Raw genomic sequence first — 288,358 nt, 5'->3', positions numbered from 1 at the left:
TGCCATCGCATCGTGAGTAGTGAATTGGGACGATATAGGGACAATGGAAAAAATACATTACAGACCCCCCTGGGATGATATAGGGACAAGATTTATATGGACAATAGGAACATATATTACAGACCCCCCTGGGACGATATAGGGACAATGGGGAACTTAACATTGGAAATTGTAACATGGGTGGGACTATACATTGACAAAAAAGTATTGGGACTGTATGGTGACAAGAGGAATGGAACAGAGCAAGTGACGTCGCCGTACTGACGATGAGCAACAATGTAGCAAGAGGAGGCTGATCTCAATCTGAGCAAACGGCGGGGAAAAAGCCTAGAACGCTTGGCGAGAACGTAACTGGCGGGACAAAGATAACACAGAAAAGAGAAAAACATTTATACAACATTAAAAAGTTGCAGACAAGAAAGCAGTTCTTTTCGAAGCATATGAGTGGCCCTGAAAGGAGCCTTTGCATTTCTTTTAACATTATTCCGAAAACATAGAGGGCATCGTATAGGTTTTCTTTTCTTCCTTAAACTTTGTCTTACTTCTGGTCGGTAAAACAAAACTCTTCGTCTCTCCATATAAATTCTTCTTTTCCAAACGCTTGTATCCGTGATGTTGATAATGGTCCGCGATGATTTCACATACATGGGTAAGTCCGTACGGAACAACATTGATGATACGAGAGTAGAGGATTCTACGTTGGTCCACATCTTGTGACGAGAACAGGTGAAGGAATTCGGTGAACTGCAGTTATTAATAGGGGAAGGGTGGATCGAAACGGATTGAGTTCATTCACCAATCCAAGCACGCGTTACAAAATTCAGTCACAACACGAAGTCAGTCGTCCAATCTGAAGAGAACAGTCTGTGACGTCACATTCCCTATATGGAGGCGCTAGCATCTGTGCGCAATCAATCCATGCGACACAGTTTTCAATCATGACGGAAACTAAGTAAACGATGAATTGGGATACACCGGCCGTGCAGACGAAAAGCGATGGAATAGCAGGGACTACTCAAGTCAACACTAACGTTCTTCCAGAAGAGGTTGATTGTAACTGGGATTTTGTCGATATTTTTTTTCTTCGCAAGAATTTGTTCAGGTACCATTACCTTCGCCACCTTCTCCTTCTTTACCACAAGTGGAGAATTTCAAACAGAGACAAGAAATAAGAATTGGAGAAAGTTTTACAGCAGCAAATGGAAGCTGAACAAGCTTTCCCCCTTCAGTAACAACATCAAGAAGAAGAGGCAAGAAGGAAACGACAGGAATAAGAAGCAGCTAAGAAACAAGGTAGTGAAAGTCAAACGGTCACGGTATTTTAGGCATTGTAGCAGAGTTAAGAAGTCTGAAACAAATGTATCAGACTTTTTCATTACGACCGAAGAGAAAAAGACCTTCCCGGGCTAAATAATCCAACTCTATGACTACGCCTGCCATACCACCCTTAGTGATTTCTACCAAATCATCCTCAACAGAAGGCAGTCCAGAAGTATGCCTTGGCCGTGGCAAAGGCTTAAGGCAGTTAAAGATGATTTCGTCCCATTCCTAAACTTGTTGTGTAAACAAACATAAACCCAAAGTCCCTTTTCAGGGCCACCCATTTCTCTCGAAAAGAGATAGTATTTCAATTGGCAAAATCAATTAAAACTCAAAAAGCCCCTTTTTACCCATATTGTATGTGTGAATGTATGATTGCTTGAGTGTAGGTTCTTATTCTAAACATCAAAACCAAGAGACACTTGTGTCTGGTCTATTCTGGTACAAATTTTGCAATCCTAATCACAGCACAAACTTTAAAAAGTTCATAAGCTTTTTCTGCGTCTGTATTTATTCTCTCTTTTTTTAAATTTCTTCACTTTCACATTCTTTTCCTCCACTTCTTACTCACCTTCTTTTCTTTTTATTCTTCTCATTTTTCTCTTTCTGCCCGTGTCTGGGTTCTTCCTTGGGGGCTGGTACCTCTTCTTCCTGTCCAGAACCCCTCTATTCTTGCTCCTGTTGTTTCTTAGGGCAATCTGGAGACCGATGTCCTTTTTCTTGACAAAGATAACAGGTATCTTGACTTGTGTCTCTTCTAGCACCCGTTGTACTTTCTTGACGGTCTGGACACTCTGAAGACCAATGCCCTTTCTTCTTAGAGAATTATCAAGTATCTTGACTTTTAGCACAAAAGGAGGGTGAGTAGTCCGTCTGAAGAAAATTTTCTTATGACACCTCACAAAGCTCTGATCAAAGTTAGATCTGTATAGGCTCTTCCATCGTTCTGCTCGGTTTGAGAGTGATATGAATATTGGAAGGCAAGACACACACCATTTATACACGGTGTTCTGCCATGGATATAAAATGACCCATGGCGTTTAAAATGTTATCGTTTGACTTTTCGCACTCAAGATGAAACGAACGCATCAATTCATGGAGAAAGGAGAAGAAAGTAAGAGACATCAATGTGATTTATCGCCTCGTACAGTAGCTGAAGTTTGGCACAAATTCATGCCAGTGATTTTGAAGCTGATATGAGTGAGCCAGAATCCAGACCCAGTGATTCTACACTCGGTCAAAGTTTGCCACCCTTAGTAAACCCTGAAAATTGCTGTCACATTCTAGAGACGGAAAAGCCCTCCTCTAGAAATTTAGAACCATGGCATACACATACACGGTGTAGTTTAAAGATCTCAAGTCCGACGTACAACTGGAGAAACCAAAAGGCTTTATCACCGAGGTGTTGGATTCTTTGTTAACCACACTGAAACACCAATGTCAAGCCAAAGAAGACGTTCGCTTGAGACTTTCCATTCATCACGACAGCTTGAAATCCCGTGTTTGGATCGAGTTTAGCAACCCAAACTGACACCTTCCAAAGTCATGTACAAGATACAACACGTGCAACAATCCAACGACCAATTTCACATCAACGATGGAAAAGCGACACTGTTAATGACTCACATCTCTCTCCCCAAGGGGACCGGACAACGCAGAAAGGTCTTATTGGTGGACGACCTTCGCAGCATTAAGAGTAGCCTCGTCCACAATTAACAACTCTCAAGACCAGATGTGTTTAGCCAGGGCTATCGTTGTGGGATGAACGTATGCCGACAAGAACGACACGGTAGAATGGAAAAGAGCCTGAGAGAACATTCAAAAATCGGACCGAGCCAAATAACGAAGTGAAGCAGAACTCCTGTTACAACAAGCTGGGCTATCCAAAGACACACCCTGTGGTATTCCTGAAATTCAAAAAATGCAAGATGTCCTAGCTCCAAGTACACCATCAAGAAGTGCGAGGACCTCTGTTATTTAGAGGCAACGATATTAAGGATGGAAAATACATTCACGTCTATTATCACAATGAACATTTCGATACCATTGCCAGTATCACCACATTCCTGGGATACGGTTATTACTCTGAGAAATGTGACTATGGCTATAGCAATCGAGAGTAACACAATCATTGTGGATCGAAATGCGCAGGAGTTTTGGCCTCTCAGCCCTGTCTGGACGAAGGACAAGAACGAATACATTGTCCTGCTTTTCAGCTCACTTTTGTCAGCCTTCTTGTTACCAACAATACATAAGTGCTTGTTTAACTCCTGAGATTGTGTCCGCCTTGTGAGCAAGGCATACTTATCAATAATGCCAAGTCACACGTAAGTTCAGGAAAGAAACGATGTCACATTTGTCACCAAATCGTGGACTTGGAACATCAATGCTACATTCAAAAATACCTACCCCAAGAGGAAGATGACCTCAAGAAAGCGAATTCATCTTTTGTGATTTCTAATGCATGCAAGATACTGGCATTCACATTCCTAATCAAGCTTGCGAAAAGTGCATCGAAGCGCCTAACTTTAGTCATTGCCCTCACTGCCATAAGATTCCTGGAGGAAGTGAGAAAAAAATATTTCGGTTACTGAACACGCTAGACGATGGATCTTAGACCCCATCGAAGAGGCGTGGAGCCAAGAGGACAACGAACGTTATGGAGATTGTCATCGCCATGCCACAGTCATAGCTCACAATTTCTCGGGAGACGACGGAGAGTTTCTTTTGAGATACTATACGGAATAAGGCACCGCAAAGTGGCTTTGAACGGAGTCAAAATCACTTCCATGCAAGTGGGACAAGTGCATTTTATAGATTCGATGAGCTATTTGGCCATGCCTTTGAGTCGAATGCCTAAAACGTTTGGAATGACAGAAATGACCAAAGGTTATTTTGCGAACTTTTTCAACACCGAAGCCAATCAACACGCCGTTATACCCCATAAATTTCAACAACCTTCATAAAATGCAATTATGCATGCACTCTAATATATATATATATATATATATATATATATATATATATATATATATATATATATATATATATATATATATATATATAATGCAGTTTCGTTCCATCATGTCAAATCTCTATATGACGTTATTAATGTACAATAGTGAGAATTGTAGCTATATGACAATTTTTCGTTTTGCAGCCAATAAATATATGCAACAATATACAGTTTAATGCAGATTAAAAGTGCTAGGTTTCACGGTGTCTTTTGAAAAAACCCTTTAAACGCATATAATGCCAAAAGTCAGAAAGTTGGATACCAAATAAATGATTTACTTTAAAGTTAATGTGTTGTATAGTCAATTGATTCATTCGAAACCCAGTTTTGCCAAGTTTAATGTACTTCTGTAAGCAAACGAAGATACATATAATCACTACAATTGGCAAGTGTAAGACAGTTTTCTTTAAGCGTAAGACGGTTTTCTATCAGCTCAAGACGATTTTCTTCAGGCGCAAATTTAAATTGTTCCAAGAAAATTATTTTTACGCTAATGTTTACATTTTGTGGTCTCTCGCCATAACGAGTCATAATTTTACAAATCTCGACCACAAAGAAGGCATACACATACTAATTCATTTCAGTGATTACTGATGTAAAGAACGACGTTATCTGTCCTATGTAAGTTTGTATCCTTTCATCAAATGATCGATGTATTCAACAGAGAACATAGTTTTGATATTTAGTAAATTCTATGAAGTTCAGATATATACAACAATAGTGAGTGAATTGAATGGAGCATTCAAACCGAACACTATCGGATGTATGTCTTATTGTATTGTCAGTAGGTATTTAGTCCTGTTTAAACTCACCTGACCGTAACGAGAATGCCACAGCGGCTTCAAGCACAGCTCCGCGGCCTACGTGTGTACGCCAACAAATATTTCTTGGAACTTCCCAGACACCACATGCGTTCAATGATTTACAAATCATGTCAATCCGCTTTAAAATATAGCAGCCAATGATAAAATTTAAAAAAATCGTTTTAACAATTTCTGATCAGAAGAAGATAAAAACATTTTGATCAAATTTGAAAGCACCCTAGACAAACGTCATTTTAGATTGTGCATAAGATGCCATAAGATATGTCTGATGTTAATAATAATAAAATGTAACTAAACGTATAAAACCCTTTTAACGACTCCTTCTCCATAACTCTTAGAATAGAAGTTTACTAAATGTAACAGCAGATAAAAGAATGAAGACCTTTAAAGTTATACAAAATGACCAAAGCTTCCAAAAATTGAAAACCTCTAAAAGACGTTTGTCAGCAGTCTTTGACTAAATTCGAAGGAAAGCATCATGATATGGAGAGCTTGCAGATCTGATCTTGATCCGCTATCTACATTGCCACCGAAAATGGAAAGAGACAACGCTTAAATGATTTCCTCCACAAAACCGTCCAATAGAAATTGATCATACTTCACATCAAATATCCTGGAAGCAAGGTCGATCAAATTGTTGTAAACTTATGCTGAATAAATATAACCGCCGTCACAAAAATAGAAAATCTCTAAAGAGTTTTCCTCTAAAAAGCCTCAGTACGATTGGATCAAACTTGACAGAAAGCGTCCAATTATACAAGAAATAACTATGCCATGGAATCTAATGCCAAAAGTAAAAGGAGGAAAACATTTGTATCGACCACAACATCGGAATACAATTTCATAAAAATTAATGGAAAGAATCATGCCACGGATTTATATTTGTACAAAGGATAATTATCAACATCAAATATACCCATATACCCATTCTTAATAATATACAGAGAAACATTTACATGATCTTTTTCAAAACCGCTACGCTAAATTGAAACATTATAATTGAACACGTTTCTTTATAAAGATGTTTTAAATTTATACAACTAATGACAATTTTCCATGGAATATCTAAATATAGAACACATTGAAACAACTACGTCATCACCAAGCAGTAAGACCATTCACCTAAGTACCTATTATGCTAATCTACCATAAAATATCCCTAATTATGTAAAACCTCTTAACGACGTCTTCAAGAATAAAATAGCAAAAAAATTGTTGGTTATATATTTTCTGTCTCCTGGTACATAATTTTATTTGATTTTTATAATTGTTATTCATTGTTGTAATATGTGCAAAATATCTTTACTTAATTTTGGCCAAAGTATAATATCGTATAGGAGCTATAAACCGATGTTTACGTATGTGTTGACAATTAGTATTAATAATTTTAATAATAAGACTTAAAATGGTACCAATGGCCTGATTTATCAGTGACTAATGTGACATCGATGTTTCGAGAATAATGGTGTTTCTTCCCATTCGTTGCCTTAGATCACCTGAATAGGCTTTATTGTGTTGTTGTAGGGTTTAAGGATAGGCTATACATGGCGACCAGTATTAATGGTGGAGGAAGAACCCGGGATAACCCCCGGAAGGAGCCACCGACCAACCAGAAGCTACTAGCAAACTTTCTCACATACCCACATTGGCTGAATCCGAGACTCGAACCCATATACATATATATGTGTGTGTGTGTGTGTGGTGGCCAGTGGCTCTCTTGAAAAATTAGAACTCCTCTTAAATGATGTATAATTGGTTCCTATGATGCCATTCAGAGATTCAATAGAAATGATACAGTTGCCAACTTATAAATCAAAACATCTCCTGAAACAATGTTGATATCAGCATGTGGTATACACAAAACGCCTTCCGGGTGATTTCAAGTTCGTCTTAGATGCCAAAGGCAACAATTCGACTTCAAATATAACTAAAACAACGGCCAGCCTGAAAATCTTTGTATCGCTACCTATTAGTTAAGATAGCTGGTCTTATTATGAATCACGTACTCAGGTCACACTTTGTGGATGGCTTTGAAGTAATATTAGTCAGAATTATATTCATTTTGGGGGAGCTCAAAGTCCATGGTCAATGTAATTGAAAGTTCACAAATGGTTTCCACAAAATAACATTAGCTGTGCATCACATACCAGAATCAAACTTTGTGATATCTCACATACGGGTTAAGAAAAGCTGATGTTGATTTTGGGGTCTCATGATCAAAGATTACGTGTGTATCCTGTATCATCAATAGTTGGGGCTGCATGTAGCCACGTGATTATTTTGAAGTAAAAGCAATAGCCTTAGTTTCATCCTTTTACTGTGATTTTAAGCTTTTTTCAATCTATAGTTTTACAAGGTTTTCTTTAAAAATGAAACATTCATTTAACGTAGTCATATGATGTGATGGCAATGATAGGAAAAGGCTAGAGCTTTAGATCACTCGGACATTATGGGCCTCTCCGTAGGCTGTTAATCTATGGTTTTGAGTAATTTTGTTTCGTAACCTTCACGTAATTTCTTATTTGACCTATGGATCATATAAAGGTATACATTTTCTAAACGCACTATCAATTATAATGGTTAATATTTTTTTCCTAATCGGAAAGAACATTTTAAAGCTCTATTATGACTTTTTAAAAATTAATTTGAACAATACATTTTCTGTCACCTTCTCACATGTGCACACATAATATGAATTTTATCAAGAAGTTTTGCTCTGACATTCCTATCGTCTGTTTAAATAAAATATGTCTCTTAGTGGAGATAAATTATACGTATCTGGTCCTCCACAACACACACACACACACACACACACAGACAGACAGACAGAGAGGCTGGCAGACGCAATCATGGACATATATTAATTTGTAAAACTAAAACTAAAATGATGATTTTTTTATACCTGTTATACTATTAGGCACATTAGCTTCAATTTTCAAATTCGTAGTACCTTAAATTAATATTAAATTTGTTTAAGTTAATAAGGCATGACAAATGATTTCAGAATTTTGAGTACGTTTCAAGCTATTAATCTGCCTCACGTGTTTCTGTCCCTTTATTGATTGTAACCTATACTGAAAAAAACATCATCAATAAATAATGTTTCGCGTAATTCTGCCCACAATATGTAGGCTTTGTATAATTGTATTGACTGGAGCGTTATTATTACAACTTTGAAGTAAGCGAAAAAAATGCATTTATGAGAAGGATGATTTAATTAAAATACATAATTATGCTAAAAACCGAATTGATAATTTGCAATTTCACGATTGCTTTCATGATTAACCGTCATCCCTGGAGAAAAATTAAATAAATTGATATAAAAATCACATGCTGACATAAAGACTGAGCAAACAAGACTATAAAATTTGTTTCCATGGAAAGGTTTCATCGCATTTTCTTGTTATCGTTCAGTGATATAGATGACCAGCAGAATATGTGAATCAATATAGACTTTAATGTCACCGCATCGTGTCTAATATTTAGTCCACTTGTTAGTCTGTCCGTCTCTCCTCCTTTGACAAATTCTACAGACACATCTAAGCTTACATTTTGGTAAATCTTTGTACTAGTGATGCGTAAGAAAGATTGACCGTTTATACTTTCAATTCAATGCAGTGACGTAATATATGATATTATTTTATTATAGCATTTGATATAGCAGGTTTAAGTAGATTACTATGAATCTTAAGTCATATTACGTTCACCATCAGAAAGTATGCATGGTGACCTTTATAGTGGCTCTGTTTTCGGAAGAGTTATGTACCATTTCGGATAAACCAAATACTTATGTTCTACATACCTTCGTTTACTTTCGACTTATTTCTGAGAAGATGGAGGAAAACATGAATCAGACTTCATCGCTTAATGACCTCACCATGCTTGGATTATCTTAACATTTACATTTTTCATAAATAAATACTTTTGATAATTGTCAACTCTCTAAATTGAAAGCTTATGTTAGCTTTAATATGTAAACTTGTATTCCATTCCTACTTCACCATGATGTAGTCGATCTGACTTTGATCTCCTTGGTCACAAAAATGTTGCCATTGAGCTATTTGGCAGCCTTTTCACATGGCTGTTGACTTCGTCTCTGTAGTTCTTAAGCCGAGTGATGCTGTTTAACATCACACTATTTATTCATAACTGGAAGACTCGTGTAGGGCGGGACCGTCTACTTTCAAGTGCAAGCGTGGATGGCTTGCCCAGTGCCCAAAGACTGAAACATTCAGCAAGATTCTTGGTTAGACATTGCCCAGTCAAAAAGCTCTGGGTCATAGCTGAAGTCATAAACCTGAGTTACAAGAGGAGGTAACTGAAGAAATAAGAAAGAACAATACAGAAGTGGCAGAGCAGTAATAGGCAGTCAACCAGGAAGTCAAGAAATGCAAGCAAAAAGGAAAAGCAAACTATATCGAATAGTCCAAAGACATTGACAAAAACTTGAAAAGAAACGACTGCAGGAAAGCATAGCAACTGGTCCAAATTCTAACAAGCACAAATAAATGGCGGATTACCTCCTTACAGGACAACACTGGAAATTGCCTCACAGAAGAAAAAGATATTTTGGAAAGATGGACAGACTACTGCGCAGAACTTTACAACCCACTAATCACAATAGATTCAGATGTATTGAATGTTCCTCCAACAACTAGCAATGACAACCACCCTATCCTACGTGAAGAAGCAGAAACTGCATTGAGATCTCTGAAAAAGAGGAAGTCAGCAAGAATGGACAACATCCCAGCAGATCTGATCCAAACTAGTGGAGAAGCAATGACTAGCACCTCACAAACATCTGCAACAAGATCTGGCGAACAGGAGTATGGTCATTTCCGTAGACCCAATCACTGATCATCATCCTATCAAAGGAAGGCATATTGCAACAATGTCACAATCACCGAACAATCAGTATTAAAGGCCATCCATGGAACGAAATGTTCAGGATACTGCTGCGCAGACTAAAGCCACAGGCTGAAAAGATCATTGCCGAGGAGCAGGCATGTTTCAGAGCAGTGCGGAGCACAATAGAGCAGATCTTCAACCTCAGGATATTGTGTGAGAAGTACCTCCAACACCAGAAATATCCATACGTCTTCGTGGTTTTCAAGAAACCATTGACAGTAAAGAGAATTCAGTCTTGTGGTCGACCATGAGACTGTAAAACATCAATGCAAACCTCATCACAGTAATAGAGCACCTCTATGACAAGGCCGCCAGTGCAAGTAGTAATGTGGGATACCGTAGCCTCAATGGGAATTAACATTACAGACACCCCTGGGAACGTATAGCCTCAATGGAAATTTAACAAGGAGAAAAATCGTGGGAACGTATAGCCTCAAGGGAAATTAACATGGAGAAAAATCATGGGACGATATAGCCTCAAGGGAATTTAACATGGAGAAAAATCGTGGGACGATATAGCGTCAAGAGGAATTGAACATGGGAATAGGGGACTGTATAGCGTCAAAAGGAATTTAAACAGGGTGGGACTGTATAGCGTCAAGGGAAATTGAACATGGGATTTTTTTTTTTTTTTTAAATTTTAAAAAAGGGGTAGGCAATCGAAAGTCATTCTCTTTTCGAGAAATGTGGGTGGCCCTGAAAAGGGCCTTTGGGTTTATATTAATATGCCCTTAACATAAAGGGCATCTGCGGCATCTTCTTGTCCTCAAGCTGCGTCTTACTCGAGGGCCATAAATCAGTGTCCTCTTGAGGCAACCTTGTCTTTCTACGTACACTCTTCTTATCCACAGACTGGTGTCTGACTTGTCGACAACGGTCCACTTGGACCGGACATACATGAGCATGTCTGTCCTAAACATCATGGAAGACACAAGGGTGGATGATTCGACTGTGGTCCACATCTTGAAGCGACGAGAACAGGTGAATCAATGCAGTGAACTGCGCTTATTTATAGGTAGAGGAAGGATTGAAACGGATTGAGTTCATTCACCAATCCGAACACGCGTTACAAAATTCAGTCAGCCCGCATCCAATCCGAAGAGAGCAGTTTGTGACGTCACGTGGTCTATATAGATTCGCTAGCGCCTGTGTGCAGTCAATCTATGCGACAGTGATTCAACATGACGGAAACTCAGAAAACGATTCATTGGGGTGCACCAGCAGTGGAGACCTCCCAAGGGAACCCGGACTTACTTTCAGAAGAGGTGAATTGGGATTTTGTGGATTTTCTTACCTCGCAAGAATTTGTTCCTGAACCTTCGTTACCTTCTTCATTACCGCAAGTGGAGAATTTTAGACAGAGACAGAAAGAAGAATTGGAGAAATTTATACAACGACAAAAGGAAGCGGAACAAGCTTTTCTCCTACAGCAGCAGCAAGAAGAAGAGGTAAGAAAAAAACAACAGCAACAACAGCAAGAAGAAGTAGCAGCAAAGAAACAAGAGGGTGAAAATCAAACGGTCACGGTACTGTTGGACATTTTAGCGGAGTTAAGAAGTCTGAAACAAATGTATCAGACTTCTTTATTACGACCGAAGAGAATACGACCTTCCCGAGCTAAACACGTTAACCCTGTGACTAAGCCTACCGTACCACCCTTAGTGATTTCAACCAAATCATCATCATCATCAACAGTACGCAGTCCAGAAGTAGGTCTTGGCCGTGGCAAAGGCTTAAGGCAGTTAAAGTTGATTGCTTAAACTCACCCCTACACCAAAAAGGCCCTTTTCAGGGCCACCCACGTCTCTCGAAAAGAAATACAATTTCAATTGCCAATAACTAAAAAAACACATTTTGCCCCTATAGTACGTGTATATGAGTGCGTGAGTGTACGTTCTTATCTTAAAATCAAAACTCAAAGACACTTACCTTATATAATTAATTTATTCTTTTATCCATAGTTACAATCCAATTCACAATTCACAACAGAGCACTTTAAAAAGTCCATAGACTTCTTCTGTCTCCTTGTTTAGTCTCTCTGTTTTTTGAATTTCTTCACCGTCACAGGCTTTTCCTCTTCTTCTTCCTCACTTTCTTCCCTTCTTCTTTTCTTCTCCTGTTTCTTTTTCTTCACCTGTCTGCTTTCTTCCTCTGAAGAATCCCTCTCTTCTTCCGAAGAATCCCTCTTTTCTTCTGAAGAATCCATCTTTTCTTCTGACTCCTCTTGTTTCTTTTTTGGGCAATCTGGAGACCAATGTCCTTTTTCTTGACAATAATAACATGTATCTTGACTTTTGTCTCTTCTAGCCCCTGTTTTGCTTTTTTGACGGTCTGGACACTCTGAAGACCAATGCCCTTTCTTCTGACAGATATAGCAAGTATCTTGACTTTTATCTCGAAAGGAAGGAGAGTAGTCCGTCGGCTGGTCTGAAGAGAATTTTCTAATGACCTCTCGCAAAGCTCTGATGAAACGTTCCATCTGGGTAGTCTCTTCCATCGTTGTGCTCGGTTTGAGAGTGAAATGAATAGTGAAAGGACAAGACACACACCCTTTTATATACGCTGGTTTGACATGACTATACATTAGTCTATGGTGTTTAAACTTGAGTCATTTGACGTTTTGCACTCAAGATAAAACGATCCTATTCATTCGAGAAGAAAGAAGAAGAAAGTAAGAGGCAGAAATGTGATCTATCGCCTCGTACCAGAGCTGAAGTCTTGGCACAAATTCATGCCAGTGATTTTGAAGAGGACATGAGTGAACCAGAATCCCAACCCTCTAAACCAAGTTCACCACCCTTAGTCAACCCTGAAAAATACTATTCCATTCGAGAGACTGAAAAGCGCTCCTCTAGAAAATTTAGAACCAAGGCATACCATACAAATACACGGTGAAGTTTAAAGATTTCAAGGCTGAAGTACCGTTAGAGAAAGCAGAAGTGTTCATCACTGGGGTGTGGGATTCTTTGCTCACCACACTCAAGCAACAATGTCAACCCAAAGAAGACGATCGCTTGAGACTTTCCATACAACACGACGGTTTGAAATCCCCTGTTTGGATCGAGTTTAGCACCCCAGCAGAATTGACCGCTTCCAAAGTCATGGACAAGATTCAACACGTGCAACAATCTAATGACCAGTTTGACATCACCGATGGAAAAGCCACACTGGACATGACCCACGTCTCTCCTCCTCAAGGGACTGGACGCAAAAAGATGTTATTGGTGAACGAGCTTCGCAGCAATAGGCGTAGCCTCGTCCAAATTCACAATTCTCAAGACCAGATGTGTTTAGCCCGAGCCATCGTGGTGGGACGAACCTATGCCAACAAGAACGACACGGCAGAATGGAAAAGAGCCTGGAAAACTATTCGACAATCGGACCGAGCCAAACAACGAAACGAAGCAGAACTCCTGTTGCAACAAGCAGACTTGCCCAAAGACACACCCTGTGGCATTCCTGAAATGCAAAAATTGCAAGATGTCCTAGCTCCACGATACACCTTGAAAGTGTACTCTCAAGAAATGCGTGGGCCTCTGTTGTTTCGAGGCCAAGATTTTAAGGACGGAAAATACATTCGTGTCTATTATCACGATGACCATTTCGATACCATTACCAGTATCACTGCATTCCTGGGATACGGTTATTACTGTGAGAAATGTGACTATGGTTATAATAATCGAGAGCAACACAAGCATTGTGGATTGAAATGCTCAGGATGTTTGGCCTCTCCACCCTGTCTGAGCGAAGGACCAGTGCCTTGTTCAACTTGTCTGCGCACGTTTGTCAGCCCTACCTGTTACCAACAACATCTGAAGACGCAAGGTTCAAAGCAGAAATGTGCTTGTCAACTGCTGAGATTGTGCCCTACGTGTGGACAAGGCCTACGTACCAATAATGTCAAGGCAAACGTATGTCGAGGAAAGACAAAATGTCACATTTGTCACCACATCGTGGACATGGAACACCAATGCTACGTGCAAAAATACCAACCCCCACCAGAGAAAGAGGACGGTCACAAGAAGAAAGGCAATTTCATCTTTTTCGATTTCGAATGCATGCAAGAGACCGGCATTCACATTCCTAATTTCTGCGTGGCTCATCGAGCGTGTGAGAAGTGCATTCAGGAACCTATTTTCAGTCATTGCCCTCACTGCAGCAAGATTACCGGAGGGCGTGAAAAACTCTTTCGGGGACCGAACACGCTAGCCGATTTTGCCCAATGGGTCTTAGACCCCATCGACAAGACGTGGAGCCAAGAGGACATCGAACGTTACGGAGATTGTCATCGTCATGCCACGGTGATGGCTCACAATTTCTCCGGATACGATGGACAGTTTCTTTTGAGGTACTATACGGAACAAGGCACCGAACGACCTAAAGTGATTTTGAACGGAGCCAAAATCATTTCCATGCAAGTGGGACAAGTACAGTTTAAAGATTCGATGAGTTACTTGGCCATGCCTTTGAGTCGAATGCCTAAAACATTTGGAATGACAGAAATGGAATGACAGAAATGGCTAAAGGATACTTTCCACACTTTTTCAATACGGAAGCCAATCAACAATCTACCCCATTTACCTGAGGCTCACTATTACGACCCCGACAACATGCGTACCGAACAACGAGAAGATTTCTACGCTTGGTACCAGGCTTGGTACCAGGCTCATGCCTCGGACCCTTTCGACTTTCAGGAAGAAATGTTAAAGTATTGTCGTTCCGACGTGAACATTTTACGACGTTGCTGTGGAAAATTTCGAGAACTGTTCATGGAACACGGAGGGGTCGATCCTTTGAAAGAAGCTTGCACCATTGCCAAAGCGTGTTCCTTAGTGTATTGACAACGATTCATGCCTGAAAAGACCGTGGCTGTCATCAGTCCTCAAACGACCGACTTTGTCAAACGTCAATACTCGGTCAAAGCCCTACGTTGGTTACATTACTTGTGCGACAAGGAAGACAAGTGGATTCAGCATGTCCGCAACGGAGGGGGTGAAAAGACCATCGGAACGTATTCGGTCGATGGCTGGGACTTAGAAAACCCCAAGATCGTGTACGAGTTTAACGGTTGCTTATTTCACGGATGTCCCGTCTGTTACCCTGACCGTGACACTAAAAATCAGTTTTTGCAACGAACCATGGAAGACTTGTACCAGGAGACTTGTCAGCGGCGCCTAAAGTTAGAACAGCAAGGATACCAAGTGGTGGAAATGTGGGAACACGAGTACGATCACCGTATGAAAACCGATCCCGAGTTTAAACGCCTCGTGGAAACTTACCAGTTCATGGACCCACTGAACCCGAGGGATAGTTTGTATGGAGGAAGGACCAATGCCACCTGTTTGCTGTACCAAGCCGACGAAGAGAAAGGAGAAGAAATCAAATACTTGGATGTGTGTTCGCTGTATCCCTACGTGTGCAAATATTATCGGTTTCCTGTAGGGCACCCGCAATTGTTGACGGAACACATCGACCTGGTCAACATTCGACAATACGAAGGCCTGATCAAGTGCAAAGTTTTGCCTCCCACGAACCTATACCATCCCGTCTTACCTCACCATTGTCAAGGCAAACTGATGTTTCCCTTGTGCCGTACTTGTGCCGAAACGTGCAACCAAGACCAACCTTGTCAGCACACCCAGGAAGAACGTGCCTTGACGGGAACCTGGGCCAGCGTAGAATTGTTCAAAGCTCTGGACATGGGATACCAACTGTTAGAAGTGTACGAAATTTGTCACTTTCCCAAGACACAACAATACCACAAGGGTGACCCCACTCAGAAAGGCATTTTCGCTGACTACGTGGATGCCTTTTTGAAACTGAAACAAGAAGCCAGCGGCTATCCTTCCTGGTGTCACACTCCCGAAGACCAAAAGACATTCAAAGAGAAATACAATGAACAAGAAGGCATCACTTTAGACCACATCGAGAAAAACGAAGGCAGGCGATCGTTTGCCAAAGTGATGTTAAATTGCTTGTGGGGTAAAATGGCACAACGACCGTGTTTACCCAAGACGGAATATTTGACAGAACCTTCCCGCTACTTCCAGATGATTCACGACAAAACCAAATACATGAAACACGTGGACGTCGTTCGCGAGGATTTGATCTTGGTCAATTACGAAGAAGAACTGGACTTTGTACAAGACGACCCTTTTGGAAATGTCATCATTGCGGCTTACGTGACAGTCCATGTTCGTTTAAAATTGTACGAAGCTTTAGAACTGTTAGGGGAATGCGTCCTGTACTTTGACACGGACAGTTGCATCTACATTCATCACTCGAGTCAACAGCACCCTGACATCGAAGGAGACCGTTTAGGAGCCTGGACAGACGAGCATCCCGACGACAAGATTCTAAGTTTCGTCAGTGGCGGTCCCAAAAATTACGGCTACGAATACCGTGACAAACAAGGAGAAGTGCACACGACGTGCAAAGTGAAAGGACTGACTCTGAATTATCGTACCAGTCGTGTGGTGAACTTTGGGGTATTGAAAGAAGCCTTGCAATCGGGAGAGGATGAACACTTTAAAGTGACCACCTATCAACCGAACAAGATTGTACGTTTACCCACTCACCACATCGTCAGTCGGCCCTTGGAAAAAGTCTATCAAATCGTGTACCAGAAGCGAGTTCGACTTCCCAATCATTTCACCTTACCGTATGGACACGTCGGTATTGGTCTGTATATAAAAAGGAACTCTAGGCAAGATCGATAGTTCATTGTAACTACCAAGACCGAGCGAACAAGAGGAATACTTTCAGAGAAATGCAAAACAAGTTTAGAAAGGCACAATTCAAGTGTGGGGCTTCTGAAGTGGAATGCGATTGTGAGCCTTGCGATGGGTACGATGCTGTACGTTGTGACCTTAGCGATGCCGTAAAGCATCATGGGAACTTTGTTCTCACTACCCAATCATGGAAAGTGATGCTGTGCGTGTCAAACCTGAGGGATGCGAAAGCGATACCACTCGTCCTCTTGGACACTTTACTGGGTTTCGTTTTAAAGGGGAATGTTGACCTTCACGTCTACCCCCCTACGGATGTCATCCAGCCCTGAGCAAACTCCTACCCATGTCACTCAACCTTCATCGAAACGAACCTGTGAAAGACGAATATTCGTTCCCTGTGCGTTTGTCGGAATACTGCGACTTTGAAAATCGTCTTCAATCGTTCAAAGGAAAATGGCCTAAGTATCTGGGAGACCCGACCCCCGAAGAATTAGCCAGAGCCGGATTTTTCTACTTGGGCGAAGGAGATAAAGTCAAGTGCTTCAGTTGCGGTGTGTCACTTCACCACTGGGAACCGCAAGATTTGGCCTACGTAGAACATGCTCGATGGTCACCGACAAGTCATTACTTACCCTTAGTGGGACCGAGACACTGAAGTAACTTACCATAATCTGTTCATGGATACTTTACACGAGAACATTCCTGCTTTGCCTGTGGAGTTGAGAGAACGCATTTACCGAGAGCTGGTCAAAATACAAGTCAAACGTAAAGAACAATTGCATCCGTTACGTCACCGGTGTTTGAACCACTGGTACCTGAATGCTATACAAGGACTGATTGAGTTGAAAGTGTTCCATTGGACAGACATTGATCAACGAGCCCCCTGGTTTTAAAAAGGAATGGTTTGGTATTGACGATTCTATCTACTATATTGTAAACGTACTGCATCGAATTCCAGAGGAAGAGTTAACGAATTACCAACATCTTGTACACAATGTCAACTTGGTGAAAGAGGAAACTTCTGAACGAATTGTAACGTGTAAATTAGTAACTAAACGATTTAGATTCGACAATGAATTGAAACCATGTCTGTGCAGACCAAAGAGGATTTAGTATGACCTATTCATGGATACTTTGCTAGAGAACATTCGTGCTTTGCCTGTGGAGTTGAGAGAACGCATTTACCGAGAGCTGGTCAAAATACAAGTCAGACGTAAAGAACAATTGCATCCGTTACGTCACCAGATCTTTAACCACTGGTACATGAATGGTATAAGAGAACTGATTCGTCAGAAATTGTTTGAGTGGCCAGACCTTGTTCAATACTTCCATGACCCCGATGATCCACGTGTTGATTATTTTGGTTACTTCGAGATTCACCTACAGCAATACATTGAGGAAGACAAGGTAAAGGATTACCGATATATTTTATGTGGAATCTACTTAGTGGAAGAGGAAACTTCTAAACGATCTCTGACGTTTCGGTTACAGTATGCAACATTTAAATTCCCTACTGGAAAACGAAGATCTCTGGCTAGAAAGTACGTGTATTCTTTTCGAAACAAAGAGACTATAAAAACAGGCTGCCATGCCACGACTTTTATCACATTTAATCCAACAGATTCCGTGGAAGGAACTCAATGACCATATTCAAACCGTGGATCATTACCATCGATTATTACAAGAACTGTATCCATTCAATTTGGGTCGACAGGTGGTGTGTGTCTTAGTGACTTGTTTTCTGGGATTTCGTTTACCAGCCGATTCTTTGTGGACTCTTTACGATCAGTACTTACCACATCCCCCATGGCCTTAAATGGTCACGAAAAACTCCTTTTGCTCAAAGCCTTGCGTTTTCATCTAGATACTTCTCGACCTCAACAGGAAAAAAAGATTCGTCAACTTTTAGCTACCCAAGACGTGTATGACGATGTGTGTGTAGCTTGTGACTTACATCCCCACTGGACAGATGTCCGTGCCTGGAAAGAATGGGATTTTGAGGCTTGGACCCAAGAAGTGGCCCAGTATGCACGAGAGTTGTTCAAGGAAAAAAGTTACTTTTCAACCTGTGTTAGTGACGGTGCCAGAAGAACCCGTCACCCAGGACGGGACTGTCGTGGACAGATCTGAAAGACCCTTTCGGGAGGACACTTGTGTGACCTTACCCCCTACTATAGAACTGGTCAGAACTTTACCCAAAACATGTTGTACAGACACTTGTGTTTATTCCACGTTAATGGTTATCATGTGCCTTTTATCCTTGTACTTAAGCCTTTGGCTTTTATGTATTTTTGTCTTTCGTATTCATGCTTAAAACATTCAATAAACGTGTTCTGAAAAAAGTATATAAACTCTTGTATTGTTTGTTTTCGTGTCACAAGTGACATTTCTGACACTATGGCTACCTCTGCTGTCTCTGCTCCCTCTTCCTCCACTGTCAAAGTCATCGACGAACACTTAGATCGTGCCAGTTGGGAGGCTTTGTATCTTCGCCATCCCTTTAACATGCTCATTGCTGGACCTAGCAGTTCAGGCAAAACCGAATTCGTCAAACGTTTGATCGAACATAAACATCATTTGATCGATCGACCACCTCAGCGGATCGTGTGGTGTTACAAAGAGTGGCAATCGGCGTACAGCCTCTTGCGAGAAAGTCAAGGCGATTCCATCGTGTTTGTGGAAGGCATTCCTAAAGAAGACGACGGCATCGTCTCTGACTCCCGTCAAACCCATTTGGTCATTTTCGACGACATGTTAGGAGAAGACGAAGAAGAAATTAAACTGTGGTTCACGCGCAAAGGGCATCACCGTAATGCCAGTGTCGTTTACATTACCCAAAACTTGTTTCAACAAAGTAAAGCCCATCGCACCATCAGTCTCAATGCGCATTACGTGGTCTTGTTTAAAAGCCCTCGAGATAAATCGCAAGTGCAAGTCTTAGCCAAACAGTTAGGGACACCTTGGCTGACTCAGGCGTACGACGATGCCACTCAAACGCCACACGCCTACTTACTCGTCGATTTGAAACCTACTACCCCCGATGATTTGCGATTTCGTACCCACTTGTTTCACCACTGGTGCTAAGACGGAGGGCCTGTCCTGTACACGTCTCCGTCCTCGACTTAATTTCACTCCACAAAAAATCTATAAAAACCTCAGACCCTTTTTCGTCTGTCTCACACAGTGTGAACATGACGTCCCTTTAATCGCATCTTCCCGTCAAATTGATTCGAGCCTTGTATGGCATCAGTCGAGAAAAAAATCCACAAATACGAGCTCGTGTCTTAGAAGCTAGTCTCAAAGAAGTCTTACGATGGTTCACGGTGACAGCACGTCAATTACTCCAAGGGATCATTCAGATTCCTCATCAAACCAAACGCTTTTTTGATCGAAACAAAGTCTCTTTGACCCAACTGGCTGATCCCCGCATCGACACTCAAACCAAAAAACAAATCATTTTGAAACCTGGAGGGAGCGGTACTCTAGGAGGGATCATCATTTGCTCTCTCTTAAGATGGGATCCTAATGCCCCCAAACATCTCCCCAAGAAAAAAGTCAAACGAAGCCCCAAGAAGAAGAAGAAAAAGACCAGGTCCCCAAGGAGAACTTCTCCAGTGGCGGGACCCTCCTCTTACCAGACACCACCCCGGAAAAAGAAAAGAAGCCCCCAGAAAAAGAAACAGAGAAAAAGTCCCCAGAAAAAGAAAAGTCCACAGAAGAAAACTAGTCGCAAGAGAGGCACTTCGGCCAGGACGCAACCTTACACTCGCAAACCACGACCTGCAAAGGCGGTGACCGCGTCTCCGGCAGCCTCAGGTTCATTCACTTCTCCGTTGATGTCACCAAGAACTGAAGAGTACTTGGAGACGTTGATCACACCAAGAACTTCTCCGTTGATGACCCCAAGAAGAACTTCCCCAGTGGCAGGACCCTCCAATTTAGTGGCAGTGGCTGCTGCTCACAAAGTACCTTCTCCCAAAATTAAAGTTCAAGAAAGATCGGGCATGTTACAAAGTTTACTGGATTTGTCCAAGCAAGAACTGACTCGATTTAGTCCGTTACGTACCCCTCCACGACGTGTCATGCCTGTCCTGAAGTTGATACGACGTAAAGACAATCAGTGGCGACGCGTTCCAGTATAAAAAAGGTGTGTGACCAAGTCGAGTATCAGTGTTTTTGGTGTTGAAGACTCAAAGATGTCACCCTCCAGAAAACATCCCTCTTCTAAACAACCCCAAGGAAAGAAAAGGAAAGGACTACCTCCTCGTTTAGTCAAACATGGGGACATGTTATCTGTCCTGTCCAAAGCTTCTTCACCCCTACGAAAAAAACTCATTCAATCAGCCTCCAAAGAGGTCATCGATACCGTGTGCGAATGTTGTTTGAACGTCTTGAAAGGCACGATCCCTTTGTCCAAACACCAGAAACAATGCTTAGGCAAACATCGTCACGTTCTGCGTCAAATGGTTCAAAAGAAAATCCCCCTCCGACAAAAGAAGAAGATGTTGGTCCAACGTGGAGGCATTTTACCCCTCTTGCTAGGCCCCTTACTGAAAGGAGTCTTGGGAACCATGTTGGGAGGACTGATGGGAGCAAGATAAAAAGACCCTCTGGAGTCCCAAGATCTCAGAATCGACCCTTGACATCCCATGGAAGGACGAAAACTAGCTTTAGTGCCTTACAAACGATGGATTGAATACCATCGTTGGCAAAAACAACGCAACCCGCATTTACCTCCCAATCCCAATTTGAGCGAAATGTCCCAGTTACAACACGAATTGCAAACCTTGATGGATCGTCAAGATTTCTCCGAAACAGAAAAATCGCAAAAGTACGGTCAACTCTTGCAACGACTGCAACTCTTTCACCAAAAAGCTTTAGACGAAACAGCTCTTCCCACTCTGAAAGATTTTAAGACCTTGATGAAAAGTCCAGCACCATCACTACCACCACCACCACCACTACTACTACCAGTGACCAAGACAGAAAAAAGAGAAGAAGAAGAGGAAGGGTTTCAAACTCCACCAGAAAAAGTACGCAAGTTAACAACACCACCTACCTCCAGAATTGGATGGATTAAAAAGATGATGACCACCCCTTCTTCATCAGAAGAGAAGAAGAAGGTGAAGACAGAAGTGAAACAAGAAAAAATATCCCCTGTTCGGGCATTCTCCTCCTCCTCCTCCTCCTCGAGACCTATTGCCGGTCGCACACGCAAAGCATTACAATCCAAAAAATACCCCAAGAGAAAAAGAGTAGCATCTTCCAAGAGTGGGTGCCTTATTAACACGCAAACACAAAAAATGGAAAAAATCTTAGCCAGCATTTACTACGATCCCTCCCATCCTGCAGGTTACGCAGGAGTTCAAAAATTGTATCGTGCTGCCAAAACTCGACTGAAAAGTCTCCGTTTACCTCAAGTGCAACGATGGTTACAAGAACAAGCTACCTACACTTTACACAAACCCATTCAACGCAAGTTTGCCAGAGGTCGCACCCGAGTGGAAGGCATCGATCATCAATGGCAAGCCGATTTAGCCGATGTCTCTCATTTGGCCAGCTACAATCGTGGCTACAAATATTTGTTTTGTGTCATCGACGTCTTTTCCAAATTTGCCTGGGTCGTACCCTTGACTTCCAAATCCAGCAGCGAGTTAGTGCGAGCCCTGCAACGAGTGTTGAAACAAAGCGGTCGTCATCCTCTTCGATGGCAAACGGACAAAGGCACCGAATTTTTGAACCAAGCTTTCCAAAAAGAATTAAAGAAACGTGACATTCATTTTTTTACCACAGAGAATCCCGAAACCAAAGCCAGCATCGTGGAACGTTTTCAACGCACTTTGAAAGAACTCATGTGGAAATATTTTCCGCATCACCACACTCTGAAGTACATCGACATCTTACCGCACCTGGTGCAAGCATACAACCAATCTTACCATCGAAGCATCGGACGTGCCCCGCAAGAAGTGACTCCCGACAACGAAGTACTGGTGTTTGAGCGCCTGTTTGGTACGTCACCGACGAGGGCTGTCCCCAAGAAAAGTGGAGAGTTGACCGTAGAAGATTGGGTGCGCATTGGCAAAACCAAACGCACGTTCGTCAAAGGTTACTTACCTAACTGGACGACCGAATTGTTTCGTGTCATTGGACGAGTGCATGGCCGTCATCCTGCCGTCTATAAATTGGAAGACATGAACGGAGAAGTGCTCAAAGGAACGTTTTATTTGTCCGAGTTACAACGTGTCACCAAAAAAGAAGACGACGTGTACGACATCGAAAGCATTCTCGAACGCAGAACCCGTAAAGTGGGCAAACGACGTGTCAAAGAAGTCAAAGTACGTTGGAAAGGATATGCACCCAGTTTTGATTCTTGGATCGACGCTTCGCAAGTCATCGACTATAAAAAGAAGTGACCATCATGCCCTTTCACACAGACGCAGCTACGTCGACCACTCCTTCACCTAGTTCTTCTGTGCAAGATTTACAAAAACAACCCTTGTGGGTGTGGTGTAGAGAACGTGTGCCTAAAACGCAAATCGTCTTTTTCTGCCAAATCTTCGTGGTGTATTGTGTCATCGGGGCAGCCATTGCCAATTTGAGCTTGCAACAAGGAGACAAACAATTGTGGACCATTTTATTGAGCAGTTGCATCGGTTACCTGCTTCCCAATCCCTCCTTGAAATTCTCCTCGAACGGGAACCACGGGAACCTTGTGTCCAGTGCCAGTGCCAGTCACCACTCCAACAACAACAACAACAACCCCATTTTGGGCGGAGACACGACTCTGACGTCCAGTAACCCCTCGGACAGCCACAGAACTCTGGAATTATGAGTCACACTAACCAATTTTACTTAACCTTACCCAGTGACAGTTCCATAGAGGTGTTTCCCAATAACACGTTGTGCTGTTACACGACCAAATTACCTCAGGCCATCCCATTAGATCACGAAGCCCATTGGGAAGTGGCTTTGGTAGAAATCATTCACCCGACTCAAGTCCTCAATGTCCTTCCCAATCAAAATTTTTTTTCAGTGGAAGTTCATGACGTGCAAATGCAAGAGTACTTGAATACCCACGTCAAATATGATCACAAAATATATAACCCAGAAACTCAAAAGACGACCTATCGCTTGATCATTCCCCCAGGCTATTATTTTAGTGGTCAACATTTGGTCAGCACCATAAGCTCTAGGTTTAATGTCGTGTTTCTGAAAGCTTTGGAGAGTGTCAGAAAAGTGTCACCCTGGAGTACCACAAAGTAGCTCGTCGCTTCCTGATGAAATTTCCTGAGGGGCACAAAATGTTGTCTTTCTTATTTTGTCCTGAATTGTTTGACATGTTGGGCGGGGACATGGACATGAGGATGGCCATGATGAAGAAAAACGAATAACCAGTCATTTCCCACAACGATTCTTTTAGCAAGTTCTTTCGTACCCCAGTAGAACTGAACCAAGGATGTTTGTGTACTCCGATGTGGTGGAGTACAACGTGGCGGGACACACCTCCGTGCCGTTACTGCGTGTCATTCCTTTCAAAGTGGATTCTGCCACGCTCGCTGACGAGGAAGGTGGAAACACTTATCACGTCCACCGCGAATTTGTACATCCTCACTATTTGCCCGTCAGCAAATCTTATTTGGACACGGTCAACATTGCTATAAAAGGAGATCTGGGACAAAATATTCCATTCACCAAAGGGAAAGTCACAGTGAAACTCCATTTTCGAAAACGATTCTCTCCCGACTCGTAAGTCATGTATCCAGTGTACCGAGGGGTTGCTCGACAGCGAGGACACGGTTTAGGAGATATGTTAAAATCAGCCTTTCGTTCGGTGGCCCCAGTCTTGAAACCGATGGTGACACGCGGATTGCATGCCTTGAAAGATGCGCCATTGACACACGGCAAAGAATTTCTCCAAAATGTCATCATCGACAAACAAAACCCCAAAGAAGCCTTCTTGAGGGCAGGCAAAAATGTCTTGTTGCAAACCGGCAAAGACCTTTTGAGCCGACGAGAAACACCTATAAATGCCCTGCACGCTACCGAGTCAGACATTCAGCACGGACAAGGCAGAAAGAGGCGACGAAGAAAACACCCTTTCACCAGACTTCACACGTCTAAAGCTAGAAAGGCAAAGAAAAGAAAAACCGTTCGAGACTTAGACGTTTTCGATTATTGAGACACAAAAAAAAAATGATGCACCGAGAGTCTTGCGCCTGTTCCAAGTCGGAACTGGATCTGTTTGCCATGCCACCCACTATGATGACCATGCAAGAATCCCAATGGGTGGAATTTCACCCTGTCTCCTCTTTGACGGATTCCGCTCCCATCGAGTTTGAAATCAAAGGACAGCCCGAAGATTACATCGATCTGAACAGCAGTTACTTGTACCTGAAAGTCAAAGTTCTTGATAAAACAGGAGGTGTTATAGATGACGAGCCAGTAGCTCCCGTCAACAATTTCATGCATTCCTTGTTTAGCGGAGTGGATTTGTACTTGAATAACAAACTGGTCAGTAGCAGCATGGATACTTACCCTTATCGAGCGTACCTGGAAAATCTCTCGACGTACGGAATAGACGCCAAGAACACTCATCTTAATGCTTGTGTGGTATGGGAAGCTGACGATGCAGACAAGTTTGACCAAACCGAAACTGATGCAAAAAAAGACCACAATGAGGGTTTTGTAGAACGAAGAGACAAAATCATAAATGGACAGAGTTTAGAACTGATGGATCGTTTGCATTTGGACATGTGGTTACAAGAAAAGTATTTGCTGAATGGAGTCAATGTTCGCCTGAGTCTGAATCGTAGCAGCGTCGCTTTTCATTTAGTGGCTGCTAGTGACAATTACAAAACCATCATCCAAGAAGCCAGACTCTACATACGACGTGTGGAAGTGTTACCTAAAGTGGGAAACGACATTAGTCATACGTTGAGCAGAACGACCGCCAAGTATCCCATACGTCGCGTGGAAGTGAAAACCTTCACCATTCCTGCTGGATAGCGATCCATGATCGAAGATCATCTGTTCCAAGGGCAGTTACCTAAACGTTTAATCCTTGGTATGGTCGAGAATAGAGCCTTCAACGGAGTCCACGATCAAAATCCTTTTGAGTTTAAACAATACAAAGTGTCCAAGATTGAAGTCAGTCGCGATGGCAAAACCTTGTGTACCCGACCTTTCGAACCTGACTTTGAGAAGAAGAATTACTTGAGGTCGTACTTGTCCCTGTACGAAGCCACGGGACAGTTAGGAACCAACACCAGTCACGGTATTACGTACGAGGATTATGCAGGAGGCTATGCTTTGTGGGCTTTTGATTTCACTCCAGACCAAGGCAGCGACGAGGGACATTTCCACCCTATAAAATCTGGTCAGATTCGTGTGGAACTTCAGTTTGCAGAAGCTCTAACTGAGACGGTGAACGTCATCCTGTATGCAGAATTTGACAATACGATAGAAATCAACAGTTTGAGAGAAGTCATTCTAGATTATTAGAAGCTATGGAAGACTGTTATCCCTCTTTACCTAGTGGAGAAACCTTGAAGATGGAATGTAAGGAGACGTGGAAGAAGAAGAAGAATCCCAAGACGAAGAAGTTATCATGATGAAGGCAAGATGGTCAGAACAAGAAACCCATTTAGTCTCCTGTTTTGCTACAGTCCTGGCAAATATAATGAAAGAATTGATCAAGGAAGAGTGCTATGGATGTCACAACGATCATCCCAGTCAAATTCAACACGACAAATGTCTGATGTTGAGTCAAGAAGAAAAATTGAACGAATATCTGGACAAAGCTTGGGATCACATCGAAATAAAATTCGTGTTGAACGAGTGGTATAAAGGCTTGGATAAACGTTCTTCTCCTCCATTAACGTCTCTGGAGTGCCGTCGCATCGAATCTCTCTTTGACCAGAGTAAGAAGTCGGATCTAAACGCCTTTTACTTCTCAGACATTTTCAAGCAAAAAGTCAGGATCGAATTGATCACTTATCATTACCTGTGAAGAAGAAGAAAAAAACCACACAAAACATGGATACCTGGGAACTTTATTACCTTTTGAACCACAGCTCGTACACGGCTTCTTGGAATCCTGTCGCCTGTGCTAAAGATGAACTCCCTCATCGTAAACCTCAAGACCATCTAGCTTATGTGATCAACACGGACGACAGTCATCTCCCAGGAACCCACTGGGTAGCCGTCTACTTTCCTCAAGAAGGATGTGTGGAATATTTCGATTCGTATGGATTGCCTCCTTTGGAAGACGATATCATCGACTTTATGAGAAGAAATGCTCAGACCACCCGATTCAATAATGTGAAATTACAAGGCACAGATTCCTTGGTGTGTGGACAATATTGTGTGTATTTTCTGCATCATCGCAGCCTGGGCTATTCCTTAGAACATTTAGTGACTCATTTTGATCCTCGTTCTTCTTCTAGAAACGATGTGAAAGTAGATCGATGGTTTTGTGACCATTATGCTTATCTTTTGTCTCAAGCTAGGAAACGTAGTGTCCATCAATGGCCTAATGACTTCCAACAGTGGAAATCACAATTTCATTCACAACGTTGTCAGCCCTGTTTAAAGTAGACTGTAAATTGAAAAAAATGTTTGTCATTTGAAAAAGATGTTTGATGTTATAATGTTGGATTATTGTTAAAAAAATGTTAGAGTTGTTGGTTAGTGTTAAGTGATTTTTGAATAAAAAATGTTGTGTTTTGAAAAAAATGCCTTTGTCGTTTGTTTGGCTATAAGAATGTTGATTCATGCTCTTTGACTTCTCTCTATCTCTCTCATGTCACTCATTGAACGTTCGGCTCGAAAACCGTGGAGGGATGTTTTCCTTCACGTCCGCGCTTTGACTTTAAGAACCGGGGCAGTTTTCCAGTCTAACCATCCATTGTCGACTCATCCTCCTACGAAGATGTGCTCCAAACTAGCTAAGCTAAACGAAGCCTACGTGAATTTGCATAGGGTCAGACACAGTCTGATACCGAAAGCTGAAGAGATAGAGAATGTGAGAATGCTAAAAGTCACTGAAGACCTGATAGAAGAGCTCTTCAGAGAAGAAGTGAACAGGGAGAAAGAAGAATGGACAGAGAAGTACAGACTTCAGAGACAGCAGCAACAGCAACAACAACAACAACAGCAGCAGCAGCAGCAGGAACCTGAACCTGACAGAGGCTTTGTCGATTGTCGTATCGACACCAAAGAGTTCTTCTTCTCTTTCCGAAGAAGCAGACCTATCGTCAGAAAGTCTATCCTCAGAGGACGACGCATTCTTAGAAACTAAACGATTGCCATAGCAAACAAAAAACAGCCCTTTTCAGGGCTACCCAATACTCTAGAAAAGAAATAACCATTGATTTGCCAATGTGTGTAGGTAGAGTAGTGTGAATATAAACACTAACTCTTTTTTATAGTGTATGTGTTTGTGTATAAGATTGTGTGTTAGTAAGTGCTAACGTACGTTGGTGTGGATAGTAGATTAAGATCATGTCTTTTTTGTTGTTAGAGGTGTGGGGAGAATAGATTTGGGGGTTTGACTGGATTGCTTTGCGTATGTGAATAGTATACTGAAGTGCTTAATGAAACTTTTTTAGAATAGTAATGGGCAGTATAAAAAAAGTGAGTGAGTGTTTCTTTTAGGTCCGCGCGTTGTTTTTGGTTATGATCTAGGTAAGATCAATTTTATGTTTTTAGGGGGATGTTTTCCATCACGTCCGCGCTTTCACTATAAATTGAAACTCGCTGGGCAGTCTAGCTACCCTTGTTGATTGATCAACACCAGAATGAATACCAGAATAAACAAATTTCTTGAACTCCAGATACATCTGGAATATGTCAGGCGCCTGTTAAATGAACTGGCCGCGGAGGCTATAGTAGAAGAGGAAAGAATAAAGAAGGAAGAGGAGGAGAGAAGACAGAGGGAAGAGGAGGAAAAGAAAATAGGAGAGAGGATGGCTTACAAGATACCAGAGACAGAGGATTGGGGTGATGAAGCTAATCATCCTCCCTCTGCGCTCCCAGTCAAACGAGTCAACTGGAAAGATTGGAGTAGAAGATGCGTGTGTGGTGCCAGGCCAGGAAGGTGCCAACATTAGATAGGTGAATCTGGAGTTCAAAAACAAACAGCCCTTTTAAGGGCTACCCAATACTCTAGAAAAGAAATAACCATCAATTTGCCAATGTATGTAGGTAGAGTAGTGTGAATATAAACACTGACTCTTTTTTTCTAGTGTGAGGGTATGTGTTTGTGTTTGTGTGTTTGTGTTAGTAAGTGCTAACGTACGTTGGTGTGAATAGTAGATTATGGGTTTGTTTATTGTTTCTTAGCGTATGTGGAGAGTATTGTTTGGGTTTTGTAACAGATCACGTACGATTGTGTGGATAGTAAATTATGGATTTTGTTTTAATGATTTGAGTGTGTAAATAGTAGATTTGGGGTTTGTTAAATGTTGCTTTACGTATGTGGATAGTAGATCATATGAAATGAGAAAAGTAGGGGATGTTTTCCTTCACGTCCGCGCGTTGTTTGGTCATGGTCTACGTAAGATCAATTTTATGTCTTAGGGGATGTTTTCCATCACGTCCGCGCTTTTCGTATAAGAACCCACAGTATTCGTCGTTCAAATCATTCTACAGAGAAGATGGCTTCAAACCACCTGAATAAAATGCAAACATTGCAAGACGTTTTGGACAATTTGGGCATGATGGAACAAATTCTAGTGAGACTCAATGAAGACCACTATTCCTATAGTCCCCATCGAGTAAAGATGGAGATTAATAACTTAAGAAAAGCAAAGGACATGATAAGTGGTGTGATGAAAGAAATAAAGGAGGAGAAGGAAGATGAAGAGGAAAGGATAAAGATAAGAGAATGGAATGAAAAAATTGAAAAAGAAGAAGAAAATGAGAAGAGGAAGAAAGAAGAGGAGGAGAAGAAGAAAGAAGAGGAGGAGAATAAAAAGAAAGAAAAGAAGAGAAAGAGTGTAGGAGAGAAAATAAGAAGTTGGTGGAGAAAAAGAGGAAATTAGAAGCAGAAGAAAACCAAAGGCCCTTTTCAGGGCCACCCACATTTCTCGAAAAGAAAATGACTTTCGATTGCCTACCCCTTTTTTAAACAAAATTTAAAAAAAAATCCCATGTTCAATTTCCCTTGACGCTATACAGTCCCACCCTGTTTAAATTCCTTTTGACGCTATACAGTCCCCTATTCCCATGTTCAATTCCTCTTGAGGCTATATCGTCCCACGAATTTTCTCCATGTTAAATTTCCTTGAGGCTATATCGTCCCATGATTTTTCTCCATGTTAAATTCCCTTGAGGCTATATCGTCCCATGATTTTTCTCCATGTTAATTTCCCTTGAGGCTATACGTTCCCACGATTTTTCTCCATGTTAAATTTCCATTGAGGCTATACGTTCCCAGGGGTGTCTGTAATGTTAATTCCCATTGAGGCTACGGTATCCCACATTACTACTAGTGCAGTAAACTTCAACGGCAGAATAAGGGACTGATTCAGAACCACAGTCAGAGTCAGACAATGCTGTCTGCTCTCTCCGACACTATTGAACAACTTTCTAAAGAGAATCATGGCTGACGCGCTTGAAATACCTGAAGAGACTGTCGGCCTTGGAGGCAGGACAGTCACCGACTTACGTTTTGCTCACGACTTTGATGGACTAACCGGAAATGAGCAAGAATTAGTTAGCTTAGTAGAGAGCCCCGACGTAACCACTGTAGTCAAAATCAAGGCAATCAGTGCAGAGAAGACAACATGATGACCAGCAATACAAGGGCATCAGCACTGATATCAGGGTCTAAGGTACGAAGCTAGAAACAGTTCACAGTTTCAAGGGTTTGGTAGCAACTGTAAGTGATGAAGGATCGAAACCTGATGTCCTCTCCAGGATTGCACAGATAACAAAAGCGGTGACACAACTGAAACCCATCTAGAACGACAAGAACATTCAGTTCAAAGGTCAGAATGATGCACTCATTTGTGATCTGCTTATTTCTATACGCCTTTCGAATCATGGACCATAACAGCTGACTTAGAGCAAAGGATACAGGCTACAAAGATGAGATGTTTTCGAATGATCATCGGACTCACATACAAAGACCGTGTCACCAATTACGAAATACGGCAAAGGATCAGATAAGCCATTAGACCTCAGGATGACCTGCAATCACAGTGAAACATTTAAACTGCAGTGATATGGGCATGCCTCACGATCATCAGGACGTTGCCAGGACAATCCTGCCAGGCACTGTGCAAGGAAGAAGAAAGAGAGGCAGGCAAATACAGAGGTGGGAGGATAACATTTGAGAGAGGACAGGCTTGACATTGAGCGACTCAATGAGAAAGAAAGAACATCGAAATGAATCGAGGAAGCTTTTCTTCGGTCTTGTGCAAACTCTTTGCTTGATCCGTTTATTGGATCCTACATTTTGCACGTTTTCTTTGGTCCATACTTCACGAATTAAACACACAAACACATATTCAATACTTAACTGGCTTCAATTTTCCAATCCAATTATAACGTTTACGTTTATTAATGACACCAAATATCATTCGGAATATATTTGTGTCTAACCATTATGCTCCTAAGCACGAGATGTTCTACTTCATCATATAGACTACTGAAAATAAGTGGACCGTTCTCCAAAATAAAAAGAAAAAATAATACCAATTGGACAACTCCTGGACGTTCGTCACATATGCTGAAGTCGAATAGAAAGTGTATTTAATTCACCAAATGTTAACATTAAGAACTTTGAAAACCAAATGATACAGTGAAACGAGAACCATTATCAATGTCGGCGGTACTTAAAACGAATTCTCGATTCAAATTAGATTTGGAAAATTTTAAAGGCTCCTGAGATTAAGTGTAAAAAATTACTTACGCTTTTCTCCCAAAATGGAGTCAGTATGTAATAACTTAGATGTTCCTTCAACCTTTCTTCCATGTTATTGTTTTATTTCGTTTTATTCCTGCACTTGGAGACTAATGATTTTTTTGAATGATAAATATAAATAAGCTGTGTATAGGTAATGTTCCATAATAAAGATAAATTGTGTCTAGATATTTTTTCCATAATATATTTAAGTTGTGTAAAGATAATGTTTCCGTAATAAAGATAAGATGTTTAATGATACAAATTTATCTTTATTGCAATTCAAGAATTTTTCATATCTAATGACTTTGAACCATGTAAATAAATTTCTATAACCAATGGCTAAACTCAAAGGTTAAAACGTTTCAAATCTAAAATTTAAACTAGGCATGCTGTCAAATCCGTAGGTTGAGCTAGTACTTCATACCAGCAGGGCAATATTATCTGTGCAGTCGTGAAGGCTTCAAGGCCTCGAATGCAAAATGTACGATTTATCATTCTTACCTTCTGAATATAAATTGGTTTGTGAAGATAATGCAACTCTGCAAGCCAATCAACCAAGATTAATCTGTGACGCAAACTGAAGATATCTCAAATATTCTTACTCACTATTTTAAATTGGGCTTTGGAGACATAACTTAGGAGGAGGGAGCTAAATATAAACATTTGTTTGTTGCTCAGTCGCCTATATACCAGTCAGTTTGTTCATATGCAATAAATAATTTGTACGTTATATTAATGACAGAATAGTTTACTTTAGCAACCACAAATAAACTAGGACAAAACATTACAATTCTCCGACATTTGACGACATCCGTCCTAATATAGTCTAAATCGATATCACGTGTACCAAAATCAGCTATTACACGAAATACGCGCTTGTAATACCATAAGTCAGTAATAGTTTCCAAATGACATTGTGGATAACTCATGTGTTGATTCTGTATTGCTATAGCTACTATTGCATACATTAAGGTCTAGGTGACATGCTTTTGAAAATCGATAAAAGACAGTTTCATGATTTTGTCAATTTGAATGGGAATGTTTTCAGATTAAATTTAAATTTAATGATGACTTTCATTGATAAATATAAGCTTACGGATTTTGTTGCAATTTAAGCTGTTGCTTTTCTCCCCTTAGATAATTTTCTTTTAAAAGAGGAATAGCTTACTCATCAAACGACTTCTGATATAACTGAAACAACGGCCAGCCTGAAAATCTTTGTATCACTACCTATTTGTTAAGATAGCTGGTCATAGCACTACCTATTTTATCAAGATAGCTGGTCACATTATCAATCACGTACACAGGTCACACTTTGTGGATGGCTTCGAAGTAATGTTATGCAGAATTATATTTAGTTTGTGGAGGTCAAAGTTCATGGTCAATGTAAATGAAAATTTACAAATGGTTTCCACAAAATAGCATTAGTTCTGCGTCACAGACCCAGATCAAACTTTGTGATAGCTCACACGTGGGTTAGGGAATACTGATGTTGGTTTTGCGGTCTCATCATCAAAGGTTACAGGAGATGTTAATGAAATAATTAGAATGGTTTCAGCACATTAAAATGTATCCTTTACCATCAATATTTGGGGCCCTGGGTAGCCACGTGATTATTTAGAAATAATAGCAATAGCCTTAGTTTCATCATATTACTAACCGCTCCGGTGGCCTAATGGTTAGAGCGTCCGCCTCGGATGCGGGAGGTCGTGGGTTCGATCCCCGGCCGAGTTATACCAGAGACTTTAAAAATGGTACTAACAGCTGCCTCGCTTGGCGTTCAGCATTAAGATGTTAGTGTTAAGACTGGTTGGCCTGGTGTCAGGATAATGTGACTGGGTGGGACATCATGCTACATGTCTGCGGCATGATGCCCCAGTGCTAGACATCACAATAAACTGTCACATTGCAGACATCCTAGCGATATGACTGAAAATTTGTTTAAGCTACGTTAAAAATCAAAATCACATCACATCACATCATCATGTTACTATGATTTTAAGCTTCATGTCTATCTGAAGTTTTACAATGTGTTCTTAAAAAACCAAACAATCATTTTGCATAGTCATATCACTGTGAGATGGCAATGTTCGGTAAAGGATAGCGCTTTAGACTTGGACATCCGGGGCCCCTCAGTAGGCTGTTAATTTAAGGTTTTACTCACTTTCGTACCGTAAGTTTCAAATAATTTCTTCTTTGACATATGAATCATATAAAGGTATATATTTTCTAAATGCACTATCAATTATAATGGTTAATAATTTTTTTTCAACAGGAAAAAACATTTTAAATCTCGATTTTGACTTTGTGAAAATTGATTTGAACAATAATTTCTCACCTTCTCACATAGTCACAAATAATTTGAATTTTGTCAAGAAGATTTGCTTTAACATTCCTACCGGCTGTTTTAAATAAAATATAACTCGTAGTTGAGATAAATTCGACTTATCGGGTCCGCCACCAAACACACACACGCACACACACACACACACACACGCGCGCGCGCGCGCGCGCTGGCGCGCAGACGCAAGCGTGAAAATATATTTATTTGTAAACACAAAATTAAAATAATGATTTCTTTATAACTGTTGTACTATTAGGCACATTAGCTTAAATTTGAGAATGCCAATTTACTTTGTAATTGGTAGAACCTTCAAATTAAGATTAAATTTGTTAAAGTTAATAAGGCATGACACATGATTTCAGTATTTTGAGTACGTTTCAAGCTATTAATCTCCTGCACGTCTTTCTCTTTCTTTAGTGATTGTAATTTATACTAAACAAAGCATCGTGAATAAATAATGATTTGCTTTATTGTGACCGCAATGTGTATCTTTTGTATTATTTTATTGACTGGATCATTATTTTAACATCTTTTAAGTAAGCGAAATAAAGCATTTATTTGAAAAAATCATTTCATTAAAATACATAATTATGCTACAAACCGAATAGATAATTTGCAATTTCACGATTGCTTCCATGATTAACCGTCATCCCTGGAGAAAAATTAAATAAATAAATTGATATAAAAAGCACATGCTGACATAAAGACATAGCAAACTAGAATATAATATTCGTCTCCAGGGAAAGGTTTCATCGAATTTTCTTGTTATCGTTCAGTGATATAGATGACAAACAGAATATGTGAATCAATGTAGACTTTAATGTCACCGCATCGTGTCTAATATTTAGTCCACTTGTTCGTATGTATGTCTCTCCTCCTGTGACAAATTCTATGAACACAACTAGACTCATGGTTTCAGTGGATCGCAGTCACACTTGAGAAACATGATAGTCATAATCTAACATCTTACATTTTGATACATCTTTGTATTAGCGATGTGTAAGAAAGATTGACCGTTTATACGTTCAGTTGAATGCAGTAACGTACTATACGATATAGTTTTTGTTAAAGCATCTGATATCGCAGGTTTTAGTAGATTGCTATGAATCTAAAGTCATATTATGTTCACCATCAGAAAGTATGCACCTTTATACTGACACTATTTTCGGAAGTGTTATGTACCATTTCGGATAAACTGAATACTTATGTTCTACATACTTTCGTTTAATTTCGATTTAATTTAAGAGAAAATAGAGGAATCATACTTCATTGTTACATGGCCTTACCATGAGTGGACTATTTTAAGATTTACATTTCCCACAAATAAATACTTTTGATAATTGTAAACTCTCTAAATTGAAAGATTATGTTACCGTTAATATGTAAACTTGTATTGCATTCCTACTTCCTATTGTGCCGAGAAGATATGATAGACTTTGAATATATGTTATATTTATATATATATATATATATATATATATATATATATATATATATATATATATATATATATATATACCTTCGTTACATATCGGCATTGTCGCTGAAATAATAGCCAGAACTCTTTCCTCGTTGTCTTAATGCAGACATTAATGATATTTTCTGTGATACACTGGAAGAACTGTCAATCTAATTAAAATCGAGATCTCTGACATTACGGAGATCTTACATATACCAATATGAGATCATCTTCTGATAATTATTTTTTTCTGTTCGTTATTATAATTTACAGCAATCTGATTGGCCATGGCCATTATTAATTGTTTGGGTTCATACCTATATGAACTCATTTATTTTCTTTTAAAGCCACACCACCTGTACTATTTTCTGTACATATACTCAATGACTGAGTATATGATCACTTAAAGTATGACGTTGTAAGTAACATTTTAATTGTGAACCAAACATTTGACATTCGGTTTCAGATAAATATCTTAGCTAAAGCTACCAGTAAAATACACTTTAAAGGAATACATAAACATCGTCTACTTACACGTTTTGATTTCAAGACATGACTGTACCATAACAATTCATCAGTGTATGTGTGTATTAATGTATATGAAATATGTATACCTTTACAATATGGAATTGTGAAATGTGTTATATTCAGCAAAATATTAAGTATTTGGTGGAAACTGTTACCGACGAAAGATCGAAGCCTGAAGTCCTCTCCAAGATTGCACAGATAACTGAAGCGGTGGCAAAACTTAAGCCCATCTGGAACGACAAGAACATCGCATTCATTTCAAAGGACAGACTGATGCACTCATTGGTGATTTCCATATTTCTCTACGCCTGCGAATCATAGACCATAACAGCTGACTTAGAGTAAAGGATACAGGCCTAAGAGAAGAGATATTTCCGAAAGATCATCGGCTTCACATACAAAGTCCCTGTCACCAATGAGAAATACGGCAAAGGATCAGACAAGCCATTAGGCCTCACGAAGACCTCCTGATCGCAGTGAAAAAATGTAAACTGCAGTGATATGGGCATGCCTCACGATCGTCAGGACTTACTAATACAATCCTGCAAAGCACTGTGCAAGGAGGAAGAAAGAGAGGCAAGCAAAGAAAGAGGTGGGAAGATAACATTCGAGAGAGGACAGGCTTGACATTGAGCGACTCACTGAGAAAGACGGAACATAGATATTAATTGAGGAAGCTAGTTGTTCAGTCTTGTGCGGTGCCCCAACGGTCTACCAGACTAGGAGACTGATGATGATGATGGTGATGATGATGAAAGACTGAACCCTCACAACAATGTGCAAACTCTTTGTATGATCCGTTTCTCGGATCCAACAGTTTTCCCCTTTTTCTTTGGTTCATACTTCGACGAATTAAACAAAAAAAAAAACATTTAATGCTTAATTGGCCTCAGTTTTCCAATCCAATTATAAGGTTCAAATTTATTAATGACACCAAATATCATTCGTAATATATTTTTTTTTAACCATTATGCTCCCTAGCACAAGATGTTCTACTTCATCATATAGGTTACGGAAAATAAGTGGACCGTTCTCCAAATTAAAAAGATAAAACAATACCAATTGGACAAATCCTGGATGTGGGGGTTAGAAGCTTCATGTGTAGCTAATATTTTATTCAGAAATAAAGAACAATAATAAATGTGATTAGCGCATCAATTCATAAACTTTGGATATATGTTATATATACCTTTGTTACATATCGGCATTGTCGCTTATAATAGATGTGATTAGCGCATTAATTCAGAATTGTAGTTTCTGTTATGCTTTATTACTATTGATCGTCTTGGCAACATCAGAGATTATGTTAGATTCATTTTCATATCATATTTTGTATTTTGACCATTCTAAAAATGTGATCCACATCATTTAACATGTTTTTGTTGTGACTGGGTAACTCGTACCCATGTGTAGTTTTAGCAGAGTTATCTCTCTTGAATCTTATATACAATGATGTAGCTTGTTCTGTTCTTATCAAATAAGCAATCTAACCCTGCTTTATATGATAGTTCGTCACACATGCTGAAGTCTGATAGAAAGTGCATTTATTTCACCAAATGTTAACATTAAGGACTATGAAAACAAAATGATACAATGAAACGAGAATCATTATCAATATCAATTAGATGTACTTATAACGAGTCCTCAAATCAAGTTAGATTTGTAAAATCTTAATAGGCTCCTAAGACTAAAGTGTAATTAAAATGTTTAGAAATCACGTCAATATGTAATAACCTAGCAGTTCCTATAATCTTTCTTGCATGATATTATAGTTCTATTTCGTTTTATGCCTGCACATGGAGGCTAATCATTTTTAGGAATGATAAATATAGATAAGTTTTATAAATGTAATGTTCCGTAATAAAGGTAAATTGTGTCTAGATAATTTTTTCATATACAAGTTGTGTAAAGGTAATGTTTCCGTAATAAAGATAAGATGTTTAATGAGACAAATTTATCTTTAGAGAAATTCAAGAATTCTTCATATCTAATGACTTTGAACCATGCAAATCAATTTCTATAACGAATGGCTAAGCTTAGAGGTTCAAACATTTCAAATCTAAACTTCAATTAGTGATTCTGTCAAATCGGCTGTTTAAGCTAGGACTTCATACCAGCAGGGCAATCTTACTTGTACAGTTATGAAGACTTCAACGCCTCGAAAACAAAATATAAGATTTACCAATTCTTACCTTCAGAACATAAACTGGTTTGTGAAGACAATGCAACTCTACAAGCCAATCAACCAAGATTAATCTTTGACGCAGACTGAAGATATTGCAATGTTTCTTGCTCACTAATTTAAATTGGGCTTTGAATAAATAACTGAAGAGGAGAAAGCTAAATGTAAAAGTTTGTTTGTTGCTCAATGGCCTATATACCAGTCAATTTGCTCATATGCAATAAATAATTTTTACGTTATATTAATGAAAGAATGGTTTATTTTAGCAATCAGAATTAAACAAAGACAAAACATTACAATTCTCTGAAATTTGAAGACATTCGTCCTAATATGGTCTAAATTTATCTCGCTTGTACAAAAATCAGCTTTTGCACGAAATACGCGGTTGTAGAACCATAACTAATGCTTTCCAACTGACATTATGGCTAACTCATGTGCTAATTCTGTATTGCTATTGCTACTATCGCATACATTAAGGTCAAGGTGTCATGATTTTGAAAAACGATAAGTATACAGTGACATGATTTTGTCAATTAGAAAGGCAATATTTTCAGATTGAAGTTAAATTTAATTTTGAATTTCACTGATAAATATAAGCTTACGGATTTTGTTGAAACTTAAGCTTTTGCACATTGTAGGAGTTTTCTTCAATGTCTTAAAAAGTATTTCCACTTGATTTTCTCCCCTTGGATACTTTTCTTTTTAAAAGAGGAATAGCTTACCCATAAAACTCATGTACAGATTAATGGAGATCACGTCAACAATACATTTAAACTTCTCGCGTTGTAGTCACATGGTTTTATATTACACTCAAAGAGACTGACAAGGTAGGTGACGAGATAATGATTTTACAGTTCATAAGAATATTCATTTTTATATGTGCTCTATCCATTCATCCAGTAGAAGAAAGAAACTGAAGACAAGCAGCAAATTTTATATTATATTCTTAAAACGTATATCCCATTTTTGGGTAGCAAAAAGACATTATTATGTAATTCATGTCAAACACTAGCCTATTGTCTTTATAAAAATGCAGAATCCTATTTTTGTATCATGAATCGAAACTGCAATATGTATGAAAATATGTCAGTTTTATACCGTGATTTATATTCTACTTATGTGAGCTATGTGGTATAATGTTGAAATGATGTTTATCAAAATCGAGAACAAGCTTGTTAAATCATTTTTTAAGCACATATAAATACGGTATATCAAAAGCAAAATGAACTAGTCAAATGACATCAGCTACATTTTCTATTTTTCTGTCATTGTAAATTTTGCCTTTCATTAAGCTGCAAAATTTAAAACAATATTTGTACACTCAAGAACGCAACCGTTGTCTATTGTTTCCCGGATATTTCGATCAGACGCCATCCGGCCCATACAAACAAAACTTCTTTACTCTAATCTATATAAATAGTATTTATGAGGTCTAGAGCGATTCCACAAGCTTTATTGTCTGGCTTCTGCAATATCCATTAAGAAAATGTGTAACAACCTCGACATTCATTCCAAACATTTATTAACGCTTCATTACATACTTTACAAACAAACACATATGACAATCAATACGAGGTACACAAAATGTATATACGCATTTTGTGTTAGGTGAAATATTTCACAGGTCATATTGAAGTAAGTAACACATACCAAATAGGTGTGAACCAAACCCAGTTGTTGGCATTAACTATGTTTCAGGGAAATGTTTCCCTGCTTGATTCTCTTGTGCAACCCTTCTTCCTTTAGATATAATGTGCTTGGTATTAGTTCAGGAAAGCAATTTCTCACAAGGAAGGATAATGCTTGTTTGATTCTGAATTATATAGAAAAAAATTCCATTTTAGCTGCTCTTTGCAATTTTTAGATTTATCTTATGATAGTGTTAGGAGGGTGGGATCTCCGTAAAGCCTAACCATTGCAATTATTCCATTTCAATATGCGTAGAGGATATATAAACGTTTGGAGAAGATACAAGAAAATATTAACCGTGTGTAGACGAGATATCGTTTTGTTATATGTGGCAAAGTCGAGCATGTTTACTCTTCAAGAACGAAACGTTTCCTTACACCTACAAAAAGTAAACCGTATAAGTCGCTTTTGACGTCATAGTTCATTTTTCTGCATATTGCTTCTATCCAGCCTTTATCAAATACCCGTTTATAATCTATAACGATGTATTATATTTCACTTAAAATATACTTACTGAAAATAAGGGTTGTTCAGAAAGCAGAAAACCTTTATTTATTTATTTATTTATTTATCCATTATTTTTTATTGCAAATTTAATAATGTTAATATATTAACACTCTATTGCAAAAGTCATAAAAACCATACATGTATTCAGTGCCGACTGTTTTAAAAACGGGTGTTGTTGTTTTTTTAATTCATGGACATTTCAATTGCGATTATTGACTTTATTTCATTCTGACGCTCATTATTTACACTACCCGGTAAGCACAGACGGCAAAAAGCAAAGAACGTAAACATTTACGGAAGAATTCACCATAAAGGTGTGATCCAGTAAAACCGGTTGCAATATCGCAAGCTGTTATGTCACAATTAACAGGGCCGGCGCTACCAAATAGGCAAACTAGGCAGCCGCCTAATGCGCTGATTTCAAGGGGCGCATTTTTTTTAAAATGTATTGTTTATAAATTTTGAAAGTGATATTTTCGGAGTGGTGTGCGCCATCATCTAACCTTGCCAAGGGCGCCAGATAGTCTGGCCGGGTCTGGCGCCGGCCCTGACAATGAAATCTACTCTTGTTGGAAAGAAAATGTATACTACAGTATATTGTGACACTTAGACCCGACGTGCTCTTAGCTTCACTCAGTTTAGCACCGGTCGACCTTCAGAATAGTCCATAGCAATCAAAAATGTTCATGTGAAAGTTTTTTCATAACAATAACGGTAGAAGTCATTAAAAAATCAAGACTATTTTACTATATCATTGTGTTTATTGTTACGTCAACATGTACACATCGATCAAAGATAAGACCTGAATCATTTATCCGGAATTTGTTGAAATGACACAAAAGTATGTACCGTCAAGTTTAAAATAATGTTTTCAAAAGTGCAGACCATACGCAAATACAAAAATTGCCGATAGAAAGTGAATCACCACTGAACCTGGAATCTGTGCAGGAAATAAAAGTTCCTTTTGAAGAATCTGTCAATATATAATCAATTAGGACTGATTTAGATCTAATTAGCTTTTTGAGCAGAGGTGGCTCAGTAGTTGTGTGAGACCGAAACAAAACGCGTGCTTGAATCCTAGTATTGGGCCGGAATGGTCAGTTGCCGTAGTATGTTCTTGAGTAATGCACTTTACTCCAGTCACATAGGTGCTAAAGAATCAACTTGTGTTGTTGTGCAGTAAAACTCCAAAGCAAACCGAACCCAACCCCTTAACTTTTAAGAAAAATACAAATGCCATAGACTGTAATTCAAAGATTGAATCAGATGTAAAATAAAAATGAAGAAACTGAAATATTTAATTCGAAAACAGGCAAATGGATGAATTTCAAATGCCAGAAACTAAAATCTATAATTCAAAGATACGCTCAGGGGTAGATGCAAATGACATAAAAATAAATCGGTAATTTAACGAGTGTCTCATGGATAAAATAGATATGTCAGATTGAACTATCTAATTCAAAGTCTGTCTCATGGGTAAAATGTATAAAACAGGGTATGAAATTTGTAATTCAAACACACAAAAAATTGTGAGGCCTTTTAAATACTAGACCATAAGATATTAAATGCTCATACGATATCATTGCTGTTTTGGTTTCAAATTTTCTAAATGTTTTGCTGGTTTTCGTTATTTATTTTACCTCCATTGCCTCAGCACTAAGCCATCATTTATGTGCTTATGTGCCGTTCAGCACCAACCAACACATTAGGATGTATCTGTTTGTGAGTGTCTGAACATAAATCTTTTCACAATTAAGTGAATACAGAGTAATTGTTTTTAATCCGAGATCAAATTAGCTGTATGCAAGGGAGGGTGGCTGAAATAACCATATGTCACAAAAGATAGTTACTCCAGATTTAATCATATGTGAGAATTATAGTCTTCAAACTGTATCTCATTGCAAAACTAATGGTTAAGATGTTGCAAGCATAGAAGTGGAAGAATCTTCTTACGAAAACGATTTAATGATACCCATGTGAAACCATTGTGCCTACGTATGCATAAATCTTATATCTTTCGTAGTACGAAATAATGGAAAATAAAAATGGAATATCTGATAGCTGGACATCGTTTTAGCAAACATGATCGAGCAAAGAATGGCATGACATCGTTGTTCGCTATTGGTTAAAACGATTTTGTGCGACTAGGATTGGTTTTGCAGTAAAATTTGGAAGATTGGAATATTTATGTTGATTGTATTTGTTCAAAAGACATCCATAATCCATATGGTAGGTTTCAACAATGCAGTCTTTATCACCATCAAATCAACAGACTGACTATTACCATCAAGTTTCACCTAGTATTGGCATCAGAACAAATTATATTCTATTTTTGGATTTTTCATCGAGACTCGGACTTGAATTCATTAAAACCTTTCACTACTAGGACTTCCACAATTTAATTCGTTGGTTTTTATTGAATTACCTTTGGATTCGATTCTTAGAGATTTGTTAACATTTTCTAACTTTGTTGTTCATTCTTTTTTATTACTGCTTATTGGAGCCTAAACACGTAACGTAAGAATGTAAGATATTCATTTTTTAACTTTCCATCCGTTTGAATAGAGTGACTCAATTTTCGCACAAATTTAAACTGTTACTTCTCTCTTTGAGACTAATCTATGGAGAGTTCCTTCATGACAATCAAAATGGGTACAATGAAAAATTACAAAAAAGCATCAATTACACTGGATAGTTACGCGTTGCTATCCTACACAAATGCAAAACAACTCTTGATTCTTATTGCATAGAAATGTAAAAGACTGCACATAAATCACAGGAAATGTATTTGACAAATGGTTCTCCGTTATTATTCGCGTACATACGATGCAGATTGGCGTTAGTATAAACAAAATCAAGATGGCATTTTATTTTATTTTTGTTTCAATAGAAAATCTTAACACCAGCATGGAAAAGGTTTGCGTTGGAAGTGACACATTATTTTTAATCATAGTTTATATATGGATATACAAGTATATTTTAAATAATGGTGTTATATGTTGTGCATGTAAAAAATTGAATAAAAGTGCATACTAACTGTATGCTTATGTTCTAATTATTTATCATATTTGAGTCACATTGTTACATGCAGTAAAGAAAATGGGCAATGGACAAGTCATCTAGATTTGCACGGGAAGGTAGAATATCCCGCCCTCCACGAGTTTCCAGCTAATGATAAATAGTGCGATGTTAACACGGCATCATTTGGCGGACGAAGTCAACGGCCAAGCAGAAAGGCTGCCAAACAGGCTCAACGGCTACGGGTTCGTGACCAAGGCGAGCCACCAAGTTGGAGGCAATCGGCTGCGGTCATGCCTGGAGAGGGTTGGGATCCGCCAGGTGACAGCTGCCCTAGACACTACATGAAAAATGGTAACCATTACCCATCCCATACCGGTTCGGCCGTCGCCCGGTTCAACAAGTGCCTTCCATCGTGCTAAAGGGCGGATGTGGGAAATATAAGACTGGTGCCCAGAGCAGCAAGATTCGTGTCAGGAACAATGTCACCATTGGCACCTGGAATGTGAGAACACTGAGAGTAGCAGGAAAGCTTGAGGAGATTACATATGAAATAAATCGATACCGCTGGAACATCATATGACTGTGTGAGATACGATGGAATAACATTGGAGAAACAACTACCTTGGAAGGACACAAACTTTAATTCAGTGTCAGAAAAGACAAACATGACCAGGGAGTTTGAATCCTTGTACACAAGGACAGTGTGAGTACTGTCATCGGATGTCGTCCAGTATCCAGCCGGCTCATCACCATAATACAGGCATGCTCCCCAACAACAGACTATGATGACACGGATGTGGAATACTTATATGACCAGCTACAAGAAATTGTGGGTAAAATACCGTAAAAGATCATTCTGGTTGTGCAAGGTGATTGGAATGCCAAGATATGCTAGGACGCTTGCATGAGCTGGAAAGGAACATGTGGGCGCTGCTACAATGCACAGACAAATGAGAGAGGAATGAGGCTCCTGGAATTCGCTAGTTACAACGACTTTATGCTGGCAAATACCTTTAACCAGCACAAAGTATCCTGCAGATGGACATAGCACAATCTAAGCGGAGACCATCACAGTCAGATCGACTGCATCATAGTGAAGAGGGGCCTACAGTCAAGTAGAAACATCGCCAAAACTAAAATCTTTCCTGGAGAAGACATTAGAAGTGGCCATGATCTGGTAATGATGACCTTTATCCTACATCTAAAGAAAGTCAAGAAAGAGAGCCACATAATAATACAATTTTATCTAGCGAAATAGAAGTAACCCGGGGTAGCAAAGCCTTGCAGGCAATGATTGGTGGAAAATATTCACCGCTCACTTTCCTCGATGCTGACAATACTGACATGGACACGTTGGTCACCACCTTCAATACAGCAAAGACCTAAACAACCAGCAATGTCCTCGGTAGATATCCCCTAGTCAAGAAACCCTGAGTCACAGCTGAAGCTCTGAACCTGTGTGACAAGAGGAGGGAATTGAAGAAGAAAATGAACGATATAAAAGGCGCAGAGCAGTACAATCCAGTCAACCAGGAAGTCAAGAAAAGCTTGTAAAAAGCAAACGAGAACTGGATTGAAGAAATGTCCAAACACATTGACGGAAACTTGAAAAGGAACAACAGCAGGAAAGCATACCAACTAGTCCATGTTCTGACAAGCGGGATGCGTCCTTACAAGACACGGCCGGAAAATGCATCACTGAAGAAAAAGATATTTTGAAAAGATGGACAGAGTACTGCGCAGAACGTTACAACCACCGATCCACAATAGATCCATAGGTACAGAACGTCCCTCCAGCAACCAATAAACGCCAACCACCATATCATACGCGAAGAAGTAGAAGCCATAGTGAGATCAGTCAAAAAGTGTAAGTCAACAGGAGTGGACAACATGGGATGTAAGTTGGGAATTATGGGATGTAAGTAGAGGAGCGTGTGACCTAAGATGGGGAGGTGGGATTTAAGTTGCAGTGTAAGGGATTTAAATTGAGGAGCGTGGGGGTAAGCATATGGATCAAGGGACTTAAAATGGAAGCAGATGATTGACGCTCTGGTGCCGGGGATTTAAGTTCATGGCTCTTTTCTTGATCGAGTGTAGATGAAGATTGTACTACTATAAATCTTTTAATAAACATTGTTTTTTATATTTACTTAAATTTTCAATATTTTATGTAACTTTATTCGATTTTTCCTCATGTGTTTCACAGAAACGGAGCATGACATTCACTTCAGCTGATATGAGATTCGGCGTAAATTTATTTAAACATTAATGTTTTATCCTTCGTTCCTTAGTCCTAAATTCAATGTTTGAAAATAAATTATTTTGGACGTTGGAGTCCAACTGATGTTCTATAAGCTAAGGATGTAAATCAGTATTATTTTTTTCTTCTTCCTTTACAAATGTAAAGAATATGGAACATAAATGAAAATCAGTAGTTCTCCCCAAAAAGAATAGGAAACCACGGGTCTCATTATTGTCCACATTACGGGTCACGGATAGCTGGTAGGTTTATTTTGGGGATTTATATTGAAATATGTATTAATAATCTAGCATGCTGAGCTTGTATGCTAATATATTATAAAAATATAATATTTTAAAATGTTTTCCATATTTAATGTGTTACGAAATAATTTAAAACTTTTGTAATTTTGGTCTTTGCTAACGTACTTAGTATAGCATATCTATTTGTTTTAGTAGATATAATGTATTGTCACTCGGAAGAATAGAAACTGTTTCCGCTTCACGATTGAAGTAGTTCCTTGTATCGGCTTAAACATTTACATTTTCTTTTTGTTATATAGTTCAAATGCAAACACCTTCGATTTACATCGATTTCGGACTCCATTCTGCCTGAATGCAATTAATGCCTGCTTTGCTACATTGAAAATATGAGGTGACACATTGTACAATAATTTTGCGAGATCGACATTTTAAAAGTTTTGATTGTTGCTGTAACGCTTCAAATTGTTTATTATTTCAAATTAATCACTGTTTTCATACGAAAATCAATATATTTTTTATTTCATTAACAAATCTATTGTGTGGATGGATACCGTAAATGTTGTTGGAGTGGGTGTCTGTAGGAACAACAACGAACACTTCATCAGCTAGACCATGTTGCAGAGGTTGTTTTAGCTTTCAGACAAGGCAATTGTTCACACTGAATATTTGATTCGACGCTGTTTGCAACTCTATGAAGTTATTCCCATTACTACCCTGCCAATAATAATAATAAACCTGGGAGCCATTGACAAATCAGATTTTTTTGGTGTACTGATCGAGTAAAATAATGTATAATTATCAAAATATGTAACATATAGCAAGATATTGTGTCATCTCAATCCAATCGCTATTATTTATATAGGTCGCCATTGAAATTTAGTTGATTCTACGAAAATGGGGCTTAGTAGTTTAATAAAGATTAGGTTAAACTTGTCTCGTACGCTTCAATTAAGAACAAGCTTGTCTTATAAATCTATTTTCAAATTTATCATTCCGATCCCACACGGTCTTCATGAGATAATTCCGCTATTGTCAGAACATACAGAAATATGTATTACTTTTATTTAAAAAAAAGTATGTATTTATTTAAATTAAATATACTTTATGTATCATTATGTCATTTTAATTATTTTTATATCTGATTCTTTTAGTTCATTTTAAGATTTGATATTTTTTTATCTGACTTTACTTGAATTTCTTTAATTAATTCACTTGCATCTCAGTTTGTTTATGTTTAATTGTTCATGTGTTTCATTCAGCGTCAATTGATTGTGCCCTAATGTGGGAGAAGGAAAAGATGCTGACAACGTGGTTAACTCGAGATGCTTCCAACGCTAGTCCTTTGCATGTGTCGAACGTTTCCTGGTCAGTCAAACACACTGACTTTAATCGTGAATAGTGAACAGCTCCGAAATATGTGTATCACTGTAGCCATTTTGTCACATCATCATATACTAGTATTTATGTCACTGTATCATACTTAGTCTTTTTGTCACTACATCATACTTAATGTCTCTATTACTATTTCATACTTAAACTTTCTGTCACTGCATTAGTCAGTATTTTTTCACTGCTTTCTATTTAGTCTTTATGTCATTACTTCACACTTAGTTGTATTGTCACTACATCATACTTAATCTCTCAGTCTCTGCTTCATTCTTAGTGTTTCTGTCACCGAATCATACTTAATATTTATGTCACTGCATCAGATGTAGTCTTTATGTCGCTAAATTATACTTAGTCTTTATGTCACTGCTTCATACTTAGTTGTTTTGTCACTACTTCATACTCATTTTTGTCACTGCATCATACATAGTCTTTATGTCACTGAATCATACTCAGTCTTTATGACACTGCGTCATTCTTAACGTTTCAGCTACTGCTTCATGCTTAGTCTTTCTATCACTGTCATACTTAGGTTCTGTGTCACTGCATCGAGTTTAGTCTTTCTTTCTGTCACATAATCCGTAAACAGAACTAGACACATGACATTAGTAGTTTGCCATAAAACGTGGTAAACGTAATGGTCATGCTCTAAAGACGCACATAATGAAACATCGTTGTACTCTTTTAACATTATACTCATTTCCATAATGTGGGGTAGGGATGGAACGTTGTAGAGACCGGATTACTTATATACGAGCAAGTTATCCCATTATTCATTAAGTTTTAAATTAAAATGATGGTTATATTTAGTTACTTTCAATATTGGAAGAAAAGAAAAAATGTAAAAATATCAGATTATGATTATGATTTGGAATCTAGAATATGAAGCCCTTGAACTAATATATCTCCTAGTAAAAATGGCATTGCATTAATGACACAACATTCTTTACATACAGAGTGTAAGAATAAATTCAATCAACAGGTGAAACGTATACGCTCTCAATGTATGTATATAGAGGTTTGACTTAATGATGAACTTAAAATTGCGTATATAAATAACAAAGTGTTTCAATTTCAAAGAATGAAACACATTAAGAGTGTAGTTGTGTTGCATACGATTTTCAAAACAGCGAAAATTATCTGGTGGGATTATATTGTAGCTGTGTTGGGTAGGCGGTAGTTACATTGGGGAATTTGCTGGTAAAGCAAACAAACAAATGTCTAGGCTACATATATCTTTAATGGTTTATTTTCACTGTACCAAATTCAAATTAAAAAGCTCTATCTTACCATTTCTGCATCTGTATACCTATCAGCCTAGCGGACTTCACATGAGACATCCAGATATCATATTTCAATAATTTTGTTTCTGGTACACAGATCTGTGTTTCCTACATTAAACTAAACTTTTGATATCTCACTAATGAGTTGTCTATAAGTTGATTTGAAAACATAAATGGTTATAATGCATCTAATCAGACTCATGCTCATTGTCAACCTCTTTCTCAAAATATAAATGTGAAATAAATATAGTTTATGTGTAAGAGTTGCCAAAGATTGTCAGAGTTCAAGTATAAAATACATGTTTCTTTAAAATCTATATATAAGCAACTGTTGCTAATTTGAGAAACTTAATCTACTGTAGTGTCTCTAATACCATCGGCATTTTCAGAATCTAAATCTAATTGTAAGTCATGTAAATAATCATTTAATTAATTTGCATAAACATAAATCCCTGTTCTCACTTACATCGGCCACAGAGCTAGACCTGTTAAACCAAATGATTGTCCATAAAGCCATGGGGTGAGTGTGTTGTAAAGATTCTGCTTGTATTAGTTTGGACTGCAGAAAATTTTTTCAAATGTGGATTCTGTTCGATATGATTATGTACAAGACTAGAAAACTAGAAAACAGTTAAATCATATAAAAAGTCCCTACTACAGCTATCTGAAAATAACTGTAATAGTTCTAGAGAATGGTATTGAACAAACATGCTGATAAGTTATTAACAGGCAAAATATATCTGTTTTAAAGAGCATTTATATTTTGTACGATGAAAATACTATCTTAATGATGATTAATACTATTTGTAATATGACTAATGCTGTTTAAAATATGACTAATACTATTTTGATGTATATATAAGTTTTACTTAATGAACTTCAAATGGTATTCCTTAATTACATGTTGTTATAAATTGCAATAATGTAAATCGTTAGTTGTATATAACAGTATTGAACATATATCATGTCAATAATTGTATAACTAGAAACTCTCTCTCTCTCTCTTTCTATCTATTTATATATATATATATATATATATATATATATATATATATATATATATATATATATATATTCTGTATGATACCTTATACTATTTGTACGATTAATAATACTATTTGAATGATGATTAATACTATCTCCATGATGTCTAATACTATTTGTGTGATGAATAACACCATAGGGATTGTACATAATTATATAGATATTATACTTTCCATCCCATTACGCACTTTTGACGGTATATTTTTAGAAATGAATGTGTGATACATTTGATCATTTGTAGAATACGTGAAGCTGAATTAGGGTTAAACCTAATGGACAAATCTTCGATCGTGCTGCTTAAAAAGCAGTCTGGAAGGTTAAGATCAGTGATTGGTAAATAGTGTACTCGCTATCTAAAAGACGTGCTCTTTCCAGCAGGTTTCCTTATTTATTCAAGTCATTTGTAACTGGCCATTGTTGTCGACGTGTCCATGAGTAGAGCATGATGTTCATAGCAAATTTTGTTTGCTGCAAAAGGGACAATAAGTCATCCAATTAAAAGGGCATGCAATTTGCTCACCCTGCATGCAGAGGATACAGCTATCAGGAAACATGTTTTATATAATGGTAGCTTCAGTGGAATGTTGGCTAAAGTCTTGGACTTATTTGAGCTAAGCCATGTTAGAACCCAGGACAAAATAGATAAATGATTTTGGTAAATGCAAATCCAAAATTAGCTAAAAAATCCGACAGGTCTTTATCATGTCTTCCATGATGTCTTAATGTGTCAGAAATCACTGAATGGTAGCCTTTGATAGTAATTGGAGCCTCCTGTCTTCTCCTCAAAGAGACGGAACAAGTGGGTCAGTTGGGTTTTCAGACACTCAAAGGGACGAAGTTTTTGATTTCACACCATTAACTGAACACACGCCATTATCCCTTATAAGCTCTCAGAATGGAGGGCCTTCTTACACGCTACATTCTCTCAAGAGGTTTAAAACATTTGTCCCACAATAATGACCAAACAGAAAACATACATAGATCTGTTGCAGAATTGATGATATCTGTGACCCAATAACTCTTATCTGTGAGAGGCTATCAGAATTATTCTGCAGTTTTGATCTCATAACTGCTGGTTATTTTCGGCACTAAAGTCATAGCAAGATAAACAAAGGCCCAGAACCCTACCTAGCTGATAGGCAGTGCATCCACAACCCAACAATCTGGGCCTGGGACTTGGAGATGATGGTAGGAAGCAAAAAACGCTATCCCCAGAAGCACCTAAAGTACGCAAATCCGAAGAAAGATTGTTAAGTTCTTCACTCCAGCATGGAAACAGCCCAGTTAGAACACATGTCATATGACTTGGTACCCCCATTTGGAGAGGTAGGTCACCATAACAAAATAGTTGTCTGACATAATGTGGACCATTTTGCTTATGAGACTATCATTCCCGAATTGGAGGCAATTTATGACAGCCATTATATCTAGAAGGTTGGTGTGGAGACGTTAATCCAATGGCTCCCAAGTGACAATGACCATAGCTAAGTCTGGCAACAGATGGGCAACCTTTTTTGATTTGGGCTCCTCCAGAGAGCTCCCTTACGTTGGTCAACTCTGGTTGTGCCACTGATCCGGGAATGATTGTACATCAGGCATGATCAAGGGAACCATATAAAGGGTGCCACGGAAATAACACTGTCACCTGTAAGGGACACATAACAAGATGACCAAGCAGCATAAAGACTGCTGACACATTGAATAATCTGATGAGCTGCAATAAATCTCAAGCTGAAATCTATTCCAGAACTTGTTAGAATGGGACCCATCTAGCTCTATTATTGTGACATGATTGTGTGGAAGCCATATCCAATTGATGTTGCTGAAATTTTCTATAACCAGGTAGACAAAACTCTGGGATGGATGAAGGCTGGACAAATCTTCGATCGTGCTGCTTAAAAAGCAGTCTGGAAGGTTAAGATCAGTGATTGGTAAATAGTGTACTCGCTATCTAAAAGACGTGCTCTTTCCAGCAGGTTTCCTTATTTATTCAAGTCATTTGTAACTGTCAGAGTATCTTAATTTTAGTGTGTGCAGCTCAGATTTAGTAAGGAAAAACGATGTAAACTTTATATAAATTAAGAATGAAATTGTGTATAATTAACAACTTGTGTGTCTTCTTTTTGCCTTGAATCCTCTTTTCGTCACTTAAGGCCTTTTTTCTCGTCACTTGCATCTTTCTTTTTCTTCACAGTGACTTATATTGCACTGGTGTAAGATTCATTCACCACATTTACCGTGCTGAGAGCATCTTACCATATGCTTTCCACAAATAGAAAAGTTTAAGAGTTGTCTGCTCGCTAAGGAAACTGTCATTGTAGTGTTAACATTTATGATATTCCAACTTATTGTTGTTACCGAATTATATGATGTAGGGGCAAGATGTGAGAGAGACAGGGATGTATTAATGTGATGGGAAGAAAGGATAAGCGGTGTTAATTTTACCTCTATATTTCCATTGCATATTAGCATTTATGCCGATAAAGATGTGTAGATTGTTTCCTCCATTTCTTTACAAGGTTTTATCACTATATTATATACATATACATAAGATATTGTCTTAGATAATTCGGACAAAGTGTAAATCTAAGTAAAAAAAGATATCTCTAACATAACCGGGATTTAACAAAACTTTACATGGGTAGCAGCAGAAAATAATTGATTTCATATAATTATATGTAAACATACACGATTCAGGGAAAATATGGGGGTGTGAGTGTGAAATGAATATGAGTAATAATTGTGGCTGCGAGTGGAGGAGAGTACATCCACCGAAATCAACATAGTATAAATTTACAATATCACATATTTCTATGTTACAACTGTGAGTAATTAATTGCGTAAAGAGATTTCATTTTGAATATTGCTTCATTATTTACAGACCTCTCTGTAAGTGCAATAATGTCAAATCGCTGTTGATATTTTAGTGGCTAATGTACCCTCTAATTAATTATGCAGCTTGGTTAGCACAGATGACATAAGCACAGCATACTGCGAACCTTACAGTGAAATTAAATAAGGTGTTCTGCCTAGATTTGGTTAGCTTTGTTTGACACTGCCACTCTGTATGTTAGATCTAACAAAATATGACTGGTTTTTGGATTACTGCTAATGACATAATAAATAGATTGGATGGACAGAATAAGATTTTGTTCTCTCTAATTACCAAAAGTGACCCATGCTTGCCAAAATTGTATTCTTTTGACAAAGGACTTCAGCATTACACAATAAGGCAATATTTTATGAGTGTTCGATATACACTCTTGAAATAATTACTTAAATATTGTTTATTTGTCTGATATGATCAGCTGTAAATATGAACTGACCATGAAATGCAAATCAGCACAAAAAGTTAGCCCTTACTTTATCATAACTTTAGATTATATAAGGTAAGTGCTACAATACGTGGAGAAATATTAAACATGTAAGCAATAGGGGTGAAATGATTTATCAATATATCGATGAAATTATTCCTTTTTAATATATATATATATATATATATATATATATATATTGATACAGGAGGTTGATCAGCATTAATATTTAATTACTATTATATGCTCATTTTTTCTCCCATTAACTTTACATTGTCAGACTCGTTCAATATTCCCTGATACTGAATGTGTGCGACAATACACATATAGCATTCACGTGAATAGAGGAACTATTTTCTATTGTAAACAAGCAATGATGCAGATGTCAGCGCTTTTGATTTGTAAACAAATCATATACACTCGTGTAAGAGGCTCTTTATGTTGTGGTTGTTTAAATTTGTTTCTGAATAACTAAAACATGTTTCGTGGACTGCAAAAAACCCAGCTGTTTTGGCACATTCCGCGTTGATATAATGTTACGGATTTAGTCTAGCTATATTATATAAAAGACGAAGACTAGGTCCTTACAAATAGCATACAAGTGCAAGGCATATACCGTCTTCTTTATATGGTGATAAGAATGGCAAAATAAAATATACTTACAGTTTTACGTCCTGAATCTCCTCAAAATGTTTTTTCTTAATTCTGCAAATGCGAATTACATGGGCCATGTCATAGGTTTTCAATCTGGCTTACACATTTCGAAATTGTGCTATAATTTCGATGATAAGTGCAATTGCATCCTCCTTATTGCACTCAAAATGAAATAAGCTTTTAATTCCATAGCATCTTTTTGATAATTGCAATTGAAAGACTTCATATTTTCCCACGTTATGATTTCAAACATTTATTGACAGAAACAGAAACACATTTGCAGATGTAAACACGCTTCTCCCCCGCCACTTCAATCCGATGTATTTCATGTATAATTTGCACAGATGAATCCAATCCAAAATCACAAACTTTCGTTGAATCGAAACAAAATACCAAAATATATTCAATCCATATCAGATGGAAAAGTTGTTGCAATGCGCATTCATTCACAATACGACTGCAAATTTCAATTTTAACTAGACACGCCATTTTTTCGAAAGTTATGTCGAGCGTGCGACAAAGTTCAAATTTATTTGGTGGAGTTATGTACACATTAATAATGATGTCATTGTGTAATGACAAATCTGCGCTTGTGTATTTAGTTTGGAATATGGCATTCATTTATTTAATTTGTTTCTTGTAGTTTATATAATTAAATCTTAGGTAGAATAAAAAAATGAACATATAATAAAAAGGTTACTGCATTTGTATAGGAAAATATGAACTCATTTTGTCCGAAGGATATACTGCACTCACAAGCTCGTGCAGTATTCCATCCCAAAACTCGTTCATTTTTTTTTGCCATACAAATGCAGTAACCTATAAATATTCAGCAGTCATAAATAATTTTGTTATTTACCTCTTTAATCATTAAATTGAGAATTTACTTTGTTCAGCTATTGCAGGTACTGACACTCATTTTTGCCTGTAAAAAAGAATAACCTATTTACAACACCTGCTCGCCAAATGCAAACTAAGCAAACTAAAAGAGGGTGACGCAGTCCATGCTGGTTCATCCACCATCTTGCTGATTCTGTGTTAATTATCTTATCCCATTTGCCAAGACAACATACAGGAGATATTTCAAATGTGTCACCCTATGTGGTGAATTATTTTAGTTATAATGCAGTAATATGTTACACTTAATTATGATTGGCAATTAGCATCTGTTTCAATCCACTGTAAACAATAGAAAGCAATCAGAATGTCATTTAGCTTGGTTCTTGTGTAAGTTATGCACCTGATTAAATGAGGTTGCTTGAAATAACCTAAAGGTTTGATTTAAAATCACTAAAAACTAAGCAGAAGTCTGTTTATAAGTAGTTTTGCTTTCTTGCCTTGGATGAGGATGGCATATAAATAAATGCTATTTCTATGAATTTCAGACAAACCTGTATACTTGAAATAAGGCCAATATGTAAACACATATACATGGGCATGGAGTGTTTTGTGAGAAAAGCATACTGAATTATGGGTTATATTAATACAAACTATAAATCTAATGTTTGAACTGATAACATTTAACATATGAAACCACATTTGTAAAGTATATTATGTTTTTCTGAGAATACTTACCTGATCATATTAACATTAGGATATAAGTCTACTAGCTTCTGAGCCCATCTCTTGTAAAAATATAAAAATCATCTTGGTTCTATTTAATATAGTCAAAGGGCAATAACTCTTGTATACTGGCCCCTCTTACCACCACTAGGTGTGGCTAGATTTTAAGCGGAGCAAGATGTGATTACAGATACTTGCATGGTGGGATGGTTGGAAGGGATTTTAAGTAATGTGATCAGGTAAGTATTCTTAGAGAAACATAATTTACTGTAAATTTTCCTTCAAATACATTCCCTGATCACATCAACGTTACAAAAATAAGTAATGAGAGGAGGGCATACTGTGCCTTTGCGCTCTTCCTTTGGTATCCTGCTAGGTAAATATGACTGGATTCCCTAATTGAACAAGAAACTGTTATCCTGATAAGCAACGTAGGCCAGGTTCTTGCATGGCCATTGTTGTCGACGTGTTCATGAGTAGAGCATGATGTTCATAGCAAATTTTGTTTGCTGCAAAAGGGACAATAAGTCATCCAATTAAAAGGGCATGCAATTTGCTCACCCTGCATGCAGAGGATACAGCTATCAGGAAACATGTTTTATATAATGGTAGCTTCAGTGGAATGTTGGCTAAAGTCTTGGACTTATTTGAGCTAAGCCATGTTAGAACCCAGGACAAAATAGATAAATGATTTTGGTAAATGCAAATCCAAAATTAGCTAAAAAATCCGACAGGTCTTTATCATGTCTTCCATGATGTCTTAATGTGTCAGAAATCACTGAATGGTAGCCTTTGATAGTAATTGGAGCCTCCTGTCTTCTCCTCAAAGAGACGGAACAAGTGGGTCAGTTGGGTTTTCAGACACTCAAAGGGACGAAGTTTTTGATTTCACACCATTAACTGAACACACGCCATTATCCCTTATAAGCTCTCAGAATGGAGGGCCTTCTTACACGCTACATTCTCTCAAGAGGTTTAAAACATTTGTCCCACAATAATGACCAAACAGAAAACATACATAGATCTGTTGCAGAATTGATGATATCTGTGACCCAATAACTCTTATCTGTGAGAGGCTATCAGAATTATTCTGCAGTTTTGATCTCATAACTGCTGGTTATTTTCGGCACTAAAGTCATAGCAAGATAAACAAAGGCCCAGAACCCTACCTAGCTGATAGGCAGTGCATCCACAACCCAACAATCTGGGCCTGGGACTTGGAGATGATGGTAGGAAGCAAAAAACGCTATCCCCAGAAGCACCTAAAGTACGCAAATCCGAAGAAAGATTGTTAAGTTCTTCACTCCAGCATGGAAACAGCCCAGTTAGAACACATGTCATATGACTTGGTACCCCCATTTGGAGAGGTAGGTCACCATAACAAAATAGTTGTCTGACATAATGTGGACCATTTTGCTTATGAGACTATCATTCCCGAATTGGAGGCAATTTATGACAGCCATTATATCTAGAAGGTTGGTGTGGAGACGTTAATCCAATGGCTCCCAAGTGACAATGACCATAGCTAAGTCTGGCAACAGATGGGCAACCTTTTTTGATTTGGGCTCCTCCAGAGAGCTCCCTTACGTTGGTCAACTCTGGTTGTGCCACTGATCCGGGAATGATTGTACATCAGGCATGATCAAGGGAACCATATAAAGGGTGCCACGGAAATAACACTGTCACCTGTAAGGGACACATAACAAGATGACCAAGCAGCATAAAGACTGCTGACACATTGAATAATCTGATGAGCTGCAATAAATCTCAAGCTGAAATCTATTCCAGAACTTGTTAGAATGGGACCCATCTAGCTCTATTATTGTGACATGATTGTGTGGAAGCCATATCCAATTGATGTTGCTGAAATTTTCTATAACCAGGTAGACAAAACTCTGGGATGGATGAAGGCTGAGTAATCCAAGTTCACAAGAAAGCCTCAGTGATGTAAAAGTTAAAGGAGGTGATTACCGCCTTGGGGTAACACGTACTGAATGTTTTTGGATTACGTCATCCAGATACTCGGTCGCAAATGCATGTGAAGTCTACCGGTACAGGGTAACGACACTGTCCATCATCTTGTTAAACCCCATGGGCACTGAGCGAGTAAGCCACGTCACGATAAGCGAACCGAAGGACTTTTGTGACACTGGGTGGAAGGCATATCCAGTTTTGGATCCAATGAATCCAATAAAAGCCTCATGTGTCCTGACTTACAGACTCTATGGCTCAGCTCGGACAAGCAGTGGGATACAAGCCACATGGTACTGCAAAGGGCATTTGTACATGCATAGAATGATTCCTGCATGTCTTCTTTCACATTGATCTTATTTACACTTCATGGGCATGTTTAACTGGAATGACAAGATAAAATAAATGAAGAAAAAATGTATAAACAAACAAACACCATATAACGCATGCACTGCATGGTATTGGTGAATTATATTTTGAACACACAAGGCACGACTCATGCATGTCTTCCTTAGCCTTGAATTTGTTACATTTATTATACTTCGTCCACAAGTTTCACTGAAACGTTATGAAACAAAACGCAACAATAACGTATAAATTACTGATACAGCTTGTTAATAAAACACTAAGACAATACTTGATAATGGGTGAGCGAGAAATAGGTAGTGTGTCTAAAACCATTAATAGCAAAGCTGATGTGCAAAGATGTGAATTACATTAACACTTGTTGAATGATATCATGGTTGCCAATATGGGATAGTGAGTCTTAAACGACTAAGTCCATAACTGACAAATTCATCCCAAAACTCTGCAGAATATGTAAAATTAATGCATACCACCTGTTCTGTAATGAAGAAACTACATAAAAACTCCAAATCTGGCAGTGGCTGCTGATAGTTTGTTAAAAATGTCTTGGAATGTTTGGGAGGTAATTCTGTTCTTGTTTCAACATGAGAGTGAAGCTTAAAAAACTAGTGATACCTGATGGTGCCAAGTGAGGTACTCGGCAAGAGTTATTGCCCTTTGTCTACATGACATATATAGCAAAAGACTATTTTTGTATTTTCGTCCTGCACGATTAGGGCTGTAGTAGTCTTGTATCCAAACAGTAATATGATCAGGGAACGTATATGAAAGATAACAGACAAATTATAACAATAATACGTTAAATATAATCAACAAACAATAAAGTATTTTAATAATGAAATACAGCAATACCATTTTAAGGTGTCATTAACTTTTATGGTTTGTTTTGACAATGAGATTACTGGCAAACAACTGAAACACACAAACAATAACTGAGTTTTATGTACAGAACATTAAATTTATCCCAACATTGCATATAAGAGATCGGTAGGTGGCATGCATCACAGGTGCACAAACAACACAAAGTCTAATTGGGAAATGCCTACTTTTAAGCTCTAGGTTACTCATTTGAGACCTTAATGATATAAGAATATATTCCAAATTTTATCAATACTTGATCATAAATATAGCCCTACCAAGACCTGTAACAAAGCTAACAAATTTGATGCAACTTAATAAAAGAAACAGTCACTACACCTCTCCCTCGATAACTTGTTCACATCTGGGTCAAAAAACATAGACCACACTATAAGTGTGGGCGCGAGTTAACGAGTTATTGCTGAAAACTCCGCTAGACATGCAGATAATGATGGGTTTTTTGGGGGGTGGGAACTGGGCTGTTTAATGATTGAATCCTCATTTTATAATCGTGTCAAGAATAATTGAAAATAAAGCGCATTTTCTGATGAAGTTTTTCGTTATTCTGATTAATTGCATTTATTATCAAAATCTCCAACATCCGAATGTTCGATAACATGATTGCAACTGGTTTCAACAACCAACATGATACGCAAAAACATTTGTGTATTACGTCACACCTTTTGTTTTGTTGATTAGTCTGGTTCCGGAGTGGTGTGTAATAGTAGTTTGTGAAAGGAGTCTACGAAGCAGGGAACCAACTGTTGATATACTACCAAACATTATTCCTTTTGATAAAAATATACAACATTTCGTGAGACAATCATCTACGTTAGAATGACACATAGCTGTTATGGTAGAATGACAAATTAATTTTACATTTAATTACAAGAGGACACATTGCATTTATGATGATTACACTTAAAAGGAACTGAAATATAGAACTAGTACACACATTCCAATTGATACAAAACCATTTAATTGGTTTTTATTTATTAAAGTACTGCCTCCACTAGGTGTGAGTGACATTCTCAATGATCAAAATTTCCTTGAATATCATTAATTACGGTCTACTAAGAATGTCGTTTGGAACAAAAATGGAACATATTATATGAATTCTTTTTAAAGTTAATATTTCATAATGTTGAATAAAATCAACCGTTGTCGACGATAAAACGAGTGATATATCAGTTTCCCTTATCGATTTTGACTGCGATTTTCTTCAATTTCAACAAATATGAATAATATTTTTTGGTATTTTCTTGTTTAAAAAATGTGATCCACGCCTGAGCCCGCAATTTAAGCAGGTTCAAGAGTTATCAGGGGACGAGTTATCGACGGAGTAGTGTACTTTCCCTTTTATTTCCTTTTATGCAAGATTTCTCTTCACAGCACATTTTGTGGATATTAATTCAGAATATCACAATGCTAATGGACCAAGATGGAAAATTATCAAGTCTATTCTACAAATAGTCCTGTAGACCCGTTAAACAAATATACCTAATATATATTATGCAAAAATACATAGTTTATTAAATCAAAATACCTATAGTCTATTAAACAAATGTACCTAGTATGCAGGTATTGTCTATTAAACAAATACAACAATATTTTATTATATAAAATCAAAATATATTCTGTTATACAAATATAACTATATTATATTAGCCATAACGCAGGGACCTGATTATGGCCACATGCAGTAGTGTTTCTTGATATGTGACTATTTGCAACTCTGGAACCTAATTATTGACATTCACAGTAGTGTCTCTTGATATGGAATTGTTCACAGCACTGGGTGATAGTTATCAGTCATGTACAGTAGTGTCTCCTGAGGTGGGATAACTGACAATGCCATATACAGTAGTGTCTCCTAAGGTGGGATAACTGACAATGCCATATACAGAAGTGTCACTCGAGGTGGGATAACTGGCAATGTCAGTTCCTAATTAAAGCCACATACTTCAGTGATTATTGGCATAGGATCATGTATTATGATGGCATCTTTGCTGGTGTATGTGATAGAATCAAGCATTTCTCTTCCATAAGAATAGTACCTCTTATGGGACAAACCTGAAAACACATACAGTTCTTGTCATAGGTACCACTTTAAAATAAAACTCATATAGACTGCTAGAATGTAACAAAGTAGGTTACATGTCTCACATCAGTTATACACTAGAACTGTGATACTGTGCATTTTACAAATATGTAATTAATACAAAATGTATACTTTCATATGATGTATGAAAAGACATTTTGTTTTCTATCTCATTTTCCATTCCAATGTTCAATATAATAGGTACAGTAAGAGAGAGAAAGAGACACAGAGAGATAGAGACAGACAGACACACAGATATACATATCTATATCATTTTGTCTGTTGAAAATAAAGTTCTCCTTTCGGGTACTTTGAAATTCAGACACAAATTTCGTAGTTCCATTTTGCAATATCGACTTCCACTGACATCAAAGTAATGTAGATTTCATAGTATATTTGGCAAAATATTTAATTGCACAGGCATAACATTATGTAGATGATGTAGTACAAATTGGCAAAATACTGATTTACAAAGACTTCAAAGCAATGCAGATGTCATAGTACTGTTGGTATAACAAACCTTTCCTGCCACATACATCAAAGGAAAATGTGGTAATAATATCATTTGCCAAAGAATCCACATGCACAGACATCAAAGTAGAGTAGATAACAGAAACACACATCACTGGAAAAACCTGTATGGCCATGAAGGAACATCTGCTTAATGTCTAAACAAGAGAAGTTGTTATCCCCTTAAAAATAAAGAACCTTTCATTAATTACAGTATTAAAAGAAGTAAACATTAAACACTTGGCATTTTTATTAAAAAAAGAAAACCATCCCTCTCTTATGATGAATGGTGAATTTGAAGAATGCTTTAATCATGCAGTTGAACAAGGTTGGAAAATGAGATTTTATTACCACTGTAAAAACAAATGATAAAATATTATGTGCATATGATATGAAACACTATTTAAAACTATGTGAAACTGTATTAAAAATTTGAAATATTATGCTTGCATGATACAAAACACTGTAAAAGAATGCATGTCCTAGTATAGGCATATAATATGACACTATAAACTGTGATATAATAGTATATGCATAAGAGTTTAACATGGGATTGATTATGTACATATAATATGACACTTTACAAAATTATGGTGTAATATTAGAAGCATATGAGTTTAAAATGGGATTCAGTATGTGCATATTATATGACACTGTACAAAACTGATATAATATTATATGCATATGGGTATTAAAATGGAATTCAGTAGGTGCATATAATATCACACTTTATTATATGCTCATTTTTTCCCCGTTAACTTTACATTGACAGAATTGTTCAATATTCCCCGATACTGAACGCACTTGACAATACACATATAGCATTCACGTGAATAAAGAAACTACTTTCTTTTGTAAATAAACAATGGACTCAGACGCCAGCACTTTGGTTTGTAAACAAAATCATGCACACTCGCGTAAGAGGCTCTTTACATTGAGGTTGTTTATTTATTTCTGAATGAACTAAAACATGTTTCGTCAACTGAAAAAAAAAAAACCAGCTGTCTTGACATTTTGCGTTGATACAATGTTACGGATTTAGGCTAGCTACCTTGAATAAATGACGGATTAGATCCTTACAAATAACAAGGCATATACTGTTTTCTTTAGCTGGTGATAAGAATGGCAAAATAAAATATACTTAGTTTTACATCCTGAATTTCCTCAAAATGTTTTTTTCTTAATTCTGCAAATCCGAATTACATGAGTCATGTCATAGGTTTTCAATCTGGATTACACATTTCGAAAGTGTGCTGTAATTTCGATGATAAGTGCAACTGCATCCTCCTTACTGCACTCAAAATGAAATACACATTAAATTCCATAGCGTCTTTTTGAAAATTGCAATTGAAAGACTTCATATTTTCCCCACGTTATGATTTCAAACATTCAGTGACAGAAACAAAAACACATTTGCAGACGTAAACACGCTTCTCCTGCGCCACTTCAATCCGATGTATTTCATGTATAATTTGCACAGATGAATCCAGTCCCAAATCACAAACTTTCGTCGAATCGAAACAAAACACCAAAATATATTCACTCCAGATCAAATGGAAAAGTCGTTGCAATGCCCAGTCATTCACAATATGACTGCAAATTTCAATTTTAACTAGACATGCCATTTTCTTTCGAAAGTTATGTCGACCGCGCGACTAAGTTCAAATTTATCTGGGCGGAGCTATGTGCGCATTAATAATGATGTCATTTTGTAATATCAAATCTGCGCTTGTGTATTTAGTTTGGAATACGGCATTCATTCATTTACGTTGTTTCTTGTAGTATATTTTGTTTATATAATTAAACCTTAGGTTGAATAAAAAAATGAGCATATAAAAAAAAGGTTACTGCATTTGTATGGGAAAATATGAACTCGTTTTGTCGGAAGGATATACTGCACTCACAAGTTCGTGCAGTATTCATTCCGAAAAACTCGTTCCTATTTTCCCATACAAATGCAGTAACCTATAAGTACAAAACTGATGTAATATTATATGCATATGAGTTTAAAATGGGATTCAGTATGTGCATATTATATGACACTGTACAAAACTGTGATATAATATTATATGCATATGGGTATTAAAATGGGATTCAGTATGTGCATATAATATGACACTGTACAAAACTGTGATATAATATTATTTGCATATGAGTTTAAAATGGGATTCAGTATGTGCATACAATATAACACTGTACAAAACTGATGTAATATTATAAGCATATGAGTTTAAAATGGGATTCAGTATGTGCATATAATATGACACTGTACAAAACTGTGATATAATATTATTTGCATATGAGTTTAAAATGGGATTCAGTATGTGCATACAATATAACACTGTACAAAACTGATGTAATATTAGAAGCATGAGTTTAAATTGGGATTCAGTATGTGCATATAATATGACACTGTACAAAACTGTGATGTAATGTAAGAGTATAAGCATATGAGTTTAAAATGGGATTCATTATGTGCATATGACACTGTACAAAACTGTGATGTAATATTATAAGCATATGAGTTTAAAATGGGATTCATTATGTGCATATAATATGACACTGTACAAAACTGTGATGTAATATTAGAAGAATATGAGTTTAAAATGGGATTCATTATGTGCATATGACACTGTACAAAACTCATATGTAATAGTATATGCATATGAGTTTAAAATGGGATTCAGTATGTGCATATAATATGACACAGTACAAAACTGTTGTAATAATATGTATATATGATATGATAACACTGTACAGAAACTGTGATGTAAATTTATGTGTATATAACATGACATACTGTATGGAACTGTGATGTGAAATTGTGTGCATATAACATGACATACTGTATGGAAGTGTTAGGTAAATTTATGTGCATACAACACGACATATTGTATAAAATTGTGATGTAAAATTATGTGCATATAACATACCACTGTTACATAATCCAATGAAGGATCCAAAAAGCTTACAAATTTAATCCTATACAAATAAATAGAATGGTAAAGCTGCAATGAACAGGAATACCCATTTTCCATGATAAATTGTATTCATGCCCTGCCATGATATAATGCGCATTGTACTTATACGTTGTACCTATTGCTCATGCTTCATGATTTTCATTTGTAGCTAACAGGCCTCATAGATGGAGATCACCTGTCTCTTTTGCTTCTCCAACTCTTGGCTGTACACATGCCCACCAATTACAACTTCAATGTCACGAATCACAGCTTCAAATTTGTTCCAGTAATCCTCTAAATCTTGTTGACTAATCTTTCCATCTGGGGAATGACCACTAATATGATTCCTATATGAACGAATTCGCTCCACACTAGCTCCTAGAGAGCTGTCCCTTGGTTGATCTTGTGGATCATTTCCCCAGCTTGTCACTGGAGTAGGAACTGTGCTGACATTTCGGATCAGAATATATAGCAAGGAAAGATCAAACTGGTCCAATGTTCCTGTTTTCTGCCCATGGGGGTCTGGGAAAACCAGCTGAATTTGATCAGGGTTAAGAAGTGGTCTTCCTTGTCTCCTGATCAGGTTGACTTTATTGGCTAGGATTGCCTTGTAGATGTCTTGATGTGGTGTAGGAACATGAGTGCGAAGTACTTCTCTCATGGCATTTCCACAAACCGTTACAAGAGCAACACAGAGACGAGCATGATTCATGTGCTCAGGTGTTATGGGTGCATCATGACCTTGTCCCTGAAGAAAGAGGAAGGTAAATGTTAATACCAGACCCAATCAATTATCAAACATACAGTAACAATGACAATTCATATGATAATCATGCTAATGTAAAAATGGTAAATATAATATTGGTTCTAGTTTATCTGGAGAGAAGAAATGAATGGGATTTCTCTTTGACTGCAAAAGGAATCAATTTTGGTCAATACAAATTACTGGGAAGTAGAACACATGATAAATTTCATTTCAGGTCACCACACAAAGTAAATTGCATTACAAATTTTCATATTGCCAACTACAGTAATTTAGTTTAGGTCAATATACTTGAAATAGATTAGATTATAAATTTCAAAAAGCCCAACAACAAGATTGATTTTGTAGAGGAATAGCACTAAGAAATAATACCACGTTTGGATTGTCTCAAAACAGGAATTTCTTTCATGACATCACATATTTCCTTTAAACTATGTGATAAGTCCATACACCTGTTCCACTAACATGTCTAACATCAAATAATGCCAAAGTGAATTATACCTTAATTATATTACTAACTTCTCCAATGGGAACTGTTTCTCCTACAGTGTTATCTGATGCGGTAAGGTGATGTCATCTATGGCCTGGGCACTTGGACACACAACCAAACATCAGACACCACAGCAGAGCAGTACATTAGGAGAAGACAACATATAATAGTAAGTCCCAACCTTCCTGTAATACTGAAAAACAACTCACCTCATCTGCAAACCACATCTGAAATGCTGGTGTAAAGCAAACCATGTCATCTTCTGAGGCATCTTGAGATGCTGGGTACTGTAAATGCAAATCGTATTGTAAATTCTGTCCAACGCAAGATGTAATCTTTGAGAGATTCAGAGTGATGAACTTTCTAACTTTGCTACACAACTTTGCATCTAGGGTTCTGACTTCATCAATTACCATCCTTGTTATTCTTGCATATACAATATGGCTTCTACAGTGCAAAGTCAATCGATGAAAAAGATCAATGTCAAAAACGCAGCAGCCACAGAAAATGAGATTTTCTGATGTCTCCTTCTTCTTTGCGACTGGCCAGCGAGTTACACAGGCAGCAATAAGCCTGTGAAAGATGGGAGGTGGTAAATACTTCCCTCTAAAGACACAGCATAAGACCGGCGTGCTCACCATGTGGGGATCTTGTTCAAGGGAGATAACCTCTCTGGGAGATTCTTGATGAAGCATACAAGGGGCAAGGAAATAGTTCTCCACCTTAAAGAAAGAAATATATATATATATATATATATATATATATATATATATATATATTGCATGTGTCTTAAAATTTTTAGTAGGCTCATGAAATTTGTATATTTTGTATATGATCAAGTCTGACCATAAGATATGTTTTAATGTCAGTATCCTGGCTTGCATTTTCATTAGCAGTATTTTCTTATGCACATGTATTTTAATGTGAACCCTACCTGTAATTAAATTTTACTTGACTTACTTGACACCAATTTAATAATAACATTTATCGAACCAACCTAAGAACAACTGATCCCTTGGGTTCAGCAATTATTAACCTTGTTTTCACTCAGACTTCAATGCCCTTCTTTAATTACATTTAAATAATTTTAAGACATTTATCTCTTAATACACAGCGCCAAATGAGGCAGCTGCTTGTACCAGTTTTCTAAGTCTTTGGTATGACTTGCCCGAGGTTTAAACCCACGACCACCCACATCCAAGTTGGAAGCTCTAGCCCCTATGTTGCCAGATCGGTCCATGTGGAGGTGAAGCAGCAGTGCAATATAGACAAGGCATGCCTGACGTGTTACCAACTGCATCCAGCAAGCACTGAAGTGCTGCCAGAGACCGATTCCTCATTCATATGATTGATGGGGTGGCCAAATATGTGCATGCAAGGCTATGGTTATGCGAATTAAGCTCCATCACCTACAACAGCTTGATTGGAAGACAATATGAGGTCTCCATCAAAATAGCCACTTGTCATGGCCTAAGGGAGGACTCAAAGTCAGGGAGGAGGCTGGATGATGTAGCTGGATATTCAAACCTGCGATTTTTTCACAAATGGGAGAACAGACTACCTTTGCCAACTGGCATATTCCTGATCCTGACACAGCCTCTGGGAAAGTTCCATACCACAATTTACTGAAAAAGTAAAAGATCTGGTTTTGATGTCACTGCTAAATCTCTTTAAACAAATGAGGATTTTCTTGTCTTTCACTTCCAAAGGGTTTGAACAGAAATCATGAAGAAGGTTGAAAAACTTGTTTACTGCCTTGCAATGTGATCAGATATCTTCTTCCTCTAATGCCCAAGTCAACAGGTCGGTAGGGAAGGGGAACCATCAGAAGAGAGGTGATCTCAAATGGATCCTCCATGAATTTGCTGGCGCAGATCACAGCTGATAGGCTGCTACTGTCAGGCTGTACTACCAGCCAAGTTTCACTACTAAATATGAGATGTTAAAGTAAGGTAACTTCTTTTTTCACAATTCTTCATTAGGAATGGTGGAACTGCCCATGCTAGCAGGCCTTTTTGGAAGATGGGAAATGTTTATAAAGGCAACTCTGTACCCCAACTATGAAGAGTGTAGAAACTGTAACCACCAGCAGGCCTTTCACACTTCTCATAACTCTTTTGATCAGTTTGGGAGATGACCAGCCAACATTTGGCCTCGTAAGGGCAGAATATAATGGTTTGCAACTTGTTTTGGTATCATGACATAGGCATTCATAGTGCCATGTATGGTTAGGAAGGCTTACTTTCTAGAAATGGATGTTCCAATATCTCATGGGGACTGAAGCGGACTACACAGAAGGAGGATGCTAATCTGATCACCATACTTATCAAAAGCATCAATGCCAACATCCCAACTTCAACATGATTGATTGTTAGAGTGGATAATTGGTAGGATTATCAATCCATACACTGTCCTTTACTTCGGATGTCCCAGTGACCAGTGACAGTTACATGAAGACCTGTGCCTGGCCACTGGTCATTGACATGTCAGGTGACTGACCTGCTACAGAAAACCTCCTATGAACTTTAGGTATCATGATCAACTATCAGGATGTCTGGACTAGTGGCCTTAAGAGAGTGCTGCTCGTGCTCTAACAGGTGGGTGGGTGGGTGGAAGCAATTAATGTCATGCAGTATTATCCCTTCCTGAAAAGGGATCCTGGACCAAACCTTACCAGTCTGACTACATAAGACCACCCAAAAGGGATCCTAAGGTCTTGCACATTTTCTCTCAATGGAAAAATACAGTACAATCCTGGGATCAAGAAATTTTCATCCTTCGAGCCCTTAAAAACCAGAAGAAGGATCCAATACTTTCCTAACACAGAGGAGTTTCCTTCTTTTGAGACCAAAGGGATTTGGGAGAGATCCATATGATCCATGGATCAAGAAGACAAGTGGAGAGAAGAGATCTTCTTTCTCCCCAGACACACTTATAGAGTTATCATCTAATATTGTTAAATGCACCATCATTTGAAACTACTGGATTATATAAATATATTGATGAAAGGCCACATATATGTCAGGGTGTGTAAATAAAGACAATACTCACCCTGAAATTCCAGAAACATCCAAATTAATCATAAATTGTAATAAAATGAATTTAAATATGAACAGCAAATACTAATCCTAACTCTGCCAGAAGTGTAATGGAATAGTGAAACTGATTAAAACAGTAGAGTCTAAAATGAGAGATTATACAAATATTCAATTTACAATTGTCCAGATAAATAAATAAAATATAAACAAATATCCAGTTAGTGGAGAGCATCTTGCAGCATGGTAAAAGGCAAATTTTCTGGCATTGATTTAAAAGTCAACTGAAAATATCATCCAAGAAAAAAGACAACAGTGAGTGCACATAGGCCTGTGACTTTCTAAATCTTTTCATTTAATGTAAGGATGGAAATGTCTCATTTAGATGAAGACTATTTCAGGGCAATATGTATGATATTACTCATACTGAAACCAGCATACTCACCAAATAACACTTGTGTAATTGGTGATGGGTACGATGTATATAAGATACAGTTAGTGATATGCGTATAATTTAAATGTAATGCAGATATGGCAAATAATGGTATTAAAGGTTAAGATTAAAACATTGTAATTGATAATAAGTTATCATCTATATCAATTAAGTTGCCAAAATTATTTAACTTTTCATGATCAGGGTTCATACAGAATTCTAACTGATAAATTCAAAGACCACAAACATAGATTTCCAAGACCTATTTTCGCTATTTTGTATACAAGTTATATTATATGAGAAAACAACAAATGCAAATGCTACAATATTGTTTAATGATGACTGTGTGTGTGATTTGGATTTTTAACGTAGCTTTACAAAAATATCAGTCATATTGCTATGATGTCTGCAGTGGGACAGTTTATAGTGATGTCTTGCACTGGGGCATCATGCCGCAGACATGTAGCATGATGTCCCACCCAGTCACATTATCCTGACACCAGGCCAACCAGTCCTAACACTAACCTCTTAATGCTGAGTTCCAAGTGAGGCAGCTGTTAGTACCATTTTTTAAGTCTTTGGTATGACTCGGCAAGGGATCGAACCCAGGACATTCTGCTTCCGAGGCAGACGCTCTAACCACTAGGCCACCGGAGTGGTCATTTAATGACGAAATTCAAACTATAATCAATTTTCTAAGATATATTCACCCTGAATCCAGCCATATGGAAAGAAATAGTTTGTCTTTTATGTCCTAACAAACTTGGACAATTTTATTTGTGATTATGGAAATAAATTAAAATGTTTGGGGTTATTTCAATTTTCAAACACTTTTATTAAAGACCTCAGGGTAATCTGCTCAATTTTTCCAAACTTTCAAGGCCTTGAATATGCTACCTCATTTTTCCCAAACTGCCAAACACCTTCAAATACAGGAAGAACCCTAATAATTGTGATAGTTGCAGAAGTTCAGGTACTTAACACTTTGCTCAAATCTAAGTATGAGACAAGCATAAATGAGGAAATGTACTGCACAACTCTATATATATCAACGTGTTATTTTATGCCAGTGCTGTGATACAGGTGACAGAAAAAAAGCTAATACCCAAATGTTATAGTTGTCAAATGAACCAAGTTATCATGTCATCAAATTACGCATTATACTGACTTGATGTTTGTAGTAATAATTCTTTGAAAATTTAAACACATTATCTAATTAAGTAATTCTGCCTTTACCAAGTATTAGCATTTCAAGCATTATAATATACCCCCATACTGGATCTAATTTTACTGAACCATTCCAATGAAAACATTATTGATGAATTTCCTGTTTTGAAAATAATTTATGTATTGCATACTGATCACCTCAACAAATTCAATGTCAGGTGGTAGCTAGGTAAAACTATGATGTATTATATTCCTGAATGCAAATAAATACACATTGTTCAGATGTTTGTTTTACCTTTTGGTAACTGCCACTATTGAAATGTGTTCTTAGGTATTATTGTTACATGACTTTTAAAATCTAGCTACTTTTTTGGTAAGAGTGACATCCACTGCATATAAATGAATATGTCTAGTCGAAATAACTTAAGCTTGCCATCCCTTTGTCAAATTATGACTGTCTAACTCTTATGGAAATAACTTATTCAGGCTTATAACTGACCTAAGCTTGACTTATATGGGACATGTATGTTATTTATGCCTTCCGTAATGAAATAAGTAAAATATCTGCCTATTCAAGTATACATATTGTACAACTGAAGGCACAATTAATCGATGCAGCTTTAAAATTTCACTTGATGTGAATATAAACCTTTATGAGTCAAGTTTAAGACAAGTGTACTATCAAGGATATTGCCAGTCTGGAATGGCAGTTCACTGGAAACACATGCTCAAATCCAAAGTTTACTACAAAATATTATCCAAGGCCAACAAATGGTACAATTAATTGCTTGGCAAAACTTCACAGCTTCTCACCATCTTTATCAACTACTATACAGTAACAGATGTATACAAAATAATTTCATGTTTTATTAAGAATGTTTTAAAAATGTAACTCGCCCAAACCAAATTAAAATAAAAGTTCCAGCTGTGATGGGCCTTAAGTATCAGTACTAGAATAAAGTAACACAGAAAGGATCCATGATAATAGATGTGTTTGTGTGTGTGGATAGTAAAATGGGGTTATTGTGAGCATGTCCACCAACAACACCAACACTGACTCACTACAATAAAGCAAACTGAGTTTACATGCACATATGTCATCGTGGTACATCTTAAAACAAGTTTTCTAGAGCCAGGAATAAATCATTTTCTAAAATTCTACTTAAAATAATATTATTCACTGCACCATGTTCAATTTTATATATTCTAAATGAACTCATACAAATACTTTAATGTTGGATGCTGATGATTATTTTACAATGAGAAGATGCTTGAATGGCAAAAATCTGGAGCCTGGAAGATACCTATGACAAGCACTGCTATGACTTAGACTTGGTCATGCATCCTCTCTATTGTCCACTATTTAAATTTAGGTGGTCTGCATCTATGGAATTATGCACAAAAATTGTTTTCCATGGGTTTTGTTTTATTTGCTCTCTGTACTTTCCATCATCATTCAGAATTCAAGATGTAACTTTTATGCAATGCCTTTTATGCCAGGATGCTTATTTGGAAATCGTATTATATTTTTTGTTCCGTTTTAAAGGGACAAAATTACAGCTAACATGGTTATATACTTTCAGTAATAGTGGTATCTGATGTCATAATGTTGTCATTTGTATCAACATTTAATGCTATTAAATGTATCACAGGCTGCAGTTTCTGAGGAAAATCTGCCTTAAGTGTTAAGTATCATTTTAAAACATCTTTATTACTGAATCTGTATTTCATGCAAAATCAGGATTATAAATGTGTGAAATGGAAATCCCTTCCTGTCTGAATACTTTGTATAATAGCGTTGGATTCTTTTCTAACGCTTTTGAAAAAAGTTGTACGTTTATATATTAGCAACAGCCATAGTTAATAACACGTTCGCATTATAATAACAAAGAGACTCAAATGAACATAAAACTGCTCACATGGCATCTGCCTAATAGATGCAAGACAAGTTGGCCAATAAATCTGGGCAAGCAAAATGCTTAACTTTCTTCCAATGTCATATTTTGAAAGCAGACTGGCACACAGTTTAAATATAAATGCTCTTCAAGTCAGAAAATTTTCTTTAAAAAATGTGTGGTTAAGTTGTGTTGTCTGAGAATTTTACAAAATTCGTATAGAAGAATTTACATTTTAGAGATGGTGGCCATATTTCTGGGCATATCATTCTCGGCACAAAATATTAATGCCCACGTTCATGATAATCGACAGAAAATATCAGAAGAAACAATGAAATCTGCTTCAAAACATTGTTGTGTTTATTTACTAAGTAATATGCTGGGAACCCAAAAATAATGTAGAATCAACTGTCCAAAATAAATTATGTTCTTCAAGCTACAATATTTTCTATTTAATTGGATCATGTTATGCTTGCAGATATTGTGAAGTCACATTAGTGATTTTTGTCTTGTAATAGACTTGAAATTAACATCAGATCGGCACCAGTGGAACAAGTTATAACATTCTCCATGCCATGCTGCTTTATGTCAGAGTTGGTAGAGTGATGTTTAAGAATTTATTTAGATTGTACCTTAAATCTTTGGTTCTATGATCCTTCAGTGTCATTTCTATCCTATGTTATGTATTTTCTCATGGGGGGAGCATTGTGCCACCTGACTAACAGTCTCCACAGTCCACTTTTACTGATTTTACAGTTGTCTCGAATTATTCCGCTAATAACTAACAATAAACTGTCGATAATATAGAACTCAAACAATAATAGAATACCCATGAACACGTATTTTTCATTATACAGTAGATATGAATTTCCTGCCAAACTTAAATTACTTTAACCAAATCAAAATAATTAGAACACTGCTTGTCTGTAGAATTCATGTAATGCTAAACAGGACCCAAAAGATGAAACTAACTTGCATGGTATTGATACTCATGTTCCATTATTTAGCATAATTATACAATTTCAAAATTCTTTTGAGAAAATATTTAAGTAATACCCCCTAATGATTATCAGTTCATCTCCTACTGCAATGATTCAGTAATGTTGATGTGCTACTCTGAAGCCACCAAACCTTATCAGGGGAGGTAACTGCTTTAATTTACTCCCATAATCAGATAGTTATGTTCCTTTACATATCTTCTTGCATCTGTCTAGGTCAAAAGACCAGAAAAATATATACTGATACACATATGCTTAGATATAACAGAACTCCCCATCCATAATGATTTGAAACAGCAAAATGTATGATTACAATAGCTACATCCATCAGTAGATGAAAGAGAAATAACAGGGCAGTAGAGATACAGTATTCATAAAAAGCAATGTTCTACATACATATATATTGAAAAATATATTTCTCAGTTAATTTCATTTTGAAACAAGTTTATATGCTTAATACCAATTTTCAGTTAAGTCTGTTATTAAAAAGTGTTTATAATGTTTATTTATACAGACACGGTGGTCTTTTGCAAATACATCTGTTTCATATTAACATTTAAGGCTCTAACAGGAGAGTTTGCAAATAAAAAGAGAAAAGAAAACTCTGACATTTATATCAACTGACCTTCTCCCCAATCTCACTGAATGCCCTTGGTTTGGCAATGATATTGAATTGTTCCATTATCATCAAGATGTGAGTTTTATGGGCATGTAGTTCTGGATACTTGTCCTTTGTCCATATAGCATCTGTGGAAAGAAAAGAAAGTAATTTTACATCTATCCTTCCAATAACATGTACAAGCAACTAAATGTACATCCATTCGTCTAATACCAAGTACGTTTTTAGACACTTTTGAAAATGTATCCATATAAAGGTATTTAAGACAGAATTGGGGATTTTTCATACTGTCATACGTTACAAACTTCTACCCACCATGAGTTCGTCCTCCTATCATATTCACAAGCCTGGGTGTTGAAGTCATTTTTAGGCACCAAGCAATACGAGAGTCATGTGTGGTAAAAGACTTTTACCTAGATCAGTAATCAAAGGAACCACGTTTTTAACTCTGCTTGTACACACATCAGTCAGACTGCAATATGGCAAATACTATTACAAATGCATCAACATAATCTTTAAACACTTTACTTGGCTTTTGCTGATTGCAAATTTACTACAGCCTATTCCATAATTATACTCAAAAGTTGTTGGTAGTTTTCTATTTCAGCCAACACAGTCTTGAATTCCACCATGTTAACTATTGTATTTTGGATGACCTTCAAGCACAGTTTACAAACTGTATTTAAACTATTTTGTGATGCTGTGAAAGGTTCTGAACACGTTTGCAAGATTTTACCAGCATCAGCAGTGGCATCGGTATTATTAATAAGCCTCCAATAACAATTCCAGTTGGTATACCTATAATAGCTGCCATGCTTATGATCTACAGTGGCTGCTGCAGCAATTCTTGAAATATATTCTAGGACTACACGTGTTTGTATTTCATGATTAGTGCAGTTCTTTTTAAGATTTCATCATGCAGTTGGTTTTTTTTGGGATTAATTATTTTCTAACATTGGTAACATTTCTAATCCATTATAATTCTAATGATAATGTAAATACATACTATAAATACTCTAAAGGCCAAACCTGATCAGGTGCAACAAACACATAGGCTTCCAACCAATTGTTATGATTGGTACAACTATTATATAATCATAATTCTATTTTAGGAATAATTAATTTCCCACAATTTTTGTTCTTGTGGCAAGGCAGTATATAATGTAAAACCATACTGATTACACCACTGAATAATGCCTGAAACAATAAATCTCATATTCCGCCAAGAACTGCTGCATAGATAAGTATGGCCTTGTTAATATTGGTAAATACAATCGAGGTGGCTTCCGAGGCGAATTCCATCCTTCACTGAAGAAATGATCTCCGAGTGTTTTCATGCAAGACGGTACAGTCAGCAAGCGTTTTCATGTGCTAGATCAATGGTTTCAAACTGGATCTGACTTGGTATTGATACATCAGGGTGTCCCAAATAGTCATTTGCTTGTTTGGACTTTAAAAAGATTATATTCAAGTGTATAGACAGGTTTGTTTCACTGGACAGTGGAACAATAATGCTATCAATGTCAGTATCACTGGTTAGCTGATCCATAACAGTTGATAAATTCTGCAACTTCATCACCACAGTCAAATTTCATCACTGACATGTAATAATTAATCTAATCTTGAATAGAAACATCAGAGATGGTTATGTGAGTTTCTGGATAAATATTGCACACTGAATTTCATCTCCAGTAAGCAATGGTACTGATATTGCATTAATATGTCGAAGGTATTCTAAAATTTTGTAACACGTTTACTGGTATTTTGTATGTGTGCTGGTAGAGTGGAATATTATTTACTAATATTTGTATCATACCACACCCACGATGAAATGAACAAGATGTGGTCCAGCCTTGTGTACCTTTAAGACATTCGGTTCTTAAATATATACAATAGCATCGATTTAAATGTCTCAAAGCTGACTGCTTGGCTAATATTTCATTATTCACTACCAATCCATAATGAGCAACAATGCAATTTCTGCATCCAAATATTGTTTTTCTCTGTCAGGCCAATGTAATTCTTAATAAACACAATTAATATACCAGAGTTTCCTAATCCATGTTTTCATTGATTTCAGGCAGGTTTCTTGCAATATCGCCTTGCAGCTTTACAACACCTGCTTGAATCTCCAGCTGTTTCAACGTTTCCAGTGTATGTTCAAAGAATAAAATCTCTGCTGGATCAGCAATAACCTAGCTTGTAAACTCAGCCAAATATGCTTTGGTGACAAATCTACACCAGCACCACGTAGGGTTCAGTAACATTGGTAAATACATTTTCTAAGTGACAATGCAGACAAAGCACACTTTCTAAGTGACAATGCAGACAGAATAGGTGCATGTGATGTTTGTGAATACTCGAGTGCATGCAATGCTTCAAAAACAAGATGACTGCAAATTTGTGTCTAACCAAGTTTGTAATGACAGAGCTGACTAAACAATGGTTTCCATCCACCGCCATGGGTTAAATGATCAAGAACTTTGAGTCAAAATGTAAAAATGTTGAGCCATTATCATGTATGCAACCCAATGACTTCCAGGTCCTGTTGGTGAATCCAGGTTAATATTGCTGGCTTCCTAATGGAGGGGAATCTTGACTCGAGAATGGTTGGCTCCAAATTCATCCTTCATAAAGACAAGTAGGAAATAATATATTCTCCTTTAGCAAGTAAATTAAGAGTTGTTAATGGTGGGGTCTTTTACAAATCATATTAAATATCACAAACCTTGTCCTGAAGATATTTTACAAGTCATTCTTAGTAATCAAAGACCTTCCCTTTTTATTGTGACCTCTCGCCACTTTTATAAGAGTCATTTTAGATGCATATCTGACAGTCCTTAACGTAACTGCTTTTATAAATGCCGAATCTGCAGCTTCTAGCAATGTCTGAATTGCTGTGACAAATGGAAGTATTCCATGGATCTTTTGTAGTTGAATTACCTCTGACTTAAAAAAAGGTTCAATGTCACAGAGGTGTTGTAATGTTTGGCCGGATAAAGATGATCAAGTTGTGTTTTCATCTACCAAACAAGGACATTTCCAGCTAACTTCATTGGTGAAAGCCTTAATGTAACCCAGTATTAGTTTCATATCACTCTTTTGATTTTTGCAATCTGCTTTGGGCTGAAATCAACCTGAACTTCATTATAGGACATTATTATTTGAAAATGTGACAGATTAAATTACAAATTGAACATTTTTACGAGTTTTCAACAGGTGCATGAACAACAGTGTTCTCGAACAACATAAACTTATTGGAATGGATAACATGAATGCATCTGTAACCAGTTGTGATCGGATGAGCTGTGTCGGGATTTTCAGTGAGAATAGGCCCAAGTACACATTCAGATTACTGACTCACCTTTCGCAAATTTGTTGGAAGAGTGGGTATTCTCTAGTACCCATTTCCTCATTAAAACAGCAGTCATATGCTTCTTATCTGGCAAGCTCGCTACCTTATTCACCTGTTAAAAATTATTTATAAGTGATGTGGTCTTTAAATCTTTTTTATTTCATGTATTTTCAAATGAGGTGATATTAAGATCTACTTAGTAAGTGATATTGATAAAACCATTCTACCCAGAACACCATACATGTTCTAGTATGGCTGTCTTACACATGCCAATTTTAATGAGTGTAGGTGACAAGTAATTTGAGACATTGAGAATGAACAAATACATAACAAATGTTATCTTCCCCTCACAAATTCCTTGGTGAGAGGATAAAAAGTAGACACATGCTTTAAACCAGTCAACAAGAAATGGACAAACCAACAAGCTCTGGGGTAAGAATTCCTTTCTCCTTAAAGTCAGACCATTTCTGTGTGATGGCACTATCAGTGGGGCTGTTTGATTGCGTGCCACTGTCCGGGGGACTTTCTGGTAGATTAGGATGAGCATTAATGAGGAGTTTCAGGGCATCAATCAACCACTTTGGATCCAACACAATATTCTCTCTTAATACTTCCATGCTGAAAAATAGTAGTATTTGGAATTAGGTAATGACACTTTTCTATTGGTTAAAAACTGAAACATTTTAAAGGATTTAAAATAAAGTACTAACTCATTTCTGTTGTACAAAAATAGCAGTATATCACTCGATTTGGAATTAAGTAATGACTAGTTTCTTTTTTATAATATAAGATTCATGCTTAAGACAGTAAGCTATTTAATTTTTGCTCCTCTGTTTCTCCCTTTCATTTTTCTGAAAAGAAAATAACAAATAATAATCAACCATACATACATCCATCCATAATACAGCCATCTATATATACGCATGTTCATACATGCATACATACATACATACATGCATGTATACATACATATATACATACTTACATACATACATACATGCATGTATACATACATACATACATACATGCATGTATACATACATACATACATGCATGTATACATACATACATAAATACATACATGCATGTATACATACATACATACATACATACATACATGCATGTATACATACATACATACATGCATGCATACATACATACATACATGCATGTATACATACATACATGCATGTATACATACATACATACATGCTTGAATATAGTTTTCAGTCCTGACAATTGTGTTTATTTTGGAGCAAGTAACTAAATCTGTGTGATTTTTTTCTAATAAAGACAAAATAAAATATTCAAAACTTTATATGCTTTTTATACATTATAGTCTAAGTAAAAATAATTTCAATTCATTGCAGCTACTGTTGAAGAACAAATTCCATAAAATTATTAAATCAAATGTCATACATAATCATGAACTTAATTTTCAAGCACTTTATAGTCCTGTATGTCCGTAACTAACTGTATCACCGTGCAGAGATTTGATATTTGACCTTTTGACCCCAAATGTACAGGCTTCTTCCTCAAAACACCTGCAGAGATCCACAAAGTCTGGTCCAGATATTTGATGTAGAACTTACGTACTCATGTCTTTGTGCAGAAACCATGCTATTCAGGAAGTCAAAGAAACCAATATCTTTGACCTTTTGCCATGAAAGTCGATCATTATAGGTATCATCCTTATGCCAAGAGAAAGGCAATCACAAAGAGTGTTAGCTGCAGTATAGAGAATTCAAGTTACTGAGCAGAATTTTCTTCTTCTTTCAGTCACTGAAGAATCTGCCAATTTTACCCCGAAATATATAGGGTTCATTATTACAAACATTCACATTTCACGTGCACCATGCAGAATGAGAAGTCTAAGAATTTGCATACTTGTTGGTTATATGGGTATATTGTGGGCTTCACAGTCAAAATGAAGTTCTAATTAATTGAAAATGCAAGCAAATTATCGGAGTTAGTGCACATTAATTTGGGATTGATGGAGACCATTATGTAAAAACTATACACCCTTTTCTTGACAGACTGTCTGTCAAAATGTACATCTTGCCTGGAATGTAGCACACTCAAACGAATATCACCTCTGAAGCTCTCCAGCAAAAGAGATTCAAACATGTACATGTGTGTCTCCTTGTCTCTGAAGGTATGCTACCACCAACATGTTTAGGGAAGAGACCATCACACAGCGACCTCTCATGAGCTGGATACACACATGCATGGATAAAAACACTGCTCTCATTCCCAAACTGTTGATGTGGAGGATAAGCCTGAAGAACAAGATCCTCCAACTCTAGTTGAGTGCTCAATCCTGAATCTGATGCATCTGCAAACAGGTAAGAAGTGAATTCAGGGGGTGCATGGGTACTTCGGCCAGATGCCAGTCATAACTTGCCCACCAATTTAGATCATGGTGGAATTCACAACCCAGAGAAACTGGATCAGTCAAAGGGTCCCTGTGAGGTTTCCAAGCTGCCAAGAGTATAAACTGGAAAGGATGCAAGTGAAGCCATTTATACTGCACCCTTTTGGAGATGGGAATATACCTTTTCCTTTAAATGGGCCAGATTTACCTGGTGGAAGTTACCTTTACTAGGGAAGGATGATCCTGGAATAGAAGCCAGTAACCCTCTCTTGTGATAGAGAAGGTCAAATTATCAACAGGAATGCCCAACCAAACTTGCTAAAAGATGTTTAGTCAAACACCATCGGGAACCAAAGGATGAGCCATTAACTGCTGGAAAGTGAGCAAGTTCCTTCGGCTATCCACCCTTTTCATTAGGAAAGTGTGTAGTTTTCATGTGATAATTGTCAAACAATGTCAGTGACTCAAATTATTGTAAAATGTGTAAGCACATTGGCAAGCTGCTAAAATGGCCAAAAATTCTAATTAGGTCACTGGCATATTAATACATATATACCAAAATTCCTTCCACTAGTTTAATGCAGAAAGCTTACATTTAATCCTGCTAGTTTTTGTCAAACATCCCAGATCTGCAAACCCTAATAAAACCTCAGTATGGCAGTCAATTTTTTTCCCCTAAGCTGGATCAGTTTTCATTAAGGCATAACAAAATATCATGTATGGCTATTGCAAAGCTGGAAAATATGCATTTAAAAATCCAGAAGTGTGAATCAAGATTGATGTTGTGATGTTGTGATAGTGAACTCAAACATTTGTAAAGTTTATCTAACATTTATTACATCCAATACAGTTTCATAAACTGAAATTCCAAACCCTACAAAGCTCAAATGGTTCTTAAGATCTTTCAATATCATGTAAACCTTTAAGAAAATATTTTATTTGCTATGACAATGGCAGTCATATTTCCTGCCATGTGACATACTCAAATAGACCCATGTTGTCCACTAAACATAACTGTTGCCATTCCTGACTTTTTCCCCAAGAATCTGAATATTTTCCTTTTATTCTTCTGTTCTATTAAATCTTCAAAGAGGTTTATTGTCCCTTTCCTCATGACATATTGCTTGTTGGATGCCAATTTTAGAAAACAAAATATACAGCTTGATTATGCACATGTTTTGCATCCCTAAACATGCATAGTTTAAAGCATCTAGGGTACTTTGCTAAAGTTGGTCTGGCGCCCTGAATAATTCCACTGAATACATATCAAAACCTTGGTCCGATTCAAACATGGACCTGCCAGTATTCAAATTTTACTGCAGTCAATCATATTTCCATAAGGTGTGCTTTTATTCAGTAGGTCCATATTTTAAGGATCATTTCTGTAAGACTTACAGCAAACTTTTAAGGGATGGCAGATCTGAAGTCTATACATAAAAGATCAAACACAAAATAATTTTTTTGAACTGGCCTGAAAATGGAATCTGGTCCTTTACATCTTACCATGAGAAAGTGGGCAAGATTTCATGGCTTTAAACTAGATAGCTACATGCTTTTGATTAAAAAGGGATTTAGGACAAATGTACAAAACTACACTATATACAGTACAGTTTTAAACTGGATAGCTCTTATGCTTTTACTGAAAATGGGATTTGAACTTTGGGGTATATAGTACAGCTCTACATTTCGCTCACAAGTAAAGGGCCAGAGTACCCAATAAGCACGCTAAGCACATGCTTAGAGCACCAGAATAAATTCAAATTAACTGTTCATGATAAAATTGAATGAATAATATAGGACCAATTTGATCTGCATGTACAATTATTTTGATTTGGAATCATGGCAACACTGTTATTTGCCCACCTTTTTAGCTTTTCATAGTGAAATTTTGGGGTTTCACATTCTTTTTTGGGGGGAGGTACCATAACATGTTCAATGTTTAGGGCCCTGGAAGGGCTTAATCTTGGCACTGGATGTATAAAACTCTGATGTATACAGTATAGCTCTAAACTGGACAGCATTTATGCTTTTGCTCATAAATGGATTTGGAACTGATGTACAGAACCAATGGGTACACAATACAACTCTAAATTGTGCAGCATGTATGCATTGGTAAAAAACTTTGGAATAGATTTATGAACAGTGAAGCATAGAGTACAGCTCTAATTTGATAACATTTATGCTTTTGCTCAAAAAGATGTGCAGATATATAGATTGGCAGCAACAAAACATATGCTCTTTCTGCAATGACAGTGGATGTATTAAACCTAACCAATTATGGTGTTAAAGGATTCTTTTCTTACGGTCCTTTGTGACATCACAACACATCTTGTGAGTTTTTAAGTTACAACACTCATTAAGGATGTTCTGTTGGTGTTTTCGGATTAAATTCATCAATCAGAGCACTTGAGTACATGAATGGTGTTTAAAATAATCACTGTACTGTGGAGATCTGCTAACCATAACAAAACCTTCTCAGTAAGACATTCTGTATTTCTCTACAAGTCAGATCAATTTTCAGCTGTATTTGAAACGTTAAGTGTAATTTGATGCAGCAATGATAAACAATATGTTCAACTAAAAAAGCTTTTAAAATACACTTTGACCTTAGGTACTTCCAGTATATTTTCATGTAGTCAGGTTTTTTGTAAATTTCACTAGGCAGAGGCAATCATATCTACTGCCATATGGCATGCTCAAATCAGCATAGTATGATGCCCAATACACATAAGTGTTGCCCTTCCTGCAAGTTTTCCCATGGAACTGGAATATTCCTTTTACAAGTCTGTGCTGATTGTTTGAATCCTTTTTATAAGACCAATTGTCCTTTCACTTACATTATATTTTCATTTATTGGACATTTGAAAAATACCATAAACAACAGTTTGATCATGCAAACATTATGTATGAAATTTTGTATGACAAACATGGACAGATGAAATGCTTCAGAGATATTCCTGTAAAGTAAACCCGGTACCCTGACAAACTCCACATAATCTTGAATAAAATCCAGATACAGATTAAATCCAAACAAGAAAATATCAAATTCCAATTTTTTTTGCTTTCACATAATTTGCCACAATTCATCAAGTCTATAGGTCAAGGGTAATTTTAGTAACTGTATAGGTCAGCAGGTTTGATACTTGCAACTTGTCAACACAGCACTTGCATCATGACAGAAAAGTACCATAAAATTATGCAAGACTGTTACCTTTCTTATAATCTCACCTGAAGTAGATGATTGTTCCTGTTTCATGTAGATATTTAAGAAACAGATCCATCTCTTCACTGTCTTTTATTTGGACAGTTCCTTCCCTGTTTAACTCTTCCACATTACTGCGAGAAATCACCTGCAATGACAAGTTTTCAAAGCTCTTAATTTGACTAATTTTACTGAATTTATGAATAATTTCTTTTTTATCTGCTTTAAACTGCCATTATGGCATGTAATCTAATTTGACCATGCCAATATTCAAATAGATAAACGTATCTTATTTTGACCTTGCCAATAATCTTGAAGACATAGATATCCAAAATTTTACCTAACCAATATTCAAGTTGATATAGGTATTCTTATTCAACCTTGCCTATATCCAAGTGAGATTACAGCTTGCTTGATCACTTTGCTTTATCACTTCAATAATTTGTTCTGCAACAACTGTATGCGTACACTACAGGTAACATAAATGACCTTGCCAATACCCATGTGAACTTACAACATGGCCTGATAACCTAACTCATGTAAGCAATAGCATGGCAGAAAGCATAGTTAATTCATGAAAATTGTAAGTATTCATGTACTGAAACCATGGAGTGGAAAGAAAGTTTGGACCACTTAGCTGCTGATCAAAACATGTTGCTTCACATTTGAAGGTGTCTTTCAAAAATATGCTTGCGTTTTTTTATAAAACTAAATTGAATAGCCAACACCTGGCAAAGAGCAGTGGAAATTTATGTTTATTAGTATGCATAGTTTGCTCTATGACTTGATGGATATCATAATGTTGGATGTGTGATCTGGTTCCCAAGGCCTGTAGTTTTTGTCTTTTGGCACTGAATGAAATTTTCATGTACATTTCTGACAGAAAAAAAACTGAATAGTTGTTTGACAAAAAATATTTCTTTTAAGTTGAAAATATGATATCAAATTTCCTGGCAAGAAACAACTACAAAATATGCAATAAACATTGAGCCTTGTGTTTTCTCTGCCCAATGGAAACTTGGCCCTTTGTTTGCAACTTAGAATATGTTAATACCCACCCTTAAAGTATATATTTATATTTATAATTACTTGCCGCTACAACGGGAGCTAATATATGCATTCATCATTGGATTCTTGGGTCTATCCTTACCCTCCTGGAATCATTACTTATAAACAACTGTATTCACCAATAAGGGTGGTCATGGTAGATCCCGTGTGGGTTCAAATCCCACCACCGGTCAGCCCGGATCAGCTACCACATTACAATGTTATGCTACTATTATTAACTCTGTTTTAGATCAACATGCTTCTATAAAAACTAAATGAGTTTAACACCCTCAGCAACCTATATGACACCTCAGAAATCGATGAAGCAAGATGAGATTGGGACTATTTCCACTGGCATAAAAGGAGTACTGCTTAGATTAAATGTGCTGAAAGAAATTATTACAAAACATCAGTTGAAATGCAGAAAGTCCAACAGGGATGTGGAAAAATCAGAGGGACCCAAACTAAAACAGTAAGCTACCAAATCAACTAATAACTGACGGGACACTAATTTATGATATAGATGGTATTGTTAACAGATCCAGCAAGCACTTTATTAATGATGTAACAAACATAACTTCCAATATATATTGAATACTAATTTTTAAAAAAATACTAAGTTAAAAGAGTTTATTGAATGTAAAAGCCATGAAAATGAACAGTTCACCATTCCATTTATGTCATGTGTAGAAGTAGTAAGTGAACTAAAAAAAGTTTTAATTATAAGAAATTAACCAAGTGGATCAGATAGGTCCATTCATCTTAAAAGAATGTGCTGAAATTATTGCTTCACCTCTTACCTACATAATTAAGCAAAGCACTGGAGAATCTTCCATCTCAATTAAATTCTGTCTATTAATAAAATGGCTTCAAAATCAAATCCAGATAATTACTGACCAATATATATTCTGTATATACAAACTGTTTGAAAGATATCTTTCCAAGCATCTCAGTGTCTTTCATACTTTTCATACCTTTCAAAGTACACATAAATTCACCCTTCCAAATCAGGATTTAGACAGAACCACTCCTGTCAGTCTGCATAAAAAAAACCCATTAATGAGTAGCTGCTTGCAATGGACATTCAGAATTGGTTGGAACTATATATCTTTATCACTCTCATCGTTCAAATCATACCCATCCGATAGAAGCCAACATGCTGTTATCGGTTATATTAAATCAGAGATGTCCATCAATAAAGGAGTTCCACAGGGATTCATTTTAAGGCCTGTATTATATATATTGTTTATAATTGACATACCGCTGTATGCACAGCATTCAAAAACTAAGCTATACGCTGATGATACTACTTTGCATAAGTCTCATACTAATATTACCATGTTAAATAAACAATTGGGCCAAGATTTATATGAAATATCAACACTGTTGCTAACTGAATATGTTTATCAATCCACTAAAAACCAAGGTACCGTTGCTTGGAACTAGGCAATGATTATCAGTGAACAGATATCCAAATCTTGAGCAGTATTTTAAGATATCCAAATTAAAAATGTTGACAAAATACTTTTGGGAGTTCATAGTGTTAAGAACCTAAATTAGTGCAGCAAGCTCAATATTGTTTTCTTTTACGGAGGAGAACAAGTTATCTAACACTTAACCATCGGAAATTATTATTATGCATTCTTAACGTTCTTTACAACTGCTGCACAATGTGGGGAAATAGACTTGATACCAATATTCAAACAATACACAAACTTCAAAAAGGTAGCAAGACTTATCGTAGATTTGCAATTTGATACACCTTCCAAAATTCTATTCTCAGAATAGAAATGGTTGAAATTTGAATGTACAGATTAACCTACCACAAGTCATTATTAATCATGAATGTTAAGAATGAATGTTTCCCTCAATATCTACATGCGATATGTTTCATGTTATGTCATAAAAATAACACCAAGAATATAAATTGAGACAAAAATCAATGATCAGTGAGGATACCATTTCCAAAAACTTAACAGTTTAAAAAATCATCTGCTTAATCTGGTGCTATTTTATGGCACGAACTCTCCATAGCCATTATATCAGAAACAAATTTAAAAGTGCTCAAAATAAAACTATAACCATTATCTTGAAGGTCAGTTGTCATTCTAAATAATGATATGTTGATACATGCTCTCCATTTTGCTATGTTAATGTACATACTTCATATATACTGTGGGCCTCTGGGAGAATAGTATATTATGCTCAGTTGCCCTCATAAAAAAAGAGTCTTTCTTAGTAGTAGTAGTAGTAATAGTAGTATTACTGGATTTTTGTAGGTTAATGCATTTACATGTGACAACACAAACAGCAAATATTTCTAGCACATTATTATGTGATTACCATTTTTCAGTTTGTTGCTTTGCTCTGGTAATTGGTCAAGATCAGATTTACTAGCTGGATTATTCTGTGTGGGATCTATCATGATCAGTTTGAATGGCATACTTAGAGGAATATACATTGATCAGACATTGATTGGAGTAGATGATGGATATAAACAGATTGCATGGACTGATTGGGGTACATGGAGGGATATACATTGATCAGACAGATTGACTGGAGTATATGATGGATATAAACAGATTGCATGGACTGATTGGGGTACATGGAGGGATATAAATTAATCAGACAGATTGACTGGAGCATATGATTTATATAAACAGATTGCATGGACTGATTGGGGTACATGGAGGGATATAAATTGATCAGACAGATTGATTGGAGTATATGATGGATATAAACAGATTGCATGGACTGATTGGGGTACATGGAGGGATATACATTGAACAGACAGATTGACTGGAGTATATGATGGATATAAACAGATTGCATGGACTGATTGGGGTACATGGAGGGATATAAATTGATCAGACAGATTGACTGGAGCATGTGATGGATATAAACAGATTGCATGGACTGACTGGGGCACATGGAGGGATATACATTGAACAGACAGATTGACTGGAGTATATGATGGATATAAACGGATTACATGGACTGATTGGGGTACATGGAGGGATATACATTGATCAGACAGATTGACTGGAGTATATGATGGATATAAACAGATGGCATGGATTGATTGGGGCACATGGAGGGATATACATTGATCAGACAGATTGACTGGAGTATATGATGGATATAAACAGATTGCATGGACTGATTGGGGTACATGGAGGGATATACATTGATCAGACAGATTGACTGGAGTATATGATGGATATAAACAGATTGCATGGACTGATTGGGGTACATGGAGGGATATACATTGACCAGACAGATTGACTGGAGTATATGATGGATATAAACAGATGGCATGGATTTATTGGGGCACATGGAGGGATATACATTGATCAGACAGATTGACTGGAGTATATGATGGATATAAACAGATGGCATGGATTGATTGGGGTACATGGAGGGATATACATTGACCAGACAGATTGACTGGAGTATATGATGGATATAAACGAATTACATGGACTGATTGGGGTACATGGAGGGATATACATTGATCAGACAGATTGACTGGAGTTTATGATGGATATAAACAGATGGCATGGACTGATTGGGGTACATGGAGGGATATAAATTGATCAGACCGATTGATTGGAGTATATGATGGATATAAACAGATTGCATGGACTGATTGGGGTACATGGAGGGATATACATTGACCAGACAGATTGACTGGAGTATATGATGGATATAAACGGATTACATGGACTGATTGGGGTACATGGAGGGATATAAATTGATCAGACAGATTGACTGGAGCATGTGATGGATATAAACAGATTGCATGGACTGACTGGGGTACATGGAGGGATATACATTGAACAGACAGATTGATTGGAGTATATGATGGATATAAACAGATTGCATGGACTGATTGGGGTACATGGAGGGATAGACATTGACCAGACAGATTGACTGGAGTATATGATGGATATAAACGAATTACATGGACTGATTGGGGTACATGGAGGGATATACATTGATCAGACAGATTGACTGGAGTTTATGATGGATATAAACAGATGGCATGGACTGATTGGGGTACATGGAGGGATATAAATTGATCAGACCGATTGATTGGAGTATATGATGGATATAAACAGATTGCATGGACTGATTGGGGTACATGGAGGGATATACATTGACCAGACAGATTGACTGGAGTATATGATGGATATAAACAGATGGCATGGATTTATTGGGGCACATGGAGGGATATACATTGATCAGACAGATTGACTGGAGTATATGATGGATATAAACAGATGGCATGGATTGATTGGGGTACATGGAGGGATATACATTGACCAGACAGATTGACTGGAGTATATGATGGATATAAACGAATTACATGGACTGATTGGGGTACATGGAGGGATATACATTGATCAGACAGATTGACTGGAGTTTATGATGGATATAAACAGATGGCATGGACTGATTGGGGTACATGGAGGGATATACATTGATCAGACCGATTGATTGGAGTATATGATGGATATAAACAGATTGCATGGACTGATTGGGGTACATGGAGGGATATACATTGACCAGACAGATTGACTGGAGTATATGATGGATATAAACAGATGGCATGGATTGATTGGGGTACATGGAGGGATATAAATTGATCAGACAGATTGACTGGAGCATGTGATGGATATAAACAGATTGCATGGACTGACTGGGGTACATGGAGGGATATACATTGAACAGACAGATTGATTGGAGTATATGATGGATATAAACAGATTGCATGGACTGATTGGGGTACATGGAGGGATATAAATTGATCAGACAGATTGACTGGAGTATATGATGGATATAAACAGATTGCATGGACTGATTGGGGTACAAGGAGAGATATGCATTGACCAGACAGATTGACTGGAGTATATGATGGATATAAACGAATTACATGGACTGATTGGGGTACATGGAGGGATATACATTGATCAGACAGATTGACTGGAGTTTATGATGGATATAAACAGATGGCATGGATTGATTGGGGTACATGGAGGGATATACATTGACCAGACAGATTGACTGGAGTATATGATGGATATAAACAGATGGCATGGATTGATTGGGGTACATGGAGGGATATACATTGACCAGACAGATTGACTGGAGTATATGATGGATATAAACAGATGGCATGGATTGATTGGGGCACATGGAGGGATATACATTGATCAGACAGATTGACTGGAGTATATGATGGATATAAACAGATGGCATGGATTGATTGGGGTACATGGAGGGATATAAACTGATCAGACAGATTGACTGGAGTATATGATGGATATAAACAGATGGCATGGATTGATTGGGGTACATGGAGGGATATACATTGACCAGACAGATTGACTGGAGTATATGATGGATATAAACAGATTGCATGGACTGATTGGGGTACATGGAGGGATATACATTGACCAGACAGATTGACTGGAGTATATGATGGATATAAACAGATGGCATGGATTGATTGGGGCACATGGAGGGATATACATTGATCAGACAGATTGACTGGAGTATATGATGGATATAAACAGATGGCATGGATTGACTGGGGTACATGGAGGGATATAAATTGATCAGACAGATTGACTGGAGCATGTGATGGATATAAACAGATTGCATGGACTGACTGGGGTACATGGAGGGATATACATTGAACAGACAGATTGATTGGAGTATATGATGGATATAAACAGATTGCATGGACTGATTGGGGTACATGGAGGGATATAAATTGATCAGACAGATTGACTGGAGTATATGATGGATATAAACAGATTGCATGGACTGATTGGGGTACAAGGAGAGATATGCATTGACCAGACAGATTGACTGGAGTATATGATGGATATAAACGAATTACATGGACTGATTGGGGTACATGGAGGGATATACATTGATCAGACAGATTGACTGGAGTTTATGATGGATATAAACAGATGGCATGGATTGATTGGGGTACATGGAGGGATATACATTGACCAGACAGATTGACTGGAGTATATGATGGATATAAACAGATGGCATGGATTGATTGGGGTACATGGAGGGATATACATTGACCAGACAGATTGACTGGAGTATATGATGGATATAAACAGATGGCATGGATTGATTGGGGCACATGGAGGGATATACATTGATCAGACAGATTGACTGGAGTATATGATGGATATAAACAGATGGCATGGATTGATTGGGGTACATGGAGGGATATAAACTGATCAGACAGATTGACTGGAGTATATGATGGATATAAACAGATGGCATGGATTGATTGGGGTACATGGAGGGATATACATTGACCAGACAGATTGACTGGAGTATATGATGGATATAAACAGATTGCATGGACTGATTGGGGTACATGGAGGGATATACATTGACCAGACAGATTGACTGGAGTATATGATGGATATAAACAGATGGCATGGATTGATTGGGGCACATGGAGGGATATACATTGATCAGACAGATTGACTGGAGTATATGATGGATATAAACAGATGGCATGGATTGACTGGGGTACATGGAGGGATATAAATTGATCAGACAGATTGACTGGAGTATATGATGGATATAAACAGATGGCATGGATTGATTGGGGTACATGGAGGGATATAAACTGATCAGACAGATTGACTGGAGTATATGATGGATATAAACAGATTGCATGGACTGATTGGGGTACATGGAGGGAAAAAATGCAAAAATGTATGAAACATTTTTCTAATGATGAAGTGTTAGCACAATACCATTTTCATATTGTGATAAGTGTTGACATAGTGCCAACATCAATGCACTAAAATGATTCGTTGACTAAATAACTGTGTCTTCATATCAATTCTAATTCAACTGTTTCAGTGTAACACATTTTGATTGAATAGTTGGATATATTTTGAAATTCAGATGACATTCATTATAGACAGCGAGATTCTATACATTCCTGCCAATTAATTTAGGTGGAAAACTTTTGACTTTCACCATCATGATCTTCATTATTCTATCTCTCTCTCTCTTCCTCTCTCTCTCTGTCAGACATATGCTTTTTGACTTAAAATGAGCCTCATCTTCATTTGTGAGTACCATAGATTTGGCTAATGTTCAGTCCTAATTCTTCATAAACTAGCTTTTAGGTCCAGTCCAGTCACTTATGAAACCTCTAAATGCAATCAATATATCTGTACATTATTATTCTGCAATATGTATAAGCTAACCATATACTAAAGACAGAGTGTATTTACTTGTTTTCCTTTTTCTGTGTAGATGTATTGGATGGATAGCACATTCAACATTTTGTGGAATGATGATACTTTTAAGGTCACAGAAAGAAAGTTAAATTTTTAATGCCATTTTCTAAATTTGATAGCAGTGCTTACCACAGGTGTTAAATGTATCAAGATGTTTACACTTTACAATGGTCTCTTGTGTTCTGATAATTATGTCTAGACCTACCAAACCTAACATGACCTTCTCAGTAAAGCAGTTAATATTTGTCCAGACTTGCCAGCTCTAAACTTCTACGTAAGGAAGTTTATAATGTTCTGGACCAGCTAACCTTAAGATGACCTTTGTAAGGCAGTTTATATTTGTTCCTTACCTGCCAACACTAACAAGGCTTTCTAAGGAAGGTTTCTGATATCTTTCCACATATGCCTACCTTAACAATACCTTTGTAGCAAGGCAGTTGATACTCTTCAGCAAGATAGGCACAATGTGTTGAAAAGATATTATAATGAAATAGCATAAACTGCTATAATAGTTAACTTAGTGAACCAGACTGAAAACTTCAGAAGTGTGATGTGATGCAGCAGAGGTAAATATTATGCTGAACTAAAAGGTTTGTGTAGGACACTTTGACCTTTATGACTTCTATTTACAGTTTCAGAAAATGCAGTTTTAAATGCCAAGAGCTTCATGGCTTCCTGTTAGGTATTTCAACCGGGTACAAAGCATGGGTTGTTTTTCATTTCATGTCTTGATGACAATCATCTGTTGTAGAGCATATTTCATGAAATCATGTTTCAGTTGGGGAATTCAACAAGCAAAAGGAATTTCATTTTATACATTATATTACACACTGAATCCTAGCTCTATAATTTGCCCACGGTCACAAATATAACTAATGGAACTCACATAAAGGATTCCTTGGGAAACGTTTGAGGTTTACTGGAGTGGTAAACTAATTGAAAAATTCTATCATTTGTTGGCAATAATATGTCTCTAGTATACACGTCAAACTGCACAAAACCTACATTATATAATCTAATCATTTCTATACATCCTCTCTCTACATGCTCAGATGAATTCAGCTAATTATATTTCTCAATCGTATTTCAATTTTGCTTTTTGATAAATCTCAATATGTTTTCAATCAAGATGCCAAAATGTTTGAAAACTTCTATTGGGTACCATTTGATCCTTACAATCGGTTACCTGGGTACCCGATCAAGGGGAGATTTTATTCACCATGATAAGCAATGAATTTAGACCTAAATGCAATGAATTCTGATTTTTCCAGCATTGTTCATCAACTATCATATTTACTAGAAGTAATTACTGCCAGATCTGTTTATATTCATCAATGGTAAGTCTTCACAATACAGCTAGATCCTATGTATTCATATCAATTATTGTAAAACATATTCTACCAGATCATTTTAGTCATAGAACTTACATATGGTATTGCAGGATCATATTTATTCGTAGCAATTTAAAAACAAGTCTGGCAAATCCAATTCATTCATGTTAAGTACAGATAGTACTGTCAGGTCCAATTTATTCATAGCATTTAGAGACATTACTGATAAATCCAATGTTTTCATGACAGTTGTAGATAGCACTGAAAGATCCAGTTCATTAATGGAAATAGTATTTATAGAACTGCTATATTTAATAAACAAATATCAATTACAAACAGTACAGGCAAATCCAATTCATACAAGGCAATTACAGATAGTGCTGATGAGTCCAATTCGTCCATGACATTTACAGATTATAGTACTATTAAATCTAAATCATGATAGTTGTATACAGCACTACAATATCTAATACAACCATGCTAATTACAGACTGATGGATTCAAATCATTCATGGCAACTACAGATAGCTGTCTACAAATCAATTTCATTCACGATAATTGATAGCAGTCTTATATCCCAAAATTTCAAATACTGACGTCACACCTAAAGTTAATTTAGCAAATGCTCCATGCAACTTGACCTTTAGTCTTGATAGATAGATCGATAGATTTCTCATAGTAACCTACTAATGAAAACGGGAGATATTTACTATTTTTCAAAAACTAAATATAAATATAAGGCAACATGGGTAGAAAACTGAAGATTATGGTCCTTTAAAATAAACTACTTTAAACAAGAGTGGAACATCAGATAGGTGGACAGCTGGACATAGTGACTGCTATGTCTCATTATTTGTGAAATTAATCACAGGCAAGACATACAATACAGTGAATCATGTAATTCTAACCTGGGATTTAATCACCTGTAATCACATTCAATCTACTAAAAATTCTGACCCCATGTGTGTGATAAATATGTGTATGAAAAGAAAAATGCATGTTCCTATAAATATTTTTCCAAAGTATTCCTCTAAATCTCCATTTAAAATATAGTTGAAGGGATATTTAAAAAGACTTGTTTTATTAGTCACTTTTGTAGATTTAACACAAAAAGTATCAGTTTTGAATGACTATGTGTTACAAATCTGTATGACTATGTGCAAGCTCCAGTCTTCATGATTGTGTGTGTATTCCAAACATATGCATGAATATGTGCAGACTCCACACAATCTACATGACTGTGCATACTCACCACATTCTGCATGACTATGTGCCAACTCCATAAAATCTAAATGACTGTGCATACTGTAACAAGTCTGCATGACTATGTGCAAAATCCATAATTCTTCATGACCATGTGCATACTCCATAAACCTGCATCACTATGCACAAACTCCACATAATAATATTCATGAAATGTGTGTACTCCACAAATCTTCATGACTATGTGCATCCTCCACGCAATTTGCCTTAATACGTAAATACTCAACACAATCTGCATGACTGTGTGCATACTCAACAAAATCTGCATGACTATCTGCATGATTCACACACTTTTTATTGACTCTGTGTGCGTGTGTGTGTGTGTGTGATTAGGATTTAGCTTTAAAAAAAAATTCAGTCATATCGCTACGATGTCAGCAGTGTGGCATTGTATAGTGATGTCCAGCACTAGGGCATCATGCCACAAACATGTAGCATGATGTCCCACCCAGTCACATTATCCTGACACCAGGCCAACCAGTCCTAACACTAACCTCTTAATGCTGAGCACCAAGTGAGGCAGCTGTTAGTACCATTTTTGTAAGTCTTTGGTATGACTCAGCCAGGGATCAAACCCATGGCCTCCCGCTTCCGAGACAGACGCTCTAACCACTAGGCCACCGGAGCGGTCTTTTCTGACTGTGCATTCTCAATAAAATTTGCATGTCTATGTGCATACTGAACACAATCTTCATGATTATGTGCATACTCAATACAACCTGCATGACTATGAGCAAAATCAAGTCTTCATCTGTGTGACTATGCTCAAACTCCACATATTCTTCACAACTATGTGCATACTACATAAATCTGCCTCACTATGCACAAACTCCACACAATACTCATGACTATGTGCATCCTCTACACAATCTTCATGTATATGTGCATATGCAACACATTCTACATGTCTATGTGCATACTCAACAAATCTTGATGACTATTCATACTCAACACAATTTGCATGACAATTTACATGACTGTGAAAACTCCACATAATCTTCATGACTATGTACATACTCAACACAACCTGCATGAATATGTGCATGCTCTACACAATCTGTCTGACAATGTACATGACTGTGTGCACACTCCACATAGTCTTCATGACTATGTACATACTCCCTACAATCTGCATGATTATATGCATACACAACTTAATTTGCATGACTACATTGTGTATTCTACCCAAAATGCATAACTATGTATTCACAAAATATATGCAGTTCATTAAAGTATGGTAACAGTCAACCCCAAAACAACATGTTTGCATTAAAGCACATGGATGATACCATAAAGATAAAAAAAATCTCACAACTACCAAGATCAGACAAAATATTTAATTAAAATCTTAGTCTGGTGCTCTGAAGTATAACAGGAATGATCGTGAAATTAATATACCAATCTCTAAAGCACCATGCATGTCATGATGGCTAACTGACATGGAATGATAGCACATCACACCATATTATTTTAGTGTTCAATTTACAGTGTGACAATTGTGTGGAATTTCTATAAAGTGCTTTTCTATGAAACAGTAAACAAACATTAAAAAAATCTGAAAAATGTTTCCCAGATGAAATTCCTGAAGAAGACCTCCCTTGAAGGGACTGTAAGAGAATTTCCAGGAATTTAAGATAAGATTGCTTCTTCTTTTTAAGTGCTAACTTTGAAACCATTTTTGGTATTTTTTGAGCAACACAATTTTCAAATGAGCAACTGTGATGGACATACTGGATGTATGATCAGCACCATTTTCAAATAGGACAAACTAAATTACAAGACTTTATGTTGAAAGTCCCATGCCAGTAACACCTTCCAATTATAACACCCAAACAGTTCAACTGAAAAATAGAATAAATACTAAATAAGCTTATTCGTTTACATGTTTGAACAAAGTTCAAATCAGGCATTTGACATAAAAGATTTTCAAAATGGCCATCATTACAGTCATATTTGATATAACATTGGCATTTGTATTCAAGATTTAGGTTTTCGGTAAATACCCATGTTGATATCACCACTAATTCTTGCCAGTAGTCTTTGGTAAATACTCCATTTATGAGTAGTAACAAGCTTGCTGCCAAGGCATACATATTTGAGGTCATATTGGCACCAGTATCATTTAAGAACAACTATTTATGACTATTAGTCTTATGGTGAAATGCAAGGTCAAACCTACTTTCTATTTAGGAGTAGCAATTTTCAAGATGGCTTCCATGGTAACCATAATGAGTGTTAGAGTGACAACATTTTTAGTTTGATGCAATAAGACATTATAAAAAGTTGATACAACTTTCCATCTAGGAGGAACAACTATAATAATATTCTTTAGATGGGCACTGGGGACCATTCTTGATGTCAGATCAGTACAATATTCACTTAAGACCAACTAGATTCCATCCAAAGTCTACCATGGAAACCCTTGCTGATATCATTTTTCATTTAGGTGGACACAGTTAGTCATAACAAGATTTTCAAGATGGTTGCTCTGATGGTCATATTTGATATAACATCAGCATGGCTTTCCATTATGAACAACAATATATCTCAAGACTTTCAGTGAAAATATACGCTCATATGACCAATTCAAAAAGATCTGAAATAATCAAACTTTTTACATGATGCTGTCATAATGGCTGTCCAGCAACACCATTTTCATGTCGGACAAAAACTAGATATCATATGAAGTTTTCTTTTGCAAACCCCATACTGATATGACTTTGTATATATAAAAGTAGTGACAAGATTTTCAAAATGAAAGTTATGGTAGTTATATCCTATGTCACATCAACAATATTTTCATTCAGGACCAACTAGACTTAGTAATTCTAAGTTAAAACTCTTTCACTGATGTGACCCTAACTACCACTCAGGAATACCGTTACCAAGACGTTCAATATGTCCACTGTCTGGCCAAGTGCCAACAATTTCATGTAGGGACAAAATCTTCTGGTGATAACCTGATGGTGATATGAACATCCATTTAGCCATTGTTATAATATTTTCAGGACATAATACATGTCCAATTAGTAACATTTTCACCAGTGGCCAGCTAAACCATGAGATGAAAGTATAACCTCTGTTTAGTTTAGAAGTTTTGATAATTTGTGCTAATGGATGATAAATAATATGTCATCCCAGAAGCACTTCTAGTATACAATGAGTAGAGCTAAGACTTAAATTGCATAATGTCCAAGAATAGATTATAAAAAATTTGGAGTTGGGTCATGCTTATATGGAGGAAAAAAACAACTGATGAAACGTGAATTCTATGATGGGTTAAGAGACAACAAAGAATCTATAATACCCTAAATCTTAAAATGAAAGAAAAAATAAATACCGAAAGAGCTTATCTCTGTTTGCGTATTTCAAATATGTCTGAATAAGGCATCTGGTTTAACATTTCAGACACAGACACACATCTCAACACAATGAAGATGTTGAAGATAAATTACTGAAATTTTCTGAATATACAGTATGAATATAAAAGTTAAATTCATTTGGCCTACATATGAGGATATCATGCTAGCTGCTTAAGTTTCAGTTAAAAATGTAATTAATTGAGAAAATAATGGAACTGGGATATTATTAACTCAAAAAATCAGCTATTTAGAAAAATCTGCTAATCAATTAACATTAGAAAAACTATACTCAATTCAAACCAATTTGAAATTATTATGAATCTTTGATAGAATAGTGATCATATTTATCCAAAGACTGTGCTGGACATTTTAATGTATGCATGCACAAGGGTGGATACCTACTTCTAAAAATACTGATCCATTCAGCCAAAACAAAATTTCATTAACCCATGAGTTGTCACTTCTCTGATGAAACTGGCAAGACATTTGTTGTTGTTCTTAGTGATGATAATGAAGTAACAGCTTTAGAGAAGCTGATGTTACAGACAGATAATCTCTAATAATGTTTATGTTTCAAGATTTTAAAGCCACTTGCCTCACTGGACTAATGGGATACAAATTGCCCTGATTCAAAATTATATTACAATTGTCTTGAACAATATGACAATTTAAAATCATCCTTTAAGGACCAATAATCCAAAGGTTTCATATAAATGGTAATCATGCATTTAAATTCATACCTTCTTTCCAGCATCCCTGAGCCTCATCAGCTGGTGTTCCAAGAGAAACCACCGAGTGGGTATCTCCTCTCCCCAGTAGGGCTGCTGTGAGGCCACATCTACAATTTTTCTCTTCAACTTCTCTAATCTTATGTCAACAATCGAGTTGTCAATGGCAAAGCCCTTATCAACCAAGTGAACGAAGGCTGGTTTGTCTCTTAGATAAGACCGGATTTTCCTTAAGTATTTCTGACCACATTGATGGTAATAATCCTAGAAATATAAGACAATTCACATTAAGACTCTTTATAAGAATGGCAGGTAGCATTACATATAATGCTTTCATACACTGATAAACTCTTGCATAGTGATAAGACATTTTGTCCAAATATTTCTAAATGATGTCTGATGATAAAAACATGCATTACTTTTGGACAATTTTCTTGTTTACCTTACAAGCTACCAAAAATGTTTCACTCATTTCCTAACACATATTTCTTAATTATAATATGTTTCTGTGTCAACATGCTTTAATAAGAATATACTGAACTTGATAGATTCAGTCTCAATATTTTGTTTAGGTGGTTTACTGTTAGTCCTTTCACATAAGACCCAAAAATTTCGAGGCTACATTCACTGCCATGGCCATTCAGCGTGGACCTGATATCATGGATAAAAATCAAGAATATTTTCTCAGACAATGTCATGATATATGTATAAACATGTAGATGAAGACAAATTATATTTAGAGGTGGACCTGCATTAAAAAATAACATAAACATTATCTTATGAGAATGATTTTACCTCATATCAACGATTTTGTATGACTTAAGTGAAATAACTGGACAGACATATATACAAACATACATTTTTTAGATAGTTATAAACATTGTTTCTATGCTGAAAATAAAACACACCCTTACAATCCAGCCCTGTAAATCAAAAGTTTTACTAAACAAATCAATGCAGATAAATCAATTTACACTCTAAACAGTATTCAAATGTATATGTGTACAATGGTTTTATCAGTACATGATTATTATACCCAGCCTCACCTCCCAGTCCATACCTCCCCAATCATGATAAATCAATTACATTACAATTAGATGCAATGTTAAAATATCATGCATAATGGTTGGACAAGACAGTTAAGATGGTTCCACTTCCACTCCCAATGTATAATTTCTGTTAAAACATTAAACGTAGAGAATTTTTTTTTAATGCAAACATATTTAACCATAAACTGGCATTCGTATGTACTGCACCTTTTGCCAGTCTGAAAGCCAGAAGTATAATCTTGGGTTTAAGTTATGTTCTAGACGGGCTGCATTCTTTGCCTTTATCACTGGCACCATTTTTTACTGACTTGGTCTCAAGCCAGTCTTTATTTTCCATCATGTTTTTACAAAATATGGTGTTAGCTGACTCATACATGACTGAGCTAAGTGCACTCGAGACTTCACCACATTCCCTTGAAGGCCTTCTTTTCGCATAATCTGCTCAGTGGGCTGAGAACTGCAATTGTCTTTCATGCTAAATATATTTATTCCAAGTAGGCCTTCATGTCTGGATTCATCTAGCTTACAGGCTACACTATGAGACTGTTGTTAAGTGAGTGGTTGGTGTCATAGTCTGCAATGTGATAGGTGTGCATGTGAAGTTCACCGGAAATGTTACGTCTTCTGGCAATACGGAGGTCAAGTTGATACAAATAACTGGACTTTGTGTGGCACCACAACATCTTATGCCAATATTTTCCCCCATCCACCAATATGCTGGTGATGCAAAACTGCTCCTGAGTGCAAAATTCAAGTAACCTTAAGCCATTTTCATTAATCATGCTGACACCACTGTCCAAGAAATAATGATCATGACCAGTGATCTGATTCAACTTTTGCATTGAAGTCACCATGGAGAACAAGGTTCTTGCCAGTGGTGCACAATCAAGGATTTTAGGTAAAATATCACAATAGCAGTCCCAGTCTTCAGTGAATATGTACCAGGTTGGAGCATAGGAACTGATGCCTAACAAAGCATCCAACTAGGACAAGTGAAGGGATTATAGGTTACTGCATTTGTATGGGAAAATATGAACGAGTTTTGGGATGGAATACTGCACGAACTTGTGAGTGCAGTATATCCTTCCAACAAAACGTGTTCATATTTCCCCATACAAATGCAGTCACCTTTATATTATATGCTCATTTTTTTATTCTACCTAAGGTTTAATTATATAAACAAAATACACTACAAGAAATAACGTAAACAAATGAATGCCATATTCCAAACTAAATACACAAGCGCAGATTTGTCATTACACAATGACATCATTATTAATGCGCACATAACTCCGCCCAGATAAATTTGAACTTAGTCACGCGCTCGACATAACTTTCGAAAGAAAATGGTGTGTCTAGTTAAAATTGAAATTTGCAGTCATATTGTGAATGAATGCGCATTGCAACAACTTTTCCATTTGATCTGGAAAGAATATATTTTGGTATTTTGTTTCGATTCGAAGAAAGTTTGTGATTTTGGACTGGATTCATCTGTGCAAATTATACAAGAAATACATCGGAATGAAGTGGCGCAGAAGAAGCGTGTTTACATCTGCAAATGTGTTTTTGTTTCTGTCACTGAATGTTTGAAATCATAAAGTGGTAAAAATATGAAGTCTCCAATTGCAATTATCAAAAAGACGCTATGGAATTTAATGCTTATTTCATTTTGAGTGCAGTAAAGAGGATGCAATTGCACTTATCATCGAAATTATAGCACAATTTCAAAATGTGTAATCAAGATTGAAAACCTATGACATGGCTCATGTAATTCGGATTTGCAGAATTAAGAAAAAACATTTTGAGCAAATTCAGGATGTAAAGCTGTAAGTATATTTTATTTTGCCATTCTTATCACCAGATAAAGAAGACAGTATACGCCTTGTCACTTGTATGTTATTTGTAAGGACCTAATCTTCCGTCTTTTATATCATGTAGCACACGGAATGTGCCAAAACACCTGGGTTTTTTTGCAGTCCAAGAAACATGTTTTAGTTCATTCAGAAACAAATTTAAACAACCACAACGTAAAGAGCCTCTTACACGAGTGTATATGATTTGTTTACAAATCAAAAGTGCTGGCTTCTGCGTCATTGTTTGTTTACAATAGAAGTAGTTTCTTTATTCATGTAAATGCTATATGTGCATTGTCGCGTGCGTTAAGTATGGGGAAATATTGAACGATTCTTACAATGTAAAGTTATCGGGGAAAAAAATGAGCATATAATAAGAACATACATTGCCATTAGTTTCTTGAATTTCTTCATCAACGCATTATTGACTGCAGAACTCTCGCCATCTTCAGTGTTTATTAGACCTCAGTCAGTATAAGGTGTAGTTGGTTTCACACACTGAACCTGTTTCCTGGAGAGCTGTGATACTGATATTAAGTTTGTGCAGCTTGCAGTTAATCAAGTGCTGCCTTGTGGATATCCTCTATCATATGCAGGTCATCAGCCATCACAGGACACACAGTCCTCATGTTCCAGCTTCAGAGCGTGAAAACATTCCACCTCTTTTCACTGGGTACACTATTGACATCTGCTTGTCAAGAAGAAACTCTCCACATCCTGCACACAATGAGGCATTTATCCCGAGGTAAGCCAGTACCTTGCAGGCTATAGGCTACCCAGCTTTGTGGCAGGCAATAACTGACCAGTAGGATGCAGGGATGGTGCTGGCATTAATAAAGTTGTTTCCCAAAAAAATCACCAACCTCAACATTCTGTCACCTATTTTCAAAACAAAGTCGATATTTTCATAATACGGTACTACCCATTTATCTCGATATCACTGTTACCAAGGAAATACTGTCAACTTAAGTGGATGTAGGGATGAGTGGGGGAGGGCATCACAAATCAAATTTCACATACAAGTGAAATTTATAAGAGGTGACCTGACATTAGTGAGTAGGCTTTACATTGAGAGAAAATAAACAATTGAAATTTTGATTAATTGAAGAAAAACTAATCTGAAACACACAAGTGTATTGGCAACTTAATATTGTGTAGAAGAATCCATAATGCATAAAGTACTGTACATTTGTATGAAGAAAATCCATAAATTCTAATATAGATGATATCAGGGCCATCCTTAGGCCGATTTGGCCCAATCGGGCCCGGCACTCACAGGGGTCTCATGCATTAGTAATTTTTATAAGTATATCTATAGAGAGAGAAAGTAATTTTAAAGTGATAGAAGAAATTTTAAGTTCAATATCATATAAAACTTTAAAAAGTTTAAAAGTGTATGCCATGCTAACAGGGGTCCCCACACAAAAATCATGAGCCTCCCAACAAAATGATCCAAATTGACCCCACGTTTGCTGGATTGCATGTTAGAAAGTGTACATATCATTCACATCATGTTAGAGAGCACAAATAACTCATATGTAAAAAAAAAAGTTTTGGTCCTTGTTTGGTCTATCCCACTGTCAAACACGTGCAACTAAACAATTCAGTGAGATTTTCATAGTTGCCAGTAGCAGGACTGGTAGCTTTACATTTGTTTACATGTCACATCTACATGGCCTTGATTTTGGTCAACTGGAAACAGCTTACATGTTGCCGAGGCTACAAAAGGGATGAGGCTATTAATAATGAAATGAAAACACGTGAACAAAATAAAAAGTTTAACAGACATCGCTGCAACCGAATATATATGCTTTCAAAAGATTCGAACTTTAATTTATTTCCAATTTATGCCGCCTGTCATAGCGATCATAAGCCTAAATATTTTACCTGCAAAGTAGAAACTTTCACAGCACAATAATCTCTCTCACATCCCACCCCTACCGCACATAATTCCTGTCACAATAATACACCCCCATCTATCTCGCAAATCACTTTGGAAAATGCAACAATTGATCAGATTCCATTGCATTTATTTAAGTTTCATGCTGACTTCATTTGATGAAAGGTGCTTTGTTTTTATTGAAGATTCTAGTTGGCTTGCTTTGATGAAGGGTTATTGAAGTCACCACTAAATGCAAACTTTTGAGGACCAAACAAATGCCAGTTTGTTATTGCAGTGGTAACATTAAATGATTCTAAATTTTAAAGTAGAGCATTGATTGAGATCAATTTTTTTTTGTTTGGGTGGGGGGAGGTTTCATTTACTTAGTATTTATACAGAACAACCAGTGCTTCAAAGGCAGTCAGTTTTCTTTGAAGTTTCAGCAAAACTATTTTTGGGGTACATTAAAAAAAGAAACCAATTGGTCGATTGCAGCAGTTCCTGTTCCTGTCTTCGAAGGTTAATCGATTGTAGCTAATCTGGTAGCATGACTACCTCAAACTACTAGAGTTTTTACAGTACCTAGGCCAGGTGACTGAATAATCAGATTATAATGTAAAAAGCGCTGTTAAGACACCTTTGGCAATATGAACAAATTTTTTGTTTATGTAACAGTGCATCTTATATACAAGTTTGCAGTTTCCTTTCATGCTGCCGTTCAATTTCTCCACCTCAAACCCAAGATTCCATATGCATGTACAAGTTTAAATAGCCAATAAATGTTGCCAAAAAACCCACCAGATGCTATATTTTGTAGCCAATAATCGCCATTTGCGACATTGGCAAAGCCCAGCGCCATCCCTGGTTGTAATGATAGTTCCAATCATCAAAGGCAGTTCAGATGCTCATAGAGATAGATTTATAACCAAAATATACTCTCATGTCCCTTGCTCTACCCTTCCTGGTAAGAAGATGAAGTGTCATTTCCATGTTTTATTGCACTGACAGGGCGAAGGTATTAAGGTTCAAAGGTGGCTAGCATCTATGCCTCTCTCTTGACATCAAAGGCCGAGTCCAGCAGAGAGGCAAGTAAGATATGTTTAGTGGCTGGATACTTTTTTATTGTAGGTGTTGCAGGAATATGTATAAAGTGTTCACCAACCATGTAATGGCATTCTGGGCCAGTGTTCCTGTCTGTGTGAGTTCTCTTAGTCACCGGTTCTTCCTTGCCTAATCCAGAAGTCAATGTGTATTATTTGAAACATAGTTGAGGCTTTGTTGTCAGGGCATGCCATCATGCTGGTGAGCCTGCACATTGCATCTATGGAGGCCAAGCTTCTCTGAGATCCTCAATGTTTTAGTCACGCTCCACATGGAACGAGTTTATATTGTTCTCATGGGACACTATATGAGTTTTAATCAGATACAATGCACGCTGCGAAAAGAACCGAATGTAGTCGTATTGTGACAGTAATGGAGGTGAGACATGTTTTTGACCGGGGAAAGGGTCAGTACTTGGTTGAGAAAGCAAAGCCTAGATAAATAATTAACAGCCTTAGAATGGTAAGTTCTGTTAGTTTTTCATCAAGCTACTCAAACAGTGTTAAATGACTAGTGAAATTCTGTTTATTCAATCATTATAAATGTTGTTGTCATAGAAGCATTTCTGTTGGTCAAATGCCATTATAACAACACATACCATACTTATCTCCATCCAATTAACTCAAGATGACCGGCACAAAGAATTGGTGAGGGGCAGATTTCACGTTAGTCACTTTGTTGGTTGAAGGGAATTAAATTCACAATCACAGATATGTTGGCTAATGATGCAACATTGAAGCACCAATGCATATTATGCTAATGACATACTTAATTGTGAGAGTAGTTATCATGCAATCCCAAAATTCTATCATACAAAACATTCAACTATAACAAGTCCTTTAGTCATGACAATAATATTACCAACTTTCACGTTGATTGATTAAAACATAACTTCAAATGATAAACTGAATCTAAAAAACTATGTCTCACAATGCCTTGAGAGGGCCCCTACCCCAGAGGCTGAATGGTCTAAAGTCCTTGCCTTTACCAATCGCTAACATCTCACCTCTGTCTGTATGGGTTCAAGTCTTGGAAAATACAGTTTTGCGAGTAAACTTTCAGCAGCGTCTGGTGGGTTGGTGGTTATTACAAATTATATTAGTCAACATGTATAGCATATCTTGTGCTGAGAAATGGTTTCACACCCAAACAACAGCAACAACAATACATTTCGATCCAGAGCACAATGATAAAAACATTAATACAAATTATGACATCTGTTATTCTGCATGGAACAGTGCATTATTACTATTAGTAGTTGTAGTTTAATGACTTTATCTATGCCATAATTTTCAAAGATTACAGGTATCTTCAAAAAGAGAAATCCAGTATTCAAAATAACCACATATCAAGACTAAATATACTATACCATCAACATTATTTGAAAATCAAGATTCCAAGCAAGTCTATGCACCTTTTTAAAACCTGACATTGTATTTCATAAGGTATAATCACTTAATCACTATTTAGAAAAAATATCACCTACGCCAAATGTAACTCATCTAATTAACAGAACTGTGACTATCTGAAATGTTAATGGTTCTTTGACTAGAACTGTTTTACTCAGCTACAAGAACACTCTAATTTTTAAAAAAGTATGTTAAACTTGTAAAACAAAATAAGGTGTTATCACAAATATTGCTTACACAAAACATAACTCAAGAAATTAACTTAACTTTGGCTACATAAAATGCTAATGGTCCTTTGACCAGAATTGTTTTTCTCAATACATGAAAGCCTTTGACCCAGTTGATCATAAATATCCCTGCCAAAAACTATAAGACTATTATTTTTGTTTAATCTGGTTTGGCTCATGCCTACATAAAAATCTGACCAAAAACCCATTTCCAATATTAGCTAACAAACCCATACTATTAATTCAAATATCCCTCAAGGCTATGTTTTCGGTCCACAATCTTTCGCATTTATGTAACAGATCTTTCATTAAGTAATTATTTATCTGTTAGTTAATGGATTATATAACTGATCATCCATTAAGCATTAAAAGCGACATAGTTTAAATTTGTTAGCTAAGTTTGCATAATGATTAGTTCTGATACTGACCTAGACCAGATTAAGCTTGTTACAACAGGATATGATGATAATATTCTAAGACAAAATGTATAAAATAGTAAATCAGAAACTATGCCAAACACAAAATGTTGACACTAGAAGGATGGATATCACCATCCTTGCAGAAAATGCTTTTGAGCAACGATAAAGGAAGAATTGAACTTTTGTGAGGTTATGTATCAAGTTTTTATATCCACAGGTAGTCCTTAACAGTTATCACGTGAAAACAAACTCATTGATGGAATGGACTGACATATCAACATAATAAGACCAAGATACAAAAATTAAAAGCAAGAACAAACTTACAATCCTCGAATAATCTGAATCTTCATAAATATCTGAAGAATCCTCTGTATCTAGTGAACCATCTAGGGAATCATCATCTGTATCTAGGGAATCCTCTGCATCTTGGGAATGTTCTGCATCAAGCAAATGCTCTGCATAATACTGCACAGGATTTCCAAGACTAGGGATGTTATCACCAGGAAGACTGGGCACAGCAAGGTGATCTCCATAATTACTAAACATACTCATCTGGTTCTGAAAATAAATAAGAACTAGTGGAATAGTGAGTATGTTGTTCACATAAATATGATGAAAGGATCCTGCATCAGCATTCCACCCCTGCGCATATGACTTAGATGAGTCTATAATCAAAACAATACATAGCTCTTCATAAAATGTCATTTGTATATGCACTGGTTAATGTCTTCCATTCATTTCCAAGATTTTCCTCAATGGTTAAACAAGCGATTTAAAAATGACCCTGAATGTTTTAAGTACTGTCCAAAGACTTGTTAATTCCCTTTATTGTAGTGTATGATTCATGACAACCATCAATCATACACTGCAAATCACAACGATTTGGGTTATAGAGTATCAAATCACAACAATCTGGGTTATAGAGTATCAAATCACAACGATTTGGGTTATTGAGTATACAGCTTAGCCTTAATTCAGATGTTCACTTATCAAAAAGCTGCTAGCTCTTCTATGTCATTTTCACTTCCTGGACCTCAGAGGTAAACAAGAGATATGATAACTTCTTTTATATTTGATATATTTTGTCATTCATTGCACTTTCAAAACGTGGTATTGCCTAGTCTGGCAACATTAATTTTCTCTACTTTAATAACTGCAAAAGACTGTGTACTATAGACTAATTCAGGCTGATTTTTAGCACATGGGAGCAGTCATTTTGGTTCATGTGTGCTTAGATCTTATCAAACGTATTCACTTCCAATAAGCAAAAGACCTCTTCTTTTGTGCTGTAGTATGGTTTTTGTTCAACAATATTGCTGAATGTAGTTAAATTGGGTACATAAGCAACGCAAACGAGAAATTAAAATATACATTTTTCACATGGATGAATGATAAGTTAGTTCAAAAAATTTCTTGGTGTCAAGTCAAATTGTCAGAGGTGGGGGGAAATGATAATGTGTCTGAAGCGTAATACTTGTGTGATGTACAATGACAGATGTAGGTACGTACATATGTATGGACATGAATAACACCAAGAGACCCATCCATAAAACATATTAAAGCAAGGACAAACTTATCTGTGAATTAACATCATCCTCGATGTGATTTATTAGACCAGATCTGATTTTTACAGGGAAACTGGACATGTCAGTGTGATCTTCATAATTACCAAACACAGCCATATGGTCCTAAAAATACAAAGTAGTTGAATGGTGAGCAATTCATTCATATAAACATACCATACCTTTTCTGTATCCCAAAATAAACCCAATGATAATGATAATGGAGACAGGTCTAGTTTCAGAACACACGGTCTTCCAAACTATAGGTCAAGATCAAGATGCATATCTTATGATAATAACCATGATATGCATTTATGCACTAGTTTTCAGATCCACCTATTTATAACAATATGAAATGAGTGCCTTATCTTAATCTAAATTGATCTTATTATTAGTATTATTGTTATAATTATTATTTTATTCTACTTCTTCCATCTTTTTCTGTTTCTTCTTTTTTTATGAGAATCAAATAATGAAATAGGGTGTAGGTTATAATATGAAATGATTACCTTATCTTAATCTAAATTCATCTTGTTGTTGTTTTTGTTATTATATTCTACTTCTTCCATCTTTTTATGTTTGTTCTTATTTTATGAGAATCAAAAGATCAAACTAGTGTGTGGGTTATAACATAATGATTCAACAAAATGCTCATCAAATAAAAACATTGCTTAGCATCATAATGGAGAATAAAACAAACATGAAGAGCTGATGTTGTGAATTTAAGCCATCAGTGTACACACACAACAAATCAGTGGCAAAGGAAACAAGCCATACCATAGGCTTATGACCTGCTAGGTTGTTAGTTTGTACATGAGCATCTATCTTCTGAAATTATGTGTGAACCTACATATGTAATTACCTATGACTTTTAATGATCATTTGTGAAAGAAAAATAGATAGTAAAAGTTTAAACTAAAATATACATAACCTTAAGAATGCTCTCTCTCATTCTCTCTCTCTCTCTCAAAGGCTTATCTAAGACTAACATTCACTTTAAGCTGTATCCCTTCACACATATCTTTTATTAAGATCGTAAATGTATTTTCTTTTCTTTACAACATGACAATGAACTTAAAGCAATCATCGTTTTTTATATTGTCTGAACCTAAGAATAATCTGTATTTTTGTATGTGCATGCAGCAATCATGAGAACTGTGCTTTCTAGAATTTGAATTACCCCCTTCCAGTGATTGGTTGAGCAGTGGGGGGTGGGGCCATCCTCTTTTGGAGGTACAAAGTGACCTTTTCGAAGCCCAAATTTTTACAAAATTGGGTGTGGAGGAGCTCATACCTGCATCACAAATGCCAATCAGAAAAGCCTTGTATCGACCCCAGAATTAATCCAAGGGTTTAAATAAACACAATGGGGAAGGCTAAACTGACCCCATTTGAATGTTTCTATAGGTCCTTTCTAGCATTGAGGCCTTGAAAGAAAATGTTACTTCCTAACTGCCAAAAGCAGAATTGAGCCTTGTATGAAAGCTTGGTTAGAAAGAATCCGTTTGTTTCTATGTTAATTTTAGAAGGCAGTATAAATCATACAGCACGGTAATGGCATTGTAACGTACTAGTATAGTTCAGGGGTAAAGCAAATATAGCAGATTATTAAACTTACTTGTTTAATCCTATATCATCCTTTTTCTAATTTACTAAGTTCATATTACTAAAAATATTATGACAATTGGTTTCTAACCACATATTTTCTCTGTAGAAAATCTATGAAGATAATCTTTAGCATCTTTTATTGTGACCCCCCACCCCAAACCTTCCCACGTTTTTTTAGCACTCATCCTGCATTTTACGCATGGTTTTGGCCCTAAAATACCTATCTGGACACTTGCTAAATGATATTCTCAGTACTTATCACAATAAGCTTTTATGCAATGGGTTGTTGACTCTATCATAAGCCACTCACAACTATATTTTGCTCATGACATTATCATATAATATTCTGAGATAATGTTCAATTAGAGACACGCTTGCCTTAATAAGGGTAGGTGGACTTTAACAAAACAATTACAAGAACAGTAAAATAATCTCACCACTGTTAGATTATTTTACTGTCCAAGTCAAATACTGTCCAAGAAAATTTGCAAAATCAGATTAAATTGTTAGAAACTACGAGAGAAGAGGATGCAAGATTAGCTATGATTAAGCCAGCAGCGGCCACAACCACTACAAGGTTTGATTCTGACAGAGTAACCAATAAAGAAAACACCCACCATTTGATTTACAATTATGCAAATATATCAGAATGGTCAAGGACGGGTTTAGGCATGATGGTGCAGCTCATGTTTGATCTACATTCCAGACAGACCAAGACGGTATTTTCAGTGACGTCGCAATGAATGATCAAAGGGCACGGATGATGACTGATCATCTGGTGGATGGTCAAAAGTATTTCTTTATAATTAAATTTATTGTTGAACATGATGGTGGGATGGCCCAATGTGGATTATGCAGGATAATCTCGTGTTGTTGCCATGAACAAATATTCTAAACCTGGAATGCTGACTAGTACTGACCGGCCATATTATGAGCGAGCATATACTGTGATGTCTGTTGTTTATGCACTTTATATATTAAACCACCTGACGTTAGTGCTCTTGAACCGATATGAATTAGGATCTTAAATTGCATGGCTCAGATTGTCACATAACATTTTATGAATGCATGACAAGGAAAAGGACTGACATAATTACCAGAGAGGAAAATAAACACACGGGAAGAGCATGATAGAGCGAATGGAACTAGAACAGAAGACATCGCAGTGTTAGAAACGTGATTAAAGTTTCCAATAGTAGTAAAAATAATAACTGACAAGGTTTTATACAAGTCTAGCAACTATCATAGCAAAGGTGCCCCTGTAGTAATAGTTGACCACAACGCCCATGCATGGAAGGCAAGAAGAATAAAAATTCAGCCAAGGAAAGCTACCAGATTTTAGCATGGTAATATCTTTGAGGAAAATTTATAATATTAGTAAAAACAATCCAATCTCTATCTGACTTTCAGAGCGATCTTGGATCGGATGGTGGATCCATCAGCTGATTCCAATTTGATCAATCTGTGCTACTGTAGGGCAAACTTTATGGTGATGAATCTCTCCATGATAAGATGAAACAAGTAATGCTAAAATACACCATCGTTGATTCGAAAATTGACATTGATGAGTTCGTAAATAATTGTTTTACAATCTCATCTGTGGTTGCTCATGTCACCCATGAAAAACTCATGATGTCTGAGACAAAGGGACTTTATTGAGGATGGTCAATGCTTCTGCATTCAATTAGAACATGGTGCCTTTGGAACACAAAATACAATCCCGATGATGTAATTTCTGTCAATATGGTGGCTCGTCACCCGCTAGTTTTCTTGGAGCTGGTGAATGCAAGCCAAATTTCTCAAGATTTGGTCATCCAACACATGAAATGTCAAGAGTTGCAATAGATTGTCTGCTAAACTGGATTTGCCAAAATTGAAACAGTTGAGTTTGCCAAACTTATTCATCTGGTTATTATTGCCTGGCTTGGTTGTCATTTTAGTAAACCAGATCCCATAGATTTTTTTGCAAAAACTAAATGTAGTTAGGCTCAAATAGTGCAATTGAGATAAATGCGTAATGCGGGAATATTGACATCATTGACAGTGAGTGAAGCAATAACTTCACAAGTCCATAAAAGCATGTCTGGCAGCCCAAACCAACGAATAGTGATGCAAAAGATATGTGCTGTAAAATTATTGGCAAATTCACCCATAGTGCCTCACTTGATAACAAGTGCCACTGTACACAGTTAATTATGGACCAAGCAGAGTTTGATTTTATAATTGCAGATACAGCAGCAAAAGTTGTATTATCCACCAGACAGCATGAAAACCTACCAAATGGAACTGCAATCGGTACCATCGTCAGCTGTTATGATGGTACCTTGCCCCAGTGTACTCATCTCAGATCCTCAATGCTTGCATATGCATCAATAAACTTGTTATCAATGATTAACTGATTTCCAAATGATGCTGTCAGTGTCGCCACAGACTCATTTCATATACAGTACAGCTTGTGCATTTTTTGGAACCCCACCCTACACTGTGGAGGGGATGGATTAATCCCCCCACTTTCACTCTGTGATAACACTCTGCAATGGAGCAATAAAATGCTAACAAATCACCACTGTGATTTGGCTAGCACACTGATAGCATCTCCACCATGGAGCAGCTGATCAGCATTATTGATTGACATTTGAAAAGCCAGTCAAAGAAGACTACTAACGAAATGACATACATGTCATGAGTGCTTATCAATTAAATACCATTCACCAATCAGTGATCTTTATTTCGATCATATATATGGACAATATAAATAAATTTTAAAAGACTTGTATTTTTTGTACATTTAGAAAACTGATGCGCTAATTTGACGAGGGACCCACCTTGTTGAGCTTCTCTTGAACAGTGTAAAATTTATCCTGCTATTGCTATATGGTGTGGTCTAAGGTTGACATTGCCGGGGTGGGAGTGGGAGACAAGCGAACCACTCCTCCAGAAATGCCCCATACGGCTTGCATCTCTGATTGACTCTGTCAGCTAAAATCTAGCTCCCAGTGGACCACGTTTTCCACTAACAGGAGAAGGGGTGAAGGCAGGCCACTGGCGTCTTAAAACCAGTTGCTTCGGGTAGATAGGACTCGTAAACCTTGGATGGTGGCTCATCTAAGAGAAGGAAAACTTCGGTTCCAAACCTATGCTGCCTTGCGGCTATACCATCTCATGGGCAAGGCTAAGGGAGTAAACCCTGACAGAAAATCCGGAGACGGAATCCCTAAGGCAGTCTGACATTGACTTCAATGTCATTCCAGCAACTTCTGCGATGACGTTGGTGCCAAGCTGTATAAGCATTCGTCGTTCCATTGGGCCCAGCAGCTGCATGGAGAGGAGGGATCTGCTGCATGGACAACAGCTGATTCTCCATACCACCCTGCCCAGGCTTCGTAGCTCTACTGGAAATGACACTCCAGCATCATCGTACGGCATCAGCACAGCACGAGAATTAGCAGATTACCGGTTCTAAGTCAAAGCTCGATTGGTGTACAGCTTGGCGCCAGGAGTTACTTCTGACGGTGGGAGATATCACCAGGTCTCACTGGACAGCTACCGCCCGCCTCAAGCTGGGCAGACATGAGTCAGTAAGGTGCTGCCCACCATGGCCTGCCTGCTTCACTGGGTGCATGGAGCTTTGAGAACCATCTCGACAAGTGGGTGACAAACTCCGCACCAGGAAAGATTCAAAGAAGAAATAAGAAGACTACAGCTGTTCGTTTTGCAACCTGGAACATCAGGACCATGTGTCCTGGATTGACTGTTGACCTACAGCAGATCGATGATGCATGGAAGACTGCCGTCATTGACAGAGAACTCTCCCGGCTGAACATCAACATTGCCTGCCTCTAGGAGACCCGACTGGCTGACAGCAGCACTATCAGGGAAGCCAATTACACACTGTTTTGGCAGGGGAAGCTCTTGGATGAATCTAGGCAGCACGGTGTAGGCTTTGCCGTAAAGAACATGCTAGTCACCTTTATTAAACATCCGTCATCAGGTACTGAGAGAATCCTTGCCCTCCAGCTGTCAACATCCTTAGGCCCGATCAACATCTTCAGTGTGTACGCCCCAACCCTCTGCTCCACCCATGAGAAGAAAAACAAGTTCCATGAGGCTCTGGATCAGGCAATATCTAGTATCTCCACCAATGAAGGTCTTTACTTACTAAGAGACTTCAATGCTAGAGTGGGAGCTGACCATGAGGCCTGGTCCACCTGTCTTGGCTTTTACGGAAGGAGCAAGATCAACGAGAATGGTCAGTGAATGCTGAAGATGTGCTGCTCCCACAGCCTATGTGTGACCAACACTTTCTTCAAATGCATGGAGATCCACCAGGTGTCATGGAGACACCCACATTCACACCAATAGCACCAGCTAGACCTCGTCATCACCAGACATGCGGAACTGGCCAGTGTCCTCCTCACTCGCAGCTACCACAGTGCTGACTGTGACACTGACCATTCGCTCGTGGCCAGCAAGGTGCAAATACTACCCAAGAAGCTGCACCATGCCAAGAAGAAGGTTCACCCACGCATCAACAAGCAGCACAGAGAAAACACAGCAGTTCATTAGCAAGCTGCAGGAAGCTCTCACCAAAGTGACACCTGATGACACCATTGACTCCATGTGGTCCCACCTCCGTGACTTTGTGTACAATTCAGCCATCACAGCTTATGGGAAGAGGGAGCGAAAAAATGTCGACTGGTATGAGGCAAACTTTAAGGAGATGGAGCCCATGTCTGAGGCAAAGAGGAAAGCCCTCCTGGCATACAAGGCTGCACCTAACCCCAGAACACTACAAGCCCTCAGGACTACAAGGAACAATGCCCTGAAGACTGCCCGCCGCTGTGCCAACACCTACTGGCTGAACCTTTGCACCAGTATACAGACAGCCGCTGACATAGGGGATGCAAGAGGAATGTATGAGGGTATCAAGATGGTGACAGGCCCCCCTCCAAGACCACTGCCCTCAAGTCAAAGATGGGCGAAGTCATCACTGACAGGGGAAACAACTACAGCGATGGGCTGAGCACTATCTCAAGCTATATGCAACCCAAAACAACATCAATGACACTGCCCTGTACGCCATTCCAGGTCTGCATGTCATGGAGGAACTAGGCACACAGCCCACCCTGAAAGAGCTTGGAAAAGCCATCAATTGCCTTGCCAGTGGGAAGGCTCCAGGAAGTGACGGCATTCTGCCTGAAGTCCTCAAGAGCAGGAAACCAGCACTGCTCCAGCCCCTACACATACTCCTATGCTCTGCTGGGAACAGGGATTCATCCCACAGGACATGCATGATGCCAACATCGTCACTTTGTACAAGAACAAAGGAGACCGTAGCGACTGCAACAACTATCGGAGCATGTCCCTCCTCAGCATCATTGGAAAGGCTTTCGCCCGTGTGGCCTTGGATAGCTTGTTGATCCTTGCCTCCCGCGTCTACCCAGAGTCCCAGTGTGGATTTTGAGGCAGCAGATCAACTGTAGACATGATCTTCTCACTACGCCAGCTGCAGGAGAAGTGTCACGGGCAGCAGATGCCCCTCTACATTGCTTTCATAGACCGATGAAGGTGTTTGACCTGGTCAGTCGGAGTGGACTCCTGCAGAAGACTGGCTGCTCCACTCGTCTGCTTGCTGTCCTCATGTCGTTCCATGAGAACATGCACAGCACAGTGTGCTTCAATGGCGCAACATCAAAGGCCTTCCCAGTCATCAGCAGAGTCAAACAAGGCTGTGACCTTGCGCCGACCCTCTTAGCCATCTTCTTCTCCATGCTTGTTCCGTACACCTTCAAGGACTGCAGTGAGGGAGCGTGCATCCATACCAGGGCTGACGGCAACCTGTTCAACATCGCACGTCTCCGTGCTAAGACTAAAGTCACAGATTTACTCATCCGTGAATTGCTCTTCACCGTTGATGCAGCCTTGACATCACACATGGAAGATGGACTGCAGCAGCTGGTATGCTGCGTCTCCCATGCCTGTAAGGAATTTGGACTTACCATCAGTTTGAAGAAAATGAACGTCATGGCGCAGGATGCAGACGCCCCTCCCTCTGTCACCATCAATGGGTACAACTTGGAAGTTGTCGAGAACTTCATATACCTCGGGTCAAACATCTCCAGGTCACTCTCCATTGATTCTGAGGTGAACAGCAGGATTGCCAAGGCAGAAGCAGTGATGGCCAGACTTAATCAGAAGGTCTGGAACAACCCCAACCTCACTGAGAAGACCAAATGCATGCCTACCAAGCCTACATGCTCATCTGACTCCTCTACAGCAGCGAAAAATGGACCACCTATGCAAGACCTGAGAGGAAATTCTACAGCTTCCACCTGAGATATCTGTGGCACATTCTGCACATCCAGTGGCAGGACAAAGTACCCAGCACAAAGGTTCTAGAAAGCACCAACATGAACAGCATGTTCTCCATTCTCAGCGAGAGGCACCTTTGCTGGCTTGACCATGTCAAGAGAATGGACCCAGGCTGTATTCCCAGGGACCTTTTATATGGGGAGTTAGCAGAACGTGCACGACCGACTGGATGACCACGTCTGCGCTGCAAATATGTTTGCAAGAAGGACATGAAGACAGCCAACATCAGTGTCAACGACTGGGAGAGCTGTGCTAATGACCGTTCCACCTGGCACCTAGCTGTCAGGCAGGGAGTTCAAAAAGCAGTGGAAGACAGAAAAATGAAACAAGCTGAAAAGAGAGCTAGAAAGAAGGATAAACAAAAGCTTACTCTGGAGCTACACCATCGTCTTCCGTAGACGGACAAATACCAAGATTGCTATATGGACAAATAAAATACCTGATAGCAGTATCTTCTGTTTAAAAACACAAACAACAAAAAAAAAACATGAATTTACACTACAATACAAGCAACATGTTTAGTCCTTTAGCGGTAATGGCCATGTTATGAAACTGAATATACATGTACACAACAGCCAATTTGGGTATGTGAGAAAGCTTGCCAGTAGCTTCTCGTGGGTCGTTGGTTCTTACGAAGTTTTTCCGGTTCTTCCTCTACCATTAATACTGGCCGCCATGTATAGCCTATCGTGTGCTGAAAAATGGCGTAAAACCCTACAACAACATGTACACAACTCAAACTAGTTCGATTCTGAATGAAAATGTACTGTGAGGACTGGCCATTTCATTTTATGAAGCTAAATTATTATTTCCGATTGTAATATTTTTATTATTTCATTTATCACAAGATGAGTTTGTTTCAAGAAAAGCTAGGAATGGCATAGTGTTCTTTTGTATACCACAAATCTGAACAAGCATTTATCCCCCCCCCCTTTGAAACTTAAATTTCTCTCACTAATAAAGACTTGGTTTCAACGGATGTTTTAGCAGAAATCAAGGCAGTGACCATTCTAAACACTGTTATAAAATGTTAGCACCAGATGATTACAATTTCAGCTTGGGAAGGTCTAGTTCTATCCTATCACATGAATGGCTTGGCATGTTGCACTTATACATGTAGCTCAAATTATGGTTCATTCAAAAGCAATAAAGTTTTACTGATTGAAATTTTGAATAGGCGATGGAAGATGACCATCCACGGAAAGACCGAAAAGTCATACATGATTTATGATCAGATACCATTTCAAGAATCAAACGATCTTAATGTCAATAAAAAAAGAAAAATGTCTTGTCTGTTCTGTACATATAGAGATGGTTGATCGACTTATTTTGCAATATGTTAACAAATTTACATTATTAAAACAAAAATCTGAACCAACTTACTCATCGACTTGATGTGAGCCACACTGCATTGATATTCTCTTGAACAATCTACATTTATCTTACTCTTAATGAATAATAATCCTCTAAGATTTGGACAATAAACTAACTGCTGACACCCACTTTTTTCTATAATAAACCCAAACAAAACACAACAACAAAAATGAGCAAATTCTATTTACAAATCATGTAATAGTCCAGTCACGAGGCTAAATATACATACTTGTTCAATTTTAACTACACATGTATTGTAATGGAATGACGGCCATTTAAAAGTTATGGGGCAAGATTGTTCTCTCCGACTGGGATTTTTTTGTTGTTACATTCATCACAGGATAGATTTATTTCTAGTAAGAAACCAATCTTTTCCTAGTAAAATATGTTTCTTTTAAAATACTTACTTACTCATAATACCGTACCTTAGGAGAACTACCACTACCTTGCATATCCAACCCACCCAAATACTGCCTTTAGCTAAAGGGAGCTAAAAGTTGTCTACCGACCTCTATGGTGGCTGGGCAGAGTGATCTCCTATTACATATAAGACTTGTTGGCAATGTGTAAGGATATCCCAGTAATTACTAGCACAGTAGGCATGTTCCCTATGGATGTAACTGTGGGGAGGCTGGGAGGGTTTATGTGTATTATGATGGGTAAGTATTTTCAAAGAAACGTATTTTACTAAGCAAAATTGGTTTGATCTTCGAATATATTACCCAATCATAATACCTTCGGAGAATAGGTAAGAAGTGGAGGGAGGTACATCCCCTTATACTGGAGATAAAATCACTGGTCCCCTATGGCATAAGCGACAACTTCTAGGTGGCCCAACTAGAGAGGACTTCATCTGTTGGGGCATGGCGTTAAATATGAAAAACAAATTTCCCCCTGCAAATATAGCAGAAGACATGATGCCACGTCTTAAGAAGTTGTTGATTGACCCGGAAGTGTGACCTTTTCAGCTATGAATATTGGTCCTACCAGATCGAATTGTGCCCTTTGGGATGACAGACCTCGGAGATGAAAGCTAGAGAATGTGGACTCCGATCTCCATCCCACAGCCTGAATGATGTTGGTTAGAGAAAAGTTCCATTCAAATGCTAGGCTGGTGGAAACTGCACTAACCTCATGATCTGAGATGCATACTAAGTTCATTTGAGCTGGGGTTATTTCCCTGTATGTTGAGAGAATAACCCACTTGATTGAGGATGAGATAGTCTGAGAAGATATATCGTCTTCTCCTGACTTAAGAGGTAGCAAAAGGCGTGATCTCCTTCGAAGCACCTGCTCCGTTCAATTAAGGTACCACTTCAAAGATCTGACTGGGTCTGAATAATACTGCATAGAATTTCCAAGACCATGGATGTTATCACCAGTACAATTGGACATACTGCCCTGTATATCTTAGGAATTGCTGAAATAATTTTTAATTCTCTCCATTTCAGTGAATGACTGATGGGGTAATTTGGGTCACAGAGCATACAGCTTGGCTTTACTTCAGATATTCCCTTATTAAAAACCGTATAACTTTACTTTATCATTTTCTCTTCTGGACATCAGAGGTAAATTCAAATAACATATAACATCTTTAGCATTGTTATATTTTGTCAGTCAGTCATTGCACTTTCAGAAGCTGGTATTGTCTAGTCTGGCAAAATTAATTTTCCCTATTTCAATTACTTCAAATGACTGTGTACTTCAGACTAATGCAGACTGATTTTTTCAGCACATAGGAGCAGTCATTTTCATTGATCGAGTGCTTAGATCTTATACATATTCCAAAAAAGAACAATATTCAAAGAAATTTCCACCATAGTACATGAAAGTAATATTGAGATGTGCTAACATTCTCTCCACTGTGCATTTCTTTTGACTATGACCATTATATATATTAAGTTTTGCGGCAAGTCTCACGATACTGGAAAGATAAGTTGCAATAAAGGTATGTCTTGCACTGTCTTCAGATACAATCAAAATGGAAAGTAACTATTTTGAGTGATATTATTCATTACTCTGACAGGCAATCATTAGCATATCAATATCATTTTGACTGAAGAAAATTGATATTACAAAGCCATGAGCTACAACGATAATTCACAAGAGCAGTCAGTTCCAATAAGCAAAAGATCTCCTCTCATTCATTTTAGTATTGTATTCTCAGGAATGTTGCTAATTCAGATCATAACAATTAACTAAATCAAGAACACAAACAATGTATGCAACAAATTGCAAGTAACATTTTGTACAAGGATGAAATATGTAAAGTCAGATTTGCTGGAAGAAATAATTAACTTGTCTGAATCATACTATTTTTGTGATGTACCATGATCGATGTATGTTCTGGGAAAAAATCAGTAACATCAGGATCAGCCATAGAATCACTTTGAAGTCAACATCAGATATTATCACTTGAACAGAATAAAAATAATAAGTTCTTGGTCAAAAAAGGCAGGTCCAAAAATATTGTATAGGTGATGTCACTGAGTGATCATTTTTGTTACTCTTCAGTGAGCTGCTCAAGCTCCTTCATGGCAATCATCTTGCCCTTGATACCTTTCAACAGCACATTTGATTCTGCCAACAATGGATGGTGACCATATTTTTCTTCACCAAGAGCCTTTTCATCTGCAGATTTCTCCATGATTGCAATGTCAGATTCAAGTTTGCAATGTTTTGCTTTTAGCTCCTCTAAATCTTTGTCTTTTGCCTTCCTCTTTAGAGACTCTTTCTCTGCTTCTTTGGCTTTTTTCATTTCTTCCAGGTGCTGCTTGTATTTATTTGTAGCACTATATGTGTCAAACACATGCAGGCCACATGTAACAGTCTGCAGCAATTTCATCACTACTGCTGATTTCCCAACTTCATCTTGCAATGATCTTTGTACCTTCAAGTTCACACTGGGTCCATGGACAGGTGAATAAGATGAATGTACCACAGTAACATCAGCAGTCAAGACATCATTAATTCACTTACCTTTCACATGAGCTGCTACCGTTGCTTCTCCCATGCTTGAAACATCAAGATTCCTCTTGTACAGTATGCAAACTGCCTTCATTTATAGCTTGGATCCTTCCTGCGCCATTTACTGTATTCAAGATTCAACAGCCATTGATCATTAAAAAAACAAGTGCCTGGCATCTTGTTGCACACAATGAAAACTTTAAAACATAAGGCTGTATGAACAGGAGAGAACACTTCCAGCCTCTTTGTACTCTTTAGTCATCTCCACAGGCGGCTGGTATGTCAACACCATGTTATTTATTTCTTTTTTTACTTTTTGAATTTATACAAGTCAGTCAAATATGACATTCCCATAATGTACACACTTTTACAAACCTAGGTTAATTTTTACAAACTTTTAAAAACTTAAAAACACTTCTACAGTTTTTACAAGATTTTAAAGACTTTTATAAACCGTGCAAACCCTGTGTATGTACATACACAAGTATGGATGGACCAGGATAACACCTTAGGACCCATACACAGAACATATCCAAGATAGAAAAATATAAGTGAGGACATCATACTGGATGGGATGTATTAGACCAGATCTGTTATCTACAGGGAATGTAGGCATGGCCATGTAATCTCCATAATTACCATACAATGCCATCAGGTTCTAATATTAAAAGGAATAGTTGAATGGTGTGCAATTCATTCAGACTAGTATATCCTTCCTCACCAGTATCATAATACTAACTATAAGATGATACATTCAATGTATAGTTAAAAGCATTACTCTTTCAAAATATACTGTATAATCAAGATGCATATCTTCTGATGATAACAATAATATTCATTAACTTTCATATCCATCCAGTAAAAATATGACACATAGATAAAAATAATATGCATTAACTTTCATCCACTAAAAGTATGACTTGATGATAACCATAATATGCAATAACTTTCATATCTGTCACTAAAAATATGACTTGATGATAACAATAATATGCATTAACATTGTCTACTAAAATATGACATGATGATAACAACAGTATGACTAACTTATTACTCTTTTATAAGGATCACACAATGACATCGCCAGTGTCTTCAGTCTTACTGAACCAAAATGTTCATGTAACAAAATAAACTACTATTCACTATTCACTTAACCCTGAGTATGTTGTTTATTGTCAACATAATAGCCAAGAAAACAAACATGTAGAACAGCTGATGTTATGGTTTTATGTTACCATGTCTATGGCTTCTGTTGTACTAGGTTATTAGCTTCAATATAACCATCTATCTTCAAAGATTAAGGGTCAACATACATGTATCTGGGATGACCTTTTGTGACCATTTGTGATAGAAAAAATAAATAAACAATGCAATATAGTTCACTTTAAATTAAAAATGCAAAATCTTAATAATGATCTCTCTCACACATATCTGCATCCATCTGAGACTAACATACATTTATGTTGAGCCCCTGTCCACAAATCTGTTATTAATAAACATGTTCTCTTTTCTTCACAACCTGCTAATGAATTTAACGTCATCATCATCTTTATGTTTTCTGAACTAGGGATAATTTTGTGTTTGTATTTTCATGCAACAACCATGACAGTTATGCTTTCTAGAACTTTAATTACTACCTTGTAACCCAGTGATTGGAGGCCACAAAAGATCATGCATTATGTTAATGAGAACCCATGCATGGGAGAACTGTCAGAACATGTGCAATTATGTTTCACTTCAGTCAGCTATGAATGCAACTATGCTATAAGTCAATTCATACTTGTTTGTTAGTTATTAAGCTCTTCTCAGCAGGGATAATTATTATAGTATATTCAAAGAACTACAAGAGACATCAGAAAAGCAAATTTTTAGGTATTTTTTAACAATAAATTCTGCTTTTCTGAGAGTAATTACCCAATCACATTACATTAGCCATATTATCCTGCTTTGTCTGTGGTGTTTTGATATTAAGCTAGCATTGCAATGGGTGTATGTGGTATTTTTATATCAAGCTTGCAATGGGTGCCCATTGTGTTTTAATATCAAGCTGGCATCAGGTGCCTTTGATATTTTCTTATGAGTGTCAACAGTGTAACTGATATGAATCCTATGCTGATGATGAGTAGCAATTGCAATACATTCCTCCAAATGAATGATGCTTCAAATAACATTTCATGAGCCACTCTACTCCAACTGCCATTGACGTAAATATCCTAACTGTATTGCTGTGATACAAAACAACAAACAAAAACATGAAACAATTTGCTGGAGTCAAATACTTAATACAGTGATACGCAGTATTAATACGATTAATTTTCTTTCTGCATCTCCTTAGATAAGGATAAAAGCTACAGTACAAAGTATGATAAACATGTCATATTTTTAACAGGTTTATTGGGGTAATGTCAGCTCAGATTAGATGTAGATTTACCTATGAATGACAATAATCATCATAACATTCACAATAAAGTAATAATGCCAAAACACTAGCTGCAAAGTCAACACATGTTTGAAAAGATAATACGTTTAATTATATCTTAGACCACAAAAATCTGTCCAGATGTGGTGTCCATCCACTGCAGTCAGTTTCAATAGATAAAAGACTGCCATTCATGCATGAAAGCATTATGCTACTCAGCTATACTGCTTTTTATACCCATCAAAAATGCAGTTAAATTGAGTATGAATGTAATTATGTTCATGCACAATAAAAAAGTAATGTTTTGCACATGAAGAAAGGCAAGCTGTTGGTAAAATGGCCTGAGATAAGAACAATTGGTCACTGTCAAAAATGGGAGAAATGGGACAGCACAGGAAACAAATGGCAAGGTTGGGCACTATCCTAAAATGACTTGTGGAAACACAATAATTTCTGGATGTACATGATAAAATCATGTGCTTACATTTCTATAGATATGGACAACAGCCCAGGACTCATTGATAGAACATAGCCAAGATACAAAAATAAAATTGTGAAGAAACTTACCATTTGAGCTTGCTGATCATACAGGGTGGGATGCATTCGACCAGGGACGTTACTAATTGATGCAGTAGGGATGACAACATTGCTGCCATAATGACCAAATGTATTCATCAGGTTCTAAAAATAGAACAGAACTAGTGGAATGGTGAGCAATTTCTGGATGTACATGATAAAATCATGTGCTTACATTTCTATAGATATGGACAACAGCCCAGGACTCATTGACAGAACATAGCCAAGATACAAAAATAAAATTGTGAAGAAACTTACCATTTGAGCTTGCTGATCATACAGGGTGGGATGCATTCGACCAGGGATGTTACTAATTGATGCAGTAGGGATGACAACATTGCTGCCATAATGACCAAATGTATTCATCAGGTTCTAAAAATAGAACAGAACTAGTGGAATGGTGAGCAATTTCTGGATGTACATGATAAAATTATGTGCTTACATTTCTATAGACATGGGCAACAGCCCAGGACTCATTGATAGAACATAGCCAAGATACAAAAATAAAATTGTGAAGAAACTTACCATTTGAGCTTGCTGATCATACAGGGTGGGATGCATTCGACCAGGGACGTTACTAATTGATGCAGTAGGGATGACAACGTTGCTGCCATAATGACCAAATGTATTCATCAGGTTCTAAAAATAGAACAGAACTAGTGGAATGGTGAGCAATTTGTTCACTGAGCAATCACTGCTCAATTTGTTCATTGAGCATATAAATATACCCTACCTGTAAGAATCATTTCAATGTGGAGAAAATTTTGTTATTAACAAACGATCTCTTGTCATTATGAGCAAAAATATATGACAAGAACATAACGATCTAAAATGTTGTATCTGTGTATGGTCAGTGCAAGGTTCGCACCAAGTCATCAATGTTTTCAAGACTGTGCCACTTTACTGGTATATTCTCAGACCAATGTAAAATGTTTAATTAATGAAGTTTGCAATACTTGTATTATTGTACATGCTGGTTGTTCTTACCACTAGTAATTATCAATTATCATAAAGATGGCAAAACCTGACTGCTCAAAACACAGTACATGTATTGTTAAACTTTAGTCAATAGCACATCTGGTCAAAATAAAGAAAAACTGGTACCTTGGCCTTACTAGTTTCACTCAGATATTACAAACTATAACTGAAAGGGTACCAGTCTAAAATCAGGCAATCCAGTAGCAATCTAAATTCCCTGTAAATATAGGTCATTTCATGTTGTAGCTTATAATTTCCAAAATGAATTCATAATAAGCATTTCCAAAAGATGCAAATATAACATAATCTCAGTTTAGAAGGAAAAGTGATAGAAAGTGAAATGAATTCAACTCAACAAAACAAGGGAAAGTCCTTATTGGTCGTGCTAAAAAACTGATCTCAGAGTCATACAAAACTAATCATTCTAAGGCAGTGGGAAATAGAATGAATTAACAAAGGTAGCTCCAACCAGATGTTTGAACCCAGATATTACTGTCACAGTTTTGCAATATGTCTGATGCTCATTTTCATCATTATTTTATATAACACTGATATTAGTTTTATCATGTTGATTCCACAGGATACCTGTGATTTTTAAATAAACTATTACACTTTCTAAATATAGTTGTATCATGTGACCCCTTCTGGAAAGTCCACATCTTCAATAAGGTCAGTTTCCTGCTGCAGAAAAGGTGGCTCTATATGAGGGGTCCACTGTTATAGTAGATGGCTAAAACGAAAAGCGAAACTTGTGTGCAGCTATATGTAAAACTTTGCATATAAAGACACAGACCAAATCTGGTTTCAGTGGAGGAAGTCTTCAGTAGTTATTAACTGGAAGCAAACTTTATGATCTACAGAACAGATGGAGAAATCTATATATTTAAGTGTCAATCAATGGGGGCAGCACTTCATGATCCATCCATAAAGCATGACCAGGATAGACAATAACAGAGAAAGGACACATGATATGGGCATGTGGCTAATACTATAATGGGTTTCTTAGAGACAGACATATGTATGAATTTTACACATATGCAGACATGGGCAGCACTTCAGGACCAATTCATATAACATGTCCAATATAAAAAATAAAAGCAAATGGAGATTTACCATTTGTGACTTTTGATCATAGGCTTTTTAGAGAGATAAAGATGTACACATGCTTTACGCATGCATGGACATAGGCAGTACTTCTGAAACATCCATAGAAAATGTCCAAAATAGAAACTAAAAGTGAACAGAGTCTTACCATTTGGGCCTGTGGATCATGCTGGAATGGGTTTCTTACATCAGAGTTGCCATCACCAGAAAAAACGGTCACGATGTTGTTACCTCCATAATTACCAAATATACTCATCGGGTTCTAAAAATAAAAAAGTACTGGAGAAATGATGAGAACTCCTTCACATAAATACACACATTAAACTATGATTCTACCCTACAGCCAATCATAAATACAGTGTTTCTAAAAGTGAACAGAGTCTTACCTTTTGGGCCCGTGGATCATACTGGAATGGGTTTCTTTGACCAGAGTTGTTATTTCCAGACAAACCCATCATGACATTGTCACCTCTGTAACTACCAAACATATTCATCAGGTTCTAAAAATAAAAAAGAAACAAAAAATGATGACCATTTTATTCATATAAATATAGCCTCTTGACTCTCATTCCACCCCATATCCTATAATGAACATAATAATAATAATAATAATAATAATAATGAGGACTTTGTATAGCGCCTAATCTTAAGAAGCTCTATGCGCTTTACATTAGACAACACATATAACTTAAAATAACATATATAATGATATGATTACAAAAACAAACACCATGAAATTAGAAAACATAAACAAACATGCTGAGAATATTTAAGGTAGGAAACATTATTAGGTCTTTAAGTTTGTTCTTGCAGTCGAAATAAGTGAGTTTTGAGAACCCTCTTGAACGTGATCACTGTGTCTTTATGTCTAAGTTCAGTGGGCAATTCATTCCATGTTGCTGGGCCCTGGTATGCAAAAGAATGCTGTCCATATGACTTTGTTTTCATAGTGGGAATAATGAGTATACATACAATTGTCAGAAGTGTTAAGTATCTTGCTGGTGTGTACACATGGGTGAGGTCAGATAGGTATGTTGGACTAGAGTCTGTCACTGAAACGTAGCACAGAGAACAAATTTGTGTTTGATTTTGGATCGAATGGATAGCCAGTGTAGGGTACAGAGCAGCGGGGAGGTGTGCTCTGATCGTGGTACTCTAAGCATGATCCGAGCAGCTGTGTTTTAAACTTTTTGAAATTTTTGGAGTAGATATTGAGATGAACCAGACAGAATTGAGTTACAATAGTCCAGTCTTGAAAGTAATAATGAAACACAAGTGTTTTAGTGGCATCAACTGAAAGATATTTGTGAATGGAGCTGATGCATCTCAACTCAAGATATGCAGCCTTGCATATGTTCATGACATGTTGGTGCAATATGAGAGTACTGTCCAGAGTAACACCCAGGTTTTGTACTGATTGTGTGAATTTAATGTTGGTGTTGCTGATATTTATTGTACGAGATAAAGGTTGTTAACGAGAAAGTCTTTGTGTTGTAATCAGAATGGCCTCAGTTTTATCATCATTCATCTGCAGCTTGTTACATGTCATCAATGATTTCACATCAGAAATGCACCTCTCTACACCTTGGATGGTAGCATCAACTTCAGTTGGGTGGCTAGATTTGTATATTTGAGTGTCATCAGCGTACAATTGGTGAGACACTGGATGATGATCTATGACACTTGATAGTGACTGAGTGTATAGAATGAAGAGAACAGGTCCAAGAACAGACCCATGTGGAACACCACAACATAGATCAACTGGGCTAGAGTGTATTCCATTTGCAGACAGAATTTGTATCCTGTTGACCAAGTAGGACTTGAACCACAATAAGGCTGTATCATGAATGCCAAATACATGCTGGAGATGGTGAAGTAATATATCATGGTCTATTGTGTCAAATGCTGCAGACAAATCAAGGAGGGTGAGGACTGTAATCTTTCCTCTATCCAAAGCTGCTAATGGTTGCCGCTCAAATTCTGTATCCAACTGTATGGTGACATTGCGTTAGTATAATTATTGGTCAGCTTGCAAGTCTTTTCAAGATGACCATAATAGAACTATATATATATATATATATATATATATATATATATATATATATATATATATATATATATATATATATATAAGAGCCCATGTGTCAGATAATACATATACAAATTATCTTTATGTCTACTCTTCAGGTGAATACTGCATCTAAACACATATAAATTAATGAATCTTTTTATGCAGTATTCACCTGAAGAGCATCCATAAAGATGATGCGAAAGCACTCAAAGGAATATTTTCAGATATTCTCTTAAATTAACTAATTTATAGGCATATATTATATGCAGCTGGAAGTTAAAAAGAGTAATCATCTTATAAACATCAATGAATCAAAGAGATTTATCAATTTACATGTGTTTAGGTGATTACCATAATATAAACCAATTTCCACAGTGATCCAGTAAAAATATAAATATATAATTAATCACAATATGCAGAATACATCACAGTGAACTGGTTGACATTAACAGTTGCAAAGGTGCAAAAGTTTACTATATTTTTGGGGGAAGGGTTAGTGCATGGATCCTAAAATAAGATGTTCATATTGTGACTCCTGAACTTTCATATACATGTATTTTCTAGTCTCTGAAAACATGTTTTCTACTTCTTAAAAACATGACAAATAACATGTAGAAAATTTATTCAGGGATTGCACAAAGCTTTGCCAATGGCACAAACTGTGATTTTGTTTTCTTATTGGTGAACAAATATACCATCTGGCAATTTTTTTCGGCTATCTAATCTTGTATATACAATCTTGGGTTTAAAGTGGAGAAATTCAACGGAGCTATGAATGAAGCTGCAAAATTGGATAAAAAATGCACTGGAATTTATATATTGTTGCATAAACAAATCCTTGGTTCACACTGACAAACCATCTGAGCAGTGCATTGTTATAGCAATGATCTGCGTATACTGATGTCGGTCCTAAGTATTGTATACTGTGAATACTCTCAAATATTAATGCTACCGGACTAGATATAATTAACTAACCTTTGAAGGTAGAACAAAAATGAATACAATCAACCAAACAATAGCTGTTTACTTTTATTTTCTAAACTTTACTGAAATTTGAAAGAAGACAGATTACCTCTGAAGAACTGGTCATTCTGTATAAATACCAAACAAATGAAAAATATGATTCAGACTCAATCATAGTTCTACAGTTATTTGAATTTGATGCTAGAATAAGAAATGTGCATTTGCTTGGTCCTCCAAAGTTGTTCGGTAGCAGTAGCTTCAAAAACACAGGCACCCTTCATCAAAGTAAGCCAAATACAATCATCAATAAAAATAAAACATTTCATCAAAGGAAGTCAGCACCAAACGTAAATAAATGAAATGGAATCTGCTGGATTGCTGCATTTTCCAAACTGGCTTGAAGATGTTTATTCTGCCATGAAAGCTTCTTTTTTGCAGGAAAATATTTATGCTTACCAACAGCGGCATAACCCATATTATATTTCTAATCTTTTGAAACCTTTGATATATGGCCATTAAGTTAGTTGTTAATTTGTTCACTTGTTTTCATTTGAGTAGCCTCATCCCCTGTGTGGCATCCGCAAGATGATAGCTGTCTCCAGCTGACTAAAATTTAGGCCAGTTTAAGTACATGTATATGTAGCATGTAAACAACTATAGTCACATGTTACTGGCGAAAATATTGAAGCTATTTTTTCAGTGACACGTGTTTGCTGACAGTGGGATAGAATCAAATGAAATGATGACTATCCCTTTTTATATATGTATTATTTGTGCTTTCTATTGGGACATGACTGATATATGAATACTTTACAATATGTGATCTATATTCAAAATAATGAATTTTTCGTATACAGGCACAGTACTTAATGCATTATGGATTGTACTACACAAACGAGAGTTGTCAATATGTGAGTGTATGTCTGACTAGTTTGGTTTTCATTTAATCAAAAATTTATGTTTGCACCAGCTTTTATGATGTCCCCTTTCTGACCAACATTTTTGGTACATGCATAATTTTTTGCAGTAACTGATTTGGTTATCAAACAGTTTGGTCTATAACACAGTCAGGATCAATGGACCCCAACCACTATGCTATAGTGGTGTCACATTCTATATACCAATCTGCACAGTGATACAGAAAAGACATGATTGATTCACAAGATACCCTGATGAGATTTTAATCACAGCGAACTAGCTTAAATTGAATTTTGCAATATTCAGGATATAGCTGTATACAAGGCTATGCAAACGTACACAACTGTGGCTGAGAAACTATGCTAAATGCAAACAAAATGTGCTGAGACAAAATGATTGGATGTGTGCTGTACAAAAGCATGACTGAAAATCTATGCTAAAAGTGCTGACATATGATGGATGGACATGCATCATGAATATAGTGAAAGGAATTGCTCTGTTATTCAGCAAAACCAAAAGAGAAAACTGCATTTGTATGGAGTCTTGTACAATTTCTGTACCCAGAAGCACATCAAAGTTGTACATTTTTGGAATGAAATTTATCCTGTAACAGTCCCCAAAATGTCGTAAAAATTATCATCCTAAAAAATCACTTTAACACATATCACATAATGTGTTAATTTATTTCATCCTGAATTGTTGTTGCTCTTCTTGTCCTGACTGATTAGAAGTTGGTTGTGGTTGTCACGTTTGCCTGCCCGCAATTATGTAAGTCAGGAACAAAGGAATGGGTTAGCGCCATGTGTATGTAGACCCTGCATCTATCGTAGCAATTCGTGTTTGTACAAGAGCCCACATCGTTAAGTGTCAAAACTAACTTGTAGATGTTGGAAGCTTTGTTACAGAACAAAGGAAACCTCGATGCTGTTGTAATCTCTCCACTTTGACAGATGGCCTGAGGCTTGTCTGTTAAACTGGACCGACTGGGGTAGAACTGATATCAAATCAGAACTGAGGAAGGGTGGGGCCATCAATTCGAACCAGAATTTTTCAGTCATTTGGGCTGGGAAAGAATTAGTCATTGTGTAGCATCGTGCTGAGAAATTGTAGCAATAATTCCGAGGGAGCCACTCATGAATTGGCGGGAAAAAAACCTTGATACATTCTAAGGATGGAAAGCTTCATAACAGTCAGTGAGTTATTTGCTCGATTGTTGCAGAATGTTACGGCATTGTAATTGTAATTATGTGCAGTATGTATATATATATATGGAAATACTTCTATTATAAGTCAAAATGTCATTACTCGTCTGAAATACGGTGTTAATACAATGCCCTGTCAGCATGCATATCATCTGATGACAAAGATAATACTAAATAACTTTCATATCTTTCAACCAGAATGTACAACTTTAGTTATCATGAGTTCACAAAATTCTGTCAATTATACTATACCCAACTGTAAGTCAGATAATGCAATAATTCTTGAAAAACCATGGGATAAACAATTCTTTGTACATTTGTAGAAAAGTTACCTGACAATCCTCCATGCAGTTTAGGAAGAGCAGTGATAACAAACTTGTGCTAATGGACAGATGAGTGATGGAGGAAAGACCAATGCATAAGTTTTTCTGATCAATGACAAGTGGAGTTAAAAGAAAATGAAATTAATAAACAGTAGAACCTGTCTTGAAAGACCATCCCTTCTGCCAAAAAATAATAGTTTCTCAAGACAGGTGGTCTCTCATGACAGGTAATAATACTATATAACCAATAAATCTGTGCAAGGAGAACCTGGCTTCTCAAGACAGGTTTTACTGTATTATATATGCTTTGTGTTGACACTATAAGCATTAAAAATATGAACACAATCAAGGTAGGATAATATATATCTTTAGGAAAGAAACTTATTATTCACCCACACATACACCTCAGAATATAAGACATTATCCTCCAAAAATGGCACTTTAACGGTGCTTTAGCTGTTGTGAAATGTTGTATCTTATCTTTTTTCAATTGTCCTTATAATTATTTTGTTGTTATGGTTATTGCTATTACTTATTATTGGAACCATGCAAGAGGAATAGATGATCAACAAAGTTTGGAAAATGCAATCTTATGTAATCCAGCCATAAAAGATCACAGGTTCCGAGGTGGCACTGTGGATCAGATCAGTTAGGGTGTCCTTGAGCAAGACCTTTTAATCCTGGCACCAATTAATCTTTTTATCTTATTGTGCTGAAGAAGAACAAAACAAAAAAATAACCAGACAATAAGTTTGAGGAGTCAAATTCTTGATGCAACATTACCAGTATTAATTTTCTTCTTCCTTGTGTCTCTCCTAGGCAGATGCATTAGTGCTATGAGAGGAAACTGATTATATTCTTTTTTGGACTTTTTTGTCTTTTTCTTCTTATATGCATCCTTTAAATTATTTGCGTGATATAATTCATTGATGGTGTGTAACATGTACTGGTAAGATGGTAAGATGGTAGTTAGAGATTTCCTGTCACTTTTCAACATTAGTCTCCAGCCATCAACTAACCAAAGGTGAATAGAAACTATTCGCAGAAATTATTTGCTAAAATAATGTCTTCCTAACAGAATAAGATAATGGATTGGCAAATGAAAATTAGTTGTCGCTTCAGGAATGACAATACCTAGTTATCAGCTGTAAAGACAATTCACATCTGGGATGTCAATACCTAGTCATCAGCTACAAAGGCAATTCACATCTGGGATGACAATACCTAGTCATCAGCTGTAAAGAAAATTAACATCTAGGATGACAATACCTAGTCATCAGCAGTAAAGACAATTAACATCTTGGATGTCAATACCTAGTCATCAGCTACAAAGACAATTCACATCTGGGATGACAAAACATAGTCATGAGCAGTAAAGATACTTCACATCTGGGATGACAATACCAAGTCATCAGCTGTAAAGACAATTTGCATTTGTGATGACAATACCAAGTCATCAGCTGTAAAGACAATTTACATCTGGGATAACAATACCATTTCATCAGCTGCAAAGATAATTTACATCTGGGATGACAATACCTAGTCATGAGCAGTAAAGACATGTCACATCTGAATGTCAATTCCTAGTCATCAGCAGTAAAGACATTTCATATTTATGATGTCAATAACTAGTCATCATTTACAAAGACAATTCACATCTGGGATGACAAAACATAGTCATGAGCAGTAAAGATAATTCACATGTGGGAAGACAATACCAAGTCATCAGCTGTAAAGACAATTTACATGTGGGATGTCAATACCTAGTCATCAGCTGTAAAGACAATTCACATACGGGATGACGATACCAAGTCATCAGCTACAGAGACAATTCACATCTGGGATGACAATCCGTAGTCATCAGCTACAAAGGCAATTAACATCTGGGATGTCAATACATAGTCATCAGCTGTAAAAAAAATTTAAATCTAGGATTACAATACCTAGTCATCAGCACTAAAGACAATTCACATCTGGGATGTCAATACCAAGTCATCAGCTGTAAAGACAATTCACATCTGGGATGTCAATACCTAGTCATCAGCAGTGAAGACAATTCACCTCTGGGATGTCAATACCTAGTCATCAGCTACAAAGGCAATTAACATCTGGGATGGCAATACCTAGTCATCAGCTACAAAGGCATTTCACATCTGGTATGACAATACCTAGTCATCAGCTAAACAGACAATTTACATCTGGGATGACAATACATAGTTATCAGCTAAAAAGACAATTTACATCTGGGATGACAATAACTAGTCATGAGCAGTAAAGACAATTCACATCTGGGATGTCAATATCTAGTCATGAGCAGCAAAGACAATTCGCATCTGGGATGTCAATACCTAGTCATCATCTACAAAGACAATTCACATCTGGGATGACAAAACATAGTCATGAGCAGTAAAGATACTTCACATCTGGGATGACAATACCAAGTCATCAGCTGTAAAGATAATTTACATCTGGGATGACAATACCTAGTCATGAGCAGTAAAGACATGTCACATCTGAATGTCAATTCCTAGTCATCAGCAGTAAAGACAATTCACATCTATGATGTCAATACCTAGTCATCAGCTAAAAAGACAATTCACATCTGGGATGACAAAACATAGTCATGAGCAGTAAAGATAATTCACATCTGGGAAGACAATACCAAGTCATCAGCTGTAAAGACAATTTACATGTGGGATGTCAATACCTAGTCATCAGCTGTAAAGACAATTCATATACGGGATGACGATACCAAGTCATCAGCTACAGAGACAATTCACATCTGGGATGACAATCCCTAGCCATCAGCTACAAAGGCAATTAACATCTGGGATGTCAATACATAGTCATCAGCTGTAAAAACAATTTACATCTAGGATGACAATACCTAGTCATCAGCACTAAAGACAATTCACATCTGGGATGTCAATACCAAGTCATCAGCAGTAAAGACAATTCACATCTGAATGTCAATACCTAGTCATCAGCAGTAAAGACAATTCACATCTGGGATGTCAATACCTAGTCATCAGCAGTAAAGACAATTCACAGCTGAGATGTCAATACTTAGTCATCAGCAGTAAAGACACTTCACATCTGGGATGTCAATACCTAGTCATCAGCTGTAAAGACAATTCAAATCTGGGATGTCAATACCTATTCATCAGCAGTAAAGATAATTCACATCTGGGATGTCAATACCTATTCATCAGCAGTAAAGATAATTCACATCTGGGATGACAATACCAATTCAGCGGCAGTATAGACAATTCAAATCTGAAATGATAATCCCTTGATTCACCTCTACTTGTGTCAAAATGTTGGGATGGAAGTACATATACTTTGTCCATGTATAACATTAGGTTACTTCACAATGATCCCATTACAAATCTATAAATGAATTCACTAAACTCTGCAAAATCCAGCTGTAAGAGAGAAAATGCAGTAAATTGAAAAATCATGAAAAAAAATGTTTTTCAGACGATGACCATGATATATACCATTTTTCCCAGTGACCAATAAAAACTGCAAGACAAGTATAAACAACACTTACAGTTCTGTGATTTCAATCCTATATAATCCTAAATGTCTTGTCACAAGAAAAACAGTATAGAATGTTCCAAATGAATTGCATTAGTCCTGAATATGTTGGTGTGCCACAGTAATGTAATGCTGAAGTCTTAGTGTGCCCCAATGATGTAATCCTGAAGTATTGCTGTGCCACAATGATGTAATCCTGAATGTCTTTGAATGAGTTCTCAATAATCCCAAAGTAGTATTTTAGTCCAAAAGGTCAACAACACTTTCTAATTCAATCAACAATTTAAGTAAATGATTCCTCTCAAATTATGTCTGAACATGCAAATGATTCCACAGAATTATCTTATAACTGGACTGACGAATTTGTTTACAAAGCTTCTGCTCATGTAAAAACTGTCACCTGACCTATGGCACACATGAATGGCCCTGGAATTCCCTATTTCAAATAGAAACTCCATTAAAGTGTCTGCAAGTTTGCTTCAAGAACTGTCATAGCATGATGAAGGCATACCTGCCACAACATATGTCATGTTAGATCAAATTTGCTTAATCCCACCTCACAAAATGGACAGGGGCCCCGAGTGGCCGAGTGGTCTAAAGCGCTCTTCATTACGGATCACTGCCATCTCACCTCTGTCTGCGGCGGTTCGAGTCTAAGATTCAGCCAATGTGGGTATGTGAGAAAGCTTGCCAGCAGCTTCTCGTGGGTCGGTGGTTCTTTCCGGGGTTTTCTCTGGTTCTTCCTCCACCATTAATACTGGCTGCCATGTATAGCCTATCATGTGCTGCAAAATGGCGTTAAACCCCACAACAACAACAACAACAACAACAAAATGGACATATTCAGAACACTGTGATATGGCAACTTTTAGCATGTACAAAGTGTAATATCTCCTGCTAAAAGCTCATGTAAAACTAACATTGTGAATTCATACAGGTAAATGTCAAAGAGACAATTAAAAGATTTGGTTGTCAGATATAAACAATGACCATTTCACATATTACATAACAGGATGACCATAACTACAGTGATGTCTTAAGTCCTTTGAAAACTACTGTACAAGAGTCAATTTGGATAATTTACATTGGTAAATTTCACAAAATTGACCAACCCAATCACAAAATGGACCAACAATACTCGCTAAATTAAACTGTGTTGAATAATAAAAGTTATTACACATCACAGACTTAATTGAGAATGTTTTTAGCCATGAAATGGACTGATTGAAAGACATTAGGCACATACTCATGTTTATACAGTTAATTTGTGTTGATGAAGTGATTGTGTTAACACCTGTATTGGAAAAAGGTACTTGCTACTGCTGTATTATCCATGTGACCCTCACTAATTTGAAAATACACTGCTCTCCTCCCCACTCCCCCAATAAAATTGCCATTAGGGAAGTTTGACAGTACTAACCATCCTCTAATGAGTGCAAAGATGCACTCAACATTTGCATCACCATAAAACCCGGATACTGAACTAATGAGAACAGTAAAGATTGTATCTAATTATTCCAATAGTTTTCTTTCCAATAGATTTTAACTACAGATGCTTGGTGCATGTTTTTATTTAATGTCAGTGTTGTTGTGATTATGTGAATGTTTGCATGTTTATGTATGATTGTAGTAATGATACCTGACAATGATTGTAGTAATGATACCTGACAATGTTAAATCTATGTTTTCTTTGTAAGTTTATTATATGCTTTAAAGAAAATATACATCATCTGCTTGTATTCAAATTTGAATTTCTCCAAACATCTTATATAGGCTTACATGAAAGACAAATTATTCTCAAGTGGACATTGTCATGTATTTTTGCACTAACCCATGTGAACCCAGAGCACACATTTTAAGTCCCAAATAATCCCAACATGGTCTGGGAAAATGGCTGGTACCTGAAGGGTGTATCCAGTCCATGTTGTCATTCACTAAAATCTGCTACATGCTAAACTTATTATGTAAAAAAATCCATACAGTCAAATGTCTACATGGAAATGCACCAGAGTATCTTCAGGACTTATTCAGGCCTTTTTCAACACAATACCAGTTGAGATCAATATCACATGGAAACCTTCTAGCACCAAAACCAAAATCAGAGAAACTTAAAAAGACCGTTGAATACTCTGGTACAGTTCTGTGGAACAAGCTTCCACTTCATGTAAAATCTGCTGAAAATATTAGAGTATTTAAGGTATATCACTAGCATGTATGTGTTCTAATAGATAATGGAATTTAGTATTTTAATACTAAACATGTTAAAATAAACAGTAATTATTGTTATTTTCATATAATGTGCATTATTATACTCTACTTAAAAGGGCCTCAATGGAGAATAGTCTTGGACTAATGAGTCGCACTCAATAAATAAAGCATTATAATTATCATTATTATTATTATTATTAAAATGAATACAGCAATACTGCTAATGACATAATTGCATACCATGATTCACAACTGTACACAAATGTGACACAGAAACTATGCTTAAGGCAAACCCAAAGTGCTTACACAAGATTGATGGTTATACATCATAAATCCAAAGGCAGTAATTGCTTTGCTATCCAAAAAAATAAGGAAAAACTACTGTAACATTAATATGTGTTCATATATATTTTTAATAAACAGATGCCCACCAAATTTGGATTCAGTTTAGTTAGTCTTTAATGTCTATGATGAGACAACAAACTGACAAAGTTTTCTAGTCAGTATGATAACTAATAAAAGTTAGTGAAAAACTATAATCAATGACATGTATGATCACCACAAATACTACAATACACAACTGATAGTTGTTTTTCAGCATGTATACTTTTCAAATAGGAACATAATTAGTTACAGTTAAAAATATAATGGTCGCTGGAACTATCGGCTGATTTTGGTACATTCAATTTATACATGCACGTCTGACATACTGAAAATTTAAAAGGACGCATTTGCAAATTTGATATGATAAGGAGAGGTTATATATATTGGAGGCGATTGCGGAGATCATATTTGATTACCAGAGATGATATTTAATAGATCTCATCGATCCTTATAGAAAATACTGGGCTTCGTTTGATCCATCACTGAGTGTAGCATGTATAGGTCATTGCCATTGCTGTTTATAGCTCAATGAGCATGCGCAAGATAGGTCTAGTACAGTATACCCGTATAAAGGGCACTATGAGTTACCAAATTACAGTTCAGCAATGGACTTTGGATCAATTTTCAATAAAGTATTTCCGTTGATGATATTTTCACGAAATATGCCTTTTACAAGGCCTCCCTCGGAAATATTTTTCTTCGAACCATGAAATTAGCCAAATGTAAAAATTTGGAGTCACTTTTCAGCCATTTTATGCCATGATACAGGGACTTAATGATAAGGATAATATTATAATGGCCTATTTTTAATCTATATAAATGTGACAATAAAACATTATAAACATGTTTTTATTACATTTCAAAACACAAGAATAATTATCAATAAATATAACAATACCATTATATTCACGTGAAGCTCAAGCATATGAAAAGCAACAATGAATAAGAATGTTTTCTGTATAACTGATAATATAGTCTTTATGAACAATGTCGCCGACACTTCATCAATATCCACCTCGTTTTTTCCCCAGACCATTTTTAAATGTCTTTCTGAAATGAACAATTGGGCCCATCAATGGCAATTCTCATTAAATTTATCAGAGTAGATATACCTACAGAATTGTGTAAGTTTGTTTTGATCACTTTCTGGCAACTGAACACTTTCTTGCAGTCTGCAGTAGAAACAGGGGCAACAAGTAACATAGTAGCTGCCTCAGACACAGCTGGTTATAAATCTTTGTTTTTCAGAGCTAGATTAGCCATATACTTTGTGCCTGATACAGACTTGTTGTATCAAGTAAATGTTTAATTTTTCATTGATATAAGAGACTCGAACCCTTTACAGTCAACAAATGGCATCCGTGAAGTGGCATCCTGTGTTACTCAGTTAGGTTCAGGCCACAAAAACGTGTTATCTAAGTAAATAATCCCTAAAACACTAAGCAGTCACAAGTGCGTCTCACTCACAGCTTGCAATAAACATAAATTAAGAATAAGTGCAAATGACACCAAACCTTTAAGCTCACATGTTCAACAATGGATCATATCCCCCGGTCGTTCCTTATTTCCTACTAACATTTAAATTCTTCTCAAAACTGACTGACAGCTTACAGTTAGCAGCAATCATGTTTGAATAACGTTTTATTCATCCACTGACTGCCGCAGACAGTGAAAACAGATATTAAGTGGCCCGAGTCAAGTATATAGTCCTTCATGAGAAGTACAGTCGGTTGTTATATCGTCGGCAATGACAAGTACAAAGCAAACCATGGATTAATGGAAAAACAACATACCAGGCATCTAGAAAGTTGCGGGTAATACTTTGAAATTGCTTTCTTTGTATTCCATTGCTTGTTTTCCTTTAAGGAAGCTCCTTTTATTCCACTTTTTTCATTCTGTGTTTTCATTTTTCATTTTGCAACTGTAACTTTAATCCCATAGGGACTATAGTTTTCCTTTGTTTGTTTATGCATATTTTTATTATTTTGTACATCAATTGGGATAGGCTGACCACCTACTTTTTCTAGATTTAGTCAAAGTTATACCAGGTAATAGTTTAAACAGTAGTGTGAGACCATAGTGAAGATAACTCATGGATTATCACTGAACAAGGAGAACTAGAGCCTGGTGCAGTAAGCACAATACCCATTTCAGGGATTAATCCAGAAATAGAACAGAGAGAAATGGAACAAAGAGACTTAGAGCTTGGTGCAGTAAACACAATACCCATTTCAGTGATCAATCTAGAAATAGAACAGAGAGATTTATAGCCAAGGGTAACAAAATCAAAACAGAGTGGTACAAAACTCAGCACCTACTTTAAAACATGAGTAGATGACAAAATGCTGTTAGCATACCACCCACCTGGGTGTCAAACTATAGATTTTGGTAATGACCTCATACTTCCTAGACAAGGAGAAATCTTAACTGCCCTTAATGTATTAGGAATAGATACTGGCAAAATAGACAGACTTCAAAATGCGGGATATAGTAAATATGTGCTATACCCCAAGCAACATGACACTCCCCTACTAGCAATGGACGCTCTGGAAATTAAGGGTGTAAAAGCTAAAATAGGACAAACACCTCCCTTTGTAAGAGAAATAGAGCAAAAATTGACGGAAGTGTATGTCTCAGGTCTCCCCTTGGAGATAGATACACAGGAATTGATTATAAAAGTGGAAATCAGATTACAGAAAAAAGTAAAAACACACAAGATGGCAACTGTATGGGTCTTTGGGCCAATAAAATCAGGAGTGAGAATCCTGCTGGTCTCAAGAGAAGAAGCCAAAAAAATACAAACTTTTATGTCATGGGCTTTTGGCTCAGAAGTTGGTATAGGGGGAGTGAGTTTGATAGAAAATGCCATAAGTGCAATCAAACAGGTCATGCTCCAAAAGACTGTACATACCAACCTACAGCAAACAGTTATGCAAGTAAGGTAGCATCAAATGCCATACCCCATGAAATGGAGATTAACACCTAAATAGGAAATTTAATCTCACAGATCAGACAGGAAAGTGATAAGATCATTGCAAACACTGAGCAAACGAACTTGAAAACAGTGACAGCACTACCACCACTAAATACTACAAGGCTAGATAACTCACAAATAACCCCTGAGTGGGTCAGCTATCTTAGCCCCAGCAAGATAGGAAGACTTCAAACCCCCCACAAAGGGCAATTAGAACTTAGTAATAGGTCTACACTCCTACAAGGTGAAGAAATTGCCCCACATGAAGGGGGACAGGAGGATGGGGCGAAAACAGACATTTCTGGTATGATGCCTCTAACCTCCACCCCACTGCCAAAAAAAAGCTAAAACAAAGGAAAGTGAGATTGAGTTCCTCACAAGAAGGACTAAGAGAGGAAACAGACACTGACACCCCAAAAATGGCTATGAGAAAAATACACAATGGATAATCTTATATTAGGAGATTTTAACTGGGAGGGAGACAATATAGACAGAGTAGGAACCTTAACTACAAATGATTTAAGATTTAGGCAAGAAATAGACACTTTTATTAAAAATCATAATTTTGTGGATATATATAGACGATTAAATTTGCCAAGAAGGCAATTTATATATGAATATAAGTTGAATAAAGGTAGCAGACTGGACAAATTCTTATGTGCACATTTTAAAAACAATATCTATAAATAAACAGGAATCATAGATTTTAAAGTATCTGACCACAAACTTATATATCTAGAAACTGAGTTAAAAAACAGAAACAAATGGGGTAGAGGGAATTGGAAAATCAATAATAGAATACTAGATGAGCCAGATTTTAACAAGGATATTAGGGAAGAAATTTTAAAAAGTTTAGAAGAAGGAAATAGGACAATTTAAAAAAGACTTTCAAAAGCAAAGCAATAAAATATTCAAAAATAAGAATAGACAAGCAAAGGATGGAGAAAAAGGAGACAAAGAGGAAATTGCAGGAAGAAATCATGTTAGAAACTAAAAATAAACTAAATGAAAGATTAAACAAACTACTAGAGGAGAAACAAAGGGGAAGGGAAATTAGAGCGAGAAAATAAAACAGAAGTACTTTACAAATGGGAAGACTTAAGAAGAGGGAGAAAAAAATGTAAGGAAAGTCTAAAATTGGATAAAAATGAGATAATGATGGACAAAAAAATAAAATCTTAAACCATATAAAATTCTTTTACACTAATTTGTACAAGTCACAAAATATTGAAGAGAAGACAATAGAAGAATACCTAAAAGATGTTCACTGCAAGATGATACCATCAGAACATAAAGACTTATGTGATGACTTCATCTCTACTGAAGAAATCACCAATACTATAAAACATCTAACAAAAGGGAAAAGTAGTAAATGGGGCCACCCTAGGGACAATGGGACTTAGCATTAAAAACACCCCTGGGCAACTCTAGGGACAATGGAAATTTAACATGGAGAAAAACGCTGGGCCACTCTAGGGACAATGGGAATTTAACATAGAGTTTGGGCTTGTCTAGGGACAAGGTGAATTGAACATGGGAATAGAGTTTGGGTTTGTCTAGGGACAAGGGGAATTGAATATGGGATTTTTTTTTTTTTTAAAGTTTTTTTAAATTTAAATTTAAATTTAAATTTAAAAAAGGGTAGGCAATGGAAAGGCTATCTCTTTTCGAGAAATATGGCTGGCCCTGAAAAGGGCCTTTGGGTTTATGTTAATGTATCTATTAACATAAAGGGTACCGCATTGGTCTTCTTCTTGTCCTTAGGCTACGTTTCACTGTAGGACCGTAAATCAGGACTCTTTTCAGGCATCCTTGTCTTTCTACGTAGATCCTACATATCCACAGACTGGTGTTTGTCCTGTGGACAACGGTCCACTTGGATTAGACATACATGGGTATGTCCGTCCGGAACATCATGGAAGACACAAGCGTAGAAGATTGCACATCGGTCCACATCTTGAAGCGACGAGAACAGGTGAATCAATGCACTGAACTGCGCTTATTCATAGGTAGAGGTAGGATTGAAACGGATTGAGTTCATTCTCCAATCCAAACACGCGTTACAAAATTCAGTCAGCCCGCATCCAATCCGAAGAGATTAGTCTGTGACGTCAGTTGGTCTATATAGATTCGCTAGCGCTTGTGTGCAGTCAATCTATGCGACAGTGTTTCAACATGACGGAAATTCAGAAAACGATCCATTGGGGTGCACCAGCAGGGGAGACTGCCCAAGGGAACCCGGACTTACTTTCAGAAGAGGTACATTGGGATTTTGTGGATTTTCTTACCTCGCAAGAATTTGTTTCGGAACCTTCGTCATTACCGCAAGTGGAGAATTTTACACAGAGACAGAAAGAAGAATTGGAGAAATTTATGCAACGACAAAAGGAAGCGGAACAAGCTTTTCTCCTACAGCAACAGCAACAGCAACAAGAAGAGGTAAGAAAAAAACAACAGCAACAACAGCAAGAAGAAGTAGCAGCAAAGAAACAAGAGGGTGAAAATCAAACGGCTACGGTACTGTTGGACATTTTAGCGGAGTTAAGAAGTCTGAAACAAATGTATCAGACTTCTTTATCACGACCAAAGAGAATACGACCTTCCCGAGCTAAACACGCCAACCCTGTGACTAAGCCTGTCGTACCACCCTTAGTGATTTCAACCCAATCATCAGAAGTAGGCCTTGGCAGTGGCAAAGGCTTAAGGCAGTTAAAGTTGATTGGTTAAACTCACTCCTACACCATAAAGAAAAAAGGCCCTTTTCAGGGCCACTCACATTTCTCGAAGAGAAATACAATTTCAATTTGCCAATAACTCAAAAAAAAAAAAAAACAAAAAAAAAAACACCCATTTTACCCTTATAGTACGTGTCTGTGTATGAGTGCGTGAGTGTAGCTTCTTATTTTAAAATCAAAACTCAAAGACACTTACCTTATATCATTCATGTATTCTTTTATCCATTTTTTACAATCCAATTCACAATTCACCACAGAACACTTTAAAAAGTTCGTACACTTCTTCTTTCTCATTATTTAGTCTCTCTGTTTTTTGAAAATCTTAACCGTTTTTTCCTCATTTTCTTCCCTTCTTCTTTTCTTCTCCTGTTTCTTTGCCTCTTTTAAATAGAATTGTCTTCTTTCTTCCTCTTCTTCCTCTGAAGAATCCCTCTCTTCTTCCGAAGAATCCCTCTCTTCTTCTGAAGAATCCTTCTTTTCTTCTGACTCCTCTTGTTTCTTTTTTGGGCAATCTGGAGACCAATGTCCTTTTTCTTTACAATAATAACAGGTATCTTGACTTTTGTCTTTTTTAGCCCCTGTTGTTTTTTCTTTTTTGACGGTCTGGACACTCTGAAGACCAATGCCCTTTCTTCTGACAGATATAGCAAGTATCCTGACTTTTATCTCGAAAGGAAGGAGAGTAGTCCGTAGGCTGGTCTGAAGAGAATTTTCTAATGACCCCTCGCAAAGCTCTGACGAAACGTTCCATCTGGGTAGTCTCTTCCATCGTTGTGCTCGGTTTGAGAGTGAAATGAATAGTGAAAGGACAAGACACACACCCTTTTATATACGCTGGTTTGTCATGACTATAAATTAGTCTATGGTGTTTAAACTTGAGTCATTTGACATTTTGCACTCAAGATGAAACGATCCTATTCATTCGAGAAGAAAGAAGAAGAAGAAGAAAGTAAGAGGCAGAAACGTGATCTATCGCCTCGTACCAGGGCTGAAATCTTCGCACAAATTCATGCCAGTGATTTTGAAGAGGACATGAGTGAACCAGAATCCGAACCCTCTAAACCAAGTTCACCACCCTTAGTCAACCCTGAAAAGTACTATTCCATTCGAGAGACGGAAAAGCGCTCCTCTAGAAAATTTAGAACCACGGCTTACACCTACACGGTGAAGTTTAAAGATTTCAAGGCCGACGTACCCTTGGAGAAAGCAGAAGGGTTTATCACCAAGATGTGGGATTCTTTGCTCACCTCACTCAAGCGACAATGTCAACCCAAAGAAGACGATCGCTTGACACTATCCATAAATCACGACGGTTTGAAATCCCCTGTTTGGATCGAGTTTAGCAGACCCGCAGAACTAACCCCTTCCAAAGTCATGGACAAGATTCAACACATACAACAATCTAATGACCAGTTTGACATCACCGATGGTAAAGCCACACTGAAAATGGCTCACGTCTCTCTTCCTCAAGGGACTGGACGCAAAAAGATGTTATTGGTGGACGACCTTCGCAACACCAAAACAAGTCTCGTCCGAATTAACAACCCTCAAGACCAGATGTGCTTAGCCCGTGCCATCGTGGTGGGACGAACCTATGCCAACAAGAATGACACGGTAGAATGGAAAAGAACCTGGGAGAACATTCGAAAATCGAACCGAACCAAACAACGAAACGAAGCAGAACTCCTGTTGCAACAAGCTGGCCTGTCCAAAGACACACCCTGTGGCATTCCTGAGATGCAAAAATTGCAAGATGCCCTAGCTCCACGCTACACCTTGAAAGTGCACCCTCAAGAAATGCGCGGGTCTCTGTTGTTTCGAGGCCAAGACTTTAAGGACGGAAAATACATTGATGTTTATCATCACGATGACCATTTCGATACCATTACCAGTATCACCGGATTCCTGGGATACAGATATTACTGTGAGAAATGTGACTATGGTTATAATAATCGAGAGCAACACAAGCATTGTGGATGGAAATGCCCAGGATGTTTGGCCTCTCCACCCTGTCTGAACGAAGAACCAGTGCCTTGTTCGACTTGTCTGCGCACGTTTGTCAGCCCTACCTGTTACCAACAACATTTGAAAACACAAGGTTCACAGAAGAAATGTGCTTGTCAACTCCTGAGATTGTGCCCTATGTGTAGACAAGGCATACGTACCAACAGTACCAAGGCACACGTATGTCGAGGAAAGAAAAAATGTTACATTTGTCACCACATCGTGGACTTGGAACACGAATTCTACGTGCAAAAATACCAACCCCCACCAGAGAAAGAGGAGGGTCACAAGAAGAAAGGCAATTTCATCTTTTTCGATTTCGAATGCATGCAAGAGACCGGCATTCACATTCCTAATTTCTGCGTGGCACATCGAGCGTGCGAGAAGTGCATTCAAGAACCTATCTTCAGTCATTGCCCTCACTGCAGCAAGATTCCTGGAGGACGTGAAAAAATCTTTCGGGGACCGAACACGTTAGCCGATTTTGCCCAATGGGTATTAGACCCCATCGACAAGACGTGGAGCCAAGAGGACATCGAACGTTACGGAGATTGTCATCGTCATGCCACAGTGATGGCTCACAATTTCTCCGGATACGATGGACAGTTTCTTTTGAGATACTATACGGAACAAGGCACCGAGCATCGTAAAGTGACTTTGAATGGAGCCAAAATCATTTTCATGCAAGTGGGACAAGTACAGTTTAAAGATTCGATGAGCTACTTGGCCATGCCTTTGAGCCGAATGCCTAAAACGTTTGGAATGACAGAAATGGCTAAAGGGTACTTTCCACACTTTTTCAATACGGAAGCCAATCAACACGCCGTTCTACCCCATTTGCCTGAGGCTCACTATTACGACCCCGACAACATGCGTACCGAACAACGAGAAGCTTTCTACGCTTGGTACCAGGCTCACGCCTCGGACCCTTTCGACTTTCAGGAAGAAATGCTAAAGTATTGTCGTTCCGACGTGGACATTTTACAACGTTGCTGTGGAAAATTTCGAGAACTGTTCATGGAACACGGAGGGGTCGATCCTTTGAAAGAAGCTTGCACCATTGCCAAAGTGTGTTCCTTAGTGTATCAACAACGATTCATGCCTGAAAACACCGTAGCTGTCATCAGCCCTCAAACGACCCACTATGTCAAGTGTCAATACCCGGTCAAAGCCCTACGCTGGTTACATTACTTGTGCGACAAGGAAGACAAATGGATTCAGCATGCCCGCAACGGAGGGGGTGAAAAGACCATCGGAACGTATTCGGTCGATGGCTGGGACTTAGAAAACCCCAAGATCGTGTACGAGTTTAACAGCTGCTTATTTCACGGATGTCCCGTCTGTTACCCTGACCGTAGCACTAAAAATCAGTTTTTACAACGAACCATGGAAGACTTGTACCAGGACACTTGTCAGCGGCGCCTAAAGTTAGAACAGCAAGGATACCAAGTGGTGGAAATGTGGGAACACGAGTACGATCACCGTATGAAAACCGATCCCGAGTTTAAACGCCTCGTGGAAAGTTACCAGTTCATGGACCCATTGAACCCGAGGGAGAGTTTGTACGGAGGAAGGACCAATGCCACCTGTTTGCTGTACCAAGCCGACGAAGAGAAAGGAGAAGAAATCAAATACTTGGATGTGTGTTCGCTGTATCCCTACGTGTGCAAATATTGTCGCTTTCCTGTAGGGCACCCGCGATTGCTGACGGAACACATCGACCTGAAAAACATTCGACAATACGAAGGCTTGATCAAGTGTAAAGTTTTGCCTCCCACGAACCTATACCATCCCATCTTACCTCACCATTGTCAAGGCAAACTGATGTTTCCCTTGTGCCGTACTTGTGCCGAAACGTGCAACCAGGACCAACCTTGCCATCACAGCCAGGAAGAACGTGCCTTGACGGGAACCTGGGTCAGCGTGGAATTGTTCAAAGCTCTGGACATGGGATACGAACTGTTAGAAGTGTACGAAATTTGCCACTTTCCCAAGACACAACAGTACCACAAGGGTGACCCTACTCAGAAAGGCATTTTCGCCGACTACGTGGATGCCTTTTTGAAACTGAAACAAGAAGCCAGCGGCTATCCTTCCTGGTGTCACACTCCAGAAGACCAAATACAATTCAAAGAGAAATACTACGAACAAGAAGGCATCTCTTTAGACCACATCGAAAAAAACGAAGGCAGGTGATCGTTTGCCAAAGTGATGTTAAATTGCTTGTGGGGTAAAATGGCACAACGACCGTGTTTACCCAAGAAAGAATATTTGACAGAACCTTCCCGCTACTTCCAGATGATTCACGACAAAACCAAATACATGAAACACGTGGATGTCGTTCGAGAGGATTTGATCTTGGTCAATTACGAAGAAGATCTGGACTTTGTACAAGACGACCCTTTTGGAAATGTCATCATTGCGGCTTACGTGACAGCTCATGCTCGCTTAAAATTGTACGAAGCTTTAGAACTGTTAGAAGAACGCGTCCTGTACTTTGACACGGACAGTTGCATTTACATCCATCACCCGATTCAACATCACCCTGACATCGAAGGAGACCGTTTAGGAGCCTGGACAGACGAGCATCCCGACGACAAGATTCTAAGTTTCGTCAGTGGCGGCCCCAAAAATTACGGCTACGAATACCGGGACAAACAAGGAGAAGTGCACATGACGTGCAAAGTGAAAGGACTGACTCTGAATCATCGTACCAGTCGAGTGGTCAACTTTGGGGTATTGAAAGAAGCCTTGCAATCGGGAGAGGATGGAAACTTTAAAGTGACCACCTATCAACCGAACAAGATTGTACGTATACCCACTCACCACATCATCAGTCGACCCTTGGAAAAAGTCTATCAAATTGTATACCAGAAGCGAGTGCGACTTCCCAATCACTTTACGTTGCCGTACGGTCAGTCGGTATTGGTCTGTATATAAAAAGGAACCCTAGGCAAGATCGATAGTTCATTGTTCATTGAAGTAACTTACCATGTCGTTGACGAAGAAGAAACCAGATTGGTTAGGAGTCAAATGTTGGACATCACCGAGAACAGGGTTTTGAGGCTTGGACACAAGAGGTGGCCCAGTATGCACGAGAGTTATTCAAGGAAAAAAGTTACTTTTCAACCTGTGTTAGTGACGGTGCCAGAAGAACCCGTCACCCAGGACAGGACTGTCGTGGACAGGCCTGAAAGACCCTTTCGGGAGGACACTTGTGTGACCTTACCCCCTACTATAGAACTGGTTAGAACTTTACCCAAAACATGTGGTTGTTGTACAGACACTTGTTTTTATTCCACGTTAATGGTTATCATGTGCCTTTTATTCTTGTACTTAAGCCTTTGGCTTTTATGTATTTTTGTCTTTCGTATTCATGTTTGAAACATTCAATAAACGTGTTCTGAAAAAGTATATAAACTCTTGTCTTGTTTGTTTTCGTGTCACAAGTGACATTTCTCACACCATGGCTACCTCTGCTGTCTCTGCTCCCTCTTCCTCTACTGTCAAAGTCATCGACGAACACTTAGATCGTGCCAGTTGGGAGGCTTTGTATCTTCGCCATCCCTTTAACATGCTCATTGCTGGACCTAGCGGTTCAGGCAAAACCGAATTCGTCAAACGTTTGATCGAACATAAACATCATTTGATCGATCGGCCACCTCAACGGATCGTGTGGTGTTACAAAGAGTGGCAATCGGCGTACAGCCTCTTGCGAGAAAGTCAAGGCGATTCCATCGTGTTTGTGGAAGGCATTCCTAAAGAAGACGATGGTATCATCTCTGACTCCCGTCAAACCCATTTGGTCATTTTCGACGACATGTTAGGAGAAGACGAAGAAGAAATTAAACTGTGGTTTACGCGCAAAGGGCATCACCATAATGCCAGTGTCATTTACATCACCCAAAATTTGTTTCAACAAAGTAAAGCCCATCGCACCATCAGTCTCAATGCGCATTACGTGGTCTTGTTTAAAAGCCCTCAAGATAAATTGCAAGTGCAAGTCTTAGCCAAACAGTTAGGAACGCCTTGGCTGACTCAGGCGTACGACGATGCCACTCAAACGCCACACGCCTATTTACTCGTCGATTTGAAACCTACGACTCCCGAGGATTTGTGATTTCGTACCCACTTGTTTCACCACTGGTGCCAAGACGGAGGGCCTGTCCTGTACACGTCTCCATCCTCGACTTCATTTCACTCCCCATAAAAAAATCTATAAAAAACCTCAGACCCTTTTCGTCTGTCTCACACAGTGTGAACATGACGTCCCTTCAGTTGCATCTTCCCGTCAAATTGATTCGTGCCTTGGATGGCATCAGTCGAGAAAAAGATCCACAAACACGAGCTCGTGTCTTAGAAGCTAGTCTCAAAGAAGTCTTACGATGGTTCACGGTGACGGCACGTCAATTACTCCAAGGAATCATTCAGATTCCTCATCAAACCAAACGCTTTTTTGATCGAAACAAAGTCGCTTTGGTCCAACTGGCCGATCGCCACATCGACACTCAAACCAAAAAACAAATCATTTTGAAACCTGGAGGGAGCGGTACTCTAGGAGGGGTCATCATTCGCTCACTCTTAAGATGGGATCCTAATGCCCCCAAAGTTATACCCAAGACAAAAGTCCAACGAAGCCCCAAGAAGAAAAAGACCAGGTCCCCAAGGAGAACTTCTCCAGTGGCAGGACCCTCCTCTGACCAGACACCACCACCCTGGAAAAAGAAAAGAAGCCCCCAGAAAAAGAAACAGAGAAAAAGTCCCCAGAAAAAGAAAAGTCCACAGAAGAAAACTAGTCGCAAGAGAGGCACTTCGGCCAGGACGCAACCTTACACTCGCAAACCACGATCTGCCACGGCAGTGACTGCGTCTCCGGCATCCTCACGTTTATCCACTTCTCCATTGATGACACCAGGAACTGAAGAGTACTTGGAGACATTGATCACACCAAGAACTTCTCCGTTAATGACCCCCAAAAGAACTTCCCCAGTGGCAGGACCCTCCAATTTAGTGGCAGTGGCTGCTGCTCACAAAGTACCTTCTCCCAAAATCAAAGTCCATGAAAGATCGGGCATGTTACAAAGTTTACTGGATTTGTCCAAGCAAGAACTGGCTCGATTTAGTCCGTTGCGTACCCCTGCACGACGTGTAATGCCTGTCCTCAAACTGATACGACGTAAAGACAATCAGTGGCGACGCGTTCCAGTATAAAAAAGACCTGTGACCAAGTAGGGTATCAGTGTTTTTTTGGTGCTCCTGAAGACTCAAAGATGTCACCCTCCAGAAAACCCCAAGGAAAGAAAAGGAAACGACTGCCACCACGTTTAGCCAAACATGGGGACATGTTATCTGTCCTGTCCAAAGCTTCTCCACCCCTACGAAAAAAACTCATTCAAACAGCCTCCAAAGAGATCATCGATACCGTGTGCGAATGTTGTTTGAACGTTTTGAAAGGCACGATCCCTTTGTCCAAACACCAGAAACAATGCTTAAGCAAGCATCGTCACGTTCTTCGCCAAATGGTTCGAAAGAAAATTCCCATTCGTCAAAAAAAGAAGATGTTGGTCCAACGTGGAAGCATTTTGCCTCTCTTGTTAGGTCCCATACTGAAAGGAGTCTTGGGAACCATGTTGGGAGGACTGGTGGGAGCAAGATAAAAAGGCCTCGGAAGTCCCAAGATCTCAGAATCGACCCCTGACAACCCCATGGAAGGACGAAAACTAGCTTTAGTGCCTTACAAACGATGGATGGAATACCATCAGTGGCAAGAACAACGCACCCCGCATTTACCTCCCAATCCCAATTTGAGCGAGATGTCCCAGTTACAACATGAACTGCAGTCCTTGATGGATCGTAAAGATTTGTCTGAAACAGAAAAATCGCAAAAATACGGTCAACTCTTGCAACGACTGCAACTCTTTCACCAGAAAGCTTTAGACGAAACAGCTGTACCCACTCTGAAAGATTTTAAGACCTTGATGAAAAGTCCAGCACCATCACCAGTACCAGTACCAGTACCAGTACCACCACTACCAGTGACCAAGACAGAAAAAGGAGAAGAAGAAGAGGAAGGGTTTCAAACTCCACCAGAAAAAGTACGCAAGTTAACAACACCACCTACCTCCAGAATTGGATGGATTAAAAAGATGATGGCCACCCCTTCTTTATCACAAGAGAAAAAGAAAGTGAAGACAGAAGTGAAGACAGAAGTGAAACAAGAACCGATATCCCCCGCTCAGACATCCTTCTCTTCAACACCTATTCCCGGCCGCACACGCAAAGCATTGCAATCCAAGAAAGTACCCCAAGAGAAAAAGAGTAGCATCCTCCAAGAGTGGGTGTCTTATTAACACAAAAAATAAAAATGGAAAAAGTCTTAGCCAGCATTTACTACGATCCCTCCCATCCTGCAGGTTACGCAGGAGTTCAAAAATTGTATCGTGCTGCCAAAACTCGACTGAAAAGTCTCCGTTTACCTCAAGTGCAACGATGGTTACAAGAACAAGCTACCTACACTTTACACAAACCCATTCGACGCAAGTTTGCCAGAAGTCGCACCCGAGTGGAAGGCATCGATCATCAATGGCAAGCCGATTTAGCCGATGTCTCTCATTTGGCCAGCTACAATCGTGGCTACAAATATTTGTTTTGTGTCATCGACGTCTTTTCCAAATTTGCCTGGGTCGTGCCCTTGACTTCCAAATCGAGCAGTGAGTTAGTGCGAGCCCTGCAACGGGTGTTGAAACAAAGCGGTCGTCACCCTCTTCGATGGCAAACGGACAAAGGCACCGAATTTCTGAACCAAGCTTTCCAAAAAGAATTAAAGAAACGTGACATTCATTTTTTTACCACCGAGAATCCCGAAACCAAAGCCAGCATCGTGGAACGTTTTCAACGCACTTTGAAAGAACGCATGTGGAAATATTTTACGCATTACCACACTCTGAAGTACATCGACATCTTACCACCCCTGGTGCAAGCGTACAACCAATCTTACCATCGAAGCATCGGACGTGCCCCGCAAGACGTGACTCCCGACAACGAAGTGCTGGTGTTTGAGCGTCTGTTTGGTACGTCCCCGACGAGGGCTGTCTCCGAGAAAAGTGGAATGTTGGCCGTAGGAGATTGGGTGCGCATTGGCAAAACCAAACGCACTTTCGACAAAGGTTACTTACCTAACTGGACGACCGAATTGTTTCGCGTCACTGGACGAGTGCATGGCCGTCATCCTGCCGTCTATAAATTGGAAGACATGAACGGAGAAGTGCTCAAAGGAACGTTTTATTTGCCCGAGTTACAACGTGTCACCAAAAAAGAAGACGACGTGTACGACATTGAAAGCATTCTCGAACGCAGAACCCGTAAAGTGGGCAAACGACGTGTCAAAGAAGTCAAAGTACGTTGGAAAGGATATCCACCCAGTTTTGATTCTTGGATCGACGCTTCGCAAGTCATCGACTATAAAAAGAAGTGACCATCATGCCTTTTCACACAGACGCAGCTACGTCGACCACTCCTCCTTCACCCAGTTCTTCTGTGCAAGATTTACAAAAACAACCCTTGTGGGTGTGGTGTGGAGAACGTGTGCCTAAAACGCAAATCGTCTTTTTCTGCCAAATCTTCGTGGTGTATTGTGTCATCGGGGCAGCCATCGCCAATTTGAGTTTGCAACAAGGAGACAAACAATTGTGGACCATTTTATTGAGCAGTTGCATCGGTTACCTGCTTCCTAATCCCTCCCTGAAATTCACCTCGAACGGGAACCACGGGAACCTTGTGTCCAGTGCCAGTGCCAGTCACCACTCCAACCACAACCAGAACCCCATTTTGGGCGGAGACATGCCTCTGACATCCATTAACCCCTCGGACATCCACAGAACTCTGGAATTATGAGTCACCAAAACCAATTTTACTTAACCTTACCCAGTGACAGTTCCATGGAGGTGTTTCCCAACAACACGTTGTGCTGTTACACGGCCAAATTACCTCAAGCCATCCCCTTAGATCACGAAGCCCATTGGGAAGTGGCTTTAGTAGAAATGATTCACCCGACCCAAGTCCTCAATGTCCTTCCCAATCAAAATTTTTTTGATGTGGAAGTTCATGACGAACAATTGCAACAGTGGATGGATAGCAATGTCAAATATGACAAGAAAACCCGTACACAAAAGTACACCACCTATCACTTGTTCATTTCCCCAGGCTATTATTTTAGTGGTCAACATTTGGTCAGCACCATAGCCTCCAGGTTTAATGCCGTGTTTCTGAAAGCTTTGGAGCATGTTAACAAAAGTGTCACCATGGTGTACCACAAAACAGCTCGTCGCTTCTTGATGAAATTTGAACGGAGTAAAATCCTGTCCATTTTATTTTGTCCTGAATTGTATGACATGTTGGGCGGAGACATGAACCTGAGAATGAGCATGATGAAGAAAAGCGAATTACCCATCGTTTACGACAACGAGTCTTTTAGCAAGTTATTTCGTGCCCCGGTAGAACTGAACCAAGGACTGAATTTGATGTTTGTGTACTCCAATGTGGTGGAGTATAACGTGGTGGGACACACCTCCGTACCGTTACTGCGTGTCATTCCTTTCAAAGTGGATTCTGCCACGAACACTGACGAGGAAGGTGGAAACACTTACCACGTGCACCGCGAATTTGTACATCCTCACTATTTGCCTGTCAGTAAGTCGTATTTGGACACGGTCAACATTACTATAAAAGGAGATTTGGGACAAAATATTCCATTCACCAAAGGAAAAGTCACGGTGAAACTCCATTTTCGAAAACGGTTTTGTCACGATTCGTAAGTCATGTATCCAGTGTACCGAGGGGTTGCTCGACAGCGAGGACACGGTTTAGGAGATATGTTAAAATCGGCCTTTCGTTCGGTGGCCCCGGTGTTGAAACCGATGGTGACACGCGGATTGCACGCCTTGAAAGATGCGGCACTGACGCAAGGCAAAGAATTTCTCCAAAATGTCATCATCGACAAACAAAACCCTAAAGAAGCCTTCATGAGGGCAGGCAAAAATGTCTTGCTGCAAACGGGCAAAGACATTTTGGGTCACCGAGAAACACCTATAAATGCCCTGCATGCTACAGAGTCAGGCATTCAGCAAGGACAAGGCAGAAAGAGACAACGAAGAAAACACCCTTTCACCAGACTTCAAGCTATAAAGGCCAAGAAAAGAAGAACTGTTCGAGACTTAGACGTTTTCGATTATTGAGAAAAGAGACAAAAAAATGATGCACCGAGAATCTTGCGCTTGTTCCAAGACGGAACTGGATCTGTTTGCCATGCCCCCCACGATGATGACGATGCAAGAATCCCAGTGGGTGGAATTTCACCCCGTCTCCTCATTGACCGATTCCGCTCCCATCGAGTTTGAAATCAAAGGACAGCCCGAAGATTACATCGATCTGAATAGCAGTTACTTGTACCTGAAAGTCAAAATTCTAGATAAGACTGGAGGTGCTATAGATGATGAAGCAGTAGCTTCCGTCAACAATTTCATGCATTCCTTGTTCAGTGGAGTGGACTTGTACTTGAATAACAAACTGGTCAGTAGTAGCATGGATACTTACCCTTATCGTGCCTACCTGGAAAATCTCTTGACGTACGGAATAGATGCCAAGAACACTCATCTCAATGCCTGTGTGGTATGGGAAGCTGACGAACCTACCAAGTTTGAAATATTGGAAACTGATGAAAAGAAAGACAACAATGATGGATTTGTAGAACGAAGAAAGAGAATCACGGGAGCCGACACAAGCTTAGAACTGATGGATCGTTTGCATTTGGACATGTGGTTGCAAGAAAAGTATTTGCTGAACGGAGTGGATGTCCGCCTGAGACTGAATCGTAGCAGTGCCGCTTTCCATTTGATGGCTGATAGTGACAGTTACAAAACCAAAATCCTAGAAGCCAGACTCTACGTACGCCATGTGGAAGTGTTACCTAAAGTGGGAAACGACATCAGTCAGACGTTGAGCAGAACGACTGCCAAGTATCCCATATGACGCGTGGAAGTGAAAACCTTCACCATTCCCAAGGGACAGCGATCCATGATCGAAGATCATCTGTTCCAAGGACAGTTACCCAAACGTTTGATCGTTGGTATCGTCGAGAATACAGCCTTCAACGGAGCTGCCGAAAAAAATCCTTTCTACTTTCAACACTTTGGCGTGTCCAAAATCGAAGTCAGTCGCGATGGCAAGACCTTGTGTACCCGACCTTTCGAACCTGACTTTACCAAGAAGAATTACTTGAGATCGTACTTGTCCCTGTACGAAGCCACCGGGCAGTTAGGAACCAATACCAGTCACGGTATTACGTACGAGGATTATGCAGGAGGCTACGCTTTGTGGGCTTTCGATTTCACTCCAGACCAAGGCAGCGATGAGGGACATTTCCACCCTATAAAATCCGGCCAGATTCGTGTGGAAATTCAGTTTAAAGACCGAGACCCTGATGAAACAGTGAACGTCATCCTGTATGCAGAATTCGATAATACCATAGAAATCAACAGTTTGAGAGAAGTCATCCTAGATTACTAGAAACCATGGAAGACTGTTATCCCTCTTTACCTAGTGGAGAAACTTTTAGTGTTGCATTGTTGTTAAAAAATGTTAGAGTTGTTGTTGTTTAGTGTTAAGTGATTTTTGAATAAAAAATGTTGTGTTTTGAAAAAAATGCCTTTGTGGTTTGTTTAGCTATAAGAATGTTGGATTGATGCTCTTTCATTTCTTACTATCCCTCTCATGACACTCACTAAACGTTGCGACTCAAAAACCGTGTGGGGGATGTTTTCCTTCACGTCCGCGCTTTGACTTTAAGAACCGGGGTTGTTTCCAGTCTAACCATCCATTGTCGACTCATCCTCCTACGAAGATGTGCTCCAAACTAGCTAAGCTCAATGAAGCCTACGTGAATTTGCATAGGGTCAGACACAGTCTGATACCGAAGCCGGAAGAAATAGAGAATGTGAGAATGTTAAAAATCACTGAAGACCTGATAGAAGAGCTCTTCAGAGAAGAAATGAACAGGGAAAAAGAAGAATGGACAGAGAAGTACAGACTTCAGAGACAGCAGCAACAGCAGCAACAACAACAGCAGCAGCAACCTGAAGCTGACAGAGGCTTTGTCGATTGTCGTATCGACACCAAAGAGTTCTTCTTCTCTTTTCGAAGAAGCAGACCTATCGCCAGAAAGTCTATCCTCAGAGGACATCGCATTCTTAGAAACTAAAAAAGAATGCCATAGCAAACAAAAAAACAGCCCTTTTCAGGGCTACCCAATACTCTAGAAAAGAAATAACAATCCATTTGCCAATGTGTGTAGGTAGAGTAGTGTGAAAATAAACACTAACTCTTTTTTAAAAAAATGTGAGGGTATGTGTTTGTGTTTGTAAGTGGTTAAGTAAGTTGGTATGGATAGTAGATTAAAATGATGTCTCTTTTTTTTTGGTGTTTGAGGTGTAAATTTGGGGTTAGATTGGATTGCTTTGCGTATGTGGATAGTCTATTGAAGTGATTTATAAAAAAATTTTAAAATAGTGATGGGTAGCATAAAAAAGTGAGTGAGTGTTTCTTTTAGGTCCTTTTTGTTGATTTTTGGTTATGATCTAGGTAAGATCAATTTTATGTTTTAGGGGGATGTTTTCCATCACGTCCGCGCTTTCACTATAAATTGAAACTCGCTGGGCAGTCTAGCTACCCTTGTTGATTGATCAACACAAGAATGAATAGCAGAATAAGCAAACTTCTTGAACTCCAGATACATCTGGAATATGTCAGGCGCCTGTTAAACGAACTGGCCGCGGAGGCTATAGTAGAAGAGGAAAGAATGAAGAACGAAGAGGAGGAGAGAAGACAGAGGGAAGAGGAGGAAAAGAAACTAGAAGAGAGGATGTCGTACAATATTCCCGAGACAGAGGATTGGGGTGTTGAAGCGAATCATCCTCCCTCTGCGCTCCCCAGAAGAAAGGTGAAAGGAGACTGGGGAAGAAGATGCGTGTGTGGCGCCAGGCCAGGAAGGTTCAACCATTAGATAGGTGCATCTGGAGTTCAACAAAAAAAACAGCCCTTTTAAGGGCTACCCAATACTCTAGAAAAGAAATAACTATCTATTTGCCAATGTGTGTGTGTGTGTGTGTAGGTAGAGTAGTGTGATTATAAACACTAACTCTTTTTTCATAGTGCGAGGGTATGTGTTTGTGTGTTTGTGTTTGTAACTGCTCACGTACGATTGTGTGGATAGTAGATTATGGATTTTGTTTATTGTTTCCTAGCGTATGTGGAGAGTATAGTTTGGGTTTTGTAACCGCTCACGTACGATTGTGTGGATAGTAGATTATGGATTTTGTTTATTGTTTCTTAGCGTATGTGGAGAGTATAGTTTGGGTTTTATTATATGAAATGAGAAAAGTAGGGGGATGTTTTCCTTCACGTCCGCGCTTTCACTATAAGAACCCACAGTATTCGTCGTTCAAACCATTCTACAAAGAAGATGGCTTCTAACCAAATGGACAAAATACAAACATTGCAAGACGTTTTAGACAACTTAGGAATGATGGAACAGATGTTAATAAGACTCGTTGAAGACCATTATTCCTATAGTCCCCATCGTGTAAAGATGGAAATTAATAACTTGTGAAAGGTAAAGGATAAGATAAGTGGTGTAATGAAAGAGATAAAGGAGGAGAAGGAGGATGAAGAGGAAAGGATAAGGATGAGAGCATGGAATGAAAAAATTTGAAAAGAAGAAGAAAATGAAAAGAGGAAGAAAGAAGAGGAGGAAGAGAAGAAGAAAGAAGAGGAGGAGAAAAAAAAAGAAAGAAAAGAAGAGAAAGAGTGTTGGAGATAAAATAAGAAGTTGGTGGAGAAAAAGAAGAAATTAGAAGCAGAAGAAGAAGAAAACCCAAAGGCCCTTTTCAGGGCCAGCCATATTTCTCGAAAAGAGATAGCCTTTCCATTGCCTACCCTTTTTTAAATTTAAATTTAAATTTAAATTTAAAAAAACTTTAAAAAAAAAAAAAATCCCATATTCAATTCCCCTTGTCCCTAGACAAACCCAAACTCTATTCCCATGTTCAATTCCCCTTGTCCCTAGACAAGCCCAAACTCTATGTTAAATTCCCATTGTCCCTAGAGTGGCCCAGCGTTTTTCTCCATGTTAAATTTCCATTGTCCCTAGAGTGGCCCAGGGGTGTTTTTAATGCTAAGTCCATTGTTCCTAGGGTGGCCCCATTTACTATTGGGAAACCCCCAGGTGGATATGGACTCTCTGGAATTCTATTCTATATTCTGCAGAGAGTTGTTGCCCATACTAGAATGGTTATTTAATAATATTTTACTAAGAAATGATACTATGTCAAAAAGTATGAGACAGGGGATTATAACATTAATATATAAAGAGAAGGGAGGACCTAAAAAACTGGAGGCCCATCTCCCTCCTGAATACAGACAATAAAATTTTAAGTAAGATTTTAGCAGAAAGGGTTAGAAAAGGGATAAATAGGATAATTATCAAAAATCAGACATGCGGGGCAAAGGGAAGGGATATTCAGAACAACATTTTAAGCCTTAGGATAGTCATAGATTATATAAACAAGTGCGGGCAAAAGGTGCTATGGTACTTTTGGACCAAGAAAAAGCCTTCGACAGACTAGAACATAACTATATACAAAATGTTTTAGAAAAATTTGGTTTTGGAAACAATTTTCAAAAATGGACTAAAATCCTGTATAATAAAATAAAACTCAAGAGTACAGGTAAATGGAAAACGCAAGGAGCAAGTTGATATTAATAGATCAGTGAGGCAAAGATGCCCACTATCTATGCTAGTATATGTAATAGCAATAGAAATACTAAGTATAAAAATAAGAACTAATAAAAGGATTGAAGGTATAAACGCTCCAAACATTAAGGAAGAGGTAAAAATGCTGCAGCACACTGATGATTGTACAAAATTTATACAAGACCCAAACTCATTTGAACATTTGGAAAAATAATTCAAAGATTTTGGAAAAGCCTCAGGGTCTAAAATCAATCACGATAATATGGAAATTCTAAAAATAGGAAACTGTTTGCGGAACCACCCTGGACTACCCCCACAATTAATTAAAGACCAGGTTAAAGCACTAGGGATATATTTTAGAAGAGGAGAAGAGAAAGAAAAGTGTAACAAAATGTATGAAAAGATAAAGGAAAATGTGGAAATCTGGGCGCTTACGCCATTATGCCTCATGGAACGAGCCCAAGTGGACAACACATATATGTACGCAAATATAAATTTCATTCTAAAATCTACTGATATAGAGAATAAGATGCTACAAAAAATCGATAGTCAAATTATAAATTATATATGAGATTTTAAAACGCACTATGTAAATAAGGAAACTTTTTACAGAGCAAGGGAAGGGGGGGGGCTGGCAATACCTAGCCCAATACTAACCAAGTGCGCAAACATTTTAAATAGATTAAAGAAAATACACTCAGAACCAGAAGTACCATGGGAAGGGACCTACATATATTGGTTTGGTTATATCATGAGAAATAGAAAGGATATTTACTAGAACATTAATCTAGTTAAAAAATTAGAAGCACCAAGGAAATTCAGAAATATTAAAGAACTTTTACATAAATTTAGGGAATTTTAATTAAAAAACGCTATATCAAATAACAGATTATATTGTATAAACAATGAGGGCATGCGGCCAAATAATTGTGATAGGGCAATAAATGAGGGCAGGGGGTGAATGAAAGGGGGAGAGATGGGGGCAATGGATGACTACCCCTTAAGGATAGTCCCCCAAATGGATCATGGCCCCCCATACTCACCCCCCCGGCCTTAAATCCTGCCTGCAATCAATACTGAAGCAAAACAATAAATTACAGTAACAATTCAATATAAAATTTTCGTGTAGAATTAGAGGGAAGGGAACAGGGAACCTATATGGGGAAAGTACGCAGTAATGACGTCATGGGGCTATGCCACAAGGCGCTACGCGATGTGATCAGGCCTATGAAAGAGCTGAAAACCACCCCATATAGAATATAAACATACAAACAGAAAAACAGGGAAATAGGACCATAATGCTCTACTATTCTCTATCCTTAACTATACAGCTCCTTCACTGTATAGTTTATTCCCCCCATGTGGGAATTAATAACAAACTTTTGGACATTTGGTGATAATAAATAATCACGAGGTGGCCTACTCGAGCTAGGAGAAACACACACAAATAAAAAAAAAGTATGGACCCTTGCTTGAGTACAGCCGGTCTCATTTTAAAATCAAAATGACAAACGACACACATAACCACATACATGAAACACTAGGTTTTATTTTTCAAAATAACGCACAGTTTTCTTGTCAAAATTTCAAAATTAATAGCAAAGGTAAACAAACAAAAACATCACTGGAGTTTCTTTTTCACCCAATGAGAAAAATAAGACAACTGGGTTTGAATTTGATATATCTATGCTGTCCCCAAACAAAAACTTTATAGCACTCATACAATATAGCATATATACACATAGCATACATGGGACATACGAGACCTCTGGCAAAGGTCAACTACAACACAAGGGAAGGAATTCCAAGTAAGGTGATGAAAACCTATCTCGGATGAACAACCCTATAGATTGCACTAGGGAAATTTTAAAAATACCCCGCCCAAAAATGTATAACTTACAAACAATTCTGTTTCAAAATTCAAACAACACACCTTAGGGGGATACACGTACTTGTAAACACTTTTATTTTTTTAGATAAGTGGTGGGGATCGTATGTCTGGTGTCCCCCCCCCCAAAAAAAAAGTCAAGTATATCAATGAAAAATTTAAAATTTATAAACATTTGTCGCCAGCAAATTTCACCAGTCAGTAAAAAATAGTGAAACTTTCAAACTTTGTTTGCATTTTGCAACAAATGCGAAGCCTAGTGGAGGACCTGCTATTCTTATTGAAAATAATAATTTCTGCATCGATTTATAGTTTCAAGACAAGTTATGATTTTCCAACAACTTTTCAACTTTTCCAACACCTAACATTTTTCCTACAGTCTTCCAACTTTCAACAGTTTTCTAGCAAATTTCCCAATATATGGTATTTAAGGCCCGTAAAAGTTAGAATCGGTCGCCAGAAAGCCGGTGCATGAGTAAGGAGGCAACAGAGCATCCAAAGCCTAAATTTAATTTGTTGTGTACACCAGCATGTAGCAGCCAGGTTTAAGAGTCAATATTGACAGACAAGGGTGTCTACTCTAATTTGAGATTTTAGTTACTTCTTTAATTTATTTAATATTCATTTTTTGCAATCATTTTTATCACATTAACAATTTCATTACTTAAATAATTTTAAGATACAGATAGCTAATGCTGTAATTTCAGTATTTAAAGTAGAACTTCAACTTCTCATTATTTTAAAATAACCATTTCTTCATTTCTAATGTTTCATCCAGTATCCATTTTCATGCATTTGAGTTGTTGTTGTTGTTGGGTTTAACGCCATTTTCCAGAACACGATAGGCTATACATGGTGGCCAGTATTAATGGTGGAGAAGAACCCAGGAAAACCCCGGAAAGAAACCAACGCATGCATTTGAGATATTTATAAATATGACATTTAGTTTCTGTTCTTTGAGAAAAACTTGTTTGCAAATCCCAGCTGTATAAATGTAAAAGAGTTTGCCTTGATGTCGGTGTATGTTGTAGTGATAAAACTTAATTTGGGTAATCATTGGTGACTTCTCACCACATATCACCCCTTTCTTATTAATCGTGTGTAGTCATTGAATGAGTCCAATTTCTATTTACATACCACACTTTTGCTAGTATAAATCGTGTGTGGTCATTGAATGAGTCCAATTTCTATTTACATACCACACTTTTGCTAGTATGAATTGTGTGTGGTCATTGAATGAGTCCAATTTCTATTTACATACCACACTTTTGCTAGTATGAATTGTGTGTGGTCATTGAATGAGTCCAATTTCTATTTACATACCACACTTTTGCTAGTATGAATCATGTGTGGTCATTGAATGAGCCAATTTTCTCCTCATACACTATGCTTTTACTTATACAAATTGTGTGATCACTGGGTGAAAATAATTATCTCCTCAAATCAGACCTATTCAGTTCGATAAATATATGTGTGATCATTGGATGTATATAGTTATCTTCAAATATAACACTTTATTGGACTGAAACTCTCAATCTGATGAACTAATTTGCATTTGTCGGGTGAACATAATCTTCCTCCCAATACCACATCCTACTCCATGACTCATCAGCGAGGATGCCGTCTAAGGGACACAGCTCTTTTCTATGCCTAAAACAATCACAGGACAAGTTGTCTCCCTTGATCTACTGCAGTCCTATTAACTACAGTCAACATTATCTACAAGAATTCTAAGTGAGAAAGTCTTGTTCTGCCCAAGATTGTATATTATATAAATAGTCTTCTTAATAGTACCCACCCACTTTCCATAGTCAGTAAGCAATAATAAACTAATGAGAAGTCAAGTCATACAGATACAGAACGTTTGCAATATTTTCCCCTGCACATCAGTGACTACAAGCAGGGATAAAAATCAACCATACAAGAAAACTACCCATATGTCAGACCCGATGTCAAGTTAGCATCTCCACCACCGTGACACATTTCCGTGAATCTAGGTGATTGCTGAATATTCAATTTATTGCTGTTTGTTTGAATCTTGCACATTGAAAATATGTGTTTAGTATGCATACAAAAGTCTGACTGTCATTCTTTTAATCCAGTTTATTGCATAAAGTGTCTGTAGCAAATAAATCTCATTATGGGTTTATTGTGTCAAAAAGTGAAAAAGAAATAAAGTACCTAACAGTCAAAAAATGTTACAAAACCTATTTTTTCCCATGGCTCCAAATAAGTTGCTACTCTTGTTGTTGTTGTTGTTATCATTATTATTATTATTATTATTATTATCATTGTATAATTCAGATGTCTACTAGACAATAGTTAACTTGTACAGTTTGGTCCTTTATTCGAATTACTTGGGAAAACTAAATAACACGTTGTGCTGTAAAACAACAAAGTAACTCAAACCAGAGATAAATTGCAAGAGTCAAATCCTTGATGGGGTCATTCTCAGTACTAATTTTCTTCCTTTTCCTTCTGCATCTCCTTAGTAAAAGACACAAGTTGCAGTGCTACTTGGAAAGGAATACTGCAGTTACAATCATGTAAAATTGTAATTAACCCTTTACCTCATGCAAGTGTCTTTGGATGCCTCTACACTATTCTCATGGAAGCGCCTTTTGACGTTGGCTGTAAACCTCAGCCATTTTAAGCCGATTTTTGTAGCACCACCTTCGGGGAACACCCCGCATTAGATAATACATTCATTTCTGCGAATGACAATTACGTCAAATCACATGGTAACTGTTTATGCACTGGTCGATATCTACTATTTAAAGTAACTGGGTTGCAATTTCCACTCTCCAAAATGGTGGTCACGGACTCCATTCTGTACTTACGAAGTTTTCACGATTAAAATCACAACTATGAAAGATTCAATAACCTAGGTAAAGGCTCTGATGTTGATGAAGGCAGCAATTAGTTTTTATAAATTATCAAATTCAGATAACTTAGTGATGTAGACACAGACGAAAAACTTCTAAATTTTGAGTATGAGAAATGGCAGTTACGGTTGGTCACGCGGCCTCACTGACATGACGGTGAACGAGTTCTCTCAAGATTTTAAAGCACATAAAAAATTATTCCGTGATAATTACACAGCTATAACAATCGGACTTTACTCTTAAATTTTTCCATATATAATAGATGTGTACCAAAAAGGTAAAATGGTTAAAATTGCTGTTAAATGTAACATACACTACATTGCTTAGCAGTTCACAAGCAGGCCTATGCGTATGGGGTTGACTAGGTAAGAGGTGTTCTATCTATAGCACGCTGCACTTTGTAACTATGCTCTATGAGGTAATGTGTTAAATCAAATACATAATTAACTTCTTTTGTGCAGTGACAGTTTGCAAATGAAAAAGTCAATCTGTTTGTACGGAAAGGACTAGCACAAAAATTAAAAATGGTCAGGCAATCATAAAATAGTATGGCACAAGGAAAGTGTGTAACAGCAATTTCCCACCCTGAATGACTTGTAGAAAACACAAGTTTGTGATATTCAATACAAATGTATGTACTTATATATGTGTGGACAAAGATATCCACTTAGGTCACACCCATAGAATATGGCCAAGCTACAAGAATAAAAGCGAGAACAGACTTACCATTTGCATATCATACTGCAAGGGATTTCTAACGCCAGAGTTCTTATCAGCAGAAGCACCAGGCATCACAGTGTGTCCTCCATAACTACCCAACACAGTCATCTGGTTCTAAAAATATGAACACCAAATGGAGTGGTGATCAATTTGATCATATAAATATACCCTGACTCTCCAGCATTCTACCACATACCCCAAGTTGACAATATGTATATAATCAAAACATTATTATTCATCTGAAATATAGTGTTAATACATTTATTTGTGAACATGTATATCTTCTGATGATGAACATAATATCCACAAAGTTTCACATCTGTCCACTAGAATGTATAACCAGCATTTATCAGGAATTCACACAATTCTGTCAGATACAATATCCATCTGTAAGTCAGAAAATGCATTAAGTCCTCCAAAGTCATGGACCAAAAAGCGATTAAACACTTTCTGCAATTTTAAATCATGAGAAGAGACCCAAGAAGGTCTTATATTGCTAACCTGGCTTACATAACATTACAACTGATCATATCATATGCAGACTTATCTGCTATTGTCAGGACACAATAATAGTATAGGCTTCTTTACCAAGGTGGAGTAAAATCAAACTAGAATCTGGTTTCCAAAATGGTAACCAGCTCAGCCAAAGAGTTTACAGGATTACCACTTTAATGTGTTCATAACTTGGATCAACATACAACACTTCCAAGATCTTGATAATGAACGATACAACAACTGTAACAAGAGACTCAAGAAGGTCTTATATTGCTAACCTGACTTAATTAACATGACAGCTGATGACGTCAATATGCAGACTTATCTGCTATTGTCAGAACACAAAATATAAACTATCTCTCAAACTTTGCATCAGTTTGATTTTACCTAATGTACTACTATATCTACACGTTCAATACAAAAACTCATGTACCACCTTTGAATAAGCAGGATCGGGAATTTCCATAGATAGAGAATGGTAACTAGCCCAGCCATTCAGATGCAGTGTATCTCACTAATATGCATAGACTTCACTTGTTATAGGATCTGTCAAGAACAATACAAATTTAGACTTCTTTACCAAGGTGGCGTGCAAACAAAGTCCATGAACTTGATAAGAAGAGTTTAAATGATTACTGCTTTAATATTTTCATATCTTGGATCAACATAAAACAGTTACAAGATCTTCAAAATACAGATTACTCACAATCATACTCAATCAAGATCTTGGTCACATAAGCCTCTTTTCTAAGTTTGGTCAAAATCATATAAAAAATATAAACTCTTGCATGGTATAAGTCTCACCCCATCTGGTTTTGGGTTGGGTTAAAGTTGGCTTAAAATAAGATAAATAGTGTATTAAATGGTAACAAGCTAATCATATGCAAGATTATCTTTATTAACATGCGCTGATCTTACCCATTATTAATCTTATTCATGATCCAGAATCGATATATTTGATCAAAGTTCATCCTTCATTATGACTGTTAGTGTGATAACAAGGTGAGACAATCAGATGAAATATAAACTCATTAATACTTGTTAATTTCCTTAAAGAAGACCAGAAACCAATGGAAATGTAGAATAATAATAAAGTGAACTCATCCATGCTCTTGTTGATACAAACCTATATTTCAAAGCAGATCAAAAGTGATCATAAATATGGTTTCCATGGTGTTAACATAATCAGGAAATTATTCAAAATATCTTCATTAAAGGAGACCAGAAACCAATGGAAATATTGAATAATAATATAAGCACTATAGAAGAAAACCTTATTCTGAAGTATCATCTGCGACCGTATTGACAATATTTCAATATTGGCATATCTTCTAGGAGCTGAATTTCCTTGACCTCTTATGCAAAATTTCTGTGCCTATTCAGTTACTTTCGGGATCTGAACTAGTAGCGACTCCAGCATCCCAAGTGTGAGTTGCCAGAGTAAAAGAAAATGACATTTTGCATTTCTTACAGGTGTAATAGCACATTAAGAAAAGCCTGTGGACAACATATTTTTTTCTTTTCCAAAAGATAAAGGCACAAAGAAAGTATGGATACATTATTACAAGCGAGTCGATTTCAAAGCAACAACATACAGCACTATGTGCTCATTACATTTCTCATAGGAATGTTACAGGAGGGATCCTGAAAACAAATGGCAGCTCAAGGATATGCAAATTCTAGGTCTAGACTAAAGTTGGCCTTGTTCCAGACATATGGTTGGATATTTTAAATCCTGGGAAAAGTGTTAAACATGTGACTTAAAAAAATAGGCAGAAGGCTGAGTAATTGACCACAAAATGTAACAACCAATTCACAGATCTTTTATCTACACCAGCAGTGCTAATACAATCTGATAGCCCAACACCAAGGGCCCCAATGATATTAGTTCAGGCCCATCCTGTACTCAAAGTGAGGTGCCCGTCAGGCTTGTCGAAACAAGAATTGTTTTCCTGAGGAAACTTTGATCCCACTGGTGAAATGAGTAAATGTATTTTCAAGATGGTGACATACGTGCCTTAACATGGCACAATCTAAATAAAATCACCACTGTCCTAGGTGAAATTGAGAAATGATTTTAATCAAATGGAAGCTTTGCTAAAAATAAGATTCTAAACCTCTCATGTTTTGAGAAAACAAAATATTCAGTAATCTTTAAAAAAAATTAAAAAAACTTTCAGTCTATGCCTGTTACATGTAGCATTTATAAAGGGTAATCTGTAATAATTGGAACTGATGTAAAACTATCCCTTGGGCAGTTTAAATAGCAGTAATTAAAAGAAAAGAGGTCAAAAGTTTCACATTAACTGGCTGACAATAGAAATTGGGAGGATGAGACTAATGACCCCACCCCTTGCCCCAGTGTGTGAACCCATGGGACGTGCCATTTCCTCTGTGATACACCTTATTATTCCCCCAGGACAAGTCTCTTTTCCATATTCTGGTCAGCTCTGGCTTAACAGCAAAATAGCTAAAGTTTTGGTTTAAGTACACAAACAATAAAGCCAGTGTGACTAATTAACAGTTAATCCTTATCCTTGCATTAACATGCATCTTGTGAAAAGGACTGCCCTCCTTATATACTTCAAAGAAACCATGTTCAACAGCATGTGTATGTAAGCACCAGCAATTGATTGCCTAATAAATGACACCTATTTTGTTGTAACTTACGATGCCTAGGACTTCATTTTAACAGTTCAGACTTGCAGTCACAAGTTACTGTACATGTGGCAACTGTTTTTCCCACGTTCTATACTCCACCTTATTTCTTTAGGTTTAAGTCTTAATGCATGTAACACTATTTACTGAATCAAATATTTATTCTGAATTAGTTCTTTAGGGGCACATATACTGCATGGTATATTTTGTTTTATTCCTTCTTTTAATTTAATCATGGTAATTAAACTTTACATATATGGTGGAGGAATGTCAAGTGTTAACTGGCCGAGTTTCTTTGACAGAAAGGGAGATGTGATTTTGTTTGCAGAGAAAATTTTACAGCATTCACAGTGATCATTCATTGGTGACAAATTTATTCTTTTAACTTTCTTTTACTATATTACTGTTGTAGTTTTTTTTTAAACATCTGAAATTTACCTGAATGTTTAATCTTAACGTTCTATTTTCTGAAGAAAGAATAAAACTGTTGTGTGATATTAATTATTTTGTCCAATGCCGGATTTAAATGTGTGTGTGTGTGATTTGGATTTTTAATGTAGCTTTAACAATTTTTCAGTCATATCGCTACGAAGTCTGCAGTGTGGCAGTTTAGACATAGCGAGGCCCTAAGCTATGGGAAGCTGCAGAGGCCATATTTGGCATAAAATAAAATTGACAGGCCCTTCAGACTGTGAGTTTAGACTGTGAGGCCCTAAGCTGTAGCTTGTTTAGCTTATGCCTAAATTCAGCACTGATTTCATCACTACAATATAACAAGTGATAAAAATAGAATATGGCATCTGTGGATTGCATACGTTATATCTATTTATGTATGGTTTGTTTTATTTTTCTTCTGATAATTGAAAATTGACAGACATAATGTAATAATGGGGACTTATCTGCAAAAAATTGGGATATTTTACGAGATCGGGAGGTAGATGAAGAAATACCCCAAAACTCGGAAGGTTTTTCTCCCGGGTTGAGTTTGAGAGTTGAGAGGTATGATCTGTCCGGGCTTGTGGAATTTTGGTCAGGGTTTGAGTTTATTAAGTCACCAGACCAGGGCCTGTGCCTAAAATTTTTTATTTGAGCACTGACCAGTACAACATTTGAATGTGAAACCCAAATCTGGTCTATTCCTGTCTGTCTTGCTCGCCATGCTTATGTATGTATTCAAGGACTGGATAGAATTGCATCACGGGACCATGTGATCTGTCGTCTCATGAAAACTCGGAAAAACTCATCAATTTATGGAATAGTGGTATCTTCCACGCAATATAATCACTACCTGCTTACGATATTTAATTTACAAACATTACAGTCGAATTAAAATCTGTAGCGAATTACATATGTAAAAGGAAAAGTTTGACTTATGGTCTTCTTTAATATGCCTGCTTCTGGTTTATTATCAAATATGAGTCAGATATAAGCATGTATTTAAAGAAACCTGAAACCAAATTCACACTAAACATATGTTTTTTTCCAGCACGGTGATAAAGCCAGCCATTTCAATGCAAAGTAGCTCTATTACCATGCAATGGAATTTCACTGGTTTCGGAAGCCCATCTAAAATCTTGATCACACAAGTCAAACTTAAAGTCTAGTCAAGATTACATCATTTAAGAAAGAGTATTCCAGAAGTTAGTCAATATTACAACATTATTAAGTGTGTATCTCATCACCGAACTCTTTCTCAGATTTCGATATATTGTAAGTTTCATTAAAATCAGATTAGACTATTATATGGCTCCCAGAACAGTAACAAGCTCAGCCAATCAGTGACTAATCTTGTGACTACCTTAATAGTATAGAAAAAGTTTGGTCTTTATTAAACACATCCAAATTTTCAATGTATAAGCATATATTCCAAGTCTGATCAAATCGAATGATACATTTGGTCTCCAGAGTGGTGACACTGTTAGCCAATGAGATAACCTTATTAATATATGTGGTTCACATTTTTTATCATATTGACCTCTCCGGTGGCCTAGATGGTTACAGTGTCAGCCTCGAATGCGGGAGATCATCACATTAAAAGCCACATAATTTCTCTCTCTGAGAACCCCTGCCATTTTTCATGTGTGTAACTTAATCTGATGTTAATCAGCAAAATCCACAGGTCAACTGATCTCAGTCGATTACAAAATTTCATGATGTCACCATTTTAAGTATAGGAAGCCCACACCATGCTATACAGTAGTTTGGTAGCTGATTCTTATGTGATACGCTATCCTCGATTGCATCTGATATGATGCTGTACTCAGCCTAACATTCACGAGTATTCTTCTTAAAAGGCATAACTAATATACATTAACTTTTAAATGTTCATGCCCTATTCTTACCAATTAATATTGGAATCTGCAACAGATGTGTCGGGGGCCCCGAGTGGCTGAGTGGTCTAAAGCGTTCTCCCATTACGGATCACTGCCATCTCACCTCTGTCTGCGTGGGTTCGAGTCTCAGATTCGGCTAATGTGGGTATGTGAGAAAGCTTGCCAGTAGCTTCTTGTGGGTCGGTGGTTCTTTCCAGGGTTTTCCCGGGTTCTTCCTCCACCATTAATACTGGCCGCCATGTATAGCCTATCGTGTGCTGAAAAATGGCATTAAACCCTACAACAACAACAACAACAACAGATGTGTCTGTCTTAAACCCAAGCTCATCCTTCAAAGTATTCCAGCGATCAAACTGATCACCAATATTCAATCAAGTCCTATTTTTATCTAACATATATTTATTCTCAGATCTGCTTAGAAAAGCCTGCCTGCCTCTCTTCATTCACACTCAGATCAATTTGCATACCAATTGTGTGAATGCTATTATTAGATTAGTCGCTAACAAAATTTTTGGAATGTATAGCATCGCTACTTTTGAAGTACAGTCCGGAAAAGGTGGAATTACGAACGACTTCATTTGACTGAGCTAAGGGGTGGCAACTCTTAGTCCTAAATATTTTAATGTAATTTAAACCTAACATCTTGATTATTTCAAACAACGCTTTATGTTAGATAGCAACATTCTAATAACAGGCACGTCAAAGTTAAACATACCACTACCCCTCTGCTACCCAATATCACCCGTCCTAACCAAACTGCTAGGAATGGTATTAAACATTCTAGTTGCATGCACACCTGTGTTAGTCATACACACTCCCCCTCAACCACCCAATGTCAACTGTCCTTCCAACAGAAAGCCTATCAACATTCAAATAACAAGCACATCCAAGTTATTCATAACCACTCCCCTTCCACTAACAAACATAAACCAATCTTTCCAATATAAGGTGTATCAAGATTCAAATGACAAACACATCTAAGTTACTCCTTCTCCTTCTCCATTACTCTATGTCAACTGTCCTTCCCTAGGAAGTATATCAACATTTTAATAACATGTACACCCAATTTGTTTACAACCACTACCCATCCACCACCAACTATTTCTTCTGGAGCCCAGGGTAGCACTCGCCTTTACGGTGGCCGGACAAAATGGTATGGACAAAATGGTATGGACAAAATATTAAGTGAACACAATGGTACTGGACAAATTGGTATGGATAAAATGGTGCCGACAAAATGGTATGGACAAAATGGTATGGGACAAAATGGTACTAGGATAAAATGGTACAGACAAAATGGTACGACTACAATTTTATTAATACGAAATTTAAAAAAAAAAACAGACAAGTTTTTACTAAAATTACATTAATAGGCTGCTATTGTGAACTGACCATGGATGATTTATAATAATTACCTATAAAAACAATTTTAAAATAAAAAAGGAATTCAAGAAAAATAAAGCGCAACTACAAAGCTACATAACAAAAGACAAGTACAAAACCTCTGACTACTACACAATATAATTAAGAAAAAGAAAAAATTAACTAAAAAATGTCACACATCCAAGGCATACTCAAATAAAATTTATCATATGAGGTCAAACTTTTTAACCTAGTCGCAGTCAGATAACATTTATATCGAGCACTATAGCAATATCTCCCAAATATGTAACCGGTTCCCGGTTATTGTAATCGACCACTATGGTGTGAAGTGCTTCGTTGATGCAAACCTATGGTTTTTTTCTTCTTTCTGGTTGTTGTTCCCAGTTCCATTTGACGACGCTGAAGTTGAGTGCTATGCTGCTCATGTTGTAGTTTTCGCACCAATTTTGTGACAGTCGGATGGGCAAAACCAACAACGTTGTTAAAAGCATTGTGCCAACCCTCAACTGCATTGTTGCTGCGAGGTAGCTTATCGATGCATCAAGAATATTGGTTCCACAACTGAATTGCAAATCTTGGTGTACCTCTTCTTCCTCTCCTTGGTCTTCCGATGAAGTTGTCCTCCATGTAATCACATATTACTTCACTTTCACGGTATGCTGGATCTGCGGTCAGATATTCGAAGACTTCTATGACGCTATCTGTTGGACTAAATGCTAGAGCGAGAAGATGCTTGACAAGAAGCGCAAAATCAGGTTCATCTCTATAACGTTCTGAAAAACCTTCTGATTGCAGTTTCCTCCAGACACAGTGACCGAAGTGAAACATACATCCAGTTACTGGAAATATATTCTGAAAAGCTCTAATTGCTGCCAATTCAAAATCAAATACAACAGTATCTGGATCTAAACCGGCGTGCAAGTTGAGAATTTCTTGAAGGAGTTGTTGATATGCTTGTTCGTTTTTATCGGATAGTAATGCATACATTGCATGAAAAACTTCGCCATTGAAAAAGCCATGTATCGTGTAGAGTTGATCGTATCCACTCGGGCTGACTCAAAATGTGCCATCGGCAAACCAATGTTGGCATCTCAAAAGGAAATCCAGATCATCGTCGGCTGCAAAAATGATCATATTATCTCGGTTGACATGGATGAATGGGTGGTTGCTCTGTGTCTGAGAATAAACCATAATGTCTTGTTAATCATTCGGTCCAGCCATTTGACGATGCCTTCGTACATCTCTTGATAAGGTTGCTCATTTTGGAAGTAGATGAGCAGCTGCAAAACTCAGCAATTCATTGTGAACAATCGATCGTGTTGCTTCTTTGGTTGTTTCTGCTCTCCTTTACATGTTGGCACGAGCTGTTTCAACCTTGACTTGCCCATGCGTTACTGTGTGATTATGAACTCCAACTTCAAGAACGATTACATTCGATTGTGTAAGAATTCGTGCCTAGCACGTTCTTCTTTCACAATGCCAGAGATCCTTGCCATCACTGCCATTGGTGTCATTGGTGAATAAATAATCTTGAAATGCAAGCTTGCGAGTCCCTTTTTGAGAAGTAACATATTCTAACATGATGAGTTTTTTTTACAAGTTTAAAATATAAATAATCAAGACAATAAAGTCCTCTTAAAGTTCACTTTGATACTTTGATCGATAAACTCTACATGCCGTATAATACTGTTGTAACTCGGACTGCAATTTAGTTTATTCTACTCTAAACTGTCAGCTTTGTCTGACACCAGATTGGCTATATTTTAGGTTCAACTTGCACAGTTCGGAAAGTGTCACTCGTATGAGTTGTGAAAATTTTGCAAGGCAGACCGTCACCAAATATACTCAATATACACAGGTCTTGTGAGTCTTACCAGGCTTTCTAGTGTGTCACTTTTCCGCTAATCATAAATGTCACAATTGCTGCAATATATTGTCGGCGCGTTTTTGACATGCGCACAAACGACGGGACACTGACAATTAAGGGTATGTAAAAGAAAAACAGTCATTAAAATTGCGTTGAAATACTATTTGGTATCATTGCATTTTGAAAGATTCAACAAAAGTTATTTACAGCTTCACTTTATTTTTTTTATAAATAAAATACAATTAACATTTCTGAAGTTACACAAAATTAATAAAAATCATTTGTATTGGTATCTTTTTCAGTTGGTTTATGAACGCGTGAATATTTTAATATGTGTATAAAAATTAAATTTTATTATGATTTTAGGTATTTATTATTTTCATTAGCAATCAAAATTATAATATATGTACCATTTTATCCTGTTTTGTCCCATACTATTTTGTCTGCAACATTTTAGCCATACCATTTTGTCTATACCAATTAATCCTAGTACCAATTTTTCCCATACCATTTTATCCATACCATTCTGTCCTCACCATTTTATCCATACCAATTTGTCCAATACCATTATGTTCACTTAACATTTTGTCCATACCATTTTGTCTGTACCATTTTGTCTGCAAACATTTTGTCCTAGTACCGCCTTTACATATCACTAACATCTCAACTGTGTTGGTTTGGGTTTGGAGAATCAGGCGCAGCATGTATGGTCATGTGAAACAGCTTGCCAGAAGCTTCCAGTAAGATAGTAGTTCTGCCCTAACAATGAACCTGAACTCAAAACAACAGCTAGTTCTACTCCTTGGAAGTGTATCAACATTCTAATAGCATGCACATCCAATTTATTCATATCCACACCGCCTCCATATAATAATTCCAAAACAAACACTGGATCTCTAGGAATGTAAAAAAACAAATAGTGGATTGTCAGAGGCTATTGCACTATGTGTTCTATGCAGAGCAACAAAGCTAAAAACTGGCAACACCTGGCGACATCAAGTGGAGGTAATGGTCAAGATTTACTGTCCTTTGTCTCTTTCAAAACAGACAGGATAAGACGTTTTTCATCGTTTATTAGGGCTGGATCCATGACGTAGCTGGCTAATATTCATAGTGTAATGTGATTGGGGAATTTATTCAAAGGAGAAACTATATTCAAGATTATATTTGGAAGCAAATCCAAAATCATTCCATATAACATCACAAGGAGTCCATTATTAATAAGAATTATAAATTATGCAAGGTCCATAATGCCAGCAAGTAGCTAATGATACCTTGATCCTCAAAATATAAACATTTTTCTCTCAACGTTCCAATAGTACACCTCTAACTTATTCTTACCCAATCCCCCTTCGCTTTCCAATATAAACTGTCCTTTTCCTTGGAAGTGTATCAACATTCTAATAGAATTACATCCACGTTATTCATACTCAGTCCCCTTCCACTACTCAAAAACAGCTATTCCTACCCCTTGGAAAAAATATTGACACTATAATAACTTGCACATCCAATTCATTTATACACAATCCCTACCACATTAATAAGAAAGATAAGTCAATTAATGTCCATAGTGCTAGCAAGTAGCTAATACTACTTTGATCCTCACAACATCTTACTTTCAACAAGAGACACACTGCAGAGTAAAAGAAGACAATGCTACTTATTCTAAATGTGTATATTTTGTTTCATAAAGTTGCATATTTAACTTCCAATATATGCATCTGTATACCAAGAGGAATAGCAACATTACAATGTTTTCTAAAACAAACCTTTGTGTCATTTTCATCAAATTCCATCCTTGCCACAGCTTGCCTCTGACCTTTCACCTTGAGGCCTGAAGAGTCTGAAAAATATAAGCAGGCATTAACAAACAAAGCGTTTGTTAGAATAATAATAATATCAAATTTAAAACTTTCTTTAAAGAGATTTACTCATACAGTCAAAGTAAATTCTTCCTAAAAGCTTGAGAATGTGGAACATATTACATCATACAAAGTAAAAATAATTACAATTTAGTTATACATTATTTCATTATCATAAATACTAAATTCTATTATATGTATGATCGCTTAAGAATGCATTTTCCTTAAATACATAGTTTTCTTCATTGAAGTGGGGAATGGTGGCTGCTGTGTAAGACTGATTTTAATAATGTAATACTTACCTGTCACTGCTGAATTGCTTACCTGTTCCAGGACACATGTCCCAAAGTCCAAGTCCATACTTCAAACCTCCCATTACATGCAACATACTAAAACATTACAGTTTGATCTCCACATTGTAGGTTCATGAAGGACACTCCTCATGAATCTGAAGTGTACCCACACTAAGGTCAGACCTTTAAAGTGAGCTGTTAGCAGGGAATTTTATAATAATGGCTGGCAAATGCTATATAATTGCAATTATTTTTACCATCCACCACCAGAAAACTAAATTTTATTAGCAGCATTACAATTCTAGCAAGGATTCTTATAACAATGAAGATGGATGCCGTACATGCACACTTCAGAACTTAAGGAGTGAAAGATTCCAAATCTTCATGTGACCATGGGGAACATTCTTAAGTTTCACTGATTTCAAAGAGCAACTGTACCATCTGAAAAAGAGCCAATACATGGCATTGTGGTTTATATGGGAGAAGAAGGGTGTTTCATTGTCTCTTTATAGTCTGTTGACTCATGGCCACGTCCCAAACAGAGTTTGTCTATAACTTCAAAATAGACCCATCATATCCACTTGGTACAAGGCAAACATGTGGGATGAGTCATTTGTGCAACATTTTGAGCCCCCAGTTCCCCCAGTTCTATATAATTATTATAATCCAACAATTATAATCAAACTGGCAAAGCAAGTGTTTATTACTTATTTAGTTTCCACAACTGATACACCAGAAGGCTGGTGGGTGGTGGGAATTATGATGGAACAATGGGACTTAATGTTCAAGAAGAGGCAAGCAAGGCAAACGAGGCTGATCATGAACTGCTGCTATTAAAATACATTTCCTTCAGACTGCATATGCAAAGGAAGCCCTCTGGTGGCTTAAGTGGTTGGAGTGTTTGCCTTGGATGTGGTAGGCCGTGGGTTCAAACACCAGCCGAGTCACACCAAAGACTTCTAAAAATGGTACTAACAGGTGCCTCAGTTGGCACTCAGGATTAAGAGGTTATTGTTAGGACTGTTGGGCCTGATGTTAGGATAATGTGTCTGGGTGAAGCATGATAATAAATGTCTGTAGCATGATGTTCCAGTGTTTTCCAGTACTAGGCATAACTGTAAACTGCCACAGTGCAGACAGCATAGCAATATGACCGAAGAATTGATAAAGCTACGTTAAAAATCTGAATCATACACACACATGCAATGGAAGAATATTTCACAGAACTGTATCAGAGAAACTGCAACATATTAAACTATACTGTTTTTTGTTTTTAATAGTGTAAGTCCTATGAAACATTTCTACCAGGTATGAAACAGTTAAAAATGTTTACCTAATGGCTGCTATAGAAGCTATGCCAATAATAATAGCGCCACAGAATACACTATTGCACCAAAGCATGTACTGTGATACATTCCCTGCAAGTTTTAATCAAACTTAGTTATTAAGGGAAGTTTAAAATAAGATTTCCAAATGATTCACGTGGAACTGACACCACAGACACTGGAGATGCCATACATACAATTTTGACAGAGAATGTCCTAAGAATATTCTTGATTATTATCGCAAATGGCTCAGCCATTCTTGAGAAGAAGTTGAAAAGATATATTTTTATGTAACCACCTGGACCAGTGAGATTAATAGTCAGAAAAGCTACCTGGACCAGTGAGATTAACAGTCAGAAAAACCACATGGACCAGTGAGATTAACAGTCAGAAAAGCTACCTGGACCAGTGAGATTAATAGTCAGAAAAGCTACCTGGACCAGTCAGATTAATAGTCAGAAAAGCTACCTGGACCAGTGAGATTAACAGTCAGAAAAACCACCTGGACCAGTGAGATTAACAGTCAGAAAAGGTACCTGGACCAGTGAGATTAATAGTCAGAAAAGCTACCTGGACCAGTGAGATTAATCGTCAGAAAAGCTACCTGGACCAGTGAGATTAATAGTCAGAAAAGCTACCTGGACCAGTGAGATTAATAGTCAGAAAAACTACCTGGACCAGTGAGATTAATAGTCAGAAAAACTACCTGGACCAATGAGATTAATAGTCAGAAAAGCTACCTGGACCAGTGAGATTAATAGTCAGAAAAACTACCTGGACCAATGAGACTTGTACAAAAAGTTGAATATGAAATTCTCCTTTGATGGGACCATCCACTAAGGAGTAGTGATAACAAGATTTGTGAGAAGGTCTCTGAGGTAGCCATACTGGATTTTCCGGTAAAGATGATTTTTGTTTAAGACCAACTAGATATCATGCAAAGTGTTATGGCATAAATTATAATTTAATACAGGGTTCCTGCCATAAAATTAGATAAAGATTACAGACCTTTTTTAGACCAAAATATAAAAATTTCCAGACCTAACCATGTGGCAAGTTTATTGACCTTATGATAGCAACTGGGGATGCATTTTCCAGAATTTTTGGAACAAATAAAAATGGATAGTTTTCTGCATAATTCAAGTGTGCTGAGTCTAAATATGAATGCATCTTCATGATATCTTTTCAGATAAATTCTCAGGAAGCATTGAAACACATGCGCTGTCCATCATTTTTAATACTGGTCTTGGTCACTTGTTGCAAAATCTTGACCTCACATCATTTCAAGTTGATCTGCATATTTCTTACATACGGGTATATAGAAATGTAGGGTGATGATTCTTCTTTAAGTATAAATATATTTTTCCTGTGTTCCAGGTACGTCAAAAGCCTTTCTGTACATTTGTATCGAGTGACCTCCCCCTTCATGTTGGTATGAAATATTATATTCTTCAGCCATTCACATGTTGAAATTATATGTTGCTCTAAATTATGTGTTATGCATAATTTTTGTAAACAGGATTCAAAATTGATCTCATCTTTATGATATTGTTTCAAGTAAATTCACAACATACAGCCAAACATATCCACCATCCACCATTTTAATATCGGGTCTTTGGTCACTATTTGCAAAAGCTTTACCGCTTGTTATGTCAAGCTGAAATTTGCATATTTCTTGCATATGGTAATAATGAAAGGTTGTGAACATTCAGCTTTAATAATAAATTTACTTTTTATTGTTTCTTTGGTACTTCTGAAGCCTTTCTGCATCTTGCTTATGTGACTTCTCACAATCATTGCTTTCATAAAATACCCTAATGACAAATCAAACACAAGTTGAAATTATATCTTATTCAAGAGAGCATAAGCATTACACTATTCTTGTACATATATGTGTTGATCTGAAATGACAATTAAGTTAACAGAAATTGACACTTTCCAATTAAATTATGATATGATAGTCTTGGTTTTATACCTTTAAATTTAATAACAAAAAATAAGAAAACAGAAAAATAATTCACATTGAATACTCCCACAATTCTACAAAGTATGTCGGTCACATGGACAAAATTCCTCATTTTCTCTTCATACTGTTCAGGTTTTCCATTAATTTATTATTACAGTAAATCTGCATTTATATGGTATAAATTGTGAATGTTACTACATAAAACTCTGGATGTCAATATTTTTTTCTTTCTTAATAATTATGATGAATTTTGAGCAATACCATACAGTTCATAGAGTAGTATTAAATTGTGAAATCAGAGAGAGCAAGAGAAGGAACTGGTACTGTGTTCTTATGAAATATTTATGATTATTTTATTTTTTAAATAAAATGATTTGTACATATTGAGTGTTTGTTCTTTATAATGTCAATATTCAGAATAGATTGATATTCACAATAAATGCCATGAATTGGTTTTCTTTTCTTCAAAATAATTTAAATTATATCTCTTTCTGCTTATACTGAACATGAAAATTTTAAATTAAATAAGCTCACCAATGCCTCTAGATATAACCCTCAAATGTAAATACAAGTCCGAATCAAACCTCGAAAATACATTACACACAAAAAACTGTACCAAATTTTTTAAAATACATTTAGTATTTTAAAAAAATGAGAGCACATGTGTATTATATGATTCCTTGGTAAAAATGTTCTCTTTGTCATAAAATGGGATTTTGTGTGTTTCTGAAATCAATTTATGCAGTACTGTTGCAATTATTGACATTTTTACGGACCCACATGCCAGGAAGAGTTAATGTTCAGTCTATTTTGCTGATGTGCCAATATTTGATGAATCACCATGTCTTTAGATGGAATCATAGTATTTCCAAAACAGCTACTAAATCCGAAAGTATGAGCATGTTGTAATGGAACGAATAATAGAAATAAATAAACCAGGTCATGTCAACTGAATTGAACACAATTATTTGTCACCATGACTAATGTTTATTCTAGGAGAAATAATTTTCAGTTAAACATCCCTTATATGAAAACCCAAGGTGCAGTTTCATAACCGGGGCCCCGAGTGGCTGAGTGGTCTAAAGCGTTTGCCGTTACAGATCACTGCCATCTCACCTCTGTCTGCGCCGGTTCGAGTCTCAGATTCAGCCAATGTAGATATGTGAGAAAGCATGCCAGTAGCTTCTCGTGGGTCGGTGGTTCTTTCCGGGGTTTTCCCGGGTTCTTCCTCCACCATTAATACTGGCCGCCATATATAGCCTATCGTGTGCTGAAAAATGGCGTTAAACCCCATAACAACAACAGCAGTTTCATAACCAGAACGAGGGTCAAAAAATCATTTTTAAATCACTCTTTGTCAACAAGGTCAAGTACTTTAGCAGGTAGCCAATCAGGAATAAGGTTAGTTTTCTGTGATAAAAAAACAAAACTGGTACTTGTACCTCATCAACATGTTAACTTCTATACATAAACTAAGCAATATGTTTGCCTATAATGACCACTTTGTAAAGAAGAAACTCACAAACATAAAGAAAGTTAGTATTTAATGTTATTTACTAAATGAACCAACACTCTATAATCATGAAAATTAACACATGTAATATATATGTATGTGTACACACACACACACACTGGCATATAAATATATTTACTTATTAATAAACTTACCTAGGGGTTCTAATGACTCGTAGTGGTGTTCCCAGATGTGTCCAAGGAGAATTGGATCTCCCTGAAAATTATCCTGGCCAACAACCCATGCAATAATGTCATCACTGCCTGAGGAAGGCGAGCTTGTCACAATCATAATATCTCTCTGTAATGTCCTAGCCATTGCAACCACTAAGACGTGGTCTGCCCATTCTCCATCCTTTGCCATTCTTGCACAGTACTCTTCAAAACTCTCATTGTACATGAATTCAGCAAAGTTTATGTTGCCAGCAGATACCTGTGCAGTTAAAAAAAAATTTCTTAGTCTGATCAGTTTGGTCTAAAATATTGATATCCACATTCTTAATAACTCTAGAAGTTATACCGTCCCAGAATGATTTGTGTCTGGTATTTTCTTTAATCTTAGTCAGAAGAAAACCTGATACCCTGTCAGTTGGAAACAAATACACTGTCAGTTGGAAACAAATACCAGGTCAGTGTCATGTCAAGATTAATGTGATATTGTCATTAGTCAGATAAAGACCTGATACCTGATCAGTTGGAGACAAATACCAGGTCACTATGATGTCAAGATTAATGTAATATTGTCATGAAGCTGCTCAATATGTCCTGAATTTGACTCCACATGAAAATTGTACAAAATTTATATTAAAAGAGAATATTCAGGACTTGATGTGGCATAATTATTGCATGTTTTTTTGTGCTTGATGCAAACATCTAAGTCAGAAAGTTTCTTATCAGCACATTATAATTTCATACTGGTATCACAAAGCATGCAATTCAGAATACTCCAACTCAGACTAGAGATTAATACCAGGTTTGTGTTATGTGATGCATAAATGAAATTACTTTATGATTACATCATTGAATATTTATTTCCCTGCTATCTATGTAATTTTATATGAAAAAGGAATACTGTGGTAGGTTTTATTTTTGTGGGTCTCAGTTTTGATGGATTTGTAAAGTAACATACCTTGAGGAAACTTAAATTCATGGTTTTGCCTCCAAGAACTTAAATTTTGTGATTTTGTTTATTTAAGTTTGTATATTTATAGGCAATTCATTTTTTGGAATAACCTCTAAAACTTCCCAAAATAAAAAGTACAAAGAAAAAAACTATGATGACAAGAAACAGCAGTTGCTTTAATGATTAAAACAAAGCTACCACAATATGAACACCTGTCAAGATCAATCCCTTACATTCAAAATCAAAGGAAGACAATGCAGCAACATGCTAATCAGTTAGTAACACACCTGTCCAGGGTCTCTCTTTTTAAAAAACACCGTATATAAAGTTGCAGCATCAATTAATTTGTGATGACCATGGCATTATCACATCGGTTTAAGAATGGTAAAATTCAACTCAAATTCCAGTTTGCATGGATGTCATCATTCCATATCTAAACCAAATGCAAGACCATCTGTCCCTTGTACCATATAGTTAGAACATCTGATGCAGCCAGAAATTGGTGGGCAGCCCTTCTTTACCATGTGTGGCTAATTTTTATCAGTGTCTTTAATTTCATAACACAGGAAATCTGCTTATTTTAAAAAGATTTTCCCCTGAAGGAGACAAGAAGGCAGTTTGGTTTTGGAGTTTTAGTACAACAAATATATACAGTATATGAAGCTCAGTAGTGTAATGATAAAAATTTGTGAATTTCATTCTTTGGTACAAAAAAAAATGAAAACATAAATCAAGCTTTTATGCTTATCAAATTAAGAAAAATTCAACACTGACTGCACCCACCTGGTCAAGTATGCTACTAGTTCAGTATCAAAAGGAAACAGCAGACATAGGGAATGAAATCTGAATACACACATGTATATATGTGTGTGTGTGTCAGACCTGCCAACCCTGACAACAATGTCTCAGTAAGGCAGCTGGGGTCTTTTTGTCAGAAAGTTTTACCAGAGTTCAATAAGGTGTAGCAAAATATCATAAGCTTCTAAAAGTTTAAAGGTATGGTATTCGAAACCAGTAGCGACAGTAAACATTATGTTCAACTGAAAAGTATGTAAAGTATGCGTAGACCTTATTTACCACTAGTACAGCTGTACAAACTTCAGTTGCATACCATATGCAGCTCAATGGCTTGTTGCTATCTCTCAATTTGACATAATTCTTGGAATGTTTTTTTTTCTTCCCATTTCACATGCAACCGCAATCATATCTCCTTTCAAGAGACATGCTTACATTGACACATGATGTCCAATAAACGAAACCATGTCCCTACCCTAGCTGCTTTTCTTCACAAGAATCTCAATATTCCTTTTATACTTATGTGCTTATTAACACTTTTTAAGAGGCTTATTATGCCCTTGTCTTCAGGACACATTGTAATAACTATATGAAACATGGGAATCAGCCTGGAAATGTGTGAACATAAAATAGAGCATATATGGGTTTGGCTGTCCATGATTGGTTAATAATGTAAGTTATGTTTTAGGAAAAATAATCTTTTGAGAGCTTAACCTAGTTGTAAGTGAAAAAATAACTAGAGACAGTTTTATTGATGGAATTTCAGTCCTTTAACAGTCTTACGTTTGAACACTCATTACTAAAATTAGCACCTAACTCTTTGGTGCGGAATTGAAGGCGTATGTTTCAAACTCATTCAGGTCCAGAAAATGCTGAGGCTCAGATCCTTGCCTCTACACAGAAGCTGACGTCCAGGTTTCTTCTAAACTGATAAATATAGGTTTGATCATGAGCACTCAGAAATATTAAGTTATTGTTAATATGGTGCTTGCATAGGTTTATTAAGGGAACTGAATTAGCACCATGAGTCCTTCAACATTTGTCACTTGCTGGTCACCATTTTTAAAACAGTCTATAATCAACAGTTTGATTATGCAGACGCTTTGCATGAAAAGTATATGTAGTTTATAGCATCTGAGATACTGTTGCATAGTTGGTCTGATTTCCCCACTAATTTGATTAATCTGGATCCATATCAAACACAGATGAACCAATTATGCCTATTTTTCAGCACCAACCAGTTTTCCATAGTTTTTGCTTTTCTTAGTTAAGTCCGTATTTAAGGGCCATTTTAATAACACTTATAGCAAAATCGTAAGGGTATATATATATATATATATATCCTTTCACCTAGTTATATTTTCTAATTTAATCTAGATACTAAATTACATATGTAAATGATTTTTTAAAAATAATGACTTTCATATTCCAGCTTCGTGGTATGGATAATATAGAATTGTTCTTACCTGCAGTACTTGATTAGCTGTCAAGAAAGCAACAGCGTCCTGGCGTAATTGATGTGGAGATATTTGTACTGGACAGTTTAGTCGCTGAAGCTGACTGGACACAGCCTCAAAGAAGCAGTTCCCATTACTAGGAGTTTCTCTATGAAATTGCAGACCCACAGTTTGACAGTTTCTTTCCAAATTAAATTGGCTAGAAAGGGCACCTTGTGTCAATTTGTGTAGAACCTGGTACAACAATTTAGGATCAACACAAGTCACTCCTGCAAGCAAAAAATGCTTGCATTCTTACTGCTGACCATAAATAAATCCATACACAGACTCAAATTTCCTTGCACGTTTTCTAAACTTCACTAATTGATTGGGTAACTATGCCCATGCAGTAATTAACATCTAGCCATATTATGTTAGTCTAAAACTGGATATATGATGTAGCATACTAATTTAACAGTACATCAAAAGCAGTGAAGCTCACTACCAACCTAAAGTCAGCAGTTAACATTTAACGTATGAAGCAACTAACTCAGGTGTAGTAGAGAGAACAAGATTTTCAAAATGTCCATCAATTCAGCCCTTCTGAATGACAGATTGGCACTGTTTTCATTTAGGGCCAACTAGATTGGCATTGTTTTCATTTAGGGCCAACTAGACATCATAAAAAGTGTTTCAGTAAAATTCCTAGTTAAGACCATTGTCTTTTATGCAGGTGCCTTAACATTTTAAATATGGGTGTCTTGGTAGCCATATTTTTTTCAAATATCCCCCATAATGTCTGAGATCTCTGTCACTTTCATTTACAATCAACTGGACATCCTAAGACCTTTTCTAAGTGAAACCCCAATATTGGTATGACAGTTACTTTACGAGCATGAACGATAAGAAAGTTAACAAAAAATAACTACTGTGATAGCCATATTGGATGTCCAAGTGGCTCCATCATTTTCACAGGGCCCCCAAGTGGCCAACAGGTCTAAACTGCTCACCGTTATGGATTACTGCCATCTCACCTCTGTCTGTGTGGGTTCGAGTCTCGGATTCAGCCAATATGGGTATGTGAGAAAGCTTTCCAGTAGCTTCTCGTGGGTCGGTGGTTATTTTCAGGGATTTCCCTGGATCTTCCTCCACCATTTATACTGGTCACCATATATAGCCTATCTTGTGCTGAAAAATGGCATTAAACCCTATAACAACATAACAAGAACCATCATTTTCACTGAAAACTCACTAGACCATGCATGCACAGGGTACAGGCAATATAAACGATGTTTTTAAAGCCATACCATTTGATGTAAATTAAAAGGTAACATCAGTTCATTCCCGCAGGCCATATTTTGCCCGCCCTGAACCAGACAATGCCATGAATGTATCTGTACAGCTTGGATATAATCCCTCCAACAGTTTATGAGTAGTAATAACAAACTAGTTCTAACACAAAATGGAACCTGGATTAAAAACCAATGCATAATCTTTTCTGGTTGATGACAAAATGGAGCTAAAAATGAAAGCTCTCAAATGACAAAAGAAAGTTCTAGAGGGAAATGGTTGATATGATGCTCAACATGAATTTAAAACCCAATACAACTGGCGAGGCTTAGAACAACATCTGTGTGATTTTGAGTTGTGAGCTCCTCGTTTCTTTGGTTTATTTTGTACAAGTTAGAAAATATAAACACATGTAAATGCATAGAAAATAACTATGCATTTCTTTTAAAAATAATCATATGTATTAGTTTGTAACAATTTATTGGCATGGTAAGTGAACAAGGATTGGTAAAGCAATAATATGACCTGATTTTTAAGTGTTACCAATTACAATTCATAATCCTGGTACATGTAGTACTTAAGACAATTCTGCATAATCCATATACAGGTCAATTCAGTAAAATCTATTGACTTATAGGTTTTATAAAAGTGTATTTTGAATCAATCACTGGTGAGCCTTTGCACACTTTGCTAGCTTCCACATCAACCAAAACAGATATGTCCTGAGTGAATATCTTTATTATAGATGGTAAACTTATTTTCTTTTATAAATGTTATTGACTGACTATACAATGACCGAGTCAAAGTCTCATATTTCATGTACTGTAATGGGATTCTACGTAATGTATGGTGACAAATTATGATTAAAACAAAAATTGTTCTGCAGTTTCTAATTTCTATATGAAGACTCAAAAAGTAGTGATCTACTGGTTATACTGCAGGGTTTGAAACTCAACTGGTTATGCTGCAGGGTTTGAAACTCAACTGGATATCCTGCAAGGTTTGAAACTCAACTGGTTATACTGCAAGGTTTGAAACTCAACAGGCTATACTGCAGGGTTTGAAACGCAACTAGTTATACTGCAGGATTTGAAACTCAACTGGTTATAGTGCAGGGTTTTAAACTCATCTGGTTACACTGCAGGGTTTTAAGCTCATCTGGTTATACTGCAAGGCCCTCTATATCACTTTCCCTTGTCTTTCAATCAAACCATACATCACTCAATTACTCTACTTAAACACAAAGTTCACCATCAATACCTTCACATCTGTCAGTGACACAAATACAAACACTTGTTCTCTCCCAATAATTTACCAGATTTATGAAACTGAAATTTTTTGCCACTGCTTCTAACATCCATCAGCCTGGTACACAAAAACACATCTCGATTACCCTTTTTATACAAGTATGCAATTCTTTATCACTCCCTCGTCAGCCTGTGATACTCACATGCATTCTCTTTCTCTGTCTCTCTCTCTCACTAACTCACTAGTATTACTTGATTTTTGTGCCAGTTAGGTATGTGATAATGTTTTCTCTGCCACAGTTGTTCTGGTGGATTTGCAGCAAGATTAACTCTGCATGAGCAACTACCTAGTAATTCTCAAATTAACTAACTTTTTGCAGGAAGCTCCTTTAATGGTCCACTACCCAATATAATTTTTACTTTTTCTGTTTTTTTCTTCATGGGACGAAGTTAATTTGATTAGCCGTTACAATTGTTTGTATGATTTCATTTGAGATTGATGTGTAATGGGGCTTAAGATATATACTATTAATGACTAACTATTGGAGAGTCGATGGAAGTAAATGTGTGAGATAACCACTGAAAATATTTGTCATAAACAACTATACATGTAGCTGATTGCAGGTATCAGATTTTTATCTGACATGGTGCATGCAGCCCATGGACTGTGTCCTATATTATTTAGCATGACCCGAATGCTGGGGGGGGGGGCGGGCAGCAAGGACCTGTAAATGTAATGTACATGACATGTAATGTGCACTTAGATACATAAGATAATGGGATGTTTTCTTCATATGCATTGATCTATAGTGGGGATGAAAATATGCAGTTATACTTTTTATCAGTTACTGTTGGATATTGGGTGGGTATGAAAATAAATGGGAGAAATAATCGCAGAAAATATTGTATTGTTTACCCAGACATTTCGTCTTCAAATGAATATAAAATATATCCATGTTGTTGACTGCATTATGACATATTGCAATGAATGGAGTTTTTGTCATAATGCATGCAGCCAATGGAACTTGCCCAGTTCTATTTTAGTGCAACTATAATCCTCTAGAGTACGTGCTTTGAAAATTGGATAATGCAGGTGTTTTAGAATCAGACCTTAAAAGCAGCAAAAAGTTCAAGAAAACCATAACTGCAAGGCACTAATGCTTTTGCACAGAGGTTGGAGGTGAAATATTTTTTAAATTACTGTTTCTTGTAAACTGTTATTTATAGCATAGGACATGGTACTGTAACAATTCACTGAGCATGGTTCCAGTTTTGAAGTAGCAGTTGCATAGGTTACTTGTAACTTTGATATCGGACAATTTCTTGTAAAAAAATCAATAAATGTTTGTTTTAAATTTTCTCAGAATTTCCTGTAGAAGGGTTTGTGACCATATTGGTTAAATAAATGTTAATTTGCTAGATTGTATTCATGCAATATTTCTCTGTGAGTTATGCATTGGTATGTAATTGTGTTTTGAATGGATATGTCTTTTTTCGGTCATCTTGCGATTTTGAAGTGATAAAAGATGCATGAGAAAAGATTACTCGAGCGGATGGTTGGGGTCACACTTGCACTCCTTGTGTTCATATATAGTACTGATGTGATTTCATGTTCTCTGAGATTTCATTGTACCTTATTGATTAAATGTCAGACTCCTGTAATTTTAGCTTGCTCTCAAATGTTTCTTGCTCAGTCTTGAGATTGGTACATATTAAATTGAAACATCAACCACCTTCCTCTCTGCTGTGCTGTTCTTACCATCTTTGCCAATAAAGCTGAACCAGTGTTATATAAGGTAGATTCATTCTATTAAAGCAATGCAATCAAATGATCCTTACAGTTTGTATCCCATCATAAATGTGAATGCCAATATGAGCGGGTTTTCTTTTCAAGGTGTATGTAGCCTGTCTGTTCTGCTACTCACTGATATCTCCCACATATTCAAACTTATAAACAAAATTCTGGAACAGAAATTGTTCATGTTATTACTTAACCTTCCTTCCAAAGTAATCTATTTACTGTACATTAAAGACCACCTTTAACATGTGACTATGAATTGGATTAGCAACCACAGCTATTATTACATGTCACAATGCAAGTGGGATTTGCAGTACAATTTTTAATTTGCATCAGACACAATATGAAGGCATGATTGTGTTGTACAACAATTTATAATGAACATGGCTTAATGGAAAAGGACAGCATTAAAAGATGATACTATCACTGACTTCTCTGTGCAGGTAAATCCTTGGCCACCCAAACTCAGTTAATGCATTGATCATTGACCCAGCTGGACCCTTGAAAACTCAACTGTTGTTGAATCTGATTAAGAGATGCTTAATCAAGGATCAGCATATATGATAGTACCATCCACTGAAAAACAACCAAGTTATCATGTACTCAAGGACTTCACAGAAGCTGTTGCAATGTCAAGGACATCTTTGTCATTCACAATTGGATTCTTTTACTGAATCAATAAAGCCCCCTCCAATGATGTCCTTGATCAAAGAGCAAGTAATCTTGTTGGGTATAATGATGTGATTCTTACACACCAAGACATCCCTATGTGAATATTATTTTCTGCAGTCGACACAAAAATTAATATGGGATCTATTTGTCACAATGTTAACCACAGGCATGTCAAGTGATCAGACACAATTGCAACATATCGATGACATGTAATGGTGATCACATGCATGGTACTGCAAAAAGTCATTGGACTTGGTATGTGGCTGACCTCTAAATGACCGATGAGTTTTAGAATATGTCTTCATGGGAAGCTTAGTACCCACAGAGTTTACTCACAGCTGACTTAACCAGAACTTCCAGTTCCATCAGGAAAACATATTTTGTTGCCTTTGGATAAAGCAATTTAACCATTATAATATATATATATATATATATATATATATATATATATATATATATATATATATATATATATATATATACACACACACACACCAGTATATATAGTAATAAAATCCAAAAGTGATGCTATTGCAGAGGCTGCTGACTGATGCCACAGTACTGCTTGTGATCCATTGGAACTTCTTCACAAGCACATGGGTGCATGTAAACATATCAAATACATGTTACATTCGCAAAATACATCAGAGGAAGACCTCACCTTGAACATCCAATGAACGCCTGCAAAACTGACCATACCAACAAGAGAAATTGTAGTCAAGACTGAAAACCACAGATAAAGTAAAGCAAACTGCAAAACTCATCAAAGCAATGATTGCAACAGAAACAGAACATTCTGTCCAAATGACATGCAAGTGGAATGGTTTTCATGATTGTCGAGCTATATAGATGTTTTACACAAAATCAATGTTGTCATGTGCATTGCCTCAATGAATGATTAATGTTGTAATTTTATGGCTTAACACCATTTATCTGTGCCAGAGAGGTTATTTACGGTGATAATTATAAAAAAGAACCAAGGAGAAACCCTGGAAGAACTCCAACCCATGAGAAGCTACAAGCAACTTTGTCACATACCCACTTTGGCCTATTCTGGGGATTTGAATCCATGGAGACAGAGGTAAGATGGCAGTGATCGGCAAAGGCAAGAAAATTGGACCACTTGGCTAGCCTACTAGAAGTCCCTCCTGAATGACTGAAGTTTGAATCCTCACCCACAATTTATGATGTGACTTTCTCTATAATAATCACCATGCAGGAATCCCACACACTTAAGATCGCACCAGCATCACTGAGTGTGTATTAAAGTTGGCCTAATATCTGATCCTGATCATTTAAGTATCTTCTCTCAAACAATTCATTTGTGTTTTTGGTGGCTGAGGGTGTAAATTTTGACCATTGCAAATGACATAGAATGAGGAGATTTGATGAACAATTTTATTAATGATTGGTATAAACTCTTAAACAAATGTCCACTTCAAGCTGTGTCATTTCAGTTAAATCTGCACTGTATATGACTGACATCACCTGGCCAAGATTTATAAAAATTCCCACTGACCTGATTATATTAATACAAGTCCTGTGAACTAGTAAGTCTTACACATGGAATCTTGAGTGTCTTGATAATATATTGTGCCTGACATTGTCAGCGTTTCCTCAATGATTCATGTTTATCAGTCTTGTGATGACATCAGTGGCCATCACAAAGTGGACATTCTGCAAAGGTAGCCTCTCAGGGTCTTATATTGTTCAGGTTTTCCACAAATGTGGAGCCAGATGATCTGCTGGCAATTACACCCATGGCACGTCTGCATTTTCTATTTAAATGCTGGACCAGGATAGGCATGTGCTGGACTTATGCAGGCAGACCCAGATGACAGAAATGTATATTAGAGATGGACCTGACATTTAAACACAGAACAGCTCACACTATGTTTAGGAACCACAAGCACTGTGGTGGGTTTGAGTAAGACTGGAAAGGGTGAAGAAGGAAAAACTCTACCATCAAACCACACATTCTGATGGAGTTGCCGCAGTGGCTTGCAGAGAAGTGCTCTGCACACGACACTTTCTTCTTGAGTCATCACAGATGACTACCATGGAGTGAACGTGGTCTCATCATATCAGAGTGGTTTACTGTGTATGCCTCCTGCAAGCATGCTCTTTAGAGGTCCACTCGGAGACAGAGATGGAAAGAGAGATAGTGACAGTGACAGAAGGAGACAGAGAGAGAGCGAGAGGGATGGGGAAAGAGAGATAGAGATAGTCACCAATTTATCTACACCATTATACCGTGTATGACGATTATGCGCATTTCCTAGTTTAATTAATATAATTTAACATATCATGCCAAATCAAATTTCAGTTAATATTAACATAGCCACAATGCATAGAAAACTGTACTCATAATATTGTACAGTTTTTCATTTAGAAAGGCAGTTCAACGCTTTTAATTTGTTCAAAGAAATCTAAACAAACTTGTGCATTGCGTTGATGAGGCCTTGTTGAAGTGAACAATTATCCTAATTTAAACATGAAAAGTAATCCCCTGAGGTACAGACTATTCAATTCCTGATAACTGCCATTTCTATTGATAAAAAAGCAAACAACACAACAGATAACACTGAAATTGCACTCAAATGTGAACCATATATTTAATCCTTAAACAGTAATGACCCAGTCATGAGGCTGAATATACATGTACAAAGCTATAAACAGTTCATGGACTTGTCATGGTTCCAATGCTTTTTTCAAAAATAATTCCAGGTCTTTTCCACGCTTTCTCCAGGAAAGAAATTCATTTTTCAAGGTTCATGTATGACCACTGATGGAATTAAAGAACCTTTTAGCTTAGATAATGTGCATTTTTCAAATACAAAATATCATGACTCCTACAACATATGATAGAGACATATGTAATAAACACACAGTTTTAACATAAAACTGTATTTCTATATGCTAAAAATACCGGTCACATTATACATACACCAGGCCGACCAATGGATACAAATTTACTGGTTTTTATTGTCTATTGTTCATTAATAATAGGATTAACCGCTCCAGTGGCCTAGTGGTTAGATCATCCACCTCAAATGCAGGAGGTCGTGGATTCGATCCCTGGCTGAGTAGTACCAAAGACATAAAAATGGTAGTAACAGCTGCCTGATTTGGCGCTCAGCATTAAGAGGGAAGTATTAGGACTGGTTGGCCTGGTGTCAGGATAATGTGACTGGGTGGGACATCATGCTACATGTCTGCAGCATGATGCCCCAGTGCCAGACATCACTATAAACTGCTACTCTGCAGACATCATAGCAATAAGACTGAAAAATTGTTAAAGCTACCTTAAAAATCCAAATCACACACACACAAACAAATCAGATTTTTCATGAGCAGAATGCATTCAAAACTAAGCTTAGATGAAAGGTCTGTGATCAACTACTAACACATTTGAAATGAATATTAACAAAATGTACAAGCTTTGAATATTTGTTCATATCATGAAAGATGAAATCATAAGACGGTTTTTTATCTCCCAAGAATGTGTCACATCTTGCCAAATTATTAAATAAAGCTCATGTTTATTTTGGCACAAAACTTGCTTCTTCAAGAAATTGCTTGATTGTTTAGTCTCATGAACCATGCTATGAAAATGTTATATGTGAGTTCAAACACTGTCTCTTCCAAAGATGATAATTAATTTTTACACACTGGTGTTCATACTTTGGAGAAAGAACATTTATTTTTTGACGAATGAACAAATATACAATTTTTGGCAACAATGCTTCAATCATGTTATATCTGAATTTGTTAAACAGCAAATCATCCTAAATCAGGCTACATTACAAAATACAAAAGACAACACATCTTCCATTTCCCCAGTGACCTGTGTAAATCTGACATTGGCATTTCAAGCTAAATGTTACATAGCATAATACTTTAGTACCAATGTTCTGTTCCAGGATTTGACATGTTCAAGTACATAAAATTTCACTTATTACTCTATCTGAAAGAAATGGTAACACTTGTCTAATCATAGTTTACACTGACCCATCCCATCCCATTTTTAATATTTGGACATTTATGTTGTGGTTAGAGGTCAGATTCAAAGCCATCACCGTGTTGTGGTGACATAGGGTAGTGAGATTTGTGCAGTCATGTGACTAGCAATGTAAATGACGAGTACATGGTCAATTCCTATCGTTGCTGTGGTTTAGTCACATCTGACAGCAGTTATAATATTCACAATTTCTCATAAAACAGACCTTTTTCTTTTTGATTTCAACCAGGTATGACTCAATCTGGCATCATTTAACTTTGTTAGGCCTGCTGGTAAGCTGGTACCATATGTTGCCATGCATGGCGGCAGCAAATTCCAATTTTGCAATAGGCAATTGACAATGACTACACACCCCAACATAAATGTCCATATACCAAAAGTGGGTGGGAAGTGTCATAGGAAACTCAGATCCCCAATCTTCCAATCCTAATGCCATAGGTTGCCATGATCAGACTACCTTAACATAACTCTGATTGAGTGAGTGTTTTCAAAAATGACACCGCTGCTGGCAGGTAGAAATGTCTGCACCTGGAGTCGCATTGCTTTTATTGTCTATATTAACAGTGTGACATCACACAAAAAAAATGTTTAAATCATTTATGCTAGAGTTAGAATATATTTATTGCCCAAATTTTAGTCACACCACACACAAAAATAATACTCACATGAGGGTAAAACTTGACAAAGTCATGGGATATAACAGGCTTTAACCCAAATAAGCAATTAAAATCTAAAACACTGAATGTCATTCTACTGTTTGCAAACAGATTTTACTGACAAGCTGGGTTTTTTTGGTACCAAGATTGATGGCTATGCAGGATTGTTATTTTTATCACATTTGATTCCACAATACATGTAGATGTATTTGCATCTTTATTAAACTAACATATTAAATATTTAATCATGCATGCCTTTCATGCTTCAAATGTAGCTATTACATCACTTTATAAGGCTACTTTCCTGCTGTTGATGGGGTGACCTTACAAAAGGGGAACAACTGTACTTCTCTTGCAGATACACGGGGGTGTATAGGGTGTTCAGGGAGGGGTAGCACCTCTGGTTGGGGGAAGCACTCATCCTCCTTCTGAGGTAACTCACCCAACTTTGGTCCCCACTTGGCACTCAGTTCTCAACTGTGGCTTCAAGAAGCTGTGGCATGTACAGTGGCCACATGCCGGAAAATGGCCTCGACTGGCCGGCTAAACCAAGCTGAGGGTAGCTGACGAGTCTTAAACCCTCAGTGAGTTAGAATTTGTCTACATAGCAAGTGAAGACTGGATTTGGCAGCCTCCATGGAGGAACCACCATCTGGTCAATGGGCAGAAAGGCAATTCCCAGCATAGCTCCATGGAGCGCTAAGAGATCAACAAGACACGCTGGACATCCTGATCATCCACTGCACTCAACGCCATCTCTGGCCGCCTCAAATTTCTCATGCTGCTGGACTCTAATGGTTTTGGGCAAGAGAGTGCGGTCGATGAACTGTACAACTCTCACTTAAAACAAAGTCACCACTCAAGTCACTCTTGTCACCCACCCATCCCATTTCATCACCCACTAAAGTCATGTGGCAACAGGCAAGTGATGAAGCAGCAGGTGTGGGTATACTGGCAGCCATATCCACAAACCTGCATGCAGGTGGCTCAGGCCATTAGGGTCGTTCACCACTGACAAGGATCATTAGTGGAGTCGGGCAGCCCCTTGCATGACTGAGAAGCCCTCTGCAGGAATGCACTATTCACCTCCATTGCATGAGGAAGGGGCTAGAAAAGGTGCCCTAAAATTGCCTGCTCTTAACCTCCCTAGCCAGCTTATCATGGCCAGTAGGGACCCTCCTCCAGCGGTCAAAAAAATAAGATGCTTGGCACATGGAATGTGCACACCTTATTGGACAGAGACAATGCAGAAAGACCCCAGAAGAGAACCACCCTAATAGGAACGGAACTCGCCAGATACAATGTGGACAACTCTGTGAAAGGAGCCTCTGATACACTTTCTTTTCAAGCGGCCGAGAAATGTGAACAGTACCATAAGACTAGTGTCTGCAGTGCAGAGAAGACAGCACTAATTGGCAAATTGGCCAGACCTCACAAAGGAGTAAACGATATACTCATGACCATGAAACTCCCCCTCTTGTCTTGAAGAAAACACCTTACCATCATAAGTTGCTACACTTTAACCATGACCAATCTCGATGGAGTGGAAGTCAAGTTCTATGAGGATCTTCACTCTGTCATTGCTGACGTTCCAATGGCATATAAGCATGTCATTCTTGGTGACTTCATTGCAAGAATAGGCTGTGATCACGTTGCCTGGGATGGAGAGCTAGGAAATCATGGAGTGGGTCATTGTATCAGCAATGGTCTCCTTTTGCTCCAGACTTGCACCGAGTATGAACTACTGATCCCATATATAGTCTTCCACCTCCCTACCTGTAACTGAACATCATGGATGCACCCTCACTATAAGCACTGGCATCTCATCAACTACATCACTGTCAGCAAAAGGGACAGGCAGGATTGTGTGTGTCCAAGTCCTTGTATGTTGCCATCTGCTGGACCAACCACCGCCTCATCATCACAAAGCTCAACACTCGCATTCAGCCCAAAAGACGCCCACAGGGAAAGAAGGCTCCTAAACAACTAAACATCTGCAAGCTGAAATGCACCAGTACCAAACAGTATATCATGGATGCCCTGGAAGAAACCAGAAAGCACCAAGACTGGTTTGACAAGAACTGCGACAAGATCAAGTAGTTGCTGGATGAGAAACATTGCCTCCATCAAACCTACCTCAAAAACCCAATGTACACCTCCAGGAAAGATGTGTACAGCAATATTCGCAGAACTGTACAGGAGAAACTCCATCAGATATGAGACGGCTGAAAAACAAAGTTGATGAGATCCAGTGCTATGCAGACAAGCATGACATGAAGACCTTGCAAGAATGAGGTGTATGGATCATCTGCATCATCCCCGCCCCCTCAGCGCAGACAAAGAGAAGATTCTTCAATGATGGGCTGAACACTTTGACAGCATCCTGAATTGTCTTTCATCCATCAACGATGAAGCCATCAGTTGTCTCCCCCAAATACCCATTTTCAAAGGCTGAATGGCCCTGCAACTTTGCTCAAGACAGATAAAGCGATACGTCTTCTCTCCAGTGGCAAAGACCCTGGTTCAGATTCCAACCCATCTGAAGTCTACAAGGAAGGGGGTGCAGTTCTGACAGAAAGGCTCCACCAACTGTTTTTGCTGATGTGGCAGCAAGAGACGATCACCCAGGAATTCAAAGATCCTTCCATAAACCACATATATGAGTGCAAAGGGAACCGCCAGTCCTGCGACAACCAACAGGGTATATCCCTGCTCTCAACTGCAGGAAAGATACTCGCCAGAATCCTACTGAACTGCCTCACTATGCACGTTGAGCAGGGACTCCTGCCAGAAAGCCTCCGTGGATTCCAGAAAGAACGTATGACCATCAGCGTGGTGTTTGCTGCGAGGCAGATACATGAAAAATTTCAAGAGCAAAGTGCTGACCTTTTCTCCAGTTATGTCGTTTTGACAAAGGCCTTTGATACTATCAGCAGAGAAGGCTTGTGGAAGGTAATGGCCAAGTACGGATGACTGAGAAAATTTAAATCCATGGTGCAACATTTCCACGATGGCATGCAGGCACGAGTCCAGGACAATGGAAAGACATCATAGTAATTCATAGTAACCAATGGATTCAAGCAGGGTTGTGTTCTGGCACTGACACTGTTCAATATATTGTTCTCCACCATGCTGACTAAAGCTTTCAGAGATGGTGTTGTTGGAGTCGACATCAGGTAGCATAAAGAGGTACCATAAAGATGGAAAACTGTTCAACCACAGGAGGCTTCAAGCGAAAACCAAGGTTATGACAGACACCATCAGGGAATTCTTATTTGCTGATGACTGCGCCTTCAACGCTGGCTCAGAAAACAACATGCAACATAGCATTGACAGGCTTTGCAGCTCCTGTACAAGCTTCGGTCACACCATCAGCACCAAGAAGACTGAAGTCTGGCATCAGCCAGCCTCTGGAAAGCCCTATGTTGAGCCCAACATCACCATCAATGGCCAAAAACTCAACATAGTGAACCACTTCACCTACCTTGGTAGCACACTGTCAAAGAGTGTGACTATTGACAATGAGGTGAACATCCACATTGCCAGAGCTCAGTGCAACTTTTGGCAGACTCTATGCCAAAGTCTGGAATAGAAGAGGCATTAGCATCCATACCAAACTAAAGGTCTACAGGGCAGATGTGCTCCCCACACTACTTTAGGTATGCAAAACGTGGATGGTGTACCAACGACACGCCAGGAAGCTGAATCACTTTCGCACCACAAGTCTCAGGAAAATCCTCAACAACAAATGGTAGGACAAGGTTCCAGACAGAGGTATTCACCCAAGCAGGTCTCCCTAGCATCCAAACCATCCTGATGCAGTCCTAGACCACTGGCTGCTTAAGAGACTCTTCTATGGCGAGCTACAGCAAGGAAAGCGATCCCAAGGAGGTCAAAAGAAACGCTTCAAAGACAGTTAGAAAGCTGCACTGAAAACGTAAAACATACACCCTGATTCCTGGAAGCAAACAGCAAGCGATTGAGTTACTTGGCCTTCCTCTGTGCACAAAGGCTCCAAGTTATGCGAATCTAGCAGGGCAGCAGCTGCAGAGCTGAAGAGGCAAGCCAGAAAAGCATGTCCCATCAACCCTCCTGGATATGTCCCACTCATCCCTTCTCACTTGTGCAAACGAACATTCCGTGCAAGGATTGGCCTCATCAGCCACTGTGCACACACAAAACAGAACCAGCCCCTCCAACCCTCGGATGACTAGAGTGGTCCTCGTCAACTCGACGGACAAACAAAACAACATATGCTAAATTTGGTGAATTTGCACTAATCTAGTATGGCACCTCTCCCACGCCTGTAAGGAATTTGGACTGACGATCAGTTTTAAGAAAACGAATCTCATGGCATAGGACACAGACTCCCCTCCCTCTGTCACCATCGATGTGTACAACTTGGAAGTTATTGAGAACTTCACATACCTCAGGTCCACCATCTCCAGTTCACTCTCCATTGATTCTGAGGTGAAAAGCAGGATTGCCAAGAAAGCAGCACTGATGGCCAGACTGAACCAGAGGGTCTGGAACAACTCCAACCTAACTGAGAAGACTAAATGGCACGTCTACCAAGCCTGTGTGCTTGGCATACTTCTCTACAGCAGTGAAACATGGACCACTTATGCGAGACATGAGAGGAAACTCAACAGCATGTTCTCCATTCTCAACGAGAGGCACCTTCACAGGCTCAGCCATGTCAAGAGTATGGACCCAGGCCACATTCCCAGAGACATGTTATACAGGGAGTTAGCAGAAGGCACATGACTGACTGGATGGCCATGTCTGCGCTACAAAGATGTTTGCAAGAAGGGCATGAAGACAGCCAACATCAATGTCAATGACTGGGAGAGCTGTGCTAACGACCGTTCCACCTGGCACCTAGATGTCAGACAGGTCATTTAATAAGCTGTGGATGACAGGAATATAAAGCACGCTTTAAAGAGAGCCAGAAAAATGGTGAAACAACAACTTTCTCTGGAGTTAGACCATCATCACCCGTAGATGGACTCATGCCAAGAAGAATTTAGGATGAGATGGAGTTATAGCTAAATGGATGGACAGTGATTATGACAATATTCTTCATATAAAGTTGAGGATAACTGGATAGCGGAAATATAGTTAGCTGATTAGTCTACCCATGTTCACAATGTTATCACCAATGTATCTGATTTAATATGCAAAGTAGTCTATACATGGTGCTAGTTCACAATAATGTTATCACCAGTATATCTGTATAAATATGCAAACTAGTCTATCTGTGGTGTATGCTCACAATGTTGTTACTCTGTAAACTTCCTACACAAATTAGTCTACTCATGACACATTCTGACCAGCATAGTATCACCAGTATACCAGTCTTATGTCAAGCTGTCTACCCATAACACATGTTACAAATGATGTCAAAATCCTATGCCAGTTAGTCCAGTCATTGCACAAGTATGTTATCACCAGTGTACCCATCTTATTCTGAGTAATCTACCCACATATACCAACCTCTCTAACCAATACACATAACAGTAATGTTATCAGTAATGTACACCCCTTATCCCAATTATAACACCTATGGCACATACTGACAATGATATTATCACCAGTGTACCTGTCTGATGAAACATTTAAAACTATTCTGCATACCTTTCTGAATGGAACTAGAGAAGACCTGATCTGTTGCTCTTATTTTTCTTTGTAGCCTTTCAGTAGATGTTTGTAAAGACTCTTGGCTGATGGACAATGTTGGCTGTTTTCCTGCTTGCATTCTATGGGAGTGTTTATATTCCTCACTGCACCTAATGGCTGATTTTCTCTGATACAAAATATTACAATATTTAGTAACTGATATTCCCTGACTTGAAATTCATTAATAATAATTTAGATAATTGCTGAATGAAAAACAAACAATGGGATGGTCCAAATATCAATTGTCAGATCTCTGTTAAATGATGATGCAGACTAAGCACTGCAAACTCCAATTCATCAACATCGCGTTGCATAGTTGCATATCAAGCGAGCTAAAACACAGAAAGATTGCTACAAGTCCTACAAAGGAATTAAGGCACAGAAATGTTGGCAGGTCAATATTAGCTATGCAATTTATTTGAAATTCAATCATAATTAAGGGAATGCAAATAAGTTGGTCTGTCACTTAAGGGCTGTAACACTGCTGAAAACTGTGAAACATTGCTTTCATTTTCTGCCAAGGTCTCAAAGAAGTCAAGCTGTATACCAGATTTTGCACTGTGCAGAAAAGGGCCTAAAGAAAATTGATCAGTGACCTTTACTTTGATAACAAGAGTGCCTCAAACAGAATGGCAGTGTACTAGACATAAAGAGTGACTATGTACAAATTCAAGACAAGACTATTTCCTATACTTCAAGAACTTAGTGTTGAAATCATCTCTGAAAATCTTCATCGATGACAAGATGTTGTGTTAGCTGATGTGGTACACAAATTAGCTTGGCACCATTTTTATTTGCTACAAAGTAGTTTTTATTAACAATCTTTTAGTGAAAATGTCATGTCATAATAAACATCCATTAACTGGGAGCACTGACATAAAGATTTTTTAAGGTAGTCATTGTGGAAGCCATACTCTATGTACAACAGTCACCTTTTCATGTAGGACCATCAAGGAATCATAAAAAGTATATTGTTAAAAACCCTATGTTGATATAGCAAATAATTTTGAGGGGAGTAGACACATAAAAAGCTTGCCAGTAGTTTTCCATGAGTTGATGGTTCTTCCTCCACAAATTACATTGGCCACCCTGTATATACCATTATACTGGCCACCCTTATATAACTAATCATGCACTGGAAAATGGCATTAAACGTTAAACAACAACAAGAACCACAATTCAGGAGACACAGCACTAACAGGATTTACAAGAACACTGCTGTGATAGCCATATTGGACATCAGATAAGCACCATTTTACTTTGAGACTAACTAGATCAACCAAGAAGTCTTGCAACAACCACACCCATGCTAACATCAGTTTCTAGTCAAGCAGAGTTGTGATAACATGATTTGTATGATAGATACCATGGCAGCCATATTGGATATTAGATCAGCACTATTTTTTTAGGATCAGCTAGATATCATAATAAGTCTTTTAACAAAATCACATGTTGATAAGACCATCCATTCAGTATGAGTAATGATACTAAGATTTTCAAAATGGCTGCTATTGAGGCCAAACTGGATATCAGACAAAGACCATTTACATTTAGTGCCAACTACACATTCTAAGAAATCTCCTAGTAAAACCCACACTGATCTTACCATCCCATAAAAAATATTGATAACAAGGCCTTAGATTGGCAAAGTTTCACCTGGGACCAACCAGAAATCATAAGAAGTCTTTCAGTGAAAACCCAATGCTGAAATGACCATCCCAGCCATAACGAAGTAGCAATAATAACATATTTATGACAAATGCTGTCAAGGCTATATTGGAAACTGAATGGTACCAATTTTAGTCAGGGTCAACAAGGCGTTAAATAAAGTCCTTGAGTGAAGACCCCATGCTACGACCATCCACTAAGATATAATAGTAATAGCAATACTTTCAGGATGGTTATTATAGTAGCCAACCTGGATATATGAGTGGCATCCTTATCATCTAATTCCATCCAGACCATAAGATGAGCATGTATGTGAAGTTTCAAGGTAATTGCCTCCAAGTAGTTTAGAGGGAGTAGCAAAATGTATGTGGGTTTGCATTGGCAAGTCAGTGATGTTACTCTAGTTACGTATGAGCTCTATCTTAGGGTGGGGTCATTACGGCTTACTAGTGTATGTGTAGATATCCAGATTTATTAGTCTACTATTTAACTTTGAAACCTTGCATAGATTTAGGCTACGGCTTTAATTAAGAAACATTAATATTTATTCTTCTACTTGATTACTTCAAAAACTTGCATGGATTTATATTAAACAATCTGAACAATTCTGAAAGCTTCCTCTAATTATAGCTGCAGGTTTTAATGATTTGTGACAATCACTAGCCATGGGAATGAAATGATTGTCACATTCCTCACTCTCAATTATTTGCAGTTTGTACATTCAGTAGATATGTGTTACTGACCAAATTAAATACCTGTGAAATTTGATCAACATGTGTCCCCACTAAAATCACAGGTGGTGGGATGACTGTGTAAGATGTTGTAGGGGAATGTGCAGAATTCAAGTTTTCTGTGTCAGGTGGTGCACACGAATGTACGGAATTCATCCAGATCTCAACTAGCTCTAAAAAAGTCAAGAAACAAAATATATCATAAACATTCAAAGCATTGACAGAATAATGTACATCTACTGGCTGACAAAATATTTACTAAAACAATACTGACAAAGTTTTTGACAGACTTAATTGAATGTGTATCAGAATGAAATGATTTAAGACTAAAGAATCTGAAATTTCTGCTTTTGCCAGACATTCCCAGTAGATCAAAGAATGTGACCACAAACTCTGCTCAATCAGATGTCGATCGTGAGAGTTTTGATACATCTCATATATCAGTTAGTCTTTAATTTGTCCTTTTAACTGCCAAATAAACATCTTAATGAAGTAAAATGCAAAAGTCACTAAGTCAAGTTTAAAAATTATTTATTTCACAGGCAATCAATATAGGTGTTGCCAACTAAGCTTTCCTAAGATTCAAATGTATGTATTGTTTTCTGTTTTTCATGCAATCAGTCAAGGTGTCACTGTCTAAGCTTGTCTGGTCATTATGTTTTCCCAGTTTATTTAAAGGCTCTATAGCCACAAAATGCAAGACAAATAGAGGTCTTACTGCTTATCTGCACAGTTTAAAATAAATTATGAAAAGCCTAAACTCAAATTAAGGAAAGAGAGGTACTTGCAACAATAACTGACTTTGCAGGAAATGACTGTTAAGTAGGTATTACACATTTTTAAGCAGTAAGTCAGCTGATTGTTAGCAGTTACAACTGAAAAACAGTGGAGTGACATAAAAATACTATTGTTGGGGAAAATCCTTAAGTCCTTATTTCTGAATGAAAATAATATGAAGAAATAATTAGTTCATGAGGAAATTACTTGATCATAGAAGAATATTACTATCATTAAAGCAGCATCAAATATGGAGCCAAAAATGGCACATTTTGTGGTGCAATTAATAATTATATCAATCATTTCTTTCTTGGCATATCATGTTTTATCTCCTTTAAATGCTTTTATGTTGCAACTGACAATTATATGGTTATTATATTAATTTTTCAAGATCAGCCATATGGAATCAATCCTTTAGTCCACTCAATATTCTCTTCTAAATATAACTGAGTTCTTACAATCTTGACCAAGAAATGTTTACAGTTGTACAAATGAATGTGATTATTTTTTGTATATTGAAAAATATATTTTATCTGTGTCAAATTCAAGATAAATGAATTTAAAGATGAGACGAAGCCCAGCACGTACCATGAACTTTGCATTTCACTTTGCCCTCAGTGTCAAAGTAACACTCATCTTCTACAATATCAGTAATTTGTCCACTGACATCTGAAACTAACAGGTAAATGGCACGTCTTGTCAGGAACATCTGGTGTGTTGTGTAAAAGGCATACTGCCCTGCAAAGTCCCACATTGTTAAACGTGCATACTTTCTTACATCCTGCTTTGTTTTGTCTGGATTTTCTTTCAACAGTTTTAACATTTCCCTCAATGGATCTATCTTATAACTTTCAGTGGCATTACTTTCTCCAGGCTCTCTTCCAGGCATCATGTTATTTTTAGACTGGGTGCGATTACTCTGATCTACCGTGGAAGGTGGTTCTTCTTGAAGACTAGCCGTAGATGAAAGATTCTGGCCAATATTCTGTTGAAAAGACCGGTGATATATTACCTCTGTATCATTGTTATCATCAGCAACAATGACAGTTTGATTGTGGTCAGCTCTCTCCTGTTGAGGAGAGCTTACAACCTGTTCCTGATCTGCAGTGCTCTCACTCGTTTTGTAATTCTCATTCAGAACTTTAACAAGGCGCTGTAGTTTATAATCCTGTTCTGAATCTGAAATCAGAAGGAACATATACTATAGCTGAATAGTGCTTTGCAACAAAAAATCAATCTGGAAATGAAAAATAAAAATACAACTTCAATGATCTTTTGTCTCTCCACTACATGTGATGGGCCAGGTAAGCCACTCCATGCTACTGCAAGTTTAAATACTGTGGTGGTGGGGGTAGATACCAAGCAACTCAACACCAACATTCTTTTGGTACATGTGTACCTCCACTTCATAGTGGTTGACAGGGAGTGATTAACAATAAAATAGTCAATGCATTAAGACAACCATTGGTATGTATGTATGTATGTATGTATTATGATGTGTGCATGCTTGTATGTATGTATGTATGTATGATGTGTGCATGCATGTATGTATGTGTGTGTGTGTGTGTAATGTAAAGTAATGTAATGTAAACAGCATCTCAGTATAATAACTGCTACATGGCACCAACAAAAAGCAAAATAAAAAACGTAAAAATGAGGATTGTACAAGAACTTAGAAAAAATAAACCCTCTCAAACAAATGTAAACACTGCTGAAATAAAAAATCTAAAAATGATGCTCTAATTTTATAAAATGCATACAAAGAAACTCGTTGTAAGTAATAACTGCCCTAAGTCAGCGATTAGTAATTATACAACAAACAACACTTTATCATTAAGCTGATTACAAGTTTAACTAATGCAAATATAATTTCAACAGCAATTAAGCATTCAATGCATGTTTGTTTTGAAAACATTGCCTAATTAATGCCTTTTCCTATTCACCCCATCTTTAGATGGTGCATCATTTTGTGTATAATAACTCTTCCTTATACTTTGCAATTTATATGCTGTAGTAGCCTTAAAAAAAAATTGACATAAGGCAAAACGTTTAAAAGGCACATCCATAAAAAGTAAGAATGCCACTTGTTTCTTTCTTCTACAGTACACACATCCATAGCACATATTTGTGTTGGCCTATTCATTTCATATGAAGCTAAAGCAGTTGATCTTGGCTAATAAGGCCTTATTTCCCATACAGCACAGCTATTGATCTTGACTGGTTTAATGCAACATGATAATGGCATTGCTGTACCAAGCAGCATCAACCTTTATAAAAGGCTTACATTACAAAAATATGACTACATTCATTTGGAAAAGGGACTCAGCTGTTGGGATAATAATTTGTGGTTAAGAATGCAATGTATATGTACCAGTAGGAAACAAAGTCACCATAATCCTTGGGATGTTTTACTGAAAGTATCTGTTCATGTCTGGGATATCAAATCGACAGTCATGTTGATTTCTATTCATCAACTTGTAACATGGCATTTTTACTTGATGTTTTTTTTGTCAATCTGTTTTCTGATCAGTCATGATGGTTTAATCATTTCCAAGATAATCTGATAAATACTGTAGTGATTTTGCAATGTGACATTTAATAATCAGCTCTAGCCTCAGTTTTGGTACTTTTAAAAAAGTTCAATAATCACAAAGCTTTCAGTGGTAAATCAGAGTGGATGGTTGTACTAATATTAGTACCCCTACTTCATGGATGTACCACATGGCACACCGTAGGTGGGTGGTTGTTGTCAACATTTTTGATCATATTAATTTATTTATTAATATCTACATTTATCCCATACCAAGAATTGGTTGATATGATTATTGAGTATATTCCATACTTAAATATAAAATGAACATAAATTATCATTTAAACTCTTTAAATTAATTATGTTGTGAGGTGAAATAGATGAACACTTATCATAGGTACAATCAACCTCATTTCCAGATTTGGCACATTTGGAACACCACTGTCATTATCATGTTTCAAAGGTCCCTTATGATATTACTCATTTTTAAAGTTAATTTTTCACTGTATTGCACATTTTGACCATTTAGACATATGATCATTTTCTGAACTCTTTGCTAATATACTAGGTCATGTAGGTTTTCAATCACAGTTATTAATCACTGGTAAGGTTTAGTTTTGTTGTTATTAATAGCACTTTGTATGCTTGCCATGCAACCTTTGCTTGAGGATTTATTTATAGGTAGCTTTTACCCAGAAACAATAGAATTTTCCCCGCCAGGTGCAGACCTCACTAGGGGAGAATAAATAGGCATGTCAGCCTTTGTGCTAGGACCAGGTCATATTTCAGATGTCTTTCTTAAGAGTTCTGGTTGTTTAGACCCTGGGTGAGAAAGTTGTTTTACAATTTTGCTGCATAGTTGGTTTCCCTAAACACAGTAATTTTCAGTAATGTACTGTAATATACAGTAATGGATATGAAAATACAGCAATGTAGAAGAAATTTTAAAAATGTCGTAAGTTAACAATGCATATCTTGGTATGGTTTGTTGTTATCCATTGACATTAATATTAACATGGATGGTGCTTATTTAAAGTAACAGAATTCAAACTTGTATATATATAGTAAGGTTTACTATACTATGATAACATACAAAATACAACTAGATTTTGAACTAAGCATAATTATTTGTTTATTTGTCCAGTTTGGTGAGAACTTATTATTTTTATATTCTCTGTTTTGTTATAGAATATTTAGTTACTGTAATGGAGATGAAATGCAGTAATAGACACACAATTCAGATTAATTGCAAAGATAATCCAATTAGTAGAAATGGCAGTATCATGTATGACCAAACATAATTATCCTGTAATGGCATACTTCTAGATGCAACTTTCATATTTCATGTAAATAACTGGACTCAAGATGAAAAGAATGAGCCAGCTCAAATATACATGCAGGGTTAAAATGGTATAGGGGTCAATGATTACAAGCACAACAATGGGTGCAGTTTACCAGCAAACTTGGGTTCAAATCTTATGTAGAGGTGAAATAAAATTATGTAGCCTGTATGGTGGTGTTATTTATTCAGTTATAGAAATCTGCTAGTATTATGAAGCATTCTGCTGTAGAAACCTGGGATAACTTTCCATTCTGTATGGTACATTGATGAATTTTAAAATCAAAAGAAAATATAATTTGCCATTTTGCTATTAAATGTGTTACAATTCATTGATTTGTGTGTTCATTTGTGATATATTGGATATTATCAGAAAGGTAACAGTAATGTAAAATAACAGAGGCAGAAACAAGTTTCCTTGTGGTACATGTAAGAAGGCTTGTGAGTCTGCCTGTATTTTGTATTAGGTATGTCTTCTTTGTTGTGATTTACTGGTATTCTGTTTTGTCCGCTTCAGTATGGTTCCATATGTGAAGATATACCAAACAAGATTATAAGACCTGTTCTTGAATTTATGAGATACATCTGTTGTCGATGTTGTTCATTGTAAGACGAATGCAACAAAATTATAATATTTAGTGTCCATTACTTAATTTCTTTCAAATTACAGTGTTGTATCACATTACTGAGAATAACTATGTTTAATCATATTAAATTAATAATAATAATAATAATAAGTACAAGCTTGATTAGGTTGCCATTGAATGTTTCTCAAAGTTCTAGTCATATATTTGTTATGTTGTAAGGCTATTGTAATGGGCAGATGATCTAGCCTCTAAAATTTGTATAAGTTTCAAATTAAATTCATTAATCGTAAAACTCTCGGTGTTACAGTAGGATAAATGGTCGTACCAAAACTACTAGACCTAGCACCTTTACTTCGCAGACAGGGTTCGCCATCGTGGCTAGGTGGGTGGGTGTTGTCAACACTGACAGTCAACATTAATTTAACAATTAATACCTACCGATATTCAGTACTGAAAAGACGATCGGCATGATTCCTGGGTATATTTCATATCTGCATATACACTGATCATAAATCATCCCTTGAACTCTTTCATTCCATGGTGGTGTTATGTCATGTCATGAATGCATGTGTCACTAACCCAAGTATTGGTCTCGTTTCCAGATTTGGCACATTTGGAACACTTCAGTTGTTTATATAGCTTAATGGTTAGTGGTCGCTTACGTTATCAACCATTCTAAATTAAACATTTTGTATCGAAAAGTTTGGCCATTCAAAAGTATATTGTGCACACTTAGCTAATACTCTGTGTTATATAGGATTCTAATTACATTTATTAATTAGTGTGTAGTTTTTCTGCTATCAGTAACAAAGTTTGGTTGCCCCTGAAAGCAAGCGTCGCAAATTTTTGTTACCTGCGGTTGCTACCCAGCGACCGTTAAAAGTTTCCTAGCCAAACCCAGAATCCCGCAGAAGGTATAAGAGGTTTGTAACCGTCTGTGTTGGGACCTCATCAGTTTTTTGAGGGTCGTGTTATGAGCTCAAAACGTTTTGAACGTGCTAAGGAAATTATTTTACAATCTTTTTTTTTATACTATAAAGGTCATATAAGGCAGTGTGCAAAGAAAAGATAACTCTTTTGTTTATTATTTTCCACGAATGAGAATTCATAGTTATTTCATATCTGCATAATAAATGCAAAAATAAAGTTTTTATAGTACATTTGGAACAGGACTAAAACTACATTTTGAGATCTGCTTCTGTATAACTAAAAACCTTTCAAAATATTTATTTGTTCAATTTTTACGTTTTTTAAATCTGCAACTTTAGCTTAAATATCTGCTTAATCTGTTAAATTTTAATCAGACAGTAATTGTCATGATCCTGTGAGGCCAAGTCAAGTGTTTCATTCCGACCTTGTTCAAATAATGTTTATTACAATTCAAAAGAAATAAGAAATCAAATAATAATAATAATAATAAAATAATAATAATGAGTGCAAGTAGAAACTGAAATAGAATAATAATAATAATAATAATATGTGCAAGTTTGAGTAGAGAGCAGATGAGTGTTTCTCAATACTCTTCCAATAGTTATTTGTTAATATTGTAAAGCTGTTGAGTGTTTCTCAAGGTTTCGTATAGATGCTGTTAGTTATTATTGTTATAGCCATTGGGTGTTTATCTAGGCACTGTTTGAAGTTAACCCATATGAATGTAATGAAATGTTAGCCAATCTTTCTGGTCCATCAAAAAATTTTAATATAAACTCTGAACTTTGATATTTGTAATTGTTTATATCAACTTCTATCATAAAAACTGTTGCTTATACTTTAAAGGTTATGGACTTCCAACTTGTTTGGGATGGCTGTCTACATTTTATCTCAAATTTAATATCTAGTAAAGAAAAAAAAATTGTCTTCATGCTTGCCATAGCCTTAGAATTTAACATTTCAGAAAATGAAAAGCTGGAGAAATGTACTTGTCTTACTGAATCATCACTATTTATTTCCACAAAACAATGTTGGATACATATCAATACTAACTAGGAATTCAACAATTGAAATTTTGAAATGCAATAGCAAGAAAAATTTCAATGGCCTTGGGCAAGTGGCCTACTGTTAAATGTGAGCCATCAATAAGATGATAAATCAAATGCAAACATGTACACACGCAAATAAAAATGTGCAAGCCTTCTAACCTAAACCCCCAGGTGGCCTGGTTAATGGCTTATATGGTGTTATTATATATACCACTCACCATGTAGCTATGTTACAAAGCAGGTTAGCATGCAACAGAGGGTGACTAAAAGCCAAAGGGTGCATACAGGGTGCAAGCAGCATATACACTTGTGCAAATACATAGAGAAGGAAAAAGAACTTTAACAATACAGATACACATAATATAACGATATATCTGTGCTAAAATAGTACATATTTGTAGTCAAAGGGTAATATGAGGGTTTAAAAATTCATCCTTGTCTACACATATTTAGAACATGTGGATAAGGAACCTGAGAAGTAGCATTTTAAGCAAATTCAGTATTACCGGTATGTCCATTCTAAGATGAGTAAAACTGATTCATGACTTGGAAAATTTCCAAACTACTTGCATAAAATAGCTAACTGAAAGCATTAGGTCAAAGTTCAATAAGAACATTACGGTTCTTATCACCAATTTGTTCTGATGTACAATTTAAAGGTCTGTATGGATTATATTATTTGTGCATAAACATAAATCTGTTCACTATTCATTCAGCACCTGTCCAATGGTCATCAAAAATCTCAACTTTCTATCCATTCTTGTATCTGAAAATGTTTATGCCTGTATTATATATGACTGCTGCATTTATTTGAAAAGTGACAGGTTGGAAATAACAAATCTCTCAACAATTTAGTTAAAATAATCTTGTAATCAACCTCAACATCGTTTAAAATATTTGTTATATGCCCACAATAAAAAATGACAGAGCATATAATTTCCTCTGTTCATCAATTCATTGGCAATTTCAACTGCCACATCCTATCCAACCAAAGCTGTTCACCAACTGTAGTTATCAACCATCTTACACTTGAGTAAGGCATATTCCTAATGATGGCAAGCCCAAAGGTTAATATTGCTCTGACTGGTAGAAAGAAACCAGTTCTTGCACAATAATAACTTCTCCCCCCAAATACAATCACAAAACTTTGAGATTATCTTGCACTTGAAACAAGGGAGAATTATATCAATTTCAGGTCAACCAAAAGAAAAAAATTGATATCAGCATAATGTGGATAACTGAATTTTCCACAACTACAGTTTCCAAACTTGTGGATCATCTGCTACTGGGATAGGTTGTTGTTGTTGTTGTAGGGTTTTACGCCATTTTTCAGCACACGATAGGCTATACATGGCGGCCAGTATTAATGGTGTAGGAAGAACCTGGGAAAACCCCAGAAAGAACCACCGACCCACGAGAAGCTACTGGCAAGCTTTCTCACATACCCACACTGGCTGAATCTGAGACTAGAACCCACGCAAATTGAGGTGAGATGGCAGTGATCTGTAATGGAGAGCACTTTAGAGATAGCCCCCTACTGGGATAGGAAAGAATCCTGTCAATCATGGGCTCAAATGAGGGTAAGGTACAAACTATTGATTTTGTAGTCCAATGTCATGAGTAGTGACAGACAGAATTGTTTTAACACCAATAAAAAATAGTAAGGTCAATGAGTAAAAGAAGAAAGATGGTTTAAATGTAATAACAGTAGTTCTGTACCACAGACCAGGCCCAAAGTTTATTGATGGCTTGCACTAGAGGTAAGAAACTATTAAATTTTGAAATCAAAATAAGTGTCAAAGTCACCAACTAAAAGATGAAAAACTGTTTCTCACCAATAAGAGTTGTTTTACATTACACACCTGATCCACACTTTGTGGATGGCTTGCACTAGGGTTAAGGACAACCTATGCTTAGGGTCAAGTAGATGGCCACTGACTAAAAGAAGAAAAATGGTTCATCACAAGAAGCGTTAGTTCTACTTTACAGTCCACCCTAAAAGATTACAGATTGCTTGAACTAGGGATATTGAAAAAGGCTTCTTAAGTTAATAGTGCAATGGTTGTACCATGAATAAAGTTAACTACTTCACATAAAATCTATGACTTATTTGCTCTGGATAGAAAACCTTATTGTCACGTGTATTACATATCAGCCAATGTGGGTATGAAAAAACTTGCAAGTATCTTCACAGGGTCAGTACAGTAGTTACTCGTGATATTTAACAGTTTTTTCCTCAACCAAATAAGCAGAATGTTATGCATTCTTATGTTACTTGTTAAACTCAAATAAAAGTAACAAGAGAAAGAGTGAAAACAACAACCTTTGAAAAATTTAACAAATAATTTATTTCCCTGGAAATAAACACTGTAAAAATTGAAGAAAATAACGTATGGTTTTAAGAATCAAATCCAAAAATAATCCAATAATAATCCACAAATTAAATTTTAGAAGTCCTAACGAAGAATCCAAAATGGAAGGTGATGACGTATACTGTAGTCAGTATGGTGTTGTATCATCTACAGTTCTTTTTTGATCCCACAGTCAATAATATTCCAGTGTTTGAATTTCAGAATAAAATTTAAATAAACGTCTTTGTCAAAGAATTCGGCATGAGCACTCAAATATTTCCAGGAAAATAATTAATCTTTTAGAATCCAAATAATTTGAATAAAAATAATAACTCCAAGCTGACACAACAGACACTTTCCAGTGTAAAGAAAATGCCCCAACTGAGAAATATCTCTATAAACAAAGATTATACAGTAACTTGAAACTCAAAACATTCCTGGATGTGGGTCAATGTCAGAATTTTCAAGAAATATTTACGTCTAAAAGCATGCAGACCCAGTATGACCTTGATAAAAACCAATAAATTTATACTAAGAATAAGATAAAAGTAAAAAGTTGATTACTTGTCTCGGTGATTTCTGAATCAAGGTCGGGAACTACATCGGCATAAGAGACAAAGTTCAGTATTTACAATTAACTCTAAGGTCAAACTAATTTCTGGAAAATATCAAATTCCTAGTAAACAAAATTACATTATTTTGACATAATGAAATTTAAATTTTTTTTTTAAAACTTACAATTAAATTAAATCAAAAATAAATTAAACCAAATATACATAACAGCATAGTATATCATGCACTGAAACATGGTGTTAAAACCACAAACAACAACCAGTTAACATTAATTACTTTCATACTCATTAAATTAGAACAGAGAAATAAATTGTCTTCACAGTTACATAAATTGAAGCAGTTGTTTTAATAAAAGTGTTACACTGACCAACAAGGTCTGCTCACAAATATATCAATCAGCCCTGCAGAAAATCTCTTTTGGGAGAAGTAAATATGTTTAACAGGACTGCTTCAACTTTGTCATAAAGCTGTAATTTTTTACTTCACGATATCCCTTGAAGCAACCTTAAGCTGTTGTTCTGAACAGCCTTCTCCAAAAAGTCATGTGCAACATAACCTTCCAAGTTATATTTTAACAACTGATGATTTGTGTCCAAGCATGACACAGTTTACCATCATCTATTGCTTTCTTGTACACCTGAACGAAATTATCTGCACCATTTAAATAAAAAACGCAGATTATTCCTTCAAGATTGGTAGTGACTTACATAAGGCAATAAGAAATATGTTTCAGGTTGGCCGACCATCCCTATCTTTCATTGCTGACCCTAGCACCACCACCACCACCCAGTAAAAAAAATACATATTTTTTTAGTCTTGGAAATTGATTTGTGCATGTAACTGAACCATTTGTGCCCAGTACTTGAAGTACCTAGTACACTAAAACTACTAATCATTTTAATATACATTTTTACAAAAGCTCCTGAAATTGATTTGTACATCTAACTGAAACTGTTTTACCCTGCACTTGAAGCACATATATGTTATACCACTGGAGTCTGATGTTGTATCAATAAAGTACGATGAAATCTCTTATAACACGAAATGGCCTTGTCGGTAATATAAATTATAGTTATACATAATATAAATTATAGTTATACATACTGTAGCAAATTATCATACATGTATACAACTATAACATGGTTTATATCAAACCATTCACTGAACCATGAAACTCACATTATGTTCGTACTCTCTAATCCCATATACTGCAAATCAGTGAACACCTAGAAGCTACAGCTTCCACCATTTAGGTGGCGCTATACAGTTTCGCATTTTGCATAGGGTTAGGAATTTAAAGAAAAAGAATGTCCCTGGCTTTCCTCACTGGTTATACTGGCTATTTAAAAAAGACCTTGTATATCTTAGGTATAATGCAAACAACCTTTAATTCCCTTTATTTTGGTGTATGATTGATGGGTGTACTATGGGTTATAGAGTATACAGCTTGGCCTTACTTCAAATGTGCACCTTTCAAAAAAGTGCTAGCTCTACTTGGTCATTTTCACTTCCTGAACTTCAGAGGTCAATTGTATAAAAAAGAGCCGATAACTTTTTTTACATTTTATATATTTGGTAATTCATTCATTGCACTTTCAGAAGCTGGTATTGTCTAGTCTGGCAAAATTCATTTTCCCTATTTTAATAGCTGCTATGTATAGTGTACTTTAGACTAATTCAGACTGATTTTTTAACACAAGGGAGCAGTCATTTTAGTTAGCAGTGTGCTTAAATCATGTAAAATTTCCAAAAGTACAATATCCAAAAGAAATATCATCCACATTACATTAATGTAGCATAGAGGTATGCAAACATTCTCTCCACTGTGCATGTTTTAAATGCGAACTACTTCACCTTACATACGTCACTCTCTCAAAAGTACATATTATCTGGTGAGCGCCACCATAAAGAAGATGCAGGTATTATTTTTTTATGATTTAATTACGTTTATATGGCTGAAACATTTAAGTCGCAAGCATCAAAACAATCCTTATGAATAATTCTCCTGCCTTTTTCCCCACAGAACAGTATTTATGAGTGTCAGAGTCTCTAACAAGTCCAGCCTACCCCCCCCCATGATAAAAGTGAGCTATTTTAAGAATGCACATTACATTCTGTAAACATAGCAACCAATGTTATGCTGAATGATAGGAACATGAAACTGGCCAGAATTATTTCTGAGATATCAACAATGAATTTTACAATTAGAAAAGGGAGGTAACTCATCAGCTTCATAAAGGTCAAAGGTCAAAGTGTAAAATATTTGCCTATTGTTTAATATGGAAGAAGCGAATTCACTTTCTCATCATTTATTTTTTTATTTCATTGCAAATAAATGAAAAGAAACATTTTCACCATATATTTCTGTCACTTATTGCAACAGTTTTAAATTTAAGTTGACTCTATTCCTATATTCTAAGTCTTCTAATTTCCCCATAATTAAGGTCACTACTCACACAAACATACCTCATGGCAAATTATGTAAGCAAGAGAAAAACGATCATAATTAGCTTATTTTCATGCTTAAATGCAATATGAATGTACCATTTTATTCAGAACATCATACATAATTATATGAAAATAAAAAAAAATAATTGCAAACATTTTTTTATTTTCTTTAAGGTGGCGCTATACAGTTTCGCATTTTGCATAGGGTTAGGAATTTAAAGAAAAAGAATGTCCCTGGCTTTCCTCACTGGTTATACTGGCTATTTAAAAAAGACCTTGTATATCTTAGGTATAATGCAAACAACCTTTAATTCCCTTTATTTTGGTGTATGATTGATGGGTGTACTATGGGTTATAGAGTATACAGCTTGGCCTTACTTCAAATGTGCACCTTTCAAAAAAGTGCTAGCTCTACTTGGTCATTTTCACTTCCTGAACTTCAGAGGTCAATTGTATAAAAAAGAGCCGATAACTTTTTTTACATTTTATATATTTGGTAATTCATTCATTGCACTTTCAGAAGCTGGTATTGTCTAGTCTGGCAAAATTCATTTTCCCTATTTTAATAGCTGCTATGTATAGTGTACTTTAGACTAATTCAGACTGATTTTTTAACACAAGGGAGCAGTCATTTTAGTTAGCAGTGTGCTTAAATCATGTAAAATTTCCAAAAGTACAATATCCAAAAGAAATATCATCCACATTACATTAATGTAGCATAGAGGTATGCAAACATTCTCTCCACTGTGCATGTTTTAAATGCGAACTACTTCACCTTACATACGTCACTCTCTCAAAAGTACATATTATCTGGTGAGCGCCACCTTACCAGAAGATAGTCCCAGTACCAGAGTTTTGTCAATATTGATGGTGATTAGTATTGATTCCCATTTTGAGTTAAGAGTATCTGCTTACCAGAAGAAGTAACCCAATACAAATTGTAGTTACAATGACGTTGCAGTTTCTGTATATATTCAAAACTATGTCATTGTAAGAAGCAAATAACATTCATAGCAAATGAGAAAATAATAACTGGGGGCAGGGTCTGAAACAATACCAAATAATTTGGCCTAACCATTTCATGGAAAGCTGTCAAAAACACAGATGAACAATTAGCATGAAATCAAAGGATGTTTCATGAAAATTTAGATTACCATGTCAGAGATGAAAAGTTATCTGATAGTTTCTATAACAATTCATAGTCCCAAATGGAATAATCTGATTCAGGATATTTGCATTTTTATGTGAAAAATTATGTAAACCCACCCCCTGCAATGGAAATTTGAAGATCTGCCTTTGCATATGCAAAAACAGTTAACACCTGCAAACAAAAATGTTAATGCCAAGGTGTTATGTAACTGCTCTTTATAGACATGAACAAAATGAAACTAGGATTATAGTGCCCACACAAGGACAACAAAGTTTACATCACAGAAGGAGAAATCAGAGAACCTGAAATAACAGAAGGATCTTAAACTGTATAGTATTTGCTTGCCAGGTTGTAAATACTATTAAAATCTCCAGATATAAAGCCTTTTTACATTAGTTTCATATATTACATGTCTGCCAGTTGGTAAACACTATCATAATCTTCAGATGTAAAGCACTCATACATAAGATGGATACAGCTTAAACATATTCAATTTTAAATCAATATACATCTTCCTTGTCTTATAAAAGAAAAACTGTATTCATATCACAAGACATATGTTCCCTATGGTCAACGTCTTTGATACAAAAAGTCAAAATGGCATGTTGTCCTTTGTTCATCCATCCATTAACACAAGCTTCTTATCACTGTTTACTCTAACTACTTGGAAAATGGACATGAAACTTTAAGCATGCATTCACCCCATGATTGACTTGGTTCTAAATAAAAATCTTGTGCTGCTACCTTTAAATTTGTATTGCTGTTCCTGAATGGATGGCCATATCATCATTGGGTTTTCACTAAGGGACTTTGGATAATGACTAGTTGGTCCTAAATGAAAATGGTATTGATCAGACCTCTAGTATTGGTCATCATGGTGGTGACCAACTTGAAAATCTGTCATTGCTAATTGTGTGGGAAATTTCCTTCTTTTAGTCGTTGTGACCTTAAATTCTAGACCCTGATGCTAGATCGTTTTCATCCTGAAATCAAAACATGTAGGTTTCTCCCATGCCCCAAATGCGAACTACTTACAATCTCTGGTAATGTTAGATTGTAGAAAACTTAGGTTATTGTGCCAAAAAAAAACTGAGATGAATGGACAGATGTCAGCACAGCACAATACATTTCACCTCCTGGTATGTGAATAAATAGAGAAATGTATATATTTTATATTTGTATGCCCACATACCATTTTCTGGCCTCATCCATTCACAGGTCGCTAAAGAAACATCACAGCAGTTGACATAGACATCTATGCCCTCTGTACTGCGTCTCTCGGAAATGTTTACTTCCTCTCCAAGAAGCCGTTTGACCAGGGTTGTCTTTCCTACACCCATGTGTCCGACAACCATGATTCTCATGCTGTATATAGTTTCCTTTCCATCTTTTAGAGCATCTTCAAAAAGTTGGATGGATCTGTCATCCATGTTCTGAATTTCTACTGGAACACCTGTGCATGTAATGGATTATTTTTATTGTTAACAGTAAGGCAAATTGAAAAATAATGACTACCCAAAACATAAGACAGTGTATCCTCTAGGGGTGCAAGACTGCAAGTCAAAAATCACCTTGGTGTCAAAACGGGCCGGGGGGGGGGGGGGGGGGGAGAGAAAGGGTCAGACTGAGTATAAAAAAAAATTGGTACCAAAAATGGGGGCAAAATTAAAAATGTGGGGGTCTCTGAAGCACAAATGAGGGTAATGGGAAACACTGATCCGAGAGTGTAATTTCAATGTACATCAAAGTTATTAATGTTAATACACTGTTGACTTGTGCAACATTCACAAATCCATTGTCATAAAAGCTCACCACAGTTTATTGGTGTTCAATCTGGTCAACATAAAAAAATTTAATCCAAACATTTACATCTAGAATCTGATTAAAACTGAGATATATTTATACAAATTAAACCTGGCAGCACCAGTAAGAGTCTGCTCTTCAATTATTAAGTGTTTCAAACAAAGTAACTGATATGCGTGAACTTGCTTGCATTTGCAATGTAGAGCATGTTGGCATGCATTCATGTACTGTGACTATATTTACATGTTATAATTATGGAAATCATGCATCATATAAAGCAACAGCTGAACAAAATTACTGATTCATTTGCTCCAAAAATATTCTTATATTAATTCAAAGTGACCTAATTTAAGCACTTTTAAAATTGGTAGGTGAATACCAGCACATAAACATATATTAAATAAATTATAAAATATAAAATAATTATATAAAGAATACAAGTTGTCATCATGTTTGTGTGTGTGGCTTTTTGTGTGTAGTTTGGTTTTGTTTTTACTTTTAAAATCATGGAATTTCCAAGAGGAAGTGAAAATAACCAACAGTGATCAACAGATGCACAGCTGAAGCAAAGCCAAGCTGTCACGTGTCCAAACCAAATTACACCCAGCAATCGGACATCAAAATGAAATGGTTCGTTTAATTATTCCTACATCAACCGGAATATGAATGCGCCATTCATATTCGGCTTCGGTATGACAAGATGGAGACTTCTATAAATAATCGTTTGAGGAAAAGTTGATATCTGATACGTCTTCTATTAGTCAATAAGTTTCTTATTTATTTTCACAAAAACAAAAAGAAAACATTATTAAAAGAATTTGTTACAAACGAAAGGCAGATGGTGCAAGTGTTTTTATATAACGGAAATATTCAATACCGCGAGATTATGCAACCTGCGAGAACATGAGAAACTTGGGAATTTTGGACGCTGTACCCCAAGACTGTTTACCGGTAACCCGGATTGAACGTCGCGTGCAAATGGCTTCTCAATGAAAGCGCCCCCTACTGGACAAAAACAAAATGTGTATTGCCCCGCACAGGTATTGATGAACGCTAACCTGCCAGCCGCCATTGCGACAGTCCATAGAGATTTATCATTTTTATATGAAATTTTATAGTAAGAACTAAAGTGCAGATAACTTACCAATCACGAATAAATTGAATGTGATACAAATATATTGGTATTAAATTTTAAAACAACAAATAAAATTATATTTGCAGTTAAAAGCAATGAAAATGATTATGCTTCACGAACGTCACTTCGAGTTTACACACTAGAGAATAAAAAATATATATTTATTACACTTTAATTTCATTTTACATATTTTAAAATTGTTTGTCTTTACAATTAGGTTCTAACTGTAATATGTAAAACTTATATTTATTATCCAGACGTGAATTAGGAACTGTAAATAAATAAAATATGTAGTTTTCTTTGTTGTGTGATACAAAATAAAATGGAATTACCTGATCGATGTAAGTATTCCAGTCTGTAGACAGTAATCACATTACTCCATGAGCTTGTGGTGTAAAGAACTCCATGCTGGTCATCATAGAATATTCCATTGACACTTGATGACACTGTGTGTATGGTCACTAGTTGACCTCTGTCTGTCAGCTGATGAATTCTGTTAGAGTCCTCGTCACACACGTACACACAATCCCTGTCAGCCATTATCGACCACGGTCTTATTAATTCCTGGTGTTGATACAGAAACTTGTGTGTGTGTGGATTAAAAATATCATATGCATACACACCTGTAGTAGTGGAGTCATAAGTCCGACACGAGATGTAGACTATGTTGTCTATAATGGCCAAGTGAGTATCACCATACCCTTTACAGATGATGTGAATTGAGTCCAGACTTCCATCTGTAATCGATACAACGCCCCAACACAAAATGCCGTAGTCATTCCTACCGCTGACAACGAGTTTGTCTGAATTCCATTTTGCCACTGAATGACATGAATTAATTCCTGTCCTTACATCTAATGTTTTGACCAGTTTTACGTCATCTACAGATTTCAATGACAGGATTACAATCTTACTGCTGCTCCACAGACACACAGCTACTTCCGTCTTGCTAATAAGACAGACATCAATGGGTTCGGACTCCAGTTCGTGTATAGACAGAAATTTACCGTCATGTCGATTGTAAAGATGGAGATTCCTCGCATTCCTGTCTATGACCAGCAACGTGTCTTCTGTCACCACAACGCCATTATAGTCGGATGAAAGGCCGGCTGTGGATAAAAGATTGATACACATCAGGATACGGAATAAACAAAATACAGACACATATACTTCTACTAAACAATTCAAAACATCTGTGTATCAAATAAATGATGCAAATAAACTTGTACACTCATGTTTATCTATTTCTGACCTAAAACAATAGTCTAAAGTCGTAATTTTCGCCACCACCACCATTATCGTAATAGTCGTATTATTTATATTATTACTACATACTACTAATTGCACAATCCCGTTTGTTTTTATCCCCTGGCGATATTTTAAAAATGATCATCAAGGATAAAACAGTCACAAAAAAGTAATTTTATTCGTAATTTAGCCACCACCAGCATTGTCATAATAGTCGTATTTTTTGCATTATTATTGTTACTATTAATTTAGTTGCTACATTGTAATGTTCTGCAACTACAACTACTGTTATTGAAGCCATAATCTGCGTTAAAATAAATGCCCAGATATCAAATATATACAGGGAAGGGTCACAGGAAACTCGGATTACTGTAGCCAGTACGTTTGAGCATAGAAATAAAAATACATTGTCCCGAGTATGGTAGGGCTAAAGGGGTAGAGGTGATTTTACATAAATTTAAAGTAACTCATGATAATTGCTATATGTGATCAATCAATAGAACCCACTTGAGGAGATAACCCGGGGTCAGTCTATCCCCACCCTCAAGAAAACGTATCCCCCTGGTCATATAATAGAAACTATTAAGATTTTTTTTGTGGGGGGTGACGATAATGCACACTTACTCGGCATTAAACATAAATTTACACATCAGTTTGCATGGATGATTAATACCTACCTTTGGGTCACAATTTTAAAACTGTTGAGGCCAGCACCATGCAACCATGTGTAAATGAGTTGGGGATGAAAATTCTGATTAATGCATGCAACTTATTTTGACCACAGGAGCCAGCTTACTCTTATAAAAAAAAATAAAAAATAGTTTACCCTGCACTATAACTTGGAAAATAATGAGATCTCCACCATATAACCATACATACACCTACAGTGCATGAAAAGACCAATTAATATATGATACCGAAATAAGCCATGGTGTTCATTTTTAGCTGGATTTAGCCCCTGGGCTATAGATTGGAAATGATCGAGGTCCCCCCACCTTGTAACAACGTATACCTGATATACTTGCTGGGTGGATATGAAAAGACGTGTGATGTGATGTGATTTGGATTTTTAAAGTAGCTTTAACAATTTTTCAGTCATATCGCTACGATGTCTGCTATGTGGTAGTTTATAGTGATGTCTAGCACTGGGGCATCATGCCGCAGACATGTAACACGATGTTCCACCCAGTCACATTATCCTGACACCGGGCCGACCAGTCCTAACACTAACCTCTTAATGCTGAGCGTCAAGCGAGACAGCTATTAGTACCATTTTTGTAAGTCTTTGGTATGACTCGGCCGGGGTTCGAACCCACGACCTCCCGCATCCGAGGCGGACGCTCTAACCACTAGACCAGACACATGATATTTGCCTCAAAGGCAAACCTTATCAAAAGACATGCCCAAATTATGATTCAAGTACTCGGTCAAAATTGGAAGACACGGAGATACGTGTTTTACATACACATAATTTAAGTTGTAGTTGTTGTAAAGTAAAATAATTAAACCAAATCATGTGCGGGTAAAACAGTAAATTTAAAAGCGACTTTATTTGTTAAGGACGAACCTATTTTGTGTAAAAAGAGAAAAAAAATAAACCTGTCAACATTTTCTTTTAAAAATATAAAGCATTTAAAAAGTTACATTAACGTTCCTACTCAAACGACACAAACGAGGGGGTAAAAAGAAAAATGTAGACATAATCTGCATTAGGTACAGGCACTCGTTTCTCTCAGCAAAATTGGAAGTTAATGACAACACCAACTCCTCTTTTGCAAATTAGTTGGAGTGGGTGTTTTCAATAGTTTTAATTTTTACGACGGAAACAAGCAGGCGTACAGTACCTATGGCATTTAAAACAACAGTTTTAGAAAATAAAATTAAATGATAATGAGATATCTTATTTTCAGAAATTTGCCCCTGATACGTAATATTACATGTATGTACTACCCTGACTCTTTCAATGAAAGTTACTGCCTCCATGAAAACTTCTGCAATCTCCAATTCTTGTCGTCTGCTTCTGAGCCAACAAAATTCGGCTCACGTTCCTCATTCGGAATACAGTACAGCAGCTTCGCGCATTAATACATATCCACATTCTTTGCATGCAACATCCGATACCTCTGTTCTTTAAGATATATAACCAAAAACCAGACTATTTGGCGGCTTAGCATGGTTCCCGGATCCTTTCAAATAACTAAATTTCTACGGAAGAGAACCAGTACAATATGGCTGTATTTAGTACCATGAAATGCGTTTTGAGCACACGTTTGTGCATTTTTTGTTAAGAATAAAATGTAAATTGCCTAATTTCAAATTAAGAATTATAAAATCTACGCTTAAATTTCATACCAAGAATGCATATAATGGATTAACAGTGTAAAGTGGACAGAAACTTATGACAAGATTGATTCATTTACCATCGATTTCAGGTGTTCATACAGGGTTAGATTCATATAACCTTTGAACTTGTTTTGCATGAATTAAATGCCTTTAGCAGTTTAGTGACTTGGCTGAGCGCACCTATTGCAATATCTTTAAAAGCCACGGGTTTTTTTAGACAATTACACCAGCCACTGCCCAATTGCATTCTTTTAATCACACCAGTCCGCTACTTATTTCATACCTATGGCATTAAAGTTATGATGACATCACATTATATTCAAAATAACCTCTATATGACCTGTCAGTACTTTGAGATCTCAATGTATTATATTCTATTCAATACAGTCATGCCAGGTGATACTCAGTAAAACTTCTGTTGTTTTATCCTATATATGCATGCTATATATGCATGTTGTGATCAGCTGGCACAAGTGGGCAGCACCATCATTAGGCATTGCAAGTCTCCCTCATCCATTATTTCCTCTTTGTACCTTTGATTTTCAAATATAGATTGAAGCCAGTTAAAGGGATATTTCCTTAAGAAAGTTCCTTGCATTTTGATGATTCTCATGCACAGATTGATAGAAAAGTATGTGTCGGTAACACTTTAAATGATATAAAGGTATGTGTCGGAACACTTTAAATGATAGAAAAGTATGTGTCAGTAACACTTTAAATGATAGAAAGTAGGTGTCAGTAACACTTTAAATGATATAAAAGTAGGTGTCGGTAACACTTTAAATGATATAAAGTATGTGTCAGTAACAGTTTAAATGATAGAAAGTATGTGTCGGTAACACTTTAAATGATATAAAAGTAGGTGTTGGTAACACTTTAAAAGATAGAAAGTGTGTGTCAGTAACACTTTAAATGATATAAAAGTATGTGTCGGTAACACTTTAAATGATATAAAAGTATGTGTCGGTAACACTTTAAATGATATAAAAGTAGGTGTCAGTAACACTTTAAATGATAGAAAAGTATATGTCAGTAACACTTTAAATGATATAAAAGTAGGTGTCAGTAACACTTTAAATGATATAAAAGTATGTGTCGGTAACACTTTAAATGATATAAAAGTAGGTGTCAGTAACACTTTAAATGATAGAAAAGTATATGTCAGTAACACTTTAAATGATAGAAAGTAGGTGTCAGTAACACTTTAAATGATAGAAAAGTATGTGTCTGTAACACTTTAAATGATATCAATCCTTCTATTGTTGCATGTTATAATTTTGAATTACTTGTATGTATCGTGATGACAAGGCATATATTAACTAAACATGATTATTTCTGATTGATCTTAAGAAAAAACATTTCTCATTATTTCTTTTATTACCAGTATGATGCATTATGTTCAGATTTTACAGATGTGCCATACATATCAGTTTAAAACATCGTTATTATTTTGTATTCTAATTTCCATCTATCCTTGTAGTGAACCAGTATTCAATCCAATGCTGTCTCACAGAAGGAGGGGCACATGAGGCTGAAGTGGTCTAAGCACATGCTATTATCGATCACGGCCATCTTATCTCTCTCCAAAAGGGTTCAATTCTCATTCTTGACCAATGTGGATCTGTGAAAAAGCATGCTAATAGCTTCCCATGAGTCATTGGTTCCTAATGGGGCTTTCCTGGGTTCTTTCCCCTCCAGTTATAATGGCCACTATGCATAACTTATTATGTATTGAAAAATCACATTAAACTCATAATATCTCAATGAAGGAAATTTAAGGCTCTGTGCCTGTCATTTTATTTACCTATTGTACTAAATTTCCACAAATTTTAGCTTTAAAGAAGAGCACCTTCTGAGGAACTCCCACTCCACCTCACCCAATCTGCAGTCCATACTGTTCTTAAAATACCTACAAGTTCCAGCACTTAATACAATCTGATTAACGGCAATGATCTTTTTTACTTTTTTATTCTTGAACAAGAGAATAGAATTTTTTGTTCCCACTTGTGTTAAACCAAACAAAGGTTCATTCACTATGTTATAATTTACCATCACCACCCTCCAATTTCAGGTAATTATAATCAAAGAGAGATAACTATTTTCAGATTTGTATATGTTGACATTCTGGAATTGTGTATTTACATTTTGACATTAATGTATTTTCCCAAACATGAATGCATAATTTCACTCTGAATCAGCTCAGTAATATGTAGCCCTTTCAATAAAAATCAGCTTAACAGTTAGCACTTGTGGAGATAATTTGGTCTATGAAAGAAATTTAATTTTACAAAATCTTTAATTACCACATAAGACAATAGGACATCATTCATATGTGAATAAAGAATTTGTTTTTACCATATATGATATTAATGTTAGTCAGATCTTATTCGTAATAAAAAAAGATGAGTGGACCATCTTAGGACATTTTATAAGTGGGACATACATTTCTTACTTGAAGTAAAAAAGGCCGACTCACACTTCTTTGCCCCATGAAAATCAGTTTAAATGAAGAAACAGTGTACGTTTTTAATATGGCCATCTGCAAGGAAATTGGTGGGGGGTATTTGGACCACACATTTCATTCTGTTCACATACTTCATTCACAGTTACTCTGTATGATTTTATCTCTCCTATTCTAACTGAAGCCGTACTCAGTTTCTCATACAGCAAGATCATCAAGAGTAGTTGATTTTAAGGTCGAAATGTTTGTTGCAATATAATATATATCTAACCATTGCATATACTGCACTCATATTTAGGTCTCTACCGAAGGAAAGTTAGATCTATTGTCAGCTGTCCATTCATCACTCGGTCACTCATATGTTGGTCTCACTCCAACAGACATATTGATTTTTGGCTGTTCATTCATCTCTCTGTCTGTCACTTACTCTGTCTGTATATATCATGGATTCAATCAACAGACTGGATATTTATATCATGGGTGGTTGCAAAACCAGAATGAATACTTGTATACCATGAGTGGGTTCAATGACCAGATTGGATATTATTATATTATCAGTGGGTTCAAAACACCAGACTGGATGTGTATATATCATGGATTCAAACACCTGACTGGATATTTATATCATGGGTGATTGCAAAGACCAGAATGGACATTTATATAAATGCGTTTAAACACCAGACTGGATATTTATATCATGGCTGATTGCAAAGACAAGAATGGAGATTTATATGAGTGAGTTTAAACACCAGACTGGATATTTATATCATGGGTGGTTGCAAAGGCAAGAATGAATACTTATATGTCATGAGTGGGCTCAATGATCAGATTGGATATTTATATATTATGAGTGGGTTAAAACACCAGACTGGATGTGTATATATCATGGATTCACACACCAGATTGGATATTTATATCTCATGGGTTCAAACACCAGACTAGACACATATACCAGGAGTAGGTTCAAAGACCAGACTGGATATTTATATGTTGTGAGTTAGTTCCAACACCAGACTGGTGTTTTAGATATCATGAGTGCATTCAAAGACCTAGTTTGGTTCTGGTAGCTGACATTTTATTGTAATTATTTGTACACATTATTTATTTTTTTGTTTAACATTTTCACAAAAGCCTTGCAACTTTAGCAAAAACCACTTCAGCTTGGCAAATAGAATTTGTAAGGCATGGTTAAGTTCTATTGAAATAACCTAATTAGACTTTCATGCCCTTTTGTAATTTATCATTTTTTTTAAATATTTGTACACATTTAGGATTTGCAATTCTTTTTACATAAACTTTATAATGATCATCATACTGCAGTCACTAGAAGTAGACTGGTGTGATTTATTTGCCATATCTGTAATATAAAGATGATTTGATTTTCAGGCCATTATAGCAGCTTGTTTGTGTTTTAGCTTGATTCTGAAAATACAGAACAACCTGGTACAATTTTGATATGCATATTCTGATTACTACATTAGATTGTAGGTACAAAGTGTAAATATTGATATGCATATTCAGATTACATCATTAGATTGTAGGTACAAAGTGTAAATATTGATATGCATATTCAGATTACTGCATTAGATTGTAGGTACAAAGTGTAAATATTGATATGCATATTAAGATTACTGCATTAGATTGTAGGTACAAAGTGTAAATATTGATATGCATATTCAGATTACTACATTAGATTGTAGGTTATTATTGCAATATTTCACATATGAAGTATCATTATAAGAAAAAGATGTTATCATAGTGGGAAGGGCGGATATATGTTTGTCTTTCAAAATTAAATCCCATCAGTTTTACCAGAGTGCAAGTGCTATGATATCAGTATGCCCTGCCACATTATTGTATTCCAAAACATCCCATTATAAGGTGTGGCTCATTTAAAAATCTTGGATTTACATATACAGATTTTTCTATATCCAGCTGGCTTGTGCATGCATGTGAATGTACTCAAAGACATACATTTATCCAGTAGCTTAAGTAGGTCACAGTAACCCCAGTTCATAAGCTTTGGATTATGTTTAAATGTTTTTGTGGAAAACTCTTCTACAAGACCATGTTATCAAACTTTTGGCTTTTGCTTTGACTTTTCATGCCCATGTGACTATGCATATTTGGAATAGATTGATTTGACTATTCATGGCCATGTGACTGATTATTTGGAATAAATTATGCCCATGTGACTGCATATTTGGAATATATTGATTTGACTTTTCATGCCCATGTGACTATGCATATTTGGAATAGATTGCTGATTTACTGAAATGTACTCCACTTTTTAGGGAATATAACTGTACCTGATTAATGAATTCCAATGCCTGTTTACAGTCTGAGACATCTATAAAAACCAATTAATCACTTGGACTGCCTTTTCCCAACTTGTGAATATTCAAAGCTTCCATTTTTTGATAAGTTTAATTTTCGGATGATTTCTCTATTGGGGTATGAAATAAACTGTTTAATCTTTCATTTTGAAGTTAACATCACAATAATTTATACAGATTACCTTAAATAACTTGCAGCATTAGAACTGTCCATTTTAGATCAATGAAGTTTGTATACCGAGGAAACTTGATGAATGATGCATCTAGTGGAGAATATATTATGTCTAGAATAAGTCACAGTGACATACTTTCCCCATTTGCTAGGATTATCAGTGTCATTGTTCATATATATGTCAATCAGCATAATTATACTGACACTTAATGTATGAAACTGAAAATAGAATATTGGTGTCTGTGCCTCGGGCTTCCAAATGTTTTGTGTATTGGAATTGTTGGTGACCTTAGAATTTTGTTTGCATATAGTACTTTAGGTATAGGACTACATGACACAAATCTATATATAGGTCACAAATCTAGCAAATGCAATACTGTCTTTAGGTATAGGCCTATTGAGCACAAATATAGAAAATGCAATACTGTCTTTAGGTATAGGTATATAGGGCATAAATCTAGCAAATGCAATACTGTCTTTAGGTATAGGCCTATTGAGCACAAATATAGAAAATGCAATACTGTCTTTAGGTATAGGTATATAGGGCATAAATCTAGCAAATGCAATACTGTCTTTAGGTATAGGCCTATTGAGCACAAATATAGAAAATGCAATACTGTCTTTAGGTATAGGTCAACAGGGCATAAATCTAGCAAATGCAATACTGTCTTTAGATCTACAGGGATCTAGCAAATGCAATACTGTCTTTAGGTATATAGGGCATAAATCTAGCAAATGCAATACTGTCTTTAGGTATAGGCCTATTGAGCACAAATATAGAAAATGCAATACTGTCTTTAGGTATAGGTCAACAGGGCATAAATCTAGCAAATGCAATACTGTCTTTAGATCTACAGGGATCTAGCAAATGCAATACTGTCTTTAGGTATATAGGGCATAAATCTAGCAAATGCAATACTGTCTTTAGGTATAGGCCTATTGAGCACAAATATAGAAAATGCAATACTGTCTTTAGGTATAGGTCTACAGGGCATAAATCTAGCAAATGCAATACTGTCTTTAGATCTACAGGGATCTAGCAAATGCAATACTGTCTTTAGGTATATAGGGCATAAATCTAGCAAATGCAATACTGTCTTTAGGTATAGGCCTATTGAGCACAAATCTAGCAAATGCAATACTGTCTTTAGGTATAGGTCTACAGGGCACAAATCTAGCAAATGCAATACAGACTTTTCACTTTCATATAATTTTGTCAATGAACAATATCAAGACTATATTGGATGATAAACTATTATCATATACAACAACATTAAAATGGGTAAAGCATCCATTCCTTTTTTTTTTTCTTTATCTTTTAGTGTCCTCGTGATTCTGAGCATTATAAATGTCCATTCGAAGTCCTGTAATATAATATGTCTACCCCGATATTTATGTTGCTTATGTCGACCCAAACAACGTAAATATGGTAGACGTCTTACGTTGTTGGACTAGGCCCTTCGTATAAATCGGTGCCTATTTGCATTGCTTACAGATTGGGTAGGAGTGATCGTGGATGCATAAAACAAAATAAAAATTAATGTCACGTAAAATAAGGTGTGTGGTACAATAAAGAGTAGCTGCAATAAAGCACTTAAATGTGTGAACAAGGTATTGTCAGTAGATATTTTTTAGAAAAAAAACGTTATTTACTTTAACCCGAACGCCATTTTTTTACCAGAGCTGCCTTTCCCTTTTAACACATTTCCTCGTTAAAACGACATAAATATAAAACGAAGAGCTAAAGTTTCAATTATCATTTTCTATAATAAATTTATTTAATTTATATCAGGGTAAATAAAATTTTGAATTCATCCGCATATCGGCCTTTACGTTTAAGTGCTGGTGACCATTTTATTCTAGAGAAGGTCCAGGTTGAACAATGCTAGTAAATTTATGTTCAAGTACGACAGCAAGCCAGTCTACTTCTTGGCTCAGGGTCTCTTCATTGTGACGTCATCAATGCATAGTGACGTGTGTAGCGTTCAGCCTCTTCACATCGCCAGACCTGTGTTCCATCGCCGCAAGGAAAGAATGCCTGGCCTGTTTTACCCAAGTATTTCGAAAACTCTTCCCATTCTGCAATAAATCTACGTTAGGCACCAAATGCGATCTAAATAGAGTATGCTGCATTATTAAATGGTGTGATTTTTCCATTGGCATTTTACTGTCTGATTTACAGTACTGCTGTACTGTTTTGATGTATGCCCGGTGCAGGGCCATGGGGTTATCAAGTGTAACGTACATTGTTTAGTCATCGGTTGGATTCTAAACTTTAGCAAGAAAAAAAAACATGGAACTTTAGATTTTAGAGTGGGTATCTAAAGAATGGTATCGGAAAAAAAAATGGAACTTTAGATTTTAGAGTGGGTATCTAAATAATGGTAGCGGATTTTAGAGTGGGTATCTAAATAATGGTAGCGGAACCTTTTAAATAAATATTATCATCATCGCTGTTATTATGTCCATGTTCCATGCTCGTATAGCTATTATTTTCGTGTTGTTGCGATGATGATGGTGATGATGAAGATTATTCCTATTGTTTTACTTGATGTTTTACTGTTATTGCTGTTGTCTTTTTTCTCTTTTTCTTATATATTATGTTAATCATATTTGTTAGTCACACAAAAAATGATTTGGTTTGATGTGGTGTTCTAAGGTACAGTAAATGCCAGTAGGTCACTTAATGCTTTAATAATTACGGTAAATGTCATCCCTAAGAACAAACTAGCAGATATTGTGATTGGTCTTCTTTTCCATCTGTCCGGCAGTCGTTTGTTCTTGTAACCTGAATTACTACACAGATTAAGAGAGGATTATCATACCGGTATCAAATATCAAGAGGATTATCATACTGGGTATCAAGAGGATTATCATACCGGGTATCAAGAGGATTATCATAATGGGTATCAAGAAGATTATCATACCGGGTATCAAGAGGATTATCATACCGGGTATAAAGAGGATTATCATACTGGGTAACAAGAGGATTATCATACTGGGTATCAAGAGGATTATCATACTGGGTATCACGGGGATAATCATACCGGTATCTAGATGATTATCATACTGGGTATCAAGAGAATTATCATACTGGCTATCACGGGGATTATCATAACGGGTATCAAGAGGATTATAATAATGGGTACCAAGAGGATTATCATACTGGGTATCAAGAGGATTATCATACTGGGTATCAAGAATCAAGAGGATGAAAAGATGACAGGGAAGGTCTTGGATAATGCATGCCAAGAATGGGGAGGATGTATTGTGGAAGTGTGGGTAGAAAACCCGAATTCCATCTACACCGACTAATGGAGGTTATTTAATACGGAGACAGCTGATGTAAAGTGTCTTGCCCACGAACCGATTATCAGATAAATATGGTTGAAGGTGGTGGGGTAATCTGAATTCCAGAATATACTGTTCCGTCCATATACTAATCTCCAGAGAAAATAGTAGCATACCAAAATTTTATTTCTTAGACGTAAACAATCTTCTAAAGTGGTATATGTGTTCAACGCGAAAGAATTTCGTACGTCTAAAACTTTCAAAAGTTTTGTGTGTAAAACTTCGTTTCCTTGTGAAATGGAGGAAGATGACCGAATTTATCTTGCAACAGAACTCATTCGGTTATACACTTAGACCGCTCCGCTGACCCATTGGTTAGAGCGTCCGCCTCGGAGACGAAAGGTCGCGGGTTCGAGCCCCGGCTGAGTCATACCAAAGACATAAAAATGGTAATAGGAGCTGCCTCGTTTGACGCTCAGCATTAAGAGGTTAATGTTAGGACTGGTTGGCCTGGTGTCAGGATAAAATGACTGGGTAGGACATGATGCCACATGTCTGCGGCATGATGTCCCAGTGCTAGTTATCAGTATATACTGCCACACTGCAGACATCGTAGCGATATAATTGAAAAATTTGTAAAGCTCCGTTAACAATCCAAGTCACACACACACACACACACACACACACACAGGTATACACTGGGATACTGCACATATCAAGTTTCCATAACTGACCATTTTGGTCCAGAATATTTATTATTTGTCATTTGATATTCTTTCTTAACAGAACGTAAATTTTCATTCCTTATTTCTTTTTGCTCCAGAAACCAAATATTTTGCTCCATAATCCTTAAGATATCGTATATAGATAGATCAAGAATGACGTCATCAGCAGTCATTTGCGTGGTATGCTGGCAGATTTACTGTTGATATTATATAGTGTTTGGAAGTTGAAATAAATTCACTGAATCTCCAGAAACTGTTACAAAACATACATAAACTGAATGCATATCAGGCTTTCGGTTCGTATCCATATTTGTAATCTATAAGTTTATTTTGTCGCAGTGCACCGTGTTCAAAATGGCAAATTTTGGAAGTTGCATATAGGAGAAACTACCAGTTTTCCCATGGTCTAGGTAAAATGGGCAGAAAATCGTCTGCTAGTATGATCTTATTGGGAAGCATCTGTATGTGATTTTGTTTAATAACGTTTTGTGTATTGATCGAGTCATTCCCTTGTGCAAGTAAGTTTCTCTGCCATTTTATTTAAACTTACCATTTCTCTCGTATACTTGAAATTGTTTTGGCAACTACTTTATCATTCCATGCCCATGTATCAGACCACAGAAGAATAATTGATATACGTATAAACTGCATAAATAAAAATAAATAAATAAGATATATAAGTTAAAGGCTATCCTTATTTTCGTATGCGGCGAGATCGTTATAAAAATTATTTTATGATAATAATAATTATGATGACTATTCCTTTTCGTCGTCTTACATGTGCTTGAATCGTTTTTGCTGTTGTTGTTATCATCGTCGTGGTTAATCTTATCCTTTCTTCGTTTTTGTTTGGGTTGGAGAGTGGGTCCTTTAACAGAAATTTGATTTATTATGTATTTGGAAAATGACCTCAGCGATGTCTTGTGATTGATAAAGATAAAGAGAGATTTATCAAACGGGGTATCGTTTTTCAAGAGGACGAGTCGGTGAATCGTGGATGACTGAGAATGCTGAAGGTGTGTTGTTGTTGGGGGTGGTATGAATACCATTTTTCAGCGCATAGTAGGCTATACAGGGCGACAAGTATAACTATTAGAGGAAGAACACGTGACAATTGCAACAAAGAACCACCGACTCACATACCCAAATTCGAGGCTTAAATAAAATTTGCTACCATTTCGTGTGTTAACTTTACTTGATTTTTGAACTGGAAGATTGCCTAAGATGGGGTTTCCAGTGCGGTAATAATTTACATATATCAGACTTTCTTAATTGGGGGGGGGGGGGGGGGCGGGTAGTTGAATTTTTCATCTAATTGTTACGTGTTTAGGCTCGAATAAATAGTAACACAAGACAGAGTGTAAGCAACAAGCTTTGAAACATTTAACAAATAATTTATTTCCCTGGGAAAATTGTGTAAAATTGACAAAATATGAACTTACGGTTTCAAGAATCAAATCCAAAAATAATCCAAGAATAATCCACGAATAAAATGTTAGAAGTAATAATAACAAAACGTTCGACTGATGTCAAGTTCAAGTCCCGACGAAGATTCCACGATGGTAAACGATGACGTATGTTGTAACATATAGTGCTGAAGTCTACAGTTCTTTGTAGCAACAAGAAATATTACTCCGGTTATGGAAATCTGAATAAAGTTTTATAAGAGCTGTCTTTGTTCAATAATTTCACATGGGCACACGTATTTTCCAGGATATAAAAGAATTATCCTTTTGAATCTAAGTGATTTGAAATTACTCTAAACAGTACAACACACCTTTCAGTGTAAAGAAAAAGCCCAACTAATGAGAATATCTCTCCAAAACAAAGGTTATATCGTATTCTAAAATGCAAAAAGGGAGTCACGTGATCATGTTCCAGAACCTCGTTGAAACTATTTACTGTTTAAAGATTACGTAAACCCAATGTGGCCCAGACGAAAACCAATCATTTTATTCTAAGAAATGAAATGTTAAAAAATTGTTTACCTCTTAAAGCACGTAGTCCCATCATGACCTAGGCAAGAACCAATCATTTTAAAATACAAATAGAACTTATTTACGTGGTTGCTACTAATTTTGAATCAAGGTCAGGATCTAGGTCAACACCTGGTGATCACTAAAAAGAACAGTCAAGGTCAAACTATTTTCTGGAAAAGTATCATTTCCAGTGAATAAATTTACATTACAATAGCATGTAATGAAAAATAAAAAAATTAAAACTGACAAACAATTAAACTGAAAGAAATATATATTAGATCAGATACAAATAAATTAAATATGCATAACATGATATACTCTAAATTTGTATTTACAGTTGCTTTACACTGCATGTCAATACTTTAGACATGTAAAGAATCGTATATGCAGAGTATAATAAATAAATAAAGATAGATATAATTTAAAAATTGTATAATATCTGCTAATCAGTAAAATAGGATTGGTCCAACTACGCTGATGCAGTCATTGAATTTACTTTTCCTTTTTTGTTGATATCATAGTTTTATATGTACTTATTTGATGACATCAGTAAATCCAATTTATACATACTTTTTAATATCCAGAATTAATGCATACTATATATCAGAATTTATGATATCTCAAATTAAAAACATTTATGATAACACAAATTTGAATATATATTTTCATAAATATTTGTGTGATATCAACAAATGAATATATAATATTTATTAAATACTGTATTATAAATTCATCAACATTATTTTATATCAGTTATTATTTTTAATATTAATATATATAGAGGACACCAATCGCTGTAAAGATGGCGAGAGACCTCGTTTGCATTCTGATATTCAATGGCTGGAACCTGTAAACTCTGTAGAGACTGTTGTTTCCCAAATATATTCATGAATACCCTTGTTCTCACCCAGCACCCCACAGGATATTAAGCATCGAGTGGGGATGAATACATATGAAAATGACAGTCCGTGACCGTTTAAGATTTTCAAATAATACATATTATTGGATGTGAGTTTTAATCCATAGGAAAATTTAAAATGCATCGAGAAATGTCTAGAAATTCTCTATTCAAAGTACACTTGAATCCATAACCACTCATTTTTAAAAGAAACGACTCGAGTCCTTGTCTTAATATGTTTAAAACAAATGTAGAACGACTTCCTTCCTTTCAGAGCATTTCCGAATCACTCATATATTTTTTATTTTTTATTTTTAAAAAACCAGTATCATGTCCTAAACCCTAGCGGTATTCTAGGTATGGATGGCTCTTTTTTCAAAAGTCCTAAACCCTAGCGGTATTCTAGGTATGGATGGCTCTTTTTTCAAAAGTCCTTAACCCTAGCGGTATTCTAGGTATGGATCGCTCTTTTTTTCAAAAGATGCACTTTATTTCCTAGACTCAAATAAAAATCTTCATTTTGCATTTAGTAGAGCGAAAATTAAGGTGACAAATCATGTACATTATATTAATAACTTACAACTATAATGAGATCAATTCAAACACATTTTGGAAAGTTGATGTAAATATTGTATGAGTTTAACACGAAAACAACAATCTAAGTATTAAGTGATAATGTGTATTTGTTTACATGTTTTGATGGGGAAAGGGTGTGGTCATAGACGTTACGTTATAAAATTCAGGAGAATACAAGTATTTTTTGTCAATTTCAAATCAAAAGTATATAATGTAATGTTTTAGAAAAGATGAAGATTTATACATTACGCTTGGTGATTATAACATTGATACAAGCAGCGTCAACTGTGATAGAAAGACTGTTAACATTGAAATAAATAGCGTCAACCCTGAAAGAAAGACTGTTAACATTGAAATAAGTAGCGTCAACTGTGATAGAAAGACTGTTAACATTGAAATAAGTAGCGTCAACCCTGATAGAAAGACTGTTAACATTGAAATAAATAGCGTCAACTGTGATAGAAAGACTGTTAACCTTGAAATAAGTAGCGTCAACCCTGATAGAAAGACTGTCAACATTGAAATAAGTAGCATCAACTGTGATAGAAAGACTGTTAACCTTGAAATAAGTAGCGTCAACCCTGATAGAAAGACTGTTAACATTGAAATAAGTAGCGTCAACTGTGATAGAAAGACTGTTAACCTTGAAATAAGTAGCGTCAACCCTGATAGAAAGATTGTTATCCTTGAAATAATCACCGTCAGACCTCATAGAAAGATTGTTAACCTTGAAATGAGCAGCGTCAACCCTGACAGCAAAATCATTAACATTATACGCTACGGTATGAAAATGAATAAATTGCGTTTCTGATGCATATAAATATACATATTTGCATTCCTCAAAATTTACAGCATGACATCAAATTCTCATAAACACTATAATGTCAAATTAGAAACGACTCATCTACCAAAGAAAACATTTTTCCGTTAAAATAAATTGCGGAATCAAAATATATAGGTAAGTCATAAAGGGTTTAGAAATCGTTTTCAAATTAATGCCTTTCTAAAATGTAACAGATGTAAATACAGAATAAAGTCGAAACATGCACGTCAAGTAAATTTGTATTGATCTCAAAGCTAGACAGAAAAAAGTAAGTAAATCCCCCCGACTATCGCAGTTGAACAGAAAACTGGTGCACACCAAAATCACATAATTTGGCTACTAGATCGACTATCAGTTAATGAGAACTTTATGGGTTTAACGCTTTTCTTCATAACATCGTAGGCTGTACATGGCATCCAGAATATGTGAAAGAGGAAGAGTTAGAGAAGACCCCCGGAAGAAAGACGGACCTGTAAAGGCAAGCTCTTAGACAACTTGGACTACATTCAGGACTAGTAGCGATACAAATATTTTCAACATGGTTTTTAAAAAAATGGACATTATGTACGTGCAAGCGGGTCCATTTTGTTTAGGACCAACAAGATACAATCAGAAATCATTTGGTGAATCCTGATGGGAACATTTCTTCTAATTCATCAGGAGCAGCAATAACAATACATTCAAGATGGCCACTTTGGCAGGCAAGTAGTGAAAGGGGTCACCCTACGGACAATGGGAATTAGCATTACAGGGACCCCTGGGTCACTCTACGGACAATGGAAATTTAACATGGCGAAAAATCGTGGGTCACTCTACGGACAAGGGGAATTAACATGGAGAAAATCGTGGGTCACTCTACGGACAAGGGGAATTTAACATGGCAATAAATCGTGGGTCACTCTACGGACAAGGGGAATTTAACATGGGATTTTTTTTTAAAAATTTTTTTAAAAAAGGGGTAGGCAATTCAAAGACTATCTCTTTTCGAGAAATATGGCTGGCCCTGAAAAGGGCCTTTGATTTTTATGTTAATGTATTCATTAACATAAATGGCACCGCATTGGTCTTCTTCTTGTCCTTAGGCTGCGTCTTACTGTTGGTCCGTACATCAGCACTCTTTTCAGGCATCCTTGTCTTTCTACGTAGATCCTACGTATCCACAGGCTGGTGTTGGTCCTGTGGACAACGGTCCACTTCGATCGGACATACATGAGCAAGTCTGTCCGAAACATCATGGAAGACACAAGGGTGGATGACTCAACTGTAGTCCACATCTTGAAGCGACGAGAACAGGTGAATCAATGCATTGAACGGCGCTTATTTATAGGCGGAGGAAGGATTGAAACGGATTGAGTTCATTTACCAATCCGAACACGCGTTACAGAATTCAGTCAGCTCGCATCCAATCCGAAGAGACCAGTCTGTGACGTCACGTAGTCTATTTAGATTCGCTAGCGCTTGTGTGCAGTCAATCTATGCGACAGTGATTCAACATGACGGAAACTCAGAAAACGATCCATTGGGGTGCACCAGCAGGGGAGACTGCCCAAGGGAACTCGGACTTACTTTCAGAAGAGGTGAATTGGGATTTTGTGGATTTTCTCTCCTCGCAAGAATTTGTTCCGGAACCTTCGTTACCTTCTTCATTACCTCAAGTGGAGAATTTTAGACAGAGACAGAAAGAAGAATTGGAGAAATTTATACAACGACAAAAGGAAGCGGAACAGGCTTTTCTCCTACAGCAACAGCAACAAGAAGAAGAGGTAAGAAAAAAACAACAGCAACAACAGCAAGAAGAAGTAGCAGCAAAGAAACAAGAGGGTGAAAATCAAACGGCTACGGTACTGTTGGACATTTTAGCGGAGTTAAGAAGTCTGAAACAAATGTATCAGACTTCTTTATCACGACCGAAGAGAATACGACCTTCCCGAGCCAAACATGTCAACCCTGTGACTAAGCCTACCGTACCACCCTTAGTGATTTCAACCCAATCATTATCATCATCATCATTACGCAGTCCAGAAGTAGGCCTTGGCCGTGGCAAAGGCTTAAGGCAGTTAAAATTGATTGCTTAAACTCACCCCTACACCATGAAGAAAAAAGGCCCTTTTCAGGGCCACCCACATTTCTCGAAAAGAAATACAATTTCAATTTGCCAATAACTCAAAAAAAAAAAACTCACCCATGTTACCCTTTTAGTACGTGTCTGTGTATGAGTGCGTGAGTGTAGCTTCTTATTTTAAAATCACAACTCAAAGACACTTACCTTATATCATTCATTTATTCTTTTCTCCATTTTTTACAATCCAATTCACAATTTATAACACAACACTTTAATGAAAAGTTCATTAATTTCTTCTTTTCTCCTTGTTTAGTCTCTCTGTTTTTTGAATTTCTTCACCGTCACACTCTTTTCCTCTTCTTCTTCTTCCTCCTCGCTTTCTTCCCTTCTTCTTTTTTTCTCCTGTTTCTTTTTCTTCACCTGTCTTCTTTCTTCCTCAGAAGAATCCCTCTCTTCCTCTGAAGAATCCCTCTCTTCTTCTGAAGAATTCCTCTTTTCTTCTGACTCCTCTTGTTTCTTTTTTGGGCAATCTGGAGACCAATGTCCTTTTTCTTTACAATAATAACAGGTATCTTGACTTTTGTCTTTTTTATCCCCTGTTTTTTTTCTTTTTTGACGGTCTGGACACTCTGAAGACCAATGTCCTTTCTTCTGACAGATATAGCAAGTATCTTGACTTTTATCTCTAAAGGAAGGAGAGTAGTCCGTAGGCTGGTCTGAAGAGAATTTTCTAATGACCCCTCGCAAAGCTCTGACGAAACGTTCCATCTGGTCAGTCTCTTCCATCGTTGTGCTCGGCTTGAGAGTGAAATGAATAGTGAAAGGACAAGACACACACCCTTTTATATACGCTGGTCTGCTATGACTATAAAGTAGTTTATGGTGTTTGAACTTGAGTCATTTGACTTTTTGCTTTCAAGATGAAACGATCCCATTCATTCGAGAAGAAAGAAGAAGAAAGTAAGAGGCAGAAACGTGATCTATCGCCTCGTACCAGGGCTGAAATCTTGGCACAAATTCATGCCAGTGATTTTGAAGAGGACATGAGTGAACCAGAATTTGAAACCTCTAAACCAAGTTCATCACCCTTTGTCAACCCTGAAAATTACTATTCCATTCGAGAGACGGAAAAGCGCTCCTCTAGAAAATTTAGAACCACGGCTTACAAATACACGGTGAAGTTTAAAGATTTCAAGGCTGAAGTACCGTTAGAGAAAGCAGAAGTGTTCATCACCGAGGTGTGGGATTCTTTGCTCACTTCACTCAAGCAGCAATGTCAACCCAAAGAAGACGATCGCTTGAGACTTTCCATACAACACGACGGTTTGAAATCCCCTGTTTGGATCGAGTTTAGCACCCCTGCAGAATTGACTGCTTCCAAAGTCATGGACAAGATTCAACACGTACAACAATCTAATGATCAGTTTGACATCACCGATGGTAAAGCCACACTGGACATGACCCACGTCTCTCCTCCTCAAGGGACAGGACGCAAAAAGATGTTATTGGTGGACGACCTTCGCAACACCAAAACGAGTCTCGTCCGAATTAACAACCCTCATGACCAGATGTGTTTAGCCCGTGCCATCGTGGTGGGACGAACCTATGCCAACAAGAACGACACGGTAGAATGGAAAAGAACCTGGGACACTATTCAACGTTCCGACCGAGCCAAACAACGAAATGAAGCAGAACTCCTGTTACAACAAGCCGGATTGCCCAAAGACACACCCTGTGGCATTCCAGAGATGCAAAAATTGCAAGATGCCCTAGCTCCACGATACACCTTGAAAGTGCACCCTCAAGAAGTGCGCGGACCTCTGTTGTTTCGAGGCCAAGACTTTAAGGACGGAAAATACATTCACCTTTATCATCACGATGACCATTTCGATACCATTACCAGTATCACTGGATTCCTGAGATATGTTTATTATTGTGAGAAATGTGACTATGGTTATAATAATCGAGAGCAACACAAACATTGTGGATGGAAATGCTCAGGATGTTTGGCCTCTCCACCCTGTCTGAGCGAAGAACCAGTGCCTTGTTCCACTTGTCTGCGCACGTTTGTCAGCCCTAAATGTTACCAACAACATTTGAAGACGCAAGGTTCACAGAAGAAATGTGCTTGTCAACTGCTGAGATTGTGCTCTACGTGTGAACAAGTCATACGTACCAATAATACCAAGGCACACGTATGTTCAGGAAAGAAAAAATGTCACATTTGTCACCACATCGTGGACTTGGAACACCAATGTTACGTGCAAAAATACCAACCCCCACCAGAGAAAGAGGACGGTCACAAGAAGAAAGGCAATTTCATCTTTTTCGATTTCGAATGCATGCAAGAGACTGGCATTCACATCCCTAATTTCTGCGTGGCTCATCGAGCGTGCGAGAAGTGCATTCAAGAACCTATCTTCAGTCATTGCCCTCACTGCAGCAAGATTCCTGGAGGGCGTGAAAAAATCTTTCGGGGACCAAATACGTTAGCCGATTTTGCCCAATGGGTCTTAGACCCCGTCGACAAGACGTGGAGCCAAGAGGACATCGAACGTTACGGAGATTGTCATCGTCATGCCACGGTGATGGCTCACAATTTTTCCGGATACGATGGACAGTTTCTTTTGAGGTACTATACGGAACAAGGCACCGAGCGTCCTAAAGTGACTTTGAACGGGGCCAAAATCATTTTCATGCAAGTGGGACAAGTACAGTTTAAAGATTCGATGAGCTATTTGGCCATGCCTTTGAGTCGAATGCCTAAAACGTTTGGAATGACAGAAATGGCTAAAGGGTACTTTCCACACTTTTTCAATACGGAAGCCAATCAACATGCCGTTCTACCCCATTTACCTGAGGCTCACTATTACGACCCCGACAACATGCGTACCGAACAACGAGAAGCTTTCTACGCTTGGTACCAGGCTCACGCCTCGGACCCTTTCGACTTTCAGGAAGAAATGCTAAAGTATTGTCGTTCCGACGTGGACATTTTACGGCGTTGCTGTGGAAAATTTCGAGAACTGTTCATGGAACACGGAGGGGTCGATCCTTTGAAAGAAGCTTGCACCATTGCCAAAGCGTGTTCCTTAGTGTATCGACAACGATTCATGCCTGAAAACACCGTGGCTGTCATCAGTCCTCAAACGACCCACTTTGTCAAACGTCAATACTCGGTCAAAGCCCTACGTTGGTTACATTACTTGTGCGACAAGGAAGACAAGTGGATTCAGCATGCCCGCAACGGAGGGGGCGAAAAGACCATCGGAACGTATTCGGTCGATGGCTGGGACTTAGAAAAGCCCAAGATCGTGTACGAGTTTAACGGTTGCTTATTTCACGGATGTCCCGTCTGTTACCCTGACCGTGGTACTAAAAATCAGTTTTTGCAACGAACCATGGAAGACTTGTACCAGGACACTTGTCAGCGACGCCTAAAGTTAGAACAGGAAGGATACCAAGTGGTGGAAATGTGGGAACACGAGTACGATCACCGTATGAAAACCGATCCCGAGTTTAAACGTCTCGTGGAAAGTTACAAGCTGATGGACCCGCTGAACCCGAGGGATAGTTTGTACGGAGGAAGGACCAATGCCACCTGTTTGCTGTACCAAGCCGACGAAGAGAAAGGAGAAGAAATCAAATACTTGGACGTGTGTTCGCTGTATCCCTACGTGTGCAAATATTCTCGCTTTCCTGTAGGGCACCCGCAATTGTTGACGGAACACATCGACCTGGTCAACATTCGACAATACGAAGGCTTGATCAAGTGCAAAGTTTTGCCTCCCACGAACCTATACCATCCCGTCTTACCTCACCATTGTCAAGGCAAACTGATGTTTCCCTTGTGCCGTACTTGTGCCGAAACGTGCAACCAAGACCAGCCTTGTCAGCACAGCCAGGAAGAACGGGCCTTGACGGGAACCTGGGTCAGCGTGGAATTGTTCAAAGCTCTGGACATGGGATACCAACTGTTAGAAGTGTACGAAATTTGCCACTTTCCCAAGACACAACAGTATCGCAAGGGTGACCCCACGCAGAAAGGCATTTTCGCAGACTACGTGGATGCCTTTTTGAAACTGAAGCAAGAAGCTAGCGGCTATCCTTCCTGGTGTCACACTCCCGAAGACCAAATACAATTCAAAGAGAAATATTACGAACAAGAAGGTATCACTTTAGACCACATCGAGAAAAACGAAGGCAGGCGATCGTTTGCCAAAGTGATGTTAAATTGCTTGTGGGGTAAAATGGCACAACGACCGTGTTTACCCAAGACGGAATATTTGACAGAACCTTCCCGCTACTTCCAGATGATTCACGACAAAACCAAATACATGAAACACGTGGACGTCGTTCGAGAGAATTTGATCTTGGTCAATTACGAAGAAGATCTGGACTTTGTACAAGACGACCCTTTTGGAAATGTCATCATTGCGGCTTACGTGACAGCCCATGCTCGCTTAAAATTGTACGAAGCTTTAGAACTGTTAGAAGAACGCGTCCTGTACTTTGACACGGACAGTTGCATCTACATCCATCACCCGATTCAACATCACCCTAGCATCGAAGGAGACCGTTTAGGAGCCTGGACAGACGAGCATCCCGACGACAAGATTCTAAGTTTCGTCAGTGGCGGTCCCAAAAATTACGGCTACCAATACCGGGACAAACAAGGAGAAGTGCACACGACGTGCAAAGTGAAAGGACTGACTCTGAATTATCGTACCAGTCGAGTGGTCAACTTTTGGGTAATGAAAGAAGCCTTGCAATCGGGAGAGGATGGAAACTTTAAAGTGACCACTCACCAACCGAACAAGATTGTACGTTTACCCACTCATCACATCGTCAGTCGGCCCTTGGAAAAAGTCTATCAAATCGTGTACCAGAAGCGAGTTCGACTTCCGAATCATTTCACCTTACCGTACGGTCACGTCGGTATTGGTCTGTATATAAAAAAGGAACCCTAGGCAAGATCGATAGTTCATTGTGACTACCAAGACCGAGCGAACAAGATGAATACTTTGAAAAAGACATCGTTCCAGTTTGGGGATTGTAAAAAAGTTGTATCTTCCTCTAGTGTGACTAATACTGGATGGATAAGACCCATGCATTGCGACGGAAAATGTCCGGAAGGAAACTGCAATTGTCCATGTGGTTACCATTGTAATTGCGTAACGGAGTTTGCAGACGAGTGCGATTGTGAGCCTTGCGATGGGACCGATGCTGCACGTTGTGACCTGAGTGATGCCGTAAAGCATCATGGGAACTTTGTTTTCACTGCCCCTGTCATGGAAAGTGATGCTGTGCGTGTCAAACCTGAGGGATGCGAAAGCGATGCCGCTCGTCCTCTTAGACATTTTACCGGGTTTAAAGGGGAATGTTCACCTTCACGTCTACCCCCCTACGGATGTCATCCAGCCCTGAGCAAACTCCTGTTCCTGTCACCCAACCCTTATCGAAACGAACCTGTGAAAGACGAATATTCGTTTCCTGTGCGTTTGTCGGAATACTGCGACTTTGAAAATCGTCTTCAATCGTTCAAAGGAAAATGGCCAAAGTATCTGGGAGGACCGACCCCCGAAGAATTAGCCAGAGCCGGATTTTTCTACTTGGGCGAAGGAGATAAAGTCAAGTGCTTCAGTTGCGGTGTGTCACTTCACCACTGGGAACCGCAAGATTCGGCCTACGTAGAACATGCTCGATGGTCACCGAATTGTCATTACTTACCCTTAGTGGGACCGAGACATTGAAGAAACTTTTTACCATAATCATCTGTTCATGGATACTTTACAAGAGAACATTCGTGCTTTGCCTGTGGAGTTGAGAGAACGCATTTATCGAGAGCTGGTCAAAATACAAGTGAAACGTAAAGAACAATTGCATCCGTTACGTCACCGGTGTTTGAACCACTGGTACCTGAAGGCTATACAAGGACTGATTCAATTGAAAGTGTTCCATTGGACAGACATTGATCAACGACCTCCTGGTTATAAAAAGGAATGGTTTGGTATTGACGATTCTATCTACTACATTGTAAACGTACTGCATCGAATTCCAGAGGAAGAGTTAACGAATTACCAACATCTTAAACACAATGTCAACTTGGTGAAAGAGGAAACTTCTGAACGAATTGTAATGTGTAGATTAGTGACTCAACGATTTAAATTCGACACTGAAGTGAAACCATGTTTGTGCAAAGAGTACATTTCTTGTGTCAGACCAAAGAGGATTTAGTATGACCTATTCATGGATACTTTACAAGAGAACATTCGTGCTTTGCCTGTGGAGTTGAGAGAAAGGATTTACCGAGAGCTGGTCAAAATACAAGTGAAACGTAAAGAACAATTGCATCCGATACGTCACCAGATCTTTAACCACTGGTACCTGAAGGGTATAAGAGAACTGATTCGTCAGAAATTCTTTCAATGGTCAGACATTGTTCAAAACTTTGAGGTCGCTAATGATCGACATGTTCATGATTATGGTTACTTCGAGATTCACCTAGTGCAATGCATTGAGGAAGACAAGTTAAAGGATTACCAACATATTTTACGTGGAATCTACTTAGAGGAAGAGGAAACACCTAAACGAACTCTGACGTTTCGGTTACAGTATGCAAGATTTAGATTCCCTACTGGAGAACGAAGATCTCTGGCTCGAAAGTACGTCTATTGCATCCGAAAAAAAGAGAATATAAAAAGAGGCTGCCATGCCACGGTTTATATCACATGTCATCCAACAGATTCCGTGGAAGGAACTCAATGACCTATTCATGGATACTTTACAAGAGAACATTCGTGCTTTGCCTGTGGAGTTGAGAGAAAGGATTTACCGAGAGCTGGTCAAAATACAAGTGAAACGTAAAGAACAATTGCATCCGATACGTCACCAGATCTTTAACCACTGGTACCTGAAGGGTATAAGAGGACTGATTCGTCAGAAATTTTTTCACTGGTCAGACCTTGTTGAATACTTTCAGTATATGAATGATGATGGGCTAGACGTTCGTAATTTTGGTTACTTGGAGATTCACTTACTGCAACGTATTGAGGAAGACGAGTTAAAGGATTACCAACATTTGTTACATGGAATCTGCTTAGAAAAAGACGAAACATCTAGACAAACTCTGACGTTTCAGTTACAGTATGTAACATTTAAATTCCCTACTGGAGAACGAACGTGTTTGGTTAGAAATTACCTTTATTGCTTCCGAAACAAAGACACTATAAAATCAAGTTGTCATGCCACGGATTATGTCACATATCATTCAACAGATTCCGTGGAAGGAACTCAATGACCATATTCAAACCGTGGATCATTACCATCAATTATTACAAGAACTATATCCATTCAATTTGGGACGACAAGTGGTGTGTGTCTTAGTGACTTGTTTTCTGGGATTTCGTTTACCAGCCGATTCCTTGTGGACTCTTTACGATCAGTACTTACCACCTCCATGGCCTTAAATGGTCACGAAAAACTCCTTTTGCTCAAAGCCTTGCGTTTTCATCTGGATACTTCTCGACCTCAACAGGAAAAAAAGATTCGTCAACTTTTAGCGACCCAAGACGTGTATGACGATGTGTGTGTAGCTTGTGACTTACACCCTCATTGGACAGATGTTCGTGATTGGAAAAAGGGGGGTTTTGAGGCTTGGACCCAAGAAGTGGCCCAGTATGCACAAGAGTTGTTCAAGGAAAAAAGTTACTTTTCAACCCGTGTTAGTGACGGTGCCAGAAGAACCCGTCACCGAGAACAACCACTCGCTTCAGGACAGGACTGTCATGGACATGCCTGAAAGGTCATTCCGGGAGGACACTTGTGTGACAATACCTCATGTAGAGACTGTAAGAACATTACACACTGTCCCTAGGACATCTTGGTTACCCAAAACATGTTGTACAGACACTTGTTTATATTCCACTTTGATCGCTTTGCTGTGTTTTATATTCCTGTACATCACTATTTGGGTTGTATGTATTTTTGTCTTTCGTGTTCATATTTGAAACATTCAATAAACGTGTTCTGAAAAAGTATATAAACTCTTGTCTTGTTTGTTTTTCGTGTCACAAGTGACATTTCTCACACCATGGCTACCTCTGCTGTCTCTGCTCCCTCTTCCTCTACTGTCAAAGTCATCGACGAACACTTAGATCGTGCCAGTTGGGAGGCTTTGTATCTTCGCCATCCCTTTAACATGCTCATTGCTGGACCTAGCGGTTCTGGCAAAACCGAATTCGTCAAACGTTTGATCGAACATAAACATCATTTGATCGATCGGCCCCCTCAACGGATCGTGTGGTGTTACAAAGAGTGGCAATCGGCGTACAACCTCTTGCGAGAAAGTCAAGGCGATTCCATCGTGTTTGTGGAAGGCATTCCTAAAGAAGACGATGGCATCGTCTCTGACTCCCGTCTAACCCATTTGGTCATTTTCGACGACATGTTAGGAGAAGACGAAGAAGAAATTAAATTGTGGTTCACGCGCAAAGGGCATCACCGTAATGCCAGTGTCGTTTACATCACCCAAAATTTGTTTCAACAAAGTAAAGCCCATCGCACCATCAGTCTCAATGCGCATTACGTGGTCTTGTTTAAAAGCCCTCGAGATAAATCGCAAGTGCAAGTCTTAGCCAAACAGTTAGGAACGCCTTGGCTGACTCAGGCGTACGACGATGCCACTCAAACTCCACACGCCTATTTACTCGTCGATTTGAAACCTACGACCCCCGAGGATTTGCGATTTCGTACCCACTTGTTTCACCACTGGTGCCAAGACGGAGGGCCTGTCCTGTACACGTCTCCGTCCTCGACTTCATTTCACTCCTCCCATGAAAAAAATCTATAAAAACCTCAGACCCTTTTTCGTCTGTCTCACACAGTGTGAACATGACGTCCCTTCAGTCGCATCTTCCCGTCAAATTGATTCGTGCCTTGTATGGCATCAGCCGAGAAAAAGATCCACAAACACGAGCTCGTGTCTTAGAAGCTAGTCTCAAAGAAGTCTTATGATGGTTCACGGTGACGGCACGTCAATTACTCCAAGGAATCATTCAGATTCCTCATCAAACCCAACGCTTTTTCGATAGAAACAAAGTCGCTTTGGTCCAACTGGCCGATCCCCGCATCGACACTCAAACCAAAAAACAAATCATTTTGAAACCTGGAGGGAGCGGTACTCTAGGAGGGGTCATCATTCGCTCACTCTTAAGATGGGATCCTAATGCCCCCAAAGTTATCCCTAAGACAAAAGTTCAACGAAGCCCCAAGAAGAAAAAGAAAAAGACCAAGTCCCCAAGAAGAACTTCTCCAGTGGCAGGACCCTCCTCTTACCAGACACCACCATCACCCCGGAAAAAGAAAAGAAGCCCCCAGAAAAAGAAACAGAGAAAAAGTCCCCAGAAAAAGAAAAGTCCACAGAAGAAGAAGAAAACTAGTCGCAAGAGAGGCACTTCGGCCAGGACGCAACCTTACACTCGCAAGCCACGACCTGCCACAGCGTCTCCGGCAGCCTCACGTTTGTCCACTTCTCCGTTGATGTCACCAGGAACTGAAGAGTACTTGGAGACGTTGATTACACCAAGAACTTCTCCGTTGATGACCCCCAAAAGAACTTCCCCAGTGGCAGGACCTTCCAATTTAGCGGCAGTGGCTGCTGCTCACAAAGTACCTTCTCCCAAAATCAAAGTCCAAGAAAGATCGGGCATGTTACAAAGTTTACTGGATTTGTCCAAACAAGAACTGGCTCGATTTAGTCCGTTACGTACCCCTGCACGACGTGTCATGCCTGTCCTCAAACTGATAAAACGTAAAGACAATCAGTGGCGACGCGTTCCAGTATAAAAAGACCTGTGACCAAGTCGGGGTATCAGTGAACTTGTAAAAGATGTCACCTCCAAAAAGCCACAAAAGAAAGAGACAAAGGCAGACGCGTCATCCGACAAAGCGCTTAGCCAAGCATCGACGTTACCCTAAAAAAAGACACAGTCGTTCCAAGAAAAAGAGGCGCCAACAAAGGGGAGGATTCCTTGGCGATTTTCGGAAAAACATTGTTACCTTTATGACAAAGCGATAGTCCCAAAAAAAAGATAAAAGGGTGTGCGTTAAGTCATCGACGTTAGTGTCTGTTCGGTGAATGTCCCGGAACCCACAAGCAAAAATGTCACCCTCCAGAAAACCCCAAGGAAAGAAAAGGAAAGGACTGCCACCACGTTTAGCTAAACATGGGGACCTGTTATCTGTCCTGTCCAAAGCTTCTCCACCCCTACGAAAAAAACTCATTCAAACGGCCTCCAAAGAGGTCATCGATACCGTGTGCGAATGTTGTTTGAACGTTTTGAAAGGCACGATCCCTTTGTCCAAACACCAGAAACAATGCTTAGGCAAACATCGTCACGTTCTTCGGAAAATGGTTCAAAAGAAAGTTCCCATTCGTCAAAAAAAGAAGATGTTGGTCCAACGTGGAGGCATTTTACCTCTCTTGTTAGGCCCCATACTGAAAGGAGTCTTGGGAACCATGTTGGGAGGACTGGTGGGAGCAAGATAAAAAGGCCTTCGGAAGTCCCAAGATCTCAGAATTCACCCCTGACAACCCATGGAAGGACGAAAACTAGCTTTAGTGCCTTACAAACGATGGATGGAATACCATCGGTGGCAAGAACAACGCACCCCGCATTTACCTCCCAATCCCAATTTGAGCGAGATGTCCCAGTTACAACACGAATTGCAATCCTTGCTGGATCGCCAAGATTTGTCCGAAACAGAAAAATCGCAAAAGTACGGTCAACTCTTGCAACGACTGCAACTCTTTCACCAGAAAGCTTTAGACGAAACAGCTCTACCCACTCTAAAAGATTTTAAGACCTTGATGAAAAGTTCAGCACCATCACCAGTACCAGTACCAGTACCACCAGTACCCGTGACCAAGACAGAAAAAGGAAAAGAAGAAGAAGAAGAAGGGTTTCAAAAACTCCACCAGAAAAAGTACGCAAGTTAACAACACCACCTACCTCCAGAATTGGATGGATTAAAAAGATGATGGCCACCCCTTCTTCCTCACAAGAGAAAAAGAAAGTGAAGACAGAAGTGAAACAAGAACCGATATCCCCTGCTCAGACATCCTCCTCTTCGACACCTATTGCCGGTCGCACACGCAAAGCCTTGCAATCCAAGAAAATACCCCAAGAAAAAAAGAGTAGCCTCTTCCAAGAGTGGGTGCCTTATTAACACACCAATCAACACAAAAAAATGGAAAAAGTCTTAGCCAGCATTTACTACGATCCCTCGCATCCTGCAGGTTACGCAGGAGTTCAAAAATTGTATCGTGCTGCCAAAACTCGACTGAAAAGTCTCCGTTTACCTCAAGTGCAACGATGGTTACAAGAACAAGCTACCTACACTTTACACAAACCCATTCGACGCAAGTTTGCCAGAAGTCGCACCCGAGTGGAAGGTATCGATCATCAATGGCAAGCCGATTTAGCCGATGTCTCTCATTTGGCCGGCTACAATCGTGGTTACAAATATTTGTTTTGTGTCATCGACGTCTTTTCCAAATTTGCCTGGGTCGTGCCCTTGACTTCCAAATCCAGCAGCGAGTTAGTGCGAGCCCTGCAACGGGTGTTGAAACAAAGCGGTCGTCGCCCTCTTCGATGGCAAACGGACAAAGGCACCGAATTTCTGAACCAAGCTTTCCAAAAAGAATTAAAGAAACGTGACATTCATTTTTTTACCACCGAGAATCCCGAAACCAAAGCCAGCATCGTGGAACGTTTTCAACGCACTTTGAAAGAACGCATGTGGAAATATTTTACGCATCACCACACTCTGAAGTACATCGACATCTTACCGCACCTGGTACAAGCGTACAACCAATCTTACCATCGAAGCATCGGACGTGCCCCGCAAGACGTGACTCCCGACAACGAAGTGCTGGTGTTTGAGCGCCTGTTCGGTACGTCCCCGACGAGGGCTGTCCCCAAGAAAAGTGGAGAGTTGGCCGTAGGAGATTGGGTGCGCATTGGCAAAACCAAACGCACTTTCGACAAAGGTTACTTACCTAACTGGACGACCGAATTGTTTCGCGTCACTGAACGAGTGCATGGCCGTCATCCTGCCGTCTATAAATTGGAAGACATGAACGGAGAAGTACTCAAAGGAACGTTTTATTTGCCCGAGTTACAACGTGTCACCAAAAAAGAAGACGACGTGTACGACATCGAAAGCATTCTCGAACGCAGAACCCGTAAAGTGGGCAAACGACGTGTCAAAGAAGTGAAAGTACGTTGGAAAGGATATCCACCCAGTTTCGATTCTTGGATCGACGCTTCGCAAGTCATCGACTATAAAAAGAAGAAGTGACCATCATGCCCTTTCACACAGCAGACGCAGCTACGTCGACCACTCCTTCTTCCCCTAGTTCTTCTGTGCAAGATTTACAAAAACAACCCTTGTGGGTGTGGTGTGGAGAACGTGTGCCTAAAACGCAAATCGTCTTTTTCTGCCAAATTTTCGTGGTGTATTGTGTCATCGGGGCAGCCATCGCCAATTTGAGTTTGCAACAAGGAGACAAACAATTGTGGACCATTTTATTGAGCAGTTGCATCGGTTACCTGCTTCCCAATCCCTCCCTGAAATTCTCCTCGAACGGGAACGTTGTGTCCAGTGCCAGTGCCAGTCACCACTCCAACAACCACAACCAGAACCCCATTTTGGGCGGAGACACACCTCTGACATCCACTAATATTCCCTCGGACAGCCACAGAACTCTGGAATTATGAGTCACCAAAACCAATTTTACTTAACCTTACCCAGTGACAGTTCCATGGAGGTGTTTCCCCACAACACGTTGTGCTGTTACACGGCCAAATTACCTCAAGCCATCCCCTTAGATCACGAAGCCCATTGGGAAGTGGCTTTAGTAGAAATGATTCACCCGACCCAAGTCCTCAATGTCGTTGCCAATCAAAATAAATTTGATGTGGAAGTTTATGACGAGCCATTGCAACAGTGGATGGATATCCATAGCAGATATAGGCATAAAACCCCTGGCACAAAAAATCGACATTACACCACCTATCAGTTGTTCATTCCCCCAGGTTATTATTTTAGTGGTCAACATTTGGTCAACACCATAGCCACCAGGTTTAATGGCGTGTTCGGGGAAGCTTTTAAGAATGTCAAGAACAAAACTGTCACCCTGGAATACCACAAAACAGCTCGTCGCTTCCTGATAAAATTTCCTGAGGATAAAATCATGGGTTTCTATTTTTGCGATGAATTGTTTGACATGTTGGGCGGTAACATGGAGCTGAGGAAGAGAGTAGAACAACAAAAAAAACCCCCCGAATTATCCATCATTTACGACAACGAGTCTTTTGGCCAGTATTTTCATACCCCGGTAGAACTGAACCAAGGACTGAATTTGATGTTCGTGTATTCCGATGTGGTGGAATACAACGTGGTGGGACACACCTCCGTGCCGTTACTGCGTGTCATTCCTTTCAAAGTGGATTCTGCCGCAAACGCTGACGAGGAAGGTGGAAACACTTACCACGTCCACCGCGAATTTGTCCATCCTCACTATTTGCCGGTCAGCAAGTCGTATTTGGACACGATCAACATTACTATAAAAGGAGATCTGGGACAAGATATTCCATTCACCAAAGGAAAAGTCACGGTGAAACTCCATTTTCGAAAACGGTTCTCTCACGACTCGTAAGCAAGTCATGTATCCAGTGTACCGAGGGGTTGCACGACAGCGAGGACACGGTTTAGGAGATATGTTAAAATCGGCCTTTCGTTCGGTGGCCCCGGTGTTGAAACCGATGGTGACACGCGGATTGCACGCCTTGAAAGATGCGGCACTGACGCAAGGCAAAGAATTTCTCCAAAATGTCATCATCGACAAACAAAACCCTAAAGAAGCCTTCATGAGGGCAGGTAAAAATGTCTTGCTGCAAACGGGCAAAGACATTTTGGGCCGACGAGACACACCTATAAATGCCCTGCACGCTACCGAGTCTGGCATTCAGCAAGGACAAGGCAGAAAGAGACGACGACGAAGAAAACACCCTTTCACCAGACTTCAAGCGAGAAAGGCTAAGAAAAGAAGAACCGTTCGAGACTTAGACGTTTTCGATTATTGAGACACAGCAACAACAAAAAATGATGCACCGAGAGTCTTGCGCCTGTTCCAAGACGGAACTGGATCTGTTTGCCATGCCCCCCACCATGATGACGATGCAAGAATCTCAATGGGTGGAATTTCATCCCGTCTCCTCATTGACAGCCTCAGCTCCCATCGAGTTTGAAATCAAAGGACAGCCCGAAGATTACATCGATCTGAATAGCACTTACTTGTACTTGAAAGTCAAAGTTCTAGATAAGGATGATGGTGCAGTAGATGCCGCAGAGAATATAGCTCCCGTCAACAATTTCATGCATTCCTTGTTTAGTGGAGTGGACTTGTACTTGAATAACAAACTGGTCAGCAGCAGCATGGATACTTACCCTTACCGTGCCTACCTGGAAAATCTCTTGACGTACGGAATAGATGCCAAGGATACCCATCTCAATGCTTGTGTGCTGTGGGAACCTGACGAAGCGAACAAGTTCGACCTTGTAGATGGAACCAATAGCGGCTTTGAGCAAAGAGAACTCAAAATCTTAGATAAGAAGAGTTTAGAACTGATGGATCGTTTGCATTTGGACATGTGGTTGCAAGAGAAATATTTGCTGAACGGAGTCAATGTCCGCTTGAGACTGAATCGTAGCAGTGCCACTTTCCATTTGTTGGCTGAGAATGCTAAGGCTCCTAAAAGCAAAATCGAAGAGGCCAAACTCTACGTACGACGCGTAGAAGTGTTACCCAAAGTAGGTAACGAAATCAGTCAAACGTTGAGCAGAACGAACGCCAAGTATCCCATCCGACGTGTGGAAGTGAAAACGTTCACCATTCCCGTTGGACATCATTCCATGATCGAAGATCATCTGTTTCAAGGACAGCTACCCAAACGTTTAATCCTTGGTATGGTCTCGAATTCAGCCTTCAACGGAGCCTTCGATCAAAATCCTTTCAACTTTAAGCACTTCAACGTGAAGAAAATCGAAGTCAGTCGCGATGGCAAGACCTTGTGTACCAGACCTTTCGAACCCGACTTTGATCCCAAAAAAATGAATTACTTGAGATCGTACTTGTCCCTGTACGAAGCCACCGGTCAGTTAGGAACCAACACCAGTCACGGCATTACGTACGACGATTATGCAGGAGGCTATGCTTTGTGGGCTTTCGATTTCACTCCAGACCAGGGCAGCGACGAGGGACATTTCCACCCTATAAAATCAGGCCAGATTCGTGTGGAACTTCAGTTTGCAGAATCACTGAAAGAGACAGTGAACGTCATCCTGTATGCAGAATTCGATAATACCATAGAAATCAACAGTTTGAGAGAAGTCATTCTAGATTATTAGAAAGCCATGGAAGACTGTTATCCCTCTTTACCTAGTGGAGAAACTTTGGAGATGAAATGTGAGGAGACCGTGGAAGGAGAAGAATCCCAAGACAAAGACGAAGAAGTTGTCATGATGAAGTCGAGATGGCCAGAACAAGAAGCCCATTTAGTCTCCTGTTTTGCCAAACACTTGGTCGACAAAATGACGGAATTGATCAAGAAAAATTGCTATGGATGTCAAAACGATCATCCCAGTCAAATTCAACACGATAAATGCCTGATGTTAAGTCAAGAAGAAAAATTGGACGAGTATCTGGACGAAGCTTGGAGTCTCATTTCGGACAAAGACGTGTTGCACCAGTGGTATAAAGACTTGCGTGAACATTCTTGTCCACCATTAACCACTCAAGAGATCCATCGTATCGAAGCTCTCCTGAATCAGAGTGAGGAAACAGAACGAATAACCGTTTATTCGTCAGACATTTTCAAGCAAAAAGTCAGGATCGAATTGACGACTTATTATTACCTGTGAAGAAGAAAAAGCACACACAAATCAATGGATACCTGGGAACTTTATTACCTTTTGAACCACAGTTCGTATACGGCTTCTTGGAATCCTGTCGTCTGTGCTAAAGATGAACTCCCTCATCGCAAACCTAAAGACCATCAAGCTTACGTGATCAACACGGACGAAAGTCATCTCCCAGGAACCCACTGGGTAGCCATCTACTTTCCTCAAGAAGGATGTGTGGAATATTTCGATTCGTACGGATTGCCCCCTTTGGAAGACGATATCATCGACTTTATGAGAAGAAATGCTCAAACCACCCGATTCAATAATGTGAAATTACAAGGCACAGATTCCTTGGTGTGTGGACAGTACTGTGTGTATTTTCTGCATCATCGCAGCCTGGGCTATTCCTTAGAACATTTAGTGACTCATTTCGATCCTCGTTCTTCTGCTAGAAACGATGTGAAAGTAGATCGATGGTTTTGTGACCATTATGCTTATCTTTTGTCTCAAGCTAGGAAACGTAGTGTCCATCAAAGGCCTAATGATTTCCAACAGTGGAAATCACAATTTCATTCACAACGTTGTCAGCCTTGTTTAAAGTAGATTGCATTAGAAGAAAAAAATGTTTGTGATTTGAAAAAAAATTGTTTGATGTTATAGTGTTATATTATTGTTAAAAATGTTGTTGTTTAGTGTTAAGTGATTTTTGAATAAAAAATGTTGTGTTTAGAAAAAAAATGCCTTTGTCTTTTGTTTAGCTATAAGAATGTTGGATTGATGCTCTTTCATTTCTTACTATCTCTCTCATGAACGTTGTGGCTCGAAAACCGTGTGGGGGATGTTTTCCTTCACGTCCGCGCTTTCACTTTAAGAACCGGGTTGTTCCCAGTCTAGCCATCCATTGTCGACTCATCCTCCTAAGAAGATGTGCTCCAAACTAGCTAAGCTCAACGAAGCCTACGTGAATTTGCATAGGGTCAGACACAGTCTGATACCGAAGCCAGAAGAAATAGAGAATGTGAGAATGTTAAAAATCACTGAAGACCTGATAGAAGAGCTCTTCCGAGAAGAAATGAACAGGGAGAAAGAAGAATGGACAGAGAAGTACAGACTTCAGAGACAGCAGCAACAGCAGCAACAGCAGCAACAACAGCAACAGCAGCAACCTGAAGCTGACAGAGGCTTTGTCGATTGTCGTATCGACACCAAAGAATTCTTCTTCTCTTTCCGAAGAAGCAGACCTATTGCCAGAAAGTCTATCCTCAGAGGACATCGCATTCTTAGAAACTAAAAAAAGAATGCCATAGCAAAAACAAAAAACAGCCCTTTTCAGGGCTACCCAATAATCTAGAAAAGAAATAACTATTAATTTGCCAATGTGAGTAGATAGAGTAGTGTGAAAATAAACACTAACTCTCTCTTAAAAATGTGAGGGTATGTGTTTGTGTGTTAGTGTTAGTAAGAGCTAAAAGTAAGTTGGTGTGGATAGTAGATTAAAATGATTTTTTGGGTTATTGAGGTGTATATTTGGAGATAGATTGGATTGCTTTGCTTATGTGGATAGTCTATTGAAGTGATTTATAAAAAATTTTAAAATAGTGATGGGTAGCATAAAAAGTGAGTGAGTGTTTCTTTTAGGTCCGCGCGATGTTGTTTTTTTTTTTTGTGGTCATGATCTAGGTAAGATGAATTTTATGTTATTAGGGGGATGTTTTCCATCACGTACGCGCTTTCAGTATAAATTGAAACTCGTTCGGCAGTCCAGCTACCCTTGTTGATTGATCAACACCAAAAAATGAACACGAGACTTGAGAAACTGTTGGAGCTTCATGTGCATCTGGAATATGCCAGGCGCATATTAAATGAACTGGCCGCGGAAGCCATTGTCGAGGAGGGAAGGATAAGAGAGGAGGAAAGAAGAAACAAAGAAGAAGAAAGAAGATATAAAGAGGAAAGAAGAAACAAAGAAGAGGAGGAGGAAAAGGAGAGAAGAAATTTCAAAATCCCAGAGAGTGAAAATTGGGATTCTGAAGCAACATATCCTGCCTCTGCTCTCTCCCCCCAAAAGGTAAAAAGTAACTGGGGGATAAGATGTGTATGTGGCGCCAGGCCTGGAAGGTGCCACCATTAACCAGGTGTCCATGAAGTTCCAAACAAAACAGCCCTTTTCAGGGCTACCCAATACTCTAGAAAAGAAATAACTATTAATTTGCCAATGTGTGTAGGTAGAGTAGTGTGAAAATAAACACTAACTCTTTATTAATAGTAGAAGTGTATGTGTTTGTAAGAGCTCAGGTATGTTAGTGTGAATAGTAGATTATGGGTTTCTTAGCAAATGTGGAGAGTATAGTTAGGGTTATATTATATGAAATGAGAAAGTAGGGGGATGTTTTCCTTCACGTACGCGCGATGTTTGGTCATGATGTAGGTAAGATCCATTTTATGTTTTAGGGGGATGTTTTCCTTCACGTACGCGCTTTTCGTATAAGAACCCACAGTATTCGTTGTTCAAACCATTCTGCAAAGAATACAAAGAAGATGGCGTCAAACCAAATGGACAAATTACAAACCTTGCAAGACGTTTTAGACAACTTAGGAATAATGGAACAGATGCTAATAAGACTCGTTGAAGACCATTATTCCTATAGTCCCCATCGTGTAAAGATGGAAATTAACAATTTAAGGAAAGCAAAGGACAAGATTAGTGGTGTTATGAAAGAGATCAAGGAGGAGAAGGAGGATGAAGAGGAAAAGATAAGAATAAGAACATGGAACGAAAAAATTGAAAAAGAAGAGGAAAATGAGAAGAGGAAGAAAGAAGAGGAGGAAGAGAAGAAAGAAGAGAAGGAGAAAAAAAAGAAGAGAAAGAGTGTTGGAGATAAAATAAGAAGTTGGTGGAGGAAAAGAAGAAATTAGAAGAAGAAGAAGAAAACCCAAAGGCCCTTTTCAGGGCCAGCCATATTTCTCGAAAAGAGATAGTCTTTGAATTGCCTACCCCTTTTTTAAAAAAATTTTTAAAAAAAAATCCCATGTTAAATTCCCCTTGTCCGTAGAGTGACCCACGATTTATTGCCATGTTAAATTCCCCTTGTCCGTAGAGTGACCCACGATTTTCTCCATGTTAATTCCCCTTGTCCGTAGAGTGACCCACGATTTTTCGCCATGTTAAATTTCCATTGTCCGTAGAGTGACCCAGGGGTCCCTGTAATGCTAATTCCCATTGTCCGTAGGGTGACCCCTTTCACTACTCAGGCATATCGAACATCACGTGGGCACCAGTTTCATATATTACCATACTAGACATCAGATGAAACCTCTGTTTACATGACCATCTATTTAGGAGGAGTATGTTTAAATAACTACTTGGGCGTCCATAGTGGACATCAAATTGCCATTATTTTCACGTGGGACCAAAGAGACACCATAATACGTTTTCTAGTGAAAACTCATTACTCATATGACATCCATTTAGGCGAAATAGCGACAATAAGACCAGTGGCGTCATTAGGGTTGGTGTCACCCAGTGCGGTAACTCGTTGTGTCACCCCCATGGACCTCCTTCCAGCACAAAAATTCAAAAATTGTATGGACAGTCATTTTGGTGTCACCCCTCTGAGATGGTGTCACCCGGTGCGGTCCACACCCCCTAGCGACGCCACTGAATAAGACATTTTCTTTATACAGATTACCACTGTGGGGTTATACCGGCGCTAACAAACTAGTAATAAAGAACGGCCGGCAGGGAGATGACGTGCAACAAACCATCCTTTAATTTATCGTTGTCTGTAACAATAAGAGCTAAAGAGAAAAATATTTACCACACACCACACTTTAGTTACCCCTCCTCCACCAAAGAAATGAAAATAAAATAAGAAGACCAGCAAGGGATATATTATTTGAAAGTGTCCGATCAAGTTGGCAATATATATGAGAGGATAGTTTGTTAATGCATCAGTGATGTGATGTGATGTGATTTTGATTTTTAACGTAGCTTTAACAATTTTTCAGTCATATCGCTACGATGTCTGCAATGTGGCAGTTTATAGTGATGTCTAGCACTGGGCCATCATGCCGCAGACATGTAGCATGATGTCCCACCCAGTCACATTATCCTGACACCGGGCCGACCAGTCCTAACACTAACCTCTTAATGCTGAACGCCGAGCGAGGCAGCTGTTAGTACCATTTTTAAAGTCTCACACAATAAATTATTTAATGACGCTTGTATCTAATTTTGTGTTTCTCCTAACATGATCTATGTACATCTCGTTGTTTTGGAAATGGCAAATAATGCACAAATAATACAACGATTCGAAAACCAAGGAAACCCAGTCTACTTCTTGAAGCTATTTGCTCTGATTCAGAGTTTCACGGGATATTATACATGTAGTGGATAGGCACGGGATATTATAAATGTAGTGGTCAGCAGAAAAGTTCTCAAATTGTAGTTGCAATGGATATTCTTTAATTTTTCATATTTTATAAACTTCACCTGTGCTCAAAAACGTTGGACTGATTTTATTTTATGTAATCTACTACCGCATCCCTCCATCTTGCGACACTTGCTGATGAAAAGTTTAAATTCAGAATTGGAAAAAATGTAATGTATAATGTAATAAATTCAACGCAATTTGTAGTATCACGAAATTGAATTTATACATAGTAATGCTATTTACGCAGTAATTTGATCATCGCTGTAATACTGAATATTGATATGGAAACTCTGTAGTGTGTGTGTGTGCGTGCGTGTGTGTGTGTGTGTGTGATTAGGGTTTAAAACGTACTTGTAACATTTTTTCAATTTGCCACAGACATGTAGTATCATGTTCCGCCTGGTCATATTATCCTGACATCAGGCAGAATAGGTCCTAACCTCTTAATGCTGAGTGTCAAGCGAGTACCTTTTGTATAAGTCTTTGGTATGACTCGGCCGGGGTTCGAACCTCCCGCATCCAAGGCGTGTGTGTGTGTGTCAAACTTTGTGACAATATCAATTTAAAACTTTATAACAATATCAATACTGCAATTTCTTAAGTTACGTTGAATTTTAAATATTTATTTATACTTCGTAATAATAATAATAATAATAATAATGAATTATTTTATATGTGTCTATCCACCAGAGTGAACCATTTTATATGTTGGTAGCCATCATGCTGTATCTTGTTAACTGTGCCTAACCAATAGGGTTGATGATGTTTACTGTGTTGTTTCACTGGAGTGGATGATTCCATCTGTGTCTAGCCATTCGGGTGGATCATATTCTATCTTACTAGCCATTAGAGTGGATAATGTTATCCGTGTCAAGCTGTTGGGGTTGATCATAATATATTTGTCTAATTAGGCGGCCAGTATTAATGGTGGAGGAAGAACCACCAACCCAGAGAAGCTACTGGCAAGCTTTCTCACATACCCACATTAGCCGAATCTGAGACTCGAACCCACACAGAGAGAGGTGAGATGGCAGTGATCCGTAACGGAGAGCGCTTTAGACCGCTCGGCCACTCGGGGCCCCCAAAAACACATTCGTACGAAAGGAACTATACATTTGGCTTTATATACAATTTACAAACTGTCATACTTTTAACCTTCTCAAAAATATCCACACTGAATTTTTTTTAATCTTTCATAGATACTGGAAAATATTAATGAGGTATGCTAACATAGAAACATTATTGTCAGTAGTAAGAAAAACTAACAAAAAAAATCCTACTATGAAAATCCGACTTATAATAGGCCAAATACACCGTCCGGCGTCCGATAAAGTAAAATGTTTACTATTAAATGTTTATTTTTTAACACATTTTATTACCATATTGCACACCTTTTAATATCAGGCAGCTAAAACAATAATCAAGACGTTTACTATTTAAAATTGCATTACCTATCGATTTACTGAAAAATCTCATGAAGTATTTTAGACCTGAAATAAATAAAAGAGAACTATGTCATCAAGATTCCGACTGATGAAAATGTTGACAATGGTGTATAACTTCCGCCTAACACGTTTAGCGCGCTCTGGAACGCTATGTATACGTATTGATGTGTTAGTGAGAACAAAAAAGCAACAATGTTTCTATATGTATATCGCATACCTTTTCCTTTTAGTTCCAGAGTCCTAACATAGACCAGATTGCAAATAGTTTTCCGTGATGTTGATGTGGCCATCGTATCGTCTAAACGGACTGTGAATAAAAACGTATTGATTCTAGGTGAAATGAGTCGCCAACCTAACATATTGTATGTGTTAGAACTAAGTAGCAAAGAACAAAGAACAAACTCCCGGCCAATATCCATATACATGACTACCATTTAATTTAGAAATTAAGTAGAAATATCAGCTTGTGTGCAATTATATGTACTGTTAAACACAACAAAAAATAGGCTTTGACTGTGTGCTTACAGCCATCATGTAAATATTTACCATTTAGCACTATAACACTATGTTTTGACTGTGCATGTGAAAATATAAATATCGTGGATTATTGCTTTATCAAGCTTTAGAAGTGTATTCACATAATACTAAAAATGTAGTAATATCGACAACATCGTATATACTCAGTTCAGTTCAGTATCATCTAATGAGAAGAAAATACATGTTTGCTGTGTCTGTCGTCCGTTGTCATTGGTACTGTTTGACACTCGGTCTAGAGGAGTCAGTTATGAGTAGGGTGTGATCTTTCTTACATCTGTGAGAGATTGGATGAGATAATGTGCTAGATTCTGAACAACAATTTTTACTTTGGAATTCTTGCATGTTGGAATATGAATAGCCATGGTACACGTTATTGGGGCTTTCTTGCATGTTGGATTATGAATAGCCATTGTACACATTATTGGGGCTTTCTTGCATGCTGGATTATGAACAGTTGTTGTGCACACTATTGGGGTTTTCTTGCATGTTGGATTATGAATAGCAATTATACAAATTATTGGGGCTTTCTTCCATGCTGGATTATGAATAGCCATTGTACATATTATTGGGGCGTTTTTGCACGTTGAATTATGAATAGCCATTGTACACATTGAATAACCATTGTACACATCACTGGGGCTTTCTTGCATGCTGGATTATGAATAGCCATTGTACACATTATTGGGACATTCTTGCATGTGATAACTCTAGAGGCTCTATCTTTTAGACTTGTATTCGACACCTTATTTTTGTTGTTGGTGTTGTTGTAGGGTTTAACGCCATTTTTCAGCACAGGATAGGCTATACGTAGCAGCCAGTATAAATGATGGAGGAAGAACCCAGGAAATCCCCGAAAGAAAAAGTGTCCCACGAGAAGCTACTGGCAAGCTTTCCCACATACCCTCAATGGCTTAATCCGAGGCTCGAACCCACGCAGACAGAGGTGAGATGGCAGTAATCCATAACAGTGAGCGCTTTAGACCACTCGGCCACTCGTGGCCCCACATCTTATTTTAATAACTGTGTAAAGACGACGAACTTTTGGGATAGAAACACACATTATCTAAAATTGTCCTCAATTATAAAAACTCAATTCGTGCGCAGTGCACTCCATTTGTATTTCGTAACATATTCTCTCTCTCTCTCTCTCTTTCTCTCTCTCTCTCACACACACACACACATGTATATATATATATATATATATACGCAAACGTAAACACCATGAATTCAAACATCCTTCACCGTGTCTTAGACATCCATCACAGTGTTTTTGACCTATACAGCTACTGAAGGTGGTTGGCAAGTGTTATGATGATCATGGTGGCATCCACGATAACGACTACAATACTACCGGAGCAACAGGAAAGACACACTGCCTTGCGGGCAATGAACCCAGGATATCCCTAACTCAAGACGGACGTTCTACCGTTTGAGTTATCAGAGCTGACACACCTATTCCTATCCGATACACAGGCAGTACTAGTCCAATATTTATACCTCTTTCTATGTATGGAGCGCAAAATCTACTCTACACCAATAGTTTGATAACAAGATGAAAAGTGTACCACGACTATCAAAATTTTTCCGTTAGATACTTCATTCACAGGTAGACATCGCTCATTCCCATGTATGATGGGTTTACCCATTGAAACGTAAGCTTTGTTCCTCGTGCATCTGCCTCACATTGTCTGTACTAATCATTTCGTGCACATGCTGAATTCAAAACAGATGATTATCATAGTAAGATACTGAAATTCTTGACTTTATTTTTTTCCGGATAATTTATTTAATTAAGAGACCTTTGAAACTGTTTTTATTTCTTAGGTATTCCATTGCTTTATTACTTTATTCATCTGATATATTTTTTAATCTCTTTTTTAAGTGGCAACAATTTTTATTTGAATTACTTTCTGGTATTTCTTCTTAGATAAAGTCTTTAGTCCCCCTTTAAACCAAGTGTTTAATGTTTTAATAAGGACAAAATATAAAATAAAACAAAGGTTACGTTTTAATTAAATAAAGCACTATAAACCATGATTATATGCATCATTTTTATATAAATAATTTCAGTCAGAAAGTCTCTCAGTCTGACTTTACCGCTCTGGTGGCCTAGTAGTTAGAGCGTCCACCTCGGATGCGGGACGTCGCGGGTTCGAACCTCGGCCGAATCATACCAAAGACTATTAAAAATGGTACTGACAGCTATCTAGCTAGATGCTCAGCATTGAGAGGATAGTGTTAGGACTGGTCGAACTGGTGTCAGGTGGGATCTAATGCTACGTGTCTGCGGCATGATGCCCCAGTGATAAACATCACTTTAAGCTGCCACCATATATCATAGCGATATGACTGAAAAATTGTTGAAGCTACGTTAAAAATCCAAATCACACACACACACACACACACACACACACACGCACGTCTGACTGGTCTATGACTTTTTAATTTGGCTTATAATCTTTGTTACGACGCGAAATAAATCAATAAGTACCCGGTAAATAACGTTTAAGAGATAGTTCTTGTCCGGTATCGACCCAATCTTACTACTTCCGTTTCTGCTACCTCCTTTAAATATATCACCCCTCTATATCGCGTACTGCAATTTGATCACGAAGATCGTTATTATTACCTCTGGAACTGATAAACTAAGGTGGCAGGGTCCAGTTTCGTAAATTGGCCCCTGGCAAATTTCTTAACTTAAAGCTATGGTGTGACTTTTTCAGCTGTTATTGTTTACTATTTAAAGATATGGCTATATTTGTGAACTAGGTGTTTCGCGCTTGTGTTGTTCTTGAAAGTTATGGCAGGCATGTACACCTTCCATAGTTACTCTGCAGGATGTTGATAGTGAATATCAATAGTCAGCTGGGAAGAACAGCCAGCCTCCCATAGCAGTAAACACATGGGTTTGGGGCAAGTAGAATATCTCTAAAACGTCTTGGATGACAACTTTTTTCAGTTGCATCAGCCTGTTTAGTACACACTGTTTTGCGGAAATGTCATCTAGAAAAAGGGCTTGTGTTTGCACTGTGAGCATCGCATGGTGTCATGTGTTGTGATGTGATTTTGATTTTTAAAGTAGCTTTAACAATCTTTCAGTCATATCGCTACGATGTCTGCAATGTGGCAGTTTACAGTGATGTCTAGCACTGGGGCATCATGCCGCAGACATGTAGCATGATGTCCCACCCAGTCACATTATCCTGACACCGGGCCGACCAGTCCTAACACTAACCTCTTAATGCTGAGCGCCAAGTGAGGGAGCTGTTAGTACCATTTTTGTAAGTCTTTGGTATGACTCGGCCGGGGATCGAACCCACGACCTCCCGCATCCGAGGCGGACACTCTAACCACTAGGCCACCGGATCGGTCGCGCATGTTGTCATAAATGACCTTCTGACATGAAAATTGTAGGTAGAAATTTGTGGATGTGGTGCATAAACCTATTTTGCTTTGAACTGCCATAGACTTCTCGGTCAAGTGGACAATATTCTTATACTTTGTTTTAATAAAGTTATCCAAAAATATGGACCTTTTTGATCTCATTTGTGTATTTGAATTTTTATCATTTTTGTAAAACTAGGTCGCTGATTGCGTCATTAAATTTGTACATAAAAACTGGACCTGACCCCTAAATTTGGTGAGTGTTATTGATATACAACCTCTCCTATCGATAACTCTTCTAACACGTCTTTGATCTGAGTCTGTTCTACATCGACCCAAGGCATATGTTTGTCTAAACTGTGCTTCAACCACGTGCTATGATTACATGCCATCTTGTAGATAAGATAGCAACTACGTAGCAGACAAGATCATATGACGAATGACAGAGTTCGTTATATGACATTTTCCATATTAAAATGCCGCCTTCCACAATGTCACCATGTCATCATTGAATAAGAATACAAGTGACATGCGTCGTTATCTGCGGATGGTTCTATGATGATACCCAAGCATTTTCTTAGGCATATTTCAAGAGCTATCACACCCACATTTTCTGCTGCTCCGATCCCCGTCTCTCTCTCTCTCTCTCTCTCTCTCTTTATCTGTCTCTCTCTGTCTCTCTCTCTCGTACACCACCACTCCTACTCCCATTTACTTCCACTACACACTCTCTCTCAAGAACACCAACACCAGCATAATTGCTATTGAGCAGACATGGCTATTTTGGTACATTCTTGATGAAATGTTGCCAGGTCTACACGAAGCAAACGATTCCAGGTCAGCTTACTGTGTAAGAGTGAAAAACCGTTGAATTGGCAAATAAATTATAATAAACAATAATAATCATAACTATTAAGTAATAGTATGTATTCTAAATACGTTGTGTAAAACAAATTAAACGCTTAATATCAGCGATATTGATCCATACATCTACTAATGCCGGTGGGGTATGCGATGATGACGATGATGATGATGAACGTGATACTATTACGGCTGTTACTTGTGCCTTTTCTATTCTTTATACATATTTAGAACCCCAAATGTAGGATCCACTTGTAACTTGTAGGAAAGTTCATCTCTACAATAAAGCATAGATATATTCTCTTTGCCTTTTGTTCTCGAGAAAATAGGTTAGACTTTAATGACCTATCCGTAAATCCTTCCTGAATATACATGTATGTACGGCTATACTTTCTGATTATCCATGCAAAACAATAACGCAGTGCATGCTCTCTATAATTCTGCGCTTTAGTCATTAATCTTGCTAGGTTCGTAGGTATGGCAGTTTGGAGATCGTCACCTAGGACAACGGAAATATGATTTAAATCAAACTGGCTAGCGCCTTAGACCACCTGGTCATTCGAGGCCTGTTGAACCTCATCTTTATTATCCATTTTATGCTGTACATACGTATTGCACGCTTTTGAGATGACCATTTATAAACGAACTTGAACAGAACAAAAAGTCATGTACATCTTTTATGAAAATTACTATCAAATTAAATCATACATAGGCTTGGTATTTACCATACACTGTGAACACTTATAATGTAAATATGTATGTATACAGTTTTATAATCATACGAAAGATACTTATACAATTTCTATAAATCCCTCAAAATATTTGCTTCCTGAACTTACACAAAGTATTCTTCTACTTTCTCTGTATTAAACCCTGTTTCTATCAACAACCAAACCAACCACTTCGACAATATCCCAAGCATATACCAGCCAGCTAGGTTATATACATGTCACCTTACCTGGATGACACGCCAACTAGGTTATGAAAGGTTATCATTGCCGGGCGATTTATGATATTGTAAACTACTACTTGAGAATCAGATCACATTAAGAATTATATGCATACCCCGTTCATGTTGTTCAATCAAATGCAGGCAGTCAACGTAGATAAACCACAAAAAAAAGGGAAGAATGAATAAGCATCCAATTATCACAGTAAAAATCCTATGTTTGCATATACGTATTTCGGTTTATTTATTTGCTTTTAGTAACCCGAGTGCTTGCATCTATCCATTTGTCAGTCAAATAAATAAAACTTTTTTTTTATACTATAAATCGTCCATTTTAGTTTTCATGTATGTTCTCTTAATCGTACTTGCATCACGAGAAAAACAACATCTTCACCAACTTCTACCACTCCAGGCGGTGTTGCTACAACTAAAATCAAACCACATCTCAGCATATCATCCAAATAATATCACTACAACTGATGTTAATAGCGCCTTTCTTAAAGGGACATAACAGTGTTGGCAACTTTCACCTTTACTAACGGTGATATTAGTGGTGATGATAATGGTGGTGATGATGATACTAATGGTGGCGATAATGATGATGATGGTGGTAATGATACTAATGGTGGTGATGATACTAATGGTGGCGATGATGATAATGGCGGCGATGATACTAATGGTGATGATGAAGATAATTGTGGTGATGATGATTATACTAATGACGGTGATGTTAATAGTGACGATTGCAATAATTGTGATGATGATACTAATGGTGGTGATGATGTTAATGATGGTGATAGAGTCACTATCGTCCTACACTTAAGTTGTTACCAAAACGAATTGTAGTGTATAGTTCCGTATCAGTTCTGACCTCAACCATGATATGTGTCTGTATCAAGTCTGACCTAAAAGATTCTACGCATCTGTGCATCAAGTATGAACTCATCAATTCTATACATTTGTGTCAAAACTTGATAATAAACACATTCAAAAATAATGTAATTTAAATAATGTTTCTACGATGGCCGAGAGCCGCCGAATTATTTATATTTCAAAGAAAATTAAATTTTTACTTGTACATATTTTTCTCGAATGACACAAATTTATGTACATGCACACATTTGGATGACTTCGTAAATGTAGACGGCAACGAACAACGTTTAGAAAAATGTCCATATGTACACAATTCAGTTTTGTTTGTCTGGTAAATCTGTTGGACGCAATTGGCTATCATATATTCCGTACACTGAGTAGAGAACAACACGGGTGATATGAAAGAATAAGTATATAGTCAGACTGATACACGCAAAATACATCGACTGAGTAGCTGTCACCCGTTGTGACCACATGAAATATGAATGTTATTTGTACGGTTTTAAAATCATATGGAAAAGAAAGATACTTACAGATTTTCTATAAATTCTTCAAAATCATAGCTTCCTGAATATACACAAGGTATGTTTCTTCTTTCCCTGTACTAGATCCTGTTGCTATAAACAAATTAAAACAAACACTGCCAAAATTTCCGAAGCGTATACCAGCCAGCTAGATTATAAATAGGTCAACTTACCTGGATGACCCGCCAGCTGGCTTATACAAATATTACCTTACATGGGTGAATTATGTTATTGCAAACTACTACGTCAAGGACGTCTCGAGGACCAGATCACTGTATGACTATGTGTCTACTTCGTTCATGTGCATTGTGCAAGCTTAATATCCCATTTCATACCGAATTTAACCGAGTTGCTCCGTAATTATCCGAATAACCTCCCGAGTTTCTTTATACTCCAGCCAATGAAACGTCTCCAGGATCAGATCACTGTATAACTATACGCCTACTTCGTTCATGTTGATTGTGCAAGCTTAATAGCCCATTTCATACCGAATTTAACTGAGTTACTCCGTAATTATCCGAACAATCTCCCGAGTTACTTTATACTCCAGCCAATCAAACGTTTCGATGATCAGATCACTTGTATAACTATATGCCTACTTCGTTCATGTGGATTGTGCAAGCTTAATGCAGGCAGTCAAACGTAGAGAAAACACAATAACAGAGAAGAATGAATTCGTATCTAATTATCACAGTAGAACTACAATGTTTGCATACGAGCCTTTCTGCTTGTTTATTTGCTTTTAATAGCCCTAGTACTTGCATCGATCCATTTGTCAGTGCACCAATTACAACTACTTTGACTAGAAATCCTCCATTTCCCCTTTCATCTACATTCTCTTCCTCATCGTACTTGCGTCACCAGAACAACAAATACAACAACAATAACAACAACTACACATACCTCTACCACTGCTGGCGTTGTTGCTACACCTAAATCAAGCCACCTCTCAGCATATCATCAAACAGTACTACCATCCCATCTGATGTTAATAGTGTCTTTGTTAAAGTGCCATAACAGCGATAGCGACTTATACCGTACTAACGATGATAGTAGTGACGTTGATAATGGTGGAGGTGATGTTAATGCTGGTGATCATATCGACTGCAATATTACTATTCAATTCCCCAAAATGAGTAGTAGTACAATGCAACAAACGTACTATTTGGCTCGTGACATGAATTATACTTGTTTAGGTAGTGAGTAAAGTGTGTTTGTGGCAAGGGAAGGTGGGTTCAGACATATATTTAATAAATCAGTTGCTATATTCATTTTTAACTTCTGGACATTATTACTTTTTCTACAATAGGCTACGCGTTCCATTCTCTCCTAAATTAGCAAAGAGATGTTTGATTCATTCTAAAATAATATCAATGTCCTGTACGAAAGTCTCACATTTTCTAGATTAGTTGATGGTTTATAATGAAACATATCGTTGGCTTTAGTCGATGTATTCTAATGAATCATCCGAGTACTATTTCTATATGTCTAAATTTGGAACTTTAATATTAGTGTCCTAAAAAGCTAGATATTCCCACCTTGACCTCAGTAGTAAAAATCTGTAATAAATTATAGTTGATTGGAGACGGAAACTCTTTGCATTCTTATTGCAATACACTGACATATGAAAATTAAATAAATAAAACTCTACTTGCATCATTGAGCTCAGGCTTTATACAGATGTATACATTTATTCTATTTTGTGTTTCTAAAATAATTAAGTAAGATAATTACATGAACGCAGTTCAAGCAACTAAGAACAACAATGCCTACATTATTTTACACTTCTGGAACAATAACCGCTGTTAAGTACCTAAGTAACGCTCTTATATTGCTTGTCATTGTCTCTGATAATGCTTATAGTCAAGTTGCTAATCTAACAATACAGAAGGAATCAACGCTCTTGCTAATCTAACAACAGAAAAGATCGACGATGTTGCTAATCTAACAATACAGAGAAGATCAGCGCTGTTTCTAATTTAACAATACAGAAAAGATCAAAGTTGTTGCTAATTTGACGATACAGAAAAGATCAACGCTGCTGCCAATTTACCAATAAAGAAAAGATCAACACTGTTGCTAATTTAACAATACAGAAAAGATCAACGCTGTTGCTAATCTAACAATACAGAAATGATCAAAAGCTGTAGCTAATCTAACAATACCGAAAAGATCAAAGCTGTTGCTAATCTAACTACAGAAAAGATCAATGATGTTGTTAATCTAGCAATACAGAGAAGATCAACGCTGTTTCTTATTTAACAATACAGAAAAGATCAACGCTGCTGCTAATTTACCAATAAAGAAAAGATCATCACTGTTGCTAATTTAACAATACAGAATAGATCAACGCTATTGCTAATTTAACAATACATAAATGATCAACACTGTTGCTAATCTAACAATACAGAAATGATCAAAAGCTGTAGCTAATCTAACAATACCGAAAAGATCAAAGCTGTTGCTAATCTAACTACAGAAAAGATCAATGATGTTGTTAATCTAGCAATACAGAGAAGATCAACGCTGTTTCTTATTTAACAATACAGAAAAGATCAACGCTGCTGCTAATTTACCAATAAAGAAAAGATCATCACTGTTGCTAATTTAACAATACAGAATAGATCAACGCTATTGCTAATTTAACAATACATAAATTATCAACACTGTTGCTAATCTAACAATACAGAAAAGATCAACGCGTTTGATAATTTAACAATACAGAAAAGATCAACGCGTTTGCTAATTTAACAATACAGAAAAGATCAACGCTGTTGCTAACCTAACAATACAGAAACGATCAACGGTATTGCTATATTAGCAATACAGAAAATATCAAAAGCTGTTGCTAATCTAACAATACATAAATTATCAACACTGTTGCTAATCTAACAATACAGAAAAGATCAACGCGTTTGCTAATTTAACAATACACAAAAGATCAACGCTGTTGTTAACCTAACAATACAGAAACGATCAACGGTATTGCTATATTAGCAATACAGAAATGATCAACGCTGTTGCTAACCTAACAATACACAATAGATCACCGCTATTGCTAATTTAACAATACAGAAATGATCAACACTGTTGCTAATTTAACAATACAGAAATGATCAACACTGTTGCTAATTTGACAATAAAGAAATGATCAACGCTGTTGCTAATTAAACAACATAGAATAGATCAACGCTGCTCCTAATTTAACAATCAGAAATGATCAACGCTGTTGCTAATTTAACAATACAGGAAAGATCAGCACTGTTGCTAATCAAACAATACAGAAAAGATTAACAATGTTGCTAATTTAACAACACAGAAAAGATCAACGCTGCTCCTAATTTAACAATACAGAAATGATCAACGCTGTTGCTAATCTAACAATACAGAAAAGGTTAATACTGTTGCTATTTTAACAATACATTAAAGATCAACGCTGTTGCTAATTTAACCATGCAGAATAGATCAACGTTATTGCAAATTTAACAATACAGAAATGATTAACACTGTTGCTATTCTAACAATACAGAAAAGTTCAACAGTGTTGCTAATCTATCAATACAGAAAAGATCAACGCTGTTGATAATCTAACAATACAGAAAAGATCAACGCTATTGCTAATTTAGCAATACAGAAAAGATCAAAAGCTGTTGCTAATCTAACAATACAGAAAAGATCAACGCTGTTGCTAATTTCACAATATAGAAATGACCAATGCTGTTGCTAATTTAACAATACAGAATAGATCAATGCTGTTGCTATTTTAAAAACACAGAAAAGATCAACGCTGCTCCTAATTTTACAATACAGAAATGATCAACGCCGGTCCCACTCCCATGTACAAAAGGCAGCGATAATCTAATATAACGCTACAATAGTACTTTTATTTGGAGAACTAAGAAAAGAATATGCCAACATAAAATTATTACCTGGTGCACACACAATGCAAAGTTTTATGTAAAAAGATAAAATCATACACTGATCATCAACATATTCGTGATTAATGTATTGTGATTACGACGGGCGTGATTTTAGTACTTGGTAATTATACAACAATTTGTCTGGAATGTGATATCTTTGCATCTTTATCTGTATTCGAATTTGTGAATGTAACACAGAATTATAAATGATAATTAAAATAATCCGTAAGCTGTATATAGTATACAGAATAAGTTATGAATTATATATAGCATGATCCGGGCATGTTGACTGGAAATGAACTTGCCCATGGGAAAATTCAGCTAGCCCCCAAAATGGTCACTATGAAATGGTTTCGAAATAATTAGATTTGAGAGAGAGAGAGAGAGAGTAACCATGGTTACTCATTAATCCCCCGACGAGTGAAACTTTCTTGCCCTTGTAACATCATCATACTGCTTATTTTTCTGTAAACCGGATTCATTAGAGATAGAAACTTAGACATTTTTCCTTTTCTCACCTAAGGCAGCAGGCTCATTTCATTAATTAATTTCGTCACGAACGGGAAAAGATTGACTCTTTGTAATGATTAATTTATACTAGCACTGAAAGATTTGTAAACACTGATTTGATCAAAATATTTCATAATTATCATCTAGTCACCTTGAAATCACCAATATGCATCAACATATTTGACAAGCCAACGTTTGAGAAAACGTATTTTTATTCACTGAAAAATTTGCCAGTCAGTATTTACTTATCGGTATCTTCCTGTTAATTACCACATAAACAACGGATCATAAACAACGCGTGTGGGTATTACATTTTCAGTTAATGCTTTGAATGACATCCTGGTGGTTAATCGTTAGTGACTTTTATTTCCAAACACACGTCAATAAAATGTCACAAGTTATATTATTAACGATTAACGCCTTACTCGCCTCTGTGTGTGTGTGAGAGAGAGAGAGAGAGTATAAGTATTTTCTTTAAGTGGCTTGTCAACATGTTTTAGAATAGTGATGGGTAGTATAAAAAAGTGAGTGAGTGTTTCTTTTAGGTCCGCGCGTTTTAAGTGATGATCTAGGGAATATAAGTCATCATCATGGTCATCATCATCATCTAGAGCAAAATAATTTAATATCCGAAAACCAATGCGGATTTAGGAACAAACGATCCACCACGGATCAACTCATAAGACTGGAAACAGCGATCAAATTAGCCTTTAACTCAAAAAAGAAAACAGATTGGAATCTAATAGCGATATTCTTAGACTTAGAAAAGGCATTTGACCTAGTATGGACCAAAGGCTTACTAGCCAAATTAAATCACAATGGAATTACTGGTCAAATGTTCAATTTCATCGAAAACTTTTTAACAGACCGCAAAATAATAACTAGAGTTGGAGACACACACTCTGAAATACACCCCCTTGAAAATGGAACTCCACAAGGCAGTGTACTCAGTCCCACTCTTTTCAACTTAATGATCAACGACCTAGATAAAAATCTGGCAACCACACAAATTGAAATTTCGCAATTCGCGGACGACAGCGGAATATGGAAAGCTGGCAACCCCAGCAGTCAAAAAACCATACAAACTATACAAGATAGTCTAAATAACATAGGAAAATGGGCTGACAAATGGGGGGTTCAAACTGTCACAGGATAAAACAGAAGTCATAATATTTTTACCCACACGTAAACTAAATAAACCACAACCCACTTTTACAATAAACAAACCACAACCCACTTTTACAATAAACAATCAAGTAATTAAATATGTTAAATTTAAGAAGTTCCTGGGTATGTACTTCGACGAACACCTAAATTGGGGAAAACACATACAGGAAGTAGTAAAAAGATGCGATAAGGACATCAATCTAATAAGAAGCCTTAAAGGATCGAACTGGGGATCCAATCAGGAAACACTGTTAGCAATATATAAGGCACTAATAAGATCCAAACTTGATTATGGGTGCCAAGTTTACAACCTAGCACCAGCAAAACAACTAAAAAAATTAGAGCAAGTACAACGAAAAGCCCTAATTACAATAACTGGAGCATTACCATCAACGTCACTAGCAGAACTCCAAGTACTAACAGGTGAGATACCGCTCTATCTCAGAAGACAGGAATTAATACTGAGATATGCAGCCCGATTACGAACACAATCAAACATTCACCCCACCTTATTAGCAATAGAGAAATGCAACATCTCCTTTAGTAACACCCAAAAGCACCACGTACCAACAGGAAAAATAGTGCACGAATTAGCAAAACTACTTCCCATAGACATAAACCAAAAAGAAAAATACAATAACTTCGATCCTGAACCTTGGTATAACGAAGATCCAAACATCAATACCTCTATCACCAAACATGGTAATAAATTAAATCAAGAACTGCAGCTGCACACTATAACATAAGAAATTTTAGCAATTAAATATGCAAACCATCTACAAATATACACAGATGATTCAAAAGCCACTAAACCCGCAAAAACAGCAGCTGCATACCTAACCCCCAAACTTAAAATACAAGTTGGTCACCGACTACCGGACCACTGTTCAATCTACACAGCAGAATTCTGGGCAATACTACAAGCACTAGAATGGGTGGAGAAAAACAACCCACCCCAAACAGTAATAATAAGCGACTCGCTAAGCGTCCTTACAACCATTCTAAATAACAGCACCAACAGCAGAGAAAATTTCCTAAATAAAACCAATTTAATACTAAAGAAACTAAAAAACAATAAACAACAAGTAGAATTCCTATGGGTCCCATCCCACATAAACATACTAGGAAACAATCTAGCAGGTGACTTAGCTAAACTAAAACTAAGCGAGCTAAACCACGTACCACTGGCTTACAGTGTTAGTGAAATCTACAGCCTAATCACAGTCATGATAAATCAGAAATGGCAGGAATATTGGGACAATAGCAAGACAGGCAAAAAACTACATACCACACTCAAAGAAACCATTAGAAATAGGAAACCGCCTTTACTTAAAGGGAAAGATAAAAAAGTAATAAATAGAATTTATACAGGAAAAACCAAGTTGGCTAACAGCAACGGAAAACACATAGGACCAAAACCTCACAACCCAAATTGTTACTACTGTCGGGAGCCTGAAGACCTGCACCATATCTTTAACATATGTTACAAATTACGGAAAGAAAGGGAAATTTTCAAAACGGAACAGAATAAAATAGGATCGACGAGTACATATCCAGAATTCATCAATAGCACAAACCCCAACTTAAACACCACATACAACAATATCATTACTTTCCTTAAAAAAACTGAAATTTATACAAAAATTTAAATACAATTAATTAGGAACTGGGACGGCCGGATAGGTCTTGTGGGTTCACGGACTAACACGACCGCTCAGGGACCTGATTAACTAAAACAAACTAAGGAATTACTTTCCTTAAAAAACTGAAATTTATACAAAAATTTAAATACAATTAATTAGGAACTGGGACGGCCGGATAGGTCTTGTGGGTTCACGGACTAACACGACCGCTCAGGGACCTGATTAACTAAAACAAACTAAGGAATTACTTTCCTTAAAAAACTGAAATTTATACAAAAATTTAAATACAATTAATTAGGAACTGGGACGGCCGGATAGGTCCTGTGGGTTCACGGACTAACACGACCGTGCAGGGACCTGATTAACTAAAACAAACTAAGGATAAATCCAAACAATTATAAGCAAAACAAATCCACTGGCTGATAAAACTTTACAAATAACAAGAATAAAATAAAAAACACCAACCACAAAAAAACAACTAGTACAAAAACCAGGAAGGAATATACAGGGGGTAGGTGGTGAAAATAAAAATCCTACTCCACTCCTCCTTACCTATCCTTCTCCTAACATCCTAACCAACAGCTACAAAAACTCTTTCCTCTATACATAGGTGACAGCTAAGATAAACCTAGATATAACTATGTAATCCCAAAAATAGAACGCATAAGGTGGTCGCAAGAATAGACCATCAGGGATACCCTTATTAAGACCCCAAAACTTACACATATGAGGTAGTCGAAAAACCCAACGACTATCAGGGCCGGCGGCACAATACTGCAAATATAACAATAACATAGATCAATACCCCAAAACATTACAAGCATAAGGTAGTCAAAAAACCCAATGACTATCAGGGCCAGCAGCACAAGGCTGCAACCAAAACTTATAACTAGAAAAATAGGACCCTAAATAATTACTCAATAAGATGGAAAAAACACCAATTCCATCCAGGGCCAGCAGCACAATGCTGCAAAACAAACCAATCAAATTGCTGTCACCTATTAGCTAACATCTACCTCAATAAACTCTACCTCTCTTAAAAACAGCACAGAGTTTTTTATTCAAATTCCAGAAGACGGAAATTTAGAACAAATATCCTGGATCGGAAAAACCCTGCTAACCTGTGGCAAGACAACTCCGCCCGAGCCCGACCACTTTCACCCCTTACCAGGGACAGACATCAAAACCCATACGTGCAGTGCACGCATCATAAATTAAAACGCGAACTAGATCGGGTCCAATCCCACTGGTCTCTCATCAATGCAAATGAATGACAGAGTGCGTGCTGGGTCCAATCCCACTCATACAAACAAAAATATAGGCCTTACAATCAGATCGATATGTACATAAAAGCACTTCGACCTGACGGCCCAATCAATAAGTGTTCTGTGAACACATAAATGCCTGGAGGAAGTGGCACCATTCCTTCCCCCAGGAGTAATCAAAAAGGTGCCTGTGGCATCACAAACCAGTGGTACATGCTCATTGCGAGCGCACACTACTATAATCCAACTCAACAACAAACAACAACAGTCTAGCTACCCTTGTTGATTGATCAACACTAGAGAATGAACACCAGCCTAGCTAAACTGTTAGAACTCCAGATGCACCTGGAATATGCCAGGCGCTTACTTAATGAACTGGCCGCGGAGGCCATTGTTGAAGAAGGGAGAATAAAAGAGGAAGAGGAGCAAAAAAGGATAAAAGAAGAGGAGGAAAAGAAAATAGGAGAGAGGACAGCTTACAATATTCCAGAGACAGAGGATTGTGGTGCTGAAGCCAATTACCCTCCCTCTGCGCTCCCAGTCAAAAGAGTAAACTGGGAGAAAGATTGGAGGTTTAGATGTGTCTGCCGTGCCAGGCCGGGTAGGTGCAACCATTAACCAGGTGCCTTGGAGTTCAAAATAAACAGCCCTTTTCAGGGCTAGCCAAAAAGCTTGAAAAGAGATAGTAATCCAGTTGCCAATGTGTGTATGTAAAGTAGTGTATTTATAAACACTCACTCTTTTCCTGTTAAGATTGTATGTGATTATGTATATGATTGTGTGTTTTTAAGCGGTCACGTAGGTTTGTGTGAATATTAGATTATTGGGTTTTGTAATCACTCACGTGCGTTTGTGTGGATAGTAGATTTGGGTTTTATTTTAATGCTTTGCGTGTGTGGATGGTAGATTTTGGGTTTAATTTTGCTGCTTAGCGTGTGTGGATAGTATAGTTTGGGTATTGTAAGCGCTAACGTAAGTTTGTGTGGATAGTAGATTTTGGGTTTGTTTATTGCTGCATCGCGTATGTGGATAGTAGATAATGTGAGATGAGAAAAAGTAGGGGATGTTTTCCTTCACGTCCGCGCGTTTAAGCGATGATCTAGGTAATATAAGTTTTGGGTCTTAGGGGATGTTTTCCTTCACGTCCGCGCTTTTCGTATAAGAACCCACAACGTTCGTCGTTCGCACCATTCTACAAAGAATAAAAAAGAAGATGACTTCGAACCACCTTGACAAAATGAAAAAATTGCAAGACGTTCTGGACAATTTGGGGATAATGGAACAGATGTAAGTGAAACTGGACGAGGATCGCTATTCTTATAGTCCATATAGAATAAAGATGGAGATCAACAATATAAAAAAAACTAAAGGAAATAATCAGTCATCTGTTGAAAGAAATAAAGGAGGAGAAGGAGGATGAAGAGGAAAGGATAAGAACGAGAGCTTGGAATGAAAAAATTGAAACGGAAGAAGAAAATGAGAAGAGGAAGAAAGAAGAGGAGGAAAAGCAGAAAGAGGAGAAAAAGAAGATAAAGGAGGAAGAAAAAAGAAAAGAAGAGAAAAAGTGTAGGAGAGAAAATAAGAAGCTGGTGGAAAAATAGAAGAAATTAGAAGAAGAAGAAGAAGAAGAAACCCAAAGGCCCTTTTCAGGGACATTCATAGGTCTCGAAAAGACCTTGAAATGTTTGCCTACCCCTTTTTATAAAAAAATGTATGTTGTATATTTGTGTGTGTGTGTGTGTGTGTGTGTGTGTGCGTGTGTGTGTTCTATCCCTCTCCCCTGTTTAAATTTCCCATGTTAATTACCCTTGTCGCTAAACAGGCCCAGGGTGGTTAATGTTAAATTTCCCTTGTCGCTAAACAGGCCCACGATTTTTTTCCCATGTTAAATTCTCTTGTCGCTAAACAGGCCCAGGGGTTTTTGCCCATGTTAAATTTCCCTTGTCGCTAAACAGGCCCAGGGTGGTTAATGTTAAATTTCCCTTGTCGCTAAACAGGCCCAGGGTGCTTTTTAATGCTAATTCCCATTCTCGCCAAATCGCCCCACTTCACTACTAACGCACGAGGAAGAATTGAATTGCAGGTTCATGATACAAGTAGATATTTTCTACCCTCCGAGGCTTTCACTGAAGTAGAAGGCTAGCTTGTAACAGATGCTACGGACAATGCATCATACGGCGAGGGGGCTATAGTTGGTTTTGTTAATAACGGAATTATGTCGCTATTTGACAGCTACACATACATGAAAGGGTCCAGGAACACGGAGTTAATTTCGCCGATGTCAAATTTTGATTAACTTGATTGTGGTAAACAACTAAAAATAAACATTTTAGAGGTGTTTTATGAGCGATCAGTTACCACAGCGACCAAGCAACACCGAGACGGGTATTATTAATCTCGATAATAGTACCGGTGTATGAACTCATTAGGTATCATACGCAATTGACCTCCGCGGAATTGTTTATTTCGATTCGTACGGTTTAGCTCTATCGCAGGAATGTATGCACTAGGTATCTGCGTACAAAGTCGGACACAGTGTGCCAATCTGGTGCTCAATGATACCAACACAAACATTAACCGATCAACCAATATGCGGCCGTGAAGCAATTGCTGTACTTGAGACTGTATCAGCGACACCATAGTTGTCACCTCACAAAGTTGTGTCTAATTATACAAGTCAACAGTTTGAGGAATCATTAATTTAGAGCAGAAAGAAAAGAATAATGGTAGATATTTACGGAAGATCCCTCGGTGATACTACTGCGAGTAAAAAGAAATGTTCGACGAAATAGATTTGTCAAATTACGCGACTAAAGACGAACTCGCTGATATCATGAACCTCTCTGGAGTTGACCGAGATGAGGTTATTGTTTTTCAGGATGAATCAATATCAAATGGAATGATATAATTCGTAGAGTTCTCAGTGCTACCACGGATGACATCCCTGTGTTTACTGACGGCGGTAGAATCAGAGACTCAAATATATCGTTTATAACCATCAGAGATGAAATTGCAAGAAGGGCGGCTAATCGTTTGAAGAATACCAGCGACACAATGACAGGTGAACTCAGCATGAACGGAAATGAAACAGACGTGCTAAGCGATCCAACATCCGACGAAGAAGCTGCAACAGAAAGGTATGCAGACGTTAACTACAGCACCGTTGATGGTAAATTATCCACGTTGCGGACCGAATACGATGTCCAACTATGTGCGTTTACAGATATCCGTATAAATTTTAGAAAACTTAATGAAATTGCAGATTATTTCTTTGGTACCCCGTTGACCGCTGACGTGATACTCTCTGATGTCAAGACGAGCATTGAAACGATTAAAAAAACACTAGAAGATGTCGTAAGTGGAATTCCAGGTGTCGTTAACCAAATTAATCTGGTTAACATTCCCCACAAACAGATCATCAGTAACGCATACACTGTGTCATCCGGATTCTCGACATGGTCACCGTAAAATAATACTATTAAACATACCGCGGAAGTCACTGGTGTGTACAGGTTGTCTGTGTTCAGCACTGCAAAATTTAGTATATACACTACATATCCGTGGTGGCATTCAACCGATAAGTTTTCCGGGGTTGTGTCTGATGTGTTAAATAGCAACGACTAAAAGACATTTATACTGGAAACAGCTGAGTACCGATAAATGAACCACAACCTGATTTTGATCTAACCGGATTCGCTCGTATTGTATCATTCGAGTATGCTTCGGGTCTTCATCCGATCTGTTATGTTTGGTTTGGTAGGCATTTTTGAGAAAAACGTTACGCACCAATAGTTTTATTACGATATATGCTTGATTGTAAAATATTATTATTGTTGATTGTAAGTGAGACAATTATATCATATTGGAAGCAGACCGAAGTTTGGTTACCACCACCTGATGATGATAAAACCGCAAAAGATCTAGGTACAAGAATATTGGTTAAATTTACTCAAGGCGGGGCATATGATCAGAAAAGACATTATGCACGATTAATTCTAGGCGATGTTGAATATGATTTTATAATTGCCGATGCGACAAGGAGAGATATATTTGTAAGTAGAGAAAACGCTTACTTGTGTAATGGAACAAGATTAGGTAAAATTGTTGGTTATATTGCTGGTGAGTCACCTCAGTTTTACTCATTGTAAGATCCTCAAGAGCTTGCTTATGTTTCTATAAATTTATTTTCGATGATAAATAGATTCCCTACCGCTGCTGTCAGAGTTGCAATGGATTCATTCAATAGCATACAAAAATATTCAGAATTACTGATACAATTTATTGCTCAAGATGCATCATGGGGCGAATGGAGAATAAAACAAGAAATGATTTTTAATTATTCTGAATCCGCAGATGTTGAAATCAAAGATATTTATTACAAAAATAATCAGATACCATAATTATCGTATGCGGCATCTGTGTATGATCCAGTATCCAGACACAAGATGGTCTATCTAAACGGACCGGGTGATTCTGGTAAAACAACGCGAGTTATTGAATTTTTTCGGTAGAGTTCGGATGATATGGTTGTTTTAACATCTACACACTGACTCGCAAGAGTAATGAAACAACGAGGGGTGCGATCATGTACTTATCACAGCTTTTCCGAGTGGAAGGGAGACACATGGACCCTTGACCGAATGGGCGAGAAATATATTCTAAGGATCATCAATTGGGATGATATATGTACAGTCTCGCTAGATACCTTAAAAATGTTTATCGATTGGCTGTTATTGAAAAATACAGCTGTGGCCATGTGCGGCGATCATGGTCAACCACCGCCGTTTGTTGGGTTATCTCCGCACTGGTGGCTAAATAATTTTGTTGATTATTACGAGGAGATAACTGATAACCATAGATCTCTTGGTGTACAATAAAGGGAATTAAAAAATTAATCAGACTACAACCGAATAAAATTAATATGAAATAATGCGTAAAATAATTTTGTTGATTATTACGAGGAGATAACTGATAACCATAGATCTCTTGGTGTACAATAAAGGGAATTAAAAAATTAATCAGACTACAACCGAATAAAATTAATATGAAATAATGCGTAAAATAATTTCAGAAACTTATATGAACGACTTTCTGCAAGTGTGGAGACCAAATGAATTGATAGTGGCAAGTAGAAAGATAGTTCGTTATACACTTCAACAGCGGTTATTCCAGTTGCGTGACGAAAAGTTGTTAGATATACGAGTACCATTGTGTTATAGACCAGCTGATACACGACGACAGAATATCGATGTTGATATACCAGGACAGACTGAGGAACATAATCTCGTATTAAATTATTTTGTTTTGGTTGATGTCTGTGTTGTTGAGGATACGCTGAGCGCGGATAAATCCCCGTGGACACTGGGATACGCGATGACAATTCACTCATCTCAGGGGCTAACCATCTCTGATACACGAGTTTGGATTGTCGATGATCGTGCCGATTAGTCAAACTTATTTTGTCTTGCAGTGTATCGAGTCGCAAGACTATCTCAGCTGCGGAGAATGGTCATAGACGTTACAGAAACAATTGATGAAGCCCTCGATGATAGTGATATAATAAGAAATAAATTAGTTGGTTATAAACAATCTGATAAAAAAACAAATAAACCAGACTTTGATCTAGATGTTGAATTTGCTAAAACAGCAGCAGAGTAATCAATGTTCGAGCAGTAATACAGTAATGTTGTGACAGTGCTCGAGTAATAATCCAAGAAAAATTACCGTAGATAGAAGCAATAACAGTGTTGGTCATACACGCGAAAATGTGATGATGGCCTGTCTTGAGTGTAATCGGCATAGGGGTGCTAGTTAAGTGATCGCGGTGGTAAATATGTTTCCGTAGGAATTACTTGTAATTGTTCACTTGTAAATCCACGTTGAGAAGCAGTTGTATCTAATCTGTAGATTGCAGGTCTCCCCGTAGATGTAACCACACTGGAAATGTTGTGTGTGGTAATACTTCAGATAGGATCAGTCGCTCTTTTTTTTTACCAACTTCAGGTTCTCCGGGTTCATATAAATATCTTACAGTCACATTACCTAATACTGGTTGTTTTAAAAAATCACGTTAGTTGTATAGATTCATGCGCTTTTGTGATTGGATTAACAGGTTTCATAGAAGTTGTTCGAATAATTTCATTATTTAATGCATCGATGACACTTGGTAATCTTGCAAACCCATTAGCGAGATCTCGTATCTTGAATTATTTCCTTTGCATACTGATATCCAAATAACTGCTCAGTAAGTGTTCAGTTAAATTGTTCAACATTTGCCTGATCAACATGAATTGCAGTATATCCTCGTCGTATTTTAACGCGTTGTTGCTTTATCAGCGATGATACTACACCTTGAAATTCTCTGTCAGGATCAACTTGTAGCAGCTGTGGCCATTGCAAGGGTCACGTCGATAAATTCGTTCAAAAGCAGAAGCTACTTCAGTTGCCGTCTTTGTTGATAACGGCTCTGCTTTCTTGTCTCTACTTGCAACATCAATGACAGTTAGCGCGTATTTGTACGTTAATCTTCCAGTTTTGATAGTATCATGAGGTAAAAATAAAATACCAGCCTGATGACCTTCATTTGGCACGCTGACATCAAAATGTGCGTACTGTTTTAAGGTGGTAGGTAAATTTGCCACATTGCCTGTCGTGCTAACCATTTTTTAGCAGCAACACGTTCGACACCTGCTGCTTTAGCGAGTTTACTAATCGCTGCTCTACCCCTCCAGTATCCTATTGGGCTATAATAAATCAACTCCATTATGATAATAATCGGTTGATTAATTACCAGCTACTAATGCAAGCTTACCCTTCATCGCAGATCTCACCATCCAATTAGCTAATGACTCTTTGAAATGTTTATTTTTTATGGAATTTAGCGCGTGAATTAATTTTACATCTGCTATATGTCTATCTTGCAGGCTTTTACTTTTATAGACATAATCATGAGCATGACACGCTTTATCAATAACATTTACTGGATATTCACCTGGTTTTGGCTGATCTTGGTTATCAAGCCTGATATCAAGTCGAGTATCAGGATATATCCTGGATATTTCCCCCATGGAAGTCCTGGCAACTTTGTTAACTAAGCACCAATATCACCTCCTTTTTTAAAAAATAATGTTTGGATCAGGAATGCATTTTGTTTTTATTTCTTTGTACCACATTGTTCACACTTACCTGTAACTGCTGATCTGTCATTTTTTTTGTTGTAATAGTTATTAGTCCACCTGTACAAGTACGCGTCCTGCATTTCAAACATTATGAATCCATAATATTTATTATATTTCTACGACATGAGAGTAATTGTTTTCACAACGACACGAAATCAAGAGCCCGTCATGCATCATGCTGCGCTACCAAATTCTGTCCGAATGATCATAATAGGTCCATCTGGGTCTGGTAAAATGCAAATACTGCTTAATTTGATAATGGGATGGATCAAATGGGACAAATTGTATTTAGTAGCTCCGTCTGTAGATGATCAGCGATGACACGATGTATTTAAAGGCTTAATGAAAACGCAAAGTTGATGGATGAAAACGGTGATGTTATTGAATTTATTACTGATATTAATGAAGCACCATCTGTAGATGATATTGATGCATTTATTAATAATTTAGCTGTATAAGACGCTGTAATGCTGGATAAGCAATCAAATCCTGCCAGAATATTTTCACGCAGTAAACATGAAAACACAGATGTAATTTATGTAACCCAGCGGTATACACAAATACCAAATGTGATCAGAGATAACTGCAATATTTTAGCTTTAACGAAGTTGATACACATACTCTGCGAAATATTCATCAGACATGGTGCAGCTGAGATATGGACATAATTAAGTTTAAAACTTTATTTAGTCAGGTTCAGTTATCCCCGGATGGTTTTGTAACAATGAACTTGTATGATCCACAGTCACGATATCAAATCGGTCTTGATTAAAATTTTAATTAATAGCAGCAAAGAGGTACCCAGTCACCGCGATCCCTTTTGTTTGCAATTTTCTTTTTTTTTTGCGATTTACAGGAAGGCTTATTTTTTCCATTCGAGGGTGAATCAATTAGAGTCTGTTCGCCCTCTCTGCTGCTGTTCTGTGTGTGTGTCCCTTATGCAACGGTTACCTGCCTCTGTGGTTCGTGAAGTTTTGTTTCTGTAAAGGAATATCACGTGGATCTTTGTACAACCATTACTTTACACGCCAGTTCTTGTAACTCCATTCACGTTCACAATGTGTCAGTAATTTCAAATTCGAATGTGAGGCAGTTTTTTTCATTAGGGCAAAACCAGCGTGTTGAAGCAAGTGGCTGTATTAATCACAACAAATATAAATCACCTTGTATGGCATTACGACGGTTACAGTTAGTTATATTCATCTATACGCCTCACAGATACTCGATTCAGGGGAAAATTATTGTCTACAATGCCTGTTATTTTACTGCGAATGAAAGAGATCTCCGAGGAATCCATTAGACCCGCGAGTTACATCCATTTTTGATAAGGTCAGAGGTCATTCAATTTATGTCTGAAAAAAACAACAGTTGGCGTTTCAGTAGTCACATAAAGCGCCTTATAATTTCCTTTTCATCACATTCCTCTCATACAGCACGAACGCCTTTTCATTTCCTTTTCATCACAGCATTCTCACACAGCCTGGCTGTCTTTTGATTTCTTGTTCATTACAGCGTTCTCACACAGCTCGACTGTCCTATACAATCGGTGACTGGAGCAATTGATTAATACATACACCGTTTAACAGCACGAACAAACTAAGATCGGTGTAAATTTTTAAGTCGTTGATTATGTCTTTTAATGGGTGGATTAAAATGAATATGAGAAAGTAAAATTTCACTGTGTGGAAGATGATTTTGTGGAGAAAAAAAAAACGATTCCCGTTTTGTTACACAATTCACATAACATAATCGTGATACTAGTACTAGTACTACAACTAGTAATAATAATAATAAGATGATGATGATGATGATGATGATGGTGATGACCATGATGCTATTTTTACTACTAATACTAATAATAATAATAAGAAGAAGAATAAGAAGAAGATGATGATGATAATACTAATACTACTAATAATAATACAATAATAATAAGATGACGATGAACGATATTTGAGGCCAATTTTTTGTTCATGTGTATAGAAAATAGGTATAATTCCAATTACGTCCAATTTTAAAATAATACTGAGTTAATCCTATAACTGCAACATCAACAAATAATGCACTAAAATTGGATAATAAAATATGCTGTATCAAAGTTAGAATTAAACCTGCGATGTTTCTGGATTAATGGTAAATATAAATTCAAGTTTTCACGTGATAGCAACCATTGGGCAAATTATGCTTGAATTTTTTTTTAACCTCCCAGCTAGTTAAAAGTATGTACAGCCTTAGAAAATATTTCAAAACTGTGCAAGTTTAAATCACATATGAAAAAACTCGCACTTAGTTCTTATAAAACTAATTACTATAATGGGGAACAAGCCATGCATTTGATAATAAAGATAAACTCGCAATGTTGCAAACATCACAACTAATGATGATGTTAAAGTATTCTCAGTTTCATTTAACAATTTTATTTTTGTTTAAAATTCGATGTCATGAAGGCGGAATGGGAAACATTATATCCAACATTGTGACCTGGAATGTGAAGATTGGACTAATTATGTGGTACATATATTCTAGTAGTAATGGACGATTATGGACTGATGGATGGATAGATGGCTGAAAACAGAGATCCTATATGTTCCCAATTTTCATGAGAAAATGTCTCAGAGTAAACGACAACTGTAACATGAATACAGAACAACTTTATTGAAATGAACAAGAAAAAAAAAACATCTTGGATATTCAACAAATTAGACGTTATAAGAAATTAAACAACTTGTTCATAATCAGATGAGAGTGATGCATGTATTGTTTGTCATTTGATGTGAAATGATACACAGCTTGTTGAACATGAGAATTTTTCTGTCTTCTCAAATTTCCCCATTACTTTTATCTCCTGGGCATCTCCATTCATGTTTTGTATAAGCATAAACTATTTATCATGTCAATACAGATACTGGCTTGTATTAATGTGAAACAGTGACAAAAGCTGTGAACTTTCCTAAATGGTAGGACTGAAATTAATATACATCTTGTAGACTAGTGACACATTTTCCCCAATCATCATTGTCTATGAGGGCTTATCACGTGTGCTAATAATGAAGAATCTTAAAACATACAATTTGTAAAATGTTCTAAAGCCATTTTGACAGAATTTTGTATTATCTAGAAGTATCAAACTCATGAATTAAACTAATGTTTGCATGCTAACATGTTCAACTCGATTGACATAGGTACATGTATGTAATAAATTTAATATTTTATGATGTGCCCAAGTTTTATTCATTCAGTCAGTCTGATTTTCCTTCACATAAAAAAGCAGAATGTATCACTGGGTGTTTACAATTTACCATTTTACATTCTCATCTTTAGAAATGGTTCAGGTATAGATATTATTGACTAAAATTGTCAATATGTCCATTAAAAAACCTGTATATATGGAACAATTACAATACCTGTATATATTGAACAATTGCATGAAATTATTTTAGATATACCTGTTTAAGTAACCATGTGAAGTGATACAATTTTTGCTGTTACAAGTAAAGAATCACTATACAAAAATACCGTCACTAATATTCGCCAAACCCAAAAATAAATATAAAATAAGTGCCTTTAAATGGCAAATGAAATATTTCAAAATTCTTCATTACTCAAGTCAAACCAATTCACGAGAAGCATCATAAAAGCCACAGATACATTCACCAAGTAATGCAAATACATTAAACTGATACAAATGAAAATAGGCCAAAGTTGGCCTTTGGTCATACCAGATTTACACAACAGCTGACTATTTCAGTAAGCAGGCTTGTATACTGCAAGAGGTCATCATAAGTAAACAAGCTTGCAAACATTTTATTACGTAAATTGTTACTATTTTATGTCAGTTTTATAAAAATAAAGGCTAATTTATATGCATAGCATTGTGCTCACAATTATACATGTCAATGATCTCAATTGTATGGACCATTATACTAAGTTTTATTAAAACTCATGATGTATACAGTCACTATGTCTTGAGATGGAACGGGCAAGTTGGGTTGATACATGTTCAACAGCTTATAAATGACTGTTCAGTTCGAATGTAGAGATTTTAAATGGTTCTTGCCAAGAGATACACACCATGAAAGCTGAAATAGACTTGGTCAATTAGGATCTAGACAATTACCTTTGGATTTTGAGTGTGGAACTCTATTACCAAGACAACATGACCCCTCTTCACAATAGTATGGACTGATCTCACTATCTAATGAATGCCAACACATTGACAAGCAAAGTGGCTTTACAGTCATTCACATCCAATCAAAACTCAGCATCCCAGTAAAGAAGCTCACACAATCAGATTCAAGATCACTTAATAGATATTCCTATGTATCCTGGTAATTAGGTTTATCCATCTTTACCAGATTTGCTTTCTGATCAAGTGTCCCTTCCAATATTTTTTTTATCAAGTATTCTCATAATTAAGTTGAGCCAACATTTTGATGAGATTCACTTATTTACCAAATGCCCCTTGTAACAAGGTTATCTAACACCTTGTGGAGATTAACTTACTTACCAAGTGTTCCTTGTAATTAAGTTTATCCACTACCTTGAGGAGATTGATTTATCAAGTGTTCCTTGTAATCAAGTTTATCCAATACCTTGAGGAGATTGATTTCTCAAGTGACCTTTGTAATTAAGTTTATCCAATACCTTGAGGAGATTGATTTATCAAGTGTTCCTTGTAATCAAGTTTATCCAATACCTTGAGGAGATCGATTTCTCATTTGTTCTTTCTTATAAAGTTTATCCAATGCCTTGAGGAGACAGACTTATTAAGTTCCCTTTATACTTAAGTTTATCCAACACCTTGAGGAGATTGATTTATCAGGTGTCCTTTGTAATTAAGTCTCTAAAATACCTTGAGAAGATTGATTTATCAAGTGTTCTTTCTAATAACGTTTATCCAAAGCCTTGAGGAGACAGACTTATTAAGTTCCCTTTATAATTAAGTTTATCCAACACCTTGAGGAGACTGACTTATCAAGTGTCCTTTGTAATTAAGTTCATCCAACACCTTGAGGGGACTGACTTAACAATTGTCCTGTGTAATTATGTGTATCCAACACTTTGAGGAGACTGACTTAACAAGTGTTCCTTGTAATCAAGTTTATCCAATACCTTGAGGAAATTGATTTCTCAAGTGTTTTTTTCTAATCAAGTTTATCCAACATCTTGAGATTAATTTATCAAGTGTCCTTTGTAATTAAGGTTATCCAAAACCTTGAGGAGACTGACTTAACAAGTGTTCCTTGTAATTCAGTTTATCCAATACCTTGAGGAGATTGATTTATCAAGTGTTCTTTGTAATTAAGTTTCTAGAATACCTTGAGGAGATTGATTTATCAAGTGTTCTTTCTAATAAAGTTTATCCAACGCCTTGAGGAGACAGACTTATTAAGTTACCTTTATAATTAAGTTTATCCAACATCTTGAGGAGCCGTACTTATCAAGTGTCCTTTGTAATTAAGTTTATCCAACACCTTAAGGGTACTGACTTAACAAGTGTCCTTTGTAATTATGTGTATCCAACACTTTGAGGAGACTGACTTAACAAGTGTTCCTTGTAATTAAGTTTATCCAATACCTTGAGGGCATTCATTTCTCAAGTGTTTTTTTCTAATTAAGTTTATCCAACATCTTGAAGAGATTAATGTATCAAGTGTCCTTTGTAATTAAGGTTATCCAATACCTTGAGGAGATTGATTTCTCAAGTGTTCCTTGTAATTAAGTTTCTAGAATACCTTGAGGAGATTGATTTATCAAGTGTTCTTTCTAATCAAATGCCTCGAGGAGACAGACTTATTAAGTTACCTTTATAATTAAGTTTATCCAACACCTTGAGGAGACTTACTTATCAAGTGTCCTTTGTAATTAAGTTTATCCAACACCTTGAGGGGACTAACTTAACAAGTGTCCTTTGTAATTATGTGTACCCAACACTTTGAGGAGACTGACTTAACAAGTGTTCCTTGCAATTAAGTTTATCCAATACCTTGAGGAGATTGATTTCTCAAGTGTTTTTTTTTTTCTAATCAAGTTTATCCAACACCTTGATGAGATTGATTTATAAAGTGTACTTTGTAATTAGGGTTATCCAATACCTTGAGGAGATCGATTTCTCATGTGTTTTATTTTTCTAATCAAGTTTATCCAACGCCTTGAGATTGATTTATCAAGCGTCCTTTGTAATTAAGTTCATCCAGCACCTTGATCAGATTAGCACATTTATCAAGTCCGAAACAAATCTATGAGAAATCAAACTGCCCGAGTTTTCATTAAAACAACTAATCAGATGCAAGATCATCTTGTTTATATAAATAGATGACTAGTATTTATAGTACATTTACAAAGTTTTGTCAAAATCAGATTGTTAATACAGTATTTAAAGTCATACCAGGCCCAGACAATTCATTATCAAATTCATCCGTGATCATGAGGTTACATATTCAAAGTTTCATCTAAACTGTACATGAAATATGGCTTCCAGAGGGGTAGATAAGTTGGATCTAAGCTGTACATGAAATATGGCTTCCAGAGGGGTAGATAAGTTGGATCTAAGCTGTATACGAAATATGGCTTCCAAAAGGGTAGCAAAGTTGGATCTAAGCTGTATAAGAAATATGGCTTCCAGAAGGGTAGCAAAGTTGGATGTAAACTGTATATGAAATATGGCTTCCAGAGGGGTAGCAAAGTTGGATGTAAACTGTATATGAAATATGGCTTCCAGAGACAAAGCATAGTTGGATCTAAACTGCATAGGAAATATGGCTTCCAGAGACGTAGCATAGTTGGATCTAAACTGTACAAGAAATATAGCTTCCAGAAGGGTAGCAAAGTTGGATCTAAACTGTATAATAAATATGGCTTCCAGAAGGGTAGCATAGTTGGATCTAAACTGTAGAGGGGGCGCTCACCAGATAATATGTACTTTTGAGAGAGTGACGTATGTAAGGTGAAGTAGGTCGCATTTAAAACATGCACAATGGAGAGAATGTTGGCATACCTCTATACTACATTAATGTAATGTGGATGATATTTCTTTTGTATATTGTACTTTTGGAAATTTTACATGATTTAAGCACACTGCTAACTAAAATGACTGCTCCCGTGTGTTAAAAAATTAGCCTGAATTAGTCTAAAGTACACTATACATAGCAGCTATTAAAATAGGGATAATGAATTTTTCCAGACTAGACAATGCCAGCTTCTGAAAGTGCAATGAATCAATTACCAAATATATAAAATGTAAAAAATAAAATTATCAGCTCTTTTTTATACAATTTACCTCTTAAGTTCAGGAAGTGAAAATGACCTAGTAGAGCTAGCACTTGTTCGAAAGGTGCACATCTGAAGTAAGGCCCAGCTGTATACTCTGTAACCCATAGTACACCCATCAATAATACACCAAAATAAAGAGAATTAAAGGTTCTTTGCATTGTACCTAAGATATGCAAGGTCTTTTTTAAAATAGTATAACCAGTGAGGAAAGCTGGGGAAATTCTTTTTCTTTAATATCCTAACCCTAAACAAAATACGAAACTGTAGAGCGCCAACTTAAATCAAATATAAAAATGTTTGCAATTAATTTTTTTATTTTCATATAATTATGTATGATGTTCTGAATAAAATGGTACATTCATATCGATGTTAAGCATGAAAATAAGCTAATTATGATCATTTTGCTCTTGCTTACATAATTTGCTATCAGGCATGTTTGTGTGAGTAGTGACCTTAATTATGGGGCAATTAGAAGTCTTAGAATATAGGAATAGAGTCAACTTAAATTTAAAACTGTTGCAATAAGTCACAGAAATATAAGGTGAAAATGTTTCTTTTCATTTATTTGCAATAAAATAAAAAATAAATGATGAGAAAGTGAGTTTACTTCTTCCATATTAAACAATAGGCAAACATTGTACACTTTGACCTTTATGAACCTGATGAGTTACCTCCCTTTTCAAATTGTAAAATTCATTGTTGATATCTCAGAAATAATTCTGGCTAGTTTCATGTTCCTGTCATTCAGCATAACATTGGTTCCTATGTTTATAAAATGTAATGTGCATTCTTAAAATAGCTTACTTTTATCATGGGGTGGGGGCTGGGCTTGTTAGAGACTCTGACACTCAAAAATACTGTTCTATGGGGGGAAAGGCAGGATAATTATTCAAAAGGATTGTTTTGGTGCTTGCGACTTAAAAGTTTCAGCCATGTAAACTAAATTAACTCGTACAAAAATAATACCTATATTCTCCTTATGGGGGGGCACTCACCAGATATGTACTTTTGAGAGAGTGACATATGTAAGGGGAAGTAGTTTGCATTTACAACATGCACAATGGAGAGAATGTTGGCATACCTCTATGCTACATTAATGTAATGTGGATGATATTTCTTTTGGTTAATGTACTTTTGGACATTTTACATGATTTAAGCACACTGATAACTAAAATGACTGCTCCCTTGTGTTAAAAAATCAGCC

General features: G+C 37.3%; 2 protein-coding genes across 3 annotated transcripts; both read right to left on the bottom strand.

Moving 5' to 3' along the window:
- Positions 1 to 48,561: 48,561 nt before the first annotated feature.
- Positions 48,562 to 98,764, bottom strand: LOC149772633 (uncharacterized). 2 transcript variants are annotated; one of them, XR_016417652.1, is made up of 7 exons: positions 97,322 to 98,764; positions 82,310 to 82,431; positions 77,126 to 77,325; positions 73,359 to 73,480; positions 65,415 to 65,927; positions 63,345 to 64,700; positions 48,562 to 63,268 (listed from the first exon to the last, which is right to left on the bottom strand). XR_016417652.1 is itself a non-coding variant. In XM_089947544.1 (6 exons), exons 1-6 carry the CDS (start codon positions 97,346 to 97,348, stop codon positions 64,122 to 64,124), a joined length of 1,563 nt encoding a protein of 520 aa, XP_089803670.1. In that variant the 5' UTR covers positions 97,349 to 98,764; the 3' UTR covers positions 48,562 to 64,121. The 2 variants fall into 2 exon arrangements, 1 of the variants encoding a protein (XP_089803670.1); XM_089947544.1 differs by having other exon boundaries at positions 48,562 to 64,700.
- A 124-nt stretch (positions 98,765 to 98,888) lies between these two features.
- LOC149772632 (uncharacterized) lies at positions 98,889 to 217,408 on the bottom strand. The gene is made up of 16 exons (XM_089947540.1): positions 216,643 to 217,408; positions 214,565 to 214,825; positions 201,004 to 201,594; positions 199,663 to 199,811; positions 197,198 to 197,366; positions 181,907 to 182,166; positions 178,679 to 178,955; positions 173,334 to 173,407; positions 162,835 to 162,942; positions 124,596 to 124,709; positions 124,358 to 124,471; positions 122,653 to 122,766; positions 122,386 to 122,499; positions 122,119 to 122,232; positions 105,574 to 105,807; positions 98,889 to 99,341 (listed from the first exon to the last, which is right to left on the bottom strand). Exons 1-16 carry the CDS (start codon positions 216,848 to 216,850, stop codon positions 98,889 to 98,891), a joined length of 3,354 nt encoding a protein of 1,117 aa, XP_089803666.1. The 5' UTR covers positions 216,851 to 217,408.
- Between the last annotated feature and the right edge of the window lie 70,950 nt (positions 217,409 to 288,358).

Source organism: Sinohyriopsis cumingii, unplaced genomic scaffold (genome assembly GCF_028554795.1).
Source record: "Sinohyriopsis cumingii isolate HCF-2022 unplaced genomic scaffold, ASM2855479v2 utg001328l, whole genome shotgun sequence".
In the NCBI taxonomy this organism is placed as follows: domain Eukaryota; kingdom Metazoa; phylum Mollusca; class Bivalvia; order Unionida; family Unionidae; genus Sinohyriopsis; species Sinohyriopsis cumingii.
Note: the sequence above shows the minus strand (reverse complement) of the source record. Positions and strands in the feature narration are given on the sequence as shown.

Excerpts from the sequence above, each read along its gene's own strand:
- LOC149772632 (XM_089947540.1), bottom strand. The coding sequence starts at position 216,850 with ATGGCTGACAGGGATTGTGTGTACGTGTGTGACGAGGACTCTAACAGA. Across the intron at positions 214,826-216,642 it reads GGAATACTTACATCGATCAG|GTGTTCCAGTAGAAATTCAG; the intron begins GTAATTCCATTT and ends TTACATGCACAG. Across the intron at positions 105,808-122,118 it reads ATGATCAGCAAGCTCAAATG|AACCAGATGAGTATGTTTAG; the intron begins GTAAGTTTCTTC and ends ATTTATTTTCAG.
- LOC149772633 (XM_089947544.1), bottom strand. The coding sequence starts at position 97,348 with ATGAGGCTCAGGGATGCTGGAAAGAAG. Across the intron at positions 77,326-82,309 it reads GGAACAATCATCTACTTCAG|CATGGAAGTATTAAGAGAGA; the intron begins GTGAGATTATAA and ends ACTATTTTTCAG. Across the intron at positions 73,481-77,125 it reads TCTTACCCCAGAGCTTGTTG|ATGCTATATGGACAAAGGAC; the intron begins GTTTGTCCATTT and ends TTCTTTCCACAG.